The 288,358-nt window shown below is 40.1% G+C and overlaps 2 protein-coding genes and 1 pseudogene across 6 annotated transcripts; 2 read left to right on the top strand and 1 right to left on the bottom strand.

The window, feature by feature from the left end:
- Window positions 1-130,481: 130,481 nt before the first annotated feature.
- Window positions 130,482-250,647, top strand: PHACTR2 (phosphatase and actin regulator 2). Of its 5 annotated transcripts, XM_044247428.1 has the most exons (13): window positions 130,483-130,695; window positions 163,070-163,237; window positions 192,728-192,808; window positions 197,791-197,949; window positions 203,497-203,736; window positions 207,630-208,164; window positions 213,456-213,661; window positions 215,289-215,445; window positions 219,120-219,175; window positions 224,794-224,855; window positions 227,715-227,852; window positions 238,206-238,282; window positions 248,864-250,647. In XM_044247428.1, exons 1-13 carry the CDS (start codon window positions 130,650-130,652, stop codon window positions 248,877-248,879), a joined length of 1,941 nt encoding a protein of 646 aa, XP_044103363.1. In that variant the 5' UTR covers window positions 130,483-130,649; the 3' UTR covers window positions 248,880-250,647. The 5 variants fall into 5 exon arrangements, with proteins under 5 accessions (XP_044103372.1, XP_044103363.1, XP_044103398.1 ...); XM_044247437.1 differs by lacking the exon at window positions 248,864-250,647 and having other exon boundaries at window positions 130,482-130,695; window positions 238,206-238,286; XM_044247447.1 differs by lacking the exon at window positions 203,497-203,736 and having other exon boundaries at window positions 130,486-130,695.
- On the bottom strand, window positions 134,972-135,351 carry LOC122906005 (annotated as a pseudogene).
- A 13,346-nt stretch (window positions 250,648-263,993) lies between the features above and the next one.
- Window positions 263,994-278,534, top strand: LTV1 (LTV1 ribosome biogenesis factor). The gene is made up of 11 exons (XM_044247415.1): window positions 263,994-264,149; window positions 265,334-265,465; window positions 267,532-267,705; window positions 271,665-271,752; window positions 273,186-273,324; window positions 273,676-273,931; window positions 275,320-275,447; window positions 276,709-276,848; window positions 277,122-277,174; window positions 277,366-277,566; window positions 277,683-278,534. The coding sequence occupies exons 1-11, from the start codon at window positions 264,147-264,149 to the stop codon at window positions 277,791-277,793; spliced, it is 1,425 nt and encodes a 474-aa protein (XP_044103350.1). The 5' UTR covers window positions 263,994-264,146; the 3' UTR covers window positions 277,794-278,534.
- The last annotated feature ends 9,824 nt before the right edge of the window (window positions 278,535-288,358 follow it).

The raw sequence follows: 288,358 nt of genomic DNA, 5'->3' as shown, positions 1-288,358 counted from the left end.
CATTCCTTTGTAAATGGAGTGATATTTTATCCATTTAAAAAAAAATAAAACCCTGAATTAAGCTTTTCATGGTATATGGACTGGTGTTCTCTTAACTTTCAGACCCATGTTTCCATGCATTAGTGACTTCTACATTGTCTGTGGGTTGCAACGTGCTCTTCTGATAAGTCCAATGTTTAGTGACAAAAGAACCATAGGATACAACCCAGGGCATATTCTTTCTGGAAGCTTTCAGCAAGTTCTCTATGCCAGGTGCTGTGCCAGATTTGTTGGGACGAGAGGTGTTTGCTATCTTCAAGCAATGACTCTTCCTCTTGCATGTTGGGCTGCACAGAACAGAGAATTCTGTGAGGCGCCTCAGAAAAGGGAGGGATGAGCGAATGAGCCCATAAATGAAAGGACGTACAGCAACAGTCTCCTCTCTTTCGGCACCCTGATTCACCTCTTCAGCATCCCTTGCCCTGTTGCATGTAGGCGTATAGGTAACGGCAAATCTAGTATCTTTGTCTGGAGTCTTTGATCCCTGGTGTGTTCAGTGGAGAGAGTGAGAAACTCTCTTTCAGTCCATAGTCCACACCCACAGCTGTCTGGCCGCAGAAAATGCTGCTGTCTGCTGGCTCTACAGTTAGCACCTGTCCCCCTAGGGGAAGTCCTTGCTTGTCTACACCTTGCCTGTGTTCTCAGAGCACCTTTCACTGCCCTCCAGGGGTATAACACTTCGGGGCCAGTGTTTGCCTGCTCAGCTATTGTTCTCCAAAGCCTAATGCTCTGCTGCGGTGGCTGAGTCCCCAGGGGCTCCTGGGCCCCATTCACAGCTGGGCTGGAGCTGCCCTAGGCCAGGAACCACGGATCCTGCTCACTTTCCATTTGTGTAGCTCAGAGTGATTTTTTTTTTTTTTTTACGGAACAAAGATCCTAAGTTTTCTCTCTGGCTCTAAGTTTACACTCTGTCTCTGCCTCCTCACAGGACAGCAAAGCTGCCCTCTTGGGAAAGGGGGGACGGTCTGGGCAGTGCAGGTGGGTGCTGGACAGAGCAGACAAGGGGTGCTCAGATCCAGCCTGTGCCCTGCCCTGACCAAGGTGTGCCCCCTGGTGTCCAGACATATTCCCCGGCCTTTGCACAAAGGCAGGGCTTCGCCTTTGGCTAGGAGCCTCCCTTGGTCCGGCTTCATCTCGGAAGGGGTGCCTCTCATCTCATTCTCACAGAGGTACCCCATTAGCTGTTGCTGGTCCCATACCCGAGGTTGACACCTTTGAAAATTCAGCTTCACCTGTTACCCTGTAGCAGAGGCTGAAAAACTTTAAAAGTCATCTTTGCCTGTTAGGTAAGGACTTGCCTGTTAAGTCAGGTTGCTCCTGACCGGGGGGCTGAGACGAGAAACTCGTCAGGAGCAGAGGCAACACCTGGAAGCATTTCCCCGGGCATTCTCTCGGGCATGGCCACCTGGCATGGAGCTTCTCCTCTTTGCCTCTCTGCTGACCAGATTTCTCAGTCTCGAATTGGAACAGATTCCTGGGCTTCACAGGTGCTTCTCCATTGAGCTGCTTACCAACACCAGGCTGACTGGCTCATGTGGTAGAGCATCTAGCTCCTGATCTCAGGGTCTTGAGTTCAAAACCCACTGGGTTTTAAAAATTAAATCTTTAAAAAGAAAAACAAAACAAAAAAACCACATCATGGCTTCTACCTAGCTTACATCAACCTTACCTTTGCTTCCTTTTAGCTCTTGCCCTTATGTTTACCTGGAAACATTTCTTCACATTTCTTAGCTCACATTTCCTGGAAGAGATCTATTGTTTGCAGCTACCTTTTCCTAGTAGGCCATAGGTCATAGGTCATAGAGAAGCCTATGGATTGTCTGCCCTTGATTTTTTTTTTTTTAAAGATTTTACTTATTTATTTGACAGACAGAGATAACAAGTAGGCAGAGAGGCAGGCAGAGAGAGAGAGAGGAGAAAGTAGGCTCCCTGTGGAGCAGAGAGCCCGACGCGGGGCTCGATCCCAGGACATAACCTGAGCCAAAGGCAGAGGCTTTAATCCACTGAGCCACCCAGGCACCCCATCCTTGATTTGATACCCACCCAAACTCAAACCAGCTGTGGCCTGGAAGTGGGGTCGCCAATATGGCCGCTTAGAACTGGGCCTGGGCAGTTTCCATTCATTTAGTCATTCACTCATTCATTCATTCATTTGGTATTTATTGAGGGCTACGATGTGCAAGACACTGTTCCAGGCACTGGATATGAAGAGGTAAGCAGATATGTTGTTGTTGTTTAAGATTTTATTTATTTTTATATTTTATTTTTATTTCTATTTTATTTTATTTATATTCTTTGATACAGAGAACACAACAGGGAGGAGGAGCAAAGGGAGAGGGACAAGCAGACTCCCCACTGAGCAGGGAGCCCGGCCTGGGACTCAATTCCAGGATCCTGGGATCATGACCTAAACCAAAGGCAGATGCTTAACTGACTGAGGCACCCAGGTGCCCAAGGCATGTGGTTTGCAGTTTGGGGGGAACACCAAGAGCAGAGACCGTTCAGATAGGGTGTGGCAGTCCCGGTACAAAAGCATGTGTGGTCATCTAAGCCATTGTCATTTGCCATAATTATGCTAAAAAAAAAAAAATGACGTGATGATGATTTGTTCTGGTTTCCAGAGGATGCATGAAAAGCTAATTATACCCAAACCGGGCAAGCTCTAGTTTAGATCGGTAGGTAGTTCGCTGGTAGCATTGAGACTGATGGCAAAGCTGTGGCTTTATTTTGAGCTCTAACTACTGCAGGGACTGCACCAGGAGAGGGATCCTATCTTGATTTTTCATTTATTCATTAAATTAGCAAACAACCAATGGGCCAAACAGAGGCTGCAAAGATATTCCTAAGGAATTCACAGTCCAGTGGGAGAGGGACAAACAAATAAACCAACAGATGCAATGCAATAAAGGTATGAGCTATGACTCGGGCCCTGTCCCAGGCTGGGGAATAGAACCCCGGAGGCTTAGCTGTATGGAATGGCTCCAGGCAGGGTAATCAGGAAAGACTTCCTGGAGGAGGTGAAACCTGTGCTATCTCCATGCAAGAGGAGGAACTGGAAGATAGAATTGGGTAAGGTGGCAGAGGAGTGTTTGGGGAGAGGAAACAGTATAAGCCAAAGCACCGAGACCTGAAGCAACCCAGCGTGGTGAGAGAGCATTCAGCAGTTTCTTTGGCTCTCTGTTGGGTTGCTGTGGGAGAGGGGACAGAAGGGAGACTGGAGGCCAGGCCAAGGCCACAGAATGAAAACATTCCTGTGTCTGAATGTTTCCAGGGAGACACAATTTAGGTGACATTTCTAAGGCATGTGCAAGCTTGATAGAGTGTATTTTTCTGACTGGGACACTGAGGGACGATGATGGAAGGAGCCCAGACAACTGAGATTTGAGACACAGAATCATGGTTGTTATCTGTGTGACCTTGGTTAACCTACTTCCCTTCCTTCTGCTTGGCTTCTTAATATCTGACCTGGAGAGGATCAGTAACAGGAACACCTAGCTCATGGTATTTTTATAAGGCTGAACCATGGAAAAACTCAAACTTGAAAGAGCCACGAAAATGCTGGCACTGTTTGCATACTTCGGTTATGGAACTTACTATGGTATATTAAAATTGTGCATTGATTTGTCTCCTTCCTCATACTGTAAAGTCACTGAACAGAGAAAGTGTGTTTTATTTATTTTTGCATCCTGGGTGCCTAATACAGGGTCAAGAATATGCTAGGTGCTTACTAGGTGTTTACAGAATTAATGCATGAATTCCCCAAAAGGCCGTTCTTTGGACAGCAAGTATCGCTACATCGAAAATTAGGCTAAATAAATAAACAAATAAAATTGAACATTGGGTAGAAGCTCTGATGTCCAAAGGTTTTAAAATGAAAAAACAAAAACAAAAAAACAAAAATGAACTAACCAGAGTTTTTAAGGAACTGCTCATGAGATAATTAACTCTTCCTTGGGGGAATAATTGTGGAAACTTCCCCTTGTAACAGCCACAGAAGAAATTTGTGGAAGGAAGTTGTGGGTATCAGTCCCGCAAGGCCGGTGATGATGGAATCCACGAAGCAGGGATTCCGCAGCCTCGCTGGGAGGCAGCGCGGCGGGTTGGATGCATGCGGGCAGTGAAGTGGGCAGAGAAGGAAGTGAATCCTTCTGCCGATCCAGTCCTGCATTATTTACACACACTATCCTATTTCATCTTTGTAGCAACTCTATGACATAGATCCACTTTTTAGATAAGGAACCCTGCTTAGGTGGAGTGACCCAGCCAAGTCCCACCGGTAGCAGAAAAGTAGTCCAACCAATACTCGAATCTCTCCAGTCTCACGGCTCATGCTCTTTACTCCTGCAGGCTTACCTGGGTGCGTGCCCATCGCCTCTCCGAGAAAACAACTCACACGTACCCCCACTGACAGGAAGGAAATGCTATCACACATACTATTATATATTATATATATAGTACTATATAATATATATTATATATAATAATATATTCATGTATATATTATATTGTACTATATAATATATATTATATATTGCACATATAATATATACTATATAATATGTGATATAATACATTATAATAGTATATTATATATTATATATAGTATATGTATTATTATATACACATACTATTATGAGAGATCATTGTAATAAACATCTGTTTCTCCCAAAAATTCATTTTTTAAAAGATTTTATTTATTTATTTAACAGAGAGAGATCATAAGTAGGCAGAGAGGCAGGCAGAGAGAGGAAGAAATGGGCTCCCCATGGAGCAGGGAGCCCAATGTGGGGCTGGATCCCAGGACCCTGAGATCATGACCTGAGCAGAAGGCAGAGGCTTAACCCACTGAGCCACCCAGGTGCCCCCTCAAAAGTTCATTTTAAGGCTGCAGCCAATTATCTGCATATTTTAAAGTCTATCCAACACTTCCAATTTCTCGTATAAATAGTAAATTTGGATTAATGGGGACAGGATTCTGGGATCCCATATTTTCAGGCAAGTACACATCAATTATCATTACTTAAATGCATTGTTTTCAACTAAAACCACTCAGTCTTGGAGTCATGTGTATAATGCCCAAGAACCATATCTTGTCTCAAAGTACAAGTGTAGTTTCAGTTAACAGTGAAGCCCAGGGATAAAAAAACAGCAACACTGAAGCAGCGTTAGTGTTTTAAAAATACCGTACTGGGTGACTCACTATCTTTGATCACACTAGCTGAAATTTGCACAGAGAAGTAGGTTGCACCAGCCAGCCTTAGAAAAAGGGCTCTGAGATCTAGCTCCCTTTGTGACCTGTTGGCTCAGACTTGACATTTATATGTCTTACTTTGCAGTTTCTTGATGTCTCTGTGAAGGCTTGAGAAAAAGCAGCTACTGCTTATCCTTCATAACAGGAAGAAACCTGTGCCTAAAGAAAAGTACGGTATCTGTATCCAGAGCTCATTACTATGACCAGGGCAAGAATATCATAGGTGTGATGTTTCAATTTTGGATCAGCAACTGACATAGTTTAAGTCTGTAACAATTTATGGCCAGGACTTATGTTATCAGTGTTGGTCGGTAATCTTGTTTTGTCTTCATGTATATTTTAGCCTACCTGAATGTTGCCATGACTTCTTTTGAGGTCTAATTTCTATTAAATAATGACTAAATAACCTAAACATTGATAACAAACATACATTAACCCCTCTTTTCTGACCTACTGGGCATTGTAAATCTCTGGTTTCTGTTCCTGATGCCTGGATGAAGGTGACAGAAATGTGTGCTGATGATGAACAATGCAACTGATAGTTTAAAATAAAAAAATGTTACAGAACTTATGTCTTCAAACAAATGTTATGTTTTAAAGCATCATACTAGGGGCACCTCGGTGGCTCAGTGGGTTAAAGCCTCTGCCTTCGGCTCAGGTCATGATCCCAGGGTCCTGGGATCGAGCCCCACGTTGGGCTCTCTGCTCAGTGGGAAGCCTGCTTCCCTCTCTCTCTGCCTGCCTCTCTGCCTACTTGTGATCTCTGTCTGTCAAATAAATAAATAAAATTTTAAAAAAATAAAGCATCATACTAGAAGACTATATGCTTATACCAATTATAATTTTTTTTAAAGATTTTATTTGTTTGATAGAGAGATAGAGTGCACAAGCAGGGGGAGAGGAAGAAACAGACCCTGTTCAGCCGCCCTGCTGAGCAGGAAGCCAGAGAGCCCAAAGCAGGGCTCGATTCCAGGACCCCGAGTTCACCTGAGCTGACGGCAGGTGCTTAACTGAGCCACCCAGGCACCCCTGCTTATTTCAAGTATGATGTTACTGTATAAAACAGTATTTAACAAAAGTTTTAGGGGCACTAAACTAAACAGTGTTTAACAAAAGTTTCAGTAGCTGCCTTCTGGTCAGGTCATGTTCTCAGGGTCCTGGGATCAAGCCCTGCAGTGGGCTCCCTGCTCAGCGGGGAGCCTGCCTCTCTCTCTCCCACTCCCCCTGCTTGTGCTCTCTGTCTCTGTGAAATAAATAAATAAAATTTTTAAAAAAATGGGTTTTGATCCTGAAATGTTTGATCCCTCATTTTAGCCACTTGCCCGGGTAACCGCACAATTGTAGCTCTTTCTAAAACTCATGTCTTTCTTTCAGAGACATAGTTTTATGTCAGTGGGGCAGATTTGAAAAGGCATTCTGGAAATGGCTAGGATAGTGGCCCCATTGTGGGATTACATTTATTGCCTCCCAGCACGATTACTTTGGTGGGAATAGCAATCATTTCAACATCTAAGTCATTCATGTTACTTTATGGGTAATACTTCCTACCCCAAAAATAGATAGCCATGTAAAGAAATGTGTGCTGGTAGGCAGGGTGGTTTGGATGGTCAGATTAGTGACTCTGAGATTAAGAAAGGAAAGAAGGCGACTGTGACATTTGCGGCGTGGGGGGAGGTACCTAGTAGGATGGCTATGAGGATTACCAATTGATAGTAAGGATTTGAACAAACAAAGACATTTTTGTAGTAGTAATGGAGATTGCCATGTCTGAGCAGAACAGAAGAGGTCCCTATTGATTAAGTAACTAATTAATTGATTAATTAATTAATTAAAAGTAAACTCTACGCTCAAGGTGGGCCTTGAGACCCTGAGACCTGAGACCTAAGAGCCAGCCAGGTACATCTTATTATTATTTAAAAAAAAATTTTTTTTACATTAAAAAAATTTTTTTATACAAGAACAGCCCCAAACCAGGAAATAGAGCTGCATCTCATGAGGCCCAGACTCAGGAACTGATACCTATGGCCAAGAAGGGTACTGTCTCTATTCCTCCTGCACTTTTCCTTTCTAAGGATCTATCTCCTTCCATGCATCTCTGCTTCCATTCATCCTCGCATATCAGAGTTCTCTGCTGTTATGAACATGTTTACCACAGAGTTCCCAAATTCACACATCTTCAGTTCCAGAGAGCAGAAGACTCCTCAGTGCCCTTGGATCCCAAGTCTAGATGCCCAGCCAGGGCCAGGTAGCCATTTCTGTAACGAGCTATATCCATTATGCAGGACAAGTGAGGCTGCTGGCTTGTATCATCATAGGTGTGAAGATCGTTCTTAGATAAGAGATGAGGGGTGATGGGCGAACATTTCTAAAGTTATGCTACCTCCGAGGACCAGAGGACAGCAAGGTGAGGAATTCCTGAGATGCGGGGAAGCTGAAGTGTCACTGAGAAAAGTCACATTCTTGTTAAGGTGAGAGAAAAGAGATGGGATGGAGTAACAAAATGACATGGGTCAGGAAATATTTGTCTCTAATGAAGTGGGCTTTCAGTAGCACAGTGTGGGGTATCTTGGACTGGTGGGGATGGGAGCGAGGAGGAGGGATTTTCCTGGGGAACAGTAAAGGTGGCTGGGGTGCAGGATGGGAGCATGTTAGGGAGTGGGCCCCAGGAAGCAAGCAGAATAAGGAAGATGGGGGAGAAGGCTTGGTCATGAAGACAGACATTCTTCTCTCTGTAATGGGGTACCCCATGTCCCACCCTCCTGCAACAACCACCACACCCACTGTAGGGTAAACTTTACCATGGGCTGTCTGGACCCCTTTTATTTGTTTTTAGTTTTTTATTTTTTATTAGCTTCAGAGGTAGAATTTAGTAATTCATCCCTTGCATATAGCACCCAATGTTCATTCCATCAAGTACCCATCACACAGTTATCCCATTCCCCCCCACCTCCCCTCCAGCAACCCTCAGTTTGTTTTCTAGAGTTCAGCATCTCTTATGGTTTGCCTCCTTCCCAATTTTCATCTTATTTTATTTTTCTGTCCTTTCCCTATGTTGATCTGTTCTATTTCTTAAATTCCACATCTGAGTGAAACCATATGGTATTTGTCTTTCTCTGAATGACTTATTTTACTTTGCATAATACCCTCTAGTTCCATCCACATTGTTGCAAGTGGCAAGATTTCAATTTTTTGATAGCTGTGTAATATTCCATTGTAGATATACCCCCACATCTCATCTTTTTTATCCATTCATCAGTCAATGGACATTTGGGGTGCATGTGCCCCTTTGAATCACTATGTTTGTATACCTAGTTGTGCAATTGCTGGGTCATAGGGTAGCTCTATTTTCAACTATTTGAGGAAACTCCATACTGTTTTCTAGAGTTGAGTCCCTTTTATTTCCCTTTAGCCCTCCATGGTCATTTGCACTAGACCTTCCCTTCCTTTGGGAACCTTAATAATGGGTCTTACACAGAGGTGAGGCTTGTGCCTCTTTTCAAAATGCAGTCCTGTGGTAGTGAGTTTGATTCAAATCCTGGCTCTCTGGGGATTACATTCTCTCAGATGGTAATCCTGGTTTCTGGAGCCTATTTGGGACATGGGATGGCATTCCTCTGGCTGGTTTGATAACATTTCTCAGCTTGGGTTTAGAGTTGGCCTTAGGTCACAAGCAATTTATCCAGACCAGATTGATAGTTTTCACGGGGATGACAAATTCCCAGAGGGCTGGGATCTGAAAGGGAACATGGCCTCAAGGAACAGCAAGATGGGAACGTTTGCTCAGGAACACACCGGAGGTACCAGCAGCGGATAAGCAGCTGCAGAAGGAGAAGGAGGGGTTCTGAACTTTCTGGTGCTGAAAAATCTGCCTTGTCCCTCAAAACCTGTGTGCACATGTTGCTGTGTCACTTCCTCCTTTGACTGCCTGGCTGTCACTCCTGCTTTTTCTGTTTACACCTACTTTAACTGTTGCTTTTGGAGCCCTCTCCCTCCGAGACTTCCCTTGATGATCATTTTTGCAGGCCCTCACCTGTGCGAAAGTATTGCTGTGAACTGGGGAAGGGGTGTCTCGATATGATTCACTTGGTCCCTGTGCCCATCAAGGAAGCCCTTAATCCCGGGCTATGGTTTTCAGCCATTATCACCTTGTGATATGTTACAGGCAACAAAGGCACACCACAGAGGATGGAAAACTGAACTTCTAATCAGCTACCCCAGAAGGCACCAAGTCTCCCATTTGCTTCTAGATGGGCATCGGGTGATGTCTCAGTGCCTCAGCGGGCGACTCACATCAAGTGTAATGGTCTGTTGATCTCATATGAGTTCACATCCAGTTTAGGTTACAGAGTTATGTTACTGGATGTAGCGTTTCTCAAATGTTACTCTGCTTATGAATCACCTGGGGAATCTTGTTGAAATTTAATGGGTTTGGGGTAGAGGTTGAGTTTCTGCATTTTCACACAGGCTTCTTAGTTTTGCTGATAGTGCCTGCCAATGCACACAGAGAGGAGTGTCCTCTCTGGATAGTGTCAACTGTTTTAAGGGTGAATATCCCATAACATTGATGCACCTCAAAATTCCATCCGTGGAAACTTGCATCTCACTTGAAAGTCTACTCTTGCTTTCCTCTTTGGCAAATCTTACTATATATTATTTATAGTAGTTGGAAGCACTGAAAGACTTAGAGAGAGGGGGTGTTTAGGACTTATGTAGGATATTTTGCTTTAAGAGTGCCCATGTGAACTGGCTCTTCAGACTTTTATTTGCAAACCCTTTAGAGTCTTGTGTCTGTAGGGTCAGTAGATGGTAGGAATAAGAGATAGAAGTAGAAGGGTGCCTGGCTGGCTCAGCTGGAAGAGCACGTGACTCCTGATCTCAGGGTTGTGAGTTTGAGCCCCACATTGGGTATAGAGATTACATATAAATAAATAAGTAAATGAATAAACAAACAAACTTTAAAAAATAGAAGTTGATTTTTGGGGGGAGAATATAATTGATATAACACTGTATTAGTTTCACCTATACAACATAAATGATTTGGTAAATATATATGTATAGTAAAAATGATCACCACAATACATTTAATTAATATCCACTACCACTCATAATTATAATTTGTCTTCTTGTGATGAGAACTTTTAAGATCTACTCTCTTAGCCATTTTCAGGTGTACTACAGTATTGTTAACTGCTGTCACCAGATTATCAGACATTACATTCTCAGGATTTATTTATCTTACGACTTATAAAGTTTGTTTGTCTACCTTCACCTGGATTTTTTTTTAAAGATTAAAACATTCAGTGGAAATTCAAAACTCAAATCTCTTTTTATTTCTTTTTTTTTTTTTTAAGATTTATTGATTTTATTTTAGAAAGAGTGTGGGGTAGAGGGAGAGAGAGAGAGAAAGAGAACCTCAAGCAGCCTCCCTGCTGAACGTGGAGACTGACACAGGGCTCAATCTCATAACCCCGAGACTATGACCTGAGCTGAAACCTGGAGTGGGACACTTAACTGACTGAGCCACCCAGGCACCCCTCAAATCTGTTTCTTAAGATAACTCTACCTAAAACATGAGAAGACAAGAGTGAAAAATGAATATACACTTTTGAAAAGTTTCATGTCTGTGGAGAATTTTCAGTTCTTTATTCCTCAGGGTCAGTGATACCTTTTGTAGAGCAGAAGGGGCAGAAGCTGAAGGAAAGGGGAGTTGAAATTACTGATGCCCAGACCGGGCTGTGACCATCGAAATCAGAAGGGACAGCTCAGGACCTGTTGCCGTGACAGACGGGGCATGCACCTCCCATCTGAGAGACCCCCTCCCCAAGCATCAGAGTGTTGGTGCTGCCCTGATAATTAGGAGAATGCTGGAAAATAGGCAGTTTTGAGGATGTGATAAGAAGATACGTTGGTTTTGTCAGCTGTGGTTAATGGTAGACTACCTGTGGAAAATATCCTGTAGATGTGAGAAATCGAGCCACGACCAAGGCTACAGCTCTAAATGGAGCACTTTGACTTACTGTGCCAGTCACGTGACACTTTATTAGTGCCTTGGCTATTACAAGAATGTTCCTAATTATTATTAAAGCAACCAGTGTGCGATAAACTTCAACTTTTTGTATGAATATACCCGGTCTCCCCTCTCTTTGAGCACAACCTTTGAGTATTGGACTTTTGTAAACTCCACCGTGCCTCACCCATAGTAGTTGCTTACACAGCATTGGTTGGAAGTGACAGATTATATTGGGACTCTCTGTAGTCACCCAGAAATGGTGAGAAGCCACAGCTGGGGAAAAAAAAAAATGAGAAGGTTAAGAGCGTGTGGTGAGGGAGGTTAGCAGCACTCAGAGCCCCTAAGAGAATCTCAAGAATAAACACTGAAAAGTCATCATTGGACTGTGTCTGAAGGAAGCTAGTAAGATTCACAGCCAAAACGCTTTCAGTGAGGTTCTGGGGAGGAAACCCAGAAAGACGCTAGGGGCGCTGGAGTTGAAGGGACTCCTGGAGTTTCAGGACTAGGACCACGGGATGGAAATGAAGCAGAGAGGAGGAAGTCACCATCACAGTAAGAGTCTTCTTGTGAAGCAAGTACTTTCCACACAGCAACTTTCAGTCACCTTCTACTTGCGTAGTATACATGCACGTCCGTGGGTGATGCTAAGGATGTAGCGGGTGGTGCTCCCAGGTCTAAAAACAGATTGAAGATCAGTTTTGAAAGGCAGGCGTGATTGGTCCTGTTCAGCAGCCTCGTCACTTGCCAGGTATTCAAGGGGAGAAGTGAGCAATGATATTTCATCCAAAAGCTTAGAGGGAGAAGAGGGAAGAGTCCAGGATGAACTAAACCCAACTTTTGATCTGTAAGGAGGTGACTGGAAGTTTAAAGGGAGAATGGGGGAGATAGGGAGTGGGGAGTGCAGGGGTTCAGTGGAGTCGGGGACGTGAAAAATCACAAGAATTGGGAAGTGGGAGTTGGTACATGGAAACCCATCTGGGTTTGTTAACTGTTGCTCATGGAAGTTAGATGCCTACCATCCCACGGAGGCTGAGAAACAGGGGCCCTATCTTCAGGTGTCCTTGGAACAAATAGTAAATTCTTCCTGCAGCCTTGAGTTTTCTCAGGCAGACACTTCAAAGGTTGGGAGAGTGGCAGGGGTCCTCCTAGGATGTGACCTTTAGCAATTAGAAACCGTGTTAGTGTTTGTTTGTTCACATATTTATAGGCCAAGGTTGAGGCCTAGTCAAGAAGTGGGCTCAAAGAGGAACTGTCAGGGGGAGAATCTGTCCATGGAGGGAGAGAGACAAGAGAGAAGATAAACAAAATACATGAAGAGTGTTAGATGGTGAGAATCAAGTTAGGGAGGAAGAAGGGCGTATTGGGATTGAAGGAACATTTGAGTAAAGCCCTGAGGGAAGTGATTGTGAGAGCCTTGGTAGCTCTCCAGGCAGAGACAAGAGCAAAGGCCCAGGCTGGAGGCAGGGGTGTTTCCTTTGTGGAAGAGAGGCCGGAAGGGTGGAATGAGCTGGGGAAGAGGGTAGGATGTGCACTCACATGGGGGACAGGAGGCCGTGGGCTTCTGAAGAACACTGTGACAATGCTGACTTTTTCTCAGAGATGGGCAGTCAGTGGAGAACTTTGGGCTGTGTGTGTCATGTTTGATGAAGAGGTGGAAAGTGAAGTTGGGGAGAGGACTGTTATCAGCCACACGGTTATCAGCAGAAGAGTAAGTGCACAGATATGACGGGACAATGGTGTCTGCCTCTTCTTTCCCATGTCCTTTAGTTAATGGACAGTAATTAGCAAATTAGTGGATCCTCTCAAGTTAACACCGTATGCTAAGCGAATGGACAACCTTTAGAAAGTCATCTCACCTCCAATAATTTGCCTTGATGTTGAAGACCAAAGCACAACAATTCCTCACTTTTCCAGCCCCAGCAAACTCAGTGTAGATGTTCCCATCATTAAAATAATACCTTTGAAATATAAAAAGTTCAACCCAGTGCACCTGGCTGGTTCAGTCTGTAGAGCATGAGACTCTTGATCTCAGAGTCCTGAGTTCAAGGGCCATGCTGGGTGTAGAGAATACTTAAATAAACAACAAAAAAGTTCAACTGATACACACACATATATATGTATATATGTCTATATAAATATAGATACAGATATAGATATAATAAAAGCACAGTTCCTCTCACATTGAGCTTGTGTTCTTTCAGGCTACTTCTCTGGAAACAGAAATAATGTTTTTTTCTCCTCCACAAATTTGGGATTATGCATGTGTACTTTTTGCAAACTACATTTTTTATGGTGCCAATTTTATTATATTTTTTAAGATTTCATTTATTTATTTATTTATTTGCGAGAGAGTGAGAGAGAAAGAGAAAGTGATTATGAGTCAGGGGGAAGGAGAGAGGGAGAAGGAGAAGCAGACTTCTGGCTGAGCAAGGAGCCCCATGTGGGGCTTGATCCCAGGACCCTGGGATCATGACCTGAGCCGAAGACAGACAGTTAACCGACTGAGCCACCCAGGCGCCCCTATGGTGACAATTTTAAATACTGTTTTAAGACACTGCAATTACAATACAGTGGTTATAAAGTACAACATTATTTCCTTTCCCCGTGCCTGTATTCCATATTCAACTTTCAAGAATACCCAGTTTATTTACTAGAGAGCTCAGTTTTAAAATTGCCATGGAATTGCAAATTACATTTTCTACACAAAATTTCTTGAACATTCGTGCATGTTAATATACATGCACGAATTTATTCATTTTAAACATATTTAAGTTGAATAAAATTTAAAATAAAATTTAAAAAAAATTTAAAAATTTATTCATTTTAAAGTTTGCAGAAAATGTTAGTGTATATGTATATTTTGTGTAGGTACTTCCCTGTTGATAAACATTACATTTTTTGCAGCTTTAAATAAGATCACCTTTAGGGGTACCTGTGGCTCAGTGGGTTAATCCTCTGCCTTCGGCTCAGGTTATGATCTCAGGGTCCTGGAGTCGAGCCCTGCACTGGGCTCTCTGCTCGGCAGGGAGCTTGCTTCCCCCTCTCTCTCACTGTCAGCCTCTCTGCCTACTTGTGATTTCTGTCTGTCAAATAAACAAATAAAAATCTTTAAAAAAATAAAGAGTGGTCCAACTATATGCCACACTTAGATGTTCTTCAAAATATAGTTTAAAAAAAGATCACCTTTATTCAGAATCATAAGGTTTTTTAAAAATTCTTTCTGTTATGAAAGTTTTAAAAAAATCACTTTGTATAGTTAAGTACATTTAATTATTACTCAAACACATAGAGCAGTTTCTTGCAGTTTATGTGATTGAATTTAGCATGATCCAAACTCAAATATCCCCTTCTTGTATCTTTCAGTGTCTGCAACAAATATTCTATTTTTCCCCTAATTTTTTTTTAAGATTTTATTTATTTATTTGACAGACAGAGATCACAAGTAGGCAGAGAGGCAGGCAGAGAGAGATGAGGAAGCAGGCTCCCTGCTGAGCAGAGAGCCCTGACCCCTGGCTAGATCCTAGGACCCTGGGATCATGACCCGAGCTGAAGGCAGAGGCTTTAACCCACTGAGCCACCCAGGCGCCCCTCCCCTAATGTTTTGATATCACAACCAATGTTCAGGGAACTTTGGACATATATGTCTCCCTGCATAAGTGAAAGTATTTCCATGAGAAGATTCAAAGGTTATTAGATTCCCCCTCTGCCAGTTTTATTGAGATATAATCAACATAGGGTAGGTTGCCGGTTTTTAAGATCTAATAGGTACAGCTGCATTTCCCCCAAAAAGTCTACATAAATTCTTATTCACAGCAGAGTGTGAGGGCCGATTTCCCCATACCCAGGCCAGGACTGGAAATTAATGAGCAGTTTTTGGCTTCTGCTGGTTTAGCAGGTATACATTATGTCTTTAATTTTACATTTTTCTGATCACTAGTGAACCTGGAGAGTATCACGGGCCATTTGCAGTTTCCCCTGGGGCACACATCCCTTCCATCACTTTCTCAGCTCCTGGTGGGTTAAGGGTCATGAGCCTTTGTTGTACCCTTGGAAATACCATTGTCTGCTATTTAGTCACTTTCACTTCGCTCTTCGCTCTTAGTGCCTTCAGTTGCTCAGGAACAAAGCAGGTTTTGTGTGTGAAGGTATGTGTTTATACACAGGATTTACAAATAGGCCATATATGTCTGTATTTGCTTTGAAATGCCCTTTTAATAAAAGCCACTGGGGCTTCTGCGATGCTTATCTGTGCTTCTCGTGTGGGAGGGAGGCTTCCTGCTTTGCTCCTGCCTGCGCCTTTGTGCGGGGGCCCGCGTAACTGGGCATCACGGGGGCGGTGATTCGGAAGAGAATGTATTTACATTCAGGTCAGATTAACGTCTGTGAATCCGGGGATCGCTTCTCGGGGGGCCAGTTAAAATGTGGGACACCACCCTGCCTGGAGCAAGTTTCTATTGTCCTTGCTGTGCAGATTGGAAGGTATCCCTTGGAGCCAAAAGCCTTCCCTGCTTTGCACCAGCCCAGCGGCTACAGCTCCCTGCTTCCAGCCCCCGTCCCAGCATTCCTTCAGGAACAATGACTGTCACCATCTGTGAGAACCTGTGCGGAACAAAGGACGGCCAAGGGGCGGGGGCGGGGGGGGGGGTGAGGCGTGACTTTCTTGTGCCTTCTGTCCTCTTACTGTGATGGTCAACAACAAAAATGTTCTACATGCCCTTTATGGGTTTATTTTTTGCTTTTCCTCTTGCTCCAGTTTGCGTTCCTAAATTTCTGGCCACGGAGAGGCAAATAAAACAGACAGCCACCTCAGGGAGTGTCAGAATTTACTTGATTTGGTAGTACCCTGGCCACCTGTTTGAGTAATTTTTTTCCCCCTAACTAATCATGTGAGTTGCCTTGTCTTTCTGAAGTGTTGACTCAACCACCTATTCCCATCCACCCCCCACTTCCATTTGCGGATAAAATCTAATTATCACCTCTGGATGGGTTCTTGTCATGCAATATAATCACAAATACTGAAGAATTTAAGGCATATTTACATTTGTTTGTTTTCATTTTGTGTGGGTTTTTTTTTTTAGGCTGTGTTTTTTTTTTTTTTTTAAGATTTTATTTGAGAGCCAGTGAGAGAGAGAGAACATGAGCATGAGTAGGGCCTAGGGGCAGAGGGAGAGGGACAGAGGGAGAAGCAGGCTCTGCTGAGCAGGGATTTCCCTCCCCCAGCCAGGGCCTCTATCCCAACCCTGAGATCATGACTTGAGCCAAGGCAGATGCTTAATGGACTGAGCCACCCAGGTGCCCTCCATTTTATATTTAAACTGATGTTTAGGGGTGCATGGGTGGCTCAGTCCCTGAAGCGTCTGTGTTGGGCTCAGGTCATGATCCCCTGGTCCTGGGATAGAGCCCGCTGTTGGACTCCCTGCTCAGCCAGGAGCCTGCTTCTCCCTCTCCCTCTGCCTCTCCCCACACTCGTGCCTGCTCTCTCACTCTTTCTTTCAAATAAATGAATAAAATCTTGAAAGAAGAGAATGAGCAAAAGGAAGAAAGGAGGGAAGGAAGAAGGAAGAAACCAAAGCTTTTTTACTTTTAGTAATTAATCTATTTATAGAGTCACATTGGAGTTGGTAGTAGAAGGGACAGTGAAAACTCAAGATCTTTAAGAAATTGTTGAAGGGGGTGCCTGGGTGGCTCAGTGGGTTGAGCCGCTGCCTTCGGCTTGGGTCATGATCTCAGGGTCCTGGGATCGAGTCCCGCGTCGGGCTCTCTGCTCAGCGGGGAGCCTGCTTCCTCCTCTCTCTCTCTCTGTCTGCCTCTTCGTCTACTTGTGATTTCTCTCTGTCAAATAAATAAATAAAATCTTTAAAAAAAAAAAAGAAATTGTTGAAGGAACATAATTCAGGGACCTCAGGGAGGTTTCTGTCCTCTGTAGCTAATTACCAAATTCTCCAGCGTGGATTAGAATTTTTCAACACAGAATTTTATGACATGAGGTTCTATTTGGTCTAACCCTTGCTTATTCTGGACTTTAGTCCTTAAATTTATTTATTTCAAGACATTAAATATGGACTTTCATTCTGGGCATCTCCGATGCTCCTGGAAATGGAAATGATGTCCAAAGACACGAAGGCAGATGTGCTACTTGCCTGTCTTCCTTCCTCTTAGAAACCACATTTGTCTTTGAAATAAAAATGAGGCCAGAAAAAAGGGCCTGACCAGCCCCAGTCTCACTTAAGGGCAGGGGGGTGGGGCGGCAGAGGAACTGGCTGGACATTTTTCCACAGAGTTCACCAGTAAGAGATTCATTTGGTTTGACCATATTTCCTTTTAAAGAATAAATGTTACCTGCGAGATAAAGGCCATTTTATGGTCCTTCACACTCCTATGTGTGTTAATTACTTTCTTCATCATCATCAGCATCACTGGGGTATCACAGAGAACTCACTATTAACACTTTTGATCTTCATAACTGCTTACCTCCAGTTTGACACTTAATCTTACCCCTTTTCAAGGATGAGGGAAGTTAGAGGAAGTTTCTAGCCTTGGGTCCTACAGCCAGTGAACGACAAGCAGAACTCAGATCCAGGTCTTCTGATTCCAAGTTTAGGGTTGCGAATCAGTTATACTCTGGAATCTGTGGGAACCAGCGCTTTGGTTGGGGGTGGGGAGAGGAAGAAAGAGAAGGATATGGAAGAGTCAGAGGCTGGGTGGGCTACAACAGGTGTGGCCTAATGGGGAGAGAGTTCATTGCTGTCACTGCACAGGGTCTTGACTCCCCATGAACTGACCCTGCCATGTGGCCTAGTCCAGCGTCTCGAGACTCTGGCTGTTCTACTTCGACCAACTTCTCCTTCCAGATGGTCTCATCTCAGGCCTGGACACACTAATTTCTGGCAGTTTCCACTCCCATCCCACCCCATTCTGCCCCTCCCCTCCCCTCCCTCCATCCCTCCATGCTCATTAGCATGCTGTGATCTTAAAGACACAGATATGTCATTTCTTTTGCCTGGATTCTAAAAGAAACATAAAGGTGACACCTCTTGAGTGGGAACATAAGTTCCTTGAACCTGGCAAATTCAGGCCTGTGGTCCATGGAATAAGCTAGAACCATCTACCAGCCTTGAGCATCATCTGCACATTCCTGCCAGACCACCCTTCCCAGGGCTGCTTTCATTTTCCTTATTCCTTCCTCAGAAATGCACTTGAAGAATGGATGTGATCCCTCGTGTCCTGTCCTGCCTCACCTATTTCAGGAGCCCCACCACCATGAGCCCTTTCCCCCTTGGACCTCCCTTGGGTCCGTCCGCTGTACAGACTCCACTTCTTCTTCGTTATCTCCTGCCCTGTGTTTTCATCTGTGCCTCAGATCAGGAATGAATTGGAAATGGAAAGAATTAAGAGAAGCATTGTACAATTTAAAATGTCTGGGCTTTATTTGGATTCTTATTTAAACAAACTGTACAGAAAAGCAATACTGGATATTTGATATTAAGGAATTATTTGTTTTTAGGTGTGAAGTGATCATGTGGTAATGCTTTAAAAAATAATAATAATAATAGTCTAGGGGCACCTGGGTGGCTCAGTCGATTAATTATCTGACTTTAGCTCAGGTCATGATCTCGGGGTTGTGGGATTGAGCCCCGCATCAGGCTCCCTGCTTATTGGGGAGTCAGCTTCTCCTTCTCCCTTGGCTCCTCCTTCTGCTCATTCTCGTGCGCACTCTCTCTCTCTCTCTCAAATAAAGAAATAATTTTTTTTAAATGGTCTTCCTCTATTTATATTTAACAGTATTACGGGGAGAAAGAAGTGATCTACTCTTTTTTTCTCCAAAATGTTCCAATCTCCTTTACCTAGCTTCTTCCCTTCACTATATAAATGATCTTCTATCTGCATTAGAAAACTTATATTTCTAAGTACATGTGCAGTAATAGTGCTAGGTTTTTGAAAAATAAGTTATGAGTGTCACATCCATTATAAAGACCAAATTAAATGTTTCCATGTTCATTTTCACTTGTTAGGACACATGGTAGAGAGACCAGAAAGCACACTATTTTCCTTATTCTTACCTTTATAGTTTTTCTTAATATCTCGGGCAGAAGAAGGAGAAGAGGATACGTAAGTGAATTCTGCAGTGGCAAGGTAGATTTTTTTACGATGGAAGAGGTAGAGGTCCTTTTACAAAATCAGGTAACGCTGTTTGTTTATGAACGGGCATTTGAGTAGACAGGTGTGTTTGGATTTTCAGACTTTGAAGAGAATTTCAGGCCCTTGCTGCAAACTGCGGACCAAGAGGGGTGATCAGGTAGCTTGGTAATGCAGGAAGTCCCCTCTGATGATTGAGCAGCTGGAATGTGTGGGGGCGGCTTAGGCTTCTCCCTCCCTCGGTCCCTGGGAGGAAGTGAGGTCTGTTACAAAGCCCAGTGAAAGAGAAGGGGACGATTAGCAGGAGAAACAGGTCAGAGTAGTTTTCCAGCCCCTCCCAGCCCCTCTTTGGCTTCTCCCACATACGGGGTGAGTGGAGACTTGCTGGGCCACATGAAGAATGGCCCAATCTTTAATGGTCTGTGAAGATTTCCTGGAATGAGATCAAGGCTTTCCCCCACTATAATATATAGATGATTGTTCCAATTGAGCGAGTGTCCTTGTCCTCTACTTTCTTTGGGGTAACTTTGGATCTTAGCTGAAACATTCCCATCACAGGCATCCGCTTTTTATTTGCATCTAATCAAGCGGGTCAGCGCCAGTCACATTTCCAGGGCCATGAATTCACAGCCAGAGTCCCTGGATCTAATGTGAGACTGGCCTGTTTCGAAATTGTCACGGATCCTACAGAGGAAATGTCAAGAGAAGGGAAGGAGAGCGAGAAGGGGAAGACTTATGAGTTATTTATTAGTTTGTGATGCTATGTATACCAGTGGTAACTCGGTCCTGACATCTCTCCTTTCTTCCACCCTGTGGTCTTCCTGGGTCTGAAGTAGGAAGAGACAATGGAGGAAGGGATTGAATATAATTCATTCATGAGCATGAAAGACAACGCCTTCTCTTCCCTTTCTTTGCCGTATAGCAAATGTTGCCAGTTATTTTCCAGTAGTAAAAAAAAAAAAGTGAGGAATTATGAAGATTGTTATGAAAACATTATCAAAATGTAGAGTTCTTGTATCAGAACTATTTTAAGAAAATAAATAATTTGATATTTAAAAATCTTTTTGGTAAAAATTGTGTAGTATTATTTATTGAAATACAATTGTCTAGGTTTAAAAAAAATTAAAATCAATCCTGTAATTAAATGACTGCACTCATGAAGAGAGATCCTGGAAAAAAGTATGTTGCAGAATTTCTTTTCTTTCTTTCTTTTTTTTAGGGGGAAAGAATGAGAGAGTGAGCTGGTGGGGGGAGTGTGCGGAGGGAGAGGGAGAGAGAGAATCCTAAGTAGGTTACACACAGAACCAACGTGGGGCTCAATCTCACAACCCTGAGGTCATGACCTGAGCCAAAATCAACAGTTACACTTAACTGACTGAGCCACCCTGGTGCCCCACACAATTTCTGTCTTTATAAAAAGAGCCCTGCAGTTCTGATTTTTCAGATTGATGGATTGATTCATTAAGCACTGGAGTGAGTGTTTGATTCTACATCTTAAACTGGGCTGATTCATCTATGAACCATGGGACTAGTAGCCAATTAAAAATGACCGGAAATCTGACTCAGTTTTGGGCAACTGTCTTGAGCTGTCTTACTTAGATTCTGCCGTTTACTTGTCTGTTCATTTGATCAACGCTGACAGACAATCTACTCTATGGAACATGCCACAGGAAAAAGTGAGTAAGACATCATTAGCCCCTGTACTTAGGATCTTTTTTCTGCAACACAAACAGAACTCTGACTAATTTCGCTTCCGTTACCTTTCCACACAGTGTAATGTGGGCTACCCTAGGAGGAAGACCTGCCGTGGATTGGAGCTGTGAAGAGGGGTCACCCAGGGGTGGTGATGGATACCTGTACTGAGGTATCCAGGGAGGATTAAGTGGGCATTCACCGGTGAGGGAGAAGAGATAGTTTCAGGCAAGGGGAACAGTGTGGGTACGTGAATGGGAGGAAGTGTAGGGATCATGGGAAAACGGTTGTAATGTAAAATGCAAGGGGTGTGTGTGTGTGTGTGTGTGTGTGTGAGAGAGAGAGAGAGAGAGAGAGAGGTGAGAGGAGAGTGATGTCAAGAGTTGACAGGAGTTCCAGGCTTAAGACCAGTCAGTACCCTAGGGAACTTTAAGTGATGATCTGGCCAGACTCCTGAGCCTGGCTGCCAGATTGGGTTAATCAGTCTTGGACCCAGTTTGGCTTAGTGGGTAGCCAGCCTGGCACAGGCCCAGCACATCCCCAACATAGGCAAGGACTGGAGGAGATGCAGCAGGACTGACCTCCTTCTGACCTTGGCATGACACACGTGCTGCTGGTGAGCTATTCTGTCCCACTCAGGAGGCTCTGGACCCCTGAGCATGGTTTCCCTTAGGGAGGCTGTGGCTTGTCAATAATTGCAGGTCCCATTCCAGTACTGTTCAGTCAGCGCATTTATATAATGCTTACCTGCTCTCTGAGCTTGGCCGGTGGGTCGACCCTCAAGCCCTCCAGCACTGGTAGAGGGTGCTTGCGCATCCAGGAGACTATGAAGGCTGTACTCCCTGCTTCTTTGAGCTGATTATTCCACAATGGGGCCTTGCCCAAAAAAAGACTGGGTGACCTCACATCAGACATAGACCAGGTAGGAAGGAACAAGTTGCCCTTGAAAAAGGACTAACCTAAAGTGTTTCCTTCAGTTATTTACTTCTTACTTCTTTTATTATATATGGAGATAAAAATGAATGTGGAAATTTTTTTAAATTTAATTTGAACCTGAAATATGATGAATATGTAACGTGTCTTTTTAAAAAATACTATTTAGAAGGAGTTTCATAACTCTGTTCTGAGTTTAATTCTGTAATTCTGAGAAAGTGGCATTTGTAATTCGTACTAATAAAATATTGAGTTGCTGTCAGTCTTCTCATTTTTTTGTTTGTTTGTTTTTGTATTATAATTTTTTTCATTTTTAAAAATTTTATTTCTTTTCAGTGTTCCAGCATTCGTTGTTTATGCATCATACCCAGTGCCCCATGTAATACATGCCCTCCTTAATACCCACCACCAGGCTCATCCATCCCCCTTCCCCCCCTCCCCTCCAAAACCCTCAGTTTGTTTTTCAGAGTCCACAGTCTCTCATGGTTCCTCTCCCCCTCTGGTTTCCCCCAACTTACTTCTCTCCATCTCTGAATGTCCTCTGTGTTATTATTTATGTCCCACAAGTAAGTGAAACCGTATGATAATTGACTCTCTCTGCTTGACTTATTTCACTCAGCATAATCTCCTCCAGTCCTGCCAATGTTGATACAAAAGTTGGGTATTCATCCTTTTCTGATGGAGACATAATATTCCATTGTATATATGGGCCATATCTTCTTTATCCATTTGTCTGTTGAAGGGCATCTTGGTTCTTTCCACAGTTTGGAGACTGTGGACATTGCTGCTATGAACATTGTGGTACTGGTGGCCCTTCTTTTCACTACATCTGTATCTTTGGAGTAAATACCCAGTAGTGCAATTGCAGGGTCATAGGGTAGATCTATTTTTAATTTCTTAAGGAATTTCCACACTGTTTTCCAAAGTGGCTGCACCAACTTGCATTCCCACTAACAGTGTAAAAGGGTTCCCCTTTCTCCACAACCTCTCCAACACTTGTTTACTGTCTTGTTATTTTGGCCATTCTAATTGGTGTAAGGTGGTATCTCAATGTGGCTTTGATTTGAATCTCCTTGATGGCTAGTGATGATGAACATTTTTTCATGTGTGTCTGTTGGCCATTTGTATGTCTTGTTTAGAGAAGTGTCTGTTCGTGTCTTCTGCCCATTTTTTGACATGATTATCTCTTTTGTCCTCTCACGATTTTTGTAGAGATTCTGGTCAAAAGACAAAATCAAGCACATGAAACAAGGCTGTGTGTTGTGAGTTCGGGAGGGTGGCTGGTGAGAACACAGGGTTTCTGTTGCCAGAGTGTCTTGGGGAAACGCCTGGTTCTACCTCAGCTGAGCACCAGAGGTCAGCTCCAGACCCCATCTCCCTAGGCCAGTCATTCAACACATATCAGTCATCATCCTCCCCCACCCCCACTCCTGTGTTGTTCCTCCCACTTCATAATTCAGTTTCTCACCCCCTCAAATGATCTCGCTGTGTGTTGTTTGCATTTCCCTCCACACATACACGGACTAGAAAATAAGATAGTCTTCACGAGAACAGGGACACGTCATCTTCTTTTGAACTGTCTTTTGTTAGAATAATAGAATATTTGATAGTTAATATTTGTTGAAGGAATAACTGGATGGGAGAGGTTGTTGGAGAAGACTTTTCAGGAAGAAATTTTATGGTGGGCATATGGTTGAAATAGTAAGTTTTATGTTATGTACATTCTACCACAATCAAAACAAAGGCAGTGAGTAGAGAAGAAATAAACGAAAAAATTTTCAATAAAATGTAAAACACAGTAAAAATACAAAGGCAGCATAGTTCAAAAGTACGTAGACCAGTTACATGGGACCCAAGTGAGTACGGATTCTAGCAAAAAGATGAAGAACTGTTTTCTTTTTCTTGACACTTTTCAAGAAAGTCAGGAAAATTCTATCATATGCATTTAATCTTCTGCAATATATATCACTGGTAGCAAGTGGTTTTTCGCAACCTTGAATTAAACATCTGTGTCTAGGGACACGTGGGTGGCTCAGTTGGTCTCTTTGCTCAGGTCATGTTCCCAGGGTCTTGGGGTTGAGTCCGGCATCAGACTCCTTGCTCATAGGGGAGCCTGCTTCTCCTTCTGCCCCTCCCCCTGCTTGTACGCTCTCTTTAACAAATAAATAAGTAAAGTCTTTAAAAAACTTAAAAACAAACTTCTGTCTATAAAACTTGATTGCAAGAAGCTGAGATAACTGAAACTTGGGGGTATTGAAATGTCTCAGAAAAGATTTTTTTGAAATGCCTTAGAAAATTAATTTCCTTGGTTAATTTTAATTTTTAACCCATGTCTTAAAATTATAGAGATCCAAATAATACTCAAGAATGAAAATAAACAGTTTTAACATTATTACTGGTTTTGTATATTTTAATTTTCCTGGGATTAGAGCCCTCTGTTATGTCAGATAGATCTTTGGCTTGGATTTTGTATTTTTAACTCTCATGCACATTTAACTCATTAGAAAGGGGAAGCCCTCCATGAAAGAGTTGGAGAACAAGAGGTAAGTTGTGTGGGACCCGGGGTAGCCCATCAGAGCTGATGAGCCCGTGGCTGTGTTTTGCATCCTGTAGAGGCATAACACTGGGAAAAGGTGCCTGGTGAGTGCCACGGACAGCAGTTCTCAGAAGGGCTGCTGATCGGGAAGCAGAGGCTTTGGCAGAACCTAAATGGCCAAGTCACAAACCGTAACAAGCCCTAAAAATAACAAATGCAACCCCAGCAAAATGAAAGCCCTGATATGTGGGAAGTATAATGGGAAATGTATTGATTGGTATATTTGACCAAAAGCATGAATAGTGATCACAAGTAGAGATGGTCACCTTTTGTCCATCAGATGGGGGTGTAAGACATCAATCACCATCAGCAGAGTTTTCCAGCAAGATTGACAACTCAGGTCAATAGAGGTGTATGAGTTTTTCTGGTTCAAGTGACTGGACTGCAGCTAAAACTAGCTTTCATGTATTCCTTCTTTCATTCTACTTGTATTTATTGAGCAACTGCCATATGCCAGGCATTCATTATTCTAGGTCCTTGGAAGACATCAGTGAATTAAATCAAGACCAAATTCTCTGCCTGTGTGAATTAGCTTAGGTTCTAGCAAGGAAAGACAGAAAATAAGGAATAAACATGATATATATATGCATTTTATCGTACATTAGAAAATGGTTAAGTGTTACAGAAAAAAGAGAAAGAAAAGGAAACAGAGGCATGCCAATGGATATGTGCTTGGGGGCAGGTGGCTATCGTAGGGTGGTCAAGGTCAGACTCATGGCCACAGTGATGCATGGGCAAATGCTTCAGAGCAGGGAGTCAGCAGATAATTGGGAGGCCACATTCCGGGCGAGAGGGGTTTGAAGACCTCAGGGCTAGAGCATGATGGTGATTGCAAGGTGAGTGGGGGAGAATGACAGGAGAGAGCCAACGGGCTTTCACTTTGGATGGAAAGGGGAGCCCGTGCAAGTTCTGAGCAGAGGAGTGACCTGACTTCATTAAGACTTTAAGAGGCTTCACTCTGTCGCAGTGTTGACAGTAGACTGGAGGGCACGAGGGTGAAGCAGGACTTGGCGGAGTTTATTTCCATGCTCCAGGGGAGACAGAGGGGTAGCTCAGGACAGGCTGGTGGCAATACAGTTCGTGTGGTGCCACAGAGTCCTGACCAGGATACATTTCGAAGGTGAAATTCGCGTGATTTTTGAAGGAGATGATCTGGTCTGTGTGAGGAGTCTCGGGCAACTCGGAGGTGTTTTCCCAAAGTGAAGGAAGGATGTAGTTGCCATGGGTTGAAGGAGGGAGGGCTGGGCATAGCAAGTGTGGGGAGAAGATGGGGAGTTCACTCTGGATCCATCGAGAAGGTGTCTGTGAGATGCCCAGGGACAGATGTTGAGTAGACAGTGGGTGTATTCATTTCCTGTACGTGTTGTAACTAATGACTACAGACCAAGTCACCTAAAACAACACAGATTTGTTAGCTTCTGATTTTGGAGGTCAGAAGTCCTAAACATCAAGGTGTTGGCAGGGCTGTGCTCCCTCTGGAGGCTCTAGGGGAATCTGTTGCATTGCCTTTTGCAGCTTTCAGAGGCCACCTGGTCCTTGAGTCCTGTCTCCCATCCTCCCCCATCTTCAGAGGCACCATACCCACCTCCACTTTCTCCTCACTGTTCCTTGCTCTGACCCTCTTGCCTTCCTCTCATCCAGACGCTTGTGATTATATTGGGCCTGCCTGGCTATCGGAGGGATTCTTCCCATCTCCAGATCCTTGAGTCAGTCGCATCTGCAAAATTATTTGAGTCCGGAGTTCTGGTAAGAGACGTAGACTGCAGTAAACCTCTGGCATTTAAAACCCTTGTAGTGGCCCCTACTTAGCGGGAAGCTTCTCATGAAGTGGACACTGGACCCAGAGACTGAAAACATGCCATCCTCTCCTTTTATTCTCCTTCTCTTTCTCTCCCTTTCATCCCCCTTCCCACCCCCCGCCCCCAGCCCCACTCTCTTAGTTCTGAGTGTCTGGGGTGGGTTCATTTCCTACTGTATTAGTTACCAGTAACTCCATGCCTCAGTCATCTCAGTGAGAAATCCCAGAGAAAAGGCAGAGCTTCTCTCTCTAGAATCTACACATAAAAGCCCAGGGGCTCTGCTAAGTCCTGATTAAATCCCCTGGTGTCACCCCTGTGGATGGCGGCTCTTGGTCCCAACACAACCAGATGGAATGGGGGGGGCAGTTTCCTGAGTGAAGGGGAAAGTGGTTATGTCTAGAAAGGACAAAGGGGTGCTGGTAAGACAAAAAACTGTAGCTACTAAAGAGGCTGCAGACTTCTGTTTTTAACTTTTTTACTTATTTATTTATTTAGTTTATTATTATCTTTTTCTTTAATAGGCTCCACGTCCAACATGGGGCTTGAACTCACAACCCTGAAATCAAGACCTGAGATCAGATGCTCCACCATCGGAGCCGCCCAGGTGCCCCTAAGCTTATTCTTTAGAAAAATTTAAATGTAGTCAAAAGGAGATAGAATTGTCCTCTTGGGCCCATCACCTGCCCTTCAACAGTTACTCTTTGTCCCATTTGTTGTTCTCAACTCAAAATATTTTAAATTCTGAGCATCATATTATCTTTCCCTTAAATATTTCAGTATGAGACACTAAAAAATGACAACTCTTTTAAAAAACAAAACCACAATACATTATCACACTAAAAAAAAAATTTAACATTAATATCATTAACTATTCAGTCAGTGTTCAAATTTCCCCATTTGTGTCCTAAATGATGGCTTGAGTCAGGATCTAAATAGGGTTGATCTGTTTGACCAGAATTTCCTTTTGAAATGTATCTGCAGATTATCTATCTAAAGCTATTAGCAAACAAACACTCGGTTCTGTGTCGCTCCCAATCCCCAGGTTATGCTCATGATTCTGTCTCTACCAGATCAGCTGCCTTTGTCTTGTCACTATGACACTTTCATATATTTAATTCATGGCCTCCACGTACCCAAGTGGCTTTAGTATAGAAAGTATTCTGGAGTCATTTTGAAAGCAATAGGTGTGGCTTACATGAGTCTGGTTTTTGCAAATAAATTTGAGTTGAGGTTTAAGGTAGGCTCTGGGTTGAGACAGGTGGAGAGAAGGAAGGGGACTCAAAAAATGAACAAAGAGGGGCGCCTGGGTGGCTCAGTGGGTTAAGCCGCTGCCTTCGGCTCAGGTCATGATCTCAAGGTCCTGGGATCAAGTCCCACATCAGGCTCTCTGCTCAGCAGGGAGCCTGCTTCCCTTTCTCTCTCTCCCTGTCTCTCTGCTTACTTGTGATCTCTCTCTGTCAAATAAATAAATAAAATCTTAAAAAAAAAATGAACAAAGAAGCACTGTCAAATCTTACCTTTATCAAGGTGTCAGCAGGGACCCTGGGTGGTACAGTCCATTAAGGTTCCGGCTCAGGCCTGAGCTCAGGGTCAGGAGATGGGGCCCCACGCTGGGTTCCTCAGTCAGTGCAGAGTCTGCCTAAGACTGTCTCTCTCTCTCCCTTTCCTTCTGCCCCTCCCCCCATGCACTCTTTCTCTCTCTCTCTCTCAAATAAATCTTTTTTAAAAGAAAGATGTCAACTGTCCTCAGTGCTCTCTCTATGCTACCTGAAGAATTTTGCTAGAGTCTGTTGGGCATCTTTTCATGTAATTGTGATCATATAAAATTTTACTTTTTTCATTCACTACAGTATCATAAACACTTCTTTTCTGTTATTACATATTTTCCTTTACCTTCATTTCTTAAACATCCATAATATCCAAGGAATTCTTCATGGGGAAGATGTTGAATCTACTGGGTAGTAAAAAGGAATGCTTGAGTCGAGAGAACTATGTCCTGGGCCTGGCTTTGCCCCTGAACTAGAAATATGTTTGAAGGCCTATTCTCTAATTTCTCCAGGTTTTCTCTTCCATTCATTAAATATTTCTCGCTTCACAGCATTGTTACAGAGATGAAATGAAATAATGAAGTGATATGGCCTTTGTAAACTCTAAATAAATGTTCAGAAATAACGTGTTCATATCTCTATTCAGAAGCAGTGAGCGAGGTTGTAGAAACTCGTTCTCCCCATTGATCATAGACTGGACCTTGAGAGCAGAGCCTGAAGGTTAGGGAGACAAGAGTGACCCCCTTCTGACTGTGCTCCCGTTATTAGGTCAGAGTAGGGGCTCAGCAAATGGCTGTTGAGCTGTATTTTCTGGAAGTAGTACTCTTCTCCACATTCCCTCCTTTCAGATATACAAGCAGTGGGGAATTTGTAAAGCATGGCTGAAGAGTTAAATCCAGAATGCAGTAAATACTGGAAGAATTGTTCCTCTGATTTCTTTATAAAGGGAGCTGAGGGCACCTGGGTGGCTCAGTCGGTTAAGCACCAGACTCTTGGTATCATTGTGAGATGGGCCTGCATAGGGCTCTGGGCTCAGTGGGGAGTCTGCTCCAGATTTTCTCTTCCTTTCCCTCTGCTCCCCCAACCTCGAAATAAATAAGTAAGTAAATCTATCTTTAAGAAAAATAAGTGGAGTTGAGAATCTCAAATGTTTCTGATACTTTCATGATGATTTGCAAATCTCCTTCTTCACATGTCATTTTGTTTTTATATTTTAGATTTGATATATATATAGACTTATATTCTAGATTTTATATATATAGATTTATATTTTAGATTTTATATATTTAGATTGCATGTGCTTAGAACTTAGTGTGTTTCCTGCACATTGTAGGAATCTAGGAGATGCATGTTGACCTGAATTAAGATATAAGCAGAAGATAATTATGCATGAAAATATGGTAATTATGTACACATCTCTTCCTATTGAAGAGGTGATGACAGCATTTCTGCAGTCTAATAGGTCAATATGTGCATTTGGGATTTTATTAATCAGACATGGTCTAAAAATACTTCTTATCCATTCAATTTTCTGTCCTTGGTTCTTTCCTCTATTTCTGTTCTCAGATAAATTTCTCCCTAGAGATTGTTTCTTCTGGACTAGTCTCTTAATCTTCCCAAACCATATTTGGTGGGGACTTCTAGTGCTCACTCATGTCCATGAGAAGCAACCACACTTTTGTGCCTCCCCTGCAGTTGGGGAAGGCTGTGTGATTAATTCCAGCCCGTGGAAAGATGAGGGAAAGATGTGTGTCCCGAATGGACCAAGGCCATGAGAATCTTGTGTGTAATTCTTTAGACTTTCTTTCCTCACCTTATCAACAGGGAGGTCAAAAATTGATGACGATGAGGTCTCTATTGCCCTCAACCTTGAGTTACCACGTGAGGACAACCTCCTTGGAGAGTTACCTGGCCTCACAGTGGCCTTTGTGTGATTCAGAAATAAATTTTGCTGGTGTCACACCAATGAGATCTGGGTATTTTTTGCTATTGGCACAATCTAGAGTCTCCTCACTACTGCACGTTCCATCTCTAAATGGCCTCAACCTATTCTTTGATTATTAAGACTTTCTAGTATGTGGAGGGTAAATCCTTAAGAATTTGATGTGCCCACATTTGTTTTAGATTATATGGAAGTATTTTCCAAACTGTAGCATGCATACCATGAGTGGCATGTGAGATCATTTTATGTGGGATATAGATGGAACTTGTTTGTATTTTTTAGGTATTTATTTACATTTATGGTTTGTTTCTATTAATGGCAAGTGATTCTCCTTTTCCATTCATAGTTGTTACAGAAATAGTTCTTCTAAAACAGCTTTGGTGAAAATGAAGTGATTTAAACAGAAATATGAAAGAGATAAAAGTATAATTGGCATGCAGATATGGCAAAAATCAGAGGCAGTATTCAAATAACTGAGGGGTTGGGAGACACTCTATCTGCTAAATTATTTGATGGGATATCTATTAAAGAAGATCTCCACCCGACAGGGAGACTTTTATTTTTGACTCCCAGTGCTTAGCATTAAATTTAGTAAATGATTTTGAAGGAGTGGACATTTTATATATATATATATCTCCAGGAACTTAAAAGCTAAAAGCCCCAATCCAATCCTTTGAGGTTAGCTGGAATGTTTTCTTCATCCTTCTCTGCTCTTTAAGAGGTTCTGTTTGCCTTAAGTGTATTAGGCTCACATGAGATTTGACCAAAGATTAGCATTTGTGGTATCATGACATTTAAGAATTTAAACTGTTGTGGGCAGGGGTGCCTGACTCCCTCAGTCAGTAAAGCATGCAACTCTTGATCTCAGGGTTGTGGGTGCACAGCCTTTGTTGGGTATAGAGTTTTCTTAAAAATAAAATTTTAGGAGGCACCTGGATGGCTCAGTTGTTAAGCGTCTGCTTTCAGCTCGGGTCATGATCCCCGCATCCTGGGATTGAGCCCCATATTGGGCTTCTTGCTAGGTGGGGAGCCTGCTTTTCTCTCTCCAGCTACCCTGTGCTTGTGTTTCCTCTCTCGTTCTTTTTGTCATAAATAAATAAAATCTTTAAAATTATAAATAAATAAAATCTTTAAAAAATTAATATTGTGGGCAGAGTTGACATTTTTAAAATGAAGATTTGTTGAGCCTATAGTCACAAGGGGTATTACCATTGGTCTAAAGTCACAAGTGGAGCCCCATTGGCTCTGATTTTTTGCCATCTCTTGGGCCCTAATGGCCAATGGCTTTGGGTTTATGGTCATACTGTCTAGTAGGAAACTACTCTCAGTATACTGGGCATTCACCTATGAGATGAGAAGTCACGTATTTATCAGCGATGTAGGCAGTGAACATTGTTCTTATTTGGAAACATCCTATATTGCCTTTCAAATGTAACCAAGAAGGTGTTCTATCGATAGCTTTCAACTGATCGGGACTTTTATGCTTCTTCAGCGCAGCTCCCAGAGCTGTTCCTGGAGAGGTGATGGCATCCCTGGGCAGGTGTCTCTCCCTCTCCCCCCTTTGCTCCTCCTCCTCCCTAAGACCCACACACTGTTAGGGAGATTAGCCCTGAGCAGCAGCTTTAGAGAGAACTACAGTGGGAAATAGTCCACAAAACAGTGGCCAGAGAGAGATATGTTTGCAGTTAGCAGAGCTGTTGGTAGATCCATCCACATGCTCTGGTAAGCGGATGGCTGTGCTAACGGAGTGGATGTCTTTGCGGCTACTTCCAGCAGCTGCAAGTCAGCTTTACTGCTATGCTGGTGTCTTTCTGAGGCTTCTCGACCACAAAGCCCTCCCCAGGACTCCAGCTTTTACTCTAAAACGCAGGTTGAGGACAACTGCCCTGACTTTTTAAAAATTTTCATTCTTTCTTTCTTTCTTTTGTTTTTTTTAAGATTTTATTTCTTTGTTTGATGCCCTGATTTTCTTAACCTAAGTGATGAACGGCTCTGAAAGTGGTGATTAATATTTACTATAATGATCCTGAGGCCTGAAGGGGCCAATTATGTTCATATTATTTTCATAAAACGAAAAAAAAGAACAAAACCAGAAATCCAAAGTAAATAAATTAAAACAATGTTAGCCACATTGAACTGTTGCAACACTTGTAGTAGAGTTCCCACATACTCCTTGCCTGGCCTCCCCAAACGATAACCTCTTGTAAAACCCTGATACAGTTACTGAAACCAGGAAATGAACACTGATCAGACACTACTAACTGACCTATAGACCTTACTCAAATTTAGCCAGTTATTCCACGGATGACCTTCAGTCATATTTGCCTGCTGCAATTATCATTGTGATGCTTGCCTTTTGATGATTTTCTATTTCTGGCATTCCTCCTCCATTTCTTAATTGGAATTCCACTGTAAGGAAGAGCTGTCTTTTTCTGAGTTACTTATTATTCATTCAATTATTTATTTGTATCAGTAGGGACCATGGATATTTATTTAATCTGTATGCTTTAATCCATTACTCTCATTGCTCATTTTGTTGCCCAGATTGGTATGTATTTGGCTATCGAGTGCTCATTCGCTTGGCTCCTAGATCCTTCTGACTTTGCCCTATCATTTTTTAGTTTTTTTTGAGATTTTATTTATTTATTTGTTTAACAGAGAGACGCAGAGAGAGAATGAGCAGGGAGGAGGGATGGAGGGAGAGAGAGAGAGAGAAGCAGACTCCCTGTGGAGCAGGGAGCACAATCCCAAGACCTGAGCCAACGGCAGATGCTTAACTGACTGAGCCCGGCACCCCAACACCATCACTTTTTAAAATCACTTCCTTATTTTGTGGCCCTGCAGGATGTTCCAGGCTCATCTTGTGTTCCCTGCCCCCAACCTAGAATCAGCCAATTCACCTAGGAGTGCTCATTTCAGTATTGTTTCAATCTTCTGTTTACAACATTCTATTCATATTCTTTGAAAATTAATTTTGCCTTATGGGAGATATTTATGTAGGAGATGTAAGATGATTTCTTACCATCTACAGCACTGGATGAATTGTGAAACATTAGTCCATCAACATGTCAGATTATAAAAAGAATATTCTATGTTGTTATGTATGGTTAAAACAATGATGGGAGGGGGGTTGGAGGAATGATACACAATTAGGGTCTTCACCAAAAGATCTGCTATGCTCTCTTGGTTCTCTATTTTTTTTGCACCTAACCACAAAGTCAATATCTTTTAGACTTTTCCTTGCTTTTAGATTTTGTTATTGCTAAAAAGTATTTTCTCCCTCATAGATTTTCTCTGGCATTCCTCTTCTGCCATTTAGCTCCACACTTGCCTAAATTCCTCTCTCCTCTCATGTTTTATCCTGATACCTTAGCTTTTTGCTGAACTCCTGGTGTAGCATCTCTTTCTCTGACCCTTGTGCCAACTTTCCAGTCAATTCAATCAATAAATCCAAATCAACTTTGAAGTGGGCTAACAAGTTTCTTGGCTAAAACCAGAGGGTCTAAATGCTTCCATCAAATGCATCCCAAATATATATTTTTCTAAGTAGGATGTGTGTGTGTGTGTGTGTGTGTATGTGTGTGTGTATGTGTGGAAGGAGAGAGAGATAGATTGATTTCAGGCTCAAAAACTAATGAAACAATAGTTTATTTTCTTTTGAAATTCACCAGTTTTACTACTACAGATATTTTTAAATTGTCCTATTTAAAAAACCTAATTTATTTAATCTGTGGAAGTTTGGCCTCCATCATATCTAGTCCAGAATAAGAAATTAAGTATTTTTAACTTTCTAACTTGAAAGAGTGCCATCTTTGCAAAACTGTGGTGAAATTAGTACAGGGTGTCCTCCTATATCTTTCACTTGGGTATATGTAGAATTTCTTTATACACTGTATTTCAGTATATATTACCTCTCTGATTTTCCTCACTCAGAATTAGTAGGGCCTCATGGTCAACATTTGTTGATCTCCACTTTAGTACTGATTTCCTTTGACTCCTACCAATTACCCTCAGATTTTACTTTGGGGAGACCATCTCTACATGGCATTATCGAGCATGCGCCTTAGAGGGCATGATCTGTTGTTTGCTCCAGGTCTGGGCTCTAACTGGCTTTGGAGAGTCAGTTTTGGCTAGGGAGTTTGGTTGAAGAGTGTGTTCATGATCCAGCTCAGGTCAATGAGAAGCATAGGGACTTTCACTGGGGCTTATGAAAGAGATGTATGGTATTCTGTAACCCCTGTGTTCCTATTTGTCAATGTGGGGTCAGCTTGCCCAAGTTTGAAAATGACATACTTAGGAGACAAGAGCCTGGAGGATTTTGGAGCCTTGAGGATGGATGCATCTAAGCATGAGGTTAGCCCTACTTCCAGACTTTGGGATTCAATGAATTCCAACCCCCATCTTTTTCTTTTCCTTTTTTTCTTTTTTCCCTACGTAGTTTTGATTTCGGTTTTCTTCCTTTTTTTTTTTTTTAAGATTTTATTTATTTGACAGACAGAGGTCACAAGTAGGCAGAGAGGCAGGCAGAGAGAGAGAGAGGAAGAAGCAGGCTCCCTGCTAAGCAGAGAGCCTGATGCGGGGCTCGACCCCAGAACTCTGGGATTATGACCTGAGCCGAAGACAGAGGCTTTAACCCACTGAGCCACCCAGGCGCCCCTGATTTCGGTTTTCTGTAGCTTGAAAGATTTCTATTGACATGGACCCTTTTCTGGGCCTCCAGTCCTGTTATTTATGTGTATGTTCGCATTCATTTTAGCTACTTTAATTATTTTAGTTACTTTAATGTTTTGTTATCATAGTTAATTACATGCCCATTTTTCCTCAGGTAGATTATGATGTCCTTGGAACTGTGCATTAAACCCTTACCTGCCTTTCTGATCTTTGTATAGGATATATAGTACACCCGTTTAGCTATGTTCTGAGGACCTACTCTATACCAGACTCAGACCTGGGTCTAGTTTCACTAACCATAGAATTGTGAATTTTATTTAACATACTACCTGCATTCATTTTCTATTGATGCATAGCAAATTACCACAACATTAGCAGGTAAAACAAGTCATGATTTCCATGGATCAGAAGCTTGGGAACAACTCCACTGGCTTTTCTGCTCAGGGTCTCACCAGGCTCCAATCAAGGTGGCAGCTGGACTGTGTTCTCATCTGGAGGCTCTAGTGGGGCTGAGTGGGCTTCCAAGCTCATTGTGCTTGTCGGCAGAATTCATTTCCTAGGACTGGATCACTGAGGCCCCCAGCTTTTTGCTGGCCATTGATTGAAGGCTGCTTCCACTAGGCATCTTCAACATGACTGCTCACTCCTTAAGCCTGGAAGGAGAATCTCTTGCTCCAGTCTGCTAAAACAGAGTCTTACATGGTATAATATATCACAAAGTGACATCCATCCACTTTGCCATTTTCTGCTGGCTAAAAAACCATTCACAAGTTCCATCTGCAATCAAGGGTAGGGGACCACACAAAGGCATGGATATCAGGAGGCAGCAAATTATGTAGGTCACCTTAGGATATGTTTCCCATGCTCCCTTAAATGCTCGTGTGTAAAGTGTCTTCTTTTAGCTCCACAAGTGGGTTTTATACCTCTCTACTAGCATCTGTAGAATTCAGTTAGGTTTTTAAAATTACAGCTGCGTTTTCTTTTTCACCTCTGAGGAGATGTGGCATTTACCTGACATTTCTTTTTATGATTACCTGCATTTTGTTTAAGTTGAATCATTTTACAAACACTCATAAAATGTTTAAAGGGTGTGTTTAAAATTTCAAAATAATTTCTGTCATTTTAATGATGTTTAAAAAGCAGCAGGTCCTAGAGTTGGTTTCATTGGAGAATTGATGTAAATATTTTCCAAGCAAACCAGGATCTCCTTGATAGCAGTATTGAAAAGAACCCCCTGCAAAATGATACACTCTTTGTGATAGCATTTCAGTCCTTAAACTGAAAGCTGGCCTCCTGCCATTTTTCTAAAGGTTTTATTTATTTATTTGACAGAGAGAGAGAGGGACAGAGAGGGCACAGCAGAAGAGGGAGAAGCAGACTCCCCACTGAGCTGGGAGCCTGATGTGGGGCTCGATCCCAGGACCTGGAGGTCCTCACCATCTGAGCCACCCAGGAGTCCCTGTTTTTTTAATAATAGAATGATATTAAAAATTAAAGAACTTTTCCAAATGTAAAAATTAGTACTTTTAATGGGGATCTGTATTATTTGGCCAGGTTCTTCTTTATCTTGCTGAAAAGCTAGATGTGACTGTCACATTAGATCTCTAAGTATTTACTTGGCTAGTTAATTACAACAAAATAGCCTCTTGAAATAGGAGCCATAATTAGAAAAATAAACAAATAATCATCAACAACTCTGAAAGTATTTCCAACCAATAGTAAATTATTCTCTTGCATATATTTTCATATTTTTATGTTAGACTTTATATCTGCCAATTATTTCCCCCCATTCTGTTTGTATAGTCTATGAATGTCATGATTCCTAGCTACTGTTCAATGCACTTTCTTTTTTACAAGGTCTTTAAAAGACTTAAAAAGTCTTTTAAAAAATAACATTCATATCTTTACCTGTGTTCAAAAGATTGTTTTATATAGTTTGTATGATATTTTATAGGCATATTTTCTATATATTTTATAGATCTTAATTTCCTCAACACACTGTGAAATGTTATAGTGCTGAACAGTTTACATATAAACAACCTGCTTTTCCAAACACTAGTATGTAGAATGGCATTCAGAGAGGGGATTGCAATGGGCTTGCAGGGGAGAAGAAAAAAACAAAACAAAACAAATGTCTCCTTAGCTGCTATTCTCAGTTTGGACATTAGATGGAGTAGTGGTCATACTGATTAGCAAATGTAGCGTTCGACCCAAGAGACTTGCTGTTTGTACTTAATAGCTACACTTGTAAAGAGAGATGTACCTATAAATGTGTTGTTTGAATTTTTTTTCTTTTGTAAAGTACAGTAGTCCCTGAGAAGCAATATTAGATGAGTTACTTTTTGTTTTTAACTACTTAATGTTTATTTATCTTCCAATCTATTAAAACCATTAAACCAGACCGTTTTGTTAAATAAAAATCCAGTCCCTCTTAGGATAAATTGTTTTCAGAATACAATTGATTCTTAAGTACATTAAGTCTTCTCTAAGTGAACATTTGTTTTCTCTTTAGAAAAAAACAATCTGTGTCCAGTCTGTGGACAATTGTTTAAAAAAAAAAATAGCAAGTTTTTAAGAGTTGCTGTTTTCAGCTAATAGGGCATAATCACATTTCTGGAATGAGATATGTCAGAGAAAGTGAATGCCCTTGGCTAAATTGATCTGTTTTGAATTGATGTCCAACAGAGCTAACGTAGATGTTATCGTCTTTATATCCAAAGGGTTTTTGCTTATGTTGGCTGGATATTTGGAGGCTCTCCAAATTTGGTGTCTTCACGTTAAATTACTCTGTGTATGATAGGATTGGAGGTCCAAGCCTGATTCTCTTACACACCTTTAAGTCCAGCCGCACCCAGGGCCTGGCTAGAAGAGAGGCTGCTGTGTGGCTCTCAGCTCTTACCACCTGGCTTTGGTAGGTCTCTCTTCTCCTGTATTTTCTGGATTACATATTTTACAAGTCACAGGTCATTTCTATTCCTGGAAAAGAAATTTCGTGGAATTTTGTTCATTCAAGAAGGAGCCGTGCTTAAAAATAGAGGAAAATAAAACATTTAACAGACTTTATATTTATTAATTTTTAGAAATAGAGTTTATTGCTACCCAAATGGCTTCAAGTGGAAGGTTTATTTCTAATATTTACCTTTCCAGTTATAAAACATAAGCTGAAAGAGATGATATTTATTCTTTTTAAATTTAATTTTTTTAGAAGTTGAATGGGATATAAAAAAATATATATATTTTAAAATTTTAAAAGTCATTTTTTAATTCATCAAAAATTTTGTTATGATGGATCTTCAGCTAAAGGGAAAATCATCAATCATTTTGTTCGTTTTTGTGTAGAACCCTGTGCTAGGCAACGTTGTAGGCACACGAAGGTAGGCAACTTGCTCTGGCTCCTGCCCCGAGGATCTCACAGTTAAGTCAATATTTAAAATCAAATATTACATAATCTGAGGAAATTAAATTATGACCACAAACAGTATAAAAGACAAGAAAAGGGCTGTAGGCATTAAAGTCTTAGGAAAGGCTTCCAGAGAAAGGAAAATTTTCATGTTAATGTGTTAACCATTAGTATGTTAAAGGTTGTGTAAGATTTTGATTTAAAAAAAGAAGAAGAAGAAGAAGAAGGTGTGTGAGAAACCCCAGCCAGAAGAATGGGGGTGGGCGGAGGCACGGGGATGAGAATTTTTTGTCGGGAATCACAGGCTAGGGCATGAAGCCAGAGGGATGTGTTGAGACTGGATGGTGCAGGGCCTTGAACCATAGGCTGACTTTGAACTCCAGCTTCTCCTTAGTGGGGAGCAGGTGAAAATGTTTTGGTGTCAAAGAGATACCCTGAAAGTCACGTTTGAAAGGGGTTCATCTGATCATCTTGTAAGAGGTGGGGAAGGAGAATTGAGGGGGAGAGATGGAGGAAGAGCCGTAGAGCTTAAATACGAATCAGAAAAGCCTCAGCAATGGTTTAGGGAACGCAGCTAGAAGCAAGGGCTACGTACGAGGTCCAGTGAGGGAACTACGGGTAATGATACACTGTGCAGGTGAGGTCTAATTATTTATCCTTCTAAATTATTCAGAATCTGCTTCACGGCACAGCAGGCTTGTTCATTCACCAGTACTGATGAGACTTCCAGAACCCCACCTACTTGCCAGGCCGTCTTCCCCTCTTGCGGGCTCTATCAGTAGCCCTACAGGCACAACAAGGGAAGGAGCCTCATTCTCTGCCCTTTGTGGCCTCCATTACACTTGCTCCCTCACTGAACAGTGCGGTCTTGTGTGGGGCCCTGTGGCTTCTGGAAATGGGCCCACCCAAACCCGCCATTTTCACTGTAGCCAGATTTACCCATTCCCCCTTTTCCAGTGCGAAGCATCATCCTCCATATTCCCACACCATGGATAATCTAGTTTAATTCAACCCTTGCTGGTTTTCGACTTTCCTTAGGGAGGCAAGAACTCAAGAGAGCTAATACCCAGCCCTAGGCTTTCCCTGGGAGAAGGACTGAGCAGGGTAACAATGTAAGGATGTGTAGGTTGTTTGTTGCACAAAAGCACTGGCCATGAGAGAGAACGTGGCTGGAAATCCAGCCTGTAAGGGTATGCCAAGCTGGGCAAGCTGCCAAGAGGAAAAAGACTCTTTAAAAATTTTTGCATAAAAGAGCCTTATTGGCTAAAGGAGGTCCTGGTTGAAGGAAGGAAAATATTTTCGCTTGGGAAGAGGGTGAGTCATTAGTAGAAAATAACAACAACAAAAACCCAGCAAAAACACCAATTTCAGCAAATTACTCTGTTATGTGTATAGTTTTTAACTAGATTTTCATATTTAGGGTCTAAAGGAGGTGACATGCTTGGCATCAGGGAAATACAAATCAAAACCACAATGAGATACCACCTCACACCGGTCAGAATGGCTAAAAGTAACAAGTCAGGAAATGACAGATATTGGCCGGGATGTGCAGAAAGGGGAACCCTCTTTACCCAGTTGGTGGGAATGCAAGCTGGTGCAGCCACTCTGGAAAACAGCATGGAGGTTCCTCAAAAAGTTGAAAATAGAGCTATCCTACGACCCAGCAATTGCACTACTGGGTATTTACCCCAAAGATACAAGTGTAGGGATCCAAAGGGACACCTGCACCCTAATGTTTATATCAGCAATGTCCATAATAGCCAAACTATGGAAAGAGCCCAGATGTCCAGCAGCAGATGAATGGATAAAGAAGATGTATTGAGATACAATGGAATACTATTCAACCATCAAAAAAATGAAATCTTGCCATTTGCAACAACATTGATGGAACTAGAGGGTATCATGCTAAGCATAATAAGTTCAATCAGAGAGAGACAATTATCATATGATCTCACTTATGTGGAATTTAAGAAACAAAACAGAGGATCAGAGGGGAAGAGAGGGAAAAATAAAATGATGAAAGCAGAGAGGGAGACAAACAATAAGAGATTCTTACTCACAGGAAACAAACTGCCAGAGGGGAGGTGTGTAGGTATGGGGTAACTGGGTAATGGACATTAAGGACGACATGTGATAAAATGAGGACTGGGTATTATATAAGACTGATGAATCACTGAACTCTGCCCCCCAAACTAATAATACATTATATGTTCATTGAATTTAAATAAATAAATAAATAGATAGATAGATAAAAGTTTATACTGCCACTTAAAAAAAGTAAAAATAAAATAGGTGATATGGTAATGCAACCCAATACTGAAGAAATTTTATGGACAGTCTCCAAGAACTTTTTTTAATATCCACTCATGATATATTCATTCACTATACTGTTATGAAGGGCCTTCTGTGTTCAAAGGATGATGGTAAGAATTGAGCACAAAACAATGAACCAGATTAGCATAGCTTCTGTCTTCTCACAGCTTACACCCTTGGGGCAAAGAGGGAAGAGGTAGGCTGTGAGTGGACAAGTGTGATGACATGCCCATAGTCAGGCAAGGTCATGGAGGAGGAACTTGTTTATGGGGGGACACAAGAAGACCTAGAAAGATGGGAAGGGAAGGGACCTCTTCCACAGGTAGTGGAGTCTACTTTAAACTAGAGGAGAGGTTCCTTTTCCCTTGCAGCAGGAGGAATTGCAGGAAGGATGAGTGGGTGTGTATATTCATTATTACAAGGTACCAAATTACCCCACAATGGGATTGTTTAACACAATGCATTTATCATGCATTTATTCTGTGGGTCAGGAGTCCTCCAACCATATCTTCACTGGGAATTCTGACTCAGAATCTCTCACAGATTATATGATCGAGAAATGTCCTGGGTTGTAGTTATTTACATACTCACCTGGGGAAAGAACGGCTTCCAAGCTCACTCATCAGGTTGTTGGCAGGATTCCAGTTTCTCTGAGCTGTCAGACTGACCTCAGTTTTTCACTGGCAGGTGTCCAACAGGCCACCCTCAGTTTCTTGCCACATGGACCTCTCCACAGGACATCTCACAACATGGCAGAGTGAGCTAGAGAGGAAGCAAGAGAGGGAAGCAAAATGGAAGACAAAGTCTTTGTGTAACATACTCTCAGAAGCGATAGGCTGTCACTTTTGCTGGACTGTTCATGAGGAGAGAGTCAATCCACCCCACCTTCAAAGAGGGAAGGGATGACACAGGAGTGTGAATACCAGGAAGTAGGCATCCTCAGGGACCAGCTGCCTACTACAATGTAGTTAGTTAAGTTGAAATATGGTGGTGGGAAAGGTGACATTCTCTTCTGATGGCTTCCATGTCTTCTGTGAGGTAGGACAGTTCTTCTCTTCAGGGCTATGGAGAATCACATTTTGCTGGAGAAGGTTTGGGCTGGTTGTTGTGTATCACAGAACAGAGAATTCACATGGATATTTACAAGAATTGCTAAGCAGTTTGTTCTGTTTATGTATTTTAAGTAGTTCCACACCCAATCTGGGACTTGAACTCATGACCCCAAGATCAAGAGTCATGTGCACTACCAACTGAGCCAGCTGGGTCCCCAGAATCATGAAGCTATTTAAAGCAACCAGGTATAGAACTTGACTCTAAGTGGCACAGTCTGTGTGGATTGTGTGGATTTTCCCAGAAGTGCAGAGAAAGGTATGGAAAAGGCCGCTTTTTGGACCCACAGAGTTTGGGTGTTCTCTTCCGGCAGGTACTGAAGGGCAATGTGGGAACGTGTGTGGGTTGAGAGCTTCCCCTAGGATGTAAATGGGATGGGAAGGAAAAGGAAGTCTGCAGGGGATAGGTAAGGAGAGAAGAGGAGTTGAGGGTCTGGAAATATCAAAGAGGTAACTGAATAAGAGAATTGAAAATATAAGAGACAGTGGTCTAAGTTAAGATGATGGAATTAAAGTTTCTGAAGGGGGTGCCACTGATGTGGTAGAAGAGGTCCCTTGTGTCAATAGCTGAGGAAGGTCACTAAAGATAAGAAGGTCATATAATGGAGAGGCTAAGATGTTGGATGGGTCCCACACATAATTGTTGAAGTCATCCAGAGGGTTAAGAGGCAATGACTGGAGGTAAAACTAGGTGCTAACACTCCTGGGGAAGTGACAGGAGATCTAGAGATTGCAAGTGGGACCTCTTCTGGCAATATGAGTACTAGATAGCCTGAAAAATGTTCCCACTACACAATATCTACAAATTGGAGAGTCAAAAGTAGATGCAGTCCTTTATTTATTTTTTTTAATTTTTTAAAGATTATTTATTTATTTGACAGAGAGAGATCACAAGTAGGCAGAGAGGCAGGCAGAGAGAGAGAGAGAGAGGAGAAAGCAGGCCCCCTGCTGAACAGAGAGCCCGATGCGGAACTCGATCCCAGGACCCTGAGATCATGACCTGAGCCGAAGGCAGCGGCTTAACCCACTGAGCCACCCAGGCGCCCAGATGCAGCCCTTTAAATGTCTAGCTGAAATATCATCTTTAAAAAATGTGGGAAAACCTTCAGGCCCAAAACCAAATGGATTTGGACACTGGAGTGATGAACAGACACAGAAGCCACTGACAACTTTTATCAACAGTCTAGGGCCTTGGGTGAAGTTCTCTGGTCTGCAGGTGGACAGAGGACAAGGTCATCTGGTTCCCCCTATTAATTATGGCATAAACCCTGTGGATATCTCTAACCTAGAACAGAGGGGTGGGAGGTATGAAGATGAGTATAACAAGCCATTTTTTCCTCATCTGCCCAACCGCTGAGTCCCCTCCCATGAGTGCAGTTGTCCCTGCAGTCAGACATGGAGATGGCAAGGCAGGCTCCTGGGGATGGGCACCAGGGCCTTGGGATTTAATTCTAGGTACATCACATCAACCCTGGACAAAAAGCTGCACCCTTAATAAAAGGGAAAGCTAGGGGGGGAAAAAACTGTCATTAAAGAGACACGAGAAAACTTACCTATTTCCTCCTAAGCTATGGATGGAAAAAAAACTCCCATAAAAATGTGTAATGATAGTCCCACCATCATGCAGTTACATGTTTGGGCTTGTAAATGCCAAGCCAAACAAATAAAGTAATTCTGAATCAGAGCACCATGAGCTCCTGGTATGTACAATCTGGAGTCCTTTCTAGAAATGGAACCTCAGCCCAAGCTTCATGCCATTTGCACAAATGCTCAACTGAATAGGAGCTTACAAATCAAAATTACAAAATACAGTAGGAAACAAATCACAGGGAGAGGGAATCAGAAGAATAATAAGGTAACAAAAAAATCAGATTCCAAATTATCGCACAGACAGTGGATACCAGCAGAAGAGGAGACAGGTAATTTAATTCCATGTCAGGGACCAGGAAAACAATTTGGCTGTTTACTCAAAAGCCTTAAAACCGTTCATGCTCTTTTATTTAGCAATGTGATCCCTACAATTCTTTATTAAAGAATGATCAGATATGGACATAGAATCTATTCATCATAGTGTTAAAATAGTAAAAAAAAAAAAACTTCTAAGAATAGGGCAGTGAATAAGTAAATGATAGAAATTGTATAGTATTATTTACATTTATGAACAGTTTTGTTGACATGAGGATGTGCTTCCAATATAATATTAGGGGATTAGAGCAAGATCAAAGCCTGCCTGTTAAAATGGCAGTGTTCAGCTCTCCAAATTATTTAACTATGCAAAAAATAATTTCATTCTGTTCAAATAGGTACTTGATGTATTCTTGAATACATCAAGACTTGGCAAATTCTTGCCAAGATTTTGTTGGAGGATTCAGCTGTATTGAAAGAGAAATGTCTACAAAGAATTTAAGTATAAAATTGTATAAATAATAGTTTGCACAGATAGACTTTAATTTCAAATTCTGATGCACTTGAAAATGCAGTCAACATTCACCTACTTGAATTAGAAACACCATACTGAATCTTTCTATTTTGGGTGTAAGAAGTTCTCAGGGAATTTTGGAGTTAGTAAATTTTTGTTCCTGTCTTTGGATGTAATTTTGTATCAGCTATTTATGCCATTAGAGCCAGGATATGGGCCACATTTCACAGTAGCAATGAGAATGTGCCTCCACAATCCTTCCATCTCTGTGAATTGAGAAGATGGGGTATTTTTTACTGAATAGTGATTTGGTTAATGAAAGCACTTATCATACCAAGTGGGGTTGGATTACAGGGGTATATGCTAACTGCTGTCTCAGGTTGTCATCTGCACAGAATCATCTACAAAGAAAACATAATCCCTTTCTCACTTCCAGGGTTGGTAGAACATTGGTTTACACTCTGGAGGTTTATGCCAAAGTTGCCAAGTGACACGATGATATGTTGCACTTTGCTCTGGCACAGAGGCAGGAAATCTGGGAAGTACTTAGGAAAAGAGGTCTATAGAATATGAATACTATCAAATCGAGCAATAACAGAGCCATATGGCACTTGTGTCTTAATTGGAAGGCATGTAGTAATGGTGAGAGCAAGGGCTAAAGTGTTTCCTTTCTTCCTGGACAACTTCATTCTTTCATTCAACAAGTGTTTTTTGTATCTGAAACTTCCTTCATTTCAGATACTCCCAAGTGTTATGGATACAGATTTTTGTAAGACATTGTTCCTGACCTCAGTGTCATGGATTATGTGGATTAAACTGAAGTCCTGGTCTGGGGGAAAGCATGATATTTTTTTTTCAATTTATTTATTTTCAGAAAAACAGTATTCATTATTTTTTCACCACACCCAGTGCTCCATGCAATCCGTGCCCTCTACAATACCCACCTCCCACCCCCCCCACCACTTCAAACCCCTCAGATTGTTTTTCAGAGTCCATAGCCTCTCGTGGTTCACCTTCCCTTCCAATTTACCCCAACTCCCTTCTCCTCTCTAACAGAAAGCATGATATTTAATCAGCAATTATGGCACAGTTGATTGGCAGGACAGGGCACAGCATGGAACCTGCACAGTGAGGAGAACCAGTGGCAGAGTCTTAATGATCTGCAGGGACGGATAGTGGGACGCAGAGGGGTGGGAACTGCCCCTGTACCAACATGAGAGGGAATGTGGGGGAGGGAGGACCTGGAGACTCAGCTCAGCAGTCACAGTTAGGAGGCAGGTCTGTCCATTGCAGCAGGATTCCAGCTGCTAGGAAGGGGTGGAAGCTGACTTTGGGTCTTGGGGTAAGATTAACTGAACCAAGGCAACTCTCCATTCAGAGTGGAAACTGAGATACCAGACAGGGCAAGGACCACACATTAGGGAAGCAAGTTCCCTGTTTTTTGTTTTTTTTGTTTTTTAAGATTGTATTTATTTATTCGACAGAGAGATAGAGAGCACAAGTAGGCAGAGTGGCAGGCAGAGGGAGAGGGAGAAGCAGGCTCTCCACTGAGCAGGGAGCCAGATGCGGAGCTCAATCCCAGGATCCTGGGACTACAGCCCAAAATGAAGGCAGATGCCCAACCAACTGAGCCACCCAGGTGCCCCCGGGTTCCCTGTTAACCTAGAGCTAAAGGAGTAAGAAATTGGATTCAGAACCAGAGTTAACAGAGCTCCTAGCAAGGGGGATACCACAGGGGAGACTCTGTAGCTCAGGGAGCAATATAGGAGGCTGATGGTGTCACCTTGGGAACACAGGTTTTTGAAAAGACCAAGCCAATTAGAGAGTCAGCTTCTCAAAGGGAGGGAACTTCCTGGCTGTCTCTGGGCTTGACACCTGATAAGTGTTCAAACAGTGTTCGTGGGTGAATGAACTACATGAGTGACTCTCTTCTCAAAATGATGTGGATAATGGGACTTTGAAAGGGATTTGTTTTGCAATTAGATCTGGCTAGCAAATTAATGTTGTGCTGAAGGTTTAATAGGAGTGGGGGAACCCAGCAGCCAGAGATTTTAAGCAGGGTTGCTAGCAATTCATGGGAGGGACAGATTCCTTTTTCTTTAAAATAAAACATAAACCTCAGAAATGGGACGCCTGGGTGGCTCAGTTGGTTGAGCGGCTGCCTTCGGCTCAGGTCATGATCCCGGCGTCCTGGGATCGAGTCCCGCATCGGGCTCCTTGCTTGGCAGGGAGCCTGCTTCTCCCTCTGCCTCTGCCTGCCACTCTGTCTGCCTGTGCTTGCTCTCGCTTCTCTCTCTATGACAAATAAATAAAATCTTTAAAAAAAAAAATAAATAAAACATAAACCTCAGAAACACATTATCATATGCTTGCATGAGACCTGAGCCTTCTGTATCATACCGAATGAAGAGAAGTTTCTATTTGGGGCAATTTTAAGGGTGAATAGTGCCAACTGTCCACACAGCTCGAAGGAAGCATGGTAAGTCTAATTGTGGTTAGACTTAACGTGGGTCCATCATGCTGCATTAGCTGAAGTGTGTCTTTCTCCAAAGTTCTGAAAGGAAGCCCATATTTGAGGGTGTTAACAACATGTGTTACAACATTAAAGATTGTCTAACTCAGCAACTGAGATTTTTGCTATTATGGAGCCCCCTATTTTTTCTGATAGTACTTAGCTAGTAGGTTAACCTCATTACTGTACCTAGCTTGTGAAAACCCACATCATCTACATGAAGACAGATAATCATCTGTTGCCTTGAAGGATAGACATGGTAATTATTCTAATTTTTAAACTCTATTTATTTATTTATTTAAGTAATCTCTCCACCCAACTTGGGGCTCACACTCCTGACCCTGAGATCAAGCATCCCATGCTCTTCCAACTGAGTCAGCCAGGTCCCCTGTAATTATTCTAAATTATAAATCAAATTATTTATCTACAAGTATAAAGGTTGGGGGGAGTTGTAGCTAAGACTCAATCCTGGTCTATAGCATTTGAGTTTTTCATTTATTTTTCTAAGAAACCACACTTTAACTTTTGACAATGATATATGTTAAGACATTAAAGAAATATTTCTAGACTATCCACGCCAAATTGTATAGCTAAATTCATAAATTATTTCTGTCCATGGAATCAAAGGCCCATATCAGATGAATTAATGTTATCCAGAGCATTATATTAAAAAATACAATCTGACATTATTTTTTTCTCCAATCTGACATTATTCTTAACTTATCTCTTAGTAACATGAAATGGTTTATGGCAATGATCTATAATGGAATAATTATACCAAAAGTCTATTAGCAACTCATGGAAGATGAAATTAGAAAATTAAGTCTGGCGTCTGTTGACAAAAAAGCTGGGACACTTTTTCAGGGACATATGCAACAAATTAATGAGATATTTGAAAGCAAGAAAATTGTCTGCTTTGAAATTAAGAAACACTATTCTTTTTCATACTTCTGTAGGAACTCTACCTGAGGGTTATTTAGAGTAAAAAAAATTAGTCCAATACTCAGCACAAATTCTAAATATTACTGGCAGTGAAGGATCTTCTAAAACCTTTTATACTTCAGATCATCGATCTTATGTAAGTAGATAGAATTACAAAATCCCAGTTTAGAAGTGTTCTGGCATTGACAGATGTGGACAAATTTCCCCAGCTATAAATTGGTACTTCGTAACTCACTACGTTGTCAATAGAAATACGAATATCTGTAAGTACTGAAAGTTATGATATGGGAGAAACAGATCTCATTAGCCTAGTCCTTCTGAGGTCTCCAAATTTTTAAAGATTTTTTTTTTTTTTTTTGACAGAGAGAGATCACAAGTAGGCAGAGAGGCAGGCAGAGAGAGAGAGGAGGAAGCAGGCTCCCCGCCGAACAGAGAGCCCGATGCGGGACTCGATCCCAGGAACTCGAGATCATGACCTGAGCCGGAGGCAGCGGCTTAACCCACTGAGCCACCCAGGTGCCCCCAAATTTTTAAAAACATTTTTAGAGAACGCAACCATTTCTCTTCTGAAACTTTATGGAAGTCTCACGTGTAAAACTGACGAAAGCAGACGTGCTTTGATTAAAACAGCTAAGCTTTATCAGTGGGAGTCAGGAAATCTCTGAGACACCACCAAAGAATATCCCAGGGTCTTGCTGAGCAGAATTTGAAAACCACTAATTGACACTAGATGTTCCAAATGTCAATCCTCAGAGTAAGGTTTTCTTGGAGTTAAACCAGAGAAAGCAGAAAGAAGGAAATAATAAAGATAAATGTAAGAATTAAAGAAACAGAAAATAAATATGCAAGCATTAACAAGCCAAAAGTTGGTTCTATGAAAAGCCCAATGGAAATGACATACCTGGAAGTATCCACAAGAGAGAAGAAAAGCACAAATAAACAGTATTAGAAATGGGAAAGGAACACACCTATAGAGATTGCAGAGAGATTAAAAGATAGTCGGAAGATGTTATAGGCAAGCTGATATCTATAACCCTGAAAACAGAGTAAATGTACATGTTCCTCAAAAATTTAACTTTCCAAAACTGGTTCAAAAGGAAATAGAATATTGGAAAGTCCTATAATTATTAACTAATTGAATCAATGATCAAAATGTTTCAGCAAACCCTAGAAATTGTACTAGTGAGTTCAACTTAGCATTCAAGGAACAAGTTAATTGTATTCATTTACATATGAGGCTACCAAAACAGAATGCCACGGATTGGATGGCTTAACCAACAGAAATGTATTTTCTCACAGTTCTGGAGAAGTCCAGGATCAAGGTGTTGGCAGGTTTGGTTTCTTCTAAGGCTTCTCCTTGGCTTGCAGAAGGCTGCTGTCCTGCTTTGTCGTTATGAGGTCTTTCCCCTATGCATGAACATCTCAGGAGTCTTTTTGTGGCTCCAAATTTCCTCATCTTAGAAGAGCACCAGTCAAATTGGATTAGAGCTTACCCTAAGGGCCTCATTTTAATCTAACCATCTCTAAAAGTCCAATCTCTGAATACAGTCATAATCCAAGGTGCTGGGAGTTTGAATATGAATTTTCGGGATACAGTTCAGCCCACAGCCCTACTCTTACACAAACTATTTCCTATTACAGAAAATGAAGAAACACATTTCAGCTCGTTTTTGGTTTTGTTTTTGTTTTTAAGTTTTATTAATTTATTTGCCAGAGAGAAAGATAGAGAGCACAAGCAGTGGGGAGCAGCAGAGGGAGGAGGGAGAAGCAGGCTCTCCACTGAGCAGGGAGCCAGTATGGGGCTTGATCTCAGGACCCTGGAATCATGACCTGAGCTGAAGGCAGATGATCAACTGAATGAACCACCCAAATGTCCCTTTCCCAGCTCATTCTAAGGCCAGAAGGGAAAATGACAAACTAATCTCACTCGAGTATAAGATCAGATGGAAAATTCCTAAACAAAATACTTATAACCGAACCCAACAATGTATTGAAAAATATAGTAATCACAAGGTGGGGTTTATTCCAGGATATTATAGTAACTAAAACTCTATGCTCAGCAATTACAATTATGGTAACAAGAGTTTAAAATCGATTAGTTTACCTGCACTTAGTGATTGAAGATAAGTACTTATTTGAAGGTGAATTTGATTTACATAAGACGTGGAGTTTTGGGTGGTCTTACTTTCTTTAAGTCTATAGGTCTTTTATAAAACTGATTTTTACTGTGATATCTTCCCCATATCTGGTCTTACATTCATTAGAACTTTCCATGTGCTCCTGATGCCTTTCAGGAACACCACCATGAAGGGAAAGGATCCACATTCATAAAAACATGCTAGTTTTCACATAAGTCCTAATGAGTTTCTGGGTTGAATTGTTCAGTGGAGAATGCCAGCCTCTGATTTTTAAAATGTACTCTTGCAGCAAATGTCTGTCAGTGTGTGGCTGCTTACATCTGTTATTTTAAGACACTGATCAAGAGGAACATAGCATTTCACCTCCCTTGTATTATTTGTGTGCCTTAATATAAAATCAGCGTTGGAAAGCTAATTACGGTATTCTGGATTTTGCAGTCAATAGGCATTTGCGATCATGAGTGGGTGTTATTGAAGAAGAAAAATGAAGAAAATACTGTCAAACAAAGACTATTAAGGAAACTTTATAGGTTTAAATATCACGCCAGTTCAATGATTTTCTATTTATTTACTTACTTATGTATTTCTTTAGTAAAAGGAACAAGCTGTCTTATATGTCGTATCTAAAGATCTAAACAAGAGATGCCTTGTGTCTTACTTATTAGCTGAGGTCACTGCGTTAGAAAAAATTCAGGTCACAAGAACAGTCTGTTATGATGTCCTCATGAAGATAGACTAATTTGCCCTGTTGCATGGCCTCGTCCTCTCCCCCGATTCCAGATGGCCATCTTCCCAGGCACGTGCTAGTCGGCGAGCTGCACTGGCTGAAACCGGGGATGAAGTAGAACAAATCCATGCCCACTGTCAGAAAAACTCACCTTTTATAGCCTGCGCACAGTGGGTCAGTATAATTGTATTTGTATAGGAAGCATAGCATTTCTCACCATAATTTTATCAGGGTTTTTGAGACAATATTTTGAGGTACTGACAAATTTTTTTTGTCATTGTAATTCTTTGTGCCTTGTGACATTTCATTTTGTCCAGGCAGCGGGGCCTTCTGCACTCACTTCTTCTTCTGCACCGAGCCCTAGGCAGAGAACAGTTAAGCCAGCTCTTGACTTTGGAGTTTTAGAAGCTGAGGCCTGGCATGGGGTCAAAGGCTAGAAAGGATGGCTTGTAGATACTCACGGAGGCAGAAGGACTCAGATCCATTTAAGGACACTGTTGGAGTGACCTTGCGTCAAGCAGGCTGACAAAGAACAAGAAACACCTGTGTGGCAGTGTAGGCAGGTTGCCTGAGAGTGTCATCACCTTCTGTCCTCTGGTGTGGCATGTGAGCCGAGATGGAGTTTGTGGGGCTAGGAGAGCCGTGAGGTTGCCTTCCCCAGCCCAGAGTTATGAGAGAGCAGCAGAATGTTCCCTCCCAAGCACCCAAGAATAGCATGAGCGTGGCATGGAAGAGGTCCTAGCCTAGAGGTGGCTGGAAAGTTTGGGAAGGATGCAGGACATAACGGTGACACCATGGGTCTCTGACCTGAGGCCAGTGAAGGCCATGTGGGATTAGGGACTTCTCAGAGGATGCCAGTATAAACAGGTGATGGCCCCAGTGCCACCCCTTGACTCAGGCACAAGGTTACCTTTGTTCTGGGCTTGGCCTCTTTCAGTTCCCCTTTACTTATATGCCAGGGAATGTGCCGCCTGGATCCTGGACCCCCTTCCCTGGGCTATGCCTCGGGTAGTTGGGGGCCTGGAATTCCTGGTCCAAACAGCCCTCGGTTCACTTCCAGATCTATCTGAGTTGCTTCCCTTGACCCATCTTTCTGAGGGTGAGTGTGGAGGATGAGGGTGTACTGCTTGTGTTCGTACCCGTAGGCCAGAAGGGGGGCCCTTAGCAGGCCGTGCTGACAGAAGTGCATATGTGGGTATGAGCAGAGCTCGCCGCTCTTACAGAGCAGGACGGGCCTGGGGACAGCAGAGAACGGTGGACCTCAGGCAGGAAGCCAACTCTCAGGGTGGCCACTTTTCAGATCATTATGAAGGTGTATTTTTTAAGGTAAGGATAGAACAACTTCTAATCAACAGTTTCTTCACTTGATTTATAATCTCAGTGTTTAGACACATGGAATGTGGGTTTCCCTTGGAACTTTGTGGCTGTCTCATCTCCCTGCCCCACTGTGACTTCTCAAGAGTGTCAGCCTTTCGCTCGGCTCCATGGCTGGCCGAGGATGGTGCTCAGGGAGTGCTGACTGAAAGAATGTGGAGAATAAATTTCAGGTGACAGCTGTTCACCTGAAAATCCATGAAAAGTTACCTACTGACATTTAGAGCCCATGAAAATGTTCTGGTGGAATTTGGAAACAAAACACAGGGGTTGGCATGGGTCGAACACCGCTAATCCTCTTCTAAATGAAGACGGGATATCACCACTGCTTCTGAGGAAGTGGAGTAGGACATGCCCTTGACTTGATTTTGGTCCAGAAAGCAAGCCCAGGCCTCTGCCTCAGCACTGGCCTTGGCTAGACCCAGTTGGCGGCACGTGGGCTTCCTCTAGAGCTTGCCATCCGTGGGTCTGGAGCCAACAGCCTGTGCTTCTAGGCAAGCAGGTCTTGACTCCTGCCTTGGGCTTGGAGACTGTGCTGGCGTCACTATAAAGTCCTTGGCCCCACTTTGCTCTAATTAACCAGGCTACTGGTGGGGGCAAATCGGGTTCGTGGTGATGTCTGACCCACTTCTTCCAGTCAGCCGTTTCAGCAGAGGTCCTCTTCAGACGCCTCAGCTGAGGGAAGAGGTTCTGAAATGAAGACGATTACATAATGATTTTATGAATAACACATAGCTTCCTAAAACAGGTCTTTTTCTATTACATTCTCAGATCAGGTTTTAGAAGCAAGCCAATTTTAGACTCTTGTAGTAAGAACAAATCTAGGAACCTTCATCAGGTGTGACGCATTTGATGCAAAATATAGATGGTCAAGGAACCATGTTGCTTGGTAATAAGTGCGATGATAAGATGCCCACTAAAATATATATGAGCTGAGGGATGTATGTCAAGTGACACACTAAAGGATAATGAGGTAAAGGAACGAGGTAGCTATCCTAGTTTTATTCAGCATAAAACTGAAATGGAGGGCTTCATCCCACTAGTTGGGGGGTGGTGGTTGTGCCACATTTACTGAGCTCTGGGGGAGTCTTTTGATCTATTAAAGCAGAGCTGATAGAGCCCAGGACATCTCCAGGGTCATGAGCATTTTCTGGTGCTGACTGGGTTTGGAGCTTAATTATTTAAATGTTTCCAGACTCAAATGACTGATGAGCTAACATATTTTTAATTCAGGCTTTCACAGAGCAAGCTGTAAGATGTGCCCAAAGCAAACGCTGTAGAAAGCCTTGCTAAACAGATACAAAGTGAAAATTCCAAGCCATGGATCTGAGTTCCGTGTTCACATTTGAAATTACAAATTTAAAATGTTACCTAAATTTCAGGGGAACAGAGCTTGACATCAGTCCTTGTCCTGAGGGAAGGCTTTTGTGAAGAGAGCTAGAGTTTGTTTTGTTGTTGTTTTTAAGGAGAGAAGAGAATGCTGTTAGAATAAAGAAAAAGAATGTTGCCAGAATGTTCTACTTAATTTAGCCCTCTAAAGATAAACACACTGGTGAATCATTGCTTGCTGATGTTACTATTTTAATGTTAATTCTGTAACCTTTTCCTACTGCTTCCTGTCTACTGAGTAGGTGGGTTATAGGTAGACTCACTTAGAGGAGAGTTTGTTCCAGTCAAACTCCTTTTAAGTTTTTCAGGGGCTCAAACTATTTCTGATATAAGCAATCGCTCCTGGGGGGGCTCTTAAAATAGCAATATAAAGAATAAGAGCATATTGGAAATGTATTCAGTTTCTAGAGATTCTATGAAGTTAACACAGTTTACTAGTCATCAAACTTAAGTAAGTAATTGTTCTCAAATGAATTGTAGATATTTTACAGCCCTATGCGGATGGCGTGAACCTTGAGAGTCAGTCTTGCAAAACTGGCCATGGAAAATGCTTGCCCTGTCCCCAGCAAGCCAGATCTACCGATCACCCTATTCCTTGCCTCCTCTGTCTTGACACCGTGTCTTTTCAGCGGACGTTCCATTTTCCAAGTTGAGGGCAACTAACTAGACAGGCCATCTTTTTCAGATCCCTCTTGGTGGTTATGCTCGTAGCAGAGGTTCTTATCTACCTGAGCTTCATCAACAAACACACCATCTTATTTATGTTGGCGTCAGAGTACCAGTAATAAATGTTGACAGCGAACAGTTGTGAATGGATACTCTAACGGGTTTTCAGTAAGTGAATGGTTTTTAGCTATAGAAATACCAATTCTCTGTAAGAATCACGGCATCCAACTATTGGGCTGTTTCGAGAGCTTTGCTACACTTGAGGCAAGTCCTGTGAACTCTCTCAGCACCCCCTCCCCACCTCTGCTCCTTCGGGTCTGCCCAGCATCCTGCCCTTACTGCTTACTGCTGTCCCCTCCTTCCTTTGTTTTTCTTTCCATATTCAGGCCACATCATCGTGCCCTATACCCTGCATCTTTCTTTCTACTCCTGGTGTATCTTTTCCCCTCCCATGTTCTCACTCTTCATACTGTCGAAGAATCCATTCATTTTTATCTTGGGAAAATCCACTGTAGTCATTGGGAAAACCCAGTGAGTTCCAGAAAGACAGTTACTCAGCCTAGTCTCCGAGAAATGGGATAAGTGCTGCTTCTGAGCTGGTTGCTCTCCACTCCTTTAAGGAGTGCTGGGAAGGTTGAGGGGAATTGTGTTGTTTCAGCTGTGCTCCTATTAAAAATTTTTTGAATTTTTAACCCAACATTGGCCTAAGCACTTTTGGTGTTAGCCTCAGGGGCATCCTGGACCCAGTTGTTTGAATGCCATGTACAGTTAGGTTCTGGGAAGTCCCCCAAATCCATGGTATTGAAACTCTTCTTTATAATCCCTCTACACCTTTTCACTCCCTGCTCAGATCCTGCTGTTACTATGGCCTTTTCTGGAACCGGCCCACTACCTACCGCACTTTCCACCCATTAGCCCCCATTTAAGACCTCAGGTGCACCTAGAGGAGAAGCGGCGGGCGGGGGGGGGGGGAGCATCTGGGCTGTCCTTCAGCATGATCCCAGAGAGAGGGAACTTTTAAAATGACTTGCTTGATGACTTGTAGTTTGTTAAGATAATGGTGATGTAGCAGGCTGAATAATGTCTCCCTCTCCTTCCCCTCAGGAGGTCTGCTTCCTAGTCTCCAGAACCTGTCAATATGTTACTTTACATGACAAGGGGACTTGGCAGATGTGATTAAGGTACGGACCCTTGAATTGGGGGAAATTACCCTGGATTATTTAATTGAGCTCAGTGTAATCCCAAGAGTCCTTATAAAAGAAAGGCAAGGAGGTCAGAGAGGAAAAGGCAATATGACAGCAGAAATAGAGACTGCAGTGATATGACCATAAGCCAAGGCTGGCAGCTTCTAGAAGCTGGAAGAGACAAGGAATGGATTCTCCTTTGAAGCCTCCAGAAGTAATTCAGCTCCACCGATACCTTGATTTTAATCCCATAAGACTTATTTCAGATGTCTAACCTCCAGAACTGCACGAATTAATCGAGGTTGTTATAAGCCACTAAATTCATGGTGATTTATTTTGGTGGCAACAGGAAACTAATAAAGATGAAAACACAAAAACAAACCATAAGAGACTTTTTTTTAAAGGTTTTATTTATTTATTTGAATGAGAGCACAGAGGGAGAGGGAGAGGGAGAAGCGGACTCCCGCAGAGCCGAGAGCCAGATGCAGGGTTCCATCCCAGGACTCCGAGATCATGTCCTAAGCCAAAGGCAGACGCTTAACTAACTGAACCACCCAGGGGCCCCAAGAAACTCTTAACTATAGGAAACAAAACGAGAGCTGCTGGAGGGAAGGTGGAGGGGGTAACTGGGTGATGGGCATTAAGGAGGACACGTGATATAATAAGCACTGCGTGTTATAGCCAACACATGAGTGGTTGAGCTCTACATCTGACACTAGTAATGCAGAATATGTTAACTAATGGTACTTCAATAAAATAATTTTTAAAAATATAAAAGAATTTTTTTTTAAATTTTAAAAAGATGAAAAGGCAATGCAGAAAACAAATTGAAAGCAGAACTGTGAATACAGGAGAGAAAGCACCATAGGACAACTCATTGTTTCTTTAAGAGCCACCACGCCGGCTCCCGAACTTGGCCTATGTGCCCATCTTGGCCTCTGTCCCCTCTATAACCATTTAGATGCTCATTGTTATCTGTGCCAGATGTAGTGGTGGGAAACATAAGCACAAGATGAGATCCTAGTCATTAAACTTGGGATCTTATCCCTCATTTCCTTGGAACAATGGTCTTACTAGGAAATATCTGAGACTTCAGCTTCCAGTTAAATCATCCAGGCAAGCTCACTGATACCTTCCACATACTCAGCACTTAGCTAGCTCTCTGTGTCCCACGTTGATACAAGAAATTTGGTAGTCGACTCCTTCCTTCAGTGGGTGCCTGCATAAAGAGCTAAAAGCCACATGGTGAAAAAGAATCATTCCCCCAATTAATCTGAAGCCTAAGTAAGTAATAGTACTTACCATTTTTTACTAATGGATGCCAAAATGTACTTTTGTAAGAGGAAACTAAATTTTCAATGGGCTATTTAAGGAGATCAGGTGGAAATTGATGAATGAGTGAAAAAAAAAAAAGACCAGTACTTTTTTGGCCTGATGGAATTCTCCTGTTGGTGAAACGTGAAGGGGCTGAAGTTAGGAATGGGCTCTGCTGAACCACCGTGTTTGTGTATTTCTGTGTGCATCACTTACCTAATCAGGTACTCATTCTCAAAACAATTGCTGAGCACTTAATAATAGTCTCAGAGCCTCAGAGCTGTGAAGACTGACTAGATCCCTGCTTTCAGGGCCTCTACATTATAACGGAGCAAATCAATACATATTTCATCAGGAATTATCCAAGGTAAGAAACACCTTGTTACTAAAAAAATGTTCAGCTGCTTAAGTTGAAGTCCCTCAGAACCCAGGATACCTTGTTTGATGAATCCCGGAGAAGTATCCCATGAAGGAAGTCTTCTTGGTTGGAGAGTGGTTTTGCCCTTGCCATCCTGCAGAAAAAGCGCTTGAAGATCCCTGTCTGGCTGGGAGTGCCTGCCTGGGTGACTCAGTCGGTTAAGCGTCTTCCTTTGCCTCAGGGTCCTGGGATCGAGCCCCACATGGGCTCCTTGCTCACCCTGCTTCTCCCTCTCACTCTGCCTGCCGCATCCCCTGCTTATGCTCTCTCTCTTTCTCTCTGTCTCTCAGGTAAATAAATAAATAAAATCTTAAAAAAAAAAAATCCAGCCTAAACCTTCTTCTTTCTCCATACTATACAGCTAATTAAAATATCCCACAATTTCTCTGTAGAACTATGAGTCGGGAAGGGGTGTGAGAGGTCCTCAGTCGATGCTGCTGACTTGGGCACAAACACTTTCAGGACCCAGGCAGGTCACATAGGTGTGTGCAGCTCAGTGGAAGACAATAGGGAGTAGTGGGTATTTCAGCAAATTGAGAGCATACGCCTTGCCGGAAGCTCTCAAGGTCTGGCCTTACCAGATGTTCATGTTAGCAGGCCAGGTTTGGTTAGATGGCCAGTTGGCAGCCCTTGATTGCTCATCTTGGAGAACAGTATGCTGACCCTTTCTAAAAGCCTATTAGAGACGGTCGTCTTTGAGTGTTCAGGTGACAGGCTGCTTTCAGGCCAGGGTGTTCGTGCCAGCCATCTGTCTGTTGACGGGGAGTGGGGGACCTTGCTAACTGGTTGGGATGAGCATTGTCGTGTTTTTACTGCGTGATGGCTTTTAGAGAGAACCTGTTCAGGTGATATTCCTGGAGAAGTTTCCATGAACCCGCTTTTCCCTCTGGTTGCTGGTTTTAACAGTAGTCTCATGTACAAAGCAGCTGTAACTGTCTTTTAAGCAACAGGCCACGCTTTTGGGTGATGGATGGAGTCAGGAGCTCTCTTTTGCCAATTACTCAGCACCGAATCAGACAGATGCCTTCCTCTGCATTCCGGAGACCCGGCTATATTGCTGCCGACTCAATAATTTTTTGAGCATTGGCCATAATAAAGCATTTGTAAAATTCCTGAAAACTATTTTAAAAAATCCTTGAAGTGATAAATAAATTGATCTGGATAATGGTAAGCATATATCATTCTGCTTTGATTTATAGATTTATAATTTAGCCTCCCTTCAGAAATAATTTTTAAAGGCAGCTATCTCCTGGAATTTAGAAAGAGGCATGTATCCCTTTACAGGCAGAAGTTCTACCATGTTTCTTTTCATACTAATGCTGCTGAGGACTTTTGAAGACCAATAGATTTTTTTTTTTCAAGGCATAGAAGATTCGCTTTACATGTTTTATTAGTAAAATTGAGACAAGATTTGAAGCCTTAAAAGAAATTATTCTTTGCCATTAAAATTGGGAATGCAACCAATTAGATTTTATAAAAAGCAGTTGGGTTTCTCCAGAGAGCCCCCCTGTTCCTGGTAAATACTGTAGCATCTAGACATTAGAGATGGAGATGCTACAGTAAAAATGACCTAAGTTTAAGTCCAGAGCGCTAATTTGTGCAACCTGAATTAAGTTCGTCTTCACCTCTCCAAGTCTTAATTGTTTCATTTACAAAATGGGAATAATGGTAATAGTACTGAACTCGATCTTATTGCTTGAGCTTAAGTGAGATAATGCACAGGGAAAGAATTAGGCACAGTGTCTGGCTAATATTCAGTGCTCAAAAATGTGATATGCTCTTAGGGTGAGTAGCCTGTAACCCAGACACAGGTATCAGTTCTGGGTTCCAGATCTGGAAGAGAAAGAAGAAACTTGTCAGTGGTCTCCTGCAGTCAGAATCATCTGGGGAAAGACCCTCCTGGGGGTAAGTCGCTAGGCAATGCTTGATGAGATAGTTTTCACCATAACAGCCCAATGCTTCCCCTGAATGTTTGTGCCAAGCCAAGCCAATGCACAGGTCTGCCTTCAATTTCGTGTTGGGCTACAACCCCAGGGGCTGAGGCACACTAGCCTCACACCCAGGAAATCCCATTTGGATGCCAGGATTTACTTCTTGGGGCAACCCAGGCTTATTGGTTGAATGAAAAAACTAAATATATCTTACACATTGGGAAACCATCTCTCTGTGACTTTGTCATGTTTCTCTTGGTTTCTTTCACTGAGATGAGCCAGTGGCTTCTATTGGCTTTCTAGCCACCAACGCATTTATTTTGAGAGTCACTGTTAAGTAAGATCTTCCAGTGAGCACTCCTTGGTCCAGAGGATCTTTTATTGCCTCTCATCCTTTTGTATCGTTATGGTAAGAGAAATGCACTCCTGGACTTTCATTTTTGTGACTAATGAGGGACTTCTGTGTTCAAGTGGACCTCCCTGAGCACACGGTTGGAAGCCTGTCTTTTGTCACACTATAGGAGCAGTAACCAAAACCAACATGAAGTGCCAGAAAGGTTCGAGACAAAAATTATGGCTTAAATGCCTTTTTTTGCCTTTTTACTAGATTTTCCCAGACTGTAGTCAGATAAACACGAGTTCTACTGGAGTTCTAAGAGTTATACCATGAGGAGGTGAAATAAGTTTGGGAAACCTTGGTAGAGCATATTAAGAGGTAAGGGTTCGTGAAAGAAAAGTTCACCCCTCTGACCCTTCTTCCAAGAAGTGAGACATGGGATCTGCTGAGATTCAAAGGGAGTGAGATTGTACCTGAGAATTCAGTGACCAGCAGAGAGAAGGTGGATATGCAGACCCCTCTGTGGTAATAGCAGCGGGCCCTAAAAAAAAAAAAAAAAAAAAGAGAGACATAACAAAGAGTAGAATCAGAATCAGGGGAATACATGGAATTTTGATGGAGGGAGTTGGTGCTACAGATGGCTGGCAAGCAGAACACTGCAGTAATCTAAATCAGAAAAAATTAGGATGTTCTCTCGATACATGTCTATTTATTAATTTAGAAGTTATATACATGGACCACTGTAATAGTATATCATGTATATTATGTAGCAGAAAAACAAAACACTTTTAAGGTCAAGGTGAAATAAACAATATTTCAAAAATAACAGGTTTATTTTATTTTTTATTTTTATTTTTTTTAAGATTTCACTTATTTATCTGACAGAGACAGCGAGAGAGGGAACACAAGCAGGGAGAGTGGGCGAGAATCAGGCTTCCTGCTGATCAGGGAGCCTGATTGGGGGGGGCGGGGTCCATCCCAGGACTCTGAGATCATGACCTGAGCTGAAGGCAGATGCTTAACGACTGAGCCATCCAGGCGCCCCAGAAGTTTGTTTTAATAAGACTAAAGTCCTATGGGCAAAAATTACTAATTTTTTTAATGAGGCAAGATACAGTATGCATTATTAATTTTCAAATCATGGTTTAAGCTCTTAAATCTTAAATCTTGTAAGAAACAGCAAACCCATGGTTTGGTTCTCTAGGAGTTTATCTTGATACGTGGCTTTAATGACAATCTGAGTTAGAAAGAGGTCTTTTTGAAGGAGTGTACCTTTGAGCTTGCAAAATCGTAATTCATTGCCAGCAACCTTCCATCCAAATTCTTGGTTGCAATTCAGCTAGTAAATGGCTTTCTTACCTATTGTCATTGGTTCTTCTTGAAAACTGATCAATATGTACTCCATCTTTGGATTTTAGCAAATGAGTTGAAAACTCACACACAAAAAGGAAAAACAACAGAAAATTCACTGAAATTATTCATTTTGAAGTTGCTCAAACTGGATAAAGAATTGATCTTCCTAATCTATATTGATTCCACATTGTGGAACTATTTATGTTTTCAGTCTGGCATTTAGAGATGTGAAGGTGCCATGAAACTCTGTATATTAAATATTATTATAGCTTATAATTTCTCTTTTATATAAATGTAAGTGTTAATAGAAGTTCTAATTATTTATTTCCTCACAACAGTGGGTCACTTTGCACCCTCCTTGGTGTAAATATTCAATCTACTATAGAGACTATTAGTGTAAGTAAGCAAACTACTTCTATTCTTTTAGTGGTTATTCTTAAATAAATAAATATCCTAATTTATTTTATTTTATTTTTAAATTTTATTTATTTGTTTGTCATAGAGAGAGAAAGAGAGGCAGACAGAGTCAGAAGCAGTCTCCCCACAGCAAGCAGCCAGATGCGAGACTTGATCCCAGGATCCTGGGATCAGGACTCGAGATGAAGACAGACTCTCAACTGACTGAGCTACCTAGGCATCCCTATATCTCCCAATTTAAAATCTAAAATTACTCATTATGTCTGAATCTAAATCTAAAACTATTCAATGTTTCTCTTCTCAATGTTTCTCTTCTCCTTTGACACTCCGAATTCTCATAGAACATCCCCCTCATATTTAGTTATGTTTTCCAGTTTGACCTCTGCTTTTCAGTGTTTTTGTTAATTTTGAAATGACTGTTTCACAATCAATAGTTATTTAAATATACTAATACATGTTATCAGCTTCTAACTCAGTTTTTCATCTTGTGCCTTCTCTCTAGGTTTACTTTCCATCTTGCTAAAGTGCATCCTTTAGTAATTTTTAGTCTCTGTATCTTTGTCTACGAAAGTGCCAATGTTCTGCTCATGAAAGGGAGCATAGCCTGACGTGAAATTCAAGGTTGACAATTTCTTTCAGCATCTTGCTTGCTGGCATCAGTGATTGCTAATGAGAAGTCTGTGTTGGTCTCAGTGTCATGACTCTCTCTTTCATTTCCAAGATTTCCTGTGAGTTATCTTCCATATTCTTGTATTTTTGTCTCAGTTTTTGTTTTTTCTATTTGCTTTTGATGTCATGCTTTCACTTATCTCTTTGATAAGCACAGTTATTAAAAAATCTTTATGAGACTTCTGTAACCTTGAAATCATCAAGATGGAAATCATGTTTTATTGATTATTTTACTTACTTGCTTTGGAAATATTAGCAATCTTAATCTGGAATTCGGCTCGCATGTTCATTTTGAGTGGAAAGTTTTGTCTTGGCTTTTTGTTTGTTTGTTTGTTTGACTTTGACTCTCTTTTTCTCCCCCTCTTTCATAGTTCTGTGGTTTGAAGTTGCCTCCACCTTGCCCTCTGCTCTTCCAGGCTGAAGTTGGCTCTTGCAAAGACATCTTGGGGTTCCTGGATGATTTTGAGGGGGATATTACTGACACTGTATGGAGGGAACCAGCACGAAGCTGATTTTGTTCCTGGTTTTGAGGCTTTATCCTCCCTGTGCCCATTTAGGTTTGATAAAGTCATGGCTTCTAGAAATGGGTCAATAGTCATTTTCTCCTCCCCAACTTCCTTTCTTGATTCAGGGGACTTGATCGGAGCGAGCCTGGCTCTCACCCCACCCTTCTCACATGAAGCTCTCTGTAAGCCATCACCACGTAGGAGCCATGCTGGGCCTCTAGCCTCATTTGAGCCTTGAGCACAGGAGCCTGAGCAGAAGCCTTAGTATTACTTTGAGCTTTTGGCTCCTTTCTAATTCATGGAAGTGGTTATCTAGCTTTTTAAGCCCGACTGTGACCTATTTAATATTTTATCTATCATTGCTCTGTGTGTGGAGCAGAAGGTGGTGTCCAAGTGTGGACTCACCAAACCACCTTGACCAAACGTATCAGATGACCTTGTTTGATAGTTATAACTTCATTAAAGTCTAAAGAACAAGCCCAGTTTCAAGTATGCTGAAAAGTGTCATGGCTTCACATTAAGGTATTATTTAAGTCTATGTGAAAAGAAGGACTTTTTTAAGGACTGTGTACAAGGGAAGAGAAGCAAATGTTAATAAGTAATTCTGGAGGCACCCCCTCCCACTTTACACCAGAAGAGAAATCTCAAAGGACAGTGGTTAGGAATAATGGAAAACATGGGCATGTCAAGTAAGTATTCTCCTAAAGTCCAGATAATAGAACAGTAGAAAAATGTCTTAATTTTTTGCCCTGTTCCTCCTGGAAATTCTATCTGTCAGAAAACTTACTCTTGTGAACTTTTTTTTTTTTTTTGATAGTGCAGGGATTTGGTTTAGGACTTAGGAGCATTATAAATCCAAGCACTTTGCTCATTGTCACTGTCAATATACAATTAGCTGTTCTTGTAAAAGCAGTATCTGAAATCTTTTCAGAACAGATTTCCAGTAGAATATATTCCCAAAGGAACTAGGAGCAAGCTTGACTACTTCCTAATTGGTAGTCACTATCCTAGCACTTCTTGATTTCTTTGGGTGAATGAGAAAGGGAGAAGACCAAGAAGGCTGATAGGGTGGTCTCCGTATCTGAGGGATCTGCTGGGCCAAGCAATATAATTACGTGGACAATTCGTTCTCTTAATGTTTCCATTCTAAGGAACAAAGTCTAACTTTACGGAGAAGTATCCCACTTGGTCCCCTTAAAGCCAAACCATGACATTTTTAGCCTATAATTCTGGAGTTGCTATGCCTTTTGGAAAAATGTGTCTGCTTCTTGGTCCCCACAGTAACCATTTGGACTGCTCTTGGGCTACCTGGGCTTGGCTTACAGTCAGACGATAGCCAGGAAAGGGAGAACATGATTCCACTTAGCTCCCTCTGTGTCCCAACATATGAAAGCGTCTGGTAGGAAGATTAAGAAATAATACGAAATAAGCAGAGCTTTTCTAGGAAGCTGCAACATTTTCTTCTTTGAAATTGAGAGAGAATTGCTAATAGAGTTATCAAAGAATGATATGATAATGGCCAGGTTATCAGCAGGTGCGCATCTGAAAGCTCCGGATGCCCACTGGTAGTCTTGTTACGACCTTAGCAGGTCAGGTCTGGAATTGCAAACATCTTGCGACCAGCCTCAGGCTTACAAACACCCCCCTTCTCCATCCCGGCTCTGTGACAGGTTATAACCTTCTTTCTGTAGGTGGGATGGCACTGGGGGTGTTTGGGACACAGGTGCTCCAAATTCACCACTGCCTCAACCATACTAGTCTGAATCAAAGAGAACTAAGGAATCTACATTTGGGAAAGTTAGTAAACACAGGAACCAAGCTTATGTTTAGTACATGCTATAGAACTTTCAACTTATTGGTGCTCCTGCTGGGCCACACAGCATCTCTGGGAAGATGAGAAAGGGCCTGGTAAACCTTTCTTATGCAGGTGTCCCCCCAATGAGAGCACATTGACTGTGGGTCAGTCATTCAGACTACGGGTCTGAATGAAATCAAGAGAGGGAGTGGATTCTCCCTGGAGCTTGAGGAAAATGTTACACTCATTGTGGTTTTTCCTTGTTACAGTGCCAACTCCTGATGGCAGGTAGGGGGAAAAGAGGGGCAGCGGGGGCTGGAGGCAAATGCTTAGGGACACAGAACAGATGTGTCCGCAGCAACTTACGCTAATAGCAAAGAGCCTCATCCCCAATAGCTACTCGGCATTAGTTTCATTATAGCCAGACATCTTTCTTTGTTGATCATCCCTTGTTTATCTCCTGCGTCTTCCAAAGCAGCTGGAGACCTTTGAGTAGGGTCCCCATCAGGGGAGGGAGGTAGCTAGAGTGTTCCTAATAAGGAAGGAGAGCCTGTGGCAAAACGGTATAAAGGATGATTTTCCATCCTTTTAAATTGCAAAAAAGGTATTGAAGGACCGTGTTCTCTCATCTGAAGCCCTTGGGGTCAGGTGTGTTTGAGAATTCAGAATTTTTGCATTTTAGGAAGGCAACATAATACATGTACAAAATATGGCATATCATCCCCAGCAGGGTCCAAGCAGATTCTCACAACAGTAACATTAAAACTCTTGTTGTAAACCATGGTATTTATTCAAAGTGAGATAAGCAAAGATCTTAAGTAGTCTCCCATCCCTTTGAGTCATGTTGTGGCACAAATGTATTTTGGAGCCGTACTTAAAAAAAAAAAAAAACAAAGAACCTCAAGATTTTCAGAACTGAATTTTGGAATTGTGTATACAAGATTATGGTCATTATATAAATCATGTCATGAGTTAAGCAGCGTTTAATGGTCTGTCCTTGGAACCTAATCAGTATTTATGAGAACAAATGTTTTTTCAAATGACCGACAAAACAAACGTTTGGCATGCAATCCATTTATAATTTGGTGACTGAATTGTATTAATGAAAATAATCGAGAGTCTCATTTTGAACCGTGTACAAGAGCCAATACAAATGTGTTCATAGGGGTCAGTGTGCACTGTCAGGACATAATACTTCTTAGCTTCTGCTTACCAAAATACCAAACTTCATGAAATTTTGTCATTCCTTTTGTCATTCATATTTTCCTGTTAACTCCTAGCTCACTTGCCCTAGATTTCTACCGATGACTCTCCATCTGGGTGCTTGACGGTCCTAATCAGGGCAAGCAGATGAGGTACAGAAGCCACAGTGATTGCAGTCTTACGGGATTCGAGCATTTAAAAAAGCCGATGTGAAGAATGATTTTTTTTTTGAAATTAATAGAGTGCTATGTCTTCAGAATTGTGACAGAATTGAAATAAGGGGGATAAGGTCTCAAGGCAAAAATTCAACTTTTTTTGAAGAAAATATTTTTGTACTAGTACGGATATCATAAATGGACTCTTTTGGTTAAACAATGAGGGAACCTCAAATCTGTAGGGAAACTGGAAGTAATGATAAAAACATACTTGGAAGCTGTGGAAATGGAAGACAAGATTATAAGTAATTTGCAAGTGGTTTGTCACCAGGAATGCCAGTGGCATACAGAAATGTGAAATAAATGAATTGTTTTTCCAATGGAACAACCCTGAGGGTCTGATAACACCACCACTGTTTTTTAAAATCTTGTCAAATAAAAAAGCTGTAGACCCTTACTGTCCTGTAGATTCATTGTATCACAGGTCAAATGAGGGTGCTGTAAATGTTTTCACTGTATCTGAGAACATGTAGACATCAGAGTTGTGCTGTCCCCAGAACCGAGTGTCATAACAGCCACAGGCTAGGACACACAATTTCTTTAGCACTCCGCCCATCCTCATGCCTTGATATCCTAAGTAGTTTTAGGTGCCTTTGTGTCTTTGCATGGCCAAATTAAAGAAATGTACTTTTCCTGTGTTCATAAATGCATTTTTCTTGATCCTCAGCTTTCTGTTCCTTAGGTGGCTACAGACTGTAACATGTGGAAAGGTCCCCTGATACCTTTTGACAGTTCTTTCTAGGGTTATTGGTGACAGTTAGTGAAATTCCTTTGAATTTCTCTGTGAGGATAGGTGGGCAGAAATTCTGACCAGGAATAGGGACACCTCATCATGATGAAAACAAAACTAAAGCAGGATGACAATACTCAGCTCCTTCGCATTTAATTAGTGCAGAAATGAGAGAGCCTTTATTTGAAAATGGTTTTTCTGTTCTTCCCTGCCCACCCCCAATGACAGTGACAAAACCACAACCACAAACTTTAAAATCCTAAATTGAAAAGTTGCCCAGTCATTTGGTGATGTCAGTGATAAAGGCTGGACCACATTTAGATCAGCCCCAAAGAAAGGATAATTCATTAAGGTTTTAAAGATTCCTTTTTACCTTTTAATTATCTATGCCTCTTGCTGCTCGTGTTTGCTCGGGCATCTTTTGGAAAAGCACCGTGTTCTGCATAGCACGTGCACTTCTTTTCTGAAATGTGCAGTACATTCAACATTGCAGTGATTTTTTTTTTCTTCTCCTTTGCTTGGAACAGAGGTGAAAACCCCAGTGGATTCAAGTATCCACTTGATAGGCTCAGTCTCTCTTAATCAGCCTGTAATGGAGCTAATGGCTGTTTGTCATCCTTGGAGGTATAAATTTCCTGGCGGTGTCTCCTGCAGACAGTGCATGAAGTATGCTCTGTGTGCTGCCAGCAAGGATTCATAATCAGCAGAAGGGCAGGGTGCTTCGTTAGCCAGGAGAGGAGCTGGGGCTCCCCGGCTGCCAGGCTTACAGAACCCGCCTCGCCACTCCTGAGACATGGACAATGCCGGTAGGTAAAGCCAGCGTGAATTCTTCGCAGCATCTGGGCTCGTTTGCAGGCTGCATTCTTTGCTGCAGAAGGTTTGCTGATTTGTTGGTCTTATTCTGCACTTCAGTGTTAAAGCCCGGGAGACATGGAATGTGCTAACCCTGCTGCATTGTCCACTAGACGATCAGTGTTTGCTTTGAAGTTCAGCGATTGGGAATGCAGATTCTAATTCCACATTCCCCTTTTTCCAGACTGCACTGTTATTTTCTTTAGGCTGCATGAAGTGTGCTGTGTGATCCTTTTGTGCTCAGAACAGACGGTGAAAAATGCATACAGTTGATGAAAAAACTATTATGAAGGGGTAGCAAAAGGTAGATGGGCTTAATGAGCTAAAGCCAATTTTTTTTTTTCCAGCGTTACATCTGCCCAGTGTAATAGCAGTTGAGTTCTTGGGTCTTGGGCTGCGTCTTCCCATTAGGAAGAAATGTAGACAATGTTTCAATATCCTCTGAGGTTTTAATTTCAGAGTGTAGACATGAGTGGCCCAACATGTATGGACCTTTTTAAAATGTGTTTGTTTTTAATGTCTTGCCAGCTGGACAGATAGAGCTGTTGAAATACTCTAATGCTAGTTACATGATGAGCATAAAATTATCTCTCACGCAGAACTTTTTTGTCTTTGCTGTATTGAACTTTTAGAAGGTATCTGTTCCTCATTTCAGTGTTATTGACACTAACTGCAGAATTCTCCCAAATGGGTTGTGGGTTCTCTGTCTCCTGAACCTCATTAGTTCAGTTTCTCGTAGTGATGCCCTCCAGTGCTTCGAGAAGCAGTCAGCCCTGCTAACCGGGTGCAGCGTTCAAAACACGCCCTCCTCCTCCTCCTCGGGAATACCACCCATGTTTAGTAAAACACGATTGTTAGTGACATGTGGCTATTTCAGACCTTGGTTGCAGGTAGTAGCCTTGGCGAGCAGAAATTTTGAAGGCAAGGCAAGAAGAAATTTGGAGTTCTTTTATGAAGTAGTTTACCAGGAATAAACTCTGTGACTAAAATAATTTTGTATTTGATGTTGAAGGCGTTGAAATAAATCGGAACCGTGAAATATTAGGGAGGAGAATTTCAGGGTTGTGGAAGAGACAAAACAAGTGTCGGAGGAGTGTGTGCGTGTGTGAGAGAGAGAGAGCGTGCGCACACGTGTGAGTGTGTGTGTGTGTGTGTGTGTGTGTGTGTGTAGTAGCAATAGTAGTAGTAGGAAGGATGCTGGTTTGATGTAAATGCATATATATGTGTGTGTATATTATAACCCCCATTTTGGTCATTAAAAAAATATGCCATGAGGCTTGTCATAGGTAGGATAATCCATGACAAGGCACAATTTCAAGATCCACCAAAAAGTTCTCTAATTATAGAGGTAGAGAGAGTAAAAAATAAATAAACTAGAATCCCTAATTTAGCCTCATTTAAAACTTCTGCCACCCACAATTAATTATACTGATGTCCTGGCAGAATTATCACTTTAATTCAAGTAAATGCCTTTCTTAACTGACTCATATATTTATTTAAAGGCCATTTAAGAAAAGGAAAGAAACTACTGTAACAGCTTTTTTATAGGTATAAAAAATGCTGAGGGTTATGATTTACTCTTAGTCTAACTATAGCTTGGGGGGATAAGTGTTTTCTCAATTTGTACTTATATTTATTTATGGTCTCAAATAGCATTAATGAAATACCTCTGCCCCTGACACATTTAAGAATATTTAACCACTTTGGGGCACCTGGGTGGCTCAGTTGGTTAAGTGACTGCCTTCAGCTCAGGTCATGGTCCCAGGGTCCTGGGATCGAGCCCCTCATTGGGCTCCCTGCTCAGTGGGGAACCTGTTTCTCCCTCTCCTTCTGCTGCTCTGCCTGTGTGCTCTCTTGCTGTCTCTGTCAAATAAATAAACAAAATCTTTTTTAAGAAAGAATATTTATGCTCCTTGTCAAGTGACTTTTAAAGCAGCAATTTCTAGATCATTTCAAATTTTTGGTGAAACTTCCAATATAGGTATATATGCCTTTGAGGGGAATAACAGGCTTTCAATTTGCATTGTTTGAATACTTCAGAAATAACATTTTATAATGGCCAAGTTGCTGTCAGTGATGACTTTTCATGGTAATTTTTTGATGACGTAAACAGCTTCTCTTATAGCAGGGAAATGTAAACATTCATCACACACATGCACTTCAATAAATTGTATTGACTATGGCAAGGCATTTAAGATAGTACTGGTAAGTGGCCAAAAAAATAAAATAAAATAAAATAAAAATTAAAAAAAAAAAACAACCAAACAAACAAAAAAATCCCTGGAAATACCTTCAGCATTAGACGAAGACCCCCCGTTAACTTGGAGCACTGCAGTTTCTCCCATTTGATTTAAACAATCTGCCTAAACATGTCCAGTCAGTGATGGGTTCAGGCCCCAATGGCCGAGGCTGGCAGGTCGGAGCTGGATACAGTTCTCACCATTAAATCAGCAGCTTCGAGACCTTCTTCCGGCAGGGCTTTCTGTTTTGGGGTTTGGATAATTGTGAGGCAGAAACGCAACTATGAGTACACACACACACACACACAAGCCCAGCATATCTCATGTATTAACATCACACACAACATTGCATTGGAGATATGTTCCCAGTTCCTGCCGTTAACACATAGGAAGAGTGTGCTGCCTGGGCCTCTGGCTCTTTACACCTGTCTGTGCACAGTTCAGCAAGCATGTGAGTCTGTCCACCCTTTCCTTACAGAGAGCTGTCTTTGGCATGCCTACCATCTCTGAGAAGGAGACATCCCTCCCCTATAATTGCTGGCTTAGGTATTCCTTTAAAAGCTTTTCCTGGAATAACAATAAAATATTTATCAAACAGTGCGTGTGGAATACGTCAGGGCAGTGTTAGCAATATCTAACCTTTTCTTCTTTTTTATGTGACTGTTTCTCCTTATAAATTCTGTAACAACTCAAACGGTGGTCCTTTACCGATACCAAGTCTGTGACTACAGCCTCAGTCTTGGTTCTTCTACCCCTGCTTTGGTGTCCCCTCCCTCCCCTTCCTCAAGTGGTTTCTCTTGAATGAGGCTTGGAAGCGATGTTGCAGCAAAGTTGATTAGTAGTGTGTGATTAATGTCGGAAAAACCATGCTTTTGAAATGTTATTTCATATTCTACAGGGACAGAGTATTATTAAAAGTTCTGCAGCCTTGGTGGGGCACATTTTTCATTGTTTGAGATCAGGGTGTTTTCACGACCCAGTGTGGTCCTAAGAGGCGCACTTGTTTGGAACGGAGCTGGTGGCTGGGAGAATCACTGTGCACCCCCTACCCCCACCGCTTACATCCCAGCCTCGTGACTTCCAGGCTTTTGACCCTTGAAACACAGTAAATAAATTTTAGAAATTCACAGTCTGCCAGTTTTTTGTAAAAAAAAAAAAAAAAAATTCTGGGGGGTTATTAGGGAACCAGATTGAGGGAAGGTTCATAAGGGAATGATCAAGAGTATCCGATGATCTGAGATGAGCACTGGCTCTGCCACCAACCAACCCAGGGACCATGAACTAGCTATTAAAGCCCATTCCTTTATTTTATCAATTTTGAGTGCCAACAATAACTGTATCCATCTCATAGGATTGTTGTGAAGAGAAAATAAGATACTACACGTAAAATTTGGTACAGTGGCTGTTATACGGTCCTTCTCAAGGCATGTTGGCTCTTTAAAGAAACATCCAAAAATTGAAGCAGGGTTGCTTTATGAATAAATATGTCCTCTAGCAGGATGGCTCTCGCAGTGTGATGATGGTGTGGAAAGGTAAGCACTTCGAGGCAGATACCAGTCATGTGGCTGTACCAAGAGCATAATTGGAACTTGAGGTCAATGGTGAAATGGGGGTAGGATTGAAGGGTGCATTGCATTAGGAGAGCCTGATGGGTAGATGAGGAGGTAGGGGGAGGAGACCAATCAAAGCAGACTTTTGGGGTTTCTAGTGAGAATCCTGGATCATAATAATCCTATACTATGGGATACAGGGGAGTTTTAAGGTAATTCAATGAGTTCTGTTTTGGGCTTGTTGAGTTTGAAATACCTCTATGTTACCCACTAGCCCCAACAGCTTTTCAGTGGCGACTTACACACACACGCACACACACACACACTCACACACACAGGTGCACATGCACATAAAATTCCTTACTAACCATGGATTTGGAATAATGCAGGGTTTTTTGTGTGTTACCTCCAATTTAAAATCTTTTCTATTTTTATCTGATTTGTTTAGTTCATCCCAGTAAACCCAACAGCAATTACTGCTTCCTTATCCTAGGCCCCCCAGGCTGTGGGGGATCCTATAGGTGATGTAGAGAAAAGAGACTTTCAAATGCTTCTTGACAATATTGTCAAAGCAGATGGAGATAAGACCAGGTCCAGAGAAACATCCCCCTAAGCATTGAAATAATTTTGGTGAAGGCTAGGCTGTTATATAAGAAAATGTAAGGGACGCCTGGGTGGCGCAGTTGGTTAAACGACTGCCTGCGGCTCAGGGCGTGATCCTGGAGTCCCGGGATCGAGTCCCACATCAGGCTCCCAGCTCCATGGGGAGTCTGCTTCGCTCTCTGACCTTCTCCTCGCTCATTCTCTCTTTCACTGTCTCTCTCTCTCAAATAAATAAAATAAAATCTTTAAAAAAAAAAAAAAAAGAAAATGTAAGCACAAACATTTTAGTTCAAACTGGTTCAAAAAACCTTCCTAGGAGAATCTACCTTAGCAGCTCGGGCTGCCATCGCCAAGTTCCTGAACAGCTACAGATGGTGATTCGGGAGAAGGGTTACCTAATGGAGCAGACTTTCCTATGTGAATTAATTTGTTTTGGAAATGAATGCTTTCTAGGACATTTGACTATGTTTGAAAACTATATTTGGTGCAATTTAAATTTTTTTTCCTCTCATCCCTTACTTCCATGGTATCTTGGTTTTAGTAGCTATAGTTTTGTTAACCGTGACACATTTTAGGAATATAATGTTATATACACACATACATACATATACATACATTTGCATGCATATAATGCATTTTATATATGTGCTTGTGTGTGCATTTTTCAGTTTGGGGTTAAAAGCTTCAATGTAGGAGAACGTAGTGTTGCTAGTTCTTTTAACATACTTGACAAAAATCTTGAACAGATTTTCTTTTCAATTAAAAAAGAAATTGATTCTTATTTTCCGAAATGCCTCTTACATCATAAAAATGCTTATTATTGAATATTTTATTTGCTATAAAACAAGTAATTACAGTATTTTCCTTTGCGTTTATTGTGAAGTCTACTGTGATATTGTAGCATTTTATAGTTCATCAAATAAGTATTTCTTTTTTTTTTTAAGACTTTATCTATTTATTTATTTGAGAGAGACAATGAGAAGCAGAGGAAGGACAGAGGGAGAGGGAGAGGCAGACTCCCGGCTGAGGGGGCCTGACGCTGGGCTCCATCCCAGGACCTTGGGATCATGACCTGAGCTGAAAGCCAACATTTGACCAACTAAGCCACCCAGGTGCCCTCAAATAAGTATTTCTAAGAACACCTCAGTTTCATGTAAAGCTATTTTTCTCAGGGAGAGATTAAAATTTAATAAAGAATTTTATTGCTTTTTGGAATGTTTATTTTCAACGTGCCATTATTATTATAGAAGTCAAAGGAAATGTAGGTTCATGTACATAAAAGTACTTGAAAAGTGTACTAAATTTTCTTGTTTGTTTGTTTTTATTTGGAGTACAGTTGGAAAATTATTATACATTAGTTTCAGGTATACAACATAGTGATTCACCAAGTTTATACATTATTCTGTATTCACCATAGTGTAGTTACCATCTGTTTCCATACAACGCTATTGTAGTATCATCAATATATTCCCTATGCTGTACATTTTATACCCATGACTTCTTCATTCCATAACTGGAAGCCTGTGTCTCCCACTGCCCTTCACACATTTGACCATTTCCCCAGCCCTACCCCTCTAGAAACCATCAGTTTGTATTTATGGGTCTGATTCTGAGTTTGTACTCTAATTCTGGGGGGGCTTTGACCTCCTGAGAATGAACAAACAGTCTTGGCTTAAGTGTGTAGGGAAGGAGGACAAAGTCATTGTTTCTTTTTTTTTTTTTTTTAAGATTTTATCAATCCATTTGACAGAGAGAGATCACAAGTAGGCAGAGAGGCAGGCAGAGAGAGAGAGAGGAGGAAGCAGGCTCCCCGCCGAGCAGAGAGCCCAATGCGGGGCTCAATCCTGGAACGCGAGACCATTACCTGAGCGGAAGGCAGCGGCTCAACCCACTGAGCCACCCAGGTGCCCCCAAAGTCATTGTTTCTAAAACAAAGTTTTGGATTTGGGGTTTTTTCCCCGATTGTTAGAATTCGTTCTGAGTGGTTTTTTTCCTTTGCAACCACTCATCTTTCCAAAGGCAAAAGGAATTTTCCTATATCCATAAAATAAAATAGGAATTCTTGTCAGGTAGCTTGCTTGGGTCAAGAAGAAATAATAGAAGAGATACGGAGAGTCCGCAAGGAAGCGTTTTGGTGGCAGAGTAGGAAATCCGTAACCCAGCATTTTCTAAACGATATGTCATCGCACATGAATGCCATAGGATAGTAGTTGAATTTCACTCCTTTTTCACACACGCTAATAGAATTAACACAGAATTCCTTACCTGTGCTAATATTTGCTGTGAAGTCCCACAATCTAGAATCGAGATTGCAGCCTTTCCCGGTCATATTAACCACAGGTTCTCTGGGGGATGCCTGGTAACAGGGTGTAGAACTCAGATTTGAGAATCACTGTTAAAATCCCTTCATTTTCATTTTTGCTTTTCATTTTCATCCTATTCTTCCTCTCCTGAATTCTCCATTTTCTGTTTCCTCATATAGAAGCCATTTTGGGAGAACTAGCAAACTATTCACTTGGATAAATATCAGAGCTTGCTTATTCTGAAATTAAGTATCTGTGTCATTTATGTCCAGGATTCCTCCTTCCTTGTTTCTAGGCTTTGGGGCATTTCATTGCTCATTAACATCACCCTCAGATGCAGGGAAGGAGAGGCAGCTAGACTTAGTCAGCTTTGGAAATGAATGGAATGCAACTACATCTTTGAAATTAGGAGTAATGTGCAGGTTTTATTGATTCAAATAACATTTCATATGCATTGTTAAAAATGGATGTTAGGAGGTTTTATATGTAAAGAAGTTAATTTTGAAGTTCTAGTTTATAAGTCAGGCATTGAGAGCTTATATAACAAAGGCAAGTCATATTTAACTCAATATTAAATGTCTTGAAAGGAAGAATGATTACCTTTTTTTTTTTTTTTTAAAGATTTTATTTATTTATTTGACAGAGAGAGATTACAAGCAGGCAGAGAGGCAGGCAGAGAGAGAGAGGAGGAAGCAGGCTCCCTGCTGAGCAGAGAGCCCGATGTGGGACTCGATCCCAGGACCCTGAGATCATGACCTGAGCCGAAGGCAGCGGCTTAACCCACTGAGCCACCCAGGCGCCCCTCAGAGTGGAGTCTTCTTGAGTTTCTCTCTCCCCTCCCCTGTCCCTTACTTCCACCCCCAATCCACTCTCTCTAAAATAAAAATAAATCTTTAAAAATTTCATTCGAAGGGTATTATAATAGTAGAATCATTAATAGAAATTATGAAAAGAAGCATAGAAGTATTTTTAAGTGATAGTTTAATATTTAGACAATTTTTTCCAGAATATGGAAGAAATTTACTCTCTCGTTTTCCTCCAGAAAGATCATAGTTCAAGGAAGATCACAGAATAATGGGGGTTTTGCTTTCACCACATCTGTGCATAACTAGATCCTTCCCCTGTAATGCTAACATGTTACATTGTACATTACCTCCTTTCAGACTCTCCATGACTCTGAACCACTACAAGATTGGAAGACATGCTGTGAAGGAATACTCTCATTTATTCAAATTTCGACAGATAAGTCAAGAGAAGTCGTGGTTTCAGAGATAGGTTAACAGGTTTTCCTACTGTTTGACACAAAGTACGTACAGACTTTTTCCATAAGTAACTCTGAATAATTTTTTTCATTTTATTTTATTTTTTCAGTGTTCCAAGATGCATTGTTTATGCACCACACCCCGGGCTCCATGCAATACGTGCCCTCCTTAATACCCACCACCAGGCTCACCTAAGTCCCCACACCCCTCCCCTCCAAATCCCTCAGTTTGCTTCTCAGAGTCCACAGTCTCTCATGATAGAAGATGGACCCCCAACATCCAGCTATCTGTCCCCCCAAATTACACTTTGAATTTCCTCACATAAACCAGTTTTTTCCAAATATTTGATCTTCTAATTATGTATAGTGACTAAAATTATGCTCCATTACCTTCTGGGTTTTAGAGACATGATTTCCTTTCTTAGACCTGAGTCATTTGGTCCTGGTGCAGTTTTCTTACACCTTAACAGATGTGAAGTTTCAATTCTGACTTTCATTAGTAACAGCTATCAGTAACTGTACATGACTTGCTCACCCTTATTTCAGTTATAGCCCATGTATCTTCTGCTTCCACAGGTCTGGTCTTCTGCGTGTTCTATACAAGACTCCTCCCTTCTCTTTGTTCTTGTTTCTTCCCACCTACAATGCCATCCCCTCCTCGCCGTTCATTCTTTCATCCATATATCCAGCTGTTTCTCTGTCACTAACTCTGAGCCAGGCACTGTGCTGGTAGCATGGACACCAAGGAATGAGCCAGAGCTTGACATCATAGAAGCTCCTTCTAGCAGGAAAAGCAAAACTTAATAATGAAGAGATAAAATTCTTGGGTCGTGATTAGAACTGTTAAGTTCATAAACTGGCATGTGGATAGAGAACAAGGTGGGGGTGGAGGGCTACTCCAGACTGACTGGTCAAGGACGGCCTCCCTGAGAAGGTGACATGCAGCAGCCTGAGACCTGAGGAGTAAAAGGAAATCAGTCCCTTGAGAGCCAGGGAAAAAGTGTCCCAAGCAGAGTGACCAACAGATACAGAAGCCCCAAGACAGGAAAGGGATTGGGATGTTTGAGGAACAAAAGCAAGAAAGATCGTCTTGCTAGGAAGGGACTGGTAATGAGAAAGACCACCAGACCAGTCATGGAGGGTCTGAGATTCGACATAGTTCTACGAGCTCTCAGGGGCCTTTGAAGGGTTTGAGGCAGAGGCATGGCCTGGTAGGATTGATGATTTCAAGGCATAAACACGGGAAGAACAGAGAGGAGAGAAGCAAGATGGAAGCTCCTAAGAATGAAATCTTCTTAGAAAGTGCTTGGTTGGGGTGATGGCAGTGGGGATGGGAAGAGGGAACTGAACAAAATCTCAGCCACCTTTCAAGACCCAGCACATACCCCATCTTCCCAACTGGCCTTGGAGCCCTGTCTTTTCTCAGGGCTCTAAAAGAACTCACCACACAGTTTTGTACTTGATGGTATTCTGAGATTACTTTCTATTTGCATCTTTTTTTCCCCAACCAGATTGTAGGCATCTTGAGGCCAGTTGGCACATCAGAGCCATCTGTTGTGTCCTCCAATGAATTAGAGTGGTTGCTCTCAAGTCTGGCTGCCCATTAGAATCACCTAGAGAGCTTTTAACATATACCAATCTCTGGGCCTCACCCTGAACAAATTAGATCAGAGTCCCTGGAGAGGGGTCAGGACACTGGTATTTGTTTAAAAGTTCCCCAGAATATTCAAATGGACAACCAGGGTGAAAACAAATAAGACCAACCCTCAGAAATAACTACCTTGTAGGAGTAAGAAGCTGACTTGTCTGGCCCCTTCCTGTTTCCCTGAGTATCAGGCCAATCCAGCTGAGGATTTGTGCCGGGAACTTCCCTGATGGCAGGTGGGACCAGAGGCTCAGAGAGTGAAGTCTCCAAGAATACAGCTGAAAGAAAAAAAAAAGCAGAGTCAAGAGCATGCTTCTGGAAGACATATCAGGATAGGAATAAAGTAAACGGAATTCAAGCTTTCCGTAACCCATCCTTCTGGAGTTTATGGACCTGATCAAAGAAGGCAGCTCTGGAGAGACTTAATCACCTACTTCCTAATCAGGAAGCGTGTTTTCTCCTCCAGTGTCTCCCAGGCAAATTAAATACTGAGTGAAGAGTCACCATGGTGGCAAAAACGATTATCTAGTGAGATTTTACATATGAGTTTTAACTAATAAGAGATGTTAAACATCCCTTGTCAAGTTTTATATAACAGAAGAGGTACATTATTAGACCCCAAATAGCACTGCTATGATTTAATCGTCACTAACTGTGTATCTGTGCCGACTGGCTGGGTCAGAGCCACTATTAGACACCGATGCTATATTTGTTATATCATGTGACTCACCAGAGGCGGCCTGCTTTTTAGTGATAGAGAAATAGGTCCTGTTCCATCTTATACTTCTCCCCTCTAAAAACACACACGCGCGCACACACACGCACGCACGCACACACATACCTCAGAGTGAGTTTAAGATCATTTTGAACTGATCTTAAATATTAAAGTGAGGGATGATTTGATAGCTTGTTTTCTGAGTATTTTGGTTGATAACTGGTGCTTTTTACACTGGCTTAATGAATACCTTTTAATGAGAACACTAACATTCAGTAAAAACGTAATTATTTCATGTGGTTATGAGGATCGCTTGAAAAAGTGACTCTATACTTATAGAGTTTTTAACTCTGTAAGTATTTTTTTTTAAGATTTTATTTATTTATTTGACACAGAGAGAGATCACAAGCAGAGAGAGAGGCAGGCAGAGAGAGAGAAGGAAGCAGGCTCCCTGCTGAGCAGAGCGCCCAATGCGGGACTGATCCTAACTCTAAAGGTTTCTACAAATGAAGCATCCCCTTCTACCCTCCCCCCACCCAGAATAACAAAGGAGCCTTCCAGGGGTCCAGCCCTCATCCTGGTCTGCCTGCAGCATCACCCCCTGCCCTACAAGGGCACCTCATATCCCCATCCTAATGGCCCTTCTCCCCATCCCCCTCACCCACTTCTCAATACACCTTAGAAACACACGTAATTTAAACATGCTGATCCTTCTCTGTGGAAACCTCTGACTTTCCCACATCCCTTCCTGCCATCTTGAAGAGCCTTCTCCTTGAGTAAGACCCAGCTCAAGTGTCCCTTCCTCTGTGGAGTCTTCTGTAATTCTTCTGGGTAGAATTAGTGTTCTCTTTCCTCTCCTCCCGCAGAACACACTCCTACCCACTAGCACATTAGCAGGTAAACTGTAGAGCTACTTTATGTGTCTGCCTCTTTGACGAGGCCATGTGCTCCTCAAGGACAAGGGCATGTCTCCTTTGTGAACTCCTCACTTCACACAACACCTGACAGAAACTACGTTTTCAAAAACTGGCTGAAATAAAGCCTGAGGTGCCTCTTTTATTGTGTGCTAGTACTTACAGAGAAAGTATGAATCAATTTTTATTGGTAGTTGAATGACGTGGCCATATACCACTTAAGAGAGGAGCAATGGAGAGCCCATCAAAATCACTTGTAGAATTAAAATTTGTCTATCTACCTACCTACCTGTTTATGTCTAGCTGTTTGTCTGCCTATTTACCTTCCTACCTATCGTCTGTCTTCTTTCCTATATATTTATCCACCTTTCAGTCAATCACCGTCCCAGCCCCACAACACAACCTACTAATTCAGAATCTCCCATGGGAAGAAGGGTCGCTGAATCAAAACAACAGCGAGAAGAGGATTTCACTGCAGATACCACCGCACACCCCGTCAAGACCCATTGTCAGTCTAAGGGAGAGATCTAAAGAAGCCGTTCAGACAAAGCAGGCTTCCTCTGCTTTGTGTCTTATTGAGAGAATTGATTGTTGTGATATAAAAGTACATAATTATTAGAAGCTTAAAGATCTTGTGTGTCTGGCCTCCTGGAGGCCTTCGTCGACCTGGAAACAAAGCATCTCTCGGTGAGACTGCTGCCTGGGAGTGGTGCTGCATTTTGTATCCACTCACGGTGGAGAGGCCCTCAGTGAAGCTCCCCACTGTGAACAGGGACCTGCTTAAAACCTTATCCACCCACATGCCTTTAACTTACCACCTGCTGGATGCCTCTCTTTGCACTTCATATTACTTGGGTGTTATTTGCTCAGTAACAGAAATTTGGCAACCATTGTTGTTGTTGTTGTTGTTGTTATTTAATAAGCAGCTCCATGTAGAGCATTTTTAATAAGGGGATAAAGGGAAAGATGACCAATCATGACCTTAGAGAACAGTCAGCGTGGTGGAAGAGTGAAAGTATCTTGGGTTTCCTGCGTGAGACTTTGGTCCTCACAGAAACCCTCCTGCTCAGTCTGTGGCACTTACCCAGGAGACGTCAGTAGGTGGAGCCAACTTGTTTGCTCAGACAATACACATTTTACACTCATTAACCTCAGAGTCACTTCTTTATATGAAGCAAGTTCAAAGACATTTGTTTAAATAACTGTGTGACTATGACTCTCATTGTAAAAAGCCAGAGAGTTGGAAATTAAAGCCAACCTTGTCCTTAAAAACCAGACGTTGTGGAAAACCAGCAGCTCCCCTAGCATCTATTTAGCCCAAAGTACCAACGTTAACTTTTACATTTCCTGGCTTGTGTCAGTTTTTGTCACAATCTCAAGGTTCTATAAACAAAGATGTCTCTTATACTAACACATATAGGCTTTGTCCCCAGTGGTTGCAACGCAGCTTTTCATGAAGCCTCAAAACTCAAAAAAACTTCTAATATACTTTTGGATGCCTGGGTTATTTTAACACCAGGTTCACAAAACTATGTTATGAATGCGGGACTCAAGATAAGTGATTTATTTTTTTTAGAATGCTGTTTATACCTCGATCATACCCCTTTCATCTTGAAAAATACCCACTGATATAGTTCATTTCTCACCGTGTGCCAGTGAATTATGTAAACATTTCAAATGATCGGCTCTGCTTTTACAGGTAGGAAACAAACAAACCAAAAAAGTAGATTGATTTATTTATTATCAGAGAGTAGCCCCATACACGGTTCAACTGCATGTGGAAAACATTGCATTAACATACAAAATCGGGTTGAGTGTACGGTTGGCCATTTACAACTCCTGAGTCATGGGCCATGCCAAATCTGATTCCCGTTGACTTTTACACAGAAGGAAAAGCCAAACACAATTTATCCTTTTGGGTTGCATGCAATATTGTTTTTCAGGGGAATGGTTATATTTGTTCCGGCCACAAAGGCCGTCTCTGGGGAGGACAGCCAAATGGCTTTGGTCACAGTGTCCGTGAGACACAACTGTTCCAATCCATTATCCTGAAGCTGTCTGTGCTGGGATACGCCATCAGGTGATCAGGGACTGGAAATCAGCTGGAAATTCCAGTAGAGACTCATTAGTTAGGGGACCAAGCATACAAAGGACATATGTTGATACGGCAGGTGGGGAGCAGATGGAGAGACAGTACAAACCCGGGGGAAGGGACAAGAGTAGGAGGATTAGGGAAGCCCTGGCATTTTCCCACAGAGATTGAGTGTGGAGGTCTAGTTCCAGAGCAGGGATTAGAGTATCAGATTGGGGATTTGGACAAATTAGATGGACTGAGGTAGATGCTAGTTTAGGAAAGGGGTTGACAGAAGATGTTGGAAGGACTGCACGTGTTTTATTCTGATTTACTCGATTTGGTGTGAGTGGGCAACGAAGGAAACTCAGGAGACTAGGAATGAGCTCCCGGGCGCCACGAGCCTGCTTCAGGCCCCCTCAACCCAGAAGGGCAGCAGGTGATATAGTCCCAGCCTTACTCTCTGGAGCAGCCCAGGTGGCCAGCTGCTGTGAAGAAACTCCCCTTTCACCGCCCATGTGTAACTTTATATTTTGAGTGAGAATCATTCTTAAATTGCAGCTCTTGCTTATATTTTGTCGCCGCTCCCTGCCTTCTCAAATTGAACATACTCTAACATTTGGAGTGGTGCAAGGAAACTAGACTCCGAGTCAGAAAAGGAGGATCCGTTCCTGGCTGATCCCCTTCCACGTGTTGGCATGGGGCCTTGGGCTGACTCACAGGCCCCGCTTTCCTCATCCAAGTAGAGGGTTGATTTATACCCGGCCGGTAGAATAACATCACAATAAACTGATTTCACACTTCAACGTGCATTTTAAGTTGTTACCAACGTTAACTAATGGAATCCTCAGGTGGTCACAAGGCCCCCACCATCCCCCTGCCCTGGCTGGCTCCCCACATCCCACCCCACCCCCCCAATTCCCATCTGTGTCTTCTGACCCTCAGCTGTCCCTTTCTGTTGTGGTCCGGAACCCCGCTTCTGGCAGCTCCCACTGCCCTTCCCTCTCCCGTGCTGTTTCTTTTCTTCTGCTTTCTGTAGAACTGACACCCAGCGCCGGCTAAGTTTCAAGCGCACAGCACAATGACTTGACTCACATACATGGTGGAATGATCACCACCGTCAGATTAATTCCCATCCATCCTATAGACATGAAGACATTGATGGGTGCTATTTCTTATCTTTTGTGGCCTGGGAAACCAGATAATCAAGATTGTTCTCTTCTGTCCGGGATACTATTGCACAGACCCTCCCCAGTGAGGGCCAGAGTCCTTCTCCTGTGATTCATATTGTAGGGGCTGGAGGTCGTGAATTTTTTGCATTTACTTGGACGAAGTGGCTTCTCAGTGTATTTCCTAGTCCTGGACAAAATCTTCAATAATCCTGCCCATGCCCTCGAGATAAAATGAAAGGTCAAGATCTCACACAAAGCACTTGTCCACATGGCCACCCGCCTGGGTCACCAACATTCCGACCTGCTTCTGGTCACACAGCTGGGTCCCCACACCCCAAACTCTTCATCTCATCCCCAACGCTGTGTGTTCTCACTTCTCTGCTTTGCTGTGTGCTCCGTCCCTTCCCCATATTTCATGTGCAGGATTGCAGAATTCCTGCTTGTCTTTCGGACTTGTGACTCCTGCGCCCATCCCCAAGTGAAAGTCCTTCTGCACCCCACTCCCTGAGCTCTCCCCACCAGCCAGGGCCCTGCTCGAGGGCAACGTCACCTTAAGCCTCATTTCCTTAAGCCTCACACGCTATATAAATTCCTGCCGGCTGACTCCCTGCTCGGACCGTTGTCACCAAGCTGCATAATGTTCTATGTAGCACACTGGCATGTGTGTACTTTCTCATTATATACATTTTTAAAAGTTTAAGGAGAAAAGGAGAGTCTGAAAGGAAAGCACTTGGATGCAAAAATGCAAAACACAGCTGCCTGCTTCATGATGTTGGTAAAGTCCTGACACAACCAGGAATAGTTCTTGGGAATCTTGATTTTTTTTTTTCTGTTTGACTGCCATTACACCAAATTTAGAATTTTAAACCGTATATTTTTATAAGGATTCCTTGGAGGGGAAGACAGAACGTGTAAGAATTACAGTCACAAGTGTATTGAATTTGGTATTGCGTGAAGAAGGAAGTACCATATACGTAGAAGAAAATTGTTTTGCCCAAGGAGGATTTGATTATACTGAAGGAATGAGGGAGGAAGTAAAAAGAAGCCAGTCCTCAATCTGAAAAAGGGTCCTCCTAGCAATACTTTTTATCCATTTTCCTTAAATATGTCTAATTACATTCTCTCTAGAAAGAGAAATTCTTTTTCAAAATACCTAAAATATATCAGTATCCTTTTAAAAAGAGATTGATCGATTGATTTTTATGAGAGAGAGAGAAATGGGGCTGTGGGGGGGGGCCGCCGAGGGAGGAGGTGAGAGAGAATCCCAAGCAGACTCCCTGCTGAGTGCAGAGCCCCACATGGGGCTCCATCCCACGACCCTGAAATCAAAGAGCCAAAATCAAAAGTCGGATGCTTAACCAACTGAGCCACCAACACACCCTAATATATCAGCATCCTTAAATTATCCCTTGTCCTCAATATGTGGAGGTGGGGCGAAACTTAGTAATAATACCCAGAGGAGAGGGAAATAGTTCTGAACTATTGTTGAAAATAAGCAGATGTGATGAGAGTATGTAAAGCTTGTGAAAGTTATAGAATCTGTTTGTGCATGCACTAACAATGTCTGAACAGAACATAGCCCAAGCTATTAGCAGTTCTTAATCCCCGGGAAATGAAAGAGGAAGTTTTATATTTTACTTCATGTTTTTCTATTTTGTTTGAGGGTTCTTCTTGGTTTTGCTTTTATAATAATCATGTACTGCTTTTATTTCAAAGGCAATAATTCTGTTTTACTCGGTTAACTGGACGGCAGCACATCTTCGCATGAGCATGGGGGGACGCGTTGTATCCTGTGTGCACCCCTGATGCTACCAACATAGGTCCAAACCCCACAGTCACTTGGGATGAATGGTTGGAAGGCCCAGCCTCCCTGTCCATTCCCCACCCTGCCCCAACCCGTGCTGTTACTGAACTTGTTCTTTTATTAATCAGCAAAATCTTGTTAGTTCTTGGGACCAAGACTCCTGGTGATTAACTTTCATACAATATTAGTGCAATGAGAACATTTTAATTGGATTTTCTTCTGTCTTCCTATGTTGAGAGTAGACTTGAGGTTTATGGGTAAAAATAAGCAATTTGGGAATACATTTCCATTCTTTTAATTTTTTTTAAGATTTTTTTTTTTTAATTGACAGAGACCACAAGTAGGCAGAGAGCCAGGCAGAGAGAGAGGAGGAAGCAGGCTCCCTGCTGAGCAGAGAGCCCAATGCGGGGCTCAACCCCGGGATCCTGAGATCATGACCTGAGCTGAAGGCAGAGCCTTTAACCCACTGAGCCAGCCAGGCACCCCCATTTCCAGTCATTTTTAATGTTGGAGGAAGCAGCTTATTTTGGGGACCTGGGTTGTGTTCAGATGGGTAAATACCCTGTGTCTCCCCTGGCGGGGGGGCATTTGTTTAAACTGCCCTGGAGGGGCTCCAGGCCAGAAGGAAAGACCCCAAGGGTGAACTGGGTCAGGAGATGTGGTAGTTCCTAAGGGAAGTTGAGCAGACGGCATGTACAGGTGCAGCCCTGAGTTTGTCATCGCATCTAAGACTTGAGAACAACGATGGAAATGAGAGGTGGTGAACACAGTCAGGAACTGGAAAAAAGATCAGTGAACCAGGAGTCAAGGATCAGAGTGGAGCAGATCTAGGCCTGATGCCCCAATGTCCTCTTAGGAGTATCTGCTGAGTGCATTGTTCGTCTCATGGTAAAAACATGGTCACATGTATAGAATAGGATGGGATCATTTCTGTGCCAGAATTGTGTTTCTTTTGAGAGATAGCAAAGTTTTGTTTGGTGACTCAGAATTTAAACTACACTGCCATCGGGCAGTTCATTCAAATCAGTTTCTGCTCGTAGGATACCTTATCAAATCAGTTTCTGCTTCAAGTTGATTTGCAATTCACCTTCTGCAAGCAGCTACTGTTTTGTGTCTTCCCGGGTCTTGTACCAATACGCCTCCAATAGATTTAGTTCCTTTTGTGAGTGTGGGAGTTTTGCGATTGTTAGTAATACCTGAGTGAAGCGTATGGTTTTGGATCACTTTGAAATACCTCTTTCTTCCCTCCTTTAATGATCACAATTTTGAAATAAAGCTTAGATGAAAGACATAGCCAGCAAATGCACACCGAGTACCTTCTGCGTTAGGTATTCTTCTAGCTGCAGAGAACACAGCACCTGTAGGACATAGCAAGTCTGTGTTACCATGGGGTTCCCGTTCTGTTGGGGTAAACAGAAGATAAACATGTAAACAAATATCTGACAAAGGCCAGGCAGTGAGAAGGGCCGTGAGGAAAAGGAAAGCAGAGCGTGCAGTGGTGAGTAATGTGAATTTCATCCTGCTCGGTGGCCCTCTGCGCAGGACCAAGTTACAAAGCCTGGGAGATTTGTAAGCATAGCTTCTTAAATCTTCTATTAGTTTGGTGTGGTTTCGGGTGAACACTATTTTTCCTTATTTCAATTTGCTTGAATCCTTTAAGTTTCGTGCTGTTTCAAGTTTCAAGAAGTGGTCCAAGATCAAAGAAAAATGCTAAGAATTTCATCTTGTTTTGTGTGGCAACAGAACGAAGGCACGTAATTACATGACTGTCCCCACCCCTGATAAACCTGCAGTGGCCCAGATTTGTTCGAAATTTAGCACAAAACTGCATTGTTATCAGAGGATGTTCCCATGAGATAAGGGAAGACTGGCAGAATCGTGGTGGCAACTTGATTACAAAAATATTAAAACATTTCTTCCTTGGTGACAAAGACCCGTTGTGTACCCTTATAGAGGACAAGTTAGCACATGTTTATTCCAAAAATCTTTGGTCTTAAGAGCATCTGCCTGACTATACTGTGCACCCCCATCCCCCCAGGCAGAATGTATAAGGCGTGCCAGTTAAAGAAGGATGGGGTGGATTTTAGCAAAGACATGAGAATTTAAACAGCTGAAGAACATTTCTTTCAAGAATTGCATTCATTGCAGAATGTTGATATTACTCAAAACAAATTTGGAATTCTAATTTTAGAATTGTGTTTGGAGCCCGTTCACAAGCCAGAACAAAACTTTATTCATTCGGTTTTTCATGAGTTCATTCATTCTGTCGTTGGACAAACATTTGCAAAGCCTTCTCTCTCTGCCAACATGGGGCTTCTTGTTAAGTGTATGTCAATAAATTACAACCGTTGCTTTCCTATGAGTTGACACGGTTCTGGGGAAGACAGAGAAGTTATATAACTGGAAGTGGTCAGGTAGCTATGAACTGTTTAAGGTGGAAGGCCCAGGAGGTAAGCTCCACTTGGCAGGGTAGGGGAAGCTTCAAGGGGAGGGGACATTTAGGCTGCAGTGTTTGAAAACCAAGTTCACACTTGCCAGGTGGGGGGAAATGTATTTCTGACAGCAGTCTTTTACTTTGTGGTTACACTTAATTCTTTTTGTAACTCAGATGGCATGAGTTCATTTGATAACCCATCTTATTCAGCAGACTGCGCCTGGAATGATCTTGACTAGTTCCAAAAAATAAATTTACTTGCAGGGCATGAATATTTTCTATCGTTCAATTTCATAAATATTTATCAAGCACCTAGCCAAAGCCAGCATGCTCCGTCACTGGGGTAGATGCCGTGGAGAATTCAAGACAAGCTTTTTTCATCATCTTTAAAAAACAAACAAACAAACAAAAAACCTGTTTTTTAATTGAGGTGAAATCCGCATAAAATTAGCCATTTTAAAGTATGTACAATTCAGCAGGCGCCCAAGTGGTTCAGTCAGTTCGGCAGCTGGCTCTTGATCTCAGCTCAGCTCTTGATCTCAGAGCGGTGAGTTCAGGACCCGTGTTGTGCTCCACACTGGGCGAGGAGCCTACATTAAAAAAAAAAAAAAAAAGTGTACATTTCTGTGATATTTAGTACATGCACAATCTTGTACAACTACCACTTCTGTCTAGTTCCAAAATCTTTTCATAACCCTAAAGAAAACTGTGCACCCATTATGCAATCAATCATTCCTTATTTCTACCCCCTCACCCCTACCCCCCAAAACACTAATCTGCTTTCTCTCTCTGTGGATTCAGTTATTCTGGATATTTTGTATCAGTAGAATCATACAGTATATGACCTTTTCTTTCTTTTACTTAGTATAACATTTTTGAGGCTCATCCTCATCGTAGTGTGTCTTAGTACTCCGTTTCTTTTTTTTTTTAAGATTTTATTTATTTATTTGACAGAGAGAGATCACAAGTAGGCAGAGAGGCAGGCAGAGAGAGAGAGAGGAGGAAGCAGGCTCTCTGCTGAGCAGAGAGCCCGATGAGGGACTCGATCCCAGGACCCTGAGATCATGACCTGAGCCGAAGGCAGCGACTTAACCCAGGCGCCCCTAGTATAATATTTTTGAGGCTCATCCTCATCGTCGTGTGTCTTAGTACTCCGTTTCTTTTTACGGCGGAATCATATTCCGTGGTATGCAGAGACCACATTTGGTGTCGTCATTGATCCACCGATAGACATCTGGTTGTTTCCACCCCTTAGCTGCTGTGAGCAGTGCTACTGTGAACGCTTATGTACGTGTATTTGTTTGAGGGCCTGTTTCCATTTCTTTGGGGTGTATACCTACAAGTAGAATTGCTGGGCCTCGTCATCACTCTGTTTAACTTTCTAAGGAACTGCCAAACTGTTTAGCACAGGGGTTGCACCATTTGGCATTCCCACCAGCAACATATGAGGTTCTGATTTGTGCACATCCTCGCCAATACTTGTTACTTTCTGTTTTGTTTTTTTTTTTTAAGATTTTTTAGGGCGCCTGGGTGGCTCAGTGGATTAAGCCGCTGCCTTCGGCTCAGGTCATGATCTCAGGGTCCTGGGATCGAGTCCCGCATCGGGCTCTCTGCTCAGCAGGGAGCCTGCTTCCTCCTCTCTCTGCCTGCCTCTCTGCCTACTTGTGATCTCTCTCTGTCAAATAAATAAATAAAATCTTAAAAAAAAAAAAAGATTTTTTATTTATTTATTTGACAGAGAGAAATCACAAGCAGGCAGAGAGGCAGGCAGAGAGAGAGAGAGAGGGAAGCAGGCTCCCTGCTGAACAGAGAGCCCGATGCGGGACTCAATCCCAGGACTCCGAGATCATGACCCGAGCCGAAGGCAGCGGCTTAACCCACTGAGCCACCCAGGCGCCCCTACTTTCTGTTTTTGGGGGATTTTGTTTGTTTGTTTGTTTTTGCCTTTTTAGCAATAATCATCCCAGTGGATGTGAAATATAATCTTATTGCAGTTCGGATTAGGATTACCCAATGACTGATGATGTTGAGCTTTCTTTCTTGTGCTTCTTGGCCATTTGTACATCTTCTTTCCTTCATCTTTGATGGCAATTCCAAGTTAGAAAAATGTTCTGAGCCATAAGTGAAGCAGCTCACAATAGGACTGATTTTAGACAGATGATATTCACCTGGCTCTGTAAATTATGGCATGATTGTTTAAAAACCAATCTTACTGGGGTGCTTTGGTGGCTCAGTGGGTTAAGTGTCTGACTCTTGGTTTCTTGTGGGGCTCAGCCCTTTACAGGGAGTCTGCTTCCCCTCTCTCTCTCCTTTGCCCCTCTGCCCCAATAAATAAATCTTAAAAAAAAAAAAAAAAAAAAGAATTGTAGGATCAAGTTTCTCTGCCCCTTGTGCTGGGAACCAGATCTAGCTTCTGGGTCTGTAGCATGTCTATATTCATTTCCTATTGTTGCTGTAACAAATTGCTACAAACTTAGTGGCTTAGGGCAACATAAATTCATTATCTTCAGGTTCTAGAGGCTAGAAGTTAACTGTAGACAGGTCTGCATTCCTTCGGAAGATCTAGGGGAGAATCCATTCCTTGCCTTTAAAACTGGCCTGTAGAGGCCACTCACTGTCCTTGGCACGTGGCTCCTTTCTCCATCTTCAAAGCCAGCAGCCTAACATGCTCTCATCTCTGACACCTGCTCCTGTTCCAGCATCTTCTCCCTCCAACTCCAACCTTCTTGTCTCCCCTTGACAAGGACTCTTATGATTAGATTGGGCCCACCCAGGTTACCCAGGATATTCTCATCTCATCTAGGGATTAGGACATATATATCTGGGAGTGCAGGGCGTTGCTTAGTCAGCCTATCAGAGTGGTCTTTCTTGCTGGAGCAGTCTGACTTTAGCAGTGCTAATGTCAACCCCCACCAGGTTGTATTTGGGTTACCCAGGTATTTTCTCTTCCACTTCCTGGCCAATGGGAAAGGAGGTAAAAGTTGTGCTACACTGCAAATCCTTTTGCACAAAACTGGCCTCATTCATCTCTTTATGCCCAGTGCTTTATAGAGGTCAAAGCCCATGCTTAATCAATATAGAAGGTGGTGGTGATAGTTATATATATTATAACTATATAATTATATAGTTATTATAAATATGGGAGGTATAACTGTATAGCTTTCCTAAGGAAGCCCATAGAATAATAAAATTCTCTAATTCCAAGTATGAATATTGATCTGTTATATGACCATACATCCTTTCCACAGACATCTCTCTGGGGAAAAAAAAAAAAAAGTTAGAAGGTGGCCATCCAGGTCTGCTAAGAGGGGCAAAATTCTACCATCTCAGAAAGAGTAGAACATATTTCTGGTACCCAGTCTAAATTTTCCTCCCAATGGTATTGTTAAAAACAAGTGGAGTTTTAGCATTTGAATTTATATCAAGTCCCACTTTTGGCAAGGAATCAGTTAAATATTAAATTAGGTAATTTGGGCTTTATTCCAGAGTAACCAGTGCCTCTCTGTGATGGGGAAATACAGTTTGGCCTCATCATGGTGCCTCCACAGAATGTCCTAGAGTGTTGGCATGGAAGGTGATCCAAATTAGTGAGACCTGTGGGTATGAGGAGGCTGAAGATTTTACTAGTCACTTTATGGAGCATGAGTAGGCTCCCTTGTGTAGGTGGCCTTTAGATTGAAGGATTGTGTCACTGCACACAAAACTGTGGTGTTGTTTACTTGTTGACTGTGCTGCCAAGGGGAAGAAAAAAATTCCAAGGAGACACTTATTGAAAGGGAGCCCAAAACAGAGCAGTGTGCTCTCTCCAGGACAAGAATTCTCAGTCCTGAGATAATGAAATTCAAATTAAAGGAGTGTTCAGGCTGCTGCTCAGATTCATCTAGAGTGTTCTCTGCAATGTGTTAGTCATCATTGGGAACAACCTGTAAAATGTGCCATCTGTAATATGTGGCATCAGAGGCCTTGTGAGTGAGTGGACGGCGTGTACGAGCTGACCTCTGAAAAGCAGTCAACAGAAATTCTGCGGGCTTATTTCCACCTTCCTGCAGTTTGCAGCTTCCATTAAGGTGGCCTCTGTGGCAAGAGGAAGATGCAAGTCTTGGGTATACGACCAAAATAACATCAACAACGGGATCTGAGTCTTTCTTACGATATTAAGATAAATATTTGTAAATAAATTTGTAAATATACAAATATTCTTTAAGATTAAATAATTAAAGTCTTTATTTTACTATTGTTTAAAAATGTTTCTTACTTTGTATGGGTGTAAACAGTGAGAAAAAGAAGTATGGCTAGGAAGCCACCCTCAAGCATATTAACTCTGTCTATCTTTTAGAAGAAATTTAAGAAATAATCCACTAATATACCAAATCTTTGATTTGGTGACATATATAAATTAAGGATCTCTGTAAATAGTATATATCAAGTTCTAATTTTACCCAAATTTTGTTACTAATCTGAGACATTTATTCCCTGGTTATGACTTAACGCTGTTAAAAATCTTGTAATAACCATTTTATACTCCATAAACAGCTATCACTAACCCATAATGGGGTCTTTACATAGGTTACATGAGTTAATATTTGTAAATCCCCAGTCCTGACACATTATTTATAAAATCAGTGAAGATCCTAAGATTGAATTCCACAACACTCTCTAATAAGGCAAAGTAAATTCCTTTGTTGAATCGAAAGTCAATCATACTTAATTCACCTGGGGCAGCAGTGAAGGGATCTTTTCAACCCTACCTCCCTTTCACAAGTTACTCATAGGTCATTTTCACAACCAATGCCCCACTCAAATCACATTTTCAAAGATTGCAACAAGCTATAGCAATGAATCATACCACAGATCCTTTCTTTTTTCCCTCTGACCTAACCCTCTTGTTGAAAGTCATAAGTAGGGGCGCCTGGGTGGCTCAGTTAGTTAAGGGTTTGCCTTCGGCTGGGGTCCTGATCCCAGGGTCCTGGAATCGAGCCCTGCATCTGACTCCTTGCTTAGGGAGGAAGGCTCCCAAGCTTCTCCCTTACCTGCTCCCCCTGCTTGTGCTTCTCTGTCAAATAAATAAAATCTTTTTTAAAAAGTCATAAGGAGTTAAAGTACTTCACACAAAAATTGAACCCCCGTATCCTATAAGATTTAATAAAGGGGGGGGGTATGTAATATCTAACTCTCCATGCTTGGTGTCACTTCAAGGAGATTTAAGCCTCTACAAGGAAAGTGGGTTTCTTCCCCTTCCTCGTTCCATCCCTATCATCTGTAGAAGCTTAAATCTCCTTGAGTGACACCATGCATGGAGAGTTAGATATTACATAACCCCCACCTGTTCTGTATGTACCAAATTGAAATGAAGACTTTCTCATTGTAACAGGGAAAAGAAGCCCACGAATCTAGCTGGGTTCTTGACCTATAATGTCCAGCTTCATTTCTAAATCCCACAAACTGGGTCTCATCAACGAAGACAGGTTTGCAGGCTGGTCCTTGGAACTCTTCGTACATCTTAGAAATGTTAAGTTTCTCATAAAGGGCCAGCACACTACAAAAATTTTTAAGAAACAGAGTGAGTAGAAAAGGACGAAAATAATGAAAACTCTGAGAGTTTATATTTTGTAATGCCATTTTTTTAAAAAAAGATTTTATTTTTAAGTAATCTCTACACCCAACTTGGGGCTTGAACTTACAACCCTAAGGTCAAGAGTTGTAAACTGAGCTAGCCAGTCACCCCTGCAGTGCCATTTTTTAAAAAATCAAATCTCTTCCATTTCTAGGGTTACGAATCCATCTTTATTATGGTAAAATGCCATTTATTCTGGAAGTTGAAAATAATATGAGAAAATAAGTAGTGATAGAACTAAGCCAGAAACACATTGGCACAGTTCGGCCTTTGAAGTCTGAGAAAGGGACGGAGATGACTCACATGGTAGGCCTCTCCCCACCCTAAACCCTCTTCACCCTGACCCTGCCTTGACCTGATGCTAAGTCAATGCTTAATGTATGTTTTTCTAGAATTGGAGAAGCAAAAGTACACTCGCCACCAAAATGAGAAACTTGAGCTGTTTCCTTTCCCCATTTTAAGCAACTGACTAAAACTCACCTAGAAAAGGCTGCTTTTTTGAGATCTGCATAATATTGTTCTTTTTTTTTTAACTTTTTTTAAAAATTTATTTATTTGTCAGAAAGAGAGAGGGAGCGAGAGTGAGCACAGGCAGACAGAATGGCAGGCAGAGGCAGAGGGAGAAGCAGATTCCTTGCCAAGCAAGGAGCCCAATGTGGGACTCGATCCCAGGATGCTGGGATCATGACCTAAGCCGAAGGTAGCTGCTTAACCAACTGAGCCACCCAGACTCTGAGATCATGACCTGAGCCGAAGGCAGCTGCTTAACCAACTGAGCCACCCAGGCGTCCCGAGATCTGTATAATATTGTTCTTTAGACAGCTTCTATCCGGGGGACAATGAGCATGCTTTTAGAACTTATTCTGCGTACCTATAGTTTACCTAAGTTTTTATTTCATATTAAAGAAATCTATTTAAGGGTGCCTGGGTGGTTCAGTGGGTTAAGCCTCTGCCTTTGGCTCACGTCATGATCCCGGGGTCCTGGGATCGAGCCCTGCATCCGGCTCTCCACTCAGTGGGGAGCCTGCTTCTTCCCCTCTCTCTCTCTGCCTGCCTCTCTGCCTACTGTGATCTCTCTCTGTCTGTCAAATAAATAAATAAAATCTTTTAAAAAAATCTATTTAGACTCCTGTCCAACTTAGTAAAGGGTTAGCTGGAATTTATAAATATTGGCAAATAAGGAGCTTTGAATGTTTGACTTCTTAAAATTCGTAATCCACTTTTTAGAGTGGTTTTGTGTTCACAGAAAAATTGAGCAGTCAGTCCAAAGAGTCCCCATATGCCCCTGCCTCCACACGTAGCTGCCCTGCCGTCGACATCCCCCACCAGAGCGGCCCATCGGTTGCAATCGATGAACCTACTTTAACACATCATTATCACCTGAAATCTACAGTTTCCACGGGGATTCACTCTTGCTGGTGTTTTAACAGATGTGTAATGACATGTAGTTGTCATTGCAATGTCATACGGAATAGTTTCACTGCCCCCCACATTCCTCTGGGCTCTGCCTCTTCATCCCCCCTCCCTTTTAACTCTCTCCATAGTTCTGCTTTTTCTAGCATGTCATATTTTCAGACTGCCTTCTTTAAATTAGTCATGTGCATTTAAGTTCCCTCCATGTCTTTTCATGGCTTGAAAGCCCATTTCTTTTTATTTTATTATTTTTTAAGTAGACTCCACGCAGGGCTTGAACTCATGACCCTGAGATCAAGACCTGAGCTGAGGGCAAGAGAAGGAGTCGGATGCTCAACTGACTGAGCCACCCAGGCACTCCAGCCGTTTCTTCTTCACACTGAATAATATTCCACTGTCTGGATGTCCCATAGTTAATGTATCCATTCACCTATTTTTTTTTAAGATTTTATTTATTTATTTGACAGACAGAAATCAGAAGTAGGCAGAGAGGCAGGCAGAGAGGGAGAGGGGGAAGCATATGGGGCTCGATTCCAGGACCTTTGGGATCATGACCTGAGCTGCTGGCAGAGGCTTTAACCCACTGAGCCACCCAGGTACCCCAGTCCTGTTTTGTTTTGTTTTGTTTTGTTTTTTTAAGAGAGGAAGGGGCGGGGAGGGCAGAGGGAGAGAGAGAGAGGGAATCTTAAGCAGGCTTCATGCCCATCCCAGAGCCTGACATGGGGCTCAATCTCACAACCCTGAGATCATAACTTTAGCCGAAATCAAGAGTTGGACCCTTAACGGACGGAGCCAGCCAGGCGCTCCCCTTCCCTGTTCTGTTGTTCTTCTTTTTTTTTTTTTTTAATTATTTATTTATTTATCCATTTGACAGACAGAGATCACAAGTAGGCAGAGAAGCAGGCAGAGAGAGAGGAGGAAGCAGGCTCCCTGCTGAGCAGAGAGCCCAATGTGGGTCCCGATCCCAGGATCCCGAGATCATGACCTGACCCGAAGGCAGAGGCTTAACCCGCTGAGCCACCCAGGCGCCCCCCTGTTGTTCTTTTTAAGCTGAACTATAGGTTTGAGATTGAAGTAGAAAGAGTCTTGGTTTTAAAAAAAAGGCAGTATCATTAAATGGTTACGACCATTGTATTTCATTCTACTTTTAGAAAACATCAGTGGGCACAAATGTGTCTATAGATCCCATTGTTTACTGTACTACAACAGGCTTGTTGTACACTGGGGAAGTAAGATAATCTCATGCAGAAAATTTTAACAAGATTTCTTTTCTCCTTGAAAATAACCCAATAATAACATTATAATTCTTGAATTAGAACCCCTTTCAAGGAACATCTTAATACATTTTACGTTCTCTTCTAGAAAGTCGTCTCCTAAGAATGTTCCATTCTCTTCAAAGACTATAATTAAACAAATATATTCTCTGCTGTCTGATCTTGCTAGAATCAGAACACTTAGTCCTGTTCATGTGATGAGAGAGCAACTTTGCTGAAAATGAAACTTGCATGTTTTCAAGTCACTATATGATAGTGCATATATTTGAAATGATGGTACTTATATACTCAGAGGCTATTGAAGAAGAGCTGGGTGGGTTTTTAAATTGAGGTCTTGGGGCCACTTGTGACTCATGCTGCTGATCAGTTGTGTTCACTGTATGAGAAGTGCTCACAACCAAGGAGTCTGATGATAGCCGGGTTGAGCCGGTTCAGTGATTTATCTCTTGTCTATTCTATTGGAGAATGAGCCTTGGATTCATGCCAAAGATGATAAAGGCCAACAGCATCTGTGTTGTAAGGTGTCAAGCTGATGAGTGTGCGCCTGGGCATGTGCAGATCGCTGCGGGCAAATCCTGGGTGATTTGCATGCCACGAATATTTGCTCATCAGTTGTGGCTGGCAAAGAAAACAGATATTGCAGCAGATATAAAACATGGCCTTGTCCCCAGGGGATCTTATAGTAACAAATTAACAAGTCATTATAAATCTAAGGCACCAATATTTTAGGTCTTTTTCTCATTTTTTAAAGGAAGAACAAACTGATTGAGATAACCATAGAAATTAAAGTAATTTTTATGCACAGAACACTTAGCTGCTATAAAGGAAATTGAACCTTCTCTAGGTTTACTGTTATCATTAAGGTGGTAGACAATTCTTCCTTCCTTCATTCAAATATGAATATATGTCAATATTCATAATGTGGCAGTTATCCTATTTACTTTCTTGTTATTCACAGATAGCAAATGTTATTCACTTACTTATAGTGTATATATATACATATATATATATATTAGCCCAAATTAGATTATACATTTTGTTATATAACAGTAATTTTTTTTTTTTTTAGATTTTTATTTATTTATTTATTTGACAGATCACAAGTACACAGAGAGGCAGGCAGAGAGGGGGGCGGGGAAGCAGGCTCACCGCTGAGCAGAGAGCCCGCCCAATACGGGGCTCGATTCCAGGACCATGGGATCATGACCTGAGCCGAAGTCAGTGGTTTTAACCCACTGAGCCACCCAGGCGCCCCAAGGTATTATTCACTTAAAACATTTTTTTTTTTTGTTATTGAAATATAGCTGCTGTACAATGTTATATTAGTTTCAGGGGTACAACATAGTGATTCAACAATTCTATACATTACACAGTGCTCACCATAATAAATATAACCACCATCTGTGATTAAAAGTTATTACAATATTATTGACTATATTTCCTATGCTGTACTTTTCATCTCCATGACTGATTTATTTTGTAACTGGAAGGGTATGGATATTTTAAATAAGGTTCCATTACTGGGACATTCCCAAATGTATTTAACTAGTTCATTTTGGAGAGGGAGGGTTGACATTTAGGATGTTTGTTACAAAATAACCACACAAACCACACATAGTCAGAAATCTTCATTGACTTAAATTTGTCTACAGGACAAATTCTTCAAAGTGAAATTGTGAGATCAAAAGGTACATGCTCTTTAAAGTTTGACAGATACTGCCAAGTTGTCCTTCTAAATTAATTTATACTATCACAAACAATATATGAAAGTGTCCTTTCCCCCATCCTCAGCAACAATTAATGTTATCAGATTTTTAACCTGACAATCCAGAGTTGAAAAATAATTTCTAATTATTGTTTTAATTTGTTTTTGTTTACTCCTGGTCACATGCACTTCTTTTCTGTCATCAATCCCTTCATTACTCATAACATTCACCCATTTTACTTTAGGGTTTTCTTCTTGATTTATGATGGTTCTTTATATTAAGGGTGTTACGCTTTTTCATAAATGGTGCAAATGCAGAACTTTTTTATTTCTTTAATAACGTTTATAAAGCTTTTAAAGTTTTCTGGGTTTTGTACCTCATTTAGAAAAGTTGCCCCATTCGTAATTTATTTTTTAAAAATTGAATCATGCATTTCTCTATTGATTTTATGATTTCTCTTTTGTTGCATATGAAATCCTAGATACGTTTAGCTGTATATATGAAATACATTTTTATGTAAGGAGCGATGTAAGGATCCTGACTTATTTTCTTTGCCAATGTATTTCTTCACACTGTTCATTAATTTTATGATTCGTTCGAACTATCACCTTTACTATATATTACTTGCCATATATGCTGCAACCTATTTCTGAATGCTTTATGTCAGTGTTTCTCAAAGAGCAATCAGTCTATTACTTAAGGTCATCTGTGGTCCATGAGACAGTGTTTAGGTGGTTGGTTTGCAGGAAAAGTGCGATTATACCGTTTGGTTCACCAGTTTAAAATATAAGATTAATTATGACTTTTATAGAAATCCCACCTTTCTTGATAATTGTCATATCTTTATTTATTACTATTATTTTTAAGTAAGCTGCACACACATTGTGAAGCTTGAACTCACAACCCTAAGATCAAGAGTCACGTGCTCTACCGACTAAGCCAGCCAGACGCCACAATTGTCATATCTTGAAACATTGCCCCTGTGTTAGTTCATCTTGGCTTACATGTGTTCAGCATGGTGTATAGGCATACCTCAGAGATACTGAAGGTTGGGGTCCAGAGTGCCATAATGAAGTGAATATTGCAATAAAGCAAGTTAACGGAATTTTTTGGTCCCCAGTGCATATAAAATTTATGTTTAATTTATACTGTTGTCTATCAAGTATACAATAGCATCATGTATAAAAAAATATGTGCATACTTTAATTAAAAATGCTAACCATCACCTGAGCTCTCAACGAGTTATAATCTGGGGCACCTGAGTGCCTCAGTTGGTTAAGCGTCTATCTTCGGCTCATGTCATGATCCCAGGGTCCTGGGATCAAGTCCTGCATCAGTCCCCCTGCTGGGCAGAAAGTCTTCTTTTTCTCCCTCTGCTCCTCACCTCCCTCTCCCTGACTTGTGTGCGCACGCTCTCTCTGTCTCAAATAAATAAATAAAATTTTTAAAAAACTAGTTACAATCTTTTTGCAGGGGGTGTTTCTCACCTTGATATTGATAGCTGCTGACTGGTCAGGGCGTGGTTGCTGAAGGTTGGCATGGCTGTGGCAATTTCTTAAAAGAGGACAACAGTGAAGTTTGCCGCATCAGTTGACTCTTACTTTCACAAGTGATTTCTCTCTAGCATGCAGTGCTATTTAATAGAACTTTACCCACAAAACTTCTTTCAAAATTGGAATCAGTCCTCTCAAACGTTGCCACTGCTTTCTCAACGAAGTTTATATAGTATTCTAGGTCCTTGTCATTTCAACATTTTTCATGGCATCGTCACCAGGAGTAGACGCCATGTCAAAAAACCGCTTTCTTTGCTCGTCCATAAGAATCAACTCCTCATCCATTCCAAGTTTTATCATGAATTACAGTAATTAGGTCACACATTCAAGATCCACTTCTAACTGTAGTTCTCTTGCTTTCTCCACTCCATCTGTGGTTACTTCCTTCACTGAAGTCCTAAACTTCCATCAACGTCCTGCATGAGGGTTGGAATCAACTTCTTCCACATTCCAGCTAATGTTCCTATTTTGACCTCTTTCCATGAATCACAGATGTTCTCAGTGGCATCCAGAATGGTGAATCCTTTCCAGAAAGTTTTCAATTTACTTTGCCCAGATCCCATCAGAGGAATCACAATCTAGGGTAGCAGTAGCCTTTCAAAATATATTTCTTAAGTAATAAAACTTGAAAATAAAAATTACTCTCTGATCCATGAGCTGCAGAATGGATATTGTGTTAGCAGGCATGAAAACAACAGTAATCTCATTGCACATCTTCAACAGAGCTCTTGGGTGACCAGGTACATTGCCAATGAGCAATAATATTTTGAAAAGAATTTCTTTTTCTGAGCAGTAGATCACAACAGTGGATAAAATATTCAGTAACCCATGTTGTGAGTAGATATACTGTTATCCAGGCTCTGCTGTTGCATTTATAGAGTATAGTCAGGGTTGATGTCGCATAATTCGTAAGGGCCAGTGGATTTTCAGAATGGTAAATGAGCGTTGGCATCCACTTAAAGTCACCATCAACATTAGTCCATAACAAGAAACTTAGCCTGTCCCCCGAAGCTTCAAAGCCAGACATTGACTTTACCTCTCTATCTATGAAAGTCCTAGATGGCATCTTCTTCCAATGTCAGGCTATTTTATTTACATTAAAAATCTGTTGCTTAGTGTAGCCCCTGTCATGAATGGTCTTAGCTGGATCTTCTGCAGAATTCGTAGCAGCTTCTCCATCAGCTTCACCTTGCACTTTTATGTTATGGAGCTGACTTCTTTCCTTAAACCTCATGAACCAACCTCTGCTAGCTTCCCACTGTCTTCTTTAGCCTCCTTACTTCTTCCAGCCTTCATAAAATTGAAGAGTTAGAGTCTTCCTCTGGATTAGGCTTTGGCTTAAGGGAATGTTGTGGCTGGTTTGATCTTCTACCCAGACCATTGAAACTTTCTATCTATCAACTCTAAGGCTGTTTTTGCTCTCTTGTTATTTGTATGTTCACTAGAGTAGCACTTTTAATCTCCTCCAAGAACATTTCTTATGCATTCACAACTTGGCTAACTGTTTAGTGCAAGATGCCTGGCTTTTGGCCTGTCTCAACTGTCAACATGCCTTCTTCACTAAGCTTAATCATTTCTAGCTTTTGGTTTAAAGTGAGAACCATGCAACCCTTCCTTTGACTTAAACAATTAGAGGCCATTGTAGGGTTATTAACTAGCCTGATTTCAGTATTGTAGTGTCTCAGGGAGTAGGGAGACCCAAGAAGAGCGAAAGAGATGGGGCAATGGCCAATCAGTGAAGCAGCCAGAGCTGCTTTTATTAAGTTCAGTGTCTTATATGGACCTAGTCTGTGGCTCCCCAAAACAATTACAATAGTAAAATCAAAGATCACTGATCACAAATCACCATAACAAGTGTAAAAAGAAGGAAACAGTGTGATGTTGCGGGAATCACCAAAATGTGACACAGAGCCATGAAATGAACAAATACTGTTAGAAAAATGGGGTTTGACAGACTTGTTCAAAGCAGGGTTGCCACAAACCTTGAATTCATGAAAAACACAATTATCTGTGAAGTACAATAAAGCAAAGCACAATAAAATAAGGTACGTTTGCGTTTTGTCATAGACAATGAATTTGCAGGTCATTTGTGAATTATTATTTTCATTATGAAATTTACTTCTTTTTTAAAAAAACATTTTATTTATTTATTTGACAGAGAGACAGACAGTGAGAGAGGGAACACAAGCAAGGGAAGTGGGAGAGGTAAAAGCAGGCTCCCCACTGAGCAGGGAGCCCTATGCGGGGCTCGATTCCAGGACCCCGGGATCATGACCTGAGCCAAAGGCAGACGCTTAATGACTGAGCCACCCAGGCGCACCCTGAAATTTGCTTCTTATATCTTTTGGACCATGATATGTAGTCAGTTCTCACACACACACACACACATACACACACAAGATGAATGGCTCCAGAGTAATTCATTAAAGTAGAAATTCGAGTCTTTTGGGCTGTGTCATACCTTAGTGACTGTCTGTCTTATTTGGGGGGACTAAACTCTAGCTGAGTGTGGATCAGATCAGATACCCCATCTCTGGCAGTCAGCCGTCGGTCATGTGGCCTAGTTATCACCATCAGATGTACTTGCTCCAGGTTTTTAACCCCAAGAGTTATCATAAGGCAAAGTTTCCTTAGAGATTTTTCATGGTGGTTGAGACAGTTGAGCATCCAGTTGTGGGTAGGGAGGGTCCAGAGCCTGCAGGTTTCAGCAGCATGAAAGACCAGTGCAGTATCCTGCAGTGGCATTGCAAGGGGTGATGTCCAAAGCAGGTCGTTCTTCTGAGGGATCTTTACTGTGCCTGTTCCCTTGTTCTTGCCCTAACCTTGATCCATAAACTGCCCAATATCCTTCCAATTAATTACTTTTTTATTTTTGTTTGCAACCATTATAGGGAATATAACAATGATGTTTAGATTGTCTTGGGCTGGTGGTCCATCTATTTCTAGACTTTATTATGTTCCCAGTGATACATTTTTGCACAATGGTAGTGTATTCATTTTTTTATGCTGTATAACAAATTACCACAAATGTAACAACTTAAAACAATACACGTTAATTATCTCAGTTTTCGTGCATCTGGAGACCAGGCACAACTTAGTTGGGTTCTCTACAAGGTTACAATCAAGGTGTCATTGGCCAGGGCTGGTTTGCATCTGGAGGCTCGACTGGGGAAGGGTCTGCTTCAGTCTCACCCTGGTTATTGGTAGAATTCAGATATTTGCAGCTCTGGAACCTGTGGTGGTTTGCTTCTTCAGAGCCAGCAAGGAAAGCAAGACTCTAAAGCAGATCTACTGTCAAGGCAAAAGTCCTGTAGAACATAACATAATCATGGGGAAAACACCCCATCTCCTTTGATAAATCCTGTGACATAGCATAGTTCTGGGAGTGATACCCAGTCATCTTTGCCATGTTCTAGTGATTAGAAGCAGGTCACTGATTCCACTCATACTCAAGGGAGGGGATTACACAAAGGTTTGAATACCAGGAGGCAGCCATCATGAGGACCGCCCCCCCTTACTACCTATCTGCCTTAATTGGTAGAAAGCCAGCAAAACTTTCATGTCAATTTCAAACAAAGACAATGACATTTCTAGGAAAGCAATCAAATGTTTCCAGAACAAGGTCGAAATAATATTTTTAGTAGATAGTTGATGAATTAGTTCAGTAAAGATGAAGAAAAATATACAGAACAGAGGCCCTCTTGAAAACATAGTTATAATATTTCTGAAAGTTTGGTAGCCAGTCACAACTTCAGTAATCATTGTTATGGTTTGCAAAGAAGCAGGGAAAAAATTCTAGAAATAATGACTTGGTTTAATAAAAAGGGCCATTAAAGAAATAATGAACATTTACATGATAAAATATGAGAAACAGAAAAAAGGGAATTTAAAAATTCCCTTATAAAAATTGTTGAGTGATGAGTACTTTGTTAAGGAGGTTGAAATCTCAAAATTCCTGTCTCCGACCTTGTTTTTAATATTTCCTGCCACCTGGCAGAGGCATGAAAGACTTGCTGTAATTACCAGTGACTTATATTTGTGAGCTTGTGTTTGCAAACCAAGTAGAACCAGAAATTAAGGAAAGTGCTGAATGTGTAACCTGACCAATTGCTCAACTATTTCAATCTAGTTATACTGATCAAGGTGAAAATTGGTAAAAAGATCATTGCCATCAATAAAAACAGTGATGATAATCATGGTGATTTGTTAATTTAAAGAGCATTCTGGATAGAGAGGATAGCAAGTGAAAAGTCTCTGAATGAAGAATGTGTTCTTTGAGAAACAGCAAAGCGACCTTTGAGACTGAGCAGAGATCTGGGGATGGGAATAAAAGATGGAGGAGGGTTCATGTAAGGCTTTGTAGATCTTTGGCTTTTACTCTGAGTAGCCTGGAAAGTCAATGCTAGGTTTTGATGAGGAGCTTCTATGAGAGTTCTGATGATAAAAAGTGACAGAAATTTAAAAAGGACTCCCGGATTGTAGTGTACCTTTATAATAGATTCTTACATAAAACTAATAGAATAGAATATGCACCAGAGCATCTGAGATGCATATACACATATGATGCTCTTGTCTCTATCTCAAATGCTAGAAGTAAACCAATGATTAAGATAGTTATACCAATTCTGAGTTAAGTTTTCAATGATATTAAGTAGTCTTCTCAAATACGTATTAGCTTACCCCAAAATACAAAATACAAACTTTGAAAAAAATAAAACAGACAAGTTACAAGATGAATGCTTACTTAGCAGGCTGAATTGCCATGCTTTTCCTTCAAACATATTAAGAATACCCAATCCACAATGTTTTTGCATATGGGAGTGCAAATATCATTCATTGTTCTTTCTAGTCACTTGGATAAATCTCTATTTATTTATTTCTGTATTATTTCAATAAATCTCTATTTTCTAGTTCTATTTCAGATTTGTCCTTAATAATTAGTAGTTTATTCTGTTTATGCTGTTCCAAAATTGTAACTTAGATAGTTTGTAGCTTCCCCAACAACTGTGGATGATATCTTTCTCATTATAATTTTCTCATTGCCTAGGTGTAAAGAAGTAAAATTATTCTATCAAAGCCTCAGCCAAGGCTTGATACAGTCGTTGAATCTACATAATAATGAATGGATTTTTAAACAGTGTCCACTGTTTAACTGAACACTTTTTGAATCATTGTATCTTTCTGCATTTATGAGCCATCAGTGACATGCCTCATCATACAACTATTGCTGAAAAGGACTCTGAAGTACTGTCTTTCTAAATCAAATTAATGGATGAGATCTGCCTATAGCAATGTTTCATTGTCAAACAAACATAACAGAACATTTTATTGCCAAAAGAGCTTTAATATTTAGCTTCATCACATTGCAAGTTTTTACCAACAATGTTAGCATTGCTCAAAACATCTAAAAAACTACTAAGTAAAAATGTATTCAGTGTCACTTTATAAGTGTTACAAGGAAAAGAGAATTACCTTGAATTTGCCCTTTGTTTTATGCCCATGTAGATCACCTATTTTCACTTTTGATATCTCAATGGGCCCTTGATATCTAAATTAGGGTCTTCTGAGAGGATTGATCATTCTGGGGAAAAGTCTGAGTTTTGGGTGATAAAACCTGAATCTTAGTGAGAGCTATTACTACATCTCCAGCTAATGATGGTTGCAGAACACTCCTACATGAGTAAAGATAGAGATGAGTTGATTAACATGATTGACAAGCTTCATCTAACCGATCAAATATATATATGCATACATATTATAAATATATATTCCTTTTAAGCATGCACAGAACATATGCAAACATTGACATTTTGCTACATCACAAAAGAAGTGTTCAGAACTTTAGAGGATCACTTGGAGGCAGTGAATATACTCTGACTAGATTGCAGTTAACTTAGATGTCAACATGGTGATCATTATGATAATATGTTCTGCTTCCTAGACAGGATGACAACTTGTTATTAATATCCTCATTTTGCTCCACTGATTCTAATATTATCTCTGCCTGTATGGGTCTGCTAGTACATGGTGCCATGAATTCCTGTAGAAAAAGCATCTAACACAGATGTGTTGGGTCAGAACACTCCTAGAAACATGACTCTTGAGCTGAAACCCAGAGGACGGACAGATGAGCGAGGTTAACCAGGAGACTCAGAGTCTAACAGAACAGAATAAGACCCTTAGGCTGAAGCCCAGATGAGAGACACAAGCAGAGCAACTTGCTGTTTAGCTGAAGTGCAGAAATGGAAGAGAGATGAGCCAGGAGATGAGTCTGGAAGGTAAAAGTGCCCAGTTTGTGACACTTTGTTATAGTGGCCCAAGGAAACTCATACAGTTTGTTTGGTCTCTGTGAATTTGCTTCAGAATTTTTCAAGGGCACCAAGATGGTTCATGACAGTAGAAAAGAAAAGTCTCAATTTATATTATATTTCAGGTGATTTCATTCTAAATTATTTTAGAATTAACATTAGCAACATTACATGTTGCATATGTAATAATGAATTGAATGCATCATCATTTTACAGACATCATTGGTAAGCAAATTATTAAAATTTCTGCTCAAAAAGTTCTTTCTTTAGGGCCACTATTTCATAAATCATTTTCCCACTGGCTCCATGATTGGCTTCAGAATTGTATTGGAATAAATATAATTTCAAACCAAATATAACATCACTTCTATTTGGAGAAAGTTCTGGTGGTCCAGTTCGGAAGTAGCTCAAAAAATCAACAGATTGTGTCACATTGTGAACAGATTCCTTGGGAAAACTTGTTGATTGATATTCCAAAAATAATTAACATTAGGTTTAGCTCAATTTGGGATTTAGTGATATTTCATACCATCCAATTGTGGAGTCAGGTTATCAGTTATAACAATCTTCTGTCAATTGATTATAATAAATTGTTATATTCATCTATGTCTAACTCATAGATAATGTACCTTCCATGAGTTTGGAAATTTAGTTCCACAAAGAAGTGACATCACTAGAGAGAAACAGAGGTGAGAGTATATAGCTCAGGGTGAATGAGGCTCATAAAGGTTCAGCTCTAGATAATGATATTTAATTTCCACCTTTGTTTACCATTTAAAGTCAAACCACTAGGTATCTTTAATCCAGCTCTTTAGAATGTTAAATGTTTTACTTGAAATGCACATTCAGTTTACAAGCAGCAATTTAGTGTTCTGTTTCCTTGAAGCATTGCTATTAAATAAAGAGCTGGAATGAAGTCATCTATTACAATGTGTTTCTTCTTTGTGCAAGCCATTATTCTCACCTCATGCCATGTTGCTTGCTGAATATCAAAAGACATTAGAGGCAACATGATTTCAGATCAAAAAATAAACATCTGCTTACCCCAGGTTTTCAAATTACAATTTTTCTCATTAAAGAACTCAACAGAATTCTAAATAAAATGCAATTTTAAGACTAATGTTCCTTAAATTAAAGAGCTGCTACTTCAAACTATTAAACGTTCACACTTTTTCAACTTATTTGCTGAAGAATGCTGAAAACACTCTGAAATTTTGTATAATGCTACGCTTGTCAGTCTGTTCTATGATATCATGTTTTGATCCAAGTGACTTTAAATGACATTTATTGATATGGATTCTTGAATACATCAGGCTTCTTTCTTCATAATAGAAGGTATGGGTTGTTTATTTTAAGTTAAATTTAATATTGTAAAGTGCTGTTCCTAATTGCATGTTACAGGTCCAGCATCCTCAAGATAAAGGAAAGGTGTGAATATAGTGAAAACATTTGACAAGGTTGTATTATTGAGGGGTGAATTTCTAATTTCTCTCTGGAAGGGAAACACTTCTGGTGAATATACTAAGAGTCATTCTGCTGTCATTGATAATTCATCTTTTCCATTCTTGAGAATATGCCTATATGCCATTTAATATAATTTTGTTTTATGATTATGTCCTTTACATCAAAGGAGGACAAATAAATTATAATAAGTTGTGTTTGGCACTATCAATTAACAATTTGGAAGAGACTATATATTATATAACCCCTACCTCACACAATATATGAAAATAAAATACAGATGAATTAAAGATTTACATCTAAAAAATAAAAATTGCCAGAAGAAAATACTGAAAAGTGTAATTTCCTTTTTTAAAAAAAAGATTTATTTATTTATTTGAGAAACAGAGAGAGTGTGTGAGCATGCACGTGAGGGGGCTGTACAGAGGGAGAGAATCTCAAGCAGATTCCCCACTCAGCATGGTGGAACCTGATACGGGGCTTGATCTCGCGACCCATGAGATTATGACCTGAGCTGAAATCAAGAGTCAGAGGCTCCACTGACGGAGCCACCCAGGTACCCCCCCAAAATGCATAATTTCATATCATTAGAGTGTGAAAGTCATTCCTTAATACAACACTTATAATCAAACCATAAAAGAAATGACTGAAGGATTTGTATACCTAGAAATGTAAGCTGATGCTCTATAAGAAAATGTAAATTTAAAAAAACATGGGAAAAAATATTTATGTCAAGAAAAACATGTCATTAACAGTGGCATAAATATGTTTTTAGCCTTTTATAATAAAATTTATAGTTGTTAGTTCTCTAACAGGTGTTTAAGTAAACATCTAATATGTCTGAAGTAATAGACTAAGTGCAAGAGAGATGCAGATTCTACTCAGATGGGGTTCTTTGAAGAGCCCCAAACCTAGAGTTTTCTTTCTATTTTGTTAGAGTGTCCAGGTCTCTAAAAGGTTGTTTTTAAATTATAAAGCTATATTCCACTTTAAAACCTCCACATAGAATAAGCATTATCTAACATTAATATTATAACATAGCTCCTTAAAGTTTATTGATTTTTTAAAATAACTGAATTAGCTAGTTCCCAAATATCCGTAGTATAATGAATGAGTGATAGACCTCTAAGATCTAATTAACTTTATTTTACAGACCTCTAAAAACACACATAGAAACATTTTGATATAATACAATTACTTCTTAGACATAACCTAATCTTTCCGATACAACTGAAAAGGTGTCCCACTTTGCACGATTTAGCATTAAACTACAGCTCCCTTTCCTATGTTCATGGAGCAAATAGAGAAGATAATTAGATTAGAGAAGATAATTAGATCCACTTTTTTTGAAATGTCAAGAAGGGTAGAGGCACTCTGACCTCAGCTTTAAACTTAACCAAGAATATGGGAGTATTTGAAGCTGTTCAACATGCTTCTTGTGGAATTTCCCCCAAGCACTAACATCTGAACAGGGTGAAAAAAATATGCAAAAGAAGCCTTATTCTCTCTTGACACAAAGTTATGCTCAGCGGTCTAACTATAATGCCACCACTTAGTTTCCCAACAGCAAAGAAAAACATTTCCCCATTCTTTGTAATGTTTGTGCTAAAAGAACATTCCTATGATTATTTTTCTTATACTCTGTAGTCAATGTTCTTAAGTCCCTACAGTGGGGGTACTTAAAGGTTCTTCTACATGACTTTTAAATGTATTTTAGAAGACTGTAAAGATTGAGTTTTTACATGCTGGTCAGCATTCATATTTTTTTCTATTTTGTGTGCATAAAAAGCACACAAAATAGAATTATCCTTGGTCGCCATAAAGTGTAGAACATTCTGTGGTGACTGGTTGCTGATGACTGATATTGGTAATTGGAAATATTATAACTTATGAAACAGTACTGAGTGATATCTGTTGTAACATGCTCATTACATCCTTTTCTCTCACATCCGTGACATTACCTCCATTTTGGGTATAAGAAACCAAGATTCAGAGAGGTTAAAAAACTTGCCAAGGTCACACAGCTGATAAGTAACATCACGATTCAAACCCAGAACAATCTGACTCCAAACCCTCCTGTTAACCACTGACATTTTATCCTCTCAAATTCCTATAATAAATGGAAGCAGTCTAACCTGGGTTCATTTGTTTGCACCTCCTTGTGCTATAGGTCCTACTCTAGACTCTAGGGATATAGTGGTGAAGACAGACTAGGACCCTGCCCTTGTGGGCATGCATTCAAACGAAACAGATAAATACTTAGTTAAGTCATAATGGGGAAAAATAAAGGGAAATAGAGAATCATGGGAGGTACAAATTTAGAGGACCTCTGTGAAAATTTGTTAGCTGAAGGGAGACCTTGGATGAAATGAGAAAGGAGGAAGCCACACAGATATTTGAGGGGAAGATTATTCCATGCAGAAAGAAGGGCAAGTGGGCTGGGAATATGCTTGTGTCTGAGGAACCAAGGGAGGCCGGTGTGGCTGGAGAGGCGAGGGTGAAGGACAGCAGGGCCCCTTGAGGCGGGCTTTGTAGGCCATGGTAAGGATTTCCCATTATTATTGTTTTTTAATGTGTGCTAGGAAACCAATGAAAACTTGACCTTATGGGAGAAAGCGGGGCTCATTGACCCTGGCTGTAGGGAGAATGAACAGCCGCAGGGCCAAAGCCAAAATCAATACAGTCAAGAGGATGCTGCCCTGTCCCCAGAGAGAAGCTGTAGCTTAGAGAAAGTGGCAGCAGTGGAGGGACTGGTGAGCAAGTGCATTTGGGGTATAGTCAAGAATTGGGGGCATTTATATCTGGCTGGGGAAAAGAACAAAACTCAGAAGAGTAGAACCAGAAAGACAGTGTCTGATTAGAAACTGCACTGTGGGCTGCCAACAATTCCCTGTTTCTCCTGCCTGTTGTTTGGGGCATGCAGACCTGGTGACAATGGTGGGTATTTTGAGATTGGGGAAAGGTTGTGAGAGCCTCACTTGAGTTTCCCCTAGAGCTTGTTTTTTACTTCTTAAGATTTTATGTATATGTTTGAGAGAGAGAGGGAGCACAAGCAGGGACAGCAAGAGAAGGAGAAGCAGTCTCCCTGCTAGGCAAGGAGCCTGATGCTGGGCTCCATCCCAGGACCCTGGGATCATGACCTGAGCCAAAGACAGATGCTTAACTGACTGAGCCACCCAGGCGCCCCTCCCCTAGTGCTTGTTTAGTCATTGGTTTGCCTTAATAACTAGTAAGAGCTTATCGTTAATTCTGCATAGGTTTCTCAAAAGAATTAAATCCTGGGGCACCTGGGTGGCTCAGTGGGTTAAGCCTCTGCCTTTGGCTCAGGTCATGATCCCAGGGTCCTAGGATTGAGCCCCGGGATTGGGCTCCCTGCTCAGCGGAGAGTCTGCTTTTCCCTCTCCTTCGATATATATAGGTATATCTCAAATAAGTATGTGTGTATATATATATATATATATATATAGGTATATATATACACCATAGGTATATATACCTATATATAGGTATATCTCAGATAGGTATATATATATATATATATATATATATATATCATCTCAAATAAGTATATATATATATATATATATTTTTTTTTTTTTTTAAGAAATAAATCCAAAGGACAACAGCAGAGTAAATGGATCTGTGTGTAAATTGGGAAGAGTGGGAGGAGTGGGGGGTAGGTGCAGAAAAAGCAGCAGGGCTGACTTGGAGGGAATGCTGCGATCAGTGAAATGAGTAAGGGGAGAAGAAATGCCGAGTGGGAAGGAAACCTAACCACACTCACGGAGGCTGTAACCGGGGTGGGAAGGAATCAGAGGCAGTGGATTGTTGAAGTGCTGGGAAGACAAATGCTCTAAGTGAGGCAGTCTTGCTAGCATCATGGAAGGCACAATCCACCTCCTCACTTTCCTGAGGCGGGTAGTTCAGTCCTACAACTGCCTCCCTGCCCCAGAATATACGCGCGTGAGCAAGTGTGTGCGTGCTTGCCTCTGTGCGTGGGCATCGGCTAAATAAAGCCAACTAGATCTTGCCTCCCCTCCTAGCTTCCAAACCACCTGTGCTCCTCCGACCACATTCAAACTCAGTAGCTTCTTCTTCCTTTTTTCCTTTCGTTTTGTGTGTATGTTAGAAAACATGACATTCAAACCCAACAGGTCAGGATGGAGGGGAGGAAGGAGGGTGTAAAATGAGCCTGAATCAAGGAAAATTTCCCAGGTGCAAGAATGAGGTTTTGCCTGGGCTTTAAAATGTTGGCAGATTTTGCTGATGCACATTCATGTGCCTGTGTGTGTGTGTGTGTGTGTGTGTGTATGTGTACGTGTTTGTACATGTGTGGCTGGGGGAGGGGGGCCTCCAGGATTTACTAGAGAACCTCAGGTGTTTGACTCAAAAAGAGTGAAAGCTGCTATCTGATATGCTCATGTCTTGAAAATTATTTTTTCTTTAAGATTTATTAATTTATTTTAGAGAGAGAGAAAGAGAGAGAGCACACAGCGGGTCGGGCATAGGGAGAAGGAGAGAGAAAGAACCTCTAGCAGATTCTGTGCTGAGCACAAAGGTGATTGATGAAGGGCTCGATCTCATACCCCTGAGACCATGACCTGAACCGAAATCCAAGAGTCCAATGTTTAACTGACTGAGCCACTCAGGCACCCCTTGAGATGTATTTTTTAAGCACACATGAGTTTGTTGTGGTTCTTTGTGATGAAACTTAAAATCCCCAGTTAAAAAAAAAAAGAAAAGAATTAAGTTCTTCCGAGGAAAAGAAATTTACCTAAGTGCATCAGGTAATCAGGTAGCATCCTGGACCTAAACAAGGATACCCGAACACCTGTTTCTTTTCCAGTAGCTGCTGGATTGTTTTAGCTGAAGGACATTGGAGCCAGCGTTTCTCAGACGAAAATCTCTTCAGAGACTCAGGCCGTGCTCTTCTCCCTGTGGGATTACCTGCCGAAACCGCGACCACATATGTGTGCCTTGCTTTGTTTTCCCCTCAAATAGACTCCCTCTAAGCTGGGTCAGTTTTCACTTCTCATTACAAAGCTTAGAGTTTGGCCAATCCAACTGTGTTGCTAATTCCTGTTGTGGAAGGTGAGCAGCCCTCACAATTCCTGAATAACCTGGGAGGTCAACAGAGCTGAGGGTGGTGTTACCAGAAACAGCCGCAGTCACAGTCAGGGGACCCACCTGGAGCCAAACCTGGGCTGCCACACGTGGACTGTTTGCTCTGGTAGACCGTGTGTGTGTGGTGGTAGTCTCATAGCACTGTGAAATTCTTTTACTTCTCACGAGCCGGTGTAAGTAGGATGACTCCTGAACCCTGGGCAGGCAGAGTACCCGCCTCGTCTCAGGAACATCCGTGTGATTTCCGGCCAGAGTTAGCCCAGAAGCTTCTGGCAAACAAGAGAAAAGCACCAGGTGTTCTCAGTAGTGGTCTACTTCTCCCGTAAAAGTTGAAACTGACAAATCTCCCAAAGCAGGAGAAGGGCTCTTGGTTGTGCCTGGTGTTATAGTTGCCTCAGTACAGAAGTATTTGTCCTGGAAGCCTCTCGACTCAGCTGTGTCAGGGATGTCCCATATAATGGAATGTGGGCCCTTAGGAGACAAGGCCAGTCAGGGGACACACCAGGAAGTCGACTCCTGCTTAGAAACTCAAGCTGCTTTAAAGTTTTGCTCTGGATTTGGGGAAAGCTGTTCCAAAGTGAGGTGGTCTTTGCACCTTCATGTAATGAGTCTTCTCTGACTCCTACCTGTGAATCCACCTTCCTGCCTAGAATTGGGGCAATGGGATGTTTCTGCACCGCTACTGCTAAACCCCTTGCCCTAATAGACTCTGAAGGTAAAAGGTAACATGGTGAATGTAAAACCTCTAGGCTATTCCTTATGGTGTTGAGGACATCGTTTCCTAATGGTCTGGAATTTGGTTTATTACACTGCAACTTTCCATATGCCAAGTTTATTTAGGGTCAGTAGTTTATATATGGAATAAACAGAAGAATATTGAAAGCTTGGAAATGAACCCTGACATTTGTAGAAAATTAGGGGCGCCTGGGTGGCTCAGTTGTTGAGCATCTGCCTTCGGCTTAGGTCATGGTCCCAGGGTCTTGGGATGGAGCCCCGCATCCGGCTCTCCACTCGGTGGGAGACCTGTCTCTCCCTCTCCTACTCCCACTGCTTATATTCCCTGTCTCACTGTCTCTCTGTCAAATAAATAAAATAAAGTAAAATAAAATAAAATAAAAATTGGTTTATCACTAAGGACAAATTGATTGCCACAACAATTCAATGGGGGAAAAGAAGCATCTTTTCAACAAATAGTGCTAGGGCAGGTGGATACCTACATGCAAAAGAATGAAATGGGAACCCAAACCCCCACCATAGGCAAAACAACCGATTCAAAATTGGCCAAAGATCTAAAGGTAAGTGCAAAAACTATAATACTCTTATAAGAAAACATTGGTGTAGTCTTCAGGGTCTTGGAATAGATAATGGTTTCTTAAATATGACACCCAAAACATAAGAAGCAAAGTAAAAAAATAGATAATTGGGACATTATTAAATTGAAAGTTATTTTTTTAACTGAAAACTTTTGTGTTTCAAAAGACACCATGAAGAAAGTGAAAAGACAATCCAGAGAATAGGAGAAAATTTTTGTAAATCATTTATCTGATCATGGACTTATATGCAGAATGTATAAAGAACTATTACATTACAATAATAAAATGACAACCCAACCCAAGGGTGCCTGGGGAGTCTGCTTGAGGATTCTCCCTATCCCGTTGCTTCTCCCCTGCTGATGCACACACACGCTCTTTCTCAAATTAATAAATAAATCTTTAAAAACATTTAAAAAGAAAAAAGACAACCCAACTAAAACTTAAAGGATCTGAATAGACATTTCTCCAGAGAAGAAGTACAAATTGTCAATAAACACCTGAAAAGATGTTCAACAGCATTAGACGTCAGAAAAATGAAAATCGGAACCACAGTAATATACCTTATGTAGAATGACTATAAGCAAAGACATAGGTAGTAGCGTTGGCAAGTCTGCAGAGAAATGAGAACCCTCATATGCTGTTGGTGGGAGTATAAAATGGTATGGGCACTTTGGAAGACAGTCTGGCAGTTCTTCAAACAATTAATCATAGAATTATGATATGACTAGCAATTCCACTTCTAGGTTTATACACAAGAGAAATAAAAACATATGTTTGCAAACATATGAATGCAATACAGTGTTTACATTCCTTGTCCATGAATTTCTAAGCAGCATTATTCATAATAGCCCCAAAGTGCAAACAACTCAAGTGTCCATCAAACTGACAAATGGATTGATAAAATGTAGCATATATATTTGGCAATAAAAAGAAATGAAGTACCGATATGTGCTGAAACACAGATGTCCCTTGAAACCGTTATACTTAGTGAAAGAAGACTACATATTGTATTATTCCATTCCTATAAAATGTCCAGAATAGACAAATTCTTAGAGCCAGAAAGTAAAGCAGTGGTTGCCTAGGGCTGGGGTGGGGTGGGGGAGGGGATTGTGGGAATATGGAGGGGATGCTAATAGGTACAGAGTTTCTTGGTGACTAAAATATCCTAAAACTGATTGTAGTGATGATCACACAGCTCTATGAATATACTAAAAAACCATTCAATTTCTCACTTCAAATGGGTGAATTATATATTGTGGGGATTAGATCTCAATTAAGGTGTTATAATAAAACAACCATAAAAAATAGGTGAGTAGAGAGGATGGATTAATTGTAGGCTTTCTTTGTATTTTTCATTCTCTTCCCTTGGCCTTTATCTGCTTTCTTGGGTGTTTCTTTGAAAACATCTGAGGCAAAGGCTTACAATCCATTGTTTGGAAGCCATCAAATTTGGGAGAAAAAGCTAGAGAGAAAAAGATGATTGCAATAGAGTCTTTACATTCCTGATTTACCTGTTGTTCATGTCTCAGACTTTGTTCTTAACTGCGCACCTGTTACCTTGTACTACCTATCATCTCTCCTTAGAGATAGAAGGTCTTTGGAATTTTTAATAAAATGTCCTCAGTTTCTTGTTCACACTAATCTCCTGAGAATCGAATGTAGTTTACATTTCCCCAAGTTTGCTTCCAGTAAGTTGCCATATAAGAGGTAGAAGAAAGCAGGAAGGCAGCAGACATGATGTTTCCCCCTACTTTCTGGCAAAAATCAGATCTCTAGCAAAATCAAAGAGTCCTTTATTCCACTAACTGCACTTGATATCATCCTAAGCTGATTGCAGGGGCAACTGTTTTAAAGCAAGAAACATCAGTTTCAGAAAGAGGAAATCACAGGATAAAATCCATTCTTTAATTTCCTCTCCAAGCTGAGCTGCGAGATGTGGAAGAGAGCGGGGGGCACAGGGATCCTGTGGCAGGTGTGTGGGGGGGGATGTGCCCTGGGATGTCAGACTTCTCCCACCTAAACCAGGGCAACTGACCTTGACAACTCAGTTATCTCCCAGGAGCCAAAGCTTCCTCGTCTGCACACTGAGGGATCTGAAGTCTTTCTCAACACAAAAGGACTTTGGTTTTATGATCACATAAGCTGATCTGGAATTCTCTGAGAGATCAATGATAAGTGAACATTCAGGTAGATGAATCTGTAATTGAATGAATATAATATCCAGTGTTTTGATTCATGAATAAATGTCATCATGGAAGAAGCAACTTTATGGCTTTCAACAGGCATCTGTAGCTACAACTGATTAGTGTAACATTTTAAATTAATGATTCAAAAACAAAAAGATTGTATGTTAATTTTGCAATCCATAAAAAGTTGAACACAACAGACATGCTAATTCCCAAACTTCGGTTCAAGAAATTAACTGCCTGACTCCAAATGAACAGAGGCTTGATTGACCATAGTGAAACAGAATATTTTGAATGTTGGATGACCATAGTTCAACTTGAACCAAATTTGATGTGGTTACTTTTATTTTTTACATTTTTGGGGGGGATTGGGATATAATTTACATATAGCGAATTGCACAGATTTTAAGAGAATAATTCAATGAGTTTTGGCAGATGCATACATCCATGCAACCCAGACCCCTATCAAGATACAGATTATTCCCATCCCCACAATAAGACGCTTTGTGCCTACTTCCTTTCAGTTGACTCTCAGGAGCAAACAGGAGTCTGATTTTTTTCACTATCCACTAGTTTTTTCGGTCTTTGAACTCTATCAATGCAATCATATAATATATGCTCTCTTGTATCTGGTTTCTTTCACTTAGTAAAATGGTGTTGAGGGTCACCCATTTTGTTGGGTTTATCAGTAGTTTCTCACAGGTTGGATTCCCCAGAAAGAGACAAAGATTAAAATGCAAGGCATCAATTAAGAAGGCCTCTTGGGATCTACAGCTTTGGAAGGGAGGGAAGAGAAGTAAAACTGAGCAGAGGGAGACGTGAAGCTATGAAGCAGTCCCCACACCAGCTTCAGTGGATCCCAAGGGGAGCTCCCAGCAATGGCCGCCATGGATGCATGGGTGATTCCTGCCTGCCAAGGGGAGCTCTGGAGCTGGATGACCTCTCAACATGATCTCAGGTTGGGTCACATTTTGCCCACCCCATGTGGATTGGGTATTAGACGTGGACTGCCTCTCCAGGAAGAGAGTGGTGCTTTGGGCAAGGCTGTGTGTTTCAGCCAAGAAAATTCCCCGTCCCCCTCTCCCAACCCCAAAAAAGGGCTGACTGCTGAGGGCTGTCTTCCAGCAGTGCTCCCAGCTGATGGGGAATTAAGTCCTTTATTCCTGAGAGGTTTCTGGGCAGCACATCAAAATGTTTTCTTGCTGAGTAGTATTCCACTGATGAATATACCAAATATATTTCTCCCTTCTCCTGTTGATGAACATTTGATCCCGTTTTTGGCTATCGTGAATAAAGCTTCTATGAACATTCTTAAACAGTTCTTTTAATGGGTATGTGTTTTCACTTCTCCTGGACAAATGCCTGCAAGGAGAATTTCTGAGTCATAGAATAGGTGTATGTTTAACTTTGTAGAAACTGCCAGACCAAATTTCTAAATTCCAAATTATCGTTTTATACTCCTGCCAACAATGTATGAAAGTCTATTTGCTATATATTCTCCCCAACCGGTATAGCCAGTCTTTGTAATTTTAAGGAAGACTTGAAAATTTTCCTGACCACTTGGATGGGAATGTCACAAGGGATTTCTGCTTGGATTAGAGTGTGGACTAGAAATATTCTGAATTTATGATATACAAAAAGCATAAGTTCATATATACTTCCATAGCAAAAATCACATTTAAGTTGTTGATTTCAAGTCCTCTGTTATTTTGGAGGTATATTTCTGTATCCAGGTTTATTTCAAAATTACTTTATATTCTTAAAGTTCAAGTTGAACTTAAAAACCTAATATGAAGTTGAACCTCCTTAATGGTGAGGTTCTTTTGTAGTTGAAAATAAATAGGGTCCTCAGGTTCTTTTTCCTAACAAATTCCTTCAATAAGTATATTTAAATAATGTGTTTTAATAGTAGCTAATTTTTGCTGTTCAGTTACTATATGCAAGACCATGTCCTAATCAATTCACATGTACTACATCATTACAACCTTACAGTTGATTCAGGTAGATACTATTTACAAATGAAGAAATAATAGGGAAATATGGAGCTGCTTCTTTCATTCAACAAATATTTATTGCCACCAGTATGCAAGGGGAGAGGACTGTACAAAAAAAATCTTTTTCTTCATGGAATTTATATTCCAATAGTAGGAGAGAGAGAGGAAAAAGAGATAATGTGAGCAATTTCATTCTTGTGTATTCAGTCTGTATTTTTTATTTGGGGTAGTAATTAGAAAGATAGAATGGTATAATGTATACAACTTACATTATTCTATATTACTATACTACTCTGTATTATGCAACACAATAGGCACCCACAGCTGAATGTCTAAGTGTTGCAGATAATGGTTCAGATACTTCTTTGAGGGTCAAAAATGGATCACAAATCACAGTTATTAGGGCTTAGACTCACACTTTGGGCTGTCATTGAATTAAGTGATTACTAAGAATTGCTTCTACAGTTCAGATATGCTGGGTGGAAGTGGACAATTCAGCTTTGCCAGTATAATTTTTTTTTTTTTCAAAGTAATCTCTGTATCCAACTTGGGGCTTGAACTCATGACCCCAAGATCAAGAATGCATCCTCCACTGGCTGAGCTGGCCAGGCACCCATCCACTTTAAAATTTTTGAATGAAATATGATGTAGGCTTATAAAAGCCATATATTTTGATATATAAACTATATGTGCCCTCAGTTATTATCTATAGCATATTTTTCTGGCTCTGACCTGCTCTGAACTCATCAGAGGGCAGAGTGCTAGTTAGCTTAACCATCTAGTTACCTTCCTCAGCTGCTAAGGTCTCTTCCCGTTCCCTGCTACTCCTCTCCCTCAATTCAAAGTAAGTGTCACATATATTCTACTTCTTCCAGTCCTCCGTTTTTACTGAATAGATCGTTCTTTCACGTAATCTGCATTCCCACTTGTGTTAGTTATCTATCGCGGCATAACAGTATTACCACAAGTTTAGCAACTTAAAACAATACGTATGCTCTCAGTTTTTGTGCATCAGGAGTTATGGCACCACTGAATGAGGTCCTCTGCTTAGAGTCTCAGGACCTCACAACCTGCAATCAAGGTGTCAGCCAGGGCTGTGGTCTCATCTGAGGCCTGACTGGGGAAGCCTATGCCTCCAAGTCCAGTGAGGTTGCTGGCAGCATTCCACTCCTTGCAAAATGCTAGACTCACAACACTGTGAGTGAGTCTAGCATTTGTTGCTGGCCATGGGCTGGGGTTAGCCCTCTGCTTCTTGCCTCTCAGCCCTCTCCACATGGCAGCACACAGCATAAGATTTGCTTCTTCAAAACCAGGAATAGAGTATCTCCTAACAAAGCAGACATAATCCCACAATCCCACACATAATCCCATACATCCTTGCCATAGTCTATTGATTAGAAGCAAGTCACAGATCCCATTCATTCTCAAGGAAAGGAGCTCACACAAAGGGGGTTACCTTAATATCTGTCCACCATATTACCAGTGTTAAGAAACGTCTCTCTCTCTCTCTCTCTTTTTTTTTTTTTCTTCAAGATTTATTTATTTATTTGAGAGTGTATGTGTGTATGCAAGTCTGGGGAGGGGCAGGAGGGAGGGAGAGAGACAAGCAGACTCCATGCTGAGCACAGAGCTCCATGCAAGGCTCCATCTCACGACCCTGAGATCATAACCTGAGCTGAAACCAAGGTTCAGATGCTCAACCAACGGAGTCATCCAGGATTCCCATTAAGAAATATTTCTTGTGGGGCAGCCAGGTGGCTCAGTTGGTTAAGCATCTGCCTTCAGCTCAGGTCATGATCCCAGGGTCCTGGGATCAAGTCCCACATTGGGGGGGCTGCTCATTGGGGGGCCTGCTTCTCCCTCTCCCTCTGTCTCCCACTCCCCCTGCTTATACCCTCTCTCTCTATCAAATAAGTAAATAAAATCTTTTTTTTAAAGAAATATTTCTTGCATTACCTCAGTCAAATGTTCCCTTTCTGCAAAAGCAGAGTAAATTAGAATCCTCTCTCCAGTTTGCTAACCTGTGTGCAGTGCTTTGTGAGTTAATGAGAATTTCTGTTTAGCTTTAGCACTGCTGTTTCTCAACCAAATCAATTTTTAACAAATAGATATAGGACAGTAATCTCAAAGGAGAAGTGGAACAAAGTTTTAACTGGGGACATTGAAGACATAAAGGTATGTATTTAGTAGATGCATATCAATGTGATTATGAAAATATTCAGATTCTATGTTTTCTCAATTAGTGAATCAAAAAAACATAAGGACTTACCTATAAATGGTATTCTTTTGACACTACTTCTATTGATTATCACTAGGACTGATAGTGAACCCGCACTACTTTTACTTCATCCTCCATTTCTTTTTCCTGTGTCCCTGGGTATCCACAGGATTAAAAGATTCATTGGTACAAATTATCTCCCTCCCTCCTGTCCCTCTGTCCTTCCTTCCTTCCTCCCTTCTTTCCTTCGTTCCCTCATTCCTTCCTTCCTATATGCAATACATAGTTCCTAAGCACTTACCCATATCCTGACTTTAGGCTGGTGTTACAGTAGTAAATAAGACATGGCCTCCAAATGACATTCAGTTCAGTGCAAGAGACAGAGGAGAGAGCCTTGAGACAAATCCCATGGGGAAGTTGCTATAGAAATATATAAAGTTCCCAGAGGATTTAGCATCTAAGTCAACATACCTCTTAGAACATAAAATACAGGCAAGCTGGAGGCCAGATTTTAAGAATCAATCAACCCATGTTGACACAGAAATTAGAACCCAAAGGAGGATGAGTCCTCTAGATAGTAATAAAAGAAGGAGACACACAGAGATTTGAGAATCAAGGTTTTCAGTAAACTAGATAGATTATGGGATGAAAATAAGCTATGAATTTTTAGAGTAACAGCAGTGTTGTGAGGCTATGAAAGAAAAGTCTTATTCTGCCAATGGTAATGCCACTTTTCAGAGTATGGTAGCAGATATTTCTATATTGCCATAAATAAGGGAATACAGCTCAATGTTCATGGTGCTTTTGCATAAAAATGAAAAAGTCTAGTTGAAATAGGATAATATTTAACTTGGAAACAAAGCAAGAATTATCACCCTAAAGTCAGAGATGAAAATGGGAATTGTATAGTAGTGTTAACTCTTTTATTAATAAATGTAGCTGAATATTATATTAATCATTGGTTGAAAGAACTATATCACCATATGTCTCATTTGTTCACAAAATAATACTGTATAAACACACCTATGAAGAAGAAACTGAATTATTCGAAGAAATAGTGAAATCTTGGGGGCTTCGTATAGGTTTTGGAATACTTTACAGAAAAGCAAAATTCACATTTTCTCCTGCTACATGTCTTTTAAAGTATAACAATGAAACTTTCAGGTAAAATGTGCTTCTATCTTGTATATTGGGCTCTCCTCTCCCCTGTAGAAATTTCCCGTGTGTATTCTCATAAGCTGGGGAATGCAAATGCTTCAGTGAAAAAACCTCATTGCTTGGGAGGGGGTGTGTAAATTTAAAATGGCAATATTCCAAGCCCATTTTGTATGGCGACATTAATTGTGTGATTATATGATTTCTCCCTGAATAAATCTTGTTTTGATGAAAGATTAAAGTGTGAACACCTGCAAGGTGCCTCGCTCACCCCCACCCACTTCTCAGCTTCCATCCCCATCACCTGTTTGGAGAATGTGTTGGCTTTCCTTAACTGAGAAGTAATTTCCAGTTACTAAAATCCATTTTATATTATAAATCCTCTTCAATATGTACAACTTTTCCCTAGAGGGTTGTGTTGCTTGGAGACGTTTCTGAGACTTAAGATTTAAGTTCTAATAAATTTAAATATGTTTTTAGGAACCAACCTTGTAGGGTTCTTTTTTCAGCTTTAAAATACCAGAAGTGGAATGCCTGCATGGCTCAGTTGGTTAAGCTCGTCTGACTCTTGATTTTGGCTCAGGTCTTGATCTCAGGGTCATGGGATCTAGCTTACATGGGGAATCCCTGCTCAGCCGGGAGTCTGCTTCCCCTCTCCCTTTCTTTCTGCCCTTCCCCCTGCTCCTGTACTCTCTCTCTAAAATAAATAAATTTTTAAAAATAATAAAATAAAATACTAGAAGCATGAAAGTAAAGAACAGTTGAAGTTAAGCCTACTGAATATGAGAAGATATTTATTTTGTTTGTGATTCCCTTAAGATGCTATTTGGAGTTTTAAAGATACCATTGTACTACAAATAAAAAATATTGGGGACAGATATTTACTTTAAAGGAAACAAAAACACACAGTAGATAGGAGTTCTTCATCCTTATTTGGTTCTAGGATGCTGAGCTCTTTAATAATGGAAGTGGTTTAAATAATATTAATAATGAATCTGTATTTTTCTCCCTGAATGCAAAACAGTAGGTTTTAAATTCGCTTCCCTATGGGGCATCTGGGTGGCTCCATTGGTTGGTTAAACATCTGGCTCTTGATTTCTGCTCAGATCATGATCTCAGAGTCCTGGGATGGAGCAGCTCATCCTCCTTCCCCTCCCCTCCACATCCCTCCTCTTTCTCCTCCCTCTGTCCTCCCGCCTCCTCCCCCTCCTCCTCCCTGCTTGGGATTCTCTCTCTCCTTCTCTCTGCCCCAACCCCTTGCATGTGCACATGCACTCTCTATCTCAAAAATAAAGTAAATTCACCTCTCTGATGTTTCAGCTCTTCCAACTTCCAGGTAGTTCTGTTTTGCATCTTGAGTTGTCTTCACCTACATCCCAATTACTTTTTCCAGTCCAAAGTGTAGAGGATTCTCCGATTGCATGAGCCCCTGCTTTTCACATGGATGAAGACGGGACTGAATGTACCAAAGCAATAAATCGCCTCTCTTGATTTTTAGTTCTTTCGTTTGTGTCCCCCTTTTTTTATTCTCCTTCTTCTCTGTTCATTCTTTTATTCTTTTCTTCTTCACCTTCATGAGCTTAATACTTAACTAATTTGTAACTTTATTCCTAAAGCAGCCTTCCTGACTGCCTGCCTCCCTTTTTCACTCCCTCCCTTCATTCCTTCCTTCCTTTAAAATAAAGGCAGTTAGGGTTTTAAATATGCCTCTAATTACCCCCATTAACATCAACCCACATGTTCTGTGACACTTTCATTGTTGTTTCCTTCTAAACATTTTATGAGTTGCAATTTGATTTCCTTGTGTTTCTTAGGAGTACATTTTTTTTAAATTTCCAAAAAATATATGGGAGACCTTTTTGTTTCTGTTTTTAAGTATTTTTCTTCTTGATTTGGAAATCAATACATTTAATTATGGTCAGAGATTGTGGACTGTTTAATATGAGGTCTTTAAAATTTATTTAGATTTTGTGTATGATCCAGTATTAACTCAGTGTCTCATTGCCATTTCTTGAGTACAGGTCTCTACATATATCTGCTGTCAAGCTTGTCATTTGGATTGTTCAGATCCCTAACCTTGAAAGTATTTTGTCCGCTTGATCTTATTACTTTTTGATGATATACTAAAATTTCTCCATTTTCTTGTGGGTTTGTCAGTTTATCCTTGCAATTCTGTTAGTTTTTGCTTTTTGTATTTCAAGGTTCTAATGGTGGGGTATTCCCCATAATAATTTGTATGTACATCTTCTTGTTACTTTTTTTATCCTTTATAATAGATCCCTCTATTCTATTAATTTTTTTTAAAGATTTTATTTATTTACTTGACAGACAGAGATCACAAGTAGACAGAGATGCAGACAGATAGAGAGGAAAGGAAGCGGGCTCTCTGCCAAGCAGAGAGCCCAATGCGGGGCTCAATCCCAGGACCTTAGTATCATGACCTGAGCTGAAAGCAGAGGCTTTAACCCACTTAGCCACCCAGGCACCCCATTCTATTTATTATTTTGACTACAATTTTAATTCATCTATTTTTTTAAAAGATTTTATTTACCTATTTGATAGCTCACAAGTAGGCAGAGAGGCAGGCAGAGAGAGAAGGGGGGAAGCAGGCTCCCCGCCGAGCAGAGCCCTATGTGGGGCTCGATCCCAGGACCCCGGGATCATGACCTGAGCCAAAGGCAGAGGCTTAACCCGCTGAGCCACCCAGGTGCCCCTTAATTCATCTATTTTTTAAAAGATTTATTTATTTATTTTGAGAGAGACAGAGTGAGTATGGCGGGGGTGGGGGATTTGGACAAAGGGAGAGGGAAAGAGAATCCTCAAGCAGACTCCCCACTGAGTGCAGAGCCCAACCTAGGACTCAATCCCAGGACCCTGAGATCATGACGTGAGCTGAAATCAAGAGTTAGATGTTGAACTGACTAAGCCAACTAGGCATCCCAATTATTAATATTGATATATCAATTTTCCTTTGGTAAGCATTTGCTTGGTATGGATTTTTCATGCTTTTATTTTCACCTTTTTTTGGCAGAGAGAGAAAGATATATAATATTTCTGCTTCCTCCAATCTTTTAGTGTCCGTCATTATATAAGAATATTCCTTTCACATTTATTGCAATTACTGATTTGGACTTGCCTTGACAATCTTAATTTGCATCATCTTTTTTTAGCATGCTCTTTTTCAATTTTTTTTCTTTCATTTTACTATCTCATTATTTGGGTTAGTAAAACTTCTATTTTCCCTTTCTTTTATTTGCTAACTTGAAAGCTCATTATTGTATTTTTCTTATTACTTGAAACAAGAAATTTTTCTAAGAAAATCAAAAACTTTTCAATTTGTCTGTCTTCTTTCTGCTCAAAATCAAGATGTTAACATATATTAAATATTTACTGACTACCTCTCCATTTTGCATACCCAATCTTTTAGTAAGTCCACTATAATTTTATCAATTTCTGTACCCACCATTGTTTTTTGCATCTCACCTTTAATCTGGGCTCATTTTCTCTCTTGTTGAGGAATATTCTGTAGAAGTACCTTTAGTGATTAACCACTTTTAGTGAGTGATTATTTGACTTAGTGAATGTTTATCTGGGTATGGAATTCTAAGTTGACAGTTATTTCTCTGTAACATCGAGAAAATATAATTCTGTTGGCTTCTTCGATTTATTGGGATTCGTTAATGTGGCCTTCCTTGTCTACTCACTACTTTTTTAAATTTTCTCTGTATCCTTAGTACTCGATTTTACCAGATTGTGTCTAGATTTTCTTTCCTTGGTGACACCAAGCATTGTTTTCATTCTCCCCTTGGATGTCTATTGAACATCTCAAAATTGGACCTATAATTTTCCACTTTAAACTCACTCTACTCACAGTTGTCCCATTTTGATTCATGGCAACTTGGACCTTCCAGTTGCTCATACAAAATTTTGAAGTCATCCTTGCTTCATCTCTTTTCTCTCATGCCACACATTCAACCCATGAAGAAGTTTGGCTCTACCTTAAAATGGATGCAAAATCCAGTTACATTTCACCATTCCCACTGCTGCCAAACTGGCCTAAGTCACCATCATTTCCTGCCTGGATTATTTGTGTAGTATCTCTGCTTCAAACCTTGACTCCCCTGTCCTCTACTCAGAAGCCATTGTGATGCTAAAATATGTCAGATCATGGTTTTTTTGGTCAAAACTGTTCCTGCATCTCCATCCCATTTGTAGTGAAAGCCAAAGTCCACGGTCAACTACAAGGTCTTACAAGGCTTATAATCGCTTTCTCATCTGCACTTCCTTTAATACTCCAACTCACTGCTTGAATATATAACATATTCTTATCTTTGTATTAATTGGCCTTTCTGCTAGGAATGCTTTTCCTTCAGATAGCCACATGGCTAACTCCATCACCTGGTTTGGGTCTATACTCAAATAGCCCCCTTTCAGTGAGAACTACCACGACCATCCCATGCTAATCCAATCTCCTACTCTTCTGTTTTATTGCACTTCTCATCTAAACTGTTATAAAATTTGCCTACTTATTGTGTCCATTGCTTATTTTCTGTCCTTTCACTAAAATATAAGTTCTGTGAGTGCAGGTATTTTTATTTCGTGTTTAATTCTATATACCAAATACTTAGAACAGGGCGTAATAAAAGAAGAAGCATAATAAATATTTGCTGGGTGAATAATGAGCCAATAACTAATTCTTATTTATACAGAACTATCATTCATATATAATATAATATGATATAATATAATATAATATAATATAAAATGATTTGTATTTTCACAGCACAGGAATACAATGAGATAAAGTTACAACCCAAAAGTCAAGTAATTGGTAAATAGTTAAAAAAACTTGACTATAGTCATACCATGGAACACTACTCAACAAAAAGGAACAAAATACTGATATGTACATGGATAAATCTCAAAAACATTATGTGGGGGGCACCTGGGTGACTCAGTGGGTTAAAGCCTCTGCCTTCGGCTAGGGTCATGATCCCAGGGTCCTGCGATCGAGCCCTGCATCAGGCTTTCTGCTCAGTAGGGAGCCTGCTTCCCTTCCTCTCTCTCTGCCTGCCTCTGCCTACTTGTGATCTCTGTCTGTCAAATAAATACATAAAATCTTTAAAAAAAATTTAAATGAAAGAAGTCAGACATTAAAAACCTGCATATGGTGTTAACTCATTTATGTGAAGTTTTAGAGAAGTCAAAACAACAGGGATGGGAAGCAGGTCAGGAGTCCTCCAGTGCCATTGAGTGGGATGGGGATTAACTTCAGGACATGAAAGAACTTTTGAGGGCTCTCAAAGTTTTCGGAAACTTTACTATGGTGGTAGTTATACTATTTTTTTTTTTACCAAAACTCGTTGAACTGTTTATATAAAATAAATAGATTTTAGAGTTTGTAAATTATTCCTCAAAAATCTGTAAGCAATAAACAAACAAATGCAGTTTAGATGATCCACATGTCATCAAAATTTAATCTGTCTTTGATTTAGGAAGCATGTCACCGTCTGGAGGCATCTTCAGAATCAACTGCTGCCTCTGTGCTGGAAAGATGCAGATTTGGCAATTGACAAAGTTCACAGCCTCCTCTGTAGCAGCCTGTTGCTCATCCTTAATCCCAGGTGGAACAAATTTCTATCATAGTACTCACTGTCATAATCCTTTACGTGTAAGCCACAATGTCCACCCTCTACAGCATATATATATATATATATATATATATATGGATCCACACTATGAACTCCCACCAGGATAGGGTCTGTGCCCCACTTATGTCCCATGCACAATGGGTACTGGCCTGATGGGAGGTGCTTAGTCCGTGTAACTGAACGACTAGATGATTATTTGTAGCATGGCATATAAAAGCAAATTAACAGTCATTGACAGACTTGATAATATTTTGCTAGGGAGTCTGTATTACTATTCTCAAAATCATACATAGAGTTCCAGGTGATTTTTTTTTTACCCATACTTCAGGTTGCTGTAATCATGGAGGTAATGTAAATGCGTATTCTTTTATTCATCCCTTATGTATTGAATGCACACTACGTGCCAGACATTTGGTAAGTCCTATGGATGGATGTGGTGGTTAATAGAACAAGCATTTGGGAATGCTTGAGTGGCTCAGTTGGTTAAGCATCTGCCCTTGGCTCAGGTTGTGATCTCAGGGTCCTGGGATCAAGCCCTGCCTGAGGTTCCCTGCTCAGTGGGGACTCCACTTCTCTCTCTCCCCCTCTGCCCCTCCCCCTGCTTGTGCTCCCATCTGCTCTTTCTCTTTGTCTCTCAGATAAATAAATAAAATCTTAAACCAAAAAACCATGATTTGGGCCTTACCTTAAGCAATTATTTTCTATAAATTGGGCAGTAATTATTAAAGCTGTCTTTAACAGTTGGTCTCTATAGATTTTGATCAGTAATTAAAGATTATTAATTTTACAGCAGTTGTCAGGGTCTTAGACACTGTGGATGAGTAATTTGTCTTTCCTGTGGAATGAAGTGCAGCAAATTACACACTATTTCTCCTGGGGTGGAGAAAACTTGGGGGAAAGGAAACTGCAGCACCACCCATAAGGTCTTTATTTTCCAGGATAAATCTTCCCAACTGTCCAACTCAGTCACTAAGTAAGCACACGTGAGATCCACCACGCCCTCTGCGGAGACTCACTCGGGGCAAGGCAGGGGCAAGGTATTTTGGTAATCCTAGCTTGAGCAAGCAGTAGAAGGAAAACTCAGGAAATAAATCCTATAAAAATATGAGAACAATAGGAAAGAAAAGCCTGTTTTACAGGTTTGTTTCCTGTTCTAATACTTGTGGAATGTGTTTTTCTCTTCTGTTGATGCATAATATGAGTAGAAAATTCTTTTCTTAATCAGAATTCTCCTTTGTCTGTTTATATCATCATGTTAAAACTAAAATCTCTCAGCATTAGTCCAAATAAAAGGCATAGGAAGCATTTGGTCGCAATGCTATAGAATAACATTTATAAAAGTAAACAGTAGTTACATATACAGAATTTCAACTGAAATTATAAGATCCAGTAAAATTTTAACTTGCATTTTAGTAATTATACTTTTTTAAGTAAGCTTCCTTTCTCAAAATGTAGCCAAGTTTTGGAGTAATACAAAGTTTTAAAAACCCGGCAGATATTTTTTAAAAGTGCCTTAATACTTAAAAATGTTTGTATGTTGTTTTTTGTTTCTGGGTTATGTATTCTTTTACCTGATTATTAGAACCCCTTGTGTTAAAATAACCTTCCAACTTTCAAAATTGCCCTCTAGCGTGCTTGCTTCGGCAGCACATATACTAAAAAAATAAAAACTACCCTCTAGCACCTCCATCAGCGGAAAAAAGAAAAGACAGTTTTCTGCTTTTTAGTAAATCTGATTATGGTAAATAGAAAGAAAATAATTGGCTAACATAGTAGTCTTAGATGATCTGTGAATTTCTGTTGTTTCTTCTGACTGTTGTTATCTAGAAAACAAACTAGTACATTGGGGGAAAAAAATTCCTATTTGGGAAATTACTCAGTTTTAATCACTTTCATTTCCTTCCCAGTAGGAAAGGGTTTTTCTTTGACTGTAATTCCCCTGACTCAGGGACATGTCTGTAATTCACCAAATTTTCATGGCCAAGTCCAGGATAAGAGCGCCAGTTAAGAGAATCTTTGTCTTCTCGTACATGTACATGGCCACCACCAGCCACCTTGCTTCCTGGACCACCACTGTTCTGACCAACCATCTCATCTGTTGGGAGCTTGCTGAACCCTTCTCTCCCACCCAGCTGCTAGTATCTCAAAATGGGTCTTGTGGCATCCGGGCAAAGCAGACCCTCAGGATGTGTACTCATGGCATTTGTGTTCTGAGGGAGAAAGATCTCACTCTTTCTCCCACTTCAAGCTTAGATTCGGCCACCTGGAAATGACTGGCAGTCACCTAAAGCATAGGATTTGGTAGTGATGACTGTTCTAATTATACAGCATCTTCTCTAGCCACCAAATTGAGTGTCTACAATTTGGACTTGGATCTAGTAGGTATGGACCTTTCCACAAACAGATAGCTAAAGTTTGGGTTTATTTATGCTTTTCACTTTTATCTAGTAGATCTAGTGATTTCCATCCAGCAGGGTGCAAGTGTATCTTTGGGTACCCCAGCTAGGAGAGCTTCATAACTCCAAATCAGACCAGTGAAATCTGTGTGAGGAGGTAAACTGCTTGAAAACCTCAATGTGTGCCTACAAACTTATTGTGAAAAGGTGAACCAGATACAGGAAGGGGAAATTCTATCTAACTAATCCACTCACTTTAACTTCTTTCTGGAAGTAAATGAATAAATCTTTCAGGGATTGAAAGATATTTAGACTGTAGGGTGGAAAAATCAGTAGATGTCATCATTTTATATTTTTAGGAGAGCTTAACATAGACTATTCCTCAATTTCAGTCATGGTATGACCTGATGACAGGATATTATAAAGGATGAAAGTAGTGGTATGCCGAAGGCAGCTCATAGAAGCAAGTTGTTAAATTTCCAGGAATTTTGCAAACGAATTGACATAAATTTTGCAAGCCAGTTGATTGCTTGTTGAATTGGCCATTGTAGGAACATTTACATTAAAGAAATCGGCAAATACTACGTACACCTCACAAACCAATCTTGTCCCCCACCCCCAGACAAACCTGAGTATTGAGTATTTATCAGGATATCGCTGGATAAGAGTTTGGTTTAGAAATACTGACCAAAGGGATAAATGCTGAAGAATTAAAAATAGATGGCTTCCTCAGAGTTAGATGTTGGTACTAATCTTTTTGATTTTTTTTTTAACGATTTTATTTATTTGACAGAGAGAGAGAGACAGCGAAAGAGGGAACACAGGCAGAGGGAGTGGGAGAGGGAGAAGCAGGCTTCCGGAGGAGCAGGGAGCCCAATGCAGGAGTGGATCCCAGAACCCTGGGATCATGACCTGAGCTGAAGGCAGACGCTTAATGACTGAGCCACCCAGGTGCTCTGGCACTAATCTTATTTAACATTTTTATAAACTCCCTGGAAAGGGGTAATACACAGAGAAATGTCCATATTTTTCCGATGACATTAAATGTTCCCATAGTTTGGCCATAAACTGTAGGATTAACACCCAGAGCTCTTAGTAAGACTGTATATTGGCTGAATAATTATCTTAACAAGGCAAGAAGAAGACACTTTTCTTAAATAATCTTGTTAGATGATAAATTCTAATGTGATGACCTATAAACTGAATTTAGGGATTTCTGTAGACTTTTCCCCATGTTTGTTAGTATAATTTGTTAGCCTTGATAAAAAGGCAACAAAATAGAATAACTGTTATAAAGTATATAACTAACTCTTATAACTGTTATAAAGTATATAAATAACTCTTATAAAGAAACCTTGATGCACACTTATTGCAGTTTTTGGCTGACATGTTTTAAGGATAATGTAATGGAACTGGAAAAGTTTCAGAGAAAAGGGTGTAACCTGATCGGGGGATTATAAGAATCTCACATGAGGCTAGGATTATATGAACTAGCAAATCCTGAAAGGTTTTGAGTAAGGTAAATATAGATGGATTTAGCAAATCCTGAAAGAAGAGAACTACAGAGTACCCCTTTGATGTTTGAAATAAGAATTTGTAGAAGAAATAAAAAAGAAGAAGAGAAATAATGATAGCAAAAATAGCCTCATTTAGCCTTTGTCCATTTAAAAAAATCATTACATTTACATAATTTTTAAGGTTTTATTTATTTATTTGAGAGAGAGTGAGAGCATGAGCCGGTGGGGCAGAGGAAGAGGGAGAGAGAATTTGAAGCAGACTCGCCTGAGGGAGGAGCCCAATCAGGGCTCAGTCCCCACCACCCTGAGATCATGACCTGAGCAGAAACTAAGAGGTGGATGCTTAAAGGCCTGAGCCTCCCTGGTACATACTCCATTTACATACTTTTAATGTGCAAAATTTGCCGTATCTTTCTTATGATCAGTAACCTCCCTTATTAATTGGGCTCAATCAATGGAAGGAAGAGTTTGAAGTTCCCACCTCTCATTTTCAGTTGAGAAAACATTTAACTTGAATTTTTTTTTTTTTTTTTTTGGTTATTGTTTTAAGGCAAACTTATTAAAGCAAAGAAATAGAAGGGCCATTATAATTGTTTCCTCTCACTGATGAGTCCCCCAGGTGGGATGTGTTCCCAAAATACAACAGTTTTGCATTTTTTTCCTAAGATTTTATTTATTTATTTGACAGAGAGAGACACAGTGAGAGAGGGAATATAGCAGTAGGAGTGGGAGAGGGAGAAGCAGGCTCCCCGCAGAGCAGGGGGCCGGATGTTGGACTTGATTCTAGGACTCTGGGATCATGACCTGAGTGGAAGGCAGATGCTTTACGACTGAGCCACCCAGGCACCCCACAGTTTTGCATTTTATAAAGAAATTTAGTTGATTTCATTTCATTGTCCTGGTTAGAACTCACATCTTGGTTAATCCTCAATTTCATTAGGAAAAAAAAAATCAAGTGTCTTAAGAATGAATTAGGCAAAGGGAAATAGATCATTGATCACACTATTATGGGGGAAAAAATTCTCCGCAATAGAGGGTGGACTATTTGGGTGTGAACAAAATCGGGCAACATGCATAATTATGATGAAACAGACAAGTAAATGCTTTTCAAAAAATAAAGTAAGGCTGTGTGTGATCCTAGTAATACAAACTTCAGAAAAAAAAGATTTTCATGCTTAAGGTATTAAATAAGTTAGATTATTGTTTCATTATATATATTATATATAATAGCTTTTAATATTTAGAGTGGAATGTCTAGGGTAATCTAAAAAGTGAACGCTATGGCAAATGCACTAAATATACTGCAGTTAATTTTTCACTTTTTAATGAAATATACCCATTAGAAAAATGCACAAATCATAGTATACAGTGAAATTTCATCAAGTGAACACATTTATGTGCTCTAATGTACAATGTACATTGTCTAATGTACATTGTCTAATGTCTAATGTACAATCTATTGATATATATATGTACAGACACAAACACACATACATATACATATATACATTTGATGAGTAATCTATGGAGTGTATATTATATTATGTATATGTATATCTATAATACATACAATATTTATAATATACACTCCATAGATTACTCATCCATTGTATATACCAAGAGTATCTATATTCATATTTTTAAGAAGTTTGGGGTTGAGATTTGCTTGTGGGAGGATTTAATTCAACTTTTAGGGAATGTTAGCTCCTAAAACAAATTCCCATTTTTTTTTGTTGTTTTCCCATTTTGTATATTTAAACACCTTACCACAAGGTTTCAGAGATTTCACAGTGATTTATAGGAGAAGTGAGCTTCCTGGAATTTAGGTGGCAGAGAGCAAGGTCTGTCCTTTGCTGGTCTCACACATAGATCCATCTATCAGATTTATTGTTCAGGGTAGCTGAGGCCACTAATTTTTCTTCTTTGTTAAAAGGAAGCTAACTTAAGGAGGGAAGTCCCACATAGCAGACATCTACCAGTCCTGCAGCAGTGCCAACAGAACGTGAGGAAGAAATCAACTTTAAACAACAAATTTTGTTAAATTAAGTACCGTGACTAAGTACTTTAATTCCTTTTCTTATAGCCCTAAGGGATCATTTGACATTGAACCTTTTAAGTGAAGCGGGAGTCGCCTGAACTCTCTGCTACCCTGGGGGGGTGCCGGCCTCACAGCCCCCGCGGGCGCCGCTGGACCCGAGGGGCCTCTCCCCTCCCCACTACTCAGCCCCCTACACCCATTTCCCCCCCTCCCCTCCCCGGCGCCCTCTCCCCTCCCTCCTCCTCCGTGACCCCTGACCCCAGCTAATCTGCATAGAGGAATGACAGGCATCCGCTGGGCAGGATCCGCCTCGCCGGCTGCGGCCGGCCGGGCCGGAGACCCGCGCGGGGGAGAAGGTGAGGGATTCCGGCGGGCCGCTCCGCACAGCCCGGGAAATGAGCGCTTGGAAACCTGCCTGCGAGCGGACCCATGACCGAAGGACCAAAGGAGCCGCGTGATCGCCAGACCTGGCCCCGCGACCCCAGACATGGGCCAGACCTCGGTCTCCACGCTGTCCCCGCAGCCCAGCAGCGGTGAGTCCGGGGCGCACGGGGCGCCCCCGCCGCGCGGGCGCTGGGCTTGCTCGGGGCTGCTGGGACGGCCGAGGGCTCCGCGGCAGGTCGGGCTCTGCCCGAAGCCGCCAAGTCCCTCGGAGAAACCCGAGAGGTAGCGCTCCCCCAAACTCTTTGTCGCGGAGAAGTGGAATGCGTTTTGGGATCCAGCCGATTTCACCTTAAAGGCACAGGCTCCATTTTCCGTAGGCGCTGCCTCGCCTGGGTGTTTATCTGAGTTTCTGCCGAGCCCGTAAGTGGCGAGGAAGGCCGTTTGCGAATTGCGGTGTTTTTAAAACGCGAAACTCAGAGAGCAAGACAGACGTGCCAACAGATTTTTCTGTGGGTACGCTTGGCTTCCGAACAGACTAGGACTGATGCTTTCAAGCTTGTCAACTGATTGATGGTTTGTTTTCGGAGTAGAAGTGCTGATTGCTTTCTCTGATCCTGGCAGAACTCTGAATACTCAGAAACTAGCTTTAAAAGGGCTTAATCGTTTCTAAAGACCATTGTTTTGTTTTTGTTAGCCACCTACGCTGTAACATTGGGGGGAAACGTACCTCGCAGACTCAGTTATCAAGGGCTGAAGTTCGTTTCATGGAATCGTGGGTTACGTTTCTAAGTTACAGTGATCTGTTGAAAAAGTTTGTTTGTTTGTTTGTTTTCCATTTTCTTTCAAAAAGGGAAGGAAGGTAAGCTTGGCATTTCTCCAGCAGGGTAGGGAGAAACAACTTTTTGGTGGCGTTACTTGTGATTGGATAGTAGAATAAATGTAAACTGTCCTATTTTGATATTTTTCCACCAACATTAAAAACAAAACCCTCAAAGGGGCCTTTTACGTTATTCCTCGAGATATCTGATATACTTTTTAAATCGTGTAAACATTAACAGGATCTTGTTGAAAGGAAGTAACAGGGCAGAGATGAAGGTTTTTTTAATCAGCTCCAGGATGCCTCCCAGCTAGATAGCATTCTATCATGCCAACTTACCCCCACATGGGTTTGTTTATACTGCGGAGCTTCACACCCTGAGAAATCATAAGCTTTGTTGGGGCTTATTTTAATGTCCACAGAGGAACCCTCTACAAAGGAGAGAAATCAAAATCAAAAAAAAAAAAAAAAAAAAAAAAAAAGATCACACCTTCCGTTCCTGTTAAGGACAAGGTTGTACAAAGCTCTAGAACATCAGAGACTTCATATTGATGGCCTCTGGGGATGGGATGGGTAGGGGAGGGTGTTGATTAGGATCTTAACTTTAGTAAACTATCTTGTGCAAATGAGGCTTCCTTTCCTTTGTCTTACTCTAAAGCAGGGTGACTTCTTTCATTTTAAGGAAGAGTTAATATTTTAAATTTCTGCACTGGTAAAACAATTAAATCAGTGCTCAAATACAACAAGTAGAAAGTACTGCCCTGAATTTAGTTCTTTTGCTGCAAAATTTTGTTAGGGTTAATATTAGAAAAGTGAATTTTTCCTTTACGAAAAGCGAGGAATATTACATAACTGATCACTAAGAAGCAGAGTAGAATCTTAGAATATGACTGTCCTAGCTCTTACCCAGTATAGCAAAAAATACCCAGATTGCTATAAATCCCAATAAAATGACTAATCATGTCGAGAAATTGTGCAGCTGGTTTATACAAAAATTAATTTAAACAAAAAGTTATGCTTAATCATAAAAGATATTTGATTTGGGCTTTTGTAAAATAATCATTATAGACTACAAGTCAGCTTGCTTTTCACTCTCTTGATTTTAATCTCTTGAACTTGCAGCTTAGGGCTGCATCTGTTTCTCTACGTTTTAGGAAGACTATTAAGCATTATTTCTGAAAACATGCAGTTAGATCCATTATTTCTATTTTTAAAAAACAACTTGATTGACATATAATATACCATGAAATTCACCCACTAAAAATGTACAGTTTGTTATTTGTTAGTGCATTCAGTGTTGCACAACCATCAATCTCTTTTCCCAGCCTACTCAACCCCCAGCCCCAGTCCTAATGAGCCACTAATGTACTTTCTAGCTTTGTAGATTTGCTATTTCTGAACACTTCATATGAATGGAAACATACGTCACACACCCTTTTGTGGCTAACTTCTTTCACTATCAGGGGTCATCTGTTTTGTAGCATGGATCAATACTTCATTTCTTTTCATTGCCCAATAACATTTCCCTGTATGGACATACCACATTTTAGCTATCCAGTTGGTGAACATTTGGGTTATTTCTCTGTTTTTGTTCTATGAATAGTGCTGCTATGAACTTCATGTACAAGTTATTGGTGAACGTATGTTTTCATTTCTCTTTGGTATATTACTAAGAGTGGAATTGCTGGGTCACATGGTAACTTTATGTTTGTGTTATGTTTTAAGGAACTGCCAAGCAGCTTTCCAAAGCAGCTGTAACATTTTACATTCCGACGGGCAGTGTATGAAGGTTTCCATTTCTCCACATCCTTGCCAATACTTTTTATTTATCTTTTTGATTGTGGCCATTCTAGTAAATGTGAAGTTGTATCTCATCGTGGTTTTGATTTGCATTTTCCTAATTACTAATGACATTGAGCATCTTTTCATGTACATGTTAGCCATCTGTATGTCGTCTTTGGAAAAATGTCTATTCAGATTCTTTGCCGAATTTTAATTGGATAATTTGACTTTCTGTTATTGAGATAAAAGACTTCTTTATGCACCGGAGCTAAGTCATTACCAAATATGTGATTTACAGATACTTCCTCCCATTCTCTGGATTGTCTTTTCACTTTCTTGATATGGTTTGCCTTTCAGAATTTTGAAAAAATTTTTTAAAGATTTTATTTATTTATTTGAGAGAAAGAGATAGAGAGAGAGCACGCATTAGAGGGGAGGTCAGAGGGAGAAGCAGACTCCCCGTGGAGCTGGGAGCCTGATGTGGGACTCAGTCCCAGGACTCCAGGATCATGACCTGAGCTGAAAGCAGTCGCTTAACCACCTAAGCCACCCAGGTGCCCAGAATTTTGAAATTTTTATTATTTTGTGTTTATCTTCTTTTTCTTTGTATTTTTAGTTATATCTAAGAAACCATTGTGTAACCAATGCCAAGAAGATATACACCTGAGTTTTCTTCTGAGAGTCTCATAATTTTAGCTTCTACATTTAGGTCTGTGATACATTTTAAGTTAATTTTTATGTGTGGTGCTTTGTAGGGTTCCAGTTTTGTTCTTTTCCATGTGGATATCTAGCTGTCAACACTATTTATTGAAAAGATGATTCTTTCCCTTTTGAATTGTCTTGGCACCATGTCAAAATAATCAGCTGACAGTATATGTTAAGGGTCTGTTTTTGAATACTTCACTTCTGTTTCATTAGTCACTATGTCTATTAATATGCCACACTGTGTAGATTACTGTAGCTTTGTATTAAGTTTTAAAACAAAAGAGTGTGTCATCTAACTTTGTTCTTTTTTTTTTATTTTTGTTTTTTAAAGATTTTTTTTTTTTAAGTAATCTGTACACCCAGTAAATGGGCTCGAAATCACAACCCTAAGATCAAGAGCTGTGTTCTCTACCAACTGAGCCAGCCAGGTGCCTGAACTTGGTGCTTCTTTTGCAAGATTCTTTTTGCTATTCTAGTCCTCTTGATTTCTGTATGAATCAGTAGCCTTGTCAGTTTTTGTAAAAAAGCCAGCTGGGACTTTGATAGGGATTGTGTTGAATAACACTATTCTCCTAACAATATGAAGTATTAAAAATAAAAACAACATCAAGTCTTTCAGTCTGTGAACACAAATGTCTCTCTATTTATTTAGATCGTCTTTGATTTCTTTCCACGATGTTTCGTTGTTTTCAATGTATAAGTATTGCTTTTTCTTTTTTAAATTTATCCCTTTGTATTATTTTTGATGCTATTATAAATGAAATTATATTCTTATTTCATTTTCAGAATGTTGCTACCTAGCATATAGATAGATATATAAAAATAAATTTTTATATATTGATCTTATACCCTGCAAACTTGTGGAACTTATTTTTTAGTCCCAATAGTTTTTCAGTGCATTCCTTAGGATTTCTATATACAAGATCTATATACAAAATCAGGTACAAATAGAGATAATTTCAGGTACAAAGAGAGATAACTTCTTGTTTTCCAGTCTGAATGCCTTTTATCTCTTTTCCTTGTCTAATTGCCCTAACTTTTTATATACTGTCATGTTGAATGGAAGTGGCAAGAGTGAACTTTTTTTAAAAAATGGTAGCAGAACGTTTAATTACATCAGTTTACCCTCAATACACTAGTTATTTAATCATGATTATATTGATCATTTCTATTTCTTTGCAGGAGGTTCTTCCACTAGCAGCTCCCATGATTCCCACTGCATTATTTTTCTTGCCAGACTTAGTTCATTTCCAGCCTAAAGAATCATCTCTTCTAGTTGGCCACCCTGAAGCTGGACTTCAAATTTCTTAACATCTGGTTCAGCTTTAAGCATACTCAGCTATTCATTTGTAATCTGTTCTGTATACTTTCTATATGCTGCACTTGTAGGAATTTGCTCAAGAACATCAAGAATCTTTGTGTGTAATAGTCGTAGCCTCTTGTGTGTCTCACATACAGCCAGTCCCTCAAGGCTGGTGGTCTTCTTCAGCAAAACTGCCATGACACAGCCCAAGAGTGAATGTTCTTGTTTTCTTCCTGATCTAAGGGGGGAACAAGCAGTTTTTACCTTTTAGTTGTTTTAGTTTTTACCTTTTACCTCAAGTTGTCTGTGTTTTTCATTGAGGCCTTTTTATCAAAAAGTTCCCTTCTGTTCCTAGTTTGTGAGCCTCTTTGTCATGAGGAGTCAAAGGCTTTTTTTTTTCCTTTGTTGAGATATTCATACAGTTTTTTGTTCTTCATTCTACATTGATTTTCAGATGTTAAACCAAGTTTGCATTCCTGGAATAAGGCTTACATGGGTATGTTGCATAATCCCTTTTAAGTATTGCTGAATTTGGTTTACTAGTATTTTAGTGAATATTAGATCCATTACTTCTCAGCACAGGCTAAACAGGTATGTCTCCAAGGAGGTGGTTTCAATACCCTCCAGCCTTGTGCCCCCAAAACATTGAGACTTCAATATTCTGCTAAGTACAAAGCATGGTAGATTGGACACAATAAATATTTACTGAATATATGAGTCAACCAACAAATATTCTCAATGAACAGCCTGATCCCTTTAAGCCAATGGTCATATGAATGAGGGTTATGTTTGTTTGTTTTTTACTTTAAGAATTGTCTGTTGCTCTGGCTCTCTTGTCTGAAGGGTGGTGTCTAAATCTAGTAACCATTCCTCCCATCTTCTTAAGCACCACCTCACCCCCACTGTGTCACAAGGCCCAACTCTTGGCTTCTTGGCCTCAGTAAAAGGGTAGAGAAAGCCACTCTTTAATTTTTAGGAGACAGCGAACAAGTGAATAAAGTATTCAGCATCACACGTAGGCCATGATAGAATCTCTATCTATCCGTGTTTCTGGGTTTTCATAGTTTGGTCAGGCCCAGGTCCTGCCCAGAACACTCACCCATTTCTGTGTAAACCTGATGTAGGAAGAGATCATGAAGGCAGAAGTGGATAGTGTTTATTTTCCTTAATGAAAATAACATGCACATGATCAGAAGTAAAAATTTATAAAACAATTCAGGCTAAAAGTGAGTTTTTCTCCCTTCCAGACCCGTAGTCTCTTCCCAATTGTACCCTGGAATGAACAACTTTTGTTTTGTTTTGTTTTTTTCAGAAAGTTTTCATTCAAGTATGTGTATCTTTATCAAAACACAAGCAAGACCTGTTCTATACTTACTGCTCTAGAGTTTGAGTTTTTCATGTAATGTAGCTTCAAAATATTCCAGTATTGATATTTTTAATCCTATAAACAAGCAATTTTATAATATGTAGACATATCATAATTTTTGAAAAGAGCTCTATTATGTTTTTATATTTTATGTTTGTATTTTTACGTTGTTCTGGGGTTCTTTTGTATGTGTGTTATTATGAAAAATGCCGAAATGAACATCTTTATCTAAACATCTTGAACTACATGGACAGTAAAATCCTACCAGTGGCATTGTCAAGTCAAAAGATTTGTATATTTTATTTTGATAGTCTTTAGCAAATTACTCTCAAGAGGCTGTATATCAGTGTATCTGCTCAGTATATGAAAATTCCTTTTTCTGAACTCCCACCAATACTGCATGCATATCAGGATCTCTTTTAGACCATACAGAGCTTTGTGAGAAACTGAAGTCACTCCCTCTGGGTGAGGCAGCCCTGCAGGCACAGGATTTAATAAGTGGAACATTAGCAGGAATTCAGTCCCAGCTCATTCCCTGGCCTAGATGCCCTTGTGCAGTGAACACTGTGCACAACTATACATGACCACAATGTTATGCATAATTAATTTGAAAAAAATCCATGTCAGTCTATATGCAAAAAGGGATAGCTCACTTCGATTATGAGTTAAGTGGAACATTTGTATTTCTTTTTTTTTTTTTTTAAAGATTTTATTTATTTATTTGACAGAGAGAGATCACAAGCAGGCAGAGAGGCAGGCAGACAGAGAGGAGGAAGCAGGCTCCCTGCTGAGCAGAGAGCCCGATGCGGGCCTCAATCCCAGGACCCTGAGATCATGCCCTGAGCCGAAGGCAGCGGCTTAACCCACTGAGCCACCCAGGCGCCCGGAACATTTGTATTTCTTTTTCTCTGAATTGCTTATAGCAAATCTTAGAGATCTTTGTTTTAAGGAGATTAGCCTTGTGCTTATCATGTATTATAAACATTTTTCTTTTTTTTTTCTTAAATTTGTTTGTTTTCCTAAAAACTGTTTTCATGTAGTCAAATCGATCATTTCTTTTTTTTTTGTCTTACAAACCAGAGTTAAGAATCATGTTCTCCTTTGCTGTTTATCTCATATTTGAATATTGGATCTCTGTAACTTGCTCTGATTTAAAGTGAATGATTTAATGATACTAAGTTTTTAAGCTATGTATAGCAAAAAACCCATCATCAGCAAATTGAAAAAGGAAATAATAAAGTTGACAAAATATTTGTATGGTATATGGAAAGCAATGATAAATATCTTAATGTACTAAGACCCTTAAAAATCAGTAAGAAAAAAAATAAAGGCTCAAATAGAAAAACAAGAAAAGAACATGAATAGGCATTTTTCAAAATATCTGATGGCTATAATTGTGAACTCACTGTAGGTGAGGAACTATTCTAAGTACTTTGCTTGAATTAACTTTTTTTAAAGATTTTATTTACTTATTTGACAGAGAGATAGATAGAGAGCACAGGTAGGCAGAGTAGCAAGGGAGAGGGAGAAGGAGGCTCTCCGCTGAGCTAGGAGCCGGTTATGGGGATCCCAGCACCCTGGGATCATGACCTGAGCAGTAGGCAGCCACTTAACCAACTGAACCATCCAGGTGTCCTTTGAATTAACTTTTTAATCCTCACAACATCCCTAAAGGGTAACTACTATTAAGATCCCCATTTTACAGATGCGGAAATCTAAAACACAAGAGTTAATTTGCCCAATTACTTAATCAAAGAAGAGACATTATTTACCAATTGGTATATGAAATAGTTTCAGCAGTTCAATGAAAAAAAAAAGATGCTGTTGATCATCTATGAATTGAGCAAGGATTTAAAAGAATGATTCTCAGACAATCGTGGTAGTTTAAATTGGTACATCCTATCAGAAGAGCAGCTTGGTAATATATATTAGACCCCTTAAAATATGCATGCATTCAGACCAAGCAGGTCCACTTTTGGAAGCATATTGAAAGGGAAATAATTACTTGCCCACTGGGACAGTGTTTATTAAAAGCCAAAAATTGGAAGTAGCAGTCGAACGCCAAGAAATTTTTTCCAATTAATTGGGACACAGTTATATAATGAAATAAGCCATTTAAAAATGGTGTAAAATACGGGGTGCCTGGATGGCTTACTCAGTTAAGCGGCCAACTCTTGTCTTTTTTTAAAGATTTGTTTATTTGGGAGGGAGAGAAAGAGCATGTATATGCAGGTGCACACGTGTTGGGGGGAGGAAAAAGAGTCTCAGGCAGAGTCCTCCTTGAACAGGAGCCCACCGCAGAGGTCTTAGGACCCTGGGATCACAACCTCGGTTGAAACCATGAGTCCGACATTCAACCAGCTGTGCCACACAGGCACCCCTTAAGTAGCCGACTCTTGATTTCAGCTCACGTCATGATCTCAGGGTCCTGGGATCGAGCCTCGCGTGGGCTCTGTGCTCAAAGGGGAGCCTGCTTAAGGATTCTTTCTCTCCCTCTGCCTCTCCCTCCTGCTCACAAGCACTCTCTTTCTCTTAAATAAATAAATAAATAAATAAATAAATCTTTTAAGAAAATGGTGCAAAACATAATTTTGAAAAGTTATTTTTATAATAAAAATATTAAAAGGCAGGTTTAAAATAAAATTCTTTTTTAAAAATATGTGCATGATGAGAAATCTAGATAAGGGTGAGGAGAAAGAGAGAGAGGGGAATTTCATTGCTGAGGAGGTAGTGTGACAGTCTTGGCTTTCCTCTGCTTTGAACAGGAACATAACCAGGACTTGCACATCCTGTGTCCACCTGGACCTCCACTGGAATTAAAGCCACGAGCTGATCCATAAGTATGTTAGCTTTTCTCGGGCTCTTTTCTCTCTCCTTGGACTCTGTTTTAAGTTCATCGACTGTTTTTCAGCTGCTTTTTTTCTTGTGAATTCCATGATGAAAACAAAAATATCAGTCCTCCCATAGCCGCCTTTTTTTTTCGGTTGAATTTTTTTCTTAGCCTGTTTGATTGTAATGCAAATGCAGTCACTCACTTGGAGGGAAAGAAAATGAGCAAACTTTTTAGAACTTCGTTTACTTCTCTTTGGTCCATAGCTCATCAGGTATGATCGTGAGTAATATCCCCGATATTTTTAGCTTCAGTGTATTTTATCTTAAGAAGTCTAAGAGGGTAACAATCAGTGGGGGAGTCAGACTTCACCTTTTGCCTACTTAATGCAGTAGGGATAAAGATAAGGGTTCTGGGTTGTCGGTTCTCTAATTAAGTCTCTTTAACTTGAATAAAGGAAAAGTTACAACGCGTTTTCTTGTCTTGAGGGACTTAAGTGTAATGGGCTAACTGCCTGTTCTTGGTCTCTGTTCTTGGGAGTAGAGATACATATTTAGTGAGGACTCAGTTTATGTAGAAGTGTTCTTGAGGTAGAAATAGTCTTAAGAAAATAAATTGGAAAAAAAAATACAAAAAAAAAAAAAAAAAAAGAAAATAAACACTTCTGGTCCACCCTCTATTCCACTGACATCTGAAGCAGGGGAACCCAAACCAAAAACAACAGTTTCTGTTCCCCAGAAAGGAATGGGCAAATAACATTACTTTTAAAAGTCTGGTCTGTTATCATTTATATTTGCTTACTACTCCTCCATTTATTTTGGTTTCAAGGGGCTGGGTGTTTTTGTTCATATAAACCTGGCAAGGATGACGTTCCATCCGTTAACACTAAGGGAATTTGGGTTGACAAAGAAGGGACTGAACTGATGTTTTGCTTAAATAACCTGGAAGGCTGTGGGGCGCCTGCGTGGCTCAGTGGGTTAAAGCCTTTGCTTTCAGCTCAGGTCGTGATCTCGGGGTTCTGGGATCAAGCCCCGCATCGGGCTCTCTGCTCAGCAAAGAGCCTGCTTCCCCCTCTCTCTCTGTCTGCCTCTCTGCCTACTTGTGATCTCTCTCTGTCAAGTGGATAAATAAAATCTTTTTTTTTTTTTTAAAGATTTTTTCTTTATTTATCTGACAGAGATCACAAGTGCCTAGAAGGCTCATCCACTCTGTGGAGTCAGGCAGAAGGGAAGGTGAAAGGAAAGGGACCCCTGGAGAACAGTCAGGAAGGCCAAAAAGTACAGAAGACAGAACAAGAATTCTGGCCCACCCAGGTGGTGAGAACCATTGAAGGTTTTTTATCAAATGAGAAACGATCAGAGTTTTGCCCCAGGGGGATGAATCTGCCTATCATGTGCAGCATTGATTTCCTGGGGGAGACCCAAGGCACGACCAAGAGGTCCCGCTCCAGTAATCCAGCAAGGTGAAGTGACCACCTGATCCCAGGGACGGGGTGGGGCCAGGGGTGGGGGTTTGTTATCTGCAACTCCGCCCTTGCCTTATGCTTCCAGGCTCTGATCTGCAACTGTCTATTGGGCAGGTCTGCTTGGGTCTCTCATGGGCATCTCACAGATAAAAGATGTCAACAGAGGGGTGCCTGGGTGGCTCAGATGGTTAAAGCCTCTGCCTTTGGCTCAGGTCATGATCCCCGAGTCCTGGGATCGAGCCTAACATTGGGCTGTCTGCTCAGCGGGGAGCCTCCTCTCCCCTCTCTCTGCCTGCCTCCTCTGCCTACTTGTGACCTCTGTCTGTCAAATAAATAAATAATATCTTTAAAAAAAAAAAAAAAAAGATGTCAACAGAAGGCTGGAGTTTACCCTCCAAAACCTTTCTTCCCTTAACTTTCTGCATGTCCCCAAATGATACTTCCAGCTACTCACTCATTCTAGCCGAAAGTTGAGGAAGCCTCCTTGAGTTTTCCTTCCCCTTCACACCAAACCATCGCATTCTGTACCTTTTCCTTTCAGAATGTATCTCCAGGCCCTTCACATCTGTCTTCACGGCCACTGTCCAAACCCGACTGCTCATTGTATGGACAGCTGTCGTGGGCTCAAGCTGTTCTCCTGCTTCTGTTCTCAGCCTTTTGCGATTTTTGTTCCACACAACTCCTAAATTAATGTTTTAAAACATAAATCACGTCACTTCCTTACTCACAACCTTCCTGTGTCTTCCTAGTGCACTTGGAATGAAATCTAGATTTCATACTCTGGCCCTCTAGGCCATTCCTGATCCTCTAGGATCCTTGGCCCCTGCCCCTCCCCCATGGCCCAGCTCCCCCCCCCCCTCAACCGCTGTGCTACAGCTTTACTCCCTGCTTCAGTCATCAGACAGACCTGGCTCATTTTTACCTTTGACCTTTGCAGTTGCTGCTCTCTCTACCCAGGATGTAAGGGACACTCTTCCAGTAGCTCTTTACAAAGTTGACTCCTTGTCTTCCAGCATGACCTGCTTCATGGAGACCGTCCTTGTCCAGCCCTCTTCAGAGGAGCCTGTGCACCCACCCCAAGCCACAGTTCTCTGCTCTTTCATTGTACCTGTCTGTCTCTCAGGTTATCCTGTTTGTCATTGTCTCCCTTCACTAGAACCTCAGCTCCAGGAGCTAAGGGACCCTATCTTGTTCCCCACTTTGCTTTCTAATTCTGACATCTGTGCTTGACACAGCTATTTGTTGAATAAATGAGTGGCTCGAGCTGGCCAGGTCAGATGTTATTAGAGTGATACCAACTGAATGGAAAGTTAAGCAGTGTCCAAGAAGTTTACAGTTGTTTAAACTGATTCTTTAGTATATACCTCCAGTTTCTAAATAGCATGCTTACATTGCTAATTATCGATTGTACAGCTTGACCCATTATTACTGACCTGATAGTCTGGAAACTGAAGACATAGCTTTGCTTTTCACGCCTTCTCTGATCCCTGTCTCCCCACCCATCACACATTTCCCATCCTTCCATGTTCTCATTCCCAGCATTCTTGTATTGTACTTTTGATTAGAACAGTATTGTGTATAACTATGTAAAAATTGATGATAGCTAAGCCTGGTGGTAAACCATGATTACTTTTTCTTTCCTGCATGACTTTTGCTTTCCTTGCTGGTGTTTGTGTTTGCTTGCAAAGGGACCTGCATACTCATCCCCAAATCTTTCCCCAGTTATGTAAATCTCTTCTCAGTATGTTCAAACACTTTTGTTATTCTTTCAAGTTTATCTGTAAGAAGTGAATCCAAATTGGACTGGATTTCCTCTAAGCTTGCTGCCCGCTGTTGCCCTGCATCTCTCTTTAGATCATCCTGGGGAGTCCTTCCACGTCCCTCTTGGAATGGATCTCCCAATTGCTAGATCAGAATCTTATCTTTTCTGGGTCTATTTCCAAATTTGGACAGAGCACACAGAACTTCTTGAGAAAGGCTCATGGGGCTTGGTTTTTTTGAGACCTGCTCCTAGAAGGCATCTTTATTCTGGCTTTCTACTTGGTTGATAGCTTGACTGGCCATGAGGTAGCAAAGCAAACTTGCTATAATATGTAAAAATACCCACTGTCACTTATAATTAACCACAATTAATATTGACATAGAAGATTAATTTTTTCTCTTTAGCACCTAGCTTTTAATTAATTTCAAAAGATTTTCTCGAATGATTGTCACATGAGACCTCAACTTTGATCTATCTACTCTTGCTGTTATAGTCTAAAAAATATTTTATGGACATTTAATGTTTTATAGCTGAATGAACTAATTTAAAATTATGTTTACTGTGATAATAATGGTATTCTACCAATTTGCCTGATGGTGAGAATCACCTAGCATGCCTGGGGGGAAAATGCTCACTTCTGGGCAACAGCAAAATCTGTCTTTTGGAGAGGGGTCTTAGAATCCGAATTTTCAGCAAGGATTCCAGAAGGTTCTTTTTTTTTTTTTTTTAAGATTTTTTTTGTTTATTTATTTGACAGACAGAGATCACTAGTAGGCAGAGAGGCAGGCAGAGAGAAAGAGGGAAGCAGGCTCCCTGCTTAGTGGAAAGCCCGATGTGGGGCTCAATCCCAGGACCCCGGGATCATGACCTGAGCTGAAGGCACAGGCTTAACCCACTGAGCCACCCAGGCGCCCCGTCCAGAAGATTCTTAACATGAGAAACATCCTCTGGAGATTACCGGTGTTTTAAAAGAGGCTTCAGATGAAAATTTCTCTTCATTAACAATGTGTCTTCTCTTGACATGATGTAGAAGTTACAAAATGTCCAGTTCAAAAACACAGATGTTCTGTACCTGTGTCTTGATAAATTTGGTCATTAATATGTCCTGTTCCTGAGCAAGTATTCCCATTGTCAAGTACAATTTTGGCAAAATCTCTTTGCTAGAATTTTTTTTTGCTCTTACATACATTTTGCTACTATTATAAACTGCAAAGTAATTCATTTCCCACAGTCATCAGGTTTAGGGTAAATGTAGTTATATTTGAAGTTATATCTGCAGAATGACAATTACTGTTTGAGGAAAGGATACAGAATTTTGACTCTGTTGGCTTTTTAGGAAGCCTCCTTGAACTTCATCTGAGGTGGCTGCATGCTGATTACTTGAGGAGGAACCAAAGTGGCAGAGCAGGGGGCCGGATGAAAACAGGTGTTTAATAATGCGTGGGAAGGGACTATAGGAAAGATTTTAGTAAGATCTATTTTATAAAAAGGAGGCTGAACCCTTTTCTCTTTTAGAAATGTGGGCAGCAAATTCTGAAAACTTCAAGAGGAAGCAATCATTTATTTAAAAATTCTTTTCATGTGTTCCTTTTGGAAACGTTTGGCTTTTTATTTTTGCCTCTGTTTGTACTTCAGGGGTCTTTCCTTCCAATGAAGTGCCTGTTTTGCAGTACACTGCCTGGTGTGAAGTAAATTCCAATCTTAATTGGGGTCTCTTAAAAGCTTTTTCTAAAGGGTTTCTCAGCCTCCCTGAGGAAAAACCACTGTTATTTGTCTAAGGTGCCCTGACGAGGGCCTGCTGAGCATTGCCTTGGACCCTCCTTCTAGAATAAAAATGTTTCTGACCACAGCTGGGTAGCCCACAGGACTGAGCAGGGCAACCTGACAGGGTTATTCAGGATCGCAGTTGCCAAATTCATCTATTTAAAGGGACTCTGTGTTTTTCAAAATTTTTCTACATCTGTAAATTTAACTCGCGCTGACCTGCCAGGCTGTCTGTGGAGGACCCGGCTGAGGATGGAAACTTGGAATAAGCCGGAACGAGTCAACTGAGCTCATGTTGAATGTTCCTGTGTGCCTAACAGAGCAGTGTTTCATTTTCCTAAAGTCTACTAAAATGGAATTATATACATATGTGCGTAACTAGTGCTCTCTCGCTTGGAAAGTACTTGGCTGCCAATTTTGTAAAGAAAACACGAAAAGAGTAAAATCAAACTGGAGATTTTAAGAAGGATCTAGAACTGTATGCTTTTAAAAAGACAAAAAAAAAAAAAAAACAAAAACAAACTTAAAAAAAAAAGACCTAATCCCCTTTAGTCATCAGACCCTACAAGGACTGTCAGAACACACGGATATCTCATTTTTCAAATGACAAAAGGTGTTTTAATTTATAAAGCCCTTCTAAGTGATCGTAGCAGAAGCCTTTAAGGAACTTTCTTTAACCCTCTGTTAGGTTGGGTGGGGTAGATTGAGGTTGGAAGCTGTGTGACATTTTCATTCTGTCTTCAGTGTGGGAATAAACAGCTTTACAGGCAGTAGTTTAAGTCTGTATTCATTTGTTAGAGCTGCTGTAACAAATACCTATGGACTAGGTTGGGTTAAACAATAGAATTTCATTTTCTCACAGTTCTGTAGTCTGAAAACTTAGTACTTAGGACTTAGAAGTCCAAGATCAAGGTTGGGTTTCTTCTGAGGCTCTCTCCTGGCCACTTCTCCCATATCCTCATATGGTCTATGAACGTACAAGTCTATCCAATCTCTATTGTCTTACCAAGACACTAGTCATTGGATTAGGGCCCACCCATTGTGACCTCACTTTACCTTAAACACCTCTTTAAAGGCCTTATATACAAAAACAGTCACATTCTGAGGTATTTGAGGTGAAGACTTCAACAGATGTATTTGGGGGGACAAAATTCAGCCATAACAGTGTCCTTAAAACAAGCTTACAAACTGAGATCCATTAACAATGGCCCATAAACACCGAAGATCCATTGTCTTTTTTCTGGTTTCTTCAGTTCCACTTCCTGACAGATTATAGCTGCTTTCCTTCTCACCTTCAACAGTGCCACATATTGAGTAGAAACGACCTGAGGAAGAGGATGCATTGAAGGTGTGTTTCAGGAATGCGAACCAACCTAGGTCACCAGGCAGTGCCACTTAAGAGATGAGCGTGGAATGTAAAGATTATATGTGGCAAAATTAAAAATAGTCTATGTGAACCCTGTTTCTGCCATATTTGTGTTAGAAATAACAACCTCTTGAGTAGAGTGCCACCATTGATGGTGTAATGCTAAGAAAAACAGTACTTATGAAGAGGGGCATCCCAGTGTGGTCAGCAACTATGTATGTACCTCCTGATTAGTTTTATAATCTCTGAGGTCCCTGAATGTGAGGCACACTTTCTTTTTTTTTTTTTTTTAAGATTTATTTATTTATTTATTTGACAGACAGGGATCACAAGTAGGCAGAGAGGCAGGCGGCGGGTGGGGGGGGGTGAGCAGGCTCCCCACCAAGCAGAGAGCCCGATGCAGGGCTTGATCCTAGGACCCTGGGATCGTGACCCGAGCCAAAGGCAGAGGCTTTAACCCACTGAGCCACCCAGGCTCCCCAGCACTTTTTAGAGAAATGCCTTATTCCCAAACGTCACTACATAGATACTCATCTTTTCTGTGTTTGATTTTTTCTTACTCTGTATGCTTTTATTATCTTAGATGTATTTGATATCCAGTAGAGTGACATGTTTCTTCACAAAAAGCTGCTAAAATAAGAAATAGAATGAATAGGGATGCTAAAGAAAGATAATGTTAAAACACCTGTCAGAGTAAAGCCAGAAAAAAATGTTCTCACCAGGAAATGCAGCAACCCTGTTGAGTCAGGTTGGCAATTCAAAGACGATTCATGTGTGACTAAACACATTTGTATTATATCCCATACACATTGCAAATCATCTAGCAGACTTCTGGTAATGGCTTCCTATATCTCCCTAATCTCTTCACTGGGGTGGACAGGTTGGGTGGACTTGTTCACCTTGTCACAAGGCATGAAAATAGTGCTTTCAAAAGATACCCACCTTGGTGAGGTTCACGGTTCTTTAATATAAAGGGAACTGGTACCTCAAGCCATGTAAGCACACAAGTAAAATGGGTGCCTCAGAATCTGGCAATCCTAGACCATCCCTCAAAAGGGTTGAAAACTCTTCAGGCACCTAAGAGATGACTTAATATTTTGGCATCTTTTGGCCAGGAATTTCCTAGAAGTAAGTTAGATCTTGAGATGGCTGAGATACAAGGCATTCCTAAAAAGCTCCATGCAAGACCCAATTGTTTTGGATATGTTTGGATTCTGATCTGAATCCAAGGGGTGATGGAGTGGGAGTTGGGGGTGTGCAGGAATTCTCAGCCAAGCTCCACACCCATTAGTTGGGAGCCTGTCACTTCAGTGTTTTAAGGCATTGAGTAGATTAGAATCGGCCACTCAACGTAAGGATGGTTAAAAAGTCACAGAACATTGGTGTTCTTCCAAGTGAACACATTTTTTTGTGGATTTGACCCTGATATTTCAGATTTAGAATTCAATATCCTAAGACTAAAGATGAAGTCTTATTATATACAATGGAAATAACTGAAAAGGATTTAATTCAGTTCTTATGGTTTTTGCTGGGCCAGTCTGTTATTTTCATTGCCTAGTATCTAGTCCTGGGGGCAAAAAAGAAAGAGCACAAGGTTCCTGTTAGATCTCAAAAAGGAAGTGATACAGAATAAACATGGGTCCCTTTGATAATGATTTCTTAGCCAGTCCAATAGATGATGATTCTCAGTAAGTGTGAGTCCTTTAGGACTTAGGCATTGATGTTGAGTTTAAAGGTGGCCTTAACTGTAAAGAATATGAAGTTAATAAAAGCGTAAAATGGAGCTTTTTCTCCTCAGATTTTGACACTAGACATATTTGGAAACAGGAGTAAAATGCAACTTCCTGTGTTTGGCTGCTATAGTGACTAACACAGGCTTTTAAAAGCAACAACCTGTAGCTCAACGAGATGTAGACAGTTTGATAACTGGATTTTCAACATGGTTCAGTAAGAATTCACCAAGTGTGCAATTGGTCTTTTGAGTAAAATAGGTTTGTGTGGTTTTTTTTACTTTACTTTTTTATTTTTTGCAGGTACAAGTATAAAAATAAACTGTGTGCCTTCCCCTCTAGTGGGAAAGAGGGACAATCCAGTTCTAGCAGTTCTCTCCTGTTCTTATAGGTGATGTCAGCCTTCTTGCTTTGTGACTTTCCTCAGGGTATTTCTGCTGCAGAGTGATGGTGATTTCCCTTGAGCGCTAGTTGGTCTCTGCTGCTGTCAGCAATTGGCCCAAGACCAGTGGAGAACAACACAGGTGACTCTGTGCAGGAGTCTGTTTTGAACAGAGTGTTTTTGTTTTTCTAGAGCCCTCTAGAAGACTGGGGAAATAGCTTTCAAACAAATTTCACCATCCCAGTTGCTCCAGATCATAAATGACCCATTTTCTAGAGTTCATTCCCCTTGAAACCTTTTAACAGTCCCTTCTCCACCTGTTTGTGTAGTAGGAGAGGAAGTAGTAGAAGGCATTGGCCTTTCTTGTGTATTGGTGATGCAGTATGACCCTTTACATATGTTATTTCTGTTAACCCTTGCAACAACCCAAATGCTAAATTGTATTATCCCATCCTATGGATCAGGAAGAGGTTCTGAAAGCTTGAAAGGCTTGCCCAAGATTACCAGCTAGGAAGTAGAACAGTTGATTAAATTCAAGTCTTTCTGACCCAAGGCCCATGTTTTCTCTCAGTGGAAATTAATAGGTCTGTGTTTTTACTTAAAATGACTCTCTGGGGGCGCCTGGGTGACTTAGTTGTTAAGTGTCTGCCTTCTTCTCAGGTCATGATCCCAAGCCCTGGGATCGAGGCCCGCATCAGGCGCCCTGGCTCAGCAGGAAGCCTGCTTCTCCCTCTCTCACTCCCCCTACTTGTGATCCCTCTCTTGCTGTGTCTCTGGCTGTCAAATAAATATATAAAATCTTTTTTAAAAAAATCACTCTTTCTCCCTTTCTTCCTCTCTCCCATTCTCCCTCTCTCTCCTTTCCTTCCTCTCTCTCTCTCTCTCTCTCTCAGCATATACTAGGTGTCACCAGGGTGCCAAGTAAGCTAAAGGATAAAATAAAACATTTTCTTACTTCTCTGGAAGCTTTAATACAGGGCACAGGAAGAGCTGTTCATTTTTCCATTTGTGTTTGCTCCCGTAAGATACTGGCATAACAGGAGATGTTTGATTCTCAGTTGAAAGGTGAGATAAGAGAAGTGGTATTTTCTGTTCAGAGTGGGAAGAAACTTGCTGCTGGCTGCCCGTCTTAAAGAAAGATTCCATTGGGCATGTTGCATTGTCTCGTTAGGTACCTGCCACCATAGCACTACTGGGCTACCATACCGAGGACCTTGTAGTTCTACCAGTTTCTGATGTATTTAGTGAATGAAAAGTCTAAAGTATCGATACAGAGCTAAAGATCCGTAATGTCATAATGTGACAGAATTTATCTCAGTTGAAAAATATGGTTTTATAGTTTTCTATGTGGGTCCCTATTTTCTGAGAGATTTAAATTCTCACAAGTAATGCCTGAAAACAATGGAAAACCAAAGGCAGTTTGGACTTGGTTTCAGTTCAGTCAGATAATTTGCCTTTCCGGTTTCTTGATCATGAAACTAAATTCCCTTCTGAGTCCCCCAGTTAGGAGAAAGAAGATGAAGAGTGCAGAAAAGTCTGAGTTGCCTAACGTGTTTTGAGAAGGAAGGAGGAAATGTCCGTGTAGGGTGTTAATTTTTCATCACTCATTGCTATATAAAAATACAAAATTCTTTAAAGATCATTTCACATATAAATTATTCCAACTGTTTTTTCTCAGTTGTTTGTCTTTGGTGGATTGTCTTTTTAAAAGGACACAGTAAGCCGCAAAGTCAGTCTTTGTTCACCTGAAAAATTTGTCAACAATGTCTCTACCATTCTTATGAGTGTTAATCATCCTTCCTGCTGGCTTTGATATTTTCTCAATTTCAAACTTTAGTGTTTGTTATGTTATCATTCAAAATATTTGGAGTTCTGCAGGAAGGCACCATTGGAAACAATTTCCTCTGTATGAAAAATCTAAAGACCTGCTAAAATAAATCATAGCCTACTTAGGCCAGGCCTTGTACATTCATTATTGCCAGACATTTGTCCATGATTTAGTCATTCATTTTGTAAATATTTATTAAGTACCTTCTGTGGCCTGGGTACAGATTGGGGGCACCACCTAGAATAAAACACTTTTGATGCCTGTCCTCATGGGACTCTCGATCTAGTAGGGAGCACTGTGACTTTCTCTTCATATACTTGCTCATCGAAGAGGCCATCCCCCCCCCCTTGTTTAATAACAACAACAATTAAAAGTTATTCTTATGGCTTCTGGAAAAGTTGATGAGTTGCAGCTAGCTGCTTCTGAATTCAGTTAGGGGCTTTCCCCTCAGATCATTCTAGTACACATTCAACATTCCTTTAGGCCAGTATTGAAAATCTCAATAAAAATTATATCAAAAAAGAATTTTGGAATAAGGTGGTTGGCTTGATGGTGCCCTAATTGGATTCAGAGCCTTTCCTTGTGGTATTCTACCCAAGTCCTGCTGGTACACCTTGTTTTCTGGAATGCTTGCTTGACACACATGTTGTTTGAAAAGAAAGAAACCAAAATAGAACATCTTGTAAGTGGGAATCACCTTAGTGACTGTGTTGGTGAAAAAAAGATTAAACTCAACCCTAAGGCCGTCATTACTATAAAGTTATTTTTTTTAAAAGACAACTAATGGAATTCTCTCCCTTCCCTGACTCCATCCACCCCCCCCCCACAATTAGATGTTACAAACTAAGGAATGTTAATCCTTTGCTTTTCAGTGACTTCTAAATGGTTTTCTGCCTAATTTGGATGGGGTCTTTCTACCTTTTAAGAACTGTTATGAAACTAGACTAAATCTCCATAACCCTCAAACAGCTTAGGCCTGAATTTTTAACACAGAACTTAGAGAGTGTGTCAGGCCATGGCTGTCACAAGAATGAGGGCTCAACCACCACCCCTGAGCCCCTCCAGCCACTTACATCCTCTGTTCTCTCACGTGCCAGGTTTCTGTATTGGAATGATGGTTACTTGAATAATGTCAACCCCTCTCATAGACGATAAGCTTCCTGAAGGCAGAGATCCTGTCCCTTTTGCTTACTATTATAGCTTCAGTGCATTACCTTGTCTATGATAGTTGCTCAGTACATTAATTATGAATGCATGACTCCATCCCACAGTACGCAGATTTTTCTACAACTTCATCTTTTTGTGGAACTCTCCTTCCTCCTTGTCTTGTTTTGTCTGGAACCCACCTCTCCTTGACAGTGCTTCCTTGGTAACTCCATAATGGAGGTTCTGCTCTCCTTCACCACGGACATGTGATTCACTCCTGGCTACCACTCCTGCTGCTTTGCTTCCAGTAACATGTGTATTCTCACTCGAAGTACATACCCTCCTGCTGCGTTCCTCTTCACGGCTCTGGTGCCGTCATCCCCTGACTTCCTGCTCACTTCCTCGCATTCATGAAGTGAGCTTCAGGCTCTCCTCCTCCGCCCAGAGTCTCACTGTTATCCGGAGAGAAGCCCATCCCCATGTAGTTAGTCAGTTCTCTTGCGCTTCTGACTCTTTCCCCTCGGTCCATAAACATGCCCTAGAATCCCCCACACTTGTGACTTTATAACAAATAAACTAACCTCTGTCTTGTACCTGATGATTCTCAGTATAGGAGAAGTCCAAGGTTCTTTATTATGTACAGCCTACTGCCTTCTAAATGTAATCATTTTCTAAGAGTTTCCCCCTGGCCCTCAACTGCCGCTTTTGTTTGGAAGACTCCCCCAAGTAACTTCAACATTGACTTCCTGCTAGTGTGCCAATAATGTATTTCTGTCTGCTGGACATCTTCCCCTGAATGTCCTGCCAATACCTGAGGTTCATGCGGCCTGAACATAAGCCATAGGTCTTTCTCCAAGTCCTTTCTTGGCATTCCAGCACACGTCCAAGAGCTTCAGGCCATAGAATTCTCCGTGATTTCTCTAGACAGTTCCCCCTTTTCCTCACTTCTTCCTCAATGTCCCTTGGATCCATTCATCATTTCTAATTCATTTTCACTGCTCTCCAAGTTCAGATGCCTGGTTGTTGCAGTCATCTCTTAACTGAACTACAAGAATATACATCTGGGGGCCCTGGGGATTCTTCATGACATAAATTCTCCTCTCAGCATCCTGCCCAACACTGTAGAAGCCTGTAGGTTTCATTTCTGCCTTGGGTGGATAGTCTGGAATTAATGCACGTGGCCGCCATTCTCTTCAAGATACCAGAGTTGGGGACTTGGTGTGACAACCACGGCACTGATGGACTAAAAACAGTGTTATCACATTATAGGTATATTATCAGGGCCCTTATTTATCCACCAGCTTTTTGACCTAAAGATATTGGTCCAGATTTAATATGTTATTTTATTAATACTTCTGTTACATTCATCCACAGTGGGAAAGTTTTCATAATTGTATCTCTGGCAAAATTTAGCTGCTTACTTAAAAATTATGATGTTTCATTATGAATAGTTTCTCCCCTGAAGTTTCATCCCTATGCCTGTGTTCAGCAAACTGAGTGGCTGTTGTCCTAACATACAGGAGTAAAATTTGCTCAGTTGATGTCTTGCCCAGTGGAGATGTGTTGACCTTTTCTCCTTTTTTATGAACACAGCACAATCTCCATACACCATGACCTGCTCCCCACCCCCGACTCAGGGTGTTGTAGGATATGGTTAGTAAGGGAAGGAAGGTAGACAGTTGCTTCCTTTCTTATTTTTCACTTCACTAGCAAAGTTCTTGATATTTCCACGTAGAGCCATCAACATTTTTCACAGAACCCTTTGCTGATTGTGATCACAGTGGTATTTAAAACTTAAAATGCTTTTATTTAACAATAAAATTCATTTTCCTGTTGTCTACTCAACCAGAGTTTCTTTAAACCCCCAATACAAGTGATATTATTTAATCTGTTAAATTTCCCGCAGCAAGTCTAGGGGCTGTTGGGCATGTCCGAGCATCAGGATGTCCTCCAGCTGCACAAACATGCTCATTCTGCAGGCCTATCGGCCATGAATTTAAACTCTGAAATTCTTTGTCGGTGCTTGCAGACAGATGGAAGTCTTTAGTAGCTTTTCCCTTTGGGAGTTTAAAAATAATGGCCGCCTCCATAGAAAAACAAGTTAAAAAACTGTAGATATCAAATTCCTAAAATTAATACTATGGTAAATAAGGACTATGTGCAATCAAAGGACCGTAGTTAATATTAGCAAAGGACACACTCTGCCCTCAACTAGCGTGAACCAAACTGTGAAGACACTGGGGCTATTGGTTTACAGAGCCAAACAGTACCTGCTGTAATTCTTTGGGTTAGTCCACAGAGGAGGTTGGAGGTAGAACTGAGTTATTATTCATTAGGGTTTATGTCTTGCCTTCTCTTAGAATAAAGCTCTATTCCCGCCCATATCCCTCTGACCCATTTTGTACAGAGGAGACCCTAGTGGCCAACTCCTGACTTTAAAATCCCACTTACCAGCTTTGTGACCTTGGGCCAATTACTTGGCTCTTTCTGGACTTCACCCTCATTACAAAGTGGGAATGCTAACAAGCCCCTACCTTACAGGGCCATTTGATAGTTAAGAAGACACTATTCATAAAGCACTTAGAACAGGTCTTCATGTGGCCTGTAAGATCTATGTATTCAGCACAGATCAGTATGAGAATCAGAATTTTTCAAAATTGGAAAGGAGCCTAGAGATCTCATAACCTAGTCTCCTCATCTCAGCAATGAAATATTGAGGTCTTTGCCGAAGGTCGCAGGGCTATTAAGAAGCAGAGTCGGGTGTGGGACTCAGCTCTCTTCTTGGCTTACAGTCAGCCATTCCAATTGGATGGTTAAAACCCAGAACAGTAACTGAGATTTTTTGCCTGTCTTGATTGTGCAACATCTTCTTTGCTTTTTGCCCTATGAAGAATCATAATGCCCTTCTGGAGCTACCAAGAGGTGCTACTGATTCGTCAATTTAGCTGTTGTATTCCAAGGAGGACAGACTCAGGAGGAATCACATCACCTAGATGATGTTTTTGTCATTAGCTAATGACTTGGGAAGCCACATAGTCTCCTTGGGTCTCAGTTTCTCCACAGGTAGGTTTTTTTTTTTTTTTTTAAAAGATTTTATTTATTTACGTGACAGAGATCACAAGTAGGCAGAGAGGCAGGCAGAGAGAGAAGAGGAAGCAGGCTTCCTTCTGAGCGGAGAGCCTGATGTGGAACTCGATCGCAGGACTCCGGGATCATGACCCGAGCCGAAGGCAGAGGCTTTAACCCAGTGAGCCACCCAGGTGCCCCATCCACAGGTAGTTTGTTAATATATATAGGATAGGGGCACCTGGGTGGCTCAGTGGGTTAAAGCCTCTGCCTTCAGCTCAGGTCATGCATGATCCCAGAGTCCTGGGATCGAGCCCTGCATCGGGCTCTCTGTTCAGCAGGGAGCCTGCTTCTCTCTCTCTCTCTCTCTCTCTCTCTCTCTGCCTCCCTCTCTGCCTACTTGTGATCTCTGTCAAATAAATAAATAAAATCTTAAAATATATATATATATATATATATATATATATATATAAATATATATATAAAAGATAATGTAGAACCCCTGTATTAAACACAGTTGCAGTTCCCATAACGGATAACTTAGTACTCAGTGTTTCTACAAATTGCACGTCTTGGAACTGCTGCATGATTTCATATGCAGAGTGCAAATAAACGTAAAGCTGCCATTATTTATGGACAGCAAACTGCTTCTTAACCTTTCATCTTGCATAGGTGAGCTTCCAGTGTAGCACAGTTTCAAGGCAGTCTCAAAAGATAATAGATGGGTTAGCTTTCCCAGAAATCTGGCAAGGGAAGGGAGATGTTATTTGCATTTTTCAGATAAATTAATCATGATATCCTTTATAAATAGAAGAGCTTGCATAAAGGTTATCATTTTTGAGTGCTCTCTCATCTGAGGTCCTGCTAAGACTGCAGATTTCCATTTTGTAGCTAGGTAACTTTGCTTTGGAATGCCCATGTGTTTAGATGATTCTCAGACATAAAGTTCAGTGAAAAAGGACAGATCTTTATAAAGGAGTGTGCTGTAGAAGTCTACTAAGCTGAAGTTCAAGAATAGGTGACATAAATCAGTGGTAATAGGGGTTAAAACAATGGCTATTTGGGGGAATGTGTGGGAGAGGGTGGTTATGACTGGGAAGAAGCACAAGGAAGCTTTCTGGGTCTGGAAATAAATCTAGACTTTGATCTGGATGGTGATTACATATACAGAATCATTTACTGTCTGTAAATATACCTAAAAATTATTTTGAAAAATCTCCATAGTTTAATTTGAGCGGCAGATCTTACCCAGGTCCCTCTGGATAACTTTATAGCTTCTTTCAGTCATAGAGGACTGGAAATTGGCAAATACGGAGTCGAGTTATGAGGGCAGTCTTCCTCCGGGGGGACTAGTATAACTTCATTCGACTCTTAGGATATCAGTGTTTTTCATATTCTATTCTTTTTCTTCAAATTTGGTTTCTTGTTTACATTCTATTCTTTTTACTCTTACTGGGTTTTAAAAGATGATGGCTACATAATTAAAATATTTTTAGCCTTGATTATCACCTTAATGTTGATGATTCTTTAAGCAGTCGGTTAAGGAAAAGCAATGTTTTTCCCTGTACCAACCGAGATCTTTTCTAACTCTAAAATTGTATTCTCAGGTTTTTAAGTAATGCTATATACATTGATATATAGAAAGTTCACTCATTCTCTTCCTTTTTACATTTTTTACATTTAACCATTTCACATGTTCAAAGACTTGACCTTATAAATTTGCTTTCATTTATTCTCCCATAAATACGTAACATGTGTCTCTTTTGAGTACAGGAGCATGGCAGTGAGAATGTGGGGTTTTTTTTGTTTTTTGTTTTTTGGGTTTTTTTTCTTTTTTTTCTTTTTTTCTTTTTTTTGGCTTTAGTTTAAAGGGTCAGCCATCCTTGACTGGATCATTTTCAGGCCATTCCTTCCTTGATTTCCACCGGAAAGTCTACTCATCTTTTCCGTTCCCAGTCAAATCTCTCCCTCCCTGTGAAACATTCCCCAGTCACCTCTGTCAGCGTTGACTGATCCCCTCCCTGTGCTTCCACCTTTGGGCTCTTCTCCCATCTTTGTTCCAGTGCCTCCCCACCTGGCCGGCATCACAAAGCACTCACTGATCACATCTGCTCCCCCAACCATCCTGCGAGCTCCGAAAGGGTGAGAATCCTGTCCTACTGTCTGCGATCTCCGAGGACCTTGATGGTGGGTTCATGGCACTGAGTTAAAGCAGGCCTTGCTGGTCAGTAGTAAAGGAGGGCCATCTCTGACTTGGAATCCAAGCTCTGCCACCCACACAGTGTGTCACTTGAGGAAGATACATATTTATTCATTTTAAGTCACATAACTTAGTCAATAAATGTTTATTTAATCTTTCTCTATATGAAAGCACCTCCACGTTCATTGCCGAATACCGAGCTAGACATTTAGTCTCTGTGAGTCTTTTCTTATCTCCAAAATGGGACTGATCATAGAATCTACGTCAGAGCTGTCCTGAGAATTAGCATGAGCCAAGGCAGGTAAGGTGCTTTGCACAGAGCCTGACGCACATGCGCACTCAACAAATATCAGTGATCATCAGTTCTGCTGTTTAAATAAAGTGCTCACTAATTTCCACTTTCAGGAGAGAATCAAATGCAAGGTGGGTCAGTGGCTAGTTCATTGCTGGGTACTATGCATCAGACCTTTCACACTGGCATCAGCTGTGGGGTTTCTGTTTCTGAATTGTGCCATTCACTCTTCCATCCTGATGAGTGCAGGGGATGAGATAGGAAATGAATCCTCAGTTGTCATGAAATAAGTTTCAGTCCTTTAAATTTACTTTGATTCCCAAATAAAATTCTATTACCGAAAACAGTTCCGCTTCAGTGATTTAAAAATAAAGAACAAGGAACCTTTTTTATTCCCAGATTTGTCATTCTATGTCATCAGTATATGATACTAATCCTGGTCTGGTGAGAGAGAGAAAGAATTGGGGGTATGTTTGGATCAGGCTCACAGTAACTGAGTGGATACTTGCTGACACCATTTTTCGAGGCTCGTTATCTACCCTTTTGAAAGATGTTGGATGTCAATTACCTTATTTGGGTCTATCATGTGCTGAAAAGTGATGAAATAGCAATTTGATGACCTATAAATATCTCTCAGTGTTAAAACACTAGAAATTGAAAATATTGATAAAAAGAGATTTTTATGAAACAAGATGGGATCGGGAGGGAGACAAACCATAAGAGACTCTTAATCTCTCAAAACAAACTGAGGGTTGCTGAGGGTGGGAGGGTAGGGATGGGGTGGTTGGGGTATGGACACTGGGGAGGGCATGTGCTATGGTGAGTGCTGTGAAATGTGTAAGCCTGATGAGTCACAGACCTGTACCCCTGGGGCAAATAATACATTATCTGGTAATAAAAATAATTTTTTTAAAAAAAGATTTTAGAGAGAAAGATGGGCGATTCCAAAGCATATTAACTTCCCAAAACCTCTCTGAGCAGAAATGTTTACTCTTGGTAAAAGCAGGACTCTATGAGGTCTCCCTACAGCTGATATCCTCACCCCTACGAACCTCTTAAATTCTCATCCTCATGCACCTCTATGCTAGCTAACGCCACATTTATACAAATGAATTCTTTTTTTTTATTTAAAGATTTTTATTTATTTATTTGATAGAGATCACAAGTAGGCAGAGAGGCAGGCAGAGAGAGAGGGGGAAGCAGGCTCCCTGCTAAGCAGAGAGCCTGATGTGGGGCTCGATCCCAGGACCCCGAGATCATGACCCGAGCTGAAGGCAGAGGCTTAAACCACTGGGCCACCCAGCCGCCCCAAATGAATTCTTTAAGATACTTATAGATTTGTAGAAAAATTACAAAGATAGTACGGAGTTCTCATATATCCCCCCTACTTAGTTTCTCCTGTTATTCATCTCATATATGAGTATGATACATTTGTTACAACCAAGGAACAGAGCACTGGTACATTACTGTTAACTAAATTTTATTGGGATTTCCCTCATTTTCTCCAAATGCCCTTTTTTTGTTGTTTCAGGATTCCATCCAGGATACTACATTGCATCTATTTATATGTCTCCTTAGCTCATCTGATCTCTGATCGTTTCTTAGACTTTCTTTGTTTTTAATGATGTTGACAGTTTTGAGGGGTATTGGTCAGGTAATTTATAAATGTCCCTCATTTAAGTTTTGTCTGATGTTTTTCTCAGGGTTACAGTGGGGTTATAGGTTTTGAAGTATGATTTTCATCCATCATATCAAGGGTACATGTTATCAACATGAAATACTATGGATGCAGTTAATCTGAGGTAGTGTTTGTCAATTTTCTCCTCTGTAAAGTCATTCCTCCCCCTCCGTTTTATGTTGCAGTCCTTGGAAGGGAGTCCCAGTGTGTAGCCCACATTTAAGGAGTGGGGAGTTCAGCTCCACTCCCTTGAGATGGAGTGTTCCTATAAATTATTTGTAATCTTTTGTACAAATTTGCTTTCCCACATTTAATTATTCAATATATTAGTATGATATTATTTAATCATTCAATATTTGTATCCGTGTGATATTATCTATATCAGTATTCAATTTTTATCTCTATCAATATTATATATATTTATTTTATACTTTGGATTATTATCTAATACTACATCATTTATTTTATTGCTCACATTGTTCCAGCTTTGGCCTTTGGGACTCTTTCAGTTGGCTCCTATATGAATTTGACATACTCCCATCAGTATGTTTTTTGAGCACTTGCTTACTTTCTGGCACTGTAACATGTTCCAGGCTAATCTAGTGTTTCTTTTCTTTGAAGAGCACTGTTAGAAACCAAGATCTGAGTACCAGTGTGCACATTTGGGGTATTGTTGCTTCTAGGCTTTCTGAATGAACAGAACTTTCTGAACAGAACAGAACAGAACTATCATGATATTTCCACCTCTAATACAGTGCCATAGGAATCATTCTAACTACCCCATCCCCCCACTTACCAAAAAACTCGCTTTCCAGCAGTGGCTCCTGACATAAATTATCCGTATACTTATTTATTCTGTCCCAGTGTACTTGGATAGCAGCTTCAGAATTGTTAACTCATACTCTCATGTAATGCCACACACCTTGATCTTTCTGTTCCTTTTCTCTTACTGTCTGTCAGTGATCATTCATCTTACCCCCCAAAAGGAAGATTTTGGTACAAACCAAAGTAAACTCTGATCAGCAAGAGTAAGGATCTCTATTAGTGAACTCAAGATAAGGATAGCCACTTGGCTTCTTTGGAAACCATTATCAAGTCTTCATCTGCGATGGCTCGGAGCATGAGTTTATCCTAATTTTGTTGTCTACTTGGTTCTGGGTCCAGAAATTATGTATGTCCCTCTATATGATAGTACATGTATGAAGGCATTCGGTTGAGAGAGGCCTCATGTAAGGATAGGAAATAAAGTCAAATCTTCCCTGAATGCTGCTGTAAAGTTCTATGGCCTTTAAAGGGGAAAGTGGCAGACTTATACTGGAAGACATAAAAACTGTAAAATAAATAAATATTTTAAATATTTTAAAACAATCTCAAGTGTGAAAAAGAAACTTCTGATGAAGGGCAGGTTACTTTTCAAAACATGAAAATCAATCAAAATTAACCTTTAAAACAGGAAATTTAGACTTTCATCTGGGATTTACCTAGCAATTTGTTCTCATCTGGATGCAAATATAAGATTCAGGTGACTTGTTGTGAAAATATTTTTTAGTAAGTTTCAAACAGATTTTAATGGTAAGTTGATTCAAAAGAAAATTATAGAAGTATCAATGGAACTGACAGTATCCTAGGTGTTTGAAGAAGAGAGATATATTCTGTTCATACTACTCAAAAGCAGGTGAAAATCCCCTATGCATTCATGATTCAAGAGATGCACAATGGCAGTATGGCCAACTGTGCCAACACATGGTTCTTAATTGCAAGCCTGGTTTGCTCTACTAACCTAACAATTACAAAATTACAAATGAATTAAATTTTCTATCAGAAAAAAGATATGTATGTGTGTGCACTGCTCTGGTCATTGGTATGATCCCGGACCCTTTCCAGAGCAGAGATAAAGACTAGAACTGTAGATGAATAATAAAGATAATGGCAGTTAATTTCTTATGCAGCTATGAATTTAACACTAAGGTTTTAATTCTTCACTCACTCAGTCTCCCCATTTGTCACCTAGAGAATCACTTACTTTTTGCTTTGTTTATTTTTGTTTTGAGGAGAAAAAGTAGATTATTCTTCAGTGGTTTGTGTCAAAAGCAGAATTTTTATGGCGTGTCAAGGAACTGGATATGTGGCTTGAGAGAAAAGGAAAAGTAGATGCATGTCTGTAGCCACAGAGATGAATTTGAGATAGAAACCCTCGTTCCTGTGTGTGTAATAGTCAGCCTTTATATCTTTCACAACATCGAAATTGTTCAAAATTAAGCCCTTCAGCATAAAATCTCAAAAAAGAAGGAACACCAGACACTCAGTTCCTCCCTGGGTTTGCCTCTTGTTTGAGGAAGGTAGTGGACAAGAGTGGAAGTGAAGTAAATCAGGATTTTACATTTTTACTCTGGCTTAGCTTCAGAATCACTCTGTCCTATATTTCTCTCTGCCCATTGTACTTTGGTCCATATGGGTAGGGTAAAGTAGGGTCAGGAACCATGTATGGAAGAAACAGTCTTTGCAGGATTTGCATTTCTATCTGAAACTAGAATAAACATTGCTAGAGGGAAAACCGGAATTTATCCTTCTTGTTTGGAAGCAGCTCATAAGGATTTACGTATTAGTGTAGCTGGATTGTCTTTTTTCATTCAGTTTAAGATTTCTTTAATTCTGGTATGCCAAGTGATTTTTGATTCAGATGTAGACATTTTTATATTATGCTATGGGACTCAAAATCTTATTGAATACTTTTTTTTTTTTTTTTTAACTCGCTTTGTCTACCACATCTCCAGCATTGGAAGGAGGAGTACTGCTGGGTTGCTGCCAGGTAGAGGTAAAAATCCAGGTTCTCCTGTTACCCTCTTTTGATACCTGATGGTGGAAGTGGGGGCAGGGGATGCTCCTCATTCCTCTTGGGGATGGTGGTATTTCTAGATCCCTGCATAGTCTGAACTGATACCACAGTGTATAGGAGTGGTCTTGTTCCCACTGGACATTGGTTTGATACCACCCCAAAATTTATGGGGATAGAGAAGGAGAGATACCTCATTACTGCTGTGTAGGGGTGGAAGGCCAGGCTCTCATGTGCTCTCTGCTGACACTGTAGAGGATCGTTCATTACCAGATGGTAGGCATGAAGGTCCCAACTCCCCACTTGGTCTTTCATGATATCTCTGACAGGGGAGTTGGTTACAGCTTCATGAGGGTAGACTTCTAGTCTCCCCACTTATCCTTTCCTGGCATTCATGGTGATCATTTCTTTTGTGGTTTTTGGCTGGAATAGAGCAGTTATTGACTAAAGGGTTTCCTTCTTCCTAGGCTGCCCCTTTCTTGCTATTTTGGCTGGAGAGCAGCTTTTGTGGTGGCTTTTTTGGTCTATGCCTCATAGTGTCTCCAGGTTGCTGACTTTTTTCATCTACAAGTCTGGTGTAAGTGAGACAAAAAGAAAACCCAGGATCTCACCTTCATATTGTTTCTTGGGTCCTGAAGTCTCAGGGTGGTCTACTTTCTTTTCACTTTGCAGAGTCTTCTTATGCTTTGTTTAAATATAACATCTGGGGTTTTTAAGTTCGATTTAAGAGGAGGAATAGGAAAATGTAAGTCTACTCCATTTTTCTGCAAGCAAAAGTCCTTGCCATTCAATTCTGCCTTTGTTTTGTTTTTTTTTCCAGCATTTTCTTGTGGAAGTTTTCAAGATGAAAGAATTATATAGTTAATCATCACGTATCTTGCTTCTCCCCCAATTCAACACTTAATGTTTTGCTATATTTTTTTTAGTATGGTTTTTATTTACTTTATTGTATTTATCCATCTGCCCATTCCATCCGTCTGTCCATTAATTGTTTTTGATGGACATCAGTACACTTTACCCCTAAGCACATCAGCATGCATATCATTAATTGGAGTTCACTATTTATTGTTTTTTAAAGGTGAATTTTATATAAAGTAAAATGCATGATATCAGAAATATCATTTGATGAGTTTTGTATGATCTGTCCCTTATTGGGATAATTTCAGTCACCCCACAAAGTTCCCTTGAAGCCCCTTCTCAATTAACTTACATCACATTTCAAGAACTACTGTTCTGATTTTTTTTTCTTTTTTTTGTTATTATCATAAACTCATTTTGACTCCTTTAGAACCTCATATAAATAGAACCATGTGGTATGTATTTGTATTTTGTTGTACTTGGCTTTTTTTTCAGCACAGTGTTTTTGAGAGGCATTCATGTTGTTGTATGTATCGGGGGGGGTTGTTATCATTATTACTATTGCTGAGTTATTTTGTTACATGAACAGTACCACAGTCTATCCATTCTGGGCTGCTTCCAGTTTTTTGCCATTACCATTTAACAGTAGCAATAACATAAGTCATCATAGTCTACTTTCTGTTTTGAACTAGTACAAGGCAGCTTAAGGTTTTAGGCCTTTCTCTGATTAATAAGATGATTTAGGCCCTAAAGATATGTTCTATCACACACAATACCCACATTTTCCACGCATTTCTTATTGTTAGTGAAAATAATCAGTTTATTGGAAGCTGAAATTTTCTTTTAGAAGCAAAAGATGGTTTTAGCATTGTAAAAGTTAGAATTAGCTTCTTGGCACGAAATTTAATTTTGCGAAGGAGAAACCATGGCTTTAACTACACTGTAACTGTAATATTCATCACTGAGAATGCCGTACTAGCCTCTGGAGGAACATCCTGTTTCAGGAATACTTAGAATGCTCTAGGCCTTCACAAAATAGGGTCGTAGTTGCTGTGATGGATTCAGCTGGGTTTCACAGACCCCTATTTGTCTGGCCTTACCTATTATGTAAGTCTCTTGCTTCTTTTCTATTTTCCCAAAATGATTATCTAAGGGGACTGTAATTTCTGATTGATTGATTTACTGATCAATATTAGGGGAGTTCTACCAGCTGGGAAGTGAGACAAAATAAACTTTACGTGAGATTCCAATTAAAGTGGTCATGCTTGCTATTAAAGTGCAGGAAGAAATATGACGTTGTTTCAAACTTTTTATTACAGCTTTTCTCTGACTTTATTTTTCTTTATACAGTTGATGGACTGGACAAAGCTTCTCTAGGAAATTCAGATGGCCCAACAGCAGGCTCACAAACACCTCCCTTCAAGAGAAAGGGGAAACTCTCCACCATCGGTAAAATCTTTAAACCTTGGAAATGGAGGAAAAAGAAGACCAGTGACAAATTTAGAGAAACCTCAGCAGGTATGAGAATCATAACTTTACTAGAAGATAAGTTGTTACATTTTTTATAAGATAAAAATTGTGTCTTGTAGGGCTTTTTTTCCTCAGGAAAAAAAGGCCATATTTGAAATGAAATTACACTTAACTTAGAGTCCTGATTTGCCTGCTTTCCCACTCATTGACTTTCTAATATACCCTTGTTTTTAAATATATACTTTATACAGAAAACTAGTATGGAGGGAGGGGAAGTGAAAGAAGGTATAATAGAAAATTAGAAGGGGAAATGTTATTTGTCAACATTATAGCTAAAATAGCTGTACACACACACACACACACGCACACACACGCTATTATCTATCTACTTAGTTCCAGTAACACAATCCTATTTGTTAATTTAAGAAAAATTTTTGAATGTCTTTTTTTAATGTGTTTGTTTTATGGGAAAAATAAATGTAAATGGCTGTTTGAAAGAAAAGTGTTTCTGTATTTTATTGTTAAATTTAAAATTTCCATCATACCTTTAAGACAAATAAATGGTTTCTGTCCTAAGGGAGTCAGAACACTATTGGTGTGAACATTTTTTTATCATTTTGTGGATTTGTTAAGCTTTAAGAATGACATTATTTCGTACCCTTCATGCGGACTCATGGAAGAAATTTGCTTTTTATCTCAGGCCAGAACTAAGCCCAAGTTAAACAAGTATTACCTTTAAGGTAGAAAAGCATTTATCTCTTGATATAAGTTCAACATTCTCCATGCTTATATTGTCTAATACAATCGCTTTATCAGAATTCCTCATTGCACCAAGGTTAATATTGTCGGTGTATGTAGAGGGTCACAGAGCATATTTTACTGGTCTGTGCTCACATAGGAGTTGGCCTTTAGTTCTAGAGCTGTGAAATAAAATAGAAAATACCTCAAATAACACATAGGTATGGAATAGGGACACCAAAGCTTCCTAATGAAATTGCCTGTGATGCATTTGCTGCTGTATAACTTCTTTGAGCATGTAATATTTAATAAAGAAATAATGATACCATATCTGGGATTTGTTTCAAAATCCTGGAGGTGGGGTGAGTATAGATGAAAGAAGATTGGCCGCAAGTTGGTGATTGCTTAAGCTTGGTCATGGGTACTGGGGGGTTATTATTCTCTCCTCTTTGTGTGGACGTATTGGAAAATTTCTGTAATAAAAGATAGGGAAAATAAAAGAGACCTGGCTTAGGGGGACATAAAAATAGATCGGTTATCACATTTTCTATAGTTTCTAATTGGTTTCTTGGATTAGAAGACAATGGCAAGTGGACAGAGTGCTGTGCTGAGTGAGTAAGGACATCTGGGTTCTGGTAGTGGCTTTGCCATCGAGGTACCCGATGACCTTGAGCAAGTCAGAGCAGAGTCGAACGAGGTTATTCTAAGGTGCTTTCATTTCCAGATTCTGTTGTGAGCCCTTGACTCCTAATCCCTGGCTGGACATCTTGTTCTCCCATATTCTTCAGTTGTGAATGGAACCATGACTGGTCTTCTTAGTGTCCTCCTCTCACATTGCCCTAAGTTTTGAGAAAATCTGGCCCTTTGGGTTACCATAGCTACCCAGGATGGGAGTCGGGCTCCAGACAGTGCCAATAAGAAGATACTGAGAAGGGAGGATGGAAGTCTCCTCTTTTGTTTAGCTTGCCCTTTACTTGAATCTTGGATGCTAACTTCTCTCTCCCTAATGAAGAAAAGATAACCACAAAGAAATTCTCCTTCACTTTTCCTTGTCATCTTTTTAAAATTATTTTGACAATAGGGAGGCTGTAACCCTGAATATTTTAGAAAAGTCATTTTAAACAGCCTTAAGTGTTATTTTATATTAGCCCATATTTGTTGAGGAAAGCCTAGCCATCTTTCTATTCTGTTTTCTTTTCAGAGTCACACAGGAGTTTATATAAGGTTGGCTCCAAAGAGTTATTTGTGGGTTCTGTAGCCCTAGTTCCTAAAGACTACCAAACTACATTAATAACCTGAAAAGTTATTAGATGTCTGTTTTCTTTGCATCCAAATTATGACATCACAGAATAAAGACAAGCCAAGTAGACACGTTAACAATTCTTTGTGAATCTATCTGCTGCATTTGTGTCATTTCTTTCTAAACCCGTATTAATGTCGTACTTGAATTTCATAAGATGTTATCAAGTGTCCCATTATAAAATATTTTGTTGTTACTTTATGTATATGCTTATTTTAAGGCTTAAATTTCTGCTGAGCTTTATGAAGTGTATCAGTGAAGCCTGAAATAAAGGGAGGCACAAAGCGTGTAACAAATATTTTCTTTACATTGAGGAAAGCTGTCATGTCTAGAGCAAAACTGATGCATTTGGAAATAACCAAGAGAAAGGTGTTCTTTTTTCTTTTTTTTTTTTTTTAAAGATTTTATTTATTTATTTGACAGACAGAGATCACAAGTAGGCAGAGAGGCAAGCCAAGAGACAGGGGGAAGCGGGCTTCCCACTAAGCAGAGAGCCCGATGTGGAGCTCAATCCCAGGACCCTGAGATCATGACCTAAGCTGAAGGCAGAGGCTTTAACCCACTGATCCACCCAGGTGCCCCAAGAAAAGTGTTCTTTAGTAAATTGCCTCAAACAGCGAACTCTGGTTGTTTGGATATGACCAAGGTCATGTGCTGTCTGGCACACTATAAAGTCCACCTTAGGCACGTCCCACGGTGTGTTGAGATCTGAAAGAAGGTGCATTTCTTCCAAGGCAAGTCCATCTTGTTTTTCCTTCTCCTAAATTCCTGGTGTTGTAGCCACATGGCTATGAATCTTTATGTATTCTGCCACATAGTGATTAATACTGCTTTTCCTAGTCTGGGTTTCTGTTGAGGAAATTTTTTTTCTTTTGATTGGTAACAGAGAGGATGCAGCCCTGATTGATTGATGCCATTGTAGTCATATGTTTCCCATGACGGAGGCAGTTTAGAAGGGTCATGGTCAGTGGAGCACGTGACTCTTGATCTCTGGGTATGAATTCAAGCTCTACATTTGGTGTAGAGGTTACTTAAAGATAAAAATCTTAAAGAAAAAAGAGAGAGAGAGAATGAGAGAAAGAGAAGTATCCTGTCCTTGAGCCAACTATATTTTGGAAGTCCATCTTGTCCTTTAAGAGAGACAGGGCCTAGGCCCCAACTTCAGTTTCTCTGACCTTGTTTTAAAGCAAAAAGTTGCCTGTCTCTTCAACTCTGTGCAGACTGGTCTACAGGTTGTTGGGTTCTAGGGCGGGAGAGCAGTCTTCTTCCCATTTACTTTCCCCCAGGGCATCTTTTCTTAACTCTTTATCTCCTGAGCCAGAGGGCCCTTCTCTGGTCCCATCTTTACTCTCAGTTACATCCGTTCAGCGCATTTAGAACTCAAAATGTCATTTACACTTCTTTTCCTGCATAATTATTCCTCCTTTTTTTCGTTCTTTTTTTGTGGGGAGGGGTGCTGTGTGTGTTGTGGCTGAAGTTGCTCCCTCTCGATCTTTAAATTTGCTTCTGTCTCCCAAAAGCTAAGAATACAGTCAAATCTCCTGTCTGAACACAGTGGTTCTTTCAACTTCTGCAGAGTCTGTTGCCGTCAAGACCAAACGTCTTAAAAATCCAGCCTGTGTCACTTTGTCCACATCCTCTTCCCATGGTCATTCCTTTCCCTCTGCCACCTGCGCCTGTGTGCAAAACTCCACTGATGACAGTCCAAGCCTCCCAATCAGGAAATTCAGTGTCACTCTCTCATTTTCAGCCATCCCAACCTCTGCAGCATTTGCCATCACTGGTTCGTCTTTCCTTGATTGACAAAAGATGTCATTATCGGGGCGCCTGCGTGGCTCAGTCAGTTAAGCGGCTGCCTTTGGCTCAGGTCATGATCCCAGGGTCCTGGGATCGAGTTCCACATCGGGCTCCCTGCTCAGCAGAGAGCCTGCTTCTGCCTCTCCCTTGCCTGCCACTCTGCCTACTTGTGCTCTCTATCTCTCTGTCAAATAAAGAAATAAATAAATCTTTAAAAGATGTCATTATCTTGGTTGTCTTTGACTTTTCTTTCTGCTTTTTGCTTCCTCTTGCCCCTTTCTCCTCTTCCCTAAACCTTCGAGGGAGTTTGCTGTGTGTCTTAGCCCTTCCCTTTCTTTGACTGTGCTCTTCCTCATCACCCATCTCTTCTTAGTACCCACATTTCTCAGGCCAAGTCTCCACCTAAGACCTAGACCCATCCAGCAGAGCACTGATGGGTAGCAATGCCCAAGGAGTGCATGTTAACTCAAAAATCCATTCCTAGAGACGCCTGGGTGGCTCAGTTGGTTGGATCAGGTCATGATCCTGGAGTCCTGAGATCAAGTCCCGCATCAGGCTCCCAGCTCCATGGGGAGTCTACTTCTCTCTCTGACCTTCTCCTCGCTTATGCTCTCTCTCTCAAATAAATAAATAAAATCTTAAAAAAAAAAATCCATTCCTAAGGTCTATCTATATCTGCACTAAAAACCATTGATTTATAAGCTCTTGTTCGGTTGTTACATGATTCACTTGTATTTTTACAAAGAAATAAGACCAATCAATAGCTGGGAATTTCGAACCTTGTTTCTTCCCCTATAGAAGCAAATAACTCATTGAGATTACTATATACCCGAATATATGTCATGAATCAGTAACAGACCACAGCACTCCATTCATATTAGTTTTTTCCAATTTCTGTTTTTTCATTTGTTCAATTCTGAACTCAATAGAAAATGGAATCAGAGACTTTCATAAGTGAATAAAGTATTGCTGAAAGCGTTGTTCTGGAGTCTGATATTCTGGAGGGAGGGAGTGAGCAAGGTTTCTGCACTCTTGGAGCTTTCGTTCTAGAGAGGCAGATGTGATGAATGAGCAGAGTGAGGGAAGGGGGAGTGGAAAATGCTATGTACAAAATCCTTTCGAAAGCAAAACAGATCCCTTTCCAATCCCAGGTACCCATGCTGTTGCAGACATGGCTTTCTTTGGCATCTAGACTTTGAACCATGGAGTTCTTTGACTCTTTCTTGCCTCTTACCATCTTCTATATCCCATTAGTTACTAAAACCTTTCATGTGTTTTCTCCTGGTGCAGGGCCTCCAACATTAGCCTTTCTTCTCAGTCCCTATTATCTGGTCCTTACCAGTCTATTATTGCAGGTAGCCTCTTGGTTATATTTAGGTATGAGCCATACCAGCTATAGAAGGCTCTAGAACACTGGAGAAGGTGGGGAGAGGTGAGGTTCTGGCAGTAAATCTGCCCACAGGGGAACCTAATCTAGTTGGTAAGGCTGACAACGAAGGTTGAGGATGCCAGAGGCCTCCAGGAACCCCATAGTAACTAAGATGACAACTTTCTAAGTCTCAGGCCAGACAGGTAGAACAACAGGTATTTCACATGAGAATGGCTTGTGTTCTACCCCATAGGTTAGGATAGGAGAGCATCCAAGTAAGTGAGAGTGGGAAATCCAGATAGGCCTTTAGGAGCCACGGTGTTCTAAATTACTTAGGTGGTAGTACTCATGGGAAGATGGTGCCTGCTGTAGGAATCAGAAAGACTCAAACAGAGCCCCCATACTTTTTTTTTTTTTTTTTTCCCTTAAATGGAACCAGGGAATAGAGCTGGTAACTAGGACAGGAAGTTTCCAAAGGATTCGGGACAGAAACTTGCTGTATAAAGTGGAACACAGGGATGGTTTTGAGGGAGTGGTCTCCTCAGACTCCAAACCTCAAGTGCTGGAGCTCTTCTTCCTACAGCTCAAGAGCTGGGTGACCAGAAAGAAAAAGAACTGGTGTGGATTTGGAGAAGTAGGTAGGCAAACTACCCTCCTTCTCTAGCGTGCCCTCTCTTCTCTAGCATGTCTTGGATACCACCATGAGGGAATCTCTTAAGTGGAACTTTGGTCCTGTCGGTTCTTGCTTAAAGTGTGGCTGACCCCACATTGTTTCCTTAGTGAATTGCAGACTCTTAAGCTCTCCTCAGTGTAACCCAAACTTACCTTTCTTTTTTTTTTTTTTTTTTTTAATATTTTTTTTTTTAAGATTTTATTTTATTTATTTGAGAGAGAGAGACAGTGAGAGAGAGCATGAGCGAGGAGAAGGTCAGAGGGAGAAGCAGACTCCCCATGGAGCTGGGAGCCCGATGTGGGACTCGATCCCGGGACTCCAGGATCACGCCCTGAGCCGGAGGCAGTCGTTTAACCAACTGCGCCACCCAGGCGTCCCCCAAACTTACCTTTCTTTTCATTTTTTTCAGTCACTTATATTGGATTTTAGTCACACAGGGTCAGTACTTACTGAGTGTGCCCCTAAGCCTGCTTATCCCCAAGCCTTTCTTCTTGCTCTGAGTACCTTCTTCTCACAGCTACACCTGGGGAGATACCCAGTGTATGACATGACCGTGAAAGGATCATGACATATCTCTTCTTTCCCAAAGATATTCTTTTTTTAAAAGTAGGCTCCATGCCCAGTGTGGAGCCCAACATGGGTCTTGAACTCATGACCTGGAGATCAAGACTTGAGCTGAGATCAAGACTTGGATGCCCAACTGACTGAGCCACAAACACCCCTTTCATACTCTCTTTTTTTTTTTTTTTTGGAGATTTTATTTATTTATTTGAAAGAGAGAGAGAGCACGAGCTGGGCTGTGAGGAGGCAGAGTGAGAGGGAGAAGCAGATTCTCTGCTGAGCAGGGCATCGGACACAGGCTCAATCTCAGGACGCTGAGATCATGACCTGAGGCAAAAGCAAATGCTTGACTGACTGAGCCCTTCCTGAGATAGTCTTACCCTTGGTTCTGTATCAACTGAGTAGGAACTTCTCCTCCTTTGCTTCAATTCTCTTAAGATATGTATGCTTTGACTTTTTTATTTATGTGTCTGCTTACAGTTTGCTGTGTAAAATATTGAAGGTCAGAGACTATCTCATTCACTTTTTCCCAACTTTAGGTGCTTTATATAATAATTTATACCTGGTATGTACTTCTTTTTTAAGAGACAGAGAGAGAGAGAGCACGTGCCCAGGCATGGGCTTAGGGGAGGGGGTGAAGAGGCAGAGGGAGAGAGTGAGAATCTTTAAGCAGGCTCCATGCCCAGCACAGACTCTGAAGATGGGCTCGATCTCAGAATGCTGAGATCATGACCTGAGCCAAAATCAAGAGTTGGACCTTTAACTGACTGAGCCACCCAGGCACCTCCCACCCCAGATGTGTACTCTTAAATGTGCCTTGAATTGCTTATTTATTGAATATCCACTATAACTAAATATACGTCACTAGGTGCTTTAGGACTTTGTTAAAGAAATTAAAGATTGAAAACTCATAATGGGAAGGAGAGAGATAGTAAATTAAAATACTAATCAAAAATATGTGCTCACAGTTGCAACCATGTACAACTATCAAGAAGCCAATAAATAATTAGGGAAAATTTCTCTTTCCTATCTTTTGCCCTTATTTTAAAAGTAAGTTACACTCCTAAATAAAGACATTTATCTTCATTATAATAGTGACTTTTATTTGTGTTGTTAGTAATGCAGAAGGAATGCCTGCCTAGATTTTTAGATAACATTGTTGCAAGTTATCAGCATTCTAAGAATCAGAGTGATCTGTAGAGAGTCCTCTGGTAAAAACTTCAACTTACTAGTAGTACTCTGCATTCCCTACTCTTCATAATGTCTAATTTTTATTGACTGCTATCATATGCCAAGTTCTACTCCAAGAACTTTATTCACATTACCTCATTTAATCATCAAAGTTTATGAAGTTTCAGTGCTATTGTTATCCCAGTTTTACTGATGAGGACACTAAGGTTGGAAAATTCAAATGGCTTGCTGGAGGAGGCGTACCTGGTAGGAGGCAAAGATGGTATCCGAACCCAAGCAATGTGGTGCCAAGCCACTACTTTTGACCATTACACTATGTTGTATCTCTAGAAGATAAATCCATACCCGGATCAGTAAGGATTGATCAGTGTAAAGTGATTCTACTGTGTGGGTTTGTGTCATATACTAGAGTTTTTATTGTGAGAAGGATTTGGTCTGAAGAATAATTTTGGTTCTACTTACTTGCCTAATTTCAGCAGCATGTGCATAGAAAAATGGTTGACAAGGGTCAACCCTTGTTTGGTCCTATTAAACCCTTATGTTTTGGTCCTATTAAAGATTGTCTTCTCTGTAACCATAAAGGCCTAATGTTACTGCTTGGGATTATTTTCTATATCTAGAAAGTAGGGCAAAGTTAGAAGATTTGCATAGGGGGATATTTGTTAAGGACTGGTCTGATGGCATAATAAACAATAGCATTTTGATTTCATCTATCTTGTTCCACTAAGAAAATGGAAGTACTTTCGTGTATCATTCACCCTAGTACCGTCTTGGAGGAAGGAAAGAGAATCTCTCCCTTTCCCAATTCACTGTAGCAGAAGGAAGTTACATAATCAGCCAAAGACCACATAGCACAACCAGATCCACATAGGCTCCTTGCTTATACATTGGACAACACGCATTTGTCTTCTCAACAGATGTTTAGTGAGCAGCCACATCTACTGTGTGTCGGGCACTGTTATAGACCCTAATGATACAGCAGGGAACAAAAGAGACAACACTGCCTTCCCCTATGGGGCTTAAATTCTTATAGGGATAGGAGGCATAAAGTCAATCCCCAGAGTTAGAAAATGGGAAGAAAAACATAAAGCAAGGACTAGGGAATGTGGGTAAGTTACAGTTTAAGATGCAGTGGTCAGAGAAATTTTACTAGAAAAACAGCATTTGAACAAAGACAGGTGGGAGGGAAAGAAAAGCACTCAGGGAAATCCCATTAGGTAATCATATGTGTTAGAGCATGGATTTCTTCCTATCTAACAATGGTGTCAATATACTGAATGCAGTTCATTATAAACTTGTATCCAGTCTTTTAACCATTAAAATATCTCCCATTCATGAACCTCCTGATTGTTAACCTTGATATCTGTTGCTCGCACATGGATCCTAACAGATTATGTCATTTCACTCTACAATTGTAGGAGAGAAGCAGGAATCCAAGAAAGGAATTTAACTCTGTAATAGAAATGTTTTGTTATGGGGCACCTGGGTGGCTAAGTGGGTTAAAGCCTCTGCCTTCGGCTTGGGTCATGATCCCAGGGTCCTGGGATTAAGCCCCACATCGGGCTCTCTGCTCCGTGGGGAGCCTGCTTCCTCCTCTCTCTCTCTGCCTGCCTCTCTGCCTACTTGTGATCTCTGTCTGTCAAATAAATAAATAAAATCTTTAAAAAAAAAAAAAAGAAATGTTTTGTTACGGCTTCCTTTCTTAAGTTAGAATTTAGGAGCCAGATTTTGACAGGGCGTCAGAAATCCAGCTTCACAGAGTCTGAGTTTAGAATCCCTCATATGTCGGTGTTTTTTGGGTAGATCTTAGTATCAGTCCTGCAGAGAATGCTTTTAGAAACTGAAACAATAATGTATGATCGCCTCTATGGGTAAACAGTCCCTAACTCACATGCTAGTGGTGTCCACTGTACTGATTTGTTAGATTACTTGGAATGACAAGTATGTTCCCAGATTAACTTAAAAAATTCAGTTTGGTCCACAATACACCTGAAGCTGGGCACTATTAAAACGTGTTCACATACAGCTGAACACTACTTACTAAAACTCTAGGAAAATATCTTCTGAATTTTCGATTAAAATTGAGAATTTGAGGACTGTAGACTACCTTACCTTTCATCTGGGTCTGTCCCCAAGGCACAATGTCCTCTCTCTCCCCCAAACCTGATAACATGTAATCATTTAACTTCCAAGCTCCTGCTTTCTCACTTTAATTATTGGGGAAGTTTTCTTTTACACTGACCCAGAACAAACTCTCTCAAATTTTTCTAGCAATCCCCTGGCACATGTATGTATATATATATACATATATACATATGTATATATATATATATATATACATATCTCCAAATCACAGTGTTATGTGATGGTCCTTCCATCTTTTCATAAAGTTCTATCATCCCCTTGATGTGTTTTAAGTTCGGAGTTTCTCACCATGGGGCCATATTAAATTGTCTAGATTATTCAGTACATTTTTGTTGAATACCAGGCCTAACGTGCTATGTTCTGAGGACACAGCAATGAAAAGGTCTGATGAGGCCCCTGCTTTCACAGAGCCCACAGGCTCTGTGTTCCCTTCCTTGGCCATTTTAATACCAAGGTAACACTGTGACTTCCCCCCAAATTCTTATGGTTACACTTTTTAAAATATTTATATGTATATATAAATATATATATTTTATATTTAGAATTGCATCCACAATAGGACTATATCTTGTTATTAAAATGATAAGAATTTGTCAGTAGGAATAATATATCACCAGCCGAATCCTCCAAGCTGGGTGATCCATTTTACCCCTTCTAACAATGTGGTGTATGTCCTTTCTGTGTACCCACTTCTATATATTCTCCAACATAAGTCATCCTCGGTCGTGTGTGTTTCCCTGACAGGGTCCAGCTGGGTGAGCTCCCTTCTGACATTAGACCTTCCCCTTGGACCAGATCTGTCTCTTTCAGGTTATCAGGAATCCTGTCCCAACATATCTCAAAGAGTTATTTTCTTGGTTGAGACCTCAGATCTCCTTTGTGGAGGAGACTGGCCTCTGCACCCCTTCATATTGTGCCCACATTTCTGGGATGCTGTTTTCTCTTAAAGCACCAGAAATCTCTGCTGCTGTGTCTTCTGTCCTAGAGACTGTCTTCCATGGGACCTGATTTTAGATCATTATCTGAGTGTTTTCTTCCCTCTCTAATTCAGCTTTAAGGTTCTCTTCACTAGGCCAATCCAGTCTCCACCTGGCATTTCACTCCTTTTTCCATGGAATGGGTATTACTGTATAGATGTTCTGGTCTAGGAAACCAGACCTTGATTTGACACCATCAGTTCCAACAGCTACTCACTTGGGTTGTCCAGTCTTTGTGTGTCATGATTTCAGCCAGATTAAAAAACAACCTCTGGCCATCCACACCTTTCTGTTTCCTCCTTAGAACTTCTGACTAGATGGGCTATGTCCGATTGTTTCTGGGGAAGACAATTATTCCTGTTTTTAAGTCAGTAGAGTAGGGGTTTGAGGAGTCTAGGCATGGCCTCCCTCACATCCTGAATAACTCACTATGAGAGGACAGCGTTCCTTCTGAGGAGTCACCCTGGTCTGCGTAAGGTGTCATCCTGAGCTTGCACATCAGTCAAAGCTCCTGGGTGACCACCGTGTGACTCTTCCTGCGGGCTCTGCTCAGCCTACCTTGTTCATTCATTCACACAGCATACACTCACTGGCCTCCTCCCGTGAGCCTGCACACTCTCCTGTGCTCCGAGGATACAGTAGTTAACAAAGAGGGAAGTTTCGAGGCTTGTGAACCCTCAGTGTCTCTGGTGTACCATTCTTCTCAGCTGTCTCTTTCCTGCTACCCAGCTCCAGATCCATACTGCACATCAGCCTTTCCATCTCTGGGTTCCCCATTTTTCTCCTGTCAACCTCTTAACTACAGTTTTGATTCCTCTTTTCTTTCTCCAAAACATTTCTCTTTGTGCCTTCCTTAACTACCATTTTTTCCGTTCCATCTAGTTATCTAGTACCTTTTCCAGATCAGAGCAAAGAGAGATGTTCCCTGACTCCTTTTACCTTCACATTGAGGGGGAAAACTGGTTTCTGTTTATAGCTCCCCTATTGGTGGCTCCTCTCTGAGGAAGAAAAGCAGAGGTCACCCCTGAGAGATTACTGGAATGGTTTTTGCATGGTCCAGACCTCATAGCCTCCAGGTTACCTGTGACTGTTTTTGGTAGCCCCTTGGAAACATTTCCTGTAAACGTCCCCCAGCAAAGTGGGGACCTACGAATGAAGCATTTCAGTGAACACTGGTCTGTGCTTGCTATATCAAACCTTGGCCCTTTCAGAAAACACAAATAAGTTTTTGATTTTTCCAAAACTTTTCTCTGCCTTCCCTCTCTTTTTGACCATGGGTCAATGAGCCTATATAGTCCATGGAAAAATATAGCTGCCTTTCCTGACAACCCTGATGCTGGACGCCTGAGATTTTCTTAGAAGTAGGAGTTGTGTTTGGCTAAGGTTGGAGGCAGATATACAAAGGAACCACTAACTGGTTCACTATTACTACCTTTGTGATCATGACTGTCCCAAAAGAGGTCATTTCTTGGTCATTCACCACCCTAGTATTTTTTACTTTGAGGAGAGAGAAAGAGAGAGAGTGTGTGTGTGCGTGTGTGTCTGTGTGTGTGTAGTTCTGTGAATTTTAATACATGTATGTTTTATGTAACTATCACCATTATCAGGATACATCCCAGATCCATCCTTGCCCAGTCCTCCCGCGCCATCCTTTTATAGTCATACCCTCCCTGCCCTCCAACACCTCCCCCAGCTCCTAACTTCTGGCAGCCACTGCTCTGCTCTTGACTATCATTTTGTTGTTTCAAGGACATCATAGAAATGGAAATCACTAAGTATAAAATGTTTTGAGACTGGCTTTCTTCACTTGCCATTTCACCTTTGAGAGTCATCTGGGATATTGCATGTACGAGTCTCTCGTTTCTGTTGTTGGGTAGTATTCCGTGCTGTGCATGTAACCTGTTCATTTATCCATTCACCTGTTGAAGGACATAGATTGTTTCCGGTTTGGGGTGATTATGAATAGAGCTGCTATAAATATTCACATAAAGGCCTTTGTGTGAACAAAAGTTTTCATTTCTCTAGGGAAAATATGTAGGAGTGAGATTTTTGAGTCATACACTAAATGCATGTTTAACTTTATAAAAACTGCCACAGACTATTTTCCAGAGTTTCGTATTCCTTACCAGCAATGTAAAGGTTCCAATTGGTCCATATCCTTGCCAGCACTTGGTATTGTCATTATTATTTTTTTATTGTGGTCAAAAGACCTGCTATAAAGTGTACTGTCTAAACCATTTTTAAATGTCAAGTTTAAAGTTTATTTACAGTGTAAAGATGTAAAGCTTATTTACAGTGTAATAGAGCAGATCTCCAGAACTTTTTCATCTTATAGACCGAGACTCTGTACCTATTGAACAACTCCCCACTACCCGCTCCCCACCTCCTGGTAATCACCATTCTACTTCCTATGTGTATGAAGGTGACTGCTTTAGTATATGTCACATAAACGGGATCATACAGTAGTTATCCTATTAGGACTGGTTTATTTCACTCAGCATAAAATATCCTCAAGCTTCATTCATGTTGAAGCATGTGTCAGCATTTCCTTTCTTTGTATGATTGTACAGTATTTTATTGTATGTATATGCCACATTTTGTTTACCCATTCATCTGTCAATGGACTTTTGTGTTCCTTCCACCTCTTGGTTATTGTGAATAATGCTGCCGTGAGCACAGTTGTGCTATCTTTATTATTTTAGCCATTCTAGTAGGTATGTAGTAGTATTTTATCCAAGTTTTAACTGCATTTCTCTAATGACTCATGATGTTCAGCTATTTTTCATGTACATTGCTGCCATCTGTGTATCCTCTTTGGTGAATGTCCTGTTCAGGTCTTTTGCCTGTTTGGTAATTGAGTTCTTTGTTTTCTTACTATTAAATTTTGAGGGTTCTTTATATATTCTGGATATATATATCCAGAACTTACATATTCTGGATATAAGTTCTTTGTTGGATATATGATTGCAAATATTTTCTCACCATCTGTAGTTTGTTTTTTTATTGTCTTAATCTCTTTTGTAAAACAAAAATTCATAATTTTGATAAAGGTCAGCTTATCAGTTATTCTTTATAGGTCATATTTTTTGTGTTGTGTCTGTTCATCTAACTTCAGATCATAAAGAATTTCTTCTGTGTTTTCTGCTAAAAGTTTTATAGTTTTATATTTTACCTTTAGATCTATAATCATTTATGGGTTAATTTTTATGTAAGGTATAAGGTTTAGGTCCAGGTTTGTTTTTACATATAAATGCCCAGTTATTTTAACATCATTTGTTGCAAAGACTGTCCTTTCTTCATTTAATCATCTTTGTATCATTTTGAAAATGAATAACCATATTTTTCTTCCATATACTTCTCTTTGATAAATATTTGTTCAAGTCTTCTGGCCAATTTTATCTTCTTAATGTTGAGTTTTGAGACATCAGATATGTTACTAAAGATATTTTCTACCACACTGTAGCTTGTTTTTTTATTCTTTAACAGTGTCTGTTACAGAGCAAAAGTCTTAATTTTGATGAAATACAGTTTATTGCTTCTTTCTTTCAGGATCATGTTTTATATATCATTTGTAAGAATTTTCAAGAGCATTTGTTGAAAAGACTATCCTTTCTCCATTGAATTGCCTTTGTGTCTTTGCCAAAAGTTAATTGGCCACATGGTCTTTGTCAAAAATTAAGACTCACATTTGTGTAGGTTTATTTCTGGACTCACTATTCTGTTCTCCTAATCTGTGTGTCTATTCCTTCACCAATATCATTCTGTCTTGATTATTATTGTAAGTCTGAAAATTAGGTACTGTAATATTTCCAACTTAATTCTTCCTCTTAAAAATTATTTTAACTAGTTTCTTTGTCTTGTCACACAAATTTTGGCATCATATTGCCTATATTCTCAAAAATTTCCTGCTGGGATTTTCATTGGAATTACATTAAATCTATATTCAATTTGTGTAGAATTGATAACTTCACTATGTTGACTTTCCCAGTATGTGAACTGGTATGTCTCTCTATTTAATTAGCTCTTTTATTTCTTGCATTAGCATTTTGAAGTGTTTGGAAAACAGTATTAGGTTTATACCTAAGTATTTCTTTCCTTTTCTGTGTTTTTAAAAATTATTATAAATATATATATTTTTAAAAATTCCATTTCCAATTATTCAGTACTGGTTTACAGAAATACAATACCTTGCTAAACCTAATTATTAGCTCTAGTGAAGATTCCTAAGGATTTTCTGTGTAGATGATTCTGTCATCTGTGATTAGGCATAGTTTCATTTCTGCCTTTCAATATGTATGTCTTCTGAATCTTTTCTTGCTTAGCTAGGACTTCCAGTATAATGATAAGTAGGGGTGGTGAATGGGACATCCTTGTCTTTTTCCCATTCTTAGGGGGAAGCTTTCATCAAGTATGGTGTTAGCTGAAGGTTTTTTTGCAGATGTACTTTATCAAGTTGAGCAGGTTCCCTTTTATTCCTGATTCTCTGGGAGTATTTATTATGAACAAATGTTGAAAATCTCAGATGCTCTTTCTGCATCAGTTGATATGACCATATGGTCTTTCTTCTCTGCGACCACTTAATATGATAGATTACATTGATAGATTTTTGAATATTGAATCAGTTTTGCATCCCTGGGGTAAATATCATTGAGTTGTGGTATATTATTCTTTCCTATGTTGCTGGATTTTACTTGATAATATTTTGTGGAGGATTTGTGATATTCATCTGTAGTTTACTTTTCTTGTACTATTTTTGGTTTTTGATGTCAGGATGTTGTGCTGACCTCATAAATTGAGTTCATTCTATTTTTGGAAAGATTGTGTAGAATTGGTGTTATTTCTTTAGATGTTTGATAGAATTTGCCACTGAAACAATCTGAATCTAAAGAATTTTTTTAAAAACGATCTTAAACAGCAAATTCAGTTTAAGAGGTACAGGATCATCAAGGCTGTCTCCTATCTTGGATGAGTTTTGTTAGGACCTCCAGTGCTTTGAAAGAGGGCTCTTCCTCCAGGTTTCTTTATGGTTAACCAGCAACTTCATCTCCTTCAAGGAAGTCCGTGTTTAAATGCTAGCTTCTCAATGAGGTCTGCCTTCTCTCTCTATGCTGAAGCTCTCCGTTCCCCCAGAATTCATTCTTTAACAGCTTTTTTGGAGATATAATTCATATGCCATACAATTCACCCATTTTACATGTGCAGTTCGGTGGTTTTTAGTAATATTTACAAACTATGCCACTAGCACCATAATTAATTTTAAACATTTTCATCACCCTAAAAAGAAACCCCCTCAGGCTGTCAGTATTCCCTTCCCCTGACCTCTGTTTTCTGTCTTGATAGGTGGGCCTGTTCTTCATGTTTCCCGTAAATGGAGTCATACAAGAAACATGTGGCCATTTGCATTTTTGACTGGCTTCTTTTACTTAGCATGATGTTTTTAAAGTTCATCCATATTGTAACATGAATCAATATTTAATTTCTTTTCATGGTCATATAATGTTCCAGTTTATGAATATATCGCATTTTATTTATCCATCCCTCATCCGTTGATGGACATGTATTTGGGTTGGTTCTGGTTTGGCTATTGTGAATAATGCTATGAACATTTGTGTACAAGTCTTTGTGCAGACACATTTTAATTTCTCTTGGTTATACATCTAGAAATGGAATTACTGAGTCATATGGTAATTCAGTGTTTAACACTTTGAGGAACTGCCAAGACTGTTTTCCAAAGCAGCCGCACCATTTTACATTCCCACCAGCAGTGTACGAGGGTTCTAATTTCTCCACAGGCTGGACAGTATTTGTTATTATCTGTCTGTTTTATTGTTGCTTTCCTAGTGGGTGTAGTGAAGTGGGTCCCCTGGCGCTCTTGGTTATCTTTTTCTGCCCTGCCTTGTTCTTTCAACAGCACATCTTTCCTTCTTTTTTCTTTTTCTTTCTTTTTTTTTTTTTAAGATTTATTTATTTATTTGAGAGAAAGTGGTGGGGAGGAGCGGAGGGAGAGAGAGGCAAACTCTGAGCTCAGCGTAGAGCCTGAGGCAGGGCTCTATCTCAAGACCCTGAGATCATGAGTGGAGCTAAAACCAAGAGTTGGATGCTTAACTGACTGTGCCACCCAGGCACTCCCACGTCATATCTTATAACATTTATAAGTTATTTGTGTTGTTTATTAGCTGGTCCCGCTTCCCACTAGATTATAAATTCCATGAGCATTGAGATTTCTGTTTTCTTTTTAGATAAAATCCAAGAGCAACCGGAATAGTGTCTGGCTTGTGCTAAAGCATTTAGTAAATGTTTATTGAATGAATTAATTAATGAGGGGGTCTTGATATGCCTTACTCTAGTCCATATACGTGGTGTTTGCAAGTGAATGTGATCTGGAAAGTGCCAGAATTTACGCGGGGGGGGGGCAATTATACCAGTTTTCAATTCTTTCTTCGTGTTCATATCATTGAGAGCTACTTAAGGGCCTTAAAGAATTAAGAAGCCAATGGGCACCTGAGTGACTCAGTTGGTTGAGCGACTGCCTTGGCTCAGGTCATGATCCTGGAGTCCTGGAATCGAGTCCCACGTTGGGCTCCCTGCTCGGCACGGGGTTTGCTTCTCCCGCTAACCCTCCCCCTTCTCATGCTCTGTCTCTCTCATTTTCTCTCTCTCTCTCTCAAATAAATAAATAAAATCTTAAAAGAATTGAGAAGCCAAAATAGACAAAATTAATATTTTACCAAATTTAATGGACAAGCTGGGGACCCATTCCCTCATGAATGGATAATGAACTTAAGTAACTGTTACTGTCTGTTCTGTATGGCAATAGCCTTTAAAAGGTCGATGGGAGGGCATCATTGACATGAAAAGGAGAGTGGGTTGTGTTTTAGTTCAGTCGTTTTTGTACCCATGTTTTATAAGTGAACCTAATTAACCAAATAATTGCTAAAAATTCTGTGGATGAGAGAACATACAGTAATTTTATCATACATAGTTTTTCTGAAATTCTTGTATTCTGTTTTCCTAAAGACATGTAATGGCATTAAACCAAATTTCCTCTCTCTGCATAAAAAATGAAGGAGACTAAATATTCCTCTTCTTTTTCTCCCAGTAGAATGAATTTTTTTGTTTCGCTCTTCCCACATATAGATGGAAAGAATCATTAAGGCCCCACCTTTTTATTTATGGAGCATTTATTATTCATTTTAGATCTATTCTAGGGATCACACCCACTTTATGGGAAAGAGTAATGTAAGTGCTAACTTTTTGTATACTTTTCATAATAGAAATTAGTGGTTTCATAAATAGGAAAACCTTCCATCATGGGTTTAAATTAGCCAGCTGCACAGTGAATGGGCAAACCATTAGGACCCACCTTCCTTAGATACATAGAAACCAGAAAAATCTTATTTCTAAATGGAGTAGAGGATATTCCCTTGCCTCCTGTCCATTCTAGAAAATGCGATATTGTTTGTTTAATCCAAGCTGAGCTTTGGGGTCAAATTTGTTGAGCCGTAAAGCAGACTAAGATCTCAGGCTTTCAGCCTCTCCCAGGGGGAGGTAGGCTTTGCTGGGGCAAGTGAGCTCAGATAAGCAAGGCATTTTCACTGAGCATTCTGTGCAAACCTTCTCAAGTGAGCCATGGACATTACTGGTTTCTGATTGTAAATGACATTATTTTAAGGAATCACACCCACTAGAATGGAATATAGATTTGTTAGCTTGCCTTTCTTTTTTTTTTCTCTTTGCTACATTTAATTTCTGGGGAAGATGTGGAGGAGAGAAATGATGTTCCCACTGACCTCTTGATAAAAAAAGTCTTACACTGCCAAGGGACATCGCTTGTATTGCTTTAAGAGATGATCTGATTGTTTATAAACTTGATTTGGGTGGATAATTTCCTAATTTCATTTTCCTTTGGAGTAGTGCCACTTGTGAAATACTTTTTAAAGGTGCTACAGAACTCTTTCTGGCCTGGGTCAGAAAACCGAGTCAGGAAAGTCCATTATTTTATTTCCTTTGCATATTATTTCCCTTTGTGGTTTTGTTTTGATTTTTTTCATCCTGTGATACGAATCCGGTCTTTATCACTAAGGGCTAAGCCCTGGAAAGTGACTTTTTTTTGGCTTCTGTATTTTCCTGATTTGTTTCCCACTTGGACTATAAATTGCAGTCTTAATTCTTACTTCTCTATGTCAAGGGAAAAGAGTTTGCTCATTGAGGCTTATAACATTTTTGTGCTAAGTTTTCTTCACCTACTTTTCCAAACCCAGACTCTCCAGGTTTTGAAACAGATGCTCTTGAGGTTTTCTTTAGTCCAAAGTCTAAGTGTTTACTTAGTACCTATTAAAAGGCAGGCAGGAGAGGCTATGGGAGAAATCTAAGAGAATAAAAAGCAGGCTGGAGAGAAGATGAGATCCTGGAGAACACTTAGTAAACATAGTAAACATCACTGTGGTTAAAATTCTTTGAAAATACCTTCTCATCTATTTTTTATCTTCAATAAATGGCTCTTAGCATTAATGTAGTCTAAACATGTCTTACAATTTAATTTATTTTAAAAATTGTGGTGGAGGGGCTCCTGGGTGGCTCAGTCAGTTAAGCTTCTGCCTTGGGCTCAGGTCATGATCCCAGGGTCCTGGGATCGAGCCCCACATCAGGCTCCCTGCCTGCTTCTCCTATTCCCTCTGCTGTTTCCCCACTTGTGTTCTCCGGCTCTCTCTTTCACTCTCTGTCAAATAAATAAAATCTTTTTAGAAAACTTAAAAAATAAATAAATTGCAATGTCTGGATTTGAGCTCAAGATGTATTTTTAAAAGGGCAGAATATATACATCCTGATCCATTTTCTGTTTTTTAGCTTTTTCAAGAATGATGAGACCCTCTTTCCACCTTAATAATCAGAAATTTGGAAACAGAGAGTAGATAGGGAGACTCCTGAAAGGTAGCATTATGTTCCAGTGGAAACTTAACATTGCTGTGAAATGTTAAATGTTCTACTTTTAATTACAATAAAAAGGTACATTTTGCTAAGCCCTTGTTATTTTTCGGTGTTTTGTGTTAGAAAATGAAAACATTAGTAAAATCACCCTTGGTTCTCTCACTGCAGGGTCAAACACTAACCAGGTATCATTTATACCTCCTGATTTAGTCTGGGTTTGGACCAGTTTTGCCAAAGAATACTGTTCTTTACAAATACCATACATTCTATTAGATAGGCAAGATGGTGGGTAGAGGAGGAAGAATGTTTAAAATGCATAATAAAACTTTAAAAAAAATTAATCCAAGAAAGTTAATACCAGCTTTCCAAGAATATTTTTTCTTCTTGTGTTTTTTTTTAATTGAAGTATAATTGCCATGCAGTATTACATTAGTTGCAGGTGTACAACATAGAGATTTGACAAATCTCTATGTTATATGTGCACACCACAGCTACTGTCTGTCATGGTACGGTGCTGTTACAATACCATGAATGGTGACTTATTCATTCCATAACTGGAAGCTGTATCTTCCACTTCCTTTCACCACGTAGCCCATCCTCCTACCCTTATCTGTCTGGTAACCACCAATTTGTTCTTTCTGTTTATGGGTCTGTTTCTGCTTTGTTTGTTTGTTCTTTTGTTTGTTTTGTTTTTTAGATTCTGCACATAAGTGAAATCATATGGTATTTGTTTTTCGCTGCCTGACTTATTTCACTTAGCATCATACCCCCCAGGTCTGTCCATGTTGTTATAAATGGCGAGATTGAATCCTTTTTTATGGCTGGCTAATATTCCATTTGTGTGTATGTGCCTATACATACACCACATTCATCTATTCGTCTATCAGTGGACACATAGTTTGTTTAAGAAAACTAATCTGGGTGCCTCAGTGGCTCAGTGGGTTAAAGCCTCTGCCTTCAGCTTGGGTCATGATCTCAGGGTCCTGGGATCAAGCCCCGAACTGGGCTCCCTGCTCAGTGGTGCCCTCCCCCCTCTGCCTGCCGCTCTGCCTACTTGTTCTATCTCTGTGTCAAATAAATAAATGAAATCTTAAAAAAACAAAAACAAAAACAAAAAAAAACCCCAACTGTGATGAGGTATGTATATGAAATAAGTAAATATGAATTTGCAGAGATGCTTACTCAATCTTCTTACTAACTCTGGTGGGTTACTCACACCTATTGGTTTGAGTTGTGATGTTTTATGACATATTTCTAGATTCACTAAATAAAAATAGGCTTTTAAAGATTACACGTTAATGACTTCAAAAAATTTTGGCCTAAAGTATGAATAATTTCAGATGCCTTTAATCCTGCACAGTTATATTTGATGTTTAGATAAGTGAGAATGTCTTAATTTAGGGTAGTTTAGTATCACTAAGGTCTCTTTCCCAGCAACTCTTGCCTGCCATTTGGCTGTCTGACCAGCGATAAAATGAGATAGGATCTCATCTCAGTCTATGCTGCTGAGTCCCTGAAATGTGTAAGACCATCTTGAAGCAGATCAAGGAGAAGGGCCTCAGAATTAGGAGTTCAGGCTCTCTAAGAACTTCTCTAATGGGTATTGTTAATAACCTCCTAGTTTGCAAAACCTCTTCATCATGTAGAACAGAGATTCATTTTTATATAAAGTCTCTAGCTTGTTCTTACTGTAAAGTTAGAATTAATTGTTCTAAGGATGGTTCTCATTTTCTTTATTTCAAACTTCTGTTCCTTTTGTGGTCTCACCCTGTTTGGGGTTTACTATCTTTTAACATGAAGAAACAAGAAATGGAAACACACAGGATGCATGCAAAAGCACCTGTCTCGAACATTTGTGTTTGTCATGTGTTTTGAGAGTCACACTGGAAGAAAAGACAAGCAGTGTTTCACGTAGCTCACAGATCCTGGCCTCTGATTACTCTCCTGAGATTACTTGTACTTCCTGGCCCATGTGGGATCGGGGACTTACTCATTGTTCTAGTCCTAAACCTTATCCCTTGGGAACAAAATCCCCGAGTCCCTTGAGTTGACTTGCCATGGCTGTTCCCAGCTTGCCCTCTCAGGAAACAGTAGTGACTTTAGCTGTTGATGTTTGCACAAGGCAAAGATCATCCCCTCTTCTCTCCCTGACCTGGCTTTCGTCTGTCACCCCCTAACCTGAAAATTTTAATATACTACAGATAGTGTTCAATGAAAAAGCATTGTGCTGAACAATTAGTTTTGTTTGTTTTAAAGTTTTATTTATTTATTTGAGATAGAGCAAGAGCGAGCGAGAGAGAGAACCAGAGAGCACGAGTAGGGGGAGTGGGGGGAGAGAGGGAGAAGCAGGCTCTCCACTGAGCAGGGAGCCCCACAGGGGCCCGATCCCAGGACCCTGGAATCGAGACCTTAGCAGAAGGCAAATACCTAACCTGAGCCACCCAGGCACTCTTGCTGAACAATTTGTAAAACAGTGTACCTTGGGTATAAAAAAGAGAATAATTAAAATGAATATTTGGATTTGCCTAAGAAAGTTTGGACGGGTACAGGGGGCACTAATAAAAGTGGTTATTTGCATATGGAGTACAAGTGGGGTTCAATTTGAATAGGTGGGAGATGGGGTGGAAGTGAGAGTTTTTACTGTATCCTTTTATAATTTGAACTATGAGAACTACCATCTAAAATTTGCTCATTTAAAATCAACTTCAGAAAGTTTTTCTAGGGGCGCCTAGGTTGCTCAGTTGTTAAGCGTCTGCCTTCAGCTCAGGTCATGATCCCAGGATCCTGGGATCGTGCCCCACATCCGGCTCCCTGCTTGGCGGGAAGCCTGGTTCTCCCTCTCCCACTCCCCCTGCTTATGTTTCCTCTCTTTCTGTGTCTCTCTCTGTCACATAAATAAATAAAATCTTTCAAAAAAAAAAGTTTTTCTACCTCATGTCTTGAAGGGAAATTGGAAAGCATTATACTTGTGGGAAAGTTGAAATCTTTGTAATTATCAACTCAGTCTGGAGAATGCAAGCAGTAGGCTTTGTCTGGACACATTTGGGTTCAACCAGATTCTGCATATGGAATTGGAAAATGTGTTTCACCTCTGAGAGTCTCGATATCCTTATCTGTTCTAGGGAACTAAAATGAATTGCTTAGCCTGTCTTTCAGGAATACTGGGAAGCATGATAAGAAAATAAATATTAAAATGCGACCTAAGCATCAAATAAATGGATGATTACTATCAGGTTTCTGAAGGAAGTTGTGACACTGAATTTCCCAAGAAGGGGAGGGGATGTAGATCTCACCATCTTCCTCTTTTTTAAAGTCTGGTCAAGTTTCAAACTCTTGGGGGATAAAGAAGTCCTGTGTAGTTCTTTCATATTTCTGCCCTGAAAATCTAGAGAACCTTTGGCCTCTTCTAAAAGAAAATTTACTTTAAAGAAACATCTGTGTAACAGCTTTTTTGACTCTTCAAAAGTAAAAGCTCTTTGCTGCTGATGAATAGTAATAGACTAAAGTAAATGGGGAATTTATTGGTTCATGTAAGTGAAAAGCCCAGGGCCAAACAGCTTTTAGGTTTGGCGGGATCTAGGTGCTTCAAAGCTAAGATTAAGAATCTGTCTTCTTCTTTGAGCCTGTGTTCCTCAGTATTGGCTTTTTTTTTCTTTCAAGTTAGACTTTCCTTTTATGGAGGCAAAATGACTACTTGCAGCTCTAGGCTCATATGAAGCTAGTTTTAACAGATACAGAAGAAAGAGAAAGCCTTCTTTTCCTGTTGTTCTAGAAATTCTTGGACTGGTTGTCATTGGTGCAGCTTGGGCACAGACCGTCTCTGAACCAGTCACCAAGGCTGGGAAGATACCAGGCTCTGACTGGATAAGCCTGGGGGCCTTGGGCCTGAGGGTGAGGTTAGCTTCACGCTTGTGGCATGGACTGTGAATGAGGAGGAAGGTAGTGCCTCAAAACTATCAGGAGGGCTGTTTCTAGAAAAAGTAGAGAAGATTAGAAAAGAGTGCTAGACATGCTTTCCCTCCCTCCCCTCAAAAAACAAAACCAAATACTTAATGTAATATATTATTTCGGGAAACATGGGGATAAAATGACAAACAAAACATCTCTCATAGGGCTTTGAGTCATGTGAATATTCAATTAATGTACACATGTAGCAATGAAAAAGAATGGCTATAACTAGAAATAATAGTAATAACTAACATATATTCAGCGCTTTCTAGATTTTAGCTATACTGGTCTAAGCACTTTAGCTTTGTAACACATTTGATCTCCAAAAGAACCAGAAAAAGTAGCAGTCAGTCATTCTCGTATTTTAAAGATGTTATTTATTTGTCAGAAAGAGAGAGCACAAGAGGGGGAGTGGCAGGCGGAGGCAGAGGGAGAAGCAGGCTCCCCACTGAGCAAGGAACCCATGTGAAACTCGATCCCAGGACCCTGGGATCATGATCTGAGCTGAAGGCAGATGCTTAACTGACTGAGTCACTCAGATATCAGTTCTCCCATTTTGTAGATAAAAAAGCTGAGGCACAGAAAAGTACCTTAAAGTGCCTTAGAACACTGCTATCATTGAATCTAGCCAGCCTGTATGGTGACATCGTCCTGCAGGGGGCGCTGTCGGAAGTGGTCTTTGGATAAGAGGAGGATTTCACCAGAGAGGGGGAGATGGCAAAGGTATGATTCTAGGAGAAAGGGAGAGAGAAACACCGCAGGAACAGAGCTGAGGAGGTACAGGAAGTGTTTAGGAAATGGTGAGAAGTAAGAGTAAGGTTGGGCTTCAACACTGAGCTTGTGGAAAAGGAGGAACAAGAGTGAGGGGGAGAATGGTCCACTGGAACCAGTTGTGAAGCCTGGCCATGGCTCCGAGAGGGGTTGGGCTTTTTCCGTAGTGTGTCGGATTTTTAAGTAGGGGAGAGACACGGATCGAAATGAAAATGGCCAGACCCCTGAGTATTTTTAGTGGGGCACTTTGGCTTTATTTCAATGCCTTATGTTCTCGAGTTGTTTGGGAAGTTTTTCCAAGTGTCCCCTTGGGTGGCATTTTGGCAGTGGTTTCTTTAAAGGACTTTGCTACGCTTTCATGAAGGGTCTTTTAAAAAGGAGCCCTTTTTTTTGCCCTGCTGTTTTCTGTAACTGCTATTGAGGAGAGGTAAAGCAACGCCGGGCTCTTATAGAACACTTGCAACACAAGACAAGCAGTTCTCTGTTCCTGTCACAGTTGTACAGTAAGGCCATTCAGTCCTCAGAACCAAGAAGATAACACGGTGTGCTTATATCATAGTCTAATTGCTCTTCTGTTTTGTTACATCATTAAACAGTGTTAGAATTGAGAATTAGGACTCTCTTTCCCCACCAAAAGAAAACACAAGTGGCTTGTTGACTGCAAGATTTACTCTTACTGATACTTCCAGAGTACTATAAAATCCTGGCCGGGCATCCAGGACAAGGAGCTGTGGCATATGCCCCAACCTCCTCTCCTGAATGCGGGCTCCACGCCCAGAAGGACATCATAAATCATTGAAAATTTATGATGAGCCGAGTCGTGTGCTACACCCTGTTAGTTGGCTGCTGTTTGTCCTCTACACACTGTAACCTTCCTTCTTCAGAGCACAGAGACTTTTTCAGATGAGCCATAGGATGGAGAGCTCAGGATTTTCCCTTTGGCAGGCCCGGCCAAGTAGAGGAGGCAGAAAACAGAAGACTCCTGTTCATTGAGTTTTGCCACAGGCCTTGCTTGCTTTCTCCTAGGCCGGAGGTGGAGAAGGGGCAGAAAACAAGACTGTTAGCGTCATCAGCCCATTTTCTTTTATCCATTTATGTAGTCAACACACATATATTTTCTAACAACCTGCAAGGCACTGTTGGGAAAACAGTAGTAAATGAAACAAGAATTTTGGTTCTCTTTGACACCATACTTAAGAACCAGTTCCCGTTTCGGGAGGGGATGATGTATTTTGCAGGATAAGATGGATAAAGACGAAAAGAGGAACATGCCATTCTACGTGGGTGTGAGGAAGGGATTTCTAACAAGGTGACCTTTGAGCAGAGAGTTGAAGGAAGTGGTGGACTGAGCCGTGTGGGGATCTGGGGAGAGCCCATCCTGGTAAGGACAGAGGCCACCACATGGGGGCTTGCTCCTTATGTCAGGTGACAAGCAGCAGAGCTGGCCAGGCTGGAGCAGAGAGAGCCAGGAGGGAGCTGTGAGGGAAGGATCCACGGGGGGGAAGGGGCATCGTGTGGGGGCAGCCTCTGGGGGGCATTACGGAGACCATGCCAAAGAGTAGAAATAGTATTCAAAGCAAGATGGATAGCCATTGGATGCTTTTGAAAGATCGGTCCTTTCCAAATATTTGAAAAGCCAAGAGTATAAGCATGAAGGCAGGAAAATGGGGGCACAGGGCATCCCTCACTTCTCAGAAAAATGTATGCTGTTATAATTGTAAGTGAACTGTCGGAAATTTAACGCCCCCAGTCCAGGGAGCAAAACAAATCAACGGGTTTGCTTGATCTTCGTGTAAAAACTATACATGCTTTTTTAGCTTGGGTTGAAAGTCAGCTACCATGAGCTGTTTACTCACCTGGGAATAGTACTGCCCATGGCGACACCTGGCTACTGTGTCCAGTGATCTGTGCCTCGCTAAGTCTCTTTCCCAGCAGTAATTGTGAGGGGGAGCCCCCCAACATTATTGCTGTTGCTGCACTGATTAGTGTGAACTTCAGGGTCAAAGAGCAGCTGGTTGGATACTCGACATCAGATTCTAGGAGGCTTTAATGACCCACTTTGCTCTCAGTGAGCACAGAGCTAACTCACGCTGTTTCCGCATCGCAAAGGACTTTTTTACTCTAGAGCTATAGGGACCATGGGCTTGATTTAACTGCCCAAGTCACAGAGAGTGTGGTTCTGACTCCTTAGGAGGAATACATTCCTAGGAATAAAGGTGACAGATGTCTAGAGGAGGCCATCCTGCCTCTGAATGTTTTCAAGCAAGTGAGCCCTTCTTGGGAATGTTCCTGAAATGACTCCTGTTTGTGCAGCCCTGTTGGACGAAAATGACCTCTCCAATCATTCCAGCACAGAACACTTCCAAGCCTATGAAAAAGTGTCCAGTGAATGTGCTCTGCAAACATACAGACACTATGTAAACATGAGGCAAATATTTTAAAAGATGAAGAGTGTGATACTTGTTCTTCTGGGAGAATGGTGGTTGGAACTTGGTGCCCCGGCAACATACTTTCCATTCTCAGTCGCCTGCAGTTTGTTCTCATTGGCCCGGGACACAGTTATCTGCATTATGTGTTAAAGACCTGCTCAGCCAAAGACCAAACAAATCGCCGGCGCATTTTCCTATCAGAACCTGTTTATAAGAGGTAGAGCAAAGAACAGAACTGTGGGTTTTGATTCCTGGCAGGAAGCCAGGCTGCTGCTTCAGAGCTCCAGAATTTACAAGGAAGAAAGGGGAGGGATTTTTTAACTGGGATTAAGTTAGATTTAAAGCAACAGAAAGCTTAAAGCTAAAACTGAAGCATCCCCTCTCTAGGATCTGTATTGGAAAGGCAGACACGAAAACGAGATTTGTTCTAGGCTCTCAGACAGTTTTTTGGGTGCAAGAGTGACGCCCAAAGCAGAGGTCACAGAATGGCCTTGATTAATGAGAGAAGGTCGCACACTGTTGGAGCTGGGTGAGGTGTCCTTCAGCGACCACTGAATGCAGTGGTCAGTGTCTTTCTGAGCCTCCAGCACAGCGTTCGCAACCCCCAATGGTGTCGTTGGGGGTGTTGTTTGGCTCCCTGTGCTGACAGGAGTTCTCTTCTCTTGGACAAAAGCTTGGACAAATAGAAGCTGTCTTTAAGTAACAGCTCTCTTTTTACCTAAAAGAACAGCTCCGGCTGGCCCCCCACACCCAGTTAACTTTGTTCGTTGAAACCAGTGTTTAAGGGAGCTGTGTCTGCTTGCTTCTGGAAGGAGGGCAGAGTGGGGGGTGGGTGGCAATTAAAGGAAGAGGGGAAGGTTCTGTGTATGTGTCCGTTTGAACCAAGAAAGTATTAATTTTCATTCTTTTGACCATTGTTCATCCACTCATTCATTTATTCATTTTCTTGTTTGTTTCCATTCTATTCTTTTGTTTGTTTGTTTAAAGATTTTATGTGACAGAGATCACAAGTAGGCAGAGACAGGCAGAGAGAGGTTGGAAGCAGGCTCCCTGCTGAGCAGAGAGCCTGATGCGGGGCTTGATCCCAGGACCCTGGGATCATGACCTGGGCCAAAGGCAGAGGCTTTAACCCACTGAGCCACCCAGGTGCCTCTCCATTCTATTCTATCCATAAAATGTGTTGGGCAAAACCGAGAACAAAGAGCACATATGCTAGAAATTAAATACAAATGAAGTCAGGTCTCTAAAAAGGAGGAAACAGATATCATCCATGAATTGCCATATGAAACCTATGTTAATATCAAATGTTACTCTGACCTTTCTGGCAACCAAGATAAAAGGGGGAATATACAATTACTAGTTGTCAGAAAAGGAAAAAAAATATTTCAATTTCTTCAAAAAAGACTAAGCTTTGGGACTCTGGGATTCATGCCTTTACTGAAGACTTTCAGGTTCTTCATACAAAGCTCTCACCCCAAGGCACACCCTTTTTTAACCCTCTCTCTCTTCGAAATGTCCTTGCTTCAGACCGCCTGGAGCACCCCCAAAAACAGGTTGTTAGTGTTATTATAAGCACTGTCTGTATGTGCTGGGGCAGGGCGTGGGATAATGGGGTTTAGTTTAGATCTTGAAATGATTGTACATGTGGCTCTAGAATTTGCAAATTCTGAGGCCAGAAATGGGAATTGTGGGGAGAATCAGAATCTAGTCCTGCTATGTCTACCGAGTCTCCACCAATGTGCCTTTCCTTCTCCCTAAAGAGGCCTAGGCCCTTTCTGTGGCCCCTTTCTGCTGTGTCAAAGTGCTTTTTCCAACAGGTCATCTAGAGGGAAGAGAAGTTTCCAGAACACCCTTCGGACCTTGTTGGCTTAGAGGATTAGTAGATGATACTAATTTTACACACCACCTTGGCCCCTCAAAGTGGGGGTAGAGTTAGACATGCAGGACTCAGGAAACTAATATGACATATATATATGAGGTGGATGCTATCAAAGTCCCACCCTAAGCTCCTCAGCACCATTCTGAACTTGTAGCAGGAATTTAAATTCTTCCAGAAGAAGGAAGAGGCATTGTTGAGAGTCCCATCTCTCTACACGCCCGTGAAAGCATGAATTCATTCTGTCCTGCTGCCTTGGGATCTGTTGGGGGATATACCAGAACATGCTAGACCTTTCGCGTATGGCAAGGAAAAGAGTTACAGAGAGCTGATGTGTTGGACTTCTGTGATAGATGGTGTAAGAGAGAAAACACTGGAAAATAGTCCCTTTTCTCTGGGATTCAGATGAGTTACCTGAATACCTATTGAACATTTGTCTGTCTGTTTGGTTTTAATGTAAGCATATGTATCCTTTGTATACATTGCGTATTCATTGAGGCCTGGGTTTTAGAATGCCTAAAAAAAGGAAAATTTCAAAGTGAGAAGTAACCTTCCTGCTCTATAGCTGATATGAAATAATGTGTCTGGTTTCTTCGCCAAACATCATCCTTGGAAGGATCAGGCGCAGAGGCTGTGTTTCAGAGCACTGGCTGCCGTCCTTTGCTCTTGTCTGAGTTTGGTTGACTCCAACCATGAGTTTTGCTAGACAACTCAAAAAACTGGGGATTGAGCCCTCGGGTGAACGGAATACATGTGCTCAGTTCTATTTGAAATGTTTTTCATAATTATTTTAAGCAATGACTTGATTCTTACTTATGCTTATTCTTTTTAAAAGTATTAGAAAGGAAGATATCCACAAGACAAAGTAGAGAGGAGCTGATAAGAAGGGGCGTTCTTAAGGAGTTGCCTGATCAAGGTGAGGAAATTAATCATACATTTAAAATAACTTGATCCTTTATTCTTTGGTCTTTCTTTCATTTTCTTTTGGAATTTAAGATGATCATGGTCTTTGGGAGATAAAGCAGTGAATACAGCACTCTGAAAATCTTGCTTTAATTCAGAATGCCTTTGTGGGTTACAGAGAATCTAAGATTTTCTAGAAAAGTAATTCAGTGACCTTTTTGGGAAGTCCTTCACTATCTGCCTCTAACCCTAAAGCTCTACAAAGGTATGGGCTGAAGATACAGATAAGATACAAATGCTTATATGACTCCTCTTCTGTTCTGAAGCTTCCTTCTTTCATACAAGTTAACTCAGTTGTTTGAGTAAATGCAGTGTTGTTGCTTGACTCTTGCCTTTTGGTGTCATAAGCCTACCAGGAAAAGAAAAAGGAGAAAAAAGTAGTAATATCTTTTGTTTTTGGTAGTCAATATTATACAATCAAATGTATAATCAATAAGGCACAAATGGACAAATTAAATTAATATGCTTTATGCGTTCTCTCAAGTAATTTTCTTAGTATTGTTCTCTTTTCATTTCTTTGTATCTAAATGCCTTTCACCTTTTCACTAACAATTATTATTTCTAAGCATTTTGTTTTCCCTGTCCCTTTTCCCCTATCCTCCCAAGAGGGAATCTTGCTCAAAAAGAAAAGGCTTACAGGGCACCTGGGTGACTCAGTGGATTAAGCCGCTGCCTTTGGCTTAGGTCATGATCTCGGTGTCCTGGGATCGAGCCCTGCATGGGCCCCTCTGCTCAGCAGGGAGCCTGCTTCCCCCTCTGTCTCTGCCTGCCTCTCTGCCTACCTGTGATCTCTTTGTCAAATAAAATAAATAAAATCTTTAAAAAAAAAAAAAAGAAAAGGCTTACATAGAAACCAAAGATAGAACCTCAGAAGAAGACACCAAGATTGGTTACGTCTCCAAATAAGTGATACCAAATAATTTTCATTGCTCTCCCTACTCTTAAAACTAAAGGAAATTTTCGTTGCAAAATTGTTGATTTACCTCATGCCTTCCCTTGCCCCACCCCCTGGACATTTACTGGGATAAAGTAGTATTACTGTACTTTTAAGGGAACAAACATGGTGCTATTAATTTAGAATTAAAATCACAGAATTCTTTTCCTGGTAAATGTTCTTTGCAAAGAACACCTTTTGGAATTCACTATTTATAAATCCAAATGACACACTTTTTCCAACATCTCAATAATTGTAGAGTGAGGGTTGGAAATGCTTTACTATTTTACTGCTGCTTCTAATATAGGGAAATCTAGACTGAATAATGCCATTTTTCTTGAGTCCTCACAATTTAGGCATTTTATTTCAATCACTGGCCTATTATATTTTTCTCATTCTGTTTTATGAATGAACGTTATGTCTTCTTTAATTTTCTATTACCATGAAACTATTTATTTCCTGTCTGGGAATTTTAAAGATTAAAAAAAAAAAAAGATGCACACCCCTAACTTTTTGTTCGTGGAGGATGGGCTTGCAGCATCAAAATTAGTCTCCCCCCTAATCTCTCTGGAGGCAGGAGAGAAATTACAGATCCACTGAGCAATCACCTTTCCAAGCAGTCACCTCCTAGGTGGGCCAGTGCAATTGTTTGGTATCATTTATTTGGAAATTGTTTAAAGAAAGGAAAAATGTGAAAATTTATTGTTGAGATTGTTAATGAGTATGAAAGAGATTTAAAAACCCCTTTTTTACCTAATTAAAAATTATAGCTAGAAAACTTGTTTTCTAAAAACAAGTGACAGTGGGCAACTTAAAGAAATGCTTAGTATTGATTGGTTCTTGTTCTGCCTAATCTGTTAAACTATTTACTTGATGGGTTACAGTCTCTGATGCTTACTTCCCAGAATTCTGACTCTAGTTGACCTTTTGGTAACTTCTGCAGACTGAACATTAAAAGTTTTAAAACATAAAAACAAAACAATTTTTCACCTAAACATAATGTAACAGATTTAATGTTTAGGGAAGTCCTAAATTACTGAATTTTACTTTCTGTCTTTTTCATGGTCCCTTTATGGAACTACAGAAATGACCTAATGCTTGAAAGTTCCTGGTGATGCCTATTGTAAATACAGTCTTTCCCCTTTTCAGCCAGGGGCTGGAGAAAAGTTTTCTGTCATTTCTCCAAAAACAATTATCTTGAGAATTTCGGTCTGTTTTCAGCTCTAGCCAGAGACTAGAAGCTGCTGTGTTTGGTGACAACCTCCTGTCTTCTGCCAGCAAAGGTGCATTCTTTGCCTTGATCTTCCTGACCTTCCCTTTGCTCTTGACAGTTATTGTCAATTATATCCTTTATTCGGGAGCCAGATCAACTTTTTCCATCCCTCCAGCTACCCTGGGTTTGACCTCATCCCATCCCGCCCCATACCCTCACTCCCAGCTTTTATTAATATTCCTTTTAGATGATCTTTTTTACACTCACCTCTAACTTCCATCTAAACATTCAACAATTAGTCTTCTCTCTTGAGAATTCCCAGGTCTAGTCCATGTTCATTCCTTATTTTCTGATTCTTTCCTTCCATCTTTTTCCAAACGGAGGGCATGGAGATGTTCCTGCCTGCCATGTAGCCTCCTTTCTCTCTCTCCCACGGTGTATGTTTTAACCTTCTAATGAGTCACTCACTGTGTGGTCACACACAACTTTCTCCTCATCTCTCTCTCTCTCTCTTTTTTTTTTTTTTGGTTAACTGTATCCAGCTACACGCATTTGACCAGAAAGAGGGGAGGCCCCCAAACACTTTCCTTCTCCTTGTTTCACCACTGATGTCTGTGTGTGCTTTATCTCTGAAGCCTACCACTTTGCCTGAGCTTTTTCCTTTGCACTCGAGGGCTCCTGTTCCTTAGAACCTCCGCATCTCCCCCTACTCTCCTTTGCTGGCAGGTGTGTGGCATTTTACTTACATACATAAACTATATCAAGGACTCAGCTTGTTTTGACTCTACCATTATGCACAAAATGAGAAAACTTTTTCAATGCACACACCAATTAATTATTAATAACTTCAGTTCTCTGTTTTATTCTTCAATTTGTATTTATCACGTATTGGTCTCCTTTTTCTACCATTATTTTCATAGGGACTAGCTTTATTTCAGACCTCAAAGTAAGTAAGTATCTTTCTACATTATTGACTCTATTATGTGAAAATCCAGTTTCTTATTGTACCATGACTATTTAATTTTCTCTCTAGCTTTTTTGTTCTAGATTTTAAAATAAGTTATTTAACCTACTGAAGAATTTTAGCATAACAAGGGTTAAAATATAATTAATATAATGTAGTAAGTCATGTTCACATGACTTCAGTGTGTTTTTGTTATCAACTAAAGACCGGGTAACCAGAGATAAATTTGTATTTGGGTTGCCTAAAAATTGAGGTTTTTTTTTTCCTTTTTTAATATATATATAAAGAAGTGGTTTTCTGTTTTATTTGGAATTTTCCATTCTTCCATTAGCTTTCAGTTTTCCCATGTCTAATATCTGGACACTGCATTGTGTCTCCCATCCCTTGTTTTTAACAGCGAATTCCTTGGGATCTAATAATAAGAATTAAGAATCTTTTGGTTTCCCTTTGGTTTGACCTATACTCATTAAAAAGTATTACCTTAGTTTTATTGAAATAGTTAAGATTTATAATGGCATTGCCCTCAATTATCATCTATTTTATTTTTATAAAGGAATCAGATTGTAGGTACTTGGAAGTTGTATGGCTCAGCAGTACATTTTTCATTTTGAGCATGACAAAATTCCATGATACATATTTTTCTTATTAAAATGTTATGCCTGTTTTTATGGACAAGGCCAAGGGATTTCATGTTGAGCCCAAGCAGTTCAATCATATTTAATGGAAATTTGAGAGATGTCCTCTTTTTTATTTATAATAATTGCCAAAATAAGATTAATCAAAGACTGCATAAAAACAGTCTGATCATGCATTTCTTGAATTTTGCAAAGTCAAAACTTCAACTCGTTATTATTATTTATTATTATTATTTCTTTTTTTTTTTTTTACAGAGGTAGCAAAGCCTCTTAAAATGTTCCAGATACGATTTAGGGTTGCTCTTTTCAAACATCACTGAATTAAGAGTTTATGTAAAATCTCATTCACTTTAGAAACTTCTAAAAATTATGAAAGTTCAGGGATTAAATTTAGTTATTTCTGATTTAGGTAACATACTAGAAATTTTATTTTCACTTGTGATTTTTTAAAAGTTCCTCTGTAATTACTTTTTCCCCCACATTTTTTCCGCTAATGTTTCCAGATTATGATTAGGCCACATTAATGGCTTTTGGTCTATTATATGTAACAATTGCCTGAGTACATTTTAATATGTCCATCAACAAGAAAATGAAAATAAAATTATTCTCGCTACCATCTTTCCCTGAATACAGAGTGGCAGTTATATTCCTGTGTACAGTTACCATATGACAGATGCAATCATGTGAGACAGAGATGGTTGTAAATTTTCATATCCTCCTTCTAAGCATTTGTATGTCAAATTACATTTCATGCTATTTGTGTGTTTATATGCACCTTGTGTTTTCACTGCTTGTTAAAATGTTTATTCCATTTTTCAGATTTCTCCTTTTACCATTCCGTTTGTGAATGACAGAGAAACTCCTAAGTACTGACTTCAACAAAGCCTAAGTACAAGAAGAGAAAAGGGTTCCGTTGCCCAGGGATATTGTATAATTAGGATAATAATCCCTACTGTCCCAAAAGGGCGTGGGGATATCCCATCCATTGCTGCTTTTCCCCAAGACTAAGGATTTTCTAGCTCTTTCATTGTAATGAATTATTAAGTAAAACATGGTGAAATGGTGTAGGATGTATTTGGTTCCCAGGGTCTGAAACATGAACCCAAACCCTACAGTCCTAGTAGCTGGAACATGGGGTTTTAAGAAAGCCATCAAGTTAGACATCTAGGTGTTTCTTTCCCCATTTTAGATGGAGATGTAACAGTTAACTTTGAAAATTCAAACGGGCACATGATACCCATCGGAGAGGAATCTACCCGGGAGGAAAATATAGTAAAATCTGAAGAAGGTAATGGCTCTGTAGCTGAAAAGGCGCCACCTCTGGAGGAAAAGGCAGAAGATAAGAAAGGTAAAATCAAGAGAAACTCCATATTCTTTTACGTCAATACAGCTCAACATTGAGAATCAGGTCTTAGGCTCCAGATAGTGACTCTTAAGACCAGTTAGGGAAGAGATTTGCAAATACAAAGAAGAGAGAAATTACAACGAGTGAAGAGAAATAGAGTGGTTTTCTCAAGTAGATGCATCCATTTTGTGAGTATATCCTTTAATTTTTTACTTGGAAACATTAATTAACAGTAATCAGCAGATAGCTTCTTCAGTCATTAGAGATGAGATAGCTGGGAATATTATCCCTTCCTCAGGAGCTTTCCCTCAGTATTTTCTCTTATTTTTAGAAAAAAATGCCACCAGTCTGAAAATCTTCTACTAGTTAGAAGTGACCTTTGTGAGCATGTCAGTGTAGAGGGATGGAGGAATATCAAAATGAAGATGGCTTTTTTAGCCCATCCTCGTCTCTCCAATTGTGGGAGCTTGGCTGATGGCATCCATACCCCAGATATTGTAGGTTCTAATCCAGGTTCTAGACGTTTCTGCGAGAGGGACAGTTGGCCAGAGATGCGGGAGACTTTGGTTGCTGTATTGACCATAGCCTCAGCTTCATGACTTGTCTGCCAGTTGGAAGTTTCAAAATATGCCAGGGGCAATTATGCCATTCCCCGAAGGCTTCTTTAAAGACCTTGGTTTCTAGAATGAATATGCTATCATCAATTAAGTTACCTGCAAAATCTGTGTCTATCAAGGACCTCTCAAAACATTTTACAAGTTCCTGGTCACTGATTGATTGATTACATCTCCCTAAGACTTCTCTCACGTGCAGGAACCTCTAAGCCTTTTACTTAATGCAAATCAGAATTGAAACCCATACAAAGTAAGGATTTGTTGGAAAAATCTAGATGATTCCATGCAGCGTAGGAATGACTCCTCAGGAAACAGACTGTTTCCTGTTCTGTAATGTCTGCCCCTGAGCTGGATGGCAAAAATTTTCAGACCTAGCTTATGTTCTGTAGGCATTGTGAGAATTCTTAGAAAGTGCTGAAAGCAAACTTCTCTTCCTCTGTTCTTGACCCGAGTCCTCTAAAGACAAAGAAAACAAAAGAGCACTTGACAGACACTGTAACTTAAAATCATCTTCTCTGGAAGTCTGTAACCCCCTAGTTGGATATATATTTGCCTGTAAAAATTTTAGAAGCCTCTCTGAACTGTTAGAAATTTATTATTTTGCTTTATTTATTCAACATTAAGTATAGTATTCATGGAGCTTTACTTGGTCTTGTTCTATTGAAGGACTCTGGTTAAACTTACAAATACTGATTATAAGAAATTAGCTAACATTTTTAACAATCATATTCCTGGAACATAAAAAGAAAAGAAATCTAAATAGATTTCAGTGGGATTATTTTGAAAGTTTTCATGCAATTAGTGGTTTTGTTGTTTTTGTTTTGTTTTGTTTTGTTTTAAGTCCAACTGTCCTGTCTCACCCAGACTGTTAAATTTCAGACCCATCTGTGGTTTGTCCCTGGTTTGGCCTTTTCACATTCAAGAATCACACCCTTCATTACACAGTAGTGCCACCATTAATGCTTGCCTGGTCCCTGCGGGATGTCAGTCAGCGGACCGGCCAAGCTTCAAAGGAAGTTTTTCCCTTATCAACTTAATAAAAAGTTGCTGACAGTTTTATGTTAATGAAACCAACAGCCTTGATGTTCTGAAAAGATGGGAGACCTCATAGTCATAGGTCCATGGATATTTGAGAGGTGTTTTTGTTTTCTTATTCTTTACTTGGAATTAGTACATTTGGTTCTTTTTGGTCAAACAAGATGCAAGATAGCATCTTGCTTGGCTGGTGGGTGTGTCGAGAGATGGAATGCTGGACACACTGTCACCCACCCGTACGGCAGCAAAGCCTCCCTCTCCGTGCAGGCCGGCGCACCTGGTGCAGCCACACTCCGAGTGAGGGCAGGCATTTGGTGGGGAAGCCACTTCCTGAGTGTCAGCAGAGTGTCTTTCAGACCTCTAACAGTACGCAGTATAATGGGAAATAGAAAATACCTCATAAACAAAGACAAGCACTTATTTCTCTGGGAAGATACCGTTAAATTCCAAAAACAGCCCAAAATTCACTTTTACTTCTGCCCCTTTCATGGTCCTGCCAGTAAGCAAATCCACAATCCCATGTTCTTAATTAACCCTTTGGGTGTTCTTAATTCCCTTTCAGGGGGTGAAATCCTCCCTTTCCTTTCACAGTTAAGCCAATTTATCCAAGAGCGTCCTTTCATCTGTTAATTGCTTATGTTTGCAAAACCGTATCTCAAACCCTTAAACTCCCAAATGCCTGTACTTCTTTGTAAGGTCATATGTCAGTACTTTAATAACAGAACCATCGGTGTTAAAGGAAACAGAACAAGTGGCAGATGTGCATACACTTCACCGTGTGCAGGTTCCACCTAGGACCCTGGCGGGTTCCTGGGGCTCCAGAAGACACTGGCCTCCAGAGATGGGGCAGTGGTCTGGGACCTCCTCTGCCTACCACTGGAGACTTTTCCCTTAAAACCTTCAGGGCTTCCAGTCTCCCATTATTCCTTCTCAGGAAGTGCCTTTAAATATATAAGAAAAGCCGATCTGCAATCTGTGAAATATGCATTGGTATTAAATCTAAGAAATCTGAAAATTATTTGATATTCTACCTATTGAGGTGTTATAGCGAGCTTTCCGTGAAGTACAAGTGACTTACATGCATTTGTTCCACAAATAATAATGAAGTCCTTCCATGGGTAGGATTTTCTGGGGTCAGGAGAAGAGTGGTGAGTCAGAAATGGTCTTTGACTTCAAAAAGATCGTGGCCTGCGGAACCCAGCATGGGAACAGGCGATCGCCAAGCAAGATTCAAAGTATGGAAGGCCTGAGCACATGGAGCCAGGAAAGCTTGCAGTGGGGACCAAATTTCATTCTTAGAAGCAGATATTTCCAAACTGAGATCTGAAGGAGACAAGGAGGTGGTCAGGTGAAGGAGAGGAACTAGGGCAGAGGTGCTCTCCCGGCAAAGCGAGGGCCACGCGCTGCTCTCCGTTTAGTTCTAAGTATTGACCTGATGGAAGGAGCCATCGTCTAGGAAACAGCTGTCCTCCAGACGTACTGTTTTAAAGCATAGTATCTGTGTCAGCCCAGCATGATTAGACAACCCTTCCTTAACCTTCTTTTGAGAAGATAATCCTCATTGACGCCATCAGTTTATGTCCTATCTTCAGGTCATATGGTACTGAAAAATATAAAGACTTCATTCATTACCTCTCGGATACAAGGAGAGAGTTTGTTTTCTACCAGTGTAACCATGTTTTCTACCGGTGTGGTGATGGTAACCATCAGCCAGTCTCATTCATTGAATAGACTCGTGTTTAAAGCCATGTGTTTAATGGGATGTGACATTTTCGACAAAAGGAATTTATAATTTAGTCAGAAGAGCATACTGTTGGCACACAGGGACACACCCACCCACCTAGGGTTCTCCACAGAGTAGACATAAGGATCGGCTCTTTGGCAAACACACACACAGCGTTGGTAGAGGTTGCAGAGGATGAGGCTGCGGGTGGTCCTTGTCCACAAACGCCAGGAGCTTGCACACAGCATGTTCACTTTTCCCCTAGTTGGGATCGTCACTCCCAACTGTCATAGAGTGAATGTGTCCTCTCTCCCAAGCCCAGAAACTGCATTCGTTGGGAGGCAGCTTTAGAATTTGAAACCTTAGATAGAAGAAAGAGCTCAGTGATAGGCATGTGAGGACAGGCTAAGACCTGTGAGGGTTTGTAGTATGAGAAATTGGGGTTCCCGGCGGTGCAGGTGTCTGATGGGTTCTCACCTTGGACAGTATTATCGGGCTTGATCTCTGTGCGTATGCAATGTCTGATCTTACAGAGAGACGCAGAGAGAGGTATTTGCCCCATGTCATAAAGACTGACAGCTCAACATAGGTTTATATGTTTTATGTTAAAATGAAATGATTTATCTTTGGCATCAACTTCTATTGTTCTCTAACCTAATTGACATTTGTGACTCAGTGGCCTTCCAGTTCAGACCAGGGAGGTTAGGAGACTCACCACTTAGTTCAAAAGATACAGTATGTAACCAGAAAGGTATACATCCAAAGTAGCCTCCAGCAAATACTGAACAAGCAACTCAGACCATAAATACCAGTAAGTTTAGGGGTAGAAGGGGACTGTGGTGAGCTTCATGGCTGGGGGAAAATAAAAGTAAAGCTTTATTGATTATGTACTATAACTTGGATCATTCTTATGCTACTTATCTATGGGGATTGAGGGAATACAGTAAAAAAAAAATGGCAGTTCTCACTTGAACTCACTACAGTGAGAACTGAAACAAAAGAAATACTAATAAAATGTAATGCATTCTGATATTCACACCCTTTCTGGTCATTCAGTAATGGGCGATTAGATCCAGTAGAGGCTTATTAGTCTTGTCTTAACACTGTCTGATGTTTTTATTTTTTTTTTTTTAATTGTGCTCCATTTTTAAAGAGATGCTGCTTAGCTCTTTGGACCAGAACTATATTTTAATTTATTTTAATTTCGATCATCCACCATTAGAAACAATACAGATGTGAGTACATGAATGAACATTCAGCGTCTCCGCTTCCCATAACGAGAGACAGACTGTTTCTCCTCCAGTTAGGCAAAATCTTGTGAAAGGCTTCTGTTCTTCGGTATGAATTTTTTTTTTTTTATGAGTTTCAGCCCTTGTCTTTTCAAAATTGTTACTTGTGTTTACATTGCAAAACCAGTATGGTATTTTGGGGAGTTCTGCACCCTTTGTACCTGGAGTTGTGACACTGTTTGAAAAGGTCAGAGGAAGTTTCTGGAAAACAGGAAGCTGCTCTTGTGTACTGTGAGAGCCTAAGAAAATTTTAATGGTAGAAAATAGTTTATTCATCAGTGCACTGTGCCTCCTGGAGAAGAGTCTACAGAGTCTTCCTTAGCATGAATATGATTGATTTTTTACCATAATTTGAGACAGCACTCAAATCCCTTTCCTGTTGGTGGGGTGTGAGTTCTCCTGAGAGAAAGTCCCTGCACCAAGAGTATGAAGGGAACGGAGTCCAGTCACTGCTTCGCTGTCAGTCCTCCCGGTGTCACGCACAGTGCGCTGACCTGCTACTCTCCGCACCCTTCAGTACTGTTAAGTTTAAATTCAGCACTCCTGCACAGGCCCGTATCCAGCAGCCACTGATTCATGGCTGGTGTTGGCCCCGGACCGTGGATATTGACACTCATCCTCAAATAACTTCATCAAAGTAACTTGTGCGACCCTGTTGGATCGCAGGAATGATTTGTGTACCCTGATAATGCACCCAGTATGGCTTTCAGCCTGTGCACATTTGATCCTCTGTGCCCCTGACTGTGCTCTCCCTGCTATGGCACACCATGCTGGTTCCGAAGGGCCAAGCAGCCATGTGTTTGTATCACTGTCGCTGTATGTCTTGCTCCTTCTATGTATATGGTGTGTGTCTGTATCAGTCTGCTTCTGTTCACTTTCTCATTTGTAGAGAACACTGAAAACCACTCTGAAACACCGGCAGCTCCTGTTCCATCTCCTCCAGCTCTTCCTAAGCCTAAACCCAAACCTAAGCCCAAAAAAACACCTGTGCCTCCAAAAGGGGCTGCCGCCGGGGTCAGCCCCAAGGGTGACGAAGTGCCTCCTATTAAAAAAATTACCAAGGCGCCTGGTAAGCAGGCCCCCATCCCTCCACCCAAGCCAACGAGCCGAAACACGACCCGAGAGGCTGGTGAGTATGCTCCCCTGGGGGCTGGAGACTAGGGTGTTTGGCTCTGGGGTGGGGCTCATTGCTTTTTCTACTAACGGTGGCCTTTTTGGTGTCTTAGAATGTAACACCAGTGGATTTCACTTGAGAATACCCAGAAGATTCCTCTGTTGTTGCCTCTACAGAGGGAAAGTCAACCAGTTGATTAGTTGACCTCATTATATTTGGGGTGAATAGACCTCTTTTATTCCAAGTATCCACTGTCTGTCTAAGAACCAGTAGAAGGATTCAGGGTGTAGTGTGCCTGATGAACGTGATATGTGATCTGATATCACATTATTTACAATCGCCTGGCCTTCTGCCTATTTGAGTTTATGGGTGGCTCTTTGGCTTGGATTTTCCTCTAAAATATCTTAAGTTGCATATGAGAATATGATACATCATTGATATTTTTGCTGGATCCTAGTATCTTAAATCCTTCTGCATACATAGTTATTTCTCTACTGACAGATGGCAAAGGGTTCATATCACTCAGTCCAGCTCTACCCCTCCACTTTCTACTGGAATCACAGCTTTTTCATCCAAGTTGAAAGTCACGTGCTTAGTGTTCACTCTCCACCTCATCCCCAGATTCCCGTATGTTGTAAGGAATAACAACCTACAGTGTAGTTAACAAGTCATTGTATGTCCTGGGGGGGGGGGGGTGTTTGAGTGACCTACAGACGACATGTAATATCTCTCCAGCTTTCCTTTCAAATCAGATATGCTTAATGCAGAGTGGAGCTCCCAGTCTTCTAGTCATGTGGCATAAAGAAGCCTACCATGTCGTCCAGCTGTAAAAAGACAATAATCAGAGTATACATGCTGAATGACTTTTTCCATTCACATTCCCCCATGTTGTAGCAAACTATATTTTCCGCAAAATCAGTATCAAAATCAGTAACTTTCTTGCACTTGGCTACCAGGATATGCCTTCATGTTGATCTTTTCCCCTCCATCATTTATACCCATACTGCTCAGAAAATGGCTTACTCGATGGTATAGCAGACCACCAAATACAAATAGATGTTTCTTTGCCTGTGCTCCTCTCTTTGGCCCTTGACCTCGAGTGTCTTGTATCTTCTAATAAGCTCTGAAATGAAATGTCTCAGAACACTGTGCTTGTAGAGCCCACCGGCCATCTCCTCAGGTACCAATGACCCGTGTCCATTTTTGTTGGCATTGCTGTGTTTCCCAGAATGCCTAGCAGACCTGAGGAGCAGTGCTTGAAGTGAGACAGGCAGTGATCCACTTCTTAAAGAAGAGCCCCAAACAATCAACCCATGCTTGGGCATTACACAGACTTGCTCACATCATCCTGCCCCATAGAGCAGTGGCTCACTATTGACTTGCTTTGGACTCTCTCACTTCTCTCAGAAGAAAGCTGGTGATTAATGCCAGGGCAGGGGACAGCTTTCGTGAGAGATTTTGAGTTATAGCCAGATGTTTTACTTGAAGGTTTAGTTATGGGCCCACGATGTTCCTAGGAGAATTATACAGTCACATTGTTATCCATTGTATTAAATAAGGCCCCACTGGCTGATGGTGTGAATAACAGTGTCTCTCTTCTCAGGCTGTCCCAGATAAACAGGGCTTTCATTGAGCTATACCAACCAGCCTGATGTGCAAGAATCCTTTTATCAGATATTGATAGTATTCCTTCAGAATCCAGCTGATACTCCATTTGTAATCATTTAGAACTTTCTATGTTTTATTTGAATAATGTCCTTTGAGAAAAGTTACTTCAAAATGCAACTCGTGATTTTTAGTCAGATGTTTCAGTTCTAATTAAAGCTATCAGTTAGGATTCTTCTTCAGTTCCTCAGTTAATATAGACCCTCAGATAACCAGATGCCGGCTTAGCACATTCAGCTGCTTTGTGAGTGAAGTAAGGTCAAATCTCCTGTATTTTTTTTTTCTTTCTCATTGTTACACACTGTGTTAACAACGGAAGTATTTAACCGAGGAGAGGTGGCTTTACTTTTTTAATCCTGGCATTAATTCAAGGTAGCTTAAGCAACATGGTTGATTTCAGCCAAGTCTTATCATTTTAGAAGAAACTTCAAGTATCTAGAGAAGTGTGACTTGAAGCTCCACCCCAACCATTTAAAAAATTTGTCTTTTTTCTCAAGTCGAGCTGAAGTGAACTTTGCTGTTAGAAAAGAAAGAATTGTCTTAAAAATAAATATATAATCCACATTAACATACATATGGGCGTGTGAAAGGGATTCTGTTCAATTTACGTACAAAAGTAATTGAATGTGTTTGGGCATCAAATCCTTAGATCTTTGTTGTGAAAAATAAATTTAGAATGGATTTAGATTGTAGAAGTATGCTGAATACCCTTGTCTTATTAGCAGATGAAGATTGTTAGCTTGAAAGAAGTAAAATGAGCAGGCCCAGACTTGGGATAATATGAATTCTAGTTGTGTGTATCTAAAATTATAAAACCCCAAAGCCGTAAAGATATCCTTTAAGTCTGGATTTTGTCACCAAATGAGACTCACTCTTTTTTAGTATATCAGAGTTGATGAAGTCTTCTGTCTCATTGTCTATTCCTTTATTCATTCTTCACCTCTTGACCCTCTTCCAGCTGACTTCAGTAAAGGTAAGTTATCATAACGTGTGTTATGGATTGGCTCCACCGTAATAACAAGGTATTTTTTAATAAGAGTTCTGTGGAGGATGGTTTAACCCCTCGTGAAAAAGAAGGAACGTACAACATTACAACAGAAAAAGCAATTAGGAGAAATTTATAAATCATACAGGTCATGAAACAGAAGACATTCTCACAGGAGTTTAAAGTTGTTTGCCAAAATGATGTAAAGAACAGTTGAGCTTTTTTTTTTCCCCCTGAAAATAGTTTGGTTGAAGGCGGTCCTACCCAAAAGCAGGCAAATAGCTTCTAGTGGCTACAACCATTCTCTGACGAAGACCGTCTAGGAACAGAAGCGCTAATGAATATTGGCTTTGTGAGGGTGTTTGTCCCACAAGATCTGAGAATGACACTCTTTCCCTTCAAATTATTCCAGTGCTACCCATGTAGACATTTTCTGTAAAAAAAAAATAATAATAACTTTTTCTGCCTTTTGATATTTGGTGGGTTTGGGTTTTTTTAATTTAAATTCAATTTAATGAACATGTAGTGTATTATTTTTTTCAGAGGTAGTTTAGTGATTCATCGGTCACATATCACACCCTGTTCGCATTACCTGAAGTGCCTTCCTTAATGCCTGTCACCCAGTTGCCTTTTGATATTTTGAAGGGGACTTGTCTTTCTGATGTGGCCATGTGTTTTCTTTCTGTCCCATCGCCACTGCAGGTGGAGGTATGGGCCGGCATGTCAAGCTTCTTTCTCTGGAGCCATGGGGTTAACTCGTTTAGAACTGAGTTCCTTTGCCACAGGGATATACCCTGGCCATTCGGAATATGGGCCACTCCATTCCCAAAAAGCATCATTGAACTTGTAGAATTTGTGATGAGCCCAACCTGGCACTCTAACCAGACAGCTGCTGTCTATCCTTTATACACGATGATGTCTTTTCTGTGGGGTACGCAGGGACCCATTGAGATGACCTGTAAGACAAGCAGCTGAGGACTTCCCCTCGGCTGGTGCAGCCAGAAAAACTAGGAAGGACTCCTCAATCTCCATAGGAGAGAACTCTTCTCCCTTACAGTTTTGCCTTCATCATCATTGGCTCCCTCCTAGATTCCGGGTAGGGAGGAGGCAGAAAATAAAACCATTATCCTTATTAGCCTACTTCCTTTTATTTGACAAATGTTAACATTTTAAAGGGAGCATCATAATTGACAGTTGCAACTCATTTGTTTCTTTAAAAGGCTTCTTTGACTTTTAACGCAAAATCTCTCTGTTTTAGCTGGTTCCTCTCATTCAAAAAAAACAACTGGGTCCAAAGCATCAGCTTCACCGTCTACTTCCTCCACCTCGTCTCGTCCCAAAGCTTCAAAGGAGACACTTTCTAGCAAAACAGGGACAGTGGGAATCACAAAGGCCAAGAAAAAAACTGGCAAGCAGCCAACCTCTCGACTGGCCTCGGATGCAACCACGTCTGGCATGTCCGACCTTAAAGGAGAACCTTCTGAGATGAGGGTGGAGAGTCTCAAACCTGAGCAGACTGTCCCTGGGACCGAGGAGCAGACCACAGGCAAATCTAAGTCTGCAGTCCCCCCACCTCCTGTGGCTCCACCACCTTCTCCTCCCACCCCTCCTCTTCCTCATGAGGAGCAGTGCACTGTTGCCTCAGACACTCCTGTTGTCCTGGTCAGTGATGGAGCTGACCTTCCCATCCCTGCCTTAGAACCAAGTCAGCTTCTCTGGACCGAAGAGCCCACCAACAGAACCACTGTCTTCTCAGGCCCTGGCTTAAGTGTTAGCAGAGAAAATGCAAAATGGTGAGTCGGGGGCATAAGCCCCATATTCGTCTGTATCCCCTGTGCAACTGGGTGCTAAAGATCACTAAACCACTCTATTGAAAATGAACCTACTTGGTTTTGTTTTACAATTTAACCTAGTGATTGTTAGGTAGGCACCCATATCATCCAGCCATTGGTTTTTCATAGCCTGCCCCAGGAATGTCATAGGCTACCGGAGAAGATGACATCAGTCCAACTGGCAGGTACCACTTCACATCTGTGGCTTTCGAGTAGATCAGAGCCTATTTCATCAATATTCAGCAATCCCTTTTCTTTTCCCTGGGCAGTTCCCTTTTCTTTCCTTACAGTGGTTATTTTACTTGTGTCCAGATGGGTCACCCGTTCCTGCCTACCTTCAATACAACAAGTGATTTAGCCTTTTCTTTCTCTAAGAAAATAAAGACCAGTAGGAAAGAACTCTCGGATTCCATCCCTTTCCTCCTAGCTTCAGAGGGGCCCCCTTTCTTGCTTCCTCAATTCCCCACCCAACTCCAGTATTACCTCCTCTCTGACGCATTTCAGCACTCATGCAGACAGAATTGGTTGTCGCATCTACTCTACGCTGGCAACCCTTTTTTTCCTCTCCATGGGACAGAGCTAAGCAGCATATCTGTTTGCCTCTGTATCCCCAGCAACCAGTACAGAATCTGGTATGCCATAAACATGACATCATGCAGTTACCCAAGCCAGAAACCTGGGATTCATCTTCAGGGTTCTCATTCTTCTTCATTCTTGCAGCTAATCCTTCACAAAGGCCTATCCGTAAAGGCAAAAAAGACATATTAGCCCTTCTATCCCACAGATACAAAGGGAGGGCTGTCAGAGTATAGTAGACTTCTGGAGAAGTCTTTGGATCTTAAATCCAACCTTAAACCCAACCTCTTCTCTCCTGTTTCAAAGAATAAAACCAAAATTTACTCTTGTGATCATTTAATATTTTCTATTGAAAAAAAAAACTTTGTCATGTTAGACTTAAAAAATAGTATATTAATTAAGTTGACTTGGATCAAGAGATAATCATCGTTAATTATTCAGTTGCTGATAATAATCACCTTCATTTATTGAATAGTTATTTAATGTCAGGAACTGTCAGTTATCATTAACTCACATAAGACTTACGTGAAATATCTCTGTTTAATAGATGAGAAAACTGACACTGAGAGAGGGAAAATAGTTTGCCCTAGATTACCCATTTAGTAAGTAGCAAAGTCAGAATGCACGCTCAGAGCTGCATAGCAGATTCCATGCTCTAAGAAATGGTATGCATTTCCAAAGCACTTGATTCTACTTCTGCAATTTCTTTTGTGTTCGTTTCTTGTTTTGTTTTTGTTTTTATCATTTTGAGCACCATGGTTTGAAGGAAAGCCAAGGAAAGATAAATGTTAAATTATAAATTATTTTACTTACTCGACACATTAGTAATCAATATGGGAGAAGACATAGAAAGGAATGGCTATGATGTCCTTAATACCTCCAGCACATAGCAAATGACTTCATTTAATTACACTGTGGTTTTCCAGCACTGCATTGAACTCCAACCTTCAGAACTCAAAAATCATTCTTTCAGGAAATATTTCCTGCTTGCCTTCTATGTGCAGGGCACTGTACTCAGCACCAAAGATACAGAAGTAAGCAAGATGGGACACCTGGCTGGCTCAGTCAGTTGAGCATCTGCCTTCGGCTCAGATCATGATTCTAGGATCCTGGGATTGAGTCCCACATAAGGCTCCTTGCTCAGCAGGGAACCGTTTTTCTCCCTCTCCTTCTGCCTGCTGCTCCCCCTGCTTGTGTTTGCTCTCTCTCTCTCTCTCTCTCTCTCTCTATCAAATAAATAAAATCTTTTTTAAAAAAGTAAGCAAGACCAAGATATTACAGTTAAATTAGTTTTTACCAAAATAATATCCAACCTGCTCAGGAAGTACAAATGTTTAAGACAGGTCTAAATAGATTGAATATATAGGTTTGTTATTTAGTATACTAAAGAACAAGATACAGCAAGGTGATTCCTTAGATAGTCTTAGGCAGTGAGAGAGTGCATATCCCAGGGTGACTTGGTTCTGTCCAGCCTGCTTCCTCAGACCTATAGGGAAGGGACCTTACTGTGCAAAGCACTGCGCTGCACGAGGAGGGGGACTTCATGTCCGTCTCCAGCCCAAGTACTCACAGGATTGTCAGACAAAAGAGGCGAGCGTCTGTTCCCTATTTCCATGGGAACTATGATCAGAGAGCAAGCTTAGGACATCATTAGACATCGAGGTATTTATATATAGATTTTCCTGTCACTCCAGATAAACATAATCCTTTCTTAGAAGAGGGCATTGAGATTTCCTTCTCTGTATGTTCTTCAAAGTTAAAATTTAAATTACAATTCATTCCACAGGAGTGGTTTGTTTGCTCTGGAGTTAATGAGCCTGGAATAAGTAGTCTCTCAAATTTTTTTTTTCCAAATTCTTTCTTCCGTTTTTAAGTAGATATTTCAGTTAGAATTTCTAGCTCTTAGTCACTTGCTTTACTTAGAACTTTCCCTCAGTTATGTTTAGTGAACGAATGTGTGAAAATCCTGTCATCTTATGAAGAGGCTTCTGTTTGGAATACAAATATCAAAACTTTAAAGAAGATAAGTGGCTATGTGTAAAAATATCTTCCTCTATTCACACATTGCAGGGTAGTAACCGTGTGGTAGATTTCTATTTATTGGCGGCTCATTGGTATCATACAGGTCTGGGATAATTTAAGGCAGTCACTAAGCAGCCCATCTGGAGCCCATATCCAAAGGGAACTTGACTGTGTTCAGTTCATTTCCACGAACACTTGAGTTCGCTGTTTTGTCAGGTGTGCCCAACACATTTAGGGGGCAAATGAGAGACAAGTCGTGAGTGGATAGACATAAATTTGGAGTATAATAATTTAATGTTAATTATCTATATGATATGATATGAATATAACTTACAATGTCAAGTATAAAATACAATATAACATTTAATAGGTAGAATAAGAGTCTTAAGTCTGGGTTCTACACTGAACTTGATACCTTGTTTTGGGTAACACACCCCTGGTCTTCTCAAGTTCCATGAACTGTAACTTACCCATCTCCTTATACTGTAGAACAGATTAAGTCTGTAAATGTAGGCAGAAGTCTTTGAAAACTACAAAACATTATAAAATACAGATGATGCCATTAAAATAATGATAGATATCATAATAAGTTAGTGAGCAGTGACAGAAATAAATACCAAGGTTCAGCCCTGAAGTTTCTCTTGTTCTGCTCTTCAGAATGTATTATTAATTGCTACATCTAGTAAATGTGCTGTGGTCACCCACGGCACCAGGCTGGCTAAACAAGGATGGCCTCCAGTGGCCATCAACTGAAAATCCGGACCATGGAAATCATGGTTCTCACCCTATGGAAACAGTATGGTGGTTCCTAGAATTACCATGGGACCCAGTAATTCTCCTGTGTATGTAGCCAAAAAAATTAAATGTAGGTCCTTGAAGAGATAAGTGTACACCAGTGCCCTTAGCAGCAGTATTACAGCAACCAAAAGGTAGAAGCAGCCCAAATGTTCATTGACTAATGAGTAGATAAACAAAATGCAGCATATGACATGATGGGATATTATTCAACCTTAAAAGAAATTCTGATGATGTCTGCTAAAGCATGGATGAACCTAGAAGACATGTTGGTAAAGTAAGTCAGACACAAAAGGTCAGATGTTGCATAATTTCGCTTCTGTAAAACACCTAAAATAGCCAAATTCATAGAGACGGAAAGTAAAATGGTAATTTCCAGGGGCTAGGGGATGCAAACAGGAGTTATTATTTAATGGGTCAGTCTCAGTTTGGGAAGATGAGAAGGCTCTAGAGATGGACGGTGGTGATGGTTGTACAATTGTGTAAATGTTCTGCCACTTGACTGTATGATATAAAATGGTCAAAATGGCAAATTTTATGCTGTGCATATTTTATTTAGTAAAAATAAATATAATGTGCTGTGCATAGTTTCCCCTTTGAAAACAAGAATTTTGGCTGTTGGATTTTTCTAATAAGTGCAATTTTTTTAGAGTGCTTGGACCAATAACCGCAAAGTACAGTTTTTCAGTACTTCAGGTTCTGATGTTTACCTGTTTTTACTACTCAAAGAACTGTTTTTTGGTTTTTCAAGTTCATGGCAACAGCAAGCACATGGTTTGCACAAAACGGTGTTTCAGAAGTGTGATGTCTAAATTTGGATGCTTCTGTTTATATCAGAAGACAATTTGGGGATTTTCTGAATCTTAAAATGAATATTACATTGTTTTTTATATGCTAGGTTTTCGATATGTTTTCAGTGACATTTTTTCTTATTCTGGTCTGTTTTGGTGGGCTTTGTCTATTTATAGAAACTTTAAGCCAGAGACTCTTACCAAGCTAACTGATAGAAAATTATTGCATCCGTTCACATCACCTGTCTTGTAAAGAGTGCGTTTAACTTCGCCCTTTTCCATGTCACGTTACTAATATATTCCTGTGAGAGGCAGTTTTACAAATGGAGAAACTAAAACACAGAGATGATACATGATTTTTTGACTTGACACACTGGCTGTGGTGGAAAATAGGATTAATTCATATATCAGCTAAAGAAGGTGTGTCTTTCTGTCACTCCTCTTCTAGGTGTTGGGCTGCAAATCACTATGAATCCCCCTTGTCAAGGAGCTTTGAGGGCTGAGATGGCAGACAAGTGAATGGTGGTCGAGGTGCAGTGTGCTAAGTGCTCATTGGGTTGTCTTCAGGTCACCTTAAAGGCCAGGTGGTGGGGCAAGGATCTAGATGGAAGGCCAGTGAAAGATTCCTGAAGAAGCTATGACTTTCGCTGAGGCTTGAAGGATAAGTAGGAGTTACAGGTACAGAACAAGGATAGACCAAGTCAAATATTCAGAAACTTCTAGTCCACTGTTCTTTCCATTGAGGCCCCATGGTTATGGAAAAATCAGTTTGCAAAATATAGTTTTACCATATTCATGTACTAAATCATGTATCCATATCAGACATCATCTAGCCATTCCTTTTCATTTTGTAGATGAAGAATCTGAAACCTTGAGAATGAAGTCCTGCAGTAGTCCTCTTCCATTTCACTGTCCCTAGCTGTCTATGTTTGCTTTCTCCTTTTACCAGCTTGAAAGATGCTCATGAAACTAGAGCTCCCTCCATGGTGTTGGTGTTGTCCCGGAGGGCTGCTCTGAGCTTCACGCACGCCCCCCCCCCACCTCCCTGTGTCATTGTGCCTTTAACAGTTTTACAACCAAAGATGATCCGGGAAAGGTAGCCCCTCAGCTGCTGACTCCTGGGCTGTTGGGAGAATCTTCAGAATCCTTCAGTGCCCCTGAGGACGAAGGCCAAAGGGAGTACCAGACCAATGACTCAGACTCTGATGGGCCCGTCTTGTACACTGATGATGACGATGATGAAGAGGATGAGGACGAGGACGGCAGTGGAGAAAGTAAGACTTTTTTCCAGAGGTGGGGAGGAAAGTGGATGATGGACAGAAGCAGGTGCGTTTTGTAATGACAAAAGCCATCGGTGATCAGATAGCTGATGTTTTCTTTCCCCTCATCATATTCTTTTCTCAAATTAGAAATGTGTGTCCTAAAGTTTAGCTTTTGATGACAGACCTTTCCAGAGGATGGTTCCATAGGGGCCAAGGGGTCAGGCCTTTGTCTATGAGGAGTCAGAGCTTTCAAATGACAGAGATGTTTTCAGAATGATCGGAGATAGCCCTTCCACTCAGATCTTTCTTTCTTTTCTTTCTTTATTTTTTTTTTTTAAGATTTTATTTATTTGTGGGCGCCTGGGTGGCTCAGTGGGTTAAGCCGCTGCCTTCAGCTCAGGTCATGATCTCAGGGTCCTGGGATCGAGTCCCGCATCAGGCTCTCTGCTCAACAGGGAGCCTGCTTCCCTTCCTCTCTCTCTGCCTGCCTCTCTGCCTACTTGTGATCTCTCTCTGTCAAATAAATAAATAAAATCTTAAAAAAAAAAAAAAGATTTTATTTATTTGTTCATGAGAGACAGAAAGAAAAAGAGAGAGAGAGAGGCAGAAGGAGAAGCAGGCTCCCTGAAGAGCAGGGAGCCCAATGCAGGACTCAATCCTAGGAGCCCGGGATCGAGACCTGAGCCAAGGGCAGACATTTAACTGACTGAGCCCTCCAGGTGCCCCAAGATCTTTCTTGAATAAAGAGCATAAACTCAGATTCACTGGATTACTTATTGGAGGTGTTTGAGACTTCCACTCACTTTTATACTAGAGTTTAAAGAGAGGGGAGGGAAGAATGAGTGGAGAATGACAAATACCTTCAAAGAATAAAAAAAAAAATGATTATTCCACAATAGGTGAGATAGGATGCCTTTTAGGAAGGAATGAGATAGTAGTTAAGCCACTTATTTATATATAACTTAGGGAACTGGAAAGTGCTTATTTTTAAAAATGTCTAAGCATCTTGACTTAAGAGTAATTCACTATGGAATTGAATGTATACATTGTGAAAAGTTGTTAATGATGAACCATCAGTTTGTCAAATTCCTTTTAGTTTGTACTGAACAGCAACAACAAAATCATTATCATCCACCTGGTGTTGACTATTCTCTGTTGAGGATTCTTGCTAATTAAGGATTAAAACATTGCTACCGCAGTTAAACTTTTTCCAGCGTGATTTCTCAGTGAAGGAAAGGGGAAGACAATTAACTGTACAGTATAAATTTTAAAAAACTATGTTTTAAGACTTAGAAAAGAAAGTGTTACGCAATCAGTAATTTCCGTGACATGCCGTCTCAGCAAAATAAACTTCAAATATCACTTTCCAAATGATGAGGTGATATTTGCAAGTTTTTTCATGGTGCCCCAGCATTTTTCAGAACATTTTAAAAATAGGTCTTCAGTCTTTCGAAGTGATTTACATCCAACTCAAAATTTTTTCTTTTTCTTTTTTTCCCTGAAGTTAATTAAAATTCCACTCTTGCATGTGAATAAAGAATTTCGTCTGGACTCTGTTTAAAGTCCATGCCATGTGTAACCTGAGTACTGCTTGCTTAAAGCCCCTTTTTTCTGCATTTCTGCCTCTTCCAATCCTCAGGTGCTTTGGCAAGTAAAATACGACGGAGGGATACTCTTGCTATCAAACTTGGCAACAGACCATCAAAAAAGGAACTAGAGGACAAAAACATCTTGCAGCGTACATCTGAAGAGGAGCGGCAGGAGATCCGACAGCAGATTGGAACCAAGCTCGTCAGGTAATAGCTCCAGTTTTTGCACAGCACTCACCAAATCATACTTCTCTCCCACCTGTGGTGTCCTGCCCAGCTGAGATCATTGTGAATTCCTTGGGTAAGGGCACATGTGGCCTGTGTGGTTTTCCGAAGTTGGTCCTGGATGGTGAACCACTCGACTTTCCCTTTGGTCCAGCCATTCACTGGCTTTGGTGTCACCAAAGTCTGAGCCAAGTATCAACAACTTTTTCTATGAAGGACCAGTTTGGAGGTGGTGTTGCAGCTACACCACTGTGTTAGTAACAGCATGAAAGGAGCCATGAACAACACGTAGACAAATGGGTATGGTCGTGTTCCAATAAAACTTTATTCGCCAAAATAGCCAGCAGGCCAGATTTGGCCTATAAGTCATAGTCAACTCCTGGCTTAATCCATGGGCTCTCTGGCATTCCTGTGATTGCCCTGAGGTTCTGCCCTGTGGGCTTAGAGTCTCTAGAAATATCAGTTAGCTTCAATGGCCAGCTCCATCCAAGTCCGGTAACTGTAGCCCCCCTATTACAGCCTCCCCCTTTTAACTTCAAACAAGTGGTTATCTGATTTCACACTCTGCTTCCAGCCATTGGAGGGTTTCTGCTTTGGCCACCAGCGACTTTGGAGGTCCATCGAACTGGCAGGTTTAATAGAAGAGAGTGCCAGTGTTTGATGATCGGTGTAAGCATATTTAATAATTATCCATTTTGTGGACTTCTCTCACTTTGCGTAAACAACAGAGTGCATCAGCTGGGAGAAGGGAGCAGTCTGGGATCCCAGGGCAGGATTTGGAAGTGGAAGAAATTCTTCTACTTGCTTGGAAGTGGAAGATTTCTGTGACTGTGTTGGACCTGTGGGGTTGGTGTGGGACCGGGGTTCCGGAGGCTCTTCTCTGCTTGACAGATGGGGCCAACCAGTGGCTTGTGGCAGGAAATGAGATGCTGCACTGAAAGCCCTTGAGTGCCTGGATCATAGCAGGCACATAATAGAATTAAATATTTTTATTAGTAATTTAAATCATTATATATCCCTTAAACAAGTAAAACATTAAAAAAAATTAAACCCAGTATTGGCACCTTTGTTCAGTATTTCTGAAGAGCAACTTAACAATATGAAAAAAAGAAATTGTAGAGCAGCCTCTTCCTTGACATGGTCATTCCATTTGAGAGACGATACTAGAAGAAAATAATCCAAAAGGGAAACAAAACCCATATGCTTTACGAAGATGTTTATTTCAAGGCTATTTATAAGCAGTGATGAATTAAAACAAACCAAGTGCTTGAAAACAGGGGATTGATGAAGGACATTGGGAGAAGCTGACGTGGTGAACTAAGCATAGGGCAGTGGTTTTCTGACTGCCTCATCAAGGATTTCTTGGAGGCGATACTCGGGCTTCTGTGGGGCAACCCAGGCAGTGTGGGTGTGTTTGCGGTGGGACGGGAAGGATTCCTTCACCCCACTCTCCCCCATCCACCCAGAACAGCCTCTTCTGTCTGTTTTATATAGGGATTATACCCCCAAGCCCCCAAAGTTTGAGGACCTCTCTAAGTATACACATAAACCACAGCCATTAAAAGTTTTGAGGAGTTTTTAGCATCAGAAATATGTACATTTTATAGAATTGTTTTTCTACAGATACTGTACATCTGATCACTGTCATTCAAAGATACCCGTAGTCCCTACCTCGGGGTCTCTGTGCGTAGTGGAAGAGACAGAAAGAGATACTGCTTGGGGAGGTCAACTGAAAAGCGCAAACATGTGGGTCAGGAGAACTAGGTATGAGGCTGTGCTCCAGCATTCATGAGCCCTTGATCTCAAGCAAGTGAATTAATCCCTCATTTCCTCATTTGGAAAATGGAAATGGGTTACTCCCTTGCTGAATTGTTTTGAGGATCCATATTAATGTAGATTCAGCACCTGGTACAGTGCCTGGGACTTTAAAAGTATGAGCTAACGAGAGCTATGATTATTGCCTTATCTTTATTATTACTTGTGTGATACGTGCTCTGATAGGTGTGTGACCTGTGTGTGAGCGCCGCATAGGGCAGAGAACCAGGAGTTCAAAACTCACTCACAGGACAGGTCAGACGCCCACCTGCAGGTTACTGTTTTAGTCATTTGTAAGATTTCAGTAGGCAGGGAAAGAGAGAAGGGTATTCCTGAAGGAGGAAACTCCATCAAAAAAGGGAGGACAATGTCTTTGGTAGAGGATATGGTGTAGATACAGGATTCATGGGTGGCCCCTCACCTGGCTGGGCTCCTAGCTTCCTGGGTTCTTCTGTGGGCTCAGTTATGTAAGTTACTTTCAAGGTAGTTCTGGTGAAGATTAAACTTTAACAAACATTTTAATGAGGTATTTAAAATATCATTGATTTCAGTTCTTCATACCATTTCTGCCACAGGCACAATGTTAGAATTGATAGTATCTTATATTAAGATTACCTTCATACATATGTTTACATGGCACAAACTCATCCTACATCCAAAAGGAATTTTACAACAGATCTGTGATTTACGATAAATTAATACTATAAACAAGTTCAAGAAGAAAGTTATAAAGGGGTGTTAGGTCATTCAGCTTTTGTGTACAAAGGGTTAGCTACTAGTCACAGATGAGCCTGTCTTTTCTTGAAGGCAGATGGAAAGGGCCCATATATCTCAAATAACTCTGTGTATATTATAAATCCATTTGAGGGGTGCCTGGGTGGCTCAGTTGGTTGAGCAACTGCCTTCAGCTCTGGTCATGGTCCTAGAGTCCCGGGATTGAGTCTGGCATTGGGCTCCCTGCTCGGTGGGGAGTTTGCTTCTCGCTCCGACCCCCCCCCCATACTCTCTCTCTCATTCTCTCTCTCTCTCAAATAAAATCTTGAAAATACACACACACACACACACACACACACATATACAAATCCATTTGAGGTCACAAAAGCAGTATTTCACTTGAAACTCTGTGCCATGTAGATCAGGTATCTTTTGAGTTAGTATGAACTCTCAAGCAGAAAACTTTCCTAGATTCTAATGTTCTGTGTATTACTTAGGGGATGGGCTAAACTGTTCTAATAGAGACCAAAAAGTGCTCCAAATAAGACACTTTCACGTGTTTATTTCCTTTTCGCAGAACAGTCCAGAGGTAAGTGGGCTTTACGGGGTGGGTAGGAAGCACTATTCCTTGCAGTCAGCCGGGCACCCATATTCTGTCCTTTTGCTCCGTGGATATTCTCATCTGCATGGTCCAAGCTGGCTCACATGATCGTGTTTAAGTTCTAGCCTGTGGAGGAAGGAAAGAAAAGGGAAGACATACTCAGTCATTTTAAGGGTAAAAGGCAAACATTACAAATACCATTCTGCTCACATCCCATGGCAGGGACTCGGTCACATGGCCACACCTTGCTGCCAGGGAGGCAGAAGGCTGTATTGGGAGCCACAACTGTATCTCAGGAGGTTCTAGATCTAAAAGGTAGAAGGAGGGATGGATCATGGGGAGTAGGCAGCGGCCTCAGCCACAATCTTTAGTCTCCAAACTAACAGAAAGTGTGGTAACCTTAAAATAGATTTGTGTTTTTCAAAACAGGAAAAAAATAAAGTTTTGTGTCTTTGTTATTTTATTTTGCATCTCCTGCCCAGGGGGCCTTGTTTGTAACCTGCAGTATATCCTTTTTTCCTTACAGGAGGCTTAGCCAGAGGCCCACGACTGAAGAGTTAGAGCAAAGAAATATCTTAAAACGTGAGTATCTTTTCTTTTACAATGATTCCTCATGTAACCATTAACAAGCTCCCTTTAGAGACAATCCATTTATCAGTAGGAAACCTTAATATATTTACTATCCACAAGTAATGGAAATGGCCCATTTAGATCACATTTTTATATAATTTAAAAAACAATTTCTTGAAGTTCGTATTTTGTCTTCTAGCTTTAAGCCTGGTATCCCCCAAGCCAGAGTCATGGTTGTAACAGTTGTTTTTAAGAGAGATGAGATACATTTCATGTGTTCTTTTACCCAAATATTAAATAGAAGAAACCGCTCTAGTCTGCTGGCAAATAAATGTCAAAAAAAAGGCCAAAGAATCCACAAGGAAATAAATCAAACATTCCTATATTATTATTAATAATACAGTTTGTTGCCACATTTAACAAATGACTCAATTTAAAACAGAATTATGGTAAAAGAAATTTTTGAGTCCTTTTCATTTTCCTTTGTTATGATAACTCTGTTTCCCTCTTGAGTTATTTATAATTTCTCGGCACTTAAGGAGTTCTCCATTCATTTTCCTACTTTATTTTCCCATTCTGCTTTCCCCTCTGTTTTCTTTGACTTTCCTTCTTACTGGCTAGTCCAATAGAACTTCACTGGAGTTCGTATGTTAAAGCTATAAAACCAGCAGAAGTGGTCTGAGCTTATGTAGTGTATCAATGCGGTTACTAACCACAGTGAGTTAAGTAATGGATATTTTTAAATTGAGCCTAGCTGCAGTTTTATATATATATATATATATATATATATATATATATATATATACACACATATTTATATATGACATATAATATAAATGACTCTAATATATATATATTAGTGTTTTTTGTTTTCTGTTTTATATATTACTGACCCAATTTCTAAAGAGCTTTTTATTGTACAAAATGTCAAAGAACAGAGATAGGCAAAACCCCAGATACAATAGCAAGGAGCCATGAGCATGTGGGAAATCTTTCTCAGTCAGGCTCCTAGAGTCAGGCTGGCTTGTCTGGATGACCCCCCACTCTTCAGTCTGAGTTGTTTTCTTTCTCAAAGGAACAGAACATTTTAATGTCTTGTTTATACTATAGTTGTTCTTCCTAAGACAACCCAGCCATGAGGACTGATCAGTGAGGGGAATTGCCAGTCTGTGGGATTCTTTCCTTGGAATATTTTGGTCTGGCTCTTTGTGACCAAAAACTGGAGTAGAATCCAAGGAAGGACTGAAGTGGCCATCAGTGTGTAGAAGAGCCAGTTTGGAGATGGAAAAAGTCACGGTGAGAAAGAAAAGAAAGTTGTGTTTTAGAGTTCCGAGGAAGAATGAAAGCAATGTCGAATTTTGACAACACAAAACCAAGAAAGTTCAAGGCATTTGATAATAGGTTCCTGGAAAATATTTTGTTGAACTAAACTTTAGGTAAGCTCAAAGGCAGACCATAAGCTCCCACACACAAAGATTGTGTCTTATTGGATGCCTGATGCAATACCTAGGAAAAAAGGGAAGAGCAGATGCGGGGTAATTCTTTCCTGCTTCTGTGAGACAAATAGTGCCAAACCACAGTGGTGTTTGGTTATTTGAGGAACTGTTTCATAGATGTAGAAATTTATCCCACGTTGATCTTAAGTGCTGTCTTGGCTTCTATACCCTATTTTCCTGGAGGTTCAGGGAAGAGGGAAACGCCAAAGTCAGCCTCAAATTTGACTCCAGCCCTTTTCTTACTTCCTTCATAGTTTATCTAACCATGCTTATTCTGGAAACAACAGACACATTTCCAGTCTGGAGAGGCTGATAACTGGCTTATGATCTCCTGACATAGTATTGTGTGGCCAAGGGAAGCAGAAAGAGGAACCGGTGGAGGTCATCCAGGGCATTCCACTGAGCCACCCCAGGGAACTCAGCGGCATAGTTTACAATACTTTATTCAGTCCCTTTGCCTCTGGCTTCTTCCACACAGGTTGCTCTTTTTTGTCCATGTATTTCATCTCCGGCTTTTGTTCAAAAGCAGTATGACTGACTCTTAAAAGAAAAGTCTGTGTGTGACATGGTGTGGGTTTTTTTTTTTAAGGACACTTATTTTAACTAGGTCATCTTGTCTGGACAGACCAGGGAACTCACTCACAGCACAAACTCATTCAGCAGTTGTCAACTCCAAGCTTGCCATTAGTTTTATAAACATGAGTCAAGTGGCAGTCAGCACTGATTGCTTTCACTGAGACCACAGGACACATTTCGTCTCTTAGTGTTTCATTCCCAGCATCTACCTTACTCCACCGCTTTCCTATTTTACAGCATTGAGGCTTTTTAAAAGAACATATAAAATTATATTTAGTTGTACATTTTAGAACCGATTCCTTAATATTGTTAAAAGGAGAAAATAAGTTTTGGTGCTGGGAAGGTCAACATTTGCCTTTGAGGAAAAGAAATGTTAATGGAATATCTTTTATAGGGCTGCGATAGAAGTTATAGATCTATTTAGTTGTGACTATAATTCCAGCTATATATTCTGTAGAAAAAAAAATGTGTCACAGTGTTGAGTGCTGCTTGTATTTTTTCCCCAACATTCGTTATTAAATTTTTTAAATATAGAGAAAAGTTGAAAGAATTTTATTGCATGGAACACTGGGTGTGGTACATAAACAATGAATTCTGGTACACTTAAAAGAAATTTAATAAAGAAAGAAAGAAAAGAAAAAAAAGAATTTTACAGTAAATACCCATATATGTATTATTTATATTCTGCCATTAACATCTTATCACATCTTTTTTTTTTAAACATTTTATCCTATCTTGGCTTATCACATATCTGGCCTTCCTTTGATCCATGTTATTTTTTTGATGCATTTCAAAGTAGGTTTATAAGTGCGTTTTCTTTTGTTAAAAATATCCTTATCGAAAAATACATAAATCAGCAAAAAGAGAAACCCACCAAAAAATAGTTAGCTTTTTTTTTAACCTAGTGTATCCAAATCGATGACTCAAGACTCTGATATTCCAGGTGCCAATGTTTTGGTGCTTTTCTGTCTAATTTTAGCTAATCCATAAAATGCTGTGGGCAGCTGGGCAGGTTTCCTGCAGTGCCCATGGCTGTTAAACCACATGTATCGTTTGTGTGTGTGTAAGGGCAAACACTTCCTGTAGCTGTTCTAAAAACCCCTCCCCGCCCCCAGCCCTGCGCTGAGGCCTTACTGAAAGGCAAGATTTGTCAATGAGCTAGGTCACTTCCTTCATGAATATCCCTCCAGTCTGTTTAAAGGGACCAAAAAGTTTTACATCCTACTTTGTAATTGGCTGTCTAATAGGCAAACAAAGGAGACCTAAAGGGAATTGGGGGAAATTGGAAGGGGAGGTGAACCATGAGAAACTATGGACTCTGAAAAACAATCTGAGGGTTTTGAAGGGGCGGGGGGTGGGGGGGAGGTTGGGGGAAACAGTATTAAAGAGGGCATGGATTGCATGGAGCACTGGGTGTGGTACAAAAACAATGAATACTGTTATGCTGAAAATAAATTTAAAAAATTAAAAAAAAACTCAATGAAGTTTTTTAAACTAAGATTTGATTCTTTGGAAGAGATTTTACAAGTTATTTAGAAAAATGTGGAACAGAGTCATCTTGACTTCCCTCCACCTCTCACTTTCTTTTACTTCTTTAAAAGTACAATTTCAAATATGGAAATACATAAAGAAGTCAGCTCCTGATGTTAAAACAAATTCCAGGTGGTAAAATCCTGTTTATTTAATTCCTGCAAATGCAGCTGGCCCTTCTCTTTTTGCATAGGTATGTCACCCAGGTGGAAACTATGCTTCTTAATAAGATGAAGTTATTGAATATTCCCTCATGAAAATTAAAGCATTTGTTGGCTTTGAGTCGTAGTTGATAATCCACTTTTCTGTGTTTGGAAAGTACCTTTAAAAATAGAGCACAGTCACCATATAGGAGGGATTGACTAAAATGCTTTGAGGATTATATTTTCCCTTTTAGTTATATCGTCATAGGCTGACCTTGAAAAGCCTTAGTTTGAGTCACATGACCACAAGTTTGGCTTGTGTCTGTTATATACAATTTATAACCTATATGCCTTATCCAACTCATGTAAAGTAAATATTTGACCCTAAGCATGTATTTTAAGAAGACCAAAGGACATACATTTTGTGAAGCAGTTAGAAAAACCTACAGTGTTTGCATAGGAAGAAATCTGAATTATAACAAAATTTGGCACACAGGTATTTCACTGAAAGCATACTAACTGAGTGTTCCTTGTCTTTGCACCGTGTTTTCAATTTATGCTTACTGGTTGTCTAAATAACCGGCTGGACCATCCTATTTCTTATGAATTAAAATTAGTATTTTGGAAGAACACTGAAACTTTTCCCTGTCCAAATAAGGAAAATTAATAGATAATTTAACATGTTTGGTTAACAAGTACAGTTGGTACAAATACTGAATATTGATACTTTATTCGTGATAAAAAGAAGTGGTAAGAAGTCTATTAGAACTTTAGTCTATTTGACTAAAGTGGTAAGAAGTCTATTTGAACTTTAAAAATAAATTTACCTTTTCATAGAGGAAACTTTTCTTTTTCAAACTTTTGGTTGAGCCTTTAGATCGTGTGATGTTCCTTCAGTAGAATTCATAACAGCATCTTCTAAAAGATAGTCTTTTGTAAGCATTGGCATCCAAATAGTGAAAATTTGTCCTCACTTATTGAACAAACGATGAGCTGCTGGAAGCACCAGAGAGAAGTTCATCAAATAAGCAACCATGAAAATCTGAAGGGGGTGTTTATTTCTTTAAAATTTCTGGTCATTTTTCTCTTCATCCCATCCATTGAACAGCATTCATTAAATTGGCCATTAAATTGTACCATTTGGTGAAGCACTAGAGAAACAGACGCTTTGGAAAGTCAAAGTCACAAGAAAATAAATCATCTCCATCAACAGTACACCATAATAACCCCATTCAGAACATTCTGGTTTGAAGGCAGAGTCCAAAGAAATGACTGCATTTTGCTTCTGTGGAAACCAAAGCAGACAAATCAAGTACTTTGGTTGGATTTGAATGGAAATGAACTCAGACATGCATCAGATGGTTCTAATTTGCTCTTTTGATATGTCTCAGATTTTCATATAAGGGCCAGATCCAGAAGTAAATGTTTAATGTTTATCTGTATTCTGATAAATGGTGCTTATAAGCCCAAGAGATGTTCAGCAATGAAAGGTTTTCACCAGATTGTGGGCACCTGTAATGTTTTTCAGAATAGAATATGAAGTCAGGAAGCTAAAAGGTTTACAGTTAGTAAGGAAACCAATCCCATAAGGAGAAAAAGTTTATATATATATATAAACTTTTTATATATACTTATATAAACTTGTAATATGTATATTACATATAGTGTATATTATATATTGTGTGTATATATATATATATACACACACACACAAATTAATGAACAATTTCTCTGCAAAATCTTCTGACAACTTTTTAAAGATGGTGGAGTGTTTGGTCACTATCTAAGTCAAATAATTGTGGCCTGATCTATTTTTCTGATTATAAAATCATTCATAGTAACTAAGTCTTCATGCCTTTCCTCTCCCACCCCCATTAATAAACAGAAAAGAATGAAGAAGAAGAACAAGAAGCAAAAATGGAACTTAAGCGCAGACTCAGTAGAAAGGTAATGAAACTATGATTGTTAGTAAGCATTTGTGTTTTGGGATCTACTTCATTATTTAAATGCAAATCAGCTCTTTAACTTTAAATCTAACATTAACTTTAAATCTAACATTAGCCAGTAACCAATCATAGACATTAAAATCAATGTAATGCATATGATATGAATTATATTTATAATTGCATGCTATGCTAATTTTGAAAAGCTAGCAATAAGATTTTTCAAATTACATTTACTGATTATTGAAAATAACATATAAGCTATGTGATTTTTTTTTAAGTGCAGAAAGGAACAAAAACAAAAAGAAAATCACACAAATGTCTTTTATTCAGAGATAACCATTATTAACATCTCAATATAGTTTTTTAAAATGCTATATGTTTTCTATGCAGTTTTGGAAATACTAAATAAATATGAAATTGGAGATCTGCCACTATTCCATGTGAGCTGGGTCAGTAATTAAGTGAACTTGATCACCCAACCTGCCTGCTGCAGTGCTACCCACATTGACAAGTAGCTCACCTCCAAGACTCCATTGTTTTCACCCATTCATGAAAATATAAGTCTGAGGGCATCTGGGTGGCTCAGTCGGTTAAGCAGCTGCCTTCAGCTCAGATCATGATCCTGGGGTCCCGGTCTGAGTCCTGCATCAGGCTCCGTGATTAGCAGGGAACCTGCTTCTCCCTCTGCCTCTGCCTCTCTCTCTCTCTCATTCTCTTTGTCTCATGAATAAATAAATAAAATCTTTAAAAATATATATATCTATAAATCTGATACCTGGGCCATCACTTTTTTCTGTAAGTGTTAAAATAATAATAGTCTTTGGAAAAATTAAGACCTATCAGAGTTGATGTTTCATTATAAATCTGTTTTCAGTAATTCTTCAGATATACCTTTCACACCTTGTTAAGGCAGGATGAGTAGAATATGACATCTGCGGGGAGGCATGTGACCTGACCCACATTTCTCTGGGCTGGCTGGGGAGTCCACAACAAAGGCATTCTAAGGCAGGGAGAAGAAACCCCATTCTCATGGAAAAGTTGAAGATTGTATTTTGAGAGTTTTTGGTTTTGATTTTTAGGGGAAAAGATCCTTAATCCGTCTTTTTGTTTTTCTTTTCCAAAGACTCTAAATGACAAGTAATGATTAAGCTGAGAAAGATTCTGTAACTGAATTGCTAGAGGCAGCTCTTCTAACATTCCGTGGCTGCCAAGTTACTGGCTACGGATAAGCAATAGCCTCTCCTCATTGTTCCAGGCTCACCCCTGCCATACGTAATAATTTTTTCTGCATCCAGTTGAGCCTCGCCAGGAGGCAACAGAACCCACCCTGACCCCTGACCCCTAGCCCCTGAGTCCCATTGGCCTCCACTCTACAGAACTCTCTGCCATAGATCCAGGACATTCCATAGCACTAATAGCACAGTCCTAAATGGCAAGACTGGGGGGAAGAACTTCTGTGGTCTCTGGTCACCTGTCTTTGGGCACTTCCCAGAGGCAGTCATTTCTCTACTTCCTTAGCCCCGCCTGCCCTAGAGAAGCAGTAAGAATCTAGCAGTAGAGATTAGACAACAAGTGAGAGTAGAAGAGAGCCACTTAGATCATTCCTCCCTCTGTCCCTTGCCTACCAGGGCTTTATGAAGCTAGAAGGAGCCGCCATTGCCATATCCCAGCTCAACTGAGCTCAGAGTATAGAGACAGGCTTTCTAAGAGTCCATGAGGGACTTGAATGTTAGAGTATTGACCTAGGTCAGCCTCTCATTTTACCCAAGAGGAAACTGAGGCCCAGAAAAGGGTTTTTTGTTTTGTTTTACCACAAAACATCATTTTTGTGTGTCATAGTACTTAATTTTTTTTTTTTTAAAGTGAGTCTTTGCAAATGAGGAACCCCTCCAAAGAGGACCACTTAACTTAGATAGTGCATGGGCCGGCTATATGCAAGTACAGATACAGATAGAAAAGGTACTGGGAATGGACCCTGTGTGTACAATAGAGGCCTGGGTCTGTGACATCTTCAGACCAAGAGAGGCCACAGAAGCATGAACCTCAGGAGAAGAGAGTAGATAATAGCAGGGCCAGGACTCTTTAGTCTCTCAGAACCATCTCTTCTATTCTTGGTCTTGGGAAAGGAGAGCAAATACACACGGCTGAGTGAATTAAATAAACTATGAATTTGAATTTGACAAAGACCACAGGAGGGATCCAAGTCATTAGAAGGACCTTAATCATCCCAGCCTGTTTTAAGCAGTTCTGGCCCAGTGAATGTCCTCCTCCATGCCCCTGCTGATTTCTGCACAGCAACTTCTGCAGCAAGCAAGGGTAAGGTCAAATCCGGGCATGGGTTCCTAGTCTCACTCAGAAGACTGCTGTAAGCACAGCCTTCGCTAGACTGTTTCTTTGTCATTACTTTGTGCGTTTCTGAATATAGGAGTTTAATATAATAGGAGCAGAGATCTCATTTCTAGAAGTTTTAAGAGTCCTTTTGTCTCGATGATTCAGTTTCCAAACCGGCTAGCCTCTCTCTGGATTGCTATTGTGTCTGTGTTGCTTCGTGCTCCTTGTGTCAGAGATGACAGGTGTCTTTATGCCAGGCAAGGTGCGGAAGATAGCCTAACACAGATGTCTGCCAAAGCCTGTGACCTATCTAACAATGATGATTTTTATAGTCTCAGAATTAGGGCACACTGCTTTCAGGTTCTCATTAGAAACTCCCAAGATGCTGCTGCCTTTTTTTTTTTCCTTTTGGATATCTGAAAGTGACCTTATTTAACCATAACTTTGAAGTTCCCTATAGAAAACTTGCCACTATGAGGCTGTAAATGGTTTCCTAAACGTGTCCTTTCTTTTCCCCGTCCCCCTGCAGCTCAGCCTGAGACCCACAGTGGCAGAGCTACAAGCTCGAAGGATCCTGCGGTTTAATGAGTATGTAGAAGTCACCGATTCTCCCGACTACGATCGCCGGGCAGACAAGCCCTGGGCCAGGTTAACACCTGCAGACAAGGCAAGAGCCCTTGTGGTTTTAGCCATGATTTTATTTGTTCATGATTTTATTGCTTTTCTTGAAGCTTCCAGTATCCACTTACCCTTCCTCCCCGCATATACACACACACAGTCATCCCATGAGGCTAGATCGTACCAGATTGGTCCACAATTTCCTGCCTTGGTTATTTAAGTCGCTTAAGTGGTATATTTAGTAATATTAGTGAGGTTCTTTCAGGTAAGTCTTGGAAAAATTCATTCTCAGTTACCATGTGACCTCTCTGCATTCGTGCCTGGATTGAGGGTGGGGTGGTCCCACAGCCATGATTTATCCTTACCTTTGGAAAATATAATTTATGCAAGTTATCATTTTAAAGGGGTATGTTAAGGGGTATCTGTCTGGTTCAGTTGGTAGAGCATTTGACTCTTGATCTCAGGGTCATGAGTTTAAGCCCCATGTTGGGCCTGGAGCCTACTTAAAATAAAAATTTTAAAGATAGTAATGAATAATATAAAGGGATATGTTAACAGTGAAAAAGGTATTGATCTATATCAAGGCCAGCACACTTTTTCTATAAATGGCCAGAATAAATATTTTAGGCTTTGTGATCCATACTGTCTTTGTTGCAACAGCTTAGCTCTGCCATTAGAGTATGAAAACAGCTATAGGCAGTATGTAAATGAAGGGATGGACATGTGTTCCAATAAAACTTCATTTACAAAAACAGATGGTGGGCTCGATTTGCCCTATGGGCCATGGCTTACCAACCCCTAATATATATCAGAGCTCACAGTCCAGAAAAACTACAATATAGGAGTATTCAGCAAAATTAGGCAGTGTCAACAGCTTTCCAAAATGATCGCTCTGGTTTACCCTTCCACAGCAAAGGTTACCTGTCATCCAATATTCTTGCCAACATGTGATAGTTTTTTTTGTTTCGTTTTTATTGTTTTGTTTTTTTTTTACATGACAACCCAGTGGTTAGGAAATAACATTATCATACTTATATTTTGCCTCTCATTAATTATTAATGAGGTTGAGCATATTTTCATACCTATTGGGCATTCAGGTTCCACTTCTATACCTTTTGTCTGTTTGGGGGAAGAGTTATCAATTTCTTGCTGATTCATAGGAGTTCTTCATATATTCCAGTTTATATATTGCAAATACATATGTATCTTCCAATTTATGACATTTCATTCTCTTTATGGTTATCTTTTGGCACAAAGAGATTTCTTAAATTTAATGCAATGAATTTATCCACATTTTCTTTGTGGCTTGTGATTTTGTTTCTTTGAAAAAATTCTTCTCATACCAAAGTTGTAAGTATATTCTGCTAGACTGTTTTCTAAAACATTTATAGTTTTGCTTTTCACATTTAAATTGTTAGAACTGATGTTTTTAGAAGATATAAGATACGCCTTGAGCTCTGTGGATCATCTTTAATGTTTCCTGGGTTGCTATTTGCTCTTTGATCTTTCTTCTAATTTTCTTGGCTTCATTTGTTCATTCTTTTCTAACTTAAGGTGAACTCTTTAAATCATTAACCTTCTGAGGTACCTGGGTGGGAGCATCTGACTTCAGCTCAGGTCCTGACCTTGGGATCCTGGGATTGAACCCGGTATCCCAGGCTCAGCTGGGAGTCAGATTCTCCCTCTCTCTCTGCCCTTCCCGCAAATCTCTCCCCGCATACCACCTCCCCTGTTCTCTCTCAAATGAATAAATAAAAGCTTTAAAAAATAAGTCATTAACCTTCTTCCTTTCTTATTTTCTGATACAACCACTGAAGGCTATAAATGATGCCATATGTCAGTGGTTCCCAACCTTAGCTGTACATTGCTCTCAAGGGCGGGGGTGGGGGAGCTTTAAAAATAGTGATGCCTAGGTCTGGGTCCCACCCCAAAGATCCTGATTTAAGTGGACTGTAGTGTGACTTTAAATATTGGGATTTTAAAGGTATGTGTTCAGTAATTATAAATGTCCCATATATCCTCAAAAACAGTGTACGTTCTACAGTTCTGGGGTATAGAGTTTTAAATTTGTCTGAAACTTAAATTTGTGAGTCTCATTCAGATTTTTGTTTGTATCCTTCCTTTTTTTTTTTTTTCTTTTTTGTCTGCTTGGTCCCAGACCAAGAGAATGATGTGTTACCTCTACTACTGCATATATGGATGTTTCCTTCTCTTTATAATTCTCTTTTGCTTCCTATATTCTCAGATTGTGTCAATAGATGTATATAAGTTTAGGATAATTACATTTTCCTGATGAAGCCTTTATTATGAGACTCTACCCAAGAAATGCTTTCTGTTGTAAAGACTGTTTTGTCTAATACTATTTTAATATAAAGTTGAGTTATTTTGGACCACCTTAGTGCTAGGAATCCAGGCTGTGAACCCATGTGAGGGCTACTTACTGGTTCATATTCTCAGGGTAGATCTCGTTCTGCCTCACCTGCTAAGCACCAGCATGACATTATGTGTTATCCTCTGGGGATCAGACATTCTAGCTTACTCCTCACTGAGGCTATGCCATGAGACCTCTCTCTTTGGTGGGAGGGTCATTCATTCGGCTTTCCACCTTTGGCAGGTTTCCTCTCTGGTCTTCAGTATCTTACCACACTATGAAAATGACCGCCCTCAGTCACCGCTTTTAACATAGCAAATGTCCTCAAGGTCAAAGGCAATGTCATTGCTCAGCTTACTTCATTTCTTTGAGCTTCATCTTCATTTATTCTTTCTGTCAAAGGATAGTTTACTTTCTTATTGGCTGATCAGTATATTTGAAATAATTTTTAAATGTCATGCTCAGCATTTTTGTTGCTTTTCAAGAGAAGGGATAGTCAAGGCACATAGAATGTTGTTTTGTAAAATCAAAAATTTTTAAAAAATAGTGTAGGGCACCTGGCTGGCTTATTCGAAAGACCATGCAATTTTTGATCTCAGAGTCATGAATTCAAGTCTTGTGCTGGATGCAGAGATTACTGAGGGAAAAAAAAAAAAAACTTAAAATTTTTTTTAAAAAGAAGAAAAAAATAGTGTACACTGTTTACAAGTTTTCTTCCATTCTCCTCCTCTAGTTGTGGGTTTTTGGTCATTCACCTCTCATTTATTGGCCACTAGATGACCCTGTTCAGTCACCATTTCTGTGTAGTGAACTTCCCAAAACTTAGAGGCTGAAAATGACAACCATTTTATTCTATCTTACAGATTTTTCTGGGTTGGGGATTTAGTCAGGGCTCAGCTGGGCAATTTTTCTGCTTTTTGTGAGGTTGACTGTGGTCACTCAGTGTCCCTCAGCTGACAAAGAGGTTGTTCTGGAGGGTCCCAGATAACTTCTTTACATGTCTGGTGTTTTTGAGAGGATGGCTCAGAAGCTAGGTTCAATTGGGGCTGTCCACCAGAGCACCTACACATGGCCTCTTCAGCAGAGTGGCCTTGGAGTGGTCAGACTGCTTAAATGGTAGCTGGCTGTCCCTGGAGCAAGTGCCCCAAGAAATGAAGGTGAAAGCTGTATGGCCCTATCTGACCCCAGTTCAGAAGACACCTAGCTTTACTCCACCACTTTCTTTTAGATTCAAGTGGGTCATACAAATAGTCCAGCTTCAGCGCAAGGGGCGTTAGCTCTGCCTCCCAGTGGGGGATCAGCAAGAAGAACTTGAGGGCTAGAGGTGTGATTGCTGCCATCTTTTACAAATATAATTGCCACATCCACCATTCCCAGCTGGCTTGATATTCAAATGCTGAGCTTCTAAGAAGCAGGTAGGGGGTGTCCAGGGAAATGAGTAAAGATCACATCAGGTGCAAAGTATGCAAGCCACGAGACTCTCAATGATTAAATTTCCATACCCTAGAAATAGTTTCTAACTCATGTCTGTTGTTGAAAGGTTAAACTCCTCCATCTTTAGTTATAATGGAAAGGATTTTTCTTTTTAACTTTATGTTGAAACAAAAATAGATTTTTCTGCTGGACTTCTAAACTGCAGGGGAGATCTACTTGGTCAGTTTTTCTTCTGTAGGCCTAGTGTCTGTTCAAGAGTGCTTTTAAGGCACATGACTGGCATCTCCCCTGCAGAGCAAACTTTGAGCCCCAGAACACAGCCAGAACCCCTCCCTCCTCATATCTGAGGCTCATTTTATACCTTGTGACATTGTCTATCCCAGTGCTCCTGACACTTGTGGAAGTCTAAAGGGCAGTATTTTTAGAACTGGATTTATGTGGTAATTTTTTTTTCCTCGAAGAAAAATAGGAATAATTTCTTTTAGATTAAAAGAATGTTGTATACTTTTTAAAGATAGAAAAAAAGCAACCATTTAAAATGCCGCTAATGTAAGCACATTGTGTATTCATGAGCGACTCATGTTTGTTGGCAAAAATCAGAATATTCAAAAATACAATTATAATGCACAGCAATGCATATTATTTTCTATCTAAAAGTGAAATTGTTATAATAAATATTTGTTTTCTCTAGAAGTTAAAAGAGGAGTATAATGAAATAAAGTTACTTGTTTTCTCTAGAAAAAATAAAGTTATTTGTTCTCTCTAGAAGTTAAAAGAGTATAATGAAATGTTACTTATTGCCTAGAGTTACTAAAACTGTCAATCGTTATTTTAGAGTGAAAATAATACATGCTAATCATCATTATTATAAATATATCTGGATTTTTGTTGCTTTTTAAAAGATCTTCATAATGCTTCATAAAAATACTTCATAATGCCTTATGATAAGGTTAAAGAGAATGTATCTTATTGAGTGAGTATATATTTTATTCTGTCCATAAGTAATATATTTTATACCAATTAAGTATAAAAATCTGTGATTTAACTTTCATGTTAAAAAAGTTTTACTTTTTATAACTTTTGAACTGTATATCCCATTATTGAAAAAAAATTATTGGAACTAAGTATTTCCACCTCTGCTCTCAAACACTGAACTTCCTGCCTCCTAAAGGCATCATCCCTTCTCTCTCTTAGTGCTCTGTCTTAGCCCCACTAAGATACTACTTTGCATTTAAAAAAATCTTTGCAATTCAAGTATAAAGAGAAGAAATCAGGAGGCAGTCAATAACCAGTCAATGCCCATTCTATGAAAATAACTGTGGGGAATCTCATAAATCTGGTAGTCTTATTAAATTGCTCAAATTTGGGGAGAGAAGTGGTGGGAGAAATGCCTTATTAATTGTGAGGGGTTTTTTGTCTATCCCCCCATTAATTGTGAATTTGATTGAGCTTAATTCACCTTTGAGACACCATTTTTAATCTTAGAATATGTGTATTTGAGTAGAACACTAGAAACAGATGCACATACAGTAAGATATAACATCTGTCTGTATCTGTGCTGAAGTAGAAAAATGAGCCCTAAGATGACAGGACAGACAGGACCAGAGGAGGCCATCAGCTTGGCCTGAAGACTGAAGCTCGCCAGCAGTTGGCATCCCCCTGGGTAGGCTATGGAAGCTCTGTCCATGGTGGAAAGGGGAGGGCAGGCTTTGGAGCTGGGCACATAAAGGTATGATTCCTGACTTGGCCACTTGGAAGATGCAACTTTGGCCGAATCATTTAACTCTGGTTTCCTCACTGGTAGAGCCAATTATATCCATCTTGGGAATTAGGTAGTGTATCCATAAAGTCCCAGTTCATCAATAGATGGTAGAGCTCACCGGTGTTACATCCATAGGCAAGCTTGATAATCTAAGCTTTCTTCCCCACAGGTGAGATTTTCACTATCCCGTGAAGCCTCAGTTTACAGTCTAGTCTAAAATTATCTAGTGAAAGAACTGAAAATTCCGACGATACATGGATTTGTCCAAGAAGTTACTCAAGAAGTAATTCTTTATTAATATATTAAGAACTATCTTATACCAGGGACGTAAATATGAACACACTACCCTTTCAGGAATGTACTGTCTAAACAGGACGCGGTTGCAGCAAAGACAGATGATTTTAATTCTATACAGACATAACCTTGGCCTGTTCCTGGTTGTCCTGCAGCAAAGAACAGTACACTTACCTATACATGGTATTGAGCTTGATGAATAATCAAGAACTTCCCTCCAAGGACACCTAGGTCGCTCAGTCAGTTAAGCATCTGCCTTAGGCTCAGGTGGTGATCTCTGAGTCCTGGGATCAAGCCCTTAGAGGCCGGCTTCCTGCTCAGTGGGGAGTCTCCCTCTCTCTCTGCCTTTCCCCCACCCCCGCTACTGGCACTGTCTCTCTCTCTCTCTCTCTCTCTCTCAAATAAATAAATACAGTCTTTAAAAAAAAATTCCCTCCTTGTTCCATATCAGTTTTTCTTAATCAAAGAAATAAGCAAAAAAAACATCAAATAAGGGAACTCAAGTTAATCTTGGCCTCACAGCTCACGTTGTTTCAGAAGGCAGCAGAGTCCATATTTTCAACAAATCACCAGCTCCTTGTGGCAAGGGTGATCCCTGAGCCGACCAGAGGGAATTAAGCAGACCTTCTCACACCAGTTATCACTGGTCAGTTTTAAACTTCATTTCAGTTATTCTTCTTTCCTCTCTCTTCTCTGTAATTCTCAACGGCACCAAAAATGCTGTGTATTCAGTCTCAGGGCGTTGGTTTTGTTTCAGTCCTAGAAATACCTGGTTTCTGGGGCACGTGGGTGACTCCGTCGCTTAAGCATCTAACTCTTGGTTTTGGCTCGGGTCTTGGTCTTAGGGTCGTGAGGTGGAGCCCTGCGTCGGTCTCCACACTCAGTGGGGCATCTGCTCCAGATTCTCCCTCTTGCTCTGCCCCTCCTCCCACTCATGCATGTTTGTGCATACTTGCTGTCTCTCAAATAAATAACTAAGAAAGAAAGACCTGGTTTCAGGTCAGTGGTTAACTAATGTTGTCCAGCTCAGCACCATTCGGCCTCCAGTCTCCCCACAGCAGCCTGGCTCTTTCTGTCCCATATCTTTCTACAGAATCAGTCCCATTTACATTTATGGGAAGAGTTCTTAGGCCTAAACTCTGGTCTCATTTGCATAGAAGGGAGTTAAGATTATTGTACCTGTATTTTCTGAACATGAAGCATCTTTAATTACCCTTTTCCTCTCATAACCCTCTCAGGAAACCTCTTTATTTATTTTTTAGAGGTTTTTTATTTATTTATTAGAGAGAGAACAAAGCCTTCAAGAGAGAACATGAGTGGAAGGGGAGGGGCGGAGGGAGTGGGAGAGATCAGACTCGCCACTGAGCAGGGATCCCAATGCGGAGCTCGATCTCAGGACCCTGGGATCATGACCTGAGCTGAAGGCAGAGGTTTAACTCACTGAGCCTCCCAGGTGCCCCAGGAGACCTTCTCTTTAAATAGTAAGAGGAAGCAACTCTTGGAATAAAATTGTGGTAGTCCTGCAGTGAACTTTTAAAAGGGGTATTGCTTTTCTTTAATTGCCTGTAGTTACATCTTGCTGATATATATTTTCAGACAACCAGTCCCTATAATTTCACATCGCATTCATTGCCTATAACTGACTCATTATTCCTAATTACAAACCAGCACACACAACATGGAGATCTGAGGCAATTATCTGGATGACTTAGGCCCTGAAGCTCATTTCAGTGGAAAGACTGTGGGTCTTAAAGTAAGAAGGCCTATGTATGAGCCCCATCTTTGTCCCTAACACCCATTTGATGTCTAGCAAGTGACATGATCTCTCAAGGCCTCTGTCTTATCATTTGAAAGAGGATACAGCATTCGGGTTATCAACTCCTAGTGACTTAACCGTCTTTGCTTGCCCCTTCCAAGATGGCTCCTTCACCAGCACATCTGTGCCTTGTTGCTCCTTGGCCTCTCTCTCCATCCCCATGGCTTCTCATCCTTATAGGCCTCTTCCTGTACCTTGGCTTTCTCACAGTGTGGTTTCCTGAGGGTAGTCACATTTTTTTTTTACATGGCAGCTGACTTCCAAGAAGAAGGAAACAAAAGATGCCAGGCCACTTAAGAGCTAGATTCCAGACTGGCTAAACTTCACCCCTGGTGTACTGTGTTGTTTAAAGCAATGGCAAGACTTGTCCAGATTCAAGGCTGGAGAAACAGACTCCACCTCTTGATGAGGGAATGCCAAATTCACATTGCAGATGAACATGTGGGATAGGCCCCAAAATCTTGAACTTTCTCAGAAAAAATGCATATGTATATCGTCATAAATAAATTGTCAGTGTTACTAATGTAAGGGGTGTTTAGCACATAGTTCACCACTGGAAATGAACTATACTGTACTTTTTTTTTTTTTGCAGATTCTGTATCTCAACTGGTTCTAAAAGAATGCTTTCGTTAACTTTTGTCAGACTCTTAGATTGATAGCCAACCTACTATTGATAATAATGACTTTGCCTTATTTGTCTGAGTCTCCTTCAGTGATGTTATCTTCTTGCCCAAAGTAGACTCTATAAATAACAGTGAAAGAATTGTTAGTCTCAATCATAAACTAAAATCTATTTCTTCTTTCGGAAGTTTCACAGTAAGTGTACAAAGCACTTTCACGTATGCTCTTAGTGGAGATTTAAAATACTGTGAGGAATCCTCATCCCCATTTTCCAGAGGGGAAAACAGGTTTTGGAGCAAAATAATTCACTGAGGGTCCCACTGCTATTGAAGGCATAGGTGAGGTGGCAACCCATGATTTCCAACACCAAGTGTATCTAGTGACATCTTACGTTCAGAAAAGAAATTTAAAATGAACATGGAGATAAGATTCTCTGGCACTACCCATATTTAAACAAACTTCATTTCAAGGAAGTCTTTCCAATAGATGCTAACTGGAGATTGTATTATAGGGCGTATTCACTATTTTCGGCTCCGGGGTTAGGTATCAATATTTACAGTGAGGACGACAGAGTTTCCTCACTGTGCTCTTCCTTGTGAGACAAGATGAATGGTCTTACCACAGCAGACTTGGGCCCACAAGTGTCTCTCTGCTTGCTTCATCTCTTTCAGAACCTAGTAGCAAGAATTATTGCCACAGTTTCCAACCGCAGGTTCCCCATAGAAAGTACAGAGGCTGAGGAATACGAGTAGGGAGATGTGAGCAATGTATGACTGCAGGATTTAAATAGAACCCAGACAAGCCTGTTGGGGGAAAGCTTGTATATCGCAGAGTGACAGTCAGTGATGGGAGGAAGCCGGAGAAAAGACTCAAGGCTTCCTTCTGTCTTTTCCCTTTTCCTAAAATTCATCATTTTTCAACCACAAACTAGATTTTCTTATCTCTCAGCGAGGTCATTCTCTGTGGTTTGCACTATTCTAAGTTTGGGCTTGAAGAGTCCCTCTCTCAGAGATTAGGTTATGGGGATGTTTTTATTAACAATTTTACTTCACGTGAGAGAACCTGCTTAGTGGAGAAATTAGGAAATAAAGATAAGCACAAAGTTGAAACCAGAAACCATCCGTGATCCAGTCACCATTGTTAATAGATAACTGATGTTAATGTTTTGATGATTATCTCAGTTTTTCAACCTAAGGGACATAAGCATGTCTTCAAACCCCAACATCTATGTGACATGGGTTATGTGTTTGCTATGTGGTAATAGTAATCACATCCGATTAGTACATTTTCTTTGGGTGGCTTTAAGTGCTGTGCTGAAATTTTTCATTCTGATTGTCTGAATTTTCAATATTAAAGAATAAATGAGCAACTGCCTTCTCAGTAGTTCTATGGCAGTTGGTCAAAGCCATGTTGTTGTGGGTGGTATGAAATGCAGAACTTTCATAGGAAAATGATACTGTTTCTCAGAAAATCTTGGGGTGCCTGGGTGGCTCAGATGGTTAAGTGTCTGCCTTCGGCTCAGGTCATGATCCCAGTGTCCTGGAATCAAGCCCCGCATGGAGCCCCACATCAGGCTCCCTGCGAGCAGGGAACCTGCTTCTCCCTCTCCTTCAACTGCTTCCCCTGCTTGTGCTCTCACTCTGTCAAATAAATAAATAAAATCTTAAAAAAATAAAGGTGCTTTCTCGTAGCACAGACATACTCATCATGGTGTCAGATGAGGAAGGAAAGAAAGAAGGAAGAAAGGAAGGAAGGAAGGGAGGGAGGGAAGAAGGGAGGAAGGAAGGAAGAAAATCTTGTGACCTGGCTATTCTTGTGGTCCTCAAAGGTGGGGGATGTATGTGACTCAGACCAGGCCCCAGGGTGGGTTTAGCAAAGGCCTTCTTCCTCTCCTCCTTGTCAATGACACTTCAAGGAAATCTGCCCTGGTTTTGGTATGATATTACATTTATCTTACCTTTACCTAATAGAAATTAGGACTCTCTTTTTGCAAGACATTTCTTAAAAGAATGTCTGCTTTGTTGATGGTGTATAGGCTGAGGAATTATGTGACCTAAGCAACAACTCTGTTTATATATATATATATATTTTTTTTCCTATTTAGGCAGCAATAAGGAAAGAACTAAATGAATTTAAAAGCACAGAAATGGAAGTTCATGAAGAGAGTCGACAGTTTACAAGGTAGGTGGGCAAAATGAGGTTTGGCATATTTTATGTTATGTGTGTTTTACCACAATCAAAAGAATTTTTTTTTAAAGACAGATGAGCATAACACCATCTAATGAACATTTTAAAAATTAAGTCTTTTTTTTTCTTTCTTTCACAGAAGTCTGAATCATTTTAAAGGGCTATGTTCTGATTTCTTTCTTAGGCTTATTTTCTGGGCCAGGAGACAAGCATTAGAATCATTCATTCTGCTCTTGAAGAGGCTCAGTTGAAGTTTTATGCTCAGAACAGATGCTGGTGAGAGCCACTATGGGCACCTATGTGTCTGCTTTGGGCTCACCATAGACATAACTTAGAGAAGATAGAAACTCAATTTTCAGAAGACCTAACTTAGACTAGGAATCTAATTTTTACTGCTCCTGCAAAAGGTTACAGCAACCCTACCCTTTTTCCTCCTAGTACCCTTGGGTTTCAGTTTATTCTTGTGCTAAAACTGGAAGGGACCTGCGTGATCATGTAGTCTGACCACCCCCTCTTCACAGGTGTTCTGTTTCTTTCTCTATAATGGGTTTATGTGCTTTGCTTTTTTATAACGTGTGTGTTCCTAAAAATGTGCATGCCAATTAAATCTTGAAAAATTAAATTGCTAACAAACATACCAGGATGGATGATTACATGAAGAAGACCACGGTAGGTCTTTCAGGAAAGCAAATACTGATTCCCTAGGCTTGAAACAGCCTCAACTGGGCATATGCTCTAGTGCTACTCTCTCTGCGCTGGTTCCTGTTGGTGGTGGTGTTCCATGCTCATTGGAGTATGTCCTATGATAAAGGAAGTAATGGTATAGCTTCATAATTTAATAGCAAGTCCCTGCGCTGAAGTTGGTAGAGACCTCCTTGCTCCTGTGATAATGTTTGGCATGCAGAAGAAACTCCCCTTTCTTCTGGAGGAGTTGTATTTGTCTTGCTTCCTCCTATATCATGTTTATTTGTAAATGCGTTCAGGGCTCTTAGCCATCTGGATGTATAGGATTTTTCTCTATTTGAGGTCTGCTTCTAATCCTAATCGACTCTTGGACCAGTCACGTGGACAGATCAAGCCAGACCTACTGTCTGCTCCTTTTCTCCCTTCCACTTGCAGGGTCATGTGCTAAGGGTCATGTGCAGGGTCATGAACAGTTCATTGTTGATATTTGACACCTGTGGTCCCACATTTCCAGTAAAGTTGATCATAATAAGGTGGCTGAATATTTATGGTGACATTGAGTTGGCTGGGACTTCCAGGTAACTGAACAGATAACATGCACGTGTTCGTGCCTTTGAGTCCTGACCCCTGAGATAGAGTGACTGCACTCAGCCTACTCTTTATAATTCAGGATCATTTGACTTCTGCATAGTTTTCCTAGAATTATAGTATCTGATTACCTAATTGTCATTTGATAACATTGGAAGAATAAACAAAAATAGAAAAAAATCAAATTTTTTAAAAATACATTTCTACAGAAGTTCCATTTTATGAAAAATAAACATTTTTACTGAAAGAGTTTCTTTCTCTTCTGTCATATATTATGAACAAGTGAAAAAGAAAAGGTTGCAAGGAGAGTAAAGGTCATTTATTTTTTGCATCTATATTTGTTATGGGCACAAAGCATATATTCTAATTAAGCATTCAGACAGTGCAAAAAGCCGCCAAATAAAAATGAAAACTCCCTTCACTCCCTCCTTTCTCAACTTCATTTCTGCTCTCACAGGTAATCACTAGTTAAAGTTCACTGTAGATCCTAGTAGACATTTTCCTGTGTATTTACAAACATGGAGATGTATATATATGATCTACATGTATGTACACATATGCCTTTGTGTACACTCTGAGTCACACACAAACAGCATCTAGAAAATTTTTCCATATAAGTGTCTATCTTTCATTTGAATGACTTTGTGGCATTCTATAGATAATATACCATAAGTTATTGATCAATTATTCTTTTGATAAATGTTGCAGAATTTTCAGTGTTTCATTAGTAAAACAGTGACTTGACTTTCTTTATAAATATGTCTTTGTGGGGACACTGGGTGGCTCAGTCAGTTAAGCATCTGCTTTCGGCTCAGGTCGTGATCCCAGAACCCTGGGATAGAGCCCCGTATTGGGCTCCCTGCTCAGCTGGGGAGACTGCTCCCTTCCACTCACTCTGCATGTCTTCTCTCTCTCTCTCTCTCTCTCTCTCTGTCAAGTTAATAAATATTTATTATATATAAATATATGCATATAAATAATTTTTAAAAATATTATTAAAATATATAGATATCTTTGTGCACACATGCCAGTGTTTCTGTACTAGTAACATGAGTGAATTCACCAGGTCACTGGATTTATGTTTTTTACATTTTAGAAGATGCTATTCTGTGACTTGCAGTTTATGAGCGTGCCTTGTGTATCACCTCTTCAGCACTGGCGGGACAGGATGGTGGTGGTGGTGAGGGGTCTGTAGTCTAAAAACTGAACATTGATTTCTATAAGGTTGAGCATCTTTACATATCTTTATTGACCATTTGTTTTTAATTTTTGATTTACTTTGACCAGTTTTCCTTTGGGTTGTCTTTTTCACAGGAATTAGTAAAAACTCCTTAGATGTTGTGGATATTTGCTTTTTATTACATATGTCACCGTACTTTTCCTCAATTTGTTCTTAATGTTTTCACTTTTTTGTATGGTCTTTTGTTTAAATTTTTTCACATTCAAATGTGTCTATATTGTTATTTTTACTTCATTCTTTTGTGTCTTACGGAGGAAGACCAAGGTTATAAATCTATTCTCTTCAATTTTTATATATGCCTTTTTTTTTTTTTTTTAGCACTTAGATCTTTCATCCATTGGGCATTTTATTTGTGTGGGTGATTTAAGAGAGTAAACTAACTTTACTTTATTCTAAATCAATAGTTAGGATGAATGGATAAATGAGATGTGGCAGATGTATACGATGGAATATTATTCAGCCATCAAAAAGAATGAAGTCTTGGCATTTGCAATCACATGGGTGGAGCTAGAGTGTATTATGCTAAGTGAAACATGGATGGAGCGAGAGCATAGTATTATGCCAAGCAAAACAAGTCAGTTAGAGAAAGACAAATACCATGTGATTTCACTCATAGTAAAATTTAAGAAACAAAACACATGAACATAGGGGAAGGGGAAAAAAGAACAAGGGAGGCTTTTAAGAGACTGAACTATAGAGAACGGACTGAGAGTTGATGGAAGGAGGTGTGTGGGGAATGGGCTAGATGGGTGATGGGCATCAAGGAAGGCATATGTTATGAGCAAGTGATAACTCATTAAATTCTGCTCCTGAAACCAATATTACACTATATGTTGACTAGCTAGAATTTTAATAAAAACTTGAAACAAAAATAAAGAAAGGAATCAATAGTCAGTTGCCCCATTTATTTCCGCCTTGATGTGAAATTCTTCTCATATACACATGGATCAGTTCCTGGATTCTTTATTATGCTCTAGTGATCTGTTTCCTGTCATTGCACTGTGTCACACTGTTCAGTTAGAATAGATTTGTAGTGTGTGTTTATATCTGGTAGGGCATTTTTTTCACCTTCAAAATTCCATTGGCTATTTTTCTGAACTTACTCATCTACAGAAATATAGAGTATACTTGCTGTATACTATAAAACTCTATTGATATCTTTATTGTTTAAGTAAATATTAATAGATGTAAATAGGGATGAGCTGCATTTTAAGAGAAAATTATATGCTTTTTTTTTTTTTTTTTTGTAACAAGGGTAAGCTTTAAAAGTTTTCCAAAAAATGTATTGATTACCACTCTTTAAAATGTCTATCCATGGGGCGCCTGGGTGGCTCAGTGGGTTAAAGCCTCTGCCTTCAGCTCGGGTCATGGTCCCGGGGTCCTGGGATCGAGCCCCACATCGGGCTCTCTGCTCAGCAGGGAGCCTGCTTCCCTCTCTCTCTCTGCCTGCCTCTCTGCCTACTTGTGATCTCTCTCTCTCTGTCAAATAAATAAATAAAATCTTAAAAAAAAAAATAAAAAAAAATAAAATGTCTATCCAGATAAGGAAAAATTAAATATTCATATAACTAAGATAAATATGCCTTGCTTAAGTACTCTTCAAAACCTGGCAGCAAAGCCAATGTCTTCTGCTATTTGTCCATTAATTTGTATTACATCATTAGAGTTGCATTCCAGTAGAGAAATCTTTTGGCTCTGACTTGTAAAAATCGTGCTTGTGATTTTCAAATTGTTTGCAGGATTTCTTTTAAGAAGATAAAGTTTTGGTAAACATTGTTGAGTCTAATCAAAATAATACCAAAATATGGTAATGTTTTACCAATTTTCTAGCAAATTTCTAAATTTTCTAACAATTTAGAAAATTGTTTATGGAGAAGATATTGTTGCTCTTAGCACCAGCCACCCTGGAAGGGAATATACAGGTTGTGGTCATTACTTAACCCTTTAAATGCCATCTAGATAGAGAGAAGCTCACTTATTAGCTCTTCTTATTAGTGCCAGACATTATCTCCTTATATCAAGTAAGCCTGCCATTCAGAACCTAAATCTGTTAACTCCCTGCGGGATTTAGGTGGTTCATAGAAAGGTTGAGGCAATCCTGCGCCTTCTGCCCAGACATCTCTTTATCCAGAGATAATCTTCCACACAGCGATGTATCAGTCGACACTGGAAAGATCCATTCCCATACAGATCTTCCCATGTGTCTGTATCTCTGGAGAGATTCACAAAAAGCTGGTAACATTGGTTGCCTCTGGGGAGGAGAATTGGTGGGTAGGGGCAGGCATGAAAAGGCGGCTTTCCACTCTATGAATTTTTGAGATACAAGAATTTATTATCAGAAACAAATATTTAAAAGAAAAATAAAGGTTCCATTCCCTAAGTTCTCTTTCTGTAAATGAGGATCCCATCATGCTAGCTTTTCTTAAATAATGTGCCAGCACTAAAATTAATTGTGACATTCTCGTTACTGGTATATCCAGAAGACACATGTGAAACCTCCAGCATGGGATATATTCTGTGACATGTTCGATCTGGCGCAGTAAAGAATTATAGCAATCCACCCTTTTCATCTGATTCCCCTGGTTTCTCCCAGCATCTTTTAGCTAGCTCTCTGGCATTGCAATGCATTCTGGGGCCACGTAACAGGGGTGAGGACTAGTGGTGCCCATGAGACTTCATCCTGTGGCATGAGAGGTTCCAAGCTCTAACCCCAGCTTCTTAGAACACTCAGTGCCTGTCCAGCCACATCCTGTGTTTTCTGCCACCAACAGCTGCCCACCCAGCCCACCGTTCAAAACCCAGAAGACCATTTGAAGGGCAGTGTGTTACTTAATAGTATTATTGTATTCTGGGAGGAGACCACTATGGCAAAATAAAGCCACTTCCCTTTCCATAGTAAATGGCATTTCTACAACTTAAGATGATTCTCTAAATTAGAAAGACAAATTGTATGAAAGGTCAAATTTTACTTAAAAACTACATTTGGAAAATGGTTATAGCTGAGCAGTAAGATGAAGGGTCATTGTAATCTTCAGGATAGTCTCTGTTTTCCAGAATTTTTTTTAAGTGTCCAGATGGGTTAGATTTATAAGCAAGAGAGAATATTACTTTTATAAAAGTAAACTTTGAATTTGTAAGTAAGAATAGAGTCTGCAGTGTAGTACTTTCATGTTTATAATTTTATTAGCTTATTAATTATTTACTTGTTATATTAAGCAAAGAATCATTGAATTGATGCTCTTAGAATCAAAGTGGGTCTCAAGAGATCGCTGGCATATTGTTAAGTGGAAAAATCAGGATACTGATAAAGCTATAGATAGATTTTTATATCTTTTATTTAAAATTCAGATGCATAGGGAAAAAAATTAGAAAATAACATCCAAAAGCTCTTAACAGTTTCTTATAGAATGGGGTTATAGTTTGGGGTTTTTTTTTTCTCTACTCCAGCTTTAATGTGGTTGAGGTATGTGGGTGGGTGTGGGTGTGTGTATTTAAAGTTATTAGCTTGCTCTATACCATCTTCAGTGATTACTGTTCCATGTAGATTTACAGCTAAACTGCTTTTTAGCTTCTAGATACACTTATCAGAATGTGACTTTAGGGGCGTCTGGGTGGCTCCGTTGATTAAGCCTCTGCCTTTGGCTCTGGTGGGATTCCAGGCGCTCTGCTCAGCAGGGAGCGTGCTTCTCCCTTTCCCTTTACCCCTCCCCAACCCCAGGCTCCTGCTTGCTCTCTCTTTCCCTCTCTCTCTCTCTGCTAAGTGAATAAAATCTCTAAAAAATAATTGTGACATGACAAGAATTACATGTGGGACCTCAATGAAAAATACAGGGTGTTCCACAGAGGAATAAGAAGGCTTCTTCTGCAAGGCTGCTCCCTTCTATGGGTGCCTCATGAACCTGGATAGAAACTTGAAAAAGCTGCAAAATGCCGCTTTAATCAGCACTGAAAGCATATGGCTCAGTATTTGGAATCATAAAAGCCTATCCAGTGTGTAATCTGGCTTTTCAGGTAGAACTAGGAGCTGTGGTTAGGAGAAACTGCTCATTTGTTTAATGTGCGTATGCCTTGACGATGAAACCCTTTCAAATAAAGGAGAAATGAATGATTCAGGATTTCTGTATCTATGTATACGAAAGTAACATTTTACTTTTGTGGGTAATTTGTTATGTTCTGTTATCTGAATGATTTTATAGGAAGGGGGAGTAATTTGTGGAGGAATCGTCTTTAGGGAAAAGAATGATCTTTACCTGAATTCTGGGACGTTAAAGTAGCTCCGCCCCCATTCACTTCCTCTCAACAGTATGAAATTAAGAAAGATGTATTCCAGTTTTAATAATAAGAAAATACAGGTAACTTCAAATTTGAGTCTCAGTAGAGTTCTGAAAAAAGAGTGGTTGAAAAGTTTGAGCATCTTTGGGGCACAATGTATCTATCTGTTGCTCCGTCAACTGAAAGCCTAAAGCCCAACTCATTCTGTCAGGTGATCTTCTAAGGAAGAAAAGCTGAACTTCTCGGATTTCAGAATGAATGCGAACCGTTGGGTAGTAACAAATGTAAGAACAATTTACCTTTTCAGTACCTCTGAGCCGAACTTGAAGAAAAGATGCCTAATTTAAACAGGATATAAATGTCTTTTTTCTGATTGGATAGTGCAAGAAAATATATGAGGTGGCTTTTTTATTTGTGGGATTTTTGTGTTCTGTTTTTTAAACCAGGTCTGGTGGTCCATATGAAGAGAGGGTACATTTCTGACCCCTGGCTTTGTCAGCATGTTGTGGCAATCACACTACTGGTTGGTCACCTTCTTCTCTTAGCCAGCCCTAAGAGCTAGGCTGATGGCCTGTGACCTTCCACACACCCGTATGTGGAATTCATTCTCTGATGGGATCTGTGGGCAAATAGTGCCTGCGGGAAAAACAGAAAACTTTATAGTGTCCGGCTAATTTGGGGGAAATTAAAAGCAGAACACTTTCCAGGAAAATTCTGGGCTTTAGAAAGTTTTAAATCTTCTCCGGTCCACTGACTACTCACTTTGTTGCTCAACTCCCTTATTCGTTTATTGACCTTCTGCATCTCAGACATTATCAGTGTGAAGACCGAACCTGCCCATGCTTGTTGTTTCCCATGCTTGTCCTTTGAATCCAGAACCAAGCGAAGATTAGGGCACTGTGGAATGTTTGCTGTACAAAGCCCAGCAAATTAGGAGAGGGCTAAAATAATTGCTAAATTAGAAGAGTTTGTATTTAATTCCTAGAAAAGCTGAACCTAACAAAGAGGGACCTTTGATAGCTCAGGGTGGGAAGCCCCTGCAGGTGCCGTATATTTGTCTGTATTGTTGGGGCCCCCCCGGGGCTCCTGCTCCCTTTGCGTGGTATGGACAGGGCTTGTGTGTCCTGCGTGGAGAGAAGTGACACTGCTCATTTCATCCTCAAGGACGGCACTGGACTTGCTTTTCTAGTAATTGCAAAAAGTTTGTGCTGAGCCCATTCTCACATAGTTCCCTTTGTGACAAAAGGCAGATGTTTTTGAGGAAACCGTAGCTATCAAAGTACAGCCTAGGCGAGCTCAGTCAGATAAGCATCTGACTCTCAATTTCAGCTCAGGTCAGGAACTCCTCACATTGGTCCTGTTGGAACCCCACATCAGGCTCCATGCTCAGTGCCAAGTACGCTTGGCATTCTCTCGCTCCCTCTCCATCTGCCCCTCTCCCTGCTCTCCCTGCTCACTCTCTCTCTAAAATAAATAAAATCTTAAAAAAAAAAAAAAAAAGTAGCCTAAGATGTGGAACAGGACTTTTCTCTGGTCAAAATTAATCAAAACTAACTGACAGATTTAGAAATCTAACTGGTTACCTCTTCCTTTGCATTCTACCCAGAGGGCACCAAGAAAGCTCTGAATGAAAGTATGAGTGAAGGCATGTCCTGGTTCTCATAGTCTGGTCTAGGTTAGGAATAGAGTCTGGAGCCTGGCACCTCCCCTTACCAGCTCTGTGCCTTGGGCACATGACTTAGCATCCCTGTGTCTGTTTCCACATCTGTACAGAGGGGAGGGGATACCTCATAGGATTGTTTTGAGGATTGAAACTAGGTAATATATGTATAGTGCTTGGAGTTGTGCTGGGCATATGGTAAACAGTAGTAATTTCATTTCTCATTATTATCTGCCTCTTTTTAATATTTTATATAAAAAGTTTGATTTAAGAGATTTTCAATTACTATTTTGAAGTATTTTTATAGAATTTCTATTTTTCTTTAGTAGTTGTTGACTCTTCCTAGAAAGCATGATGGAATGTCCTATCATATGCAATATCATAGATTAGTATAAATTTAATTTTAGTTCATTTTGGGGGTCTCATGATTAGATTCATCAGTTACAAGAATTACTTACTTTCTAAGTGCCCAGTATATATGTAATCAGTTGTTTATGCATTCAGCAAGTATTGATTGAGTACACAGAGTGAGTCAGACTCTTTTCTGGACCCGGGAATTGAGAACATGTCAGATAAAGTCTTCACTCTCCCATGATTATGTTCTAGTGAGGGAGACAAACCATTAGCAAGTAAACAAATAAATCAACATGATGATTTCAAATTGTGCTAAGAACTATCAAGAAAATGTAACAGGATGCTATGGAAGGGACAAGGGAAACACATCTCTTAGGGAAATACAACCTATCCTGTGATTTAAATGACAAGAAGAAGCTATCAGCACTGTGTGTGTGGGGGGGGGGGGAGAAGAACATTCTACCGCCAAAGTGGGGCCAGCCCATTTAGAAGGGGAAAGCCAGTGCAAAGGGCTGGGTTTGAGTAAGGATCTTTGCAAGATCTGAGGGCAAAAACAATGCCCAGGTAACTGAAACAGGAGTATTGTCTTCATTTAACAAATGTAGAACGTGAGGGGCGCCTGGGTGGCTCAGCGGGTTAAAGCCTCTGCCTTTGGCTTAGGTCATAATCCTGGGGTCCTGGGATCGAGCCCCGCATGGGGCTCTCTGCTCAGCAGGGAGCCTGCTTCCTCCTCTCTCTCTGCCTGCTTCTCTGCCTACTTGTGATCTCTGTCTGTCAAATAAATAAATAAAATCTTAAAAAAAATAATGTAGAGCGTGGAAATTCATGTAACTCCCGAGGTTATATGCCAGGGCTAGCTTTAGGAATTTAATTCAAAGTGGATGTGAAACCAGCTAGCTAGCTAGCAGGCTGTTCAAATAGGACTAGCAAAAGTTGGGAGAGCTTTGATGGATCAAAGACAGGCAAACGAGACAAGAGTTAGTGTCTAGTGGGATATGGAGGGTGAAGGAGAGAAATGAGTTGCAAATCTGAGGGTCCTAAAGTAAAAATCTTTTAAAAGGTAGATTGTTTAACAAGATAGAAAGTGCAGTGGTGCATGAGTGGCTTGTCTGTTAAGCATCTGCCTTTGGCTCAAGTCATAATCCTGGAGTCTGGGATTGAGCCCTACCTTGGGCTCCATGCTCAGCAGGAGAGTCTGCTTCTCCCTCTCTCTCTGCCCCTCCCCCTGCTCATGCTCCCATGAGCTCTCTGTCTCTCTTTCAAATAAGTAAATAAAATCTTCGTTTAAAAGTGCAAAGACAGATTTACAAGAAAAGATAATTTGTATATCTGTGGCCATGCTTAGTGGAACATTTGGATGGGAATGCTGGCAGGCATTTGGAAATTCAGGCAAAGAAGGTAGCTAAACCAATAGGGACTATTTGTTGATGGTTTCCTTTTAGAACTACAAACCAGGTGTAACCAAATCCTTTATGAAACATCCCACTCTGCTCAATACAGGTCAGAACATGACCCTCATGTTTAGTGATGTTTTATGTATCGATTTCTCTGTATCCTGGACCGTATAACCAGAATATTTTGTGTAGGGGCTGTCTCTGCTTTCCAACCTCACATTTGTAACAGTATTCTGTTATGACGATAATTTATAACAATAATTCAGTTGGGGGATGTCTAAACTTCCTTTAATTTATAAACATTACTGTACCTTATTCAGTTTACTAATTGCGGACTGTGTTTCTCTACCACAGACTCACAGGGTTTCTGTTTCTTGTGTCAGGTTTCACCGTCCATAACGAAGTGTGAGACTCTTTGGAAACATGGACTGATCATCTTTGGGGGAAGCCTCTCTTCCTGAAAACCTGATATTGCACTGGGATTTGAATGTGTGTGTTTCCGTTTAACTGGTGAAGGAAGTGTATGGGAAGTGCTCCCCGCCTGCATGGCCCAGGTGGGGCCAACAAGCAATGGGAGGGGTGCAGTGACTCTGCTGTCCAGCATGTGTATTAATGGTAAGCAACACCATGGTCACACCAGTTATTCGCCATCAGGAGTTTTAATCAAAGAAGATGAGCAGAAGACAATCGCTGGCTCCCTGTTACCAGAAAGCCAAATTGTAGAGTACGGGTTAAAGAGAAATCGGGGCCTGGAGCTGCTGGGCACGGGAAAGGGGTGGGGGTGGAAAATCAGAAAAAAAGATAAATATTTCATTATGTTAATGAAGAAAAGAGAAAATCAAAGCATAAATATTTTTGAAGTAGGCTTTTGGTAGCTGAGAACTTACTAAGATATGGGAATCTAATCACCTAATGTGGATTCCTTAAAGACCTGATCCTAGAAGAATATTCTCATTCCACCGTTATGTTGGTGCAGTATAGTACCATTATTTTGCGTTGTGCCAGTGAATCCATTTGCCAGAAATAAGTCTGAGTGTTTTCATGCATCTTTTTCTTAAATGCAAGAGACTTTTATTGACTCTTAACAAGCATGCCTGTCCAAATTTTGTTGCATGTTTTAAGTAGCATAGCTATACACACTTTTTTTTTATACTCCTTATCTAATGTACCAAACTTCTACAAGGATAACAGGACTGGGAATAAAGTCAGATGAATGTGATCGTATAAATCTGTAGGAAGCTTTAGAAATAAATCTTTTGGTCCTTCCCTAGCTTGATTATCTTCAAAATTGAAGCAACCATACTTGATTTAAGGAAGATAGTATTGACAATCACAGCACGTTTTTTAAAAATCTGAGTCCAAAGTTAAAACTTAAGCAAATGCAAGTGTTCTGCCAGCAGTTAGTTCTGAATGGGCATGGAAAGGACTACTTATTTTCAGAGCTGCATTAAGTTAGATTGCTGCTATTAAAAAAAATTAAGTATGTGGATCAAAAAAGTACCCGAAGGCTTAAAAGAACACAGAAAATTCCTGCTAAGTTGCAAGTGAGGAGAACCTCATTTTGTATTTTAAGAGTCTGCAGATTGCATCCATAAATATAGCATTGACTTGCAATGCAAAAGAATGAGTGAGATTAAAGGTTTCTCTGTGAAGGAAGGTTTCTCTGTGAGCCTATAGTCAGTATTGTTTACATTCAGAAACCCTCAATTGCCATCTTGCTATTTTCCCTGGAGTTGCAGGCACAGCCTGGCTTCTGCTCCCAAATACCAGATGTAAATACTACCTTGCATTCAGTTGTTCTTTCATGATTGTTTTGTGCTCCTTTTATTAAAAACACATGAGACATACAATAACAAGACAAGACTAGTAGACTTTATTTTATTCTCAGAGCTTGGGCTGGAATTTTCTGAAGTGCTTCTGGTTCATGATTTGGAAGACTGTAAATTGCAATTTCAACCAAAAAAGCAAACATTTACTCTGGTGGATAAGTTTGGATCTTGTCATTCATTTATATTTTATAGAACCACTAAAATTGGGTGATTTTGCTTAAAAATAAAAGGCTTTAGAAAAAGCCAGGACCATTTTATATCTAAGAAAAGTAAGCAGCGTTGTTACACCTTTTGCCGTACTCAGCTCTATGCATAATAAACCCAGATTTTGCGCTGTTGCCATTTCATTACTAGTTTAAGATGAAACAAATGTTCTGCATGCCCAGGTGTCTTTCTCTGGCTCAAAGGTTTTGTACGTTTCACAGTATTTAAATCCAACCATGGATGCTAACTTTGTTCTAATTTTTTGGCCGAAGCCATCCTTTTCCTTAATATTATATTATCATTGTTGTGTCTTGGGAAAAATTTCAAGGAATGTAATGTTACTTTAATTTTCTATACTTCAAGTCCTTAAATGTTGTCCTAATTTTTAATCACGAGGCTTCTATAAAATGGTAAATATAAGACGTTATCACTGTTTTAGCACTGAAGATACAGGTCATAGAAAGTTTCTACTTGGTTGGTAAAAGAAGCAGTTTTTTCCCACTCCTGGTGCATGTGATGCAGTTTTTAATTCCCTGCAATGAGATGTGCCCCAGTACAAGATGAGACTCCAGTCCTTCCATATGCTCTTTTGCTTATATGACATGTCAGATTTTTGAACCACCCACACTTTATACCAATTGACACATTTAGAGAAAAGTTTAAAAGTTAGAGCGAAATTTAAAAGTCACAAATATTACCACTGCTAGTCTAATATTTAAGAATTGGAACCACCAGTTACATCATTAGAATGATTCGAATAGAAGGATTGTGAGCTAACCTGTATTTTTCAGAACAAGTCTCTGCATGCATAGCTAATTTTAAAGGGTTTTTATTTATTTGACAGACAGAGATCACAAGTAGGCAGAGGGGCGGGCTGGGGTGGTGGGGGAAGAGCAGGCTCCCCGCTGAGCAGAGAGCCCAATGCGGGACTCTATCCCAGGACCCTAGGATCATGGCCCAAGCGAAGGCAGAGCCTTAACCCACTGAGCCACCCAGGCGCGCCTTCATAGCTAATTTTAAAAGGTAGAAGCACTGCATATTCAGCATATCTAGCAACCTGTCCAAAGGTCTCTTACCTGGCATCCCTAAAGATGTGGACCACGCTCCATATAATTAGGCCTCTGCCCAGTGCCAGCATTTGGAGTATCCAACCAGTAAGCTGCAGTTCTATGAAAAAAAGTGTGTGTGTGAATTGGGCTGTTGTAACACAGCACCAGCCTTTTCCCTATTTAAAGGGAGGCATTAGGCTGACATAGAGGAAGTGAGTGAGTTTTCCTGAATCCCCAAGATATGATTAGGGAAGAAAACAAACCCATATCCAGGAAGATCTCAGGCAGGAAGGAACCAGACAGACTGTAAAACACAAAGTGGCCATTTCTCTCTTTTTTTTAAATGGAGCAAAAGAACATTAACATTAAGTAGGTAAGAAGACGCCCTGGGCTTTACAGCATCTTTGTGGGCTGATGAAATTAGTCCTCTGCATTAATTTAAGGCAGCCCTGCCTGATAATTCCCTGTATATGTGAAATGTCTTACTTTTTTTATGTTTGGTATAATTTACCTTTATGTTAATTCCTTAAATTATTTAAACTAAATCTATAGTATTCAGAAAACCATTTGGGATATTTGAGTAGCTGTTTGAAATGGAGGAAAAAGCAAACGCATCTATCTCTCTGATAAACAGACTTTCTGATTTCATTTTCATATCCTTTATTAGCATAATGATTGTAGTCATGTATCTTTCTCTAATGGTAGTAAATATGTTCTGTTAGAAAGTTTTGAAATGTAAGTGAAAATCTATTTTGGCCAGTAAAGGAATCAAAGACACCCTTCAAAAATCATCAGATACTAAAAATGAGAGATAATTTCTTAAAACCCATAATTTGGGTTTCACATCCTGCAACAATTCCGTGCTACCTTGGGACTTCGAAAAAATCCAGTAGCTTACAATTAAAAGAGAAAAAACTCTGCATTAACACTGCATATCCTGATTTATGTACCACATTTTAAGATGTAACAGGCATTGTGTTTATATTCAATAGTCAGACAGACACAACTTTCAAAAATGATACTGTGTTCACAATAGAAAAAGATAGTCTCGCCTACCACATAGTAGCATGTACATATTTAAAGAGTGAAAGCTGTCTTTTCTCCTTTTTGCTCAAAAATTTCTTCAGTTTATTATTTTTTAAGTGGTCCCAGCAGCACATTAAACACAGTGAGAAGTTTTCCTCAAAATAGGTAGGATGGAAGATACGTACATTTATGTCATTTCATCAGTACAGTAGCTGCAGCATTCCTAAATTCCAGTCCTATTATTATCCCTAACCTTACTAGTAAAAGTACATCACTTGAGACAAGAACTAATTTCTCCACATCATTAGAGTATGATGTGAGCGGTAAGGAACCACTAAGATGTAATTTATTTACAGAGTTTTTTTTTTTTAATCACAGTCAAACAACAATACCACTGTATATATTTATGAAATTCTGCGGTCACAGAAACAGTTTAAAATAAAGTAAGGATTTCACACTATGAATTCAAGAGTGTATTTTCAATATGATAAAACTGAGACACTTAAATCTTCTGTAACAAATGTGAACTGTGAACGCTGAACTCAATATTGTCCAATAACAAAAGTTAAATCAACAGAATTTATTTAGCCCTTATTATATTCTCTTTATATATATATATATATATACCATATATTCCAAAAATATATGACTTGCTCCTTGCCACTGGCTAGCTTTGGCTTCTGGAAATAGGTTATGTGCCACTATTGAGTATTTGCTGTCCTCTTACTGGCAGGCTATATCATTATTTTGCTTGGCAAAGCAGAATGAACTTCTGGAACTGAAATATGTCCGAGAGGGGAATGCAATGGCAAAAGTCACCATCAAATTAATAGAACCATGTTTCTGAGAGAAAGCTCATCTTTAGGTAGCTCAAATCCAAGTTTCAAAGAGCAGCATGAGGAACTACTATAATTTGGCAGAGACCAAAGGATGATGGGGACAAAGGTAGAATATTCCCAGACCAGTTGTCATGTTCACTTTCCCCTTATTTTTCGTAATAACTAAACTTAAGTTCTGTATGAAAATGGGAATCACCGTTAGCATACCTGGAAAACAATGGAAGCAGAATTCACAAGGTCATTCCAAATTAAGAAATCCGACTATATATACTATAATATTTTTGGCAAAAAGAAAATATAAAATAAAATAAGTAAGAATCCTGTGGCAGCAATTCTCACCAAAGGCCAGCCTTATAGGCAGGGGTCATTTTTAGCCATGCTAGGATTTACTGTGCAAAAAAATGTCATTTAGCCTGTCGCATTGCTGCCACAAGCTGCACTTATGAGCAGGGCACTGTTGATGAGTGTTTCTCAGTGGGGTGCCATTGGCCTTTAGAGCTGGGCAATTCTTTGTTTACAGAAATGTTCCCTACACTGCAAGATGTTTTATATCCTAAGCCCCTGCTGACTAAATGCCAGGAGCATGCCCAGTCCCTATAAAAACCCAAAGTCAGAAACGCTCCCCCGTGTTCAAAGGCCCTCTAAGGCAGTACCACATCCCTTCAGTACCACTGTCTACTGCAATTTGAGGACATGCAGGGAAAAAAGTACCTATTTCAAAACCTCGTCTGGGTTGCCTTGCATTACTTTGGGCCTAATAGTTTCTTCCCCTTTATTTTTCAAGCCTTCTGCTCCAGTGAAGCTTTAACTTGCCAGCTCTACAGGGAGGAGGTTGCTGGGTGGCCTTGGCAGTTTCAGTGGGCAGAGTCACTTGGCTAGTCCCTGTATGTAGTTACAGGAGAAATTTCAAATGAAGCAAACTTTTTTTTCAGTTTTGGTCTCACAGTTTTACCTGAGGACTACATTGTTGGTCACCATCTTTGTCAGTGTCTTGAGGATTATTAACATAGCTTAATCCCAAATACAGCTACCAATCCACATGAACAAAACTGGTGGTCCGTGAAAATCCCCATTAAATTTCACCAGTAAGATGCATCCCTTGAGTTACAAAGCAATCCCCTGTTTACCCTGTTAAAGAAGCATTTAATCCACAGGCACATGCTTGAATTCTCCCCTGTATAACGATAGTCATGCAGTTCAACTTTTCTAAAATGTGTCAGTACTGAATGATGAAGGAAGCATGGATTACCTGAATTGCACACATATCGTTCATATTTCCGTGATGGTCATGCACAATTCAAGATGGCTTCACCTCGTTGAAACATTACTGAGCTATGCTAACGTTACATAAACATATTCTCTGTTGCTTCTTCTCACCAAAACTGAATGGTTAAATATGTCTTGAAATGATTTGGATCCATTGTGGCTAATCGAATGGAAGAATTTAACCACTATAAATTTTCTAAGTATTAAAATTTCCAACTATCTTTTTCGAGACAGAACAACTCAAGAGTTGATAAAGGAGGTTATATAGGGAATTTTTAGATGGTGCTTAAGAATTCTTATCTTGTTAAATACCAGTATTTTTTTTTTCTTTTTAAGAATAACTTAAAGGGAGTAAATGAGGCAGAATGCCACTCTACCCTCAGGTCAATTACATGATATGTTAAAATGCCAATAATATTTGTGCCACTTGCCAATTTGGGGGGCTTCTCCCTTACTGGATGCTTTTGCTATAATTTGTATAATTACACTGCTTAGAGAGCCTTCACAAAAAGACGTCACCTTTGCAGTGCTAAGTAGCATTTGAAAACAATCTGAATAAATCTAGGGTCAAACCACTTTCATTCTTAAAATATAGGCACTAATTTTTATTTTTATTTTTTTAAATATTTCTTCTGTGGCTTAGACATGTGCCAATGTGTTCAAAACATTCTGCACCAATTTCCCCAGATGTAGTACCTAGCAAAAACTCAAACTTGTCATTTTTTTTCAATGTAATAGTGATTTTTAAATAAAGAACTGTATGCATTCGTTTGTTATTTTAATCTTTGGTTAAAGTGATTAAGAATGGTAAGCTGTGATCATTATCAGACTGACTGATTCCTGATTTCCAGTAAGTGATCTAATTATACATATTACACAGGTACAATATCTGTGAGTGTAAGTAACTGGAACTGTACACTGATTAACATGACAGTTTCTCTTTTTTTGTTGTTCTTGATCTGTACTGTATTATAGTATGTGGGTATAAATACCTACACGTATACACAGATATGTATATGTATTCCACTATTGTAACCTGAAAGACAGACTATGTATTATCTTTTTTATTCCTTACTGGTGTTTGTGTTATTTAAAAAGCAAAATTATGCTCTATTTAGTTGTATAATATTATAGGATACTTTGCTGTGCACAATTCCAAGTGCCTTAGAACATTGTTTAGCTTTCTTAAGTATATATAAATGGATATATGTATAAAATTGGGAAAAGTTACCTCAATAAAATCATTGGGAAATCCCCAACTTTAGTTTCTTCCAATTATATTGTACTGAGACAGTACTTGGTAATTTTAAATTAAAAGCTCACTGAGTCCTCCCCTGTAGGCAAGAGTAAGACAGATCTTCTAATCGTCTATCATTTCAACTGCACCTAATTTAAAATTTTTTGTATGTAAGGCTTTGTGATTTGTAATTTTTACTTAAAATATCTGTCTATGACTTACTGCTTTAAACAGCAACTTTTACAATACATTTTTAAAACTTGCTTTGTTTTTATATCTGAGGATATTTGATGTTGATGTTTCCATTGACATTTTACTGTGTAAAAATAAAAGCTAGTCCCTTTAGAGTTTATAATACAGAAAATAAACAAACATCCTCATTATGCTTATTATTTAATGTATTATAAGCAAAGAGAGAGGTGGGCAGCATATTTTGGCCAGAAAAGGAATTGGAATATATTTTTCATTTTTTTAAAAGATTTTATTTATTTATTTATTTGACAGACAGAGATCACAAGTAGGCAGAGAGGCAGGTAGAGAGAGAGGAAGGGAAGCAGGCTCTCTGCTGAACAGAGAGCCCGACGCGAGGCTCGATCCCAGGACCCTGGGATCATGACCTGGGCTGAAGGCAGAGGCTTAACCCACTGAGCCACCCAGGTGCCCCTATTTTTCATTTTTTCAACAGCAGTTACAAATTGTAACTTAGCCTCCCTCAATCCTGGGACAAAGATAAAATTATGAGAGAGAGGTATGAAAAGCAGTTTGTGTACCATTATCCTAGTTAGAAGACATATAAGAGAGAAGACTGGGACCAAAAATTTTTAAAGTAGGTTTGAAAAATTGGCCCCAAGAATGCTATTAAAAAATGAGCTGTACATCCCCAAGGTAAGTATAATAGTTCAACAACTAGTTTCCATTTTTGCTCACACTAAACTAGGTTCTGCATTAAAACATTAATTTCGAAAACCCAGTGGAGGTAAGAAATGAAAAAAATTTTTTTCCATTTTACATAACACTTTGTTGGCATCCGTTTACTTAAGACTATTGTAATTGAACTCATTGCTGGACGTCAACTCAGACATCTATATGGAGTGCTTGCTCTTATGCTGCTATCTACACACAAGTCAAGTTTATGAGTTTGCTCAGTTTATGAGTTTTGAACTCTTTGCCCTTTACTATTCCTCTGCCCCTCTCCCAGCTTTTTCTTTCTCTCTCTCAAATGAATAAATAAAAATCTTTGAATTAAAAATAATAGTAATAAAGGGGCACCTGGATGACTCGGTTGGTAAAGGGTTTGCCTTCAGCTCAGGTCATAATCCCAGAGTCCTGGGATGAAGCCCCGCATCAGGCACCTTGCTCAGCAGGGAGTCTGCTTCTCCCTCTTCCTCTGCCCCTCTCCCAGCTTGTTCTCTTCCTCTGTCTTTCTCTCTCTCAAATGAATGAATAAAAATCTTTAAATGAACTCTTTGCCCTTTAAACCACTCTACTTTATTAGTGGTTACTAATAGTAGAAAACCTAAAACTCTCGAGAAAGCTAAGAACCTAAAGTTTGTGGGAAGGTTTTTGGTCTTTTGCCAAACACAGGAACCATTTCTAGGTTTTTAGGGAGAAAAGTGACAGATACTAACTTCCTCTGTCAGTAAATAATATACCTATGTTTTTCACTTGGACAACTTGGTGGATGGTAGTGATGCCACGTGCTGAAATAGAAAGTAAGGAAAGTAAGGTGGTAACTCCTGGGGGTGGGGGAGGCAGGGAGCCCAGGAAGGAGAGAATAGGAGGTACAGAGAGGCATTTAATTTTGCACATGAAATTCAATTTGAATTGCCTGCTTGTTGAGACATCCACATGTGGAAAGATGTATAGTATTCAGTTGGATGTGTGAGTCTGAAGGTTGGGTAGAAGTCTGGCCTGCATTAAGGAAGTTGGGAATCATAAGCACATGTAACAAACTGTAGAAATGAATAAACCTCCCAACAGATAATGTAGCTGATGACTAAAATTATTACAATGAAAATTTAATAAACTATTTTTTCTTCACCTGACGTTGTTTCCAAGATCATAAAATCATTTCATTTGCACAACATCTGAGTGCTTTGGAGGATGGATAGGTAGAGAGAGAGAGAGAAAGGTAGATAGGTAGAGAGATTTTTTTTAATTTAACTGGGTTTTACTGGTTACCTTAATTTTAAGTAAAATGAAGTAGTGCTTTTTGTAGAGGGTTAAGTTGTAAACAAAAATTGTATTTGAAAATCAATTACCTCCAATACAGTGAACATATCTACCATCTCAGTAAGTGCACGTAACCTGTTTTTACTTCAGCAGTGAAATACTTGGCTGGTTCTTTAATTCAGCCGCAAATGAGGAAGTTAGTTTACATCTAAGTGCCACGTGATGTTAAAAAAAAGAAAAAACAAACAAGACTTCCCTTTAAGCATAAGAATTATACTCGGCACAATGAGACGCTCATACCATTAGCACAGGGAACATAGTAATGGAGGAAATAGAGGTCAATGTCTCACCCACATTCCCAGTATGAGCTCACGGATGAAATGAGCAGGGAGCATGGCTCAATAGTAACAGTAGTAATTTGGGGCGCTTGATTGGCTCAGTTGGTGAAGCATCCGATTCTTGATTTCAGCTCAGGCCATGATCTGCGGGTCATGAGATCGAGGTCTGCGGTGGGCTCTGTGCCCTTCAGCTGTCCCTTCAAACCTTCAAACCTTCAAATTATTTCTAATTTGGGGGGGAGGTCTTGCTTGAGATTCTTCCTCTACCCCTTTCCACCCCGTGTGCTCATGCGCTTTCTCGCTCTCATTTTTTAAAAATAGTAATGGTGGCGATCTTATTTCTCTCTCATTTGCTGAAAGCACAGAGTTAAGCTCATAAGTTAAAGGCATGCATGAGCTAATTACCAAAGTTTTCACTGGTTGTAATAGTGTCATTGTCACTCAAAAGGAAACTAATAATGATTTGTGAGCTTTTAATAGCCCAAAGCTAGATTGAGCATAACTGACACATACCAAAGAAAACTCAGAATTCATGTTATAACTAGAAAGGCACAGTAAAAAAATAACTTGGATTAATATTTCCAAAGTGTATTCACCTGAAATGTATGTACTTTTGACTCAAAAAACAGGAGTTGGTGAACAAAAAGCCAAGCAATATGAAGAGTGTGCCGTTAAAAAGAATTTTAAAGAACATACAATTACTGGGGGCTAGAAGCTAGTAAAATCATCTAAGTATGTAGTATAAAAGACCCGGAACGTACCAGAATTTGAAGGAGAACAAAAGGATTAAGATCGAGGAACCGGACAAGTTGGATCAAAATGCAAGTTAACAGATTCTACGATGTGACTCTGATTTGAAGCAAAGCATATGTTCCCTGACAAATCCCTAGAGGCTTGGGGGCCCTGGTTTCAGGAGATGGTCACCCTGAGGCAACAATGAAGTTAAGTGAATTCTTACACTTACCTAGAAGGTGGACAATTGCCAACCTTCACGGAGCACTGAGCACAGGCCAGGCACAGGTCCCACCATTTATAACATATTCTCTCATTTAGTCCAACAATTCCTCTAAGGTAAGCATTTTACATTCCCATTTTACATTCAGGTAAGTAAACGGAAGCCCACTTGCCTCTGGTTACACAACCCAAGTGAAACAAACTAATTTTGGCCAGTACTCCAAACCTCTTACTGCTGTCATTTAATATTATAGGAGAAAATTTGGGTTTATTGGAAAATAATGAATTTTCAGATGAGTATACCCTTCCAGTTCTGGGTTTAGGAGGACTGTGCACCTTACCCTGCTTTAAGCTATTTTACAACTTTGTAAGTTGTAAAAAGCTGACAGGAATGTGGAATAATTCTTGTCTACAGAGACGTACATAATTTCTGTCCAGTGAAGGTTCCATTGCCTTCCCTAGGTCATTGGGAAAGAAGCCAGTTTTTTTCTCCATTTGCACATTCTTCTCAATATTCCTGCTCTATAACTGTTTCTCTTCTTTGGATTGTCCTCTGAAATATTATAATGTCCTATGTTCCCCTCGTTAACAATGTGCTGTATAAAATCTTGACGTGCTCACTTTATGCATATGTATGAGAGTCATGGGTTTATCATTAAAAAATTAGCCTCGAACAATATTTTTTGAACCTGATTGCATTAGTATCTAACCTGTCCCATCTTTTTTGTTTTTTGGTTTTTGTTTTAAAGATTTTATTTTAAAATAATCTCTACAGCCAACATGGGGTCTCAAACTCAAAATCCAGAGATCAAGAGTCACATGCTCTATGGACTAAGCCAGGTGCCCCTACTTTGGTTTTCAAGTATCTTTACATTTTCTAGACATCAAATGCAACACTTCAAATCCTTACTACAAATACTAAACAACAAAATATATAAAACAATGTAAATAATTGTAAACAATGAAAAAATATATACACTAGACATCTAAAGTTCTTACAAGCAAGCTCCTTGTAGAAAATTGCGAAGGGGAAGTTTGATGCATCATTGACCAGGTATTTTTCAGTGCACTATGATGTCTCTGTGTAAAATGTTTTTCTATTTGTAATTATTAACAATAACAACAAATGCCATTTTCATGGTGTTCTACAACCTGCCTTTTTTTTTTTCTGAGTGAGTGACTGTCCATGTTGATCTGCAGCTCCTTAGAACACCTTCACGATAGACCCTAGTATTAATTTTTTTCAATGACTCCTTTACTAGTGGAATTTTAATTGCTTTATTATTCTCTGTTAAAAACAGTGCTACTGTGAACATCCTGCTCCATCCATCCTGATGCTCTCTCCCTTTTTAGAAATTAACTGCCTCCATTAGCTCCATTAATATTGTCAAGCATGTAATTTATAATTCCTCGAGTTACTGCTTCCATGTCTAGTTAGTTTGGCTATATTTAAACAAGTTTTCTCCACTTTTGTGTACATTGGTTTCCTGGTGCTGAGGATCCTTGGGCAATGCTGACGGAGAACCAGTGCTGAATGTGATATAAATAGTGCTAAGACAGTAAACATGTTTTAATAGGCATGTTCATTTCACGTGGAAAACATGAAATTTTCACAGCCTAGACTAAACCAGGAATTAAATTAAATTAAAATGAATTTATTAAAATTCTGTTTAACCATTTTGAAGTGGATGCCATTTATTAGAGCATACTAATAAGATTCTAGGAGAAGTATGGTTTGGATTTATTATCATTACTCTAATATTTCAGTTATGGGTTTTTTTTAATTTTTTTTTAAGATTTTTTCTTTATTTATCTGACAGAGATCACAAGTAGGCAGAGAGGTAGGCAGAGAGAGAGGAGGAAGCAGGCTCCCTACAGAGCAGAGAGCCCGATGCGGGGCTCGATTCCAGGACCCTGGGATCATGACCTGAGCCGAAGGCAGAGGCTTAACCCACTGAGCCACCCAGGCACCCCAGTTATGGGTGTTTTTATGATAGGAAACGTTCTTCTGTGTTAAGACAAGACAGGGAGATATATATATATATATATATATATATATATATATATACCATATGAATGAATGCATTGTTCTAGATATTGTATTCAACAAATATTAAATAAGCTCACAGATAAATAGATATCATCCAGAATAGGCTTGAACACATGTCAACTCATCATATGTGTTGGCTTTTTGAGATGGGGTATATTGTAATGGTTAAGGGTGTGACTCTCAAACTACACCCGAGTTCACATTTTGGCTGCATCCCTTAATGGCTTTGTGCTCTTGGGCAAAAGTCCACTTAACTTTCTGTTTCTCAATCTCTAATTTATATATAACAAAAGGATAATGATAGTAAACCTCCTAAGTCCTTCTTTAAGAATTTAAAGGGTAAATATATGTAAAGTACTTTGAACAGGACAATTCTTATTGAGTCCTTGCTATGCTATGCCCTGGGGAAGTAAATTAGGCAAGACAAAAATCCTTGTCCTCAACTTGGTTACTGCAGTTGGAGTCTAAAGACAGATGAAAATGGTATGGATTTACAATTTGATGTATCTGAGTAGACTAATCACAGGGTACAACAAGAACATGTGGGGTGGGCCCTAGTTTGGAAGAGTGTAAGTTTCCTAAAGGCAGAAATGGCTAAACTAACACTTGAAGAACAGGGAGGTGAGAAAAAGAGATTTTAGATGGGCATAGCAAAGTCAATCTCTCTTAGGTACATTGGGGAACTGCAAACAGTTTGATAGGGCTAAGTTATAGCGTGGTATGTTGGGAGAAGGAGACAAGATGCTAAATTGATGGGTAGAAGCCAGATGAGAGAAACTGTTGGCTGCCATGGAAACAAATTTAGACTTTATCCTGAGGCCAAAGGGTAGGCATTGTAAGTTTTTATATAGGAAAATGACATGATTGAATAAGAGTACTAAAAATGACAAATTTGATAAAAGGAGTAATGTGGTGATACCTTTGGATATTTAAAAGGTAGAATGGACAGAATTTGCTGGCTGCCTGCCTTATGGAGGCATTGTAGTACATGGTGAAGGGTGTGATCTCCCTGACGAGACTGACAGCCTGCACATCTAAACTTTTCCATTTATTGTGTGACTTTAGGCAAGTCACTTCAGTGCTCTGAAGTCCAGGCTCTCTAAGATCAGCTAACTGTCATCTAACCACAGGTTTATCAAAGAAATTAAATGACATCATGAGTACAGTGAATGCAATGTGTTAGTGTTAGTATTAGATCAGCAAATATATACAGTAACGGAATGTTACTCAAAATTTAAAAAAAAACACACAAGCATTATTCAGGTGCTTAGGCTCTAGTGAGGCTTGTCTAAATCCCTACTCTGCCATTTACTGGCTGTGTGACCTTGAGAAAGTTAGTAACTTTTCTGTGCCTCAGTTTTAGTATTTGTAAGATACTGGATATAGTGCCTCTCTGGTAAGGCAAACATGATTCTCCTTGACATGAATCATGAAAACATGAATCAGGTAAAGTGCCAACACATTAATTCATTTAAACAAATATTGAGTATATGTACCAGGCACTATTCTAGGCCCTGAGGATAGATAGACACAGTAGTAAATAAAGCCAATCAAAACAAAACAAAACCTGCCCTCACAGAGCTTAACCATATTCAACGTCCTGCACAAAGGAGTGTTAGGTATAATATCTCTTAGAAAGCATCATCCAAGACAATTTGTTTTCCTAATCTAAATTGTTTCCATAAGTTTTTGTAATAAAAGAGTAATATTCCACAAATATCTATAGAGGTAATTAATAGGACGACATAAAGACGCAGTCCAAGATAACTCAGACATTTGGAAGAGGCCAGAGATTGGAAAGGGGAAACACCAATTTGAGGAAAGATCTGCTGATTTAACCATGAAGGCATTACCACCCTCTTTTGCCACGGAAGTTATGAGAACGTGCCAACACCTGACTGAAACCTTCCTAAGAAGGGTCGATTATAGCCTATTTGCTTAAACCACGTTAAACCGTTGGACGAATGACTTGGAAGAAAATAAACATTAGTATCCTCCTTATAAGATAAGGTATGCAAACACCAAAGAGATTCCAAATATATTTTATTGGTTGAAATGCCTCTACTGTCAACAGAATCTCAGGGGGGTTGTTCACCCAATCTTTGAACAAACACCTGATTAAGTATGGTGCAGCCTAGAATAGCGAGGCCTTGATCCTCCGTTGCTAAGGCAACCAATTCCCCGCCAGCCCCTAAGAGACGGTACCTCAGTGACCCCGGAGGGTGGACACCGTGTGTGTGTGTGTGTGTGTGTGTGTGCGCATACAATTGTCATTGGGGATGCTAGATACGTCGCCTCTGTTCTCGGTAGAGGGCGCTACAAAAGCAAGTTCCCCTCAGAAACAGCAACCCCGCTTCGCTCCTCACCGCCACAAAAGCGCCCACAAATCCGTTTCCCAACTTACTTAATTTTGGCCCGAAAAACCCCGCCCTCCCGGTGGTGAAAACAGCCCCACCTCCCAATAGCTTCTCGCGAGCGTTGGACGATGAGAGCTGCGGGTAACTTCCGTCCGCGACCCCTCCAGCTCTTCGGCGATTGGCCCATTTCCACGGTCTGCGCTTAACTTCCTGTCCGGATCCCGGCGTTGCACGTGTGGTGCGGCCTAAGGACGCTGCCGGCAGCCGGGCCTCGCAGCGTTCGTGTGGTAGCAGGGAGGGTGCTGTCGTCGCCCTTGTCTGGGGCCAGCGTCGCACGGCTGCAACATGGTGAGCACGTCTTGTTGTCTCGGGGACGGGGCGCTCTGGTCTTGCTGACGGCCAGGCTGGTTCTTCTGGTGCGAGTGGCTGCTGAGGGCGGGGATTGGGAGGGCTGCTCCGCAGGTGCGGGGAGGGGGCTCGCGGCCCAGTGCCTGGGTATGATCACCCACACCACCCTGGGCATACTTTGCGTTTACAGTGCGTCTCCCACAGCCTAGCCTCCTTGGGGGCGTGGACAGAGGAGAATGGCTTCCTCTTTATCCCGAGGGGCCTAAAGAATCTGAACGCAGGACACGAATGCACCACCTTGTGCTTCCTGCGTCGGGCGGAGGGAGAGTTGGGTGGTTTCTCCAGACGTTGGAGTGGCAGTTGTCCGCTCATCTGTGTTTGCTCTGGGCAAAGGGAACTAGTGGGAGAGTCTAAGGTTGGGCCCAAAGCAAAAAAAAAAAAAAAAAAAAAAAGCTTTGCTTACCTGGGATGATGCTTTCTCACTTAGCAGGTCAAGTTGGGAAGGGTAGCGAGAGTGGCGAAAGAGATGATGAATCTTACTTAAATGAAGCTGTGTTGTCCTGGTTTCGTTTAATAGTCGGTGCAACAGGTGTGTCACTGCCTGAAATGGTCTTCCCCAGATTTAACTGTGGCAGGTTATTTGTCCTTCTGCTTCAGCCTGTCAGGGACCTTCTCTGAGCTGGCAGTATAAAGTAATCTTCAGACATTTGCAGATCGCTGTCTTCCTTACTTAAAATAATTTCTTTGGTGATTTGCTTGATAAGCATAGGGACTCTGACCTCATTGCTGTATCCGCAGCACCCAGACAAACTGAAGGTTTTGGAGGGGGGCGGAGTTGGGGTAGGGTGAGCCTGGTGGTAGGTATTATGGAGGGCACGTATTGTGTGGAGCACTGGGTCTGGTGACCCAGTGAACAATGAATTTTGGAACACTGAAAAAAAATAAAGTTAAATTTAGAAAAAAGTTTAGCACAGTAAGTGCCATCAAATGTACATTGAAGGAAGGTAACTACAGATTTTGTTGAACATTGTTAATGTTGCCTATCATAAAAATGTAAGTTTTAGAAATCTGTTGATCCTCCACATAACTTACTGGAGGTTTGTATATGGATTATGGGTTTGTGTGTGTGTGTCTGTGTGTGTTTGTTTCCTTTGATGGCTTGTTCTGATTCTGTTCCTTTGAAGCCTCACAGGAAGAAAAAGCCTTTTATAGAAAAGAAGAAAGCTGTATCTTTTCACCTGGTCCACCGGAGTCAACGGGATCCTTTAGCAGCAGATGAAACTGCACCTCAGAGGGTTCTGTTACCCACACAGAAAGTAGGTCCTGTTTGTTAGCCGATAAGTTTGCAGGTAGACTGTCAATAGTCCCTAAATAAATTGTTAGCTGCTATTCTCCAGCAACTGTGATCTTTTGGGTAACAAAATCTATAATTTAAGTTTTTAGTAAATGTACTGATTTTTTGTCTTGCACGTTGGATTGAGAGAGTAAAGCATCTTTATTTGAGATATTTAAATGAGCAAATATTGCACAATAATACTAAATATTTACTAAACCAGTTACAATTCTGCATGATATTTAGGGCATATCTCTGGTTTCATTCCTTAAGATCCTGTCATTTCAAAAAATCACAGGTTACTGTTTGTGTCCTCATCACTCATCTCATGAAATGTAAAACATTAGAACTCATGAATTAGCTTTAGAAAATTCCACGAAGGGGCACCTGGGTGGCTCATTCATTAAGGGTCTGCCTTTGGCTCCGGTCATGATCCCAGGGTTCTGGGATTGAGCCCTGCCTTAGGCTCCCTGCTCAGGTGGGAAGCCTGCTTCTCCCTCTCCCACTATCTGTTTGTGTTCCCTCTCTCGCTGTCTCTCTCTCTGTCCAATAAATTTAAAAAATGAAAGGAAATGCCAGGAAGCCTTTAAAATGTTGACGTGATAATTGTCAGAGTATTATTGTGGGCAAATTTGAAAGACAGTCTTGGAGAACTTTGGCTATATTTAGCTTTTTAGTAAAGCCTGTTTGTGTTGTATGTTGAGAAGTTTCTTTGCATATAAATACAAGAAATTATACCTGATTTTCAAGACCCTTTAGTCTGTTAACTCTCCCAAGCACATGATAAAACCATGTGTGTTTCTTGGCTTTAAATTTTTTTTTTAATTGAAGTATAGTTAGACATAGAATGTTACATTAGTTTCAGGTGTACAGCATAGTGATTTGACATGTCTGTACATTACACTGTGCTCACAAGTGTAGTTACTGCCTGTCACTATACAGTGCTATTATAGTACTATTGGCTCTATTCCCTCTGCTGTATCTTTTATTTCCATGACTTATTCGTTACATAACTGGAAGCCTGTATCTCCTACTCCCCTCCACCTCTTTTGCCCATCCCCTCCCCCTTATTTGGCAGCCATCAGTCTTTTTTTTTTGTTGTATTTATTGTATGTATGGATCTGTTTCTTTCTTTTCTTTTGTTTTTTTAAGATTTTATTTATTTAAGGGAGAGAGTGTACACGAGAGCAAGCCAGCAGGAGAGGGAGAAACAGATCCCTTGCTTGAGCAGGGTACCCAACCCAGGGCTTGATCTCAGAACCCTGCGATCATGATCTGAGCGGAAGGCAGATGCTAGCTGACTGAACCACCCAGGTGCCCCTGTGGATCTGTTTCTGCTTGGTTTTGTTTGTTTGTTTTTTTTAAATGCCACATATAAGTGAAATCATATGATGTTTGTCTTTCTCTGACTTAGTTCACTGAGCATAATACCCTCTAGGTCCACCATGTCGCAGATGGCAAGATCTCTTTATACAGCTAAGTAATATTTGTGTGTGCGTTTATCCATTCATCTGTTAGTGGACACCTGGGTTGCTTTCATTTCTTAGCTGTTGTAAATAATGCTGCAGTAAACATAGGAGTCTATATATTTTTTCAGTCAGTGTTTTCATTTTCTTCAGGTGAATACTGGTGGAATTATTGGGTTGTGTGCTATTCCTATTTTTAATTTTGGGGAGAACCTCCATTCTGTTTTCCATAGTGACTTGACGAATTTATATTCCCAGCAGCAGTGCACAAGTGTTCCTTTTTTTCCCACATCCTCACTAACACTTACTTTTTTTTTTTTCTGTCTTGTCTTAAATTGTTGCACAGAAATGTAGAAGCAGGAACTGTTTTCATTACATTTAAATTTTATATAGCACTCGGGTTCAGAAGCTTTTTTTTTTTTTTTTTTTTTTTTTTTAGTTTATCAAGAATTCTTTGTCTCATTTTTCTCAGCCAAAATGTTCTTGCGCCATCTGCGTCCTGTTCTGAAAGCTGTGTTCACTGGAAGGTTCCTCTGGCTTATGCTTGGAAGAGGCACTAATTCCATTTTGTTTATTATCCTAGATAAATGATGAAGAAAGGCGAGCAGAACAGAGGAAGTATGGTGTGTTCTTTGATGATGACTATGACTATCTGCAGCACCTGAAGGAACCATCTGGCCCCTCAGAACTTATTCCCATAAGTACTTCCAGTGCACCTGAAAGAAGAGATGAAAAAGAGGAAACTTTAGTAATTTCAGTAAGACTTCTTACCAGTATATTTGGGAGAGTGAATGAGAAAACCACTTATAAATCAAGATAACTGAGGCAAGAAATGGTATCAATCTTAAGAACACAAAAATAAGCCATGCCGTACTTAAAATTATATATGTGTGTGCATGTGTATGTACCATCAGGAGAGAGTAGGCTGCCTGTTCTCTGGTGGCAGCTGTCAAAAGAAGGCACCTTTGGGTGTCTGGGTGGTGCAGTCAGTTAAGTGTCTGACTTGATTTTGGCTCAGGTCATTATCTCAGGGTTGTGCTATCAGACCTCAAGTCAGGCTCAGTGATGAGTGCAGAATCCGCTTAAAACTCTCTCCCCCACCGCTTCCCTGCTCACACGCACTTGGGCTCTCTCTCTCAAATCCTTTTTAAAAAGTAGCAACCTTTGACGCAGTTAGAATTTTGACTAATAATTATGGTTATGTTAGAACCTTTCAGTAGAAGAAAAGCAGATGACATTGTGTATGTTAACAACTATTCAATGTCATAAAGTGTCTCATAAGATAGAACTTAATTTTTGCAGAATATTCATATCTTTAATAGTTGTAAAAAGCTGCAGGCTAACCCAGAGAATAGAAGCAGTATATTGTAAGGAAGTTCCTGTTACTCTTCTCAACCAAAATGCAGTCAATTTTAATTTTTTCTTTGAGTATAAACGAGAGCGCATATTTAATATGAAATTAATACTATTTATTTAAGCTCTTTTTTTTCCTGTGTTAATGTTAAAGATGCCCATGTCTTATGCCTTTATCTTTTTGTTTAGTATTAGTATACAGTAAATTTTCCTGTGAAGCTTTGTACTACCTGGGACTTTTTTTAAAAAAAAGTAGAAGATACTCATTTATTGGGTTTATTAACAAAAAAGAGCTAAAAAGGGCATCAATTTTTCCTACTTCTCATCCTCCACTCCTCTCATGATCTAGGCATTTTTTTCTTTAGGGAAGTATAATCATAGCTTCTCCAGTCTATAGTTTGTTGCTTACGGGAAGTCAAAAGGGCTAAGTTTCAGGGTATTATCCCAAAGGAAGGTAATGAATGCAGCTGTTCCCTCACTTCCTAGATTGTAGCTCTCTTGTAAGGCTTGTGTATCCCATTCCTACATCTCTGTCATAACAACCAGCCTCTGTACTCTTCTTTCCCTGGGTGACACTATCAGGAGTAGGATGTGTATCTTAGAGGCTCACCTCCTTCCAAGGCTCAGGGAGGGGAGAGTGTCCAATAGTTGTTCAACTTTATCTTAGGGAGATAAGTCTTAATGAAGTTACAAGATTCTTCTGGCTGAATTGTATTGGCTTTTGAAAGATTAGCTTTTAATCATTAATTCATTTTGGGTAAAGATAATCACTATTTAGTTGGCTTTTTAATACAAAAAGGCTCTTAAATGGACACTTCCGTGATGTTTATAAGGCTGAGAGAGTGATGTTTAAAAACAAAAATGCCATCATTTTCTGTAGTATGATGAAAAACTATGGATGAGTCCCATGTGCTTTTTTTCACTTCAGAGTAATTTGAAACCACCAAAATTGAGTAAACCAGAAATATTGAATAAACCCTAGAAACAAAATAAAGCAGTACAGAAATAAGCAGTCCAACTGTCACATGAAAAAAAGCAGGTACCAACATGGTAGAAAGCAGTTGGGCAAACTCAACAGAGTTCAGAACTACTGCAAGTAAAAAACATTTCTTTTTTAAAAAGTAGTCACTATCTAAACTGAATTGTGTATGGTTCTTTTGACTGTTTTTCAAGATTTGATAAAGATCGCCAAAGGTAAATTTACTAAACACAAACTGATCCTTCCTTTTTTAAATAACCGTACAATCCAAGGATAGATAATCACAGAATATTTTTAAAACGAGGCAAAGCAGTGGGATGCCTGGGTGGCTCAGTCATGATTTCGACTCAGGTCACGATCCTCAGGATTGTGAGATGGAGCCCACGTTATGCTCTGAACTGAGTATGGAGCCTGCTTGGAATTCTTTCCCCCTGCTTCCCCCCTCCCTGCTAGTGCATGTGCATTCTCTCTTTCTCCTCTCAAAAACAAAAAACACAGCAAAACAAAATTGCGTATTTTGTAATTTTTAATAATATACCCAAAATTAAATTGTGTACTTTAATTGGCTGAATTGTATGGTTACATTAATTCCCTCTCACTAAAACTCTTAAAAAAAAAAAAAAAACCCAACAACAACATTATAATGGAAAACCAGATCTTTTGCTGTGCTTATGCCCCCAAGAAACACATTTTGGAAGCTAAGTTTGCTGGCTGTGCATTCCTCTACATAGCTTTTCAATCGTGCTCCTCAGAAGCTTCCAATTCCACATGCTGTGTGAGCCAGTAAGAACATACATCTCAGCTTTGTGCCTGCTTCTAGACCGAGGATGAGGTGGATGGTGAGGTTCAAGAGATAGGTAACATGGTAACCCTTACATTGGTAACTGGTTGATAAGATCACACTAAAGCATAAGGACCAGTCAGAAAATATGTGCCAGCACATACTGAGGTGTATTGTGTATGGTGTGAAGAATGAAGGGATTTACCCAAAGGAAAGTTCTAGAAGAGTGGTCAAGAAGTGCTTCATGGAGGAGGGAGGAACTGATTTGGGCCCTAAAGGGTGGGTTGTATTGAAATAGGAAGGAAACATTCCAGTCAGAAGGGACATAGGTAGTAGTGTGGATCATAGTGTCTGGCATATGTGTGCTCCATAAATCACTTTGAATTATTCCATGATGTGAGGAACTGGATGTGATTTACATGGATGCAGTATTATTAAGTAATAGTGATAAATTTGGATGTATAGAATAGTAAGTAGGCCTTGATTGTATAGACTTTGAAAATCAGGAGTGAAAAATCAAAACCTGTTAAAAGTTCAAGAAGGTCACAAAATAAAGGAGTTTTAATCTGGAAGTGATAAGAAGGTTGGATTAGGTACAGACTGTCTAAACAGTGGTGGTAATAATCTGTGTCTTGGTTAGCCATGAGTACGATAGTGCCCAAAAGACTTACGTGCAATCACAGTACACAAGAGAGTTGAAAGGGCTATGGAGATGGAGAGAAATGATTTATGACCACCCCAGGATTTAAGATGGCCAATTCAGAGAAATGCTGTGCCTTTACCAGAGATTGGCATGTTATCTCATTTTACAAGGGATAAGGTTAAATTTTGAAACTTGAGGAGAGTGGCATTACAAAACCTGGATTTGAATCCCAGAACCTCACTTAATGACCAGTTTCAGGCAGGCATGGCATTTGACCTTTCTTAGCTTTTATTGACTATCGCATGCAGATATCCCACAAGGATTAAATGGAGTAATGTGCTGGAGGAGGCTTTGTGAAGTATTCCAGGGAATCCGTTTGTGAAAGGATGATAAGATATACAAGTTTCAAATATTTTACTGGAGTACAAGTGAGTGAGAAGGCAGAACTTAGTTGTATTCGTTTCCGAGAACTGCTGAAACAAATTACCACACCTTACCACTGGGTGGCTTAAAACAGCAGAAATTTATTCTCACAGTTCTGGAGGCCAGAAGTCTGAAGGTAAGCTTTCCGCAGTGTTGCTTCCATTGTGGGGGCTCGGGGCAAGAACAGTGTCCTTCACCTATCTCCTCACTTTCAGTGGCTGCCAGCAATCCCTTATCTTCCTCAGCTTGTAGATCCATCACTCCAGTCTGCTCTCGTCTTCATGTGGCATTCTCCCCGTGTGTCTTTGTGTCATCACATGGCCTTGTTACAGGGACACACCAGTCTTTATGAATTAGGGCCCACCGTTATCCACTGTCATCTCATTTTAACTAATTACATCTGCAAGGATCCTGTTCCCAAATAAGGTCACATTCTGAGCTGCTGGGTGGACATGAATTTTGGGGAGGACACTTCAATCCAGTATAGTAGGTCAAAAGTATTTCTCAATCTAACCATTGTGTAATTTCTCTTTCAAGACCACGGGAATTAAATTGCCTTCATCGGTATTTGCATCAGAGTTTGAGGAAGATGTTGGATTGTTGAATAAAGCAGCTCCTGTTTCAGGTGTGCTTAATTTCTTAAGCTTTTCAAGTGACTTGATATGTTTTACAAAAAGGAAAGTTTACCAATGGGAGTTTTTCTCTCTCTAATAAAGTGTTAAAACAATTGAGATGTCTGAATTTAGATTAGAGATTATTCAGAAGGGATGAGTGATCGGGATTCCTTTTTTATTGCCGTCAAGTTTTTAGTCTATAGAGTTTCTGTTTGGAGAGTGAAGTGGGAAAATTGGTTTTGAAGGTCAAGTAGGGGAATTTTAACTTTGACCTAACCTTTTAAAGAGGAAACAACAGTATTAGCTTAGCCTTAACATATGTATAGACTTCATTTGCTTTCAGAATTTCTCCATAGAGTCTAATATTTTATAGAAGTCCATTTTATCATCTGTTCTAGATAAACTGAAAAATTGTTTGGAGTGTTTTGGTTTGTTTGTTGGGTTTTTTGTAGTATTTCATTGTATTTTAGAACAAACACAGAAGTGATGTTTGGTTAATTATTAAGCAATATTTGCCACATAGCAGTCATTCTTTTATTCATTTTGTAGATTTTTGAGTTAGCACTCCATGATGGGGTCTCGGGTTAAATCAGAATAAAGCATAATCCCTGACCTCAAGGAATATATCATCAATTGGGAAGGATAGTCAATAAATAGGAAATTACGATTACAGTTCAAATGAATAAATAATGGTTAGTTAATGGAAAAGTGTCCTGGAGAAAATGGTGTCTAAATTAATTTCTTAGGTAGAAAGTAGGTGGATAAAGGAGGGTAGGGTGGGGAGGAGAGAATATTCCAAAAAGGAAACTGTATGTGCAGAATTGAGAGAACATGAGTAGGAAATCACATTTTAGCATCCCTAGAGTGGTAAGAATTAATATGAAATGAGGCTGGAGAGTCAAGCAGTGACCATGTTATGAAGGATGTTGGAAGCATGTCGGTTTACAAAGTTGAACTTGAAGTATTATGTGGATTCTGTTTTTACACAAGACCATGGCTGAAGAAACAGTTTTGGGATTTATTAAAATCTCCTAGGCTGGAAAAACAGTTCACCAAGCTACACATGCTTAATTTGGGTTACTTCTAATAGGTGAATTTAAAGCTCAGATTCTTCTTGCAGGTGAAAACCTTGATTTTTACTAAGTAGACACAGTATAATTTTGCAGATCTATAATGCAAGGGTTTTTACAATTGGGTACTAAAACCAGAGGTGTTATTTTCCCCCTATTTTATTTTCTTATAGTCGTCCCTCTCTGTTCCTCGCTAGACCAAACTTGAAGTTTTTAATCATTTTTTAATTCTCTATACCTAAGTAGAATGCAGCATATAATAGGTACTCAGTTAATAGTAAGTAAATCAGTTTAGGTAATAGGTACTCAGTTATGGTAAGTGAAGGAATCATGTTTTCTTAGGAATTACTGCTCACTTTTTGTTTTCCTTCTAGGACCTCGGCTGGATTTTGATCCTGACATTGTTGCAGCCCTTGATGATGATTTTGACTTTGATAATCCAGATAATCTGCTTGAAGATGATTTTATTCTTCAGGCCAATAAGGCAACAGAAGAAAATGGAACAGATACACAGTACGTGTGGTTTCTTTTGAATCAGGGATGACCTGACTGTTGCTTCTTCAGTAGAATGGTACCTAACTGGAACCAGTTTTTTAGAGCATTTAGTGTTTGACTTCTGTATTTCAGAGCAGATAATGTGGAACTTGAGGTCTTTACAAACCAACAATAGGTGGGGCTAAAGTCCAACTTGCCTGATTGCTGGTTTATTACTTTTCCAGCCATACCAGACAGGTCAAGCAGCACAGCTGTTCCTGCCTAAACAGGAATCCTCCCTGAAATACCCTCAAATTTTAGTTGTGTAAAGTCATTTGGTTCTGTTGTTTCTCAAGTTGTTTTGACAGTTAATTTATGACTCTGGCTTAGGAAATCTGAGGCCGAAGATGACAGTGAGTGGGAAGACATGGATGATGAGAAGGAAAGAGGTGGTGATGACGATAACTATGGCTCTGCGGGCTCATCAGATGAGACCATGTCTATCCCTGGAAAATCTCCTGGGACTGTAGAAAATCACTTATTCTGGGAAGAGGAAACAAAAAGCCGCTTTACTGAATATTCTATAACATCCTCAGTCATGAGGAGAAATGAACAGCTGACTCTTCATGATGAGAGATTTGAGAAGGTAAGGTCCCCAGATAAGAGGCCTTTTAATACAAGTTCCTGGTAAATTTCATATGACCTTAGAACTCAAAACCAGAACTTTCAGCATTAGAAAGAGCTTATGTCTTATTAAAGCAGACCATAAAACCATCCTAGTTTTAATTCTGTAAAGAATGCATATAGGTCAGAGATGACTAATGTAATCTCTGGACTTTCTTCAGAGAGATTTGACATTTTGATTCTGAACCTCTGACTCCAGTCCCCAAGATTATGCTGTTTTCCTCAAGCATTGGTCTGAGCATAAACAAAATTCCACTGCCTTCAGTTTTTTGTGTGTGTTTGCTCACTGACATATCCCAAGGTCTAACATGGTGTCTGGCATATGATAAGAATTCAAAGCATTCAGTAAATGATGAATGAATGAATGGTTTCCTTCAAGGTGAATTTAAAGGATTCTAATTTTGCTACCTTTTCACTAAGTACTAGCAGGCAAACTATTACAGATAACTTCACTCTTCAGGAGTCACCATCACCCCCTTTTTACCCTTAACAACATTCTAGAAATACAGTATACATCTAAACAAGAATGAAATTTTATTTATTTTTTATTTTATTTTTTTAAGTAGGCTGCAAGCCCACTCTGGGGCTTGAATTCAACCACCCTGAGATCAAGAGTTGCATGCCCTACCTACTGAGCCAGGCAGACATCCCTGAAATAATGTACATTTAAAGGAGACTGCTTAGGTATATGGTCTTTTACTTCAAATAATCAGTGAATTTGAAAGCATCTGTAAAATATTCCGAGGTAAAGATTTCTAGGTAGCTTTGTTCTCTAAGCTGAACAGAATGATTGCCTTGCACTTTCCTATTAATTTGGGGCACCTGGGTGGCTCAGTCACTTAAGTGTCCAACTCTTGATTTCAGCTCAGGTCACGATCCCAAGTTGAGCTGGGCTCTGCGCTCAGCAGGGAGTCTGCTTGAGATTCTCTCTCTCTTATCTCTCCCTCACCCTGCTTGTGCTCTTTCTCCCTCTAAAATAAATAAATCTTTCCCCCCAAAATGGCAGCCTATTTTTAGGCTAAATGTAGGTCTTAAAGTACTGGGTAGAATGTTTTTCACATTCTGTTGTCATGGTGCTAATCCCTGCTAATATTGTAACGGTAGCTATGATATCCAAGGTAGTGCTTAAGTACTGTGAAGCAGTAAAATTAATGTAAAAATCAGGGTTCCTGGCTGGCTCAGTTGATGAAGCATGTGACTTAATCGTGTGGTTGGGAACTTGAGCCCCACTTTGGGTGTAGATATCACTTAAAAGAATAAAATCTTTAAAAAAAGAACATAAAAATAACATTTTAAATGTTTAGTCTTAATACATTAATTTTCGTGGCATCTTTTTTCTCTGCATTCAAGTTTTATGAGCAATATGATGATGATGAAATTGGAGCTCTGGATAATGCTGAATTGGAAGGTTGCATTCAAGTAGACAGCAATCGCTTAGAGGAAGTCTTGAATGACTACTACAAAGAGAAGGCAGAGAAGTACGATGACTTTTCTTGTTTACTTGTTTTTTTGCATTTTTAAATAAAGTCTGTATTTGGACATCTGAATCTAGAAAATTACCCAGTCACAATCTATATTAAGAAAATGGTATGTCTGGGGACTCCTAGGTGGCCCAGTGTGTTAGGCAGCTGTTTTCAGCTCAGGTCCTGGAATCAAGTTCCACATCAGGCTCCTTGCTCAGCAGGGAGCCTGTTTCTCCCTGTGCCTGCCATTCCCCCTCCTTGTGCTCTCTCACTTTCTAACAAATCTTGAAAAAGAAGAAAATTGTATGTTTTCCATCAGTTTTGACTCACATTTTGATGTTATGATTCTGAAGCTAACTGTAACAAATGGGAACCTCCTGAGAACCACTTCCTCTATTGCTCTCACCTAAGAGTCAGAGTGGAAGAGCTAGGGTTAGAATTAGGGGTGTAAGGTCACATTCCACTTGGAGAGTGAGGTGGTGCTTTTTAGCCTCTTTGGCTGAAAAGTTAGTCTGACCTCTAATTATATACACTCTTTTCATCTTCTTAAAATGCCAGGTATTCTGAGTTGGTATTTATGGCACATAGAAAGATAAGAGTTTGTTTCTCCAGCCATATTAGCATAATTTTACAGCCAAATACTTGACAAATCAGCTCAGCATCCATATTGAGGTGATTTTTCTGTAAGAAACTAATGAGGTGTTTACATTTGCTGGAAGGGTCTGATACTCCACGATTACCGTTGTTTGCAGATTCTACAGTAGGACAAGGGCTATGTATTTTGAGTAGATATGTGACTACTTTGAAGAGACAGATCAGGTAATACTTTTTTTTTTTTTTTTTAAGATTTTATTTATTAGAGTATGAGAGAGAGCATGAGAGGGGAGAAGGTCAGAGAGAGAAGCAGACTCCCCATGGAGCTGGGAGCCCAATGCAGGACTCAGTCCCAGGACTCTGGGATCATGACCTGAGCTGAAGGCAGTCACTTAAGCAACTGAGCTACCCAGGTGCCCTGGGGAATACTTCTTGAGGCTTTAAAAAAAAAAATTTTTTTTTTAGGAAAGTTGCCATCTTGTTCTTGTATTAGAACCCTGCAAAGATCCCTTTTCTGTCAGTGGGATGAATGTGCTGGAGGGTCAAGTTGGGACTGGGGAGAGCTAGGATTTTTTTAAATGCTATGTTTCCATAGCTTTCAAGTACACCTTTAGTAACAGTATAATAATGCATCTTTTTTTTTCCCCTCTTCTGTCTCCATTTTTGAAAACTCAACCACAAGTTGTGTAAAACTGAATACTCTTGAACCCTTCGAGGATCAGGACTTGTTAATGAATGAACTTGATGGGTCTGAGGAGGAAGAGGTTATTACTGTAGTTCTTGAAGAAGCCAAAGAGAAGTGGGATTGTGAATCTATTTGTAGTAAGTATTGTAGTGTCCATTTTACTGCAAAAGGTAGAGTTTTTTTAAGTATTAAGCATATCAATTATTTGAAAATGTATGTGCTTTGTGAAAATGATTTGGAAGACGTAATACTCCCATTACTAAGTTGCAAACAATTTAAAAACATTTAGAAGAGACACTCCATTATTTTGAACTATGAAAACACCAAAGTTGGGGATATAGTAGGAACTCAGTAATGCTTTGCTGAATTGAAAGTATACTCATGGTACATGTTTGTTTTTTTTTTTAAAGGTACATACTCAAATTTATATAACCATCCACAACTTATCAAGTATCAACCAAAGGTAAGTCCTAGGGTCCTGAGCTCTTTGAAGTACGCAATGCAGGTAATGGCATGTGCAAATTATTTTCTCACAGTGGCTATATCCCTTCGTGGCTGGCAGCACTATTAGAAAAAGCAAGAACTATGTCATTAGTGAACTGTTTTTTGATAGGAATGGGACATGACCTTAGTATGATTTTATCTTTATTTCAGCCCAAACAAATCCAAATATCTTCTAAAACAGGAATACCTCTCAATGTCTTACCTAAGAAAGGACTCACAGCAAAACAAGTTGAACGAATGCAGATGATTAATGGCAGTGATCTGCCAAAGGTGTCAACCCAACCTCGATCTAAAAATGAAAGCAAAGAAGATAAAAAAGCAAGGAAGCAAGCTATAAAAGAAGAGCGCAAGGTAATGGGAGATGTACAAAGAGCTTGTAGCAGGGGGGTGGTCGTGGAAATTTTCTTCTGTAAAGTTAATCTTCATCAGTTTAAAGATTTGAGTAACGCTAATGTGTTCTTACACAGGAACGGAGAGTGGAGAAGAAAGCTAACAAATTAGCCTTCAAGCTGGAAAAAAGAAGGCAGGAACAGGAGCTCTTAAACTTGAAGAAGAATGTTGAGGGGCTTAAACTATGACAGTAGAACATTTGGGATAAGGTGCCTTCCCCCCTGGGGCTCCTCGTTATGTTCAGTATTGAACAAGGATCTTCAAAGAGATAAAATTATTTAATCTGCCATTTTTACTGGCAGGTATTTATACCACCAGGTTTTCTCTGCCATCTGTCTTGTAAATATTGTAACATTTTTAAAACTTAATATTATAAGCTTAGAATTTGCTCTGAAATAAATGATTTCACAAATGTGAAATGTTTGGATGAGTTTAAGGAAAACATCTTCATAACATAAATGGAATTGGTGTATTCTTCATTTATTTGTATGATTGTCCCAGCTGTCTTTTGCAGATGTTCTCAAATAGTTCTTTGAAACCTTTCCACTCCTTTTCAGGAGTTAAGTGGTTTAATTTGCTATATGTAGAAAAGTGACCCCATTAAACTCCATTTTGAAATTCTGAGTGGTTTAACAGTTTTCCTGAGGAGATTCCACTGGTAGGAACTAAGTTTCCCCCTGCTGTATGCAAAGGATGGTAAAATTGAGTATTAGGATTGTTGGGACTCAGTTACTGGATGACTTACTTTTGGATTTTAGGAAGAGCAAAGACAGGAAGCAGAAGCAGAAATCAAGAAAATGTCCTTGGCTTCAATGAGTACCTGGCTCAAAATCAGAAATATTTACTTTAGTTTAAACTAGAAAGTTTGTCTTTTCAACATTATTTAATGCTTGGAACCATTCATATTTGATTAAAAGATGTAATTGAAATTTTTCTTGTTTTTTGGTGAGGTTTGTTTGGTGTGTTTTGGGTTGTTTTTTTTTTCCCCTGTAAACTTTTTCAAGGTTCAAGCAATGACGGCATCACAATTGTTAATTATTTGGTAAACTGTGACTCCCTTGCAACAGACAAGTTGTTAATGACCCTTGTTCATGTGTCCATGACTAATGTGTTGCTATCTGACTGTTCTGGGGAAGAACAAAAAACAAAAACTGGACACTGTTGGTCTGAGTTGGGAACAGAATGGCTGAGGCAGAACCATTTTTAGCTGGTGAGCTGTATTTGATAACTAAATTATTAGAAAGTGTCTTCTATAATTGATTTGAATATGACTTTTCCAAAGTTGGTGGGTATTACCTTGTTCTCTTTGTCTTAAATTACAAATCTAAGTATTCCAGGATTTTTAAGAGTGAAAAACAGTAGCATTAGGTATTCAACTGGCATTGCTACAAAAAACTCAGCTGAAGAGCCTGTCATTATAGAAGTGGAATCTAACTGGGGAGTATATATTTAAATGCTGATCTTTAGAAGCAAAGGGTCAAATGATGGTTTATGTTAGTATTGTGAATGTATTAAATCCTGAGAAGGTTGACCATTTATTTTGGTAGCTCTCTCAGCTGAAGGTTCTTAAAACCAGCAAGAATCTTAAAGACTTGGAATATTATTTTGACTAGATGCTATTCAAATTCCTTCTTAGGAACTTCTAATGTCACTTCGCCTATACAAAGGGTTTAAATCAGCACATTATATATTTTGCAGTCAAGGAAAGGTAATTATGAGCCATGTGTTTTACCAAAGCATTATTGTGATTTAGACAGGCTATCCTCCAGATTTAAAGATCTTAATTTTATTCTGGAAAACAAACTTTACATATTCTGAATTATTCTGTAGAATTTTGGAGTATTTACAGCTTGAGTTGTCTCTAACAATGGTTAGGAACTTAACATAAGACCCTGGCAAATGTTTGGAAGTCCAGAGCATTAAGAAGGTTTTGCCTTCATGGACTGCATCTTCTCAGGAGGCAGGGTGTTTACAGCAAAATCTAACTAGCAACACCAAGTCACTCAGAAGGACCACGGAAATGAGGGTCTAGGTATTTACTTTCCCCCTGAACTGCTCTTAGTGCAAATTATGTGTCCTCAGGGTTGGTGTTCAGTTGTCACCTCCACTATAAACTTTCACCTGAGCATGTAAAGATGGCAACATCTCTCCCTTGCATTTTTTAAGCTTCTTCCCTGCTTTGTGGTCTCCATGGCAATTTTGCCATCTGAGCTGTATCTTGTTATTCAGTCTTCTCTCAGAACAAACTGAGGGCAGGTAATTTTTATTTACTGCTTTATCCCCATGCCAATAGTTCCTGGCATTTGGTAAATGATTACTGGGTGGTATGTAAATGAATGGATAGGGAAGAGATTTCACCAAAGAATTGCTTAAACTTGAAACAATGGGACTTAGAATCAATGTTAGCTAAGAGAAAGAAGGCTTAAGGCATCCTAGGTAGGGACAAAGTCATAAAGAATTTGCCTGCTGTGGCTTAAGCATCTCTTTTGTATGAGAACTTAATACTTGTTGTAAAATCACTTTTTTAGATATTATAGAGCTTTTTTTGGTGTGTAAGTCTGAGTATCAAAAGCCATCATTATTTGTGTATATTAACTGTGGTCCATTGTATCTACACCTCATTGTGACATCATCAAATGATCTCAAGTGAAGGATAGCCCTAGCCATCTTGTAGATATACTGTTGCATTATCACTACATTTATGTTGTTTTTTTCCTGTGTGCTGCTTATTAAAGTGAAGGGTCAAGAGAAGGTAAAAATTCTAATGGCATTATATTTTAATTGCTGAACTTATACAAGAATGTATAATAAAACAAGGACATTGCATTATTCAAGTTAAGAAATAGAACATAGAAGCCACCAGTGGTTCCATCCTCAGTTTCATTCCACTCTTTCACCTCAGGAACTCTTTAAGTACTACTTAGATTGTATTAATCATCAGCTGTATGATATTTTTTTTTAAGTTGATATGTATTATTTGTTTCAAGGGTACAGGCCTGTGGTTCATCAGTCTTACACAACACTCAGTGCTCACCATAAGACATACCCTCTCCATGTCCATCCATGTCCTCTCCGTGTCCATCACCCAGCCACCCCATCCCTTCACCCTCCTCCCTTCCAGCGACCCTCAGTTTGTATGGTATTCCTAAGCACAGTATCTTGTTTAGTTGTGAAACACAAATCTGGCTTTATAAGGCCAATATTTACTACCAGATGATGAAGACGTCCTTGAGCTGAATAGTCTCTGAGCTGAATATCAGCTTCTAGATTTTTTTTTTTTAAGAATTTATTTATTTATTTGACAGAGAGAAATCACAAGTAGGCAGAGAGGAGGGAAGCAGGCTCCCACTGAGCAGAGAGCCCAATGTGGGGCTCGATCCCAGGACCCTGAGATCATGACCTGAGCTGAAGGCAGAGGCTTTAACCCACTGAGCCACCCAGACACCCCTCAGCTTCTAGATTTTAAAAGAGCCCCAGGAGGAGACATTGAGCCAGGTGATGGAGTTCTAGGGAACACAAGTCACCACAGCTGGAACGTCCTGGATCTGCTGTAGAACTACGCTTTGTGGTTGTATGCTCATTTTACAATTTCTGCTAAGGTCACCATGATCCCAGGATCGATGCAGAACCTTCTTGTGGATTCAAATGAGTGTCTTCCACTCATCTAGATGTCAGAATATAAAGTGAAGATCCAGCACTCCAATGGACAGGGTCAAACAAGCCAAGTATAGAACAGTTGGAGCCAGATACACTAGGACATACTAACCTTCGATTAAAAAGGCAGTCAATATCGTGCTCGTGACAGCCTTCAACATGTCTGCTTTTCATTATACATCTTCGGTATGGACTAGTTGCTTTTCCAGTTCTGGTGCCCAGCTCTTATCCTGGGAATTACTTTCTCTCCCTCGTGTGTTGATTTCCCTGTTTTAATCCACTGAGCCACCCAGGTGCCCCTTGATTTCCCTGTTTGCTGTATGTTTTACTCATGCTGTGAAGCCCATCCTCTAGTAATTCTTGAACCACAGAGTACATGGGATGTCAACTTTCTGAAACCCTGCATTTGGGGAAATGTACTCAACCTCCATATTTGGTCAGTAGTTTGGCTGGGTATGAAACCTGTAGGTTGTAGACTATTCTCCCCCAGAAGTTGAAAGGATTTTTCCTCATTCATTTCCAAGTTTCATGTATGGGAATCTGAGGTCATTCTGATTCCTGATATGTTTGTTAGTTTGTTTGTTTGTTTGTTTGTTTCCATCTCGCTTGGTAGAGTCTTAATCTCCAGAGTTCTGATATTTTACCATGATGTTATAGATAAATTTTCATCCATTGTGTTGTGTCTTTTGAATGGAAGCTTGTGTTCTTTCACTTCTGGAAATTGTGGAAATTTTTAAAATTTTCTTCCTTGTGTTTTCTCCTTTACTCTCTTGAACTGTTATTTGGAGTAGGACTTTCTAGACCAGAGATACTTGGATTGATTGTTTTTCTCCCATCTCGCCATTTTACTCTACTTTCTGAGAAAGTTCCCTAATTTTATCTTCCAATCTTCCCTTGAATTTTTCATTTCTCCTATAAGACTTTCAATTTCTGAGAGTTTAATTTTTGTTTAAATTACTTTTTTGTTTTGGGCTTATGTGCTAGAGTTTTTCCACACATCTTTGGAAATTCTTGTCTGTTGGCTCATTAAGACTGGAGGAAGGAGACATTGGAAATTGTGAATGGATAAGAGGTATTTCATGATTTTGAGCTTCATTTTAGAGTGGTCTGGGTGAGCTGTTTGGGAATCTTCCCAGCACTGGTATATATATATATATATATATATATTTATTCATGGAATGTTTATATTCTCAGGGAAGTTTTCCTTCTGTATTGAGAGTAAGGGTCTGGCAGGCAGAGTTCTGTGAACCAAGTAGAAGGTGGTTTGAGGTGTGTTCTCTGCTTTCAGCATCACTATTCATGAGAGGAATCATTAGATTTATAACTCTGTATACATATACACATACACACCATCAACTTCATTAATCAAGTCCTTATTTGCAGATTTGCCTATTTGCTAAAATTTGAAACTCTAAAATCCATATGCATGGTGCTTTCATTCATTCCCAGACCTGTACATTGCAGTTGAAAAGTTGAGTCACCTGGCATGCATATTCTCAGCAAAAGTGGAACAAGGTGATGCCCTGCCTTCTCATTTCAGCTCTCATACTGTAGAAGTGTTATTTTCATAGTCTGTGCCACATTTTCCATGTTTTTACAATTTGTCTTGGTGATTTCACTGTTTAAAATGGCCCCCAAATGTGTTAAAATGCTGGAAGGCTGTGCCTTAGGGAGAATATATGTCTGTCAGATAAGCTTCTTACCAGGCATGAGTTACAGTGTTGCCAGCTCTGAGTGATCACTGTCACTGAATCAACAATCTATATTTACAGGAGGTGTCTTTAAATAGAAAAATAAAACAAGCTTGTACATTGATAGATTGATAAAAATAATGCAATCAGAGGCTCACGGGAGCCTAACCCTGTATTCCCTCTAGAAGTAATAAGTCAGTATTTGCTCATTTAGTGCTCACAGAGACTTTATGGAATATAACTACTACAAATAATGAGTCACCATGGGGCGCCTGGGTGGCTCAATGGGTTAAACCTCTGCCTTCGGCTCAGGTCATGATCTTGGGTCATGAGCCCCGCATGGGGCTCTCTGCTCAGCCGGGAGGGAGCCTGCTTTTCTCCCCCCACGCCTTTGCCTGGCTGCTGTATTTGTGATCTCTCTCCCTGTCAAATAATGATTTTTAAAATCTTTTTAAAAAAAAGGAGGGGGGGTGCCTGGGTGGCTCAGTGGGTTAAAGCCTCTGCCTTCAGCTCAGGTCATGATCTCAGGGTCCTGGGATCGAGCCCCATATCAGGCTCTCTGCTCAGGGAGGGAGCCTGCTTCCTCCTCTTTCTCTGCCTGCCTCTCTGCCTACTTGTAATCTCTGTCAAACAAATAAATAAAATCTTTAAAAAAAAAAATGAGTCACCATAAACAGGTGTATACATCTGTATCTGTCTACCCATGCCTTCAGCACTGCCCCATGTTAACTCATGCACTGATCTCTTTTTGTCATTTTTGGAGAGTAGATTTAGGCTAGAGTTGGGGAGGGCAGTCACCCAAGGGTGTAGAGAGAGGGAGGGGATCTAGGAATCCACTTCTTTTCAGAGAACTCATCTTGGCCCACCACATTTTAGCAGGCTCTTCTCATTTATCTCATCCCATTCCCAGAGGTACATGCTGCTCTGGGGATTTCTAGGACTTTGAAGCTTTCTAGATAAAAATTTGGATGGTTGGTTCTCTCTACTGTCAGCTTGGCAAGTAGTTTCTGATTTAGTTTTAAGTCCTCCAAGTCACTTTACCACTCTGTCAGTTTTCCAGAGTTGAATTTTTTTATTGTTGTCTTTCCTCCCTGTCCTTGGGGCTTCTTTGTTTCTGTTTTCCTTTACTCTACTTTTTGGGGCTTTGGTGGAGAACAACATTCGATGGAATGTTCTCTCTGCCGTTCTGTGTTAATTCCTTTTCTTCTTTCATAAATCATGTTCCTGAGGTAAGTGAATAGGTTGAGGCCAATATGCTACCCTCTTTACCATAGGGCCATGGAAGATGTTGATATTGCTAATGTTTCTATGTTCTGGATTTTAAAGGACTTAAGAGTTTTGACTCGCTGACAACTGAATGAGAAAATGTCTTCCTTTTCTCTACCATGCCTTTATAAGGAAATGTGGATTGGTAGGTGTCTGTACAAAGCATTCTTAATTTTCAGCTCAAAAAGAGAATGTCTAGTCAGAAGTAGAATTTTTTCTAGTTTCATTATGGCCATAATCCTCTCCAGGCTTCTTAGAAAATTTTTGAACTGAGATCTTTGTAATGCTTATTTTTCATTATTAACATGCTAACCAAAACCTTTGATGGCTTCCAGATCACTTTCTTTTCCTCATTTTAAAAATTGTCTAAGATTTTTTAACCAAAGTGTAAAAATAATAGTCAATGTATAAAAAATAATGGCCACTTTAATAATCTACTAAGTGAGAGAGAGTAAAGATAGAAAGACCTAAGCTGATACTGATTGTTTTAAAATGTTTTCTATCAAAATGTTCTTTTTTAACAATGTCATTGTTTTAATTTTTAAACAATAATGAATAATCTTTGTAGAAAAATTGAAAATACAGAAAACTAATCACCTTTACTCTTAACCACTCAGGTGTGTTTTATATATATCTATACACACACACACATATATAATATACACATATATGTGTGTGTATCATATATATATGCATATATATACACACATACATATGTATGTGTATACATACATATATACATGTACATATCTATAGAACTCCTAGTATTTAATTGTAAGTATGTGAATAAAAATGTATCATTAACATTTTCCATGTTTTTCTCCCACAAATCCTTTTTTAATAGTTTGTTTTTTCTTTTTTTTTAAGATTTTCTTTATTTATTTGACAGAGATCACAAGTAGGCAGATAGGCAGAGAGAGAGGGAAGCAGGCTCCCTGCTGAGCAGAGAGCCCAACGTGGGACTCAATCCCAGGACCCTGTGATCATGACCCAAGCCGAAGGCAGCAGCCCAACCCACTGAGCCACACAGGCGCCCTCCCACAAATCCTTTTTAATCAGTACATTCTCCTTCACTGGTTGGCACCCTATTTCTTAGTATGATTTTTGGCTTTGCAGACCATATGGTCTCTGTTAACTACCCATCTCTACTGTTGTAGTGTGAAAGCAGCAACTGGCATGTAAACAAATCAGTATTATTTGCCAATAAAACTTTATTTACAAAAACATACAGCTTCAGATTTGATCCAGTGGTCATAATTTGCTCACCCCTAGATATTTCCTTAAACTTCTTATTCTGACAAAATTAGTGCATAAGAATTGTAAAATAGTAGAGTTCCTACTCACCCTTTACCAAGTTTCCCCAATTTAAGTTACAGCTTAAATAGTATAATATCAAACCCAGGAAATATACATGGGTAAAATGTGTATTTATGGTTCTATACCATTTTATTACATGTGTAACTACCACCACAATATAGATCTAGAACTATTCCTTTTCTCTCCCTGCTCCCAATTTTATTCTCAAGGAATCTTGACATCCAACATAGGGCTCAAAGTTAACATCCCTGAGACCAAGAGTCCTGTGCTCCATCAGCTGAGTCAGTTAGCTCCTCCCAGAACTATTCCCCTACTCAAAGGTCACCCTCATTCTACTCTGTATAGTCACAACAGCCTCCCTCCCCGCTCATCCTTCCCTGTTGGCAATCAGTAGTTTATTCTCCATCTCTCTAATTTTGTCATTTTGTGATTGTTGTACATATGGAATTACACAGTACATGAACTTTTGAGATTGGCTTTTCTCGGTATTGAGATCCATCCACGTGTTGCATGTACCAGTAGTGTTCTGTTGTTGAACAGTATTCCAGGGTTTGGATGAATCAGTATAACCATTCACCTGATGCAAGGCATTTTGGTTGTTTTAAATGATTCTTCTAAGGTTCTAGTGATCACATGCTTTATGTGACTCAGCATTCTATCACAAACATGATAGGCCTTGATCTCCATGTTTAATTTGGCTGAATAAGCAAGTGTTCCCCTTCCTTATAGTCAAGCTTCAGAACTGAATGTGGTTCAGAATCCAGTGGCCCATCCATTTTAGGTGTTCAGTTGAATCCTATTGTATCTTTCATTCTTTTAAACTCATTGAGCTGTTTAAAACTTGCTGATTTAAATAAGAGGCTTTTTATCCTTTAGGTACTTCCCTTTGTTTTGCAGGTTAATACCAACCATCACCATACCTTTATATTTATGGTGATCGTTGAATAAAGTTTCAATACTTGTGGAGATAGAGAGTTGGGTTTGAGTCTCTATGCTACCACTTAACCACCTGTGGTCTTTGAAACGTCCCCTAACTTTGAACCTTTGTTTTCTTACCCATTAAAAAAAAAATAGTCCCAACTCTGTGAGGAGTAAATGAAATTATATAGGTAAAGTGTTTAGGAAGCAATAAAATACCATACAAATGTTACACTATGATTCATAAAAATCATCCTTCATTAGTGGTTAAGAAAAAGCAGTTTTACTGTTAAAATGAGTAACTTTTATTTACTAGTAAGTATATGCTCGCTGAAAAAAAACAAGACTCCATTTTACAGAGTTAGAAGGCCAAAAAACAGAGAGGAAGAGTAATATTTCTGTATGCTGTAATGGATGACCTGTGTTGCAAATACAATACCATCTGGCAGATGTGAGAAGAAATCATTTAAATCAACAATGTCTGTAATGAACTACCATCTGATTCCTGTTAATCAGTCCTTCCTTTTTCAAACCGTCTTCTTCTGGTTTCCATGACCTTGTTCTCTCCTGTTTCTCCTTCTGGCTTATCATCCTCATCTTCTTGGCCCTTAAATATGGAGTTCTCTAGGGATCATCCCTGTACTTCTCTTTCCATGACCTCTTCCCTGGCAATATCATGCCTTTACATCACTCTCCAAACAAAGCCTACATCTGTGTCTCTAGCCCTGACCTCCCTCATTTCCATCCTGCTGGCTGAATGACTCTTACAAACTCAGTATTTCCAAAGGTGAGGTCATTTTTCTTACTAAGATGGCCCTTTTCAAATTTTGTTTTTGTCCACAGCCTGACCCTCTTCTCAGTCCCTCTGCACTGTTCTCTCTTTGTCACCTCCTCACATCTAGCCATGTTGTCAATTCCTTGAGTACAGTACCCCTCATTTCCTCTTTTCTTTCCATTTCAGGTTACACCTTTAGCTTTTTAACTGAAATGGCATCTTCCCTTCCCACTACCATCCATCAGCCTTCCACAGCTCTGTTCAGATTCTTCTTACTTGGTGTCCCTGATTGTCCCCCTTGTTTGTAGAATAAAGCCCAGATTATTAGTCTAATATAAAGTCATCTCCATGATCAGCTTTTCTTTTTTTTTTTTAATTTTTATTTATTTATTTGACAGACAGAGATCACATGTAGGCAGAGATGCAGGCAGAGAGAGAGGGAGAAGCAGGCTCCCCACTGAGCAGATTGAGCCCGATGCGGGGCTCAATCCCAGGACCCTGGAATCATGACCTGAGCTGAAGGCAGAGGCTTTAACCCACTGAGCCACCCAGGTGCCCCATGATCAGCTTTTCTAATCTATATGCTCAACTCCAAAGGAACTTAAAATAGTGAGGTAAAACCTTTACAGAATTCCACATTGTTTTCCTTTCCTTGTGAAACTTAACTTCATTTAATGCGCACACACACTCCTTTTCTCTGCTGGACCCATGTATAATCTCTCTCAATATTTCCACAGAGTTGCATGTAGCAGATATTTATAGAATGAAGGATTGGTCCTAGGGTAGGAACTCAATTTTTGTTTGGCTCACACATTCACCAAGTATTTATTGAGCACCTTAGTATGGGTCAGATACTTTGAGACATAGGGCACATGTGGGTGCAGTCTCAGCCTCTTTTTTTAATTGACTTTATTCTTGATTTAACTTTTAAAAACACTGGCTGCATATTAAAAACATTAGCAAGACTGTGTTGTGATTACAGTCCCTCATTCATTCACTACTACGTATAAAATGGTAGCAGTGAGTGTTATTCACTGACCTCATTAAGAATTCTGACCAAACACCCCTCTTTAGAATGAGGCTTATCCTCACCTGCTTCTGCATTGTAATGGTTCCATCTTTTCTGATTTGG

Source organism: Neovison vison, chromosome 1 (assembly GCF_020171115.1).
Source record: "Neovison vison isolate M4711 chromosome 1, ASM_NN_V1, whole genome shotgun sequence".
NCBI classification, from domain to species: Eukaryota; Metazoa; Chordata; class Mammalia; order Carnivora; family Mustelidae; genus Neogale; species Neogale vison.
The sequence above is the reverse complement of the archived record's forward strand: the minus strand, read 5'-3'. Positions and strand labels throughout refer to the sequence as shown.

What these genes read in the sequence shown, in the direction of transcription:
- PHACTR2 (XM_044247428.1), top strand. Translation starts at nt 130,650, where the DNA reads ATGGGCCAGACCTCGGTCTCCACGCTGTCCCCGCAGCCCAGCAGCG. An exon ending in AGCAGAGAAAATGCAAAATG is followed by an intron (nt 208,165 to 213,455) that starts GTGAGTCGGGGG and finishes TGCCTTTAACAG; the next exon opens with TTTTACAACCAAAGATGATC. An exon ending in CGAGGACGGCAGTGGAGAAA is followed by an intron (nt 213,662 to 215,288) that starts GTAAGACTTTTT and finishes TCCAATCCTCAG; the next exon opens with GTGCTTTGGCAAGTAAAATA.
- LTV1 (XM_044247415.1), top strand. An exon ending in ATGATGAGAGATTTGAGAAG is followed by an intron (nt 273,932 to 275,319) that starts GTAAGGTCCCCA and finishes TCTGCATTCAAG; the next exon opens with TTTTATGAGCAATATGATGA. An exon ending in TACAAAGAGAAGGCAGAGAA is followed by an intron (nt 275,448 to 276,708) that starts GTACGATGACTT and finishes CTCAACCACAAG; the next exon opens with TTGTGTAAAACTGAATACTC.